General features: G+C 35.9%; 1 protein-coding gene and 2 long non-coding RNA genes across 5 annotated transcripts; 2 read left to right on the top strand and 1 right to left on the bottom strand.

Annotated features, from left to right (window-relative positions):
- Nucleotides 1-22,753: 22,753 nt before the first annotated feature.
- LOC145684602 (uncharacterized) lies at nt 22,754-177,299 on the bottom strand. Of its 3 annotated transcripts, none has more exons than XR_014131333.1 (2): nt 176,990-177,299; nt 22,754-23,304 (listed from the first exon to the last, which is right to left on the bottom strand). It is a non-coding gene; the product is annotated as an uncharacterized LOC145684602 (long non-coding RNA). The 3 variants fall into 3 exon arrangements; XR_014131334.1 differs by lacking the exon at nt 22,754-23,304 and adding an exon at nt 117,530-118,854; XR_014131335.1 differs by lacking the exon at nt 22,754-23,304 and adding an exon at nt 162,818-163,320.
- On the top strand, nt 80,802-172,012 carry LOC145684603 (uncharacterized). Its single transcript, XR_014131336.1, has 2 exons — nt 80,802-81,020; nt 171,670-172,012. It is a non-coding gene; the product is annotated as an uncharacterized LOC145684603 (long non-coding RNA).
- Nucleotides 177,300-238,760: 61,461 nt separating the features above from the next.
- On the top strand, nt 238,761-239,873 carry LOC145684973 (TNF receptor-associated factor 4-like). Its single transcript, XM_081757322.1, has one exon. It carries the CDS (start codon nt 238,761-238,763, stop codon nt 239,871-239,873), a length of 1,113 nt encoding a protein of 370 aa, XP_081613448.1.
- Nucleotides 239,874-254,356: the final 14,483 nt, after the last annotated feature.

The raw sequence follows: 254,356 nt of genomic DNA, 5'->3' as shown, positions 1-254,356 counted from the left end.
GTGAAAGCCGCATCGAATTATTGCCAACGATTCTCAATATCATCGCAAACATACTTACACACAAACCAGGCCCGTAACCAACTCAAAAATGTAGGGGAGCACGGCTGAAGTTAGGGGGCCCGATCCAACCATATTATAGTTCATCACCATACTATAGTTCATTTGCAAGCCCACCGTGAAAATTTTAGAGGGCAGCAAAAATTTAGCGGGGGGCCCGGCCCCCTAGACCCCCTGGATACGGGCCTGATACAAACAAACTTAGATACACACAAGTCAAACTGTGAACCTTCTTTTTTCCTACCATTCTCCTTAGCTTTTCATTTGTTTCTACTTACTTATCTGAGATGAGTATATCTATGTGAAAAAAGAACTAAGAAACTTTTGCTTATTGATATTTCTAATTGTAATAATACCAATAGGACTTACTAGTCTGAATTTCAAGACACACTCGAATTTTACACTATTTTTTTCTTTACGTGGGCCTGCTTTACTTTGATTTGAGACTTTCAAATTTCATCCTGTTTTCCTCTAAAAAAAGTATCTTTAATTCAACAAGGAAATAATAATTATATATGATAATTAAATTGAAATTCATCGTAATATGGTCCATGACAAACACATTACCATTTTATATCGTAAAGATCAGATCCCCGGTATTGTAACAAAGCGGTGCTTGAGTGATTGACCGTAGACATTCAAATCCCGATTAGTGATAATTTTACAGCCTTGTTTTATTACAAGTGTAAACTCTTTAGTCTGTAGAGAGGAGAGCGTGGATCGTCGGTCAGAGTTGATGATGGGTTTTTGTGAGTGGTGGTCAGATTGGGTTATGGTGGGTGATGGGCTCATGGATGAAAGTGGGTTACGGTGGGTCGTGGGTCACTGTTTATGGTGGGCCAGTGAGTCATGGGTCAAGTTTTCATTGACCCACGCCATCTCTGGTCTCAATAAATAATATGTAAATAGATTCCGCGTAAGTTCCTACACAAGAGAAGTTTTTAGTTCCGAAAGACTTGAAGTTTTCGTTTATGTATTCTATACATACATTCTAAATGATATTTTTTAAATTATTCATAATAGCTTTGGAAAATTCAAGATTACTAATAAAACTCCAACAGACCAAAGCAGTATATATTTTAAGATTATATATTTGTGTTACAGTTTCGGCTATGTACCATAGCCTTCCCCAATGGTTAATATGTCTGAGGAAGGCTATGTTACATAGCCGAAACTGTAACATAAATATATAATCTTAAAGTATATACTGCTTTGGTCTGTTGGAGTTTTATTAGTCATCTAAATGATAATTTTCTTCTACTAAAGGCCGTCATACGGTACCAACTATACCAAAAATTGCGGAGCGTACGGTATGCAATGCAAAAATTTCCAAATATCAATTGTAACTGCTGTGCCTATTATCGCAAACTAAGACGCAGATTTTGTGTTTCGTAAACGCAAATCATTACGGAAAAGGACCCTAAATCTAAACTACTACATTTGCACAAGAGTTATTGTTAACACTATTAAATTTTAACTAAAACATTTTTTTTTATTGTAGACCATTTACTTTAATAACTTTACAAGTAACTCGTACGAACTAGATAACCCGTTGCGTTAATCGATTTGCCACTTTGTGATCGATTGTCCCTGATATTCTACAGAATGCAGTAATTAAATGCGTTTTCGTGTTGTGACTGAAAAAGACAGATGGAACTACTATTGTTTCTTCATAGTAGGTTGAAATGTTTAAAAAAGCCCAAACTTTTCCAGCTAAAAGAGCCATGGAGAAAACTTAGCTTTTAAAAAGGAAAACGTTTTCCTTCTCGAGCCTTTGCTTCTGTAACTATATTGCAGACTATTCGTGAAATGTTTATACTGGTCACAAAGAGATCTGTTTTTACTTTCATAGAAAGTTGAAAGTACGTGCAGAACGAAATAAAAATGAAATGTTATCACAATGACCTTGCTCCTTTTAAAGTACAAGATCCACTTAAGGCAGTGTTGTCAGATAGCGGGAAATCTTTCGCAAAAAGGGAAATTCTGGTTGAAAATGGGAAATTCTGTCAACTTTTCGTTCTGTTCACGTCGTTTCTTTCTCACTCTTTGTCTTTATCTCTGAGGTACATGGAATAATACATGGATTGGAAGCGTCTTTGAAGATCAAAAGAGCCAGAAGAAAAATGGAAGTTTATAAACCGAACCAAATGGAACTGATTGTTAATCGGGGCAATATCCATTTTCAGCGAGAAGAAGGAAGGAAGGGAGGGTTTATGACCCTTTGCTTACTATATTTGTTAAACTACAGATAAAAAATAGAAGGATGGCCCTAATAATAGATTTCTTCTCCCCCAGGAAGAGAAGTACTTCTGGTTGATTGTTTATAGTTATTTAATTTGAAATTATTAATATAATTATTATTAATTAATTAATCATTAATGATTTAATCAAGTAACGATTGATATTCTTTCTTGGCGGGAAATTAAGCAAGCGATCGGGAAATTTCAGGGCTTTGGGTGGGAAGTCTGTTGTTCTAAATATGATGACAACACTGGTTAAATGGCTTTCGTGAGCTGCAATGAAGCACTGATTTTTTAAAGAAGCCATTTTATCACTTCTGAAATTGAAAATTACAATAATGTTCAATAAAAACTTTATTCACTGACTGCAATAATACAATTAAAAGAAGCTTTTTTTTAAAAAAAAAGTAAATAAAAAGCAAACCACACTTTAGTTATAAAAAAAATTAATCGTTTTAAAATACAGCCTATGTGGCTAGAGATAATGAACAGGTTAGTTTCCTAACTCAAACAGAAATCAGGACTTAGCCCTGCACAGTTTCCGTGGGCCCATTTCTGACATATCCATATCAAACCCGACGTTTTCCTTCAACTGACCGAACGTTATTTTTTCAAGTGTAGCAAAAACTTATTTGGTTTATTAAATGTTTCTAAATGTGCAGCTGAAGTTAAATTTAGAGCTCTCAGGGATGGTCGGTCATAAAAGTTCTGTATGAATTCTGCTGCGTTATTTACTCTGTTCTATTTCTTTTAAAAATGATTGAAGCCACTTTTTTTTCCCCTGCTAAACGAAACGCAATTTGTACCGCTTCAATTACCCTTATTGCCAGAGCTGCATATTTACGGGATGTTCTACTGACTCTCTCTCCTGGTATTCTTTGAAAACTGATCTTAAAGGAATTTCATATAGCCAAAACCAAATTAATTATCCCGAGAAATCTGTTATCTAACTCTGTAAACCGATTATTTCATCATTTTGTAATAAACAATACCTTCATTCTTGCAAATAGGAAAAAATGGCCATTTGCACTGACAAAACGCCACGTATAACAGTTTTGATTTATTTGCATAGTCTAAAAACATTGTAACTCACCTAATCAGATATGGCTAGAGAGCCGCGGTGACTCAGTAGTACAGCGTTTACCTCTGGTGTGTGGGGTCCTTTGTTCGATCCCAGCTCGTGGCAAGTGAGCTTTGTGGCGGACAAACACCGTATGCATGGATTTTCTCGTGGTTCTACCGTTTCCTCCCACTTTCTTCGTTCCACCATTTTCATTCATCCCTCATCCTCATCCCGTCTCCTTTAGCCTAGCCGGCACAAGCGTGGGAAGGAAAACTTAAAGATTTCATTTCATTTTCAGATATGGCTACATTCATTCAGTGACAGGTGTTTTTTTTTTTTTTCTTCTCGCATACAAAGGATTGCTTTAGATGCAACATAAAGTAATTGTTTGTTTCTACAATTATTTCAAGTGCTTAAGGGAATCAAAACAACACTTACTTTCCAGAACTTTACGATAAAATCAAACTTTTCATTATCGTTTATTACGATAAAAACAAAAGTAAATAACGATAACACAAGTAAACTAGTAACAAACACTCTTGACTGATGTTATACAAAGTGACTCAAGTGTTTTTCACCAGATGGCGTAGATTTGGAAGTGGCCTTTTTATACACGGTGGCCGTTATAGAGAGGTCTCCCTATCTCTATATATCTTTTATATATATATATATATATATATAAAGAACAAAATTATTAAAACCATTTTGGAGAAAACTGATCGAAAAATTCATCCCACCTGTAAACTACTATCTCGGGGATTCTTTCCCGTTTCGCCTACGAACCTTCCAGCAATAGGGCTATATACGATATATCATACCTCAATCTCATCATAGATGTAGGCCAAACGAGTATTCCTGTTTTGCCTATTCTTACTCGACGAGGGATAGACTATTTAGTGACTATGTTTTTTTATTATTATTATTACAAAGATATATGAAGTTTACGTTTTAACGTCAGCAACAGCTCTGACGTGATTGACAGTGTAATTTAAGCCAAGTACGTGCTGTGCCACTAGTAGTTCCAGGCAGGCCCGTATCCAGAGGGGTCTAGGGGGGCGTCCCCCCTAAGTTTTTGCTAGCCCTCTAAAATTTTCACGGTAGGCTTGCAAATGAACTATAATATGGTGATGAACTATGATATTTTTGGATCGGGCCCCCCCTAACTTCAGCCGGGCCCCTCCTACATTTTTGGGCTGGCTACCGGCCTGGTTCCAGAGGTCACCATTTCAAAAATGCTATATTTTTTTTAAATTGTCTCTCCTTGAAAAAGTTAAATTTACTTTTCAGATAGGAACTTTTTTTACCAGCTAAAGAGTCATTGTAAAAAGATTTATTAAAATCTACTTTCAACGTAATCAAAAACAGGAATAAGTAGGGAAAATGGGTCTACACTTGTAGCAAAGAACGACGATTCATTAAATTCGTATAACACTTACAAATATAATTCACAAGACATCTGTATGTCCTATAACATAACCTTTATAATATACTATATTAAGTCAGTATTTATAATATGTTAATACTCACAAGTATCTTTACACCAACAATTTTTTAAGTTTCCAAATGTAAGCAGTATGGAACTGAATCTACATACTGTATTAACCCTTTAATGGGCAAGCATTGATAGCATTACCATTAAAATATTTAGTTTGCTTTTATGGTTGAAACATGTCTTCCAGATCATAATTTCGTAATTTTTAAAGTATTTTTGTACTTTGTTTACAAAATACAGGATGTTTATTTCAAAGCAACATTGCCATAAAATTGGTCTTGTGTGCAGCTACTGAGCAGCATGCCCTATTATGGTAAAATATCATAAGAATATTCTCAGTAATTACCAACAGTTTCGTTGAAATATTTTCCTACAAAGAAAAAAAATCTTTTGCGGAATGTAGGAGATAAAGTTTCTACAATACCAAATTTGACTGTCTCCTGTTGACGAAGATTAGAAGTATCTAAAGAAGCGACCCGCAAATCATGTATATGAATATTGTATGAAAGCAATTATGCCAATTAAATGATCACTGAAGTTATAATTCGTGCGGATAACGCAATAGAATGCGATGTTGCCTGAGAGCAACACTGCCCAATACAGGGTTAAGTCAATTTCCTCTGGCTCAAACATAGATTTTAACGTATTAATGCGGTTATCAACACGTTTATTTTATTTATTTATTTATTTTATTTTATTTTATTATTTTTATTTATTTATTTATTTATTTATTTATTATTTTTTTTTATTTTTTTATTTTTTTATTTATTTTTATTTTTTTTATTTTATTTTATTTTTATTTATTTATTTTTTTTTGCTTCGGCTTGTATCTAGCTTCAAGGAGCTGCACAAATCTTTCATTTTCAACTTGCTCTTGCTGTAGTAAATTAAGAGTCTTCACTGCAGCGAAATTAAACTACCGCTAATTTTAGAGTGTTTCTGCAATATCTTCAAAACAAATAAAAATATTGGAAAATCAGAAACGTAGTGAACTAGACAATACAATTTTACATGTGATACCGTTATCACAACTCACCTATCTGTTTTCGATTTGGAACTGAAGATAGATTTAGCATTTTTTGCGGGTTCTGTAAATAGCGGTATACCAAAAACAGATAGGTGAATTATGATAACGGTATCACATGCAAAGTCATATTGTCTAATTCACTACGTTTCTGCTTTTCCAATATTTTTATTCGTTTTGAAGATATTGCAGAAAAACTCTAAAATTAGCGGTAGTTTAATTTCGCTGTAGTGAAGAGCCTTAAGAAGAAGTATAAACATTTGGATGCACCTCAGTCTCTGGCTCAATTTGGAATGCCATCCTTCCATGGCCATTGTTGGTCCTATATCCTCTGAGTCATAGTGATTCCATACGCCACTGGAAATTATATGGAATATGAAAAAAATTGGATTATTATAAGTGCGTAAAAAGACAAGTAGAACAGAGAAATCAATTACAAGAATTGAATAGGGGGTCGGGACGAGATAATGCTATTTCACAATTGTCAAAATTAGCCTTACTTATTTTTTACATGTACTTAATTTAAATTCATTCCTTAATAATATGATTTTCAGACAAAAAACATGAAATTGTTATTTACAACATTTTTACGTTCTTTTGTCTCAACGTTTACGTTCATGTACCTCAGAATCATCCAAATTGTTCTTAATTTTGTTTATGCAATCTATAAGTCGTCATATAAACCATTACTAGGTACTCTAGAATTTTTTAAATAGTACATATCGTCGCGTGAAAACCAGAGGAACGTAACTCCATTTTTCGTAGGTGTACAAGCGAGAGGACAAAAATATTATTTTCTTAGAAAGATGTGTGTTTTAATAAGATAGTAATTGAGCTACATTACAACAAATGATCGACAAGAACAGATGGCGTTACGTTAAATTTACACCAAGTAGGGATTTCAAAATTATGTCCAAACATTAAGAAAACGAAAACAGCATTTTTGGAGTTACATTTCTCTGTTTCTCATGCGACGATATGAAAGCTTACAAATTACATAGATAAGAAATGGAACACTAAACAACACACTCGCTGTAATTCTTCTGCAGTGGCAGTGTTAATTCTGGAATTTTTTTCTGTAAAATTCAAGTTAATTTGTTTATTTTATTATTTCCTAGACCAGTGGTTCTTAACCTTATTCCTATTACGACCCCGATTTTGTCACATCCTCTTGCCAGCATGTATTAAAGCAAATGTATTAAAACCAATTTGGTCGGTTCATTCACATTATAGATATCGAATCGTCATAGTTTCAAAATGGAGGCCGTTTGAAAATTTTAAAACTTCATAAGTCCCTTAATTTTGGGTCGTAGTGATTTCTAATTTTGGTTAAAAAAAAAAACTTGGACAGTTGTTAAAAAAAAGTTATTGAGTATTTTAAATGACTTGATAATGTGCGCCACAAAGATTGAACCGGACATTGCCGCACAAGTGAAATCACACCCAGCTTTCAATTTTAATAGAATGTATTTCAATATGCAGGTTTTGTTAAATTTATATTTTTCTGGTAGGTATATTTCAATATGCAGTTCGCATTAGTTTCATATCGTACCTCTTTCATTTAAATTGATTTTTAAACAACTCTGAACCTGTTGAAAATGTTTAGTACACCTATTTTTTGTGTAAAAATAAAAATATGCCTATCAGAACAAAATTCAAAATAATATTTAAAAATATTTTCCGGTATTAGATGATAATTATATTTATGTCTTCCGCTTATCTTCCTCAATCCCCATAAAACCCTCTCGCGACCCCCAGGTTGAGAAACCCTGTTCTAGACTAATTAATTTCAATAGCTTTAATTTGATTCAAAATGGCATCGCTGGATTTAGTCAGTAGATTGATATTTTCATTATCTTCATATTGAGTTCCAACCTCAAACACTCAAAAATTCCCTCAAACACTAGAGTGAACGTAGACAAAACGGGAATGATCGTTTTACTTACAGATAAGATGAAGTTGAAATAATGATATAAATTGCTGAAAGTCCTGTAGGCGAAACGGGAATAGGCCAAACGGTAAGACACCATTTCGGGGATTTTTGAAAAGAGGAATAACTTACATTGCAATGCGCGATTGTTAATGAAGTATTTATTTATAAAATATATATATTGAACAAAATTTTCTGCGGAGTCCTTTCGTTAAAAGATGCGGAAAGGGGACTTAACATTGTCAGTAAACCAGACCCGTATCCAAGGGGGGTTTAGGCCCCCCTAAATTCTTACCGGCCCCTCTAAAATTTTCAAGGTAGGCTTGCAAATGAACTATAATATGGTTGGATCAGACCCCCCTAACTTCTACCGCCCCCCCCTACATTTTTGGGCTGGCTACCGGCCTCCAGTAAACTACCTCTTTTGGACTTTCCAACAGAAATTATACCATTTTTTCTAGATTTGTTAATGAAATGTGAACAAAATTTTCTGTTTGATTTTTTTTAAGAAAATCATCTTGCCAGAGTAACTCGCATCTGAAAAATCTTCTGTACTTTTTCTGCCACGAGTGAAAGGTCCCATTTCAAAAAAGTTATTAAATAATCACTGAAGTTATAATTCGTGCGGATAACGCAATAGAATGGGAGCAACAGTGTCAAATAAAGGGTTAACGAAATTTCTATTTCTGTAATGTGGAGATAACTACAAGAGTCTTTTCAGATTTTTCACTACCCCGTAAGCCACTTTTATATTTTGGGACGTATGTACAAAAAAAAAAAAAAAAAAAAAAAACTTTCTAAAATCCAATAAAAATTTGAAGTTTAAAATCTGATAACGATACATTGACTGGGTGCTCTAGCATACGAGTCAATGCTGGTATGCTAGAGCACATACCAGTGATTGCCCAATGAGCAATCACAGGCACCCAAATAATACAAATAAAATTTTAATAAGAATAAAGTACTGTATTATTATTATTATTATTATTAGTAGTAGTAGTAGTAGTTGTTGTTGTTGTTGTTGTTGTAGTAGTAGTACTAGTAGTAGTACTACTACTACTACTAGTAGTAGTAGTAGTAGTAGTAGTAGTAGTAGTAGTAGTAGTAGTAGTAGTAGTGGTGGTTGTAGTTGTTGTTTTAAAAACAATAAAGAGCTCTCCTTGCTGGTCTAGTGGCTAGCATACTTTTATTGCACAAGGTCCTGGGTTCGATTCCAGGTGGGAGAACCCTGAAATTTTAACGCATTTCCGTGGTTAGTATTTCATTTAAATTGAAGGTTGAGTCTCATATAGCCTCGGTGCTGAAAGGGATACTAATATTCAATCCAAACAACCAAGAGCAATAATCAAAATGTAAGTGAAATTAAAATGATTTTCCTCATGGATCTGACTCAGAACAGAACGAATGTTAAAAAACATTTTTACATTAGTAAACTTTTTCCATATACTGATCAAGTATCTTATTTTCTTATTTGCTTAGTATATATATATATATATATATATATATATATATATATATATATATATATATATATATATATATATATATATATATATATATATATATATCTATAATCTGTTGGTATCATTTTTCCTGACATCTTGTGTTCTTTATTTGAAACATGCTTCGACCAGTATCAAGACATGGTAAGACAGTCTACAGAATGGGGGAAGAAAAGAATAAAAACGTAGACATAAGAGAGGGGGATAAAAGGGGAGGAGTTCTTCACATCGATCAGTTGTTTTGAAAAGAGGAACATGACAAATCGATGATGGGAATGGTGATTACGCTGTGTGGTGTAGCAGATATTCACAGCTTTACGCCAGATTCCCCAATCTTGTGTTATGTACGAGATACGATCGACGCCTCATTGTGACAGCCTCAAACCACCAACGATAGGGGAAGACAGGGAAGATTGCAACGAGGGGAGCAGGGTTGCCAACCAGACATATTTACAGCAAATACCAAAAACTCTGGGCTCTCTATATACAGTTTTTTTAGATGGGATTTACGAGTTTTTCCTTTTGCGAGTAATCTACGTTACGGATAAAAAATATTTCCCTAAAAATACAGCATCTTGTGAAAGAATACTCGATCAGGAGTCAGTGTATCAGTTGTATGAGGGCGTTTAACAGAAGAAAAAAAAAATCTGTCCGTACTATTAAGTCGGTTAAGCAAGCTTCACTGTAGTAGTAGCAATAACAACAGCGGTAGCAACAGTAGTAATTTGCTATAAATTTGACATAATTCTCAATTAGTGACTGTGTTTGAGACTTTATAATTCTTGAACCCCCCGACCCATGTCGGTCAAACTTTTAATATAAATGAAGTTCGGACCTACGATGGTTTTTGTCATTTCACTTTCATTGTAGAACTTAGTAGGGGGAAATGGGGAGATATAAATAAAAATAAGTAAAACTTAATAACTCTTGAACCACCTAACCGATCTCGATCAACTTTTCAACATTGTCATTTTACTTTGACGATAAAACTTAGGGGAGGGGGGAAGAGGGAGATATTTAAAAATTATCGAAAATTTCCGACATTAGTGTCGAATCCATAGTTTTTTGGGTCGCTGAGACGAACAGTGACACTTCCGATGCCGTTTAAATTCAAATTTAGTTCCCATTACCCTTTATGTTGCAAATGAAACGTATTCTTCTCGTACGAAGAACGGGTAATTTGCTAGTAATAAGCTATAAGACAGTTACAGATTCGCCTAATATAGATATCAGTTTTTTTTTTTTTTTTACCGTAAGACATTGAAGCTATATAAGAAGGCAATAGTCTCTACTATGCCTAGGATATATATAAAAAAACAATAGGCCTACTCGTACTCCTACGTCAGAAGTAGAATTGCTCAATATAAGATTTTATTTTATTTTTAATGTTGTTTTTTAGCAGCAAGGCTAAAGGAGACGTGGACCTACAGTGTAACATGGGATCCGAAGCACATGACCTCCCGCCGGAAGTCGAACCCAGGTCTACCACACCAAAAGCGAGTTTTGCTCGTCTCGGAATAAAGTTTTGCTCGTCTCGTCTCTTGCCGAATCTCGAAAAGTTTTATTTATATCGTGACGTACATTTATAGATATACAAATGTACACCTTGATTTTGTTTTTCCTTAACTTAATCTAGAACAGCGATTCCCAAACTTTTTCAACTTGCGGCACACTACGGATTAACTTGGATTCTCGAGGCACACTTATAGATATTATTATTTGTAAAGATAAAACACAGTGGTATTTTTCTTCTTTGATTACTGATCTACTTCGCACCGAGAAGAAAGCTCGATCACTGGTTTTTCCCCATGGTAAATCACTATGCTTATTTTTCATCCTAATTTAAAAACAGAAAACAATTGCAATAAAATATTGGACTCAGATTTTTAATAATACACTTTCTTTTTCGAAAATTGTATTCAACCTTTTACTACGAAGGAAGATCACTAAATAACGAACGAACAAACCAATCTCTTTTACTTTTAAAACACAAATGTAGGTAATTTGTCGAAAGGATTGAATGATATTTTAAATTTTCAAGTTACAAAATAGTCTGCAACAATAAAGAAGCAATAATTGTCATAACATTAACAAATACTTTTTTTCAACATCAGAAACGTACAGAAAAGTAACACGGCATGAAACTTAAAATTGTAGGTTCATAATAGAGGTTCATAGGAATGTGCAATACAAATATACATTTTCCCCTACGTTTTGCAATTTGATTGCTATGGAATTAATAATTTTGTTTTGATTTCCTCGTGGCACACCAGCGGCCCATTCACGGCACACCGGTTGGGAAACGCTGATCTAGAAGTTAGCAGAATCCTACCGCGTCACAAGAGGTCGACGAAGGGTGTGATACACGTAACAATAACATTTGATCCATATTTGTTATTGGAAAGAGCAAAATGTTCTTATCAACTGAATATTGAATAATTAATAAAGCGGTATTTTTTTAAAAAAATATCGCACGAATGATGTCTTATGTTTTGGATGGAAACTGGGACGTTTGGAACAATTCCTAGGCGGACAGATTATGTATAAGTACATTCGAGGCTACCGGATAAACCGGAACATCTCGGAGCCCATCTCAATAACAATACAGGTGTTTAAAAAAGAATTATTCTTTTCATGGTATGAAAATACGAAGATATGTGTGAATTTATATATAAAGCTCTTTAAAACAAGTGGGTGCAACTTATTTTTTAAATCCACTGTTGAACTTCAAATAATAATGGTGGTCAGTAGCGTATGCAGAATATCATCAATGGGGGGTTAAGCTTCCAAATTCATATCGTTTCAGGATTTTTATACACACTTTGATATGAAAAATGTTTATTTTTCATATTATCTTGGTATAGATGGGAGTTAAATCCGGAAACCTCTCCCTTGCGTACGCCACTGATGCATGTTCAAATAGATATCATGTGATTAGAGCAGATCTGAGATGTGCCCTTTGTTAGAGTCAGAGTTGACTTTGGTGAGTAAGCTTGGTAAGCCATAGCCTATCTAAATATTTAGAAAAATATGCACGTCAAAAAATAATAAATATATGTAATATATAAAGCATAAAGTTGAAACCTTCATTTTTCTGTATGGTAGACAATAGATATTTTATCTGAGATGAAAAGACATTTTCAAGATTTTTTAAAAGGATTTTTTAGATTTCTAGACTTTCTGTATCCAAGGTCATGTTAGACCGTCATGAGGTGACGTCCCTCGGCAAGCGCACCATCCGTTAAATGGGAAGGAAGAAAGGATTGGGGAAGGAAGGAAGCGACCTGGGACCTATAAGTTAGGTACCATCTCAGCATTTGCCTGGTGTGAATGAGGAAATCCTCATTCAGGATGACTGGTCTGCAAAAAGCTTTTTACACTTTTTTGACCGAGTGCCCTCACCGAGACTTGAACCTGGGTCACACTTTAAGGAAGTTATGCCAATGTACTAGCTTGTTTATCAGCATGTCATCCAAATTCTGAAACTTCTTTTTTAAAAGTCCGGAGTTATGTATTCTTTTGCCGAACTTTATAGTAAAAACTAAGAGTTTCCAAATTTAAGAACATCTAAAGATACGCAAATCATTTCAGAATATATTTTAAGAATAAATATAGTTTAAATGTTTTTTTATACCATACGCTGTGTGAACCTTTCGCGAACTTTTGGATTCTGATAACTTCTGGATGAAAATAACTCAAATATCAGGTGAAATATAGCTTACAAAACGTGACTGAAAAAATTTCGAGAGGAGAGAGGAAAAACATTCCGGAAGTCGAGACGAGATGAGAAGCAATTCTTCGAGAATCAAAATCAGACGAGACTTCTAAAAATTTACGAGAACGAGTCGGGAAAACCTTATGTCTCGTCTCGTTTCGTATACTGGCTATCAACATTTCACTGCAACCGTATTAGTTAAAATTTCTAATAGGGATCCGCACGAGACAAGATTCGTGGCTGTCTCGTCTCGAAAATATGTTGTAAAAGTGATGTCTCGACTGGAAAAAATGTATATTTCTCTATTGGAAGAGCCGTGTCTCGACTCGAATTTTGTCAGGAAAATCCTGTCTCGACTCGTCTCGTGCGCATCCCTAATTTATAATATTATTATGTTCTCGGTACGTTGAGATAAGGGTTGTTTCCACGTTTGTTACTGCTCTGTGTAACAAACATGAAATAATTTGATCACTCGCGTTTCTCATAAAAGTTTATTCAGGAACTCATAGAGGAATGCTTTAAAAAGATATTTTATTGAACAGAAAACACACGTTTAATGAAGGTATTTAATCATAATTTATTCTTAAAAAATCTGTATTTCGTTAACTCCATTATGAAATATATTTTCACATTACCTAGTGTCATTTTGTTTTTCTTTTTCTGCTTTTCTTCAGTTTTCAGTTATATTTATGTTGTATTTGTCAACCCTTTCTGACTATAGACATACTAGATAGACTTGACATCTAGTCTTCCGTTCTAAGCACTGCTATTCCACTGGAGGCTGAAGGAATTTCACTCTCTTTCGCTAAGGCTCTCTCGCTTATCAACAGCTGAACCCTTATTGGCTCAACGCGTGGATGTAAGCTTTAGTTTGCATTTTTGCCACGGATCAAGACATTTTGGCAGCACTATAGATCCAGTTCATTCCTAGACATGGTTTGGAAGACGAAAGTCTCCTGGATACCTCAAACATTCTTTGCATTTCACATGATCCATAATATAACAAGTTGAGAATGCTCTAAGATCTTGCCAAGAACGAACTTAGAAAGAATTATTTTTTTTGTTAACTTCTACAGGCTTTATAGCAATTGTTCTATGTACGTACTTTATTATTATAAACAGTTCTCGTAATATATCTATCCATTTATAATTTCCTTACGTACTAATTTTTTTCTACATGTTTTGTTTCAGAATTTTGTTAAAACGTCCTGCGATTTGTTGTTTTACGAAGACACATACTCAAAATGGAGGGCACAAAATTGAAAAATTCGCAAAATATCACCTGTCTATGACTTGCGGTTCCCGAGATATAGTTCTTTAAATCTCCCGAAATCGGCACTTTTATTGGCCAATATCTGGGGAACGGTCGCTAGTTGGCCAGCGCCACCGGTTACTATTTGGTACCAAAATGTTCACTATCCTCTTAGATATTGATCAACATCAACATCATCTCTCTATGACTTACGGTCCCCGAGATATGGTTCCTTAAATCCCGAATAGGAACTTTTTTTGAGGGGGGGGGGGCAATATCTCGCAAACGGTAAAAGTGACGCAAAAAAAATCCCATCACTTCTTCAGATAGTTTTTGATGCTCTAGCAAATGGAGGGCTCAAAATTGAAAAATTCACAATTAAAAGACACACACACAGAGACATAAAGAATTCGGTAACGAATTTTTTAAGTTCGTTGAATATGGTGTCAATGTGTTATATCTCGTACCCTTCGCAGACCTCTCCTTACTCGAAAGAATTCTGATAACTTCTATCGCCTATTGTATATACAAAATTAAGAAAAAGAAAAGTCAGGCCATAAATTTTGTACATAAAATTACGAAACGAGGCAAGAAAAATTTCGAGACGAGACCACAAAAACTTTTTGAGAATTGAGACGAGAAGAGAGAGAATTCTTTGATAATAAAGATGAGACGAGACTTTTACAAAATTTTGGAGACAAGATGAGAAAATCTTATTTCTAGTCTCTAGGCTGCAGTATTGAAGACTCACTTTTCTTTGAAATTTATTGCAAAAATTGTCGTTGTTTCGATTTTAATTCATAAACGTCGGGTGATCCTCAACCCGAATACCTTGGAAGTCCAGCATACGCGCCTCTGGGGTGAAAGACCCGGGTTCGATTCCCGGTAGGAGCTCATGTGATTCGGACTCACGTTAAACTGTAGTTCCACGTCTCATCTAGCCTCACCGCTGAAAGGGACGGGAAACTGAAAATGACATCAAATCAAACCGAACCCTCGTCGACATCTGGACTGAGCTTCAACATTGGAATAATAGCATTCGGCTATGTAAATGGCAGGGTTAGGGAGTCATGACAAGGGAATCAGAACTTTCGTGACAAGATATTACTCTTACAATAGAAATAGCCGCACTTTCCGAGACGAGGCACCACTTTCATAAAGTCTTTCTGAAACGAGACAGGCGCAATACTCGTCTCAAAAGCAATCGTGTGTCAATATAATTAAAGCCTGTGACAAGCATCTTGGCATTTCAGCTAAATGAATAAAACGCAAGCACTGACGCGACGTTGCCAAGTGGTAAAGGGGTGTGGCTATGGCTAAGCAAACAAACTACAGCGTGATCAGGTGACAGGGGATAGACGTGGATGTGTACAAAATAAACGTGGCAATACCGCTGACCTCTCATTTGCTAGCAGCATTTAAAGGGAACTTGGAGCGCCACCTTCAAATGCCAAGATGTTTGTCACGCCGTTTAGTATTTCTATACGATAAGATGGGTGAGATAGGCCTATCATCATTGCATCGACTTCCAAAGCAAATATTTTTGGTTTTCTAGATTAGACTGTGTTGTCTCTTAATTCATAAAATACCTCAATGGCAAGAATATAACAGGTCGTAAAGAAAAGTTTACGGCGTATACTCACCTTATATTTTTTATAGCCCAGTGTATACGCACCTTACCTTTATGAAAGAAGAAGCCTATACTGGTGATAGAATGAGTCACGAACTTCGTGACCTGTGACCCAGAAGAAGTCAGATCCATGCTACATGAAATTCAGTGACCCGGATTGACCTACACAGACCCGAGAAAGCGCATGACTAAGGGATCAGACGTCCCGTTTTAGCCGGGAAAATCCCTTTTTTCAACCTCTGACCTTTTTTTCCGAATCCCAAACGGGACGCCTAAGTGTCCTGTTTTTGAGCAGATATGAACAAAGTGTCCCATAATTGTTATTGAAAATATAAATAATCTGAGCAAAATTCTCACTCTTTCGTTAAAATGACTGTATATAGGACTATTTCTGGAATCAATACTTATTGGAAATTTTTAGGCCTTGCCTCGAGCTGGTAATTGTTAGCTATTAGTACATACTTAAGAAACGCTGCGGTATCACCTTTACTTGTGTATTTTGTAACTTGAAAAACTGCTGCGTCTAAAATGCAATCTGTGAATTTTACATTGTCTTCGGTTCCGTTTTCCTTCCCGAAATTTCATATGCGTGACGTTTTTGCAAGTTAAAATTCTAGTCAGCTAGCCAGTGACCCGCTAGGATATGAAGTTGGGGTTACTATATACGTGGGGTGTATACGTGGGGCGTATACGTGATGTATACGTGGGGTTACTAATGCAATTCTAACAAACATGATTTTCTCCTTCTCTCATTATCTTCTCACTAAATACTTCTGTATAATTGTCTTTTTCACTTGCTGTTTGTCTCTGTGTGATAAGCATTGCACTGAAAGATAAATACAAGGTTTATTAAAGTTCTAACGCGTCAGAATCACAGAAAAGGTACATGTTTTTCTCATGGGAGATCGTCAACGTCTAATCAACCTGTAAAACTAATCGTTTAGGATACAAAATATAAGTCTGAGCCCACAAAGTGTTCTTCTTTTTAAATTTTTTGTATAGGCTATGTCCCAAAACCACGCATGGGAAGACGAATAAACATTTGAAACATTCAAGACATGATGTCTTGATTAAGAAATGTCACACCAAAAATCAAACAAATGAATGCTTAAGCTTAAACAGTGAACATCAACTACAAAATTGAGCAGTAATGCCGTAGAAGTTATACTTTGGCTCCTTCTGAGTCGCAGGGTCTGTTAAGGTCATCAAATCTGTCGGGGTTACTGGATTTTTCCGGATCACCGCGGCTGTCTAGTCACTGGATATGTCCAGGTCGCCAGGTCTGTCTGGGTCACTGGATATGTCCGGATCACGATATCTGTCCGGGTCACCGGATCAGACTGGGTCTGAGAACTAAGGACCCGGATATGGATAAAACTCGGACAAAACTTTACCCAAGTGACCTAAGTAACCGGGAGTGGCCCAAAACCCATTCCATTACTGGTATATATGTCAGTACTGGGTATTATATGCTATATTTTGAAATGAAATGAAATCTTTGTTTTACGTCCCACGACTATACCGGTTAGGCTAAATGAGACGGTGGTGATGAATAATGAATGAAATGGTGGAATGAAGAAAGTGGAAGGAAACGGGAGAACCCCGAGAAAACCCACGCACACGGTGTTTGTCCACCACAAAGTTCACTTGGCGGGGGCTGGGATCGAACCTGGGACCCCAAGCACCAGAGGTGAACGCTCTACCACTGAGCCACCGCGGCCCCATGCTATATTTCATAAAATACTTGAGTATATACCTACCAAAAACCCTAGCAGTACACAATTGCCCTGAAGTCTCAGATAATATATCAACATAGCTAGCTCTGTGTCTTTCCAACGAATCGATGCCAGGACTACTCGCATCAAACCCTTTGGAAGCACGCCAAAACTCTAGTTGTATCCAGGCACGTAGCCAGGACTTCCTGAAGGGGGGGGGGTCCGTGACATGAAATACTGTGGTCATCACACCCGGGGGGCTCGATCGTTCTAAACTATTTTACTGGAACATATATTGGTTCGTTTAGTCAGGATTTCGAAGGGGGGGGGCGTGACAGGGTATCTTGTCTAGAAACTTCAAATTCCCTGACTCTTCCAGGATATCTCGCTCACCTCGCTACCATGTATTGCACATAATACAAATCTCCTCATAAGAAAGAGTAACCAAAAGCTTCCTGTAGTTTATTTTTAACGCTGATCCTTCCCTTTTTCATGTAATTTTGTTTCATCCTTCGTTATTTTTTTCATTTCTGGTCTCAAAGGGAGAGGGTGTCCGGACCCCCCCTTGGCTATGTGCCTGGTTGTATCAACAGCATTATAAATAAATACATATGGGTTTGAGATGAGTTTTGTTGGTTTTCTCTTTACCACCATCTCCGTTCTTAGATTTCTTACTTGACAGACGCATAGCCACGAAACAAGCGTTAAAAATAAGAACTTCGTCTCGTGTTAAAAGAAAAACGAAAAATAGAAAACTCAGAAAGAAAGAAGAGACACTGCAATTGAATAAGACAGGGTTGGTTACACTGCTAGTCTCGAACAAAGTTCCACCCATCCCATCCCAGCCCAAAGCGTGAAGTTCCCTGGAGGTGTCAAGATTGAAAGACCAGATCCCCTCTCCTATTGCACAAGGACTATACAGACAACTCATGGACCAATTACCAGATTGGCGCGTAATTGACAGGACAGGGCTTTTGTGCACACACACACACACACACACATACACAATCCAAAATCTATATGAAGAAGGAAGAAGAGAGACTACCACTGGGGGCCTGTCAAGATGAAGAGGAAGGGAGAATCTGGGGGGAACAAGAAGGAACGGAAAGAAAAAAATGTCAGAAAATGGCTGCCACTGCGACTACACCCGTGAAGCTTGTTATCGTGATCTCTTTAGTAAGCTATTCACGGCAACGAGTTTTCGAAAGGCTGTAGGGGGGAGGGAGTACGGGCAGGGCTAAGTAACTCAACTTTTCGGAAGTAACGGGCAAGGATTCGAGGTGTGAGTGAGGCTTGTTCGGGAATTGAGGTGCACGGTGACCATTTTGGTAGAAAGAGAGCATATATAAACTACGCTACTAGTACCACTACCACAACCACTACACTGCTTCAGTTCTTTTTCTCCCCGTATATTCTTTTCTATCCTAGAAGATTTTTCGTCTTCCTTTCATTTCGTTTGAAAAGTGGATTTTGAGAGGTGTTCCGGCGGTCGTATATCTTCTTCCAATCCAGGAAGCAACCACGAAGGCGAAGTGTCTCAACACATACACACTCGCTTGCTTGGAAGGCAAGTTTGCAGCCAACTTACGGTGTTCACACGACGACATCTCACGGAACGCTACAAAATAAGGAAAAAACGAAAGAAAGAAAAAGTAAATTATATCTACTTTATGTGGCATCCATTAGTATGTTTTACACGTTTACTTCTTTTCAGACACATACTCAAATTTAGTTTCCGGAAAGAAAGACCACATTAAAAAAAAAAAAAAACCTTCTTTTCTGTGGCGTCTCGTGTAATGTCTTTTTTGTCGGTGTAGTTCAGAAATAAAAGCTATTTCCAAAATTGGTGCGAAAGAAATCTGCACTTATAAAATTAAAATAAATAAATAATAATAATACAAAATTTAAGATATTTTTTAGCTCAAAAGATCTAATATATTTCATCCAATCAAAAATTTTCTTCTGGCCCTTATATCTGGAAAACTACATATAGTGTAGCCAAACCCAAACTATCACTTAACTCCTTATGATCTGCTTATTTCCTATATAAAAAAAAAAAAAAAAAAAAAAAGATAACTCGATTTAGGAGCCGCTCAAAAATGTTTGTGACTCCTATCCAGAAACAAATTGTTGGCCAATCGTAATCTTTTGATCCATTTTTGTTTAATAACTAGGCTTGTTCAAGTCGTATGTGAATCTCTGTTAAGAGTATGTGAATCTCTGTTAAGAGTATGTGTATCACCAAGAAGAGAAAAATGAAATGAAATGAAATTTTTAAGTTTTACGTTCCACGGTTATGTCGGTTAGGCTAAAGGAGACGGTGATGATGAGAAACCAATGAAATGGGGGAATGAAGAAAGTGCGAGGAAACGGAAAAATCCCGAGAAAACCCACGAGCACGGTGTTTGTCCACCACAAAGTCCACACGGCGCGAGCTGGGGTCGAACCAGGACCCGAAGCACTGGAGGTGAACGCTCTACCACTGAGCCCCTCCACCAAGAAGGGATGACAAAACACCAAGAGATTCTTTCTACTAGTTAACAGTGAATTTTTATCTACACTGTACATAAATAAATAAATGAATAATTTGCTCCAGCAGAGAAAGGCTGTTAATTGGACAAATTAAAGTTGCATTGGTGTAGACCGAAGCCACATTTGCTTCATATTCCAGAAATTTACAAAATTTGTACTGTAAATCCATTCGGGAACAAGAAAGCTGTTTTCTTTATCTCTGAAACTTCCACTTTCATCTTTTGGCAGGTGAATGAAGCTCTCACTTTAGATAAGATTTTATGTTAAGAGATTGGCTTATCTAGTTCTTGTTTCTGTCTTTTGTTTTTCATTTAGAAAAGTGACTTACACCACTGTAAGTTTAAGACGTCCAATTATTGGCAACAAACAACTTCTTTCTAATACTATAAAAGTTTTTTTTTTCTATTTTTTTCGTTAACTATGTATTATAGTTTACCCTTAAACATGTCATTTTGTCTAAGTTGATCTTATTTTGCCTAGGTTGTCTAGGTGGTATGTCTCATTTTTAGACAAGATAATAGATCAATTAAAAAATAAGTTTATAGCGTTAATTATAAATTCAGAAACCAAAAATCTCAAGACTGCTTGGCTAATCGTCATCAAATCTAGTAAAATGAAGAAGGTCAAAGGTTAGGGAATGAGTTCTTATCTAAGTCCATATCTCGATGCTAATAACAGTTATCTTGATTTGTATATTCAGTCCAAATTCGAGTTTTCGTCTTTCATTCGAGTGATTTTAATAATAATAATAATAAGGAACAAAAATACTATATGGTTTTATAACACTACTAGCCTTCGGCTAGCTGGGGCTCCACCCAGAAATCCCCGCGCTTGCTCGGTGTACGACCTGGTAGAAAAAATACCTCTTAACCGTCAATTCAACGGAATTTCAAGTTTCTTTTCCTATCTCAACTATCTAAAAGATAAGATTTTGTATCCCAGGAAAACGCCCAATAAAATAACATGGGAAATTTCTTCATCCCCCCTTTAGACCTCTTAAAAATTAAAAAATATTCACTTTTGGCAATTTTCCTGTAGGTTAGGCCCAAAAAGCCTCAGTAACGCTAAATTTAATCATTGTAGCCCTACAGGAAGTGTCCAATAATTCTGGGGTGTAAAAAGTGTTCCATATAAATAACATGGGAAAGATTTTTCAGTTCCCCATAAAACCGCTCTAAAGACGAAAATTTTTATTTTTGGTGATTTACTTTGTTAACACAACGAAAAGTACAAGTATACCGAATTTCAAGTTTTTATTCCGATTTCTAGTAGACCCTACCTAAAATATGCAATTATACTTCCAAAAAAGGTTCATTTAAATAACAAGGGGAATTTTTTCATCGCCCCCTTTAGACCCCTTAAAAATTAAAAATATTCACTTTTGTCAATTTTCCTGTAGGTTAGTCCCGAAAACCTACAATCATGCCAAATTTCAACTTTCCACGTCAACCAGAAGTACCCCTTTATGTTATGTCAGTTCATGTAGTTTTATATATAGTTAGGATACAGGATGACCCAAAAGTAAGTATACACACCTGCATTGATCAAATATAACATTCTAGCTTATGGATTCGTTTGCCTTGGCTGTTCTGTCCTTAAGGTATAAGTAAAAAGGCTTTAAGAACAAATAATAAAGAAATTAAATCTACCTGATGGATAACAATAAGAAATTATATAAAGTACAGTGAGCTGTTCAGTACGGGACTGTACAGTACCTACTTTTGGGCCATCCTGTATAAACTCACCCGATGTTGAGCAAACTTGGCATGGTTGTAGACCTTTTCGTGGTTAGTGCACATAACAAATATTATGGTGAACAGGCCTTTGGTTTACGAGTTATGGTTCATTGAATTTAGAGTTTGAACTTTGTCAAAATTTCGGGGATTAAAAAAAAATATATATATATATATGAAAGAAAGGTGTAAATAAACTTCAATGTAAGAGGCAGAAGAAAATAAAATAAATAATAAGGTACGGTTGATTAGATATGCTCAGTAGTGTTGTCAATAGGTACCTTCAAACAGTACGAGCTAAATGACGCACAGAATCTGGCTAAAAATGACTATATACCGATCGATAACTGTAACTAAATTTATGGCAAGAGAATGTAATAATAAAGCAAACTAAAGATTTTTTTAAAAAAGTTAAGCATATTTACTTAAAATATAATTTTTTTTCCTTAATATTTTCTAAGTAAATGCTTTCACCCAGGGACACTCAGGTGCTGCAATACTTGGAAGCCCGCTTTATTGACAGCAACTTGAGATGAATGAGCTGGTGCATTGTCAGCTTGAAAAAAAAAAACGCCTTAGTCTATGGCTATTTGGGAATGCGTTTTCGAAGCGTTACCCCCTAGAGGGAACGCGACAAAGTTTGCTATTTGGTAACTTTACTTTTGCCAGAATTATAAATCATACTGTGAGCCAGTCAGGGTTTCCAGGTATTTTTTGCCAAGTCCAGGTCTATAATAGCAGAGTTCCAGTACTCTGCACAAAGCATCTTCAAGGTAGCTAATTTTTGCTAAAATTCCCTTGCCTGGCAACACGTCTTTCCTTTTTTTCATTCCTTTTGACATCTTTTAAACAGCAGGCGGTCTATTGTTCCAAAACGCACCAAATACGCTCGACCTGGCGTTTTCCCCGCGTTTTTATTGCTTTTGCGTTTGTGATTAGAAATCCACATTTAAATACATGGTCAGCGTATTCCAAGCATACTCAAGAGCAATAAAATCGCTTTGCAAACGCTACAAATAGCCGGGTACTTACGAGAGCATGCCGCAACGTTTCGTTTTTAGAGCATCGCACAGTTTGTCAGGAGATTGCTGTAGTACTTCCCAGTGACGGTTTGTTGTTTTGCAACGTAATCTGTGAGGATTACTCCACGAGAATCCCAAGATACGGTCAGCTTACCGTTGCCTCTTGACTTTTTCACCTTTGCCTTTCTAGGAGAAGGGGGTGGGGGGTAATCGGCATGCTTCCACTGCATGCTCATGGTTTTGGTCTCCGGATCATACTGATATATCCACATTTCATCCAGACGCCCGGAAAAAAAAATCATATTCATTCTCTTCTAACAGCGTCAACATCTGCTGGGAAAGGTCACGCCGTCCTTGCTTCTTACCCATCTTGCACTTTGATCACTTTTGGCACACCCTGTAGAAAAATAACAATCATTAAGAGCTAATTTCATTAACATCATGCACTTAAGAACCAAACACAACACTAACAAAAGTTCTCCATCATATCTTAATAGCTTCCTGGTGATAATTAAAACTTTTACGATACCCCCTCATATTAGGTGGCATTATTCATCTTGTACAGCATTAAATACTGTATATAGTTCCCAGCTGAAATTATATTATCACAACTCAGACAGGAGATAATTATGCGTTTTACTATGATATGGGAAGACGGTTCTTTTCAGATGTCCGACTTGCCTTATGAGAAACATGTAGGCGAGTATTCAAGTAAGATATTTATTAATGGTGTCCGGCAACTTAAGTGTTACTCCAAGCAGAAGGATAATAAAAATAGAATGCAATATTTTGTAAATTCGAATTTAAAAAAAAAAAAAAAAAAAAAATTGACTGGAAAGATTTAAGAACAAATAGCTACAAATTGACATTTGTAAATGCTGAAATAGCCAATATTATAGCTAATAGCTAAATTACCATTGTACTAGCTAATCGGCATGTAAAAATGACTATATTTAGCCATAAAATGCCTAAAGTGGGAAAACGTGTAATATACAGCGTGGGCACAAAGTCGCTTTCTACAAAATGTGACTAATATTTGTTTCGGGAAAAGTGATTTTGTGCCCACTCTCTATATAGAGTTGATTTTAAACAATCATTGAAATATGAATTTTTCCGTGAGGGAAAAACAGTACCGGTAATCGATATTCCGTTTTGATCATAACACATTTTAACGTTTCAGAAACGACCAGCAACAAGCATTTCCGCTTATATGATGCAATAGAGTTGCTTTCGAAATATCTCTGTAATTGTTGATTATTATTAAATTGCGGAACTTGAAGTTAAATTCTATTTGCTTAATTGATAATAAAAGTAAATGAAAAAAGTTATGTTATTCTGATAAACCTATATTTATAGGGTCTATAGTGTGGTAATAGGTACGTACAACTTGTATACCTGTCTTTTGATATGTTTTTGGTATTGAAGTCGCTGCACTACGCATGAATACCATCTACAAATGTGTCAGTAGTTGAACAAGTCCTGAATTTAAGGCTTGACATGAAAAACGCATTGAACCCATTCGAATAAATCTAAATGTCTACTATAAGACAAATAAGTTCCTGAACCTACGGTGGGAAACGTCGGTTCCTATCAGGCCCGTATCTAGGAGGGGTCTTGGGGTCCGGCCCCATAAAATTTTCACGGCGGGCTTGCTAATGAACTATAATATGGTTGGATCTGCCTCCCCTAATTTCAACCGCGCCCCCTACATTTTTGTGCTGGGTACCGGCCTGGTTCCTATCATACTTCATATTGTTCAGTAATCTCACTGATATTAAAATCCTAACCAATTATGTTTGTGAATGTGAAGGAAATATTCAAAACAAAAATAATACCAGAAATTCACTGTTTCCCACCAATAGAATTAGCGTTGTTCCTCTATAGTGGTCAAGTTAAAAACCGGAAGTGGTTGATTTCTACCTCATCCGGTTTCAACATTATATCTATCAACGAAATCGATTTTTAACTTCTGAACCCCTTTACAAGCAGTGCTTGAGATTTTAGTTCCCGGACGGACGACCGAACGCACAGAGAAGGCTGTAAATACACAAGTGAGATTCAAAAAGTAATGCCTCGATGCCCACTACTTGGCCAATAGTAGACCTACTGCAAACATTCTGAACTGTTTATTATTAATTCACTGATGTTTAAGCTATAGAATGTCACTCGTTTTACCTTCCTATCTCTCCTCGTTCCAGAGTAATAGAGCAATCCATGGCATTCAGTGGTAACCTTCGGTTGAAACCGGAATTGAATTTCTGACTGCGGAAGGTTGTGCGCCTAGAAATATTTATGGCTAGCGACGAGTCGTGGATACATCATTACGACCCGGAAACGACACGTCAGTCAATGGAGTACCGCCACATGCCCTCTCCTCCGCCAAAAAATTCAAAGTTGTCCCATCTGCTGGCAAAGTGTTTTCTTGATATTCTGCCTCATCCTGCCTATAGGTCTAGTCCGGATTTTGCGCCCTGTGTCTTTTGGCTCTTCCCCAAACTTAAGGATCACCTTAAGGGCCAGCGATACAGTTGTGACGCGGAGGTAGAAGCAACAGTTCGGCAATGCTATCGCCAACAGCCGCCATATACCTAATTCTTTGCCGACGGCATGAAAAGCCTTGTTTTGCGTTGGCGCAAGTGTATTGCCCGTAATGGGGACTATGTTGGAAAATCATGCCACCATTTGTAGCTGACATTGCAAGCTTTCCATTGATAGCTGTATCGGTGTGCTATCTGTCAAACACAATTAAAGGTATCGGTGCTATCTGCCAAACATAATTAAAGGTATCGGTGCTATCTGTCAAACATAATTAAAGGTATCGGTGCTATCTGTCAAACACAATTAAAGGTATCGGTGCTATCTGTCAAACATAATTAAAGGTATCAGTGCTATCTGTCAAACATAATTAAAGGTATCGGTGCTATCTGTCAAGCACAATTAAAGGTATCGGTGCTATCTGTCAAGCGCAATTAAAGGTATTGGTGCTATCTGTCAAACACAATTAAAGATATCGGTGCTATCTATCAAACACAATTAAAGGTATCGGTGCTATCTGTCAAACACAATTAAAGGCATCACCTTGGAGGCATTACTTTCTGAATCACCCTCGTACAAAGATTATATATATATATATATATATATATATATATATATATATATATATATATATATATATATATATATATATATATATATATATATATATATATTATATAAACCAAGCTTCTTAATGATGGATGACGATGAAACACGGTGAACTAAATGTGAATTAACCGTAATATCAGGTTATGTTTCTTGTTTGTACTTTCGTCATCGTAAGTTCAGTTACTTGTATGGCGTTGTTTATACCCTGCTTGTTTTCCCAATCTGTAATCATTGCTTGCTTCTGTATACCCTGACTCTGTAAAGTGCTCAGTGTAGCAGAAGAGATTTCATTAAAATGATAATTGCATTATTTCATCTTGTGTCCACGTTAAAGCCATCTGCATCGAAAGCAGCGCGTGCGAGCGTGCGTAACGTAAGAAAAGCGCTACATATTTCTCTGTCGTCAGGGAGAGAAGGATTGTTCAGCTCAATGTCCCTAACATTAGAAGGTTAACATAAGCTTAATAGGGTGAAGTGAACCCAGAGTTGGGGGCTTAAGATACAGTAATAGACAATGCCGCTATATGTTACTGGGGCAATAGAATAATTTTTGAATCAAAAGATCCAATGTATTTCAAGCAAAAAAAAAAAAAAAAAAAAATGTAGGCCTTATATGTGAACTGGTGTAGTGTAGCCAAACCCAAACTATCACTTAACTCAGTATGATGTGCTTATTCCGTAGAAAATACGAAAACTCGATTTACGGGCCATTCAAACATTTTGTGGAATCTGATCCACAAAAACTAATTATTAGCCAAAATCGCAATCTTTTGATGCATTTCTTTGGATCATTCTTAAAATTCTTGGCCAAGATCGTAATCTTTTGATCTATTTTTTTTTTTTTTTTTTTTTTTTTGTTACGTTTTTCCTTCATCTCCTCTCATATAGAATTTGTCTGAACTCGAAGTGTCGCACGAAATTCAAAAGCCTCCTATCGGCATCTTAAGAAAGCAGTCCCATTCAACACTTTAAATCAGGGATGCAAATAAGCAGCAAAATTTTACTAACCCAAGAAAAAAAGCTTCTAGCCCACATCTCACAATAGAAATCATTTACTTACCTTCGGTATAATATTAAATACTCGCCCGCACTGATGCTTGAACTACTCGCCCCGGGCGAATAGGCGAGTGGTTATTTGCATCCCTGTTTTAAATTAATAGTTAATTTTACTAAAAATTTCTGTAACTATTTTTTTTAAAAAAAAGTATTGTATAATGCAATTCGTTTGACTTATTGATATAATCTTTTAAAAACAGGAATCAATTCTCTAAGAAAACTGTGATAGAAACATTAAAAATAAATAAATAAATAAACAACTCACGAAAAATTTAAAAGTACGTATTTTTCCTAATAATAAACAAATACAACTTACACTTGTTTCTCCTAGATTTTCTCAAAAACTATGCATTTATATTTAGTCTTGACCAAATCAATTTCTAGCTCGTTCCTATCCAAGGGCGCCCATGTTGTGGTTTCCAAGGGCAGGCAAATATAAGCAAGGTTTCAAATATAGTTTCAAATTTTGCTATAACTAATGTAAAAATTCTATTGTACTTTCGATATTCCCAAGTACGATTTCCTCTTAGGGGGAGAGCAAGCGCCCCACCTCGCTCCCCTGATGGGCGCCCTTGTTCCTATCTATTGACTAACAGCCTATCTGTCTCAAACAAAACTTAAAATGTAAGTCTTAACATTAATTCTAGCCCATATCTCATCAACCTTATTGTGTACAAAGGACAATGGTAGCTCAGTGGTAGAGTACTTACATATCTCTTGTGTGTAGGGTCCCTGGTTCGATCCTAGGGACAAGTAAATTTGTCGTAGACAACATCGTGTCCATGGGTTTTCTAGGGGGTACTCCCGTTTCCTCCCACTTTCTCATTCCATCAAATTATTCCACAATTATTCACTTGCCTTAATCATCCTTCTCCCTTAGCTTAAAGGGCATAATCGTGGGACGTTAAACTGAAAGATTTCATTTTATTTTTTATTCATTTTTCCTAACTATGACGCAAATGCTACTTGTAAAATATTGTACTTCAATATATAAGAAGTAAACTATACTATTTTACCATTTTCAAAAACTTTAAATTAATAGTTAATTACAAAAGAAATTATTACGAATTATTTACAGAAAATGAATCTTGTATATTAACCTACGTTTAACTTATAGCTTAGACCAAGTGAACATTAAGACTATTTGTCCCCGGCACGAAAGCCCTGGTTCTAGTTGGAAGTCGACGTTAATAGTAGATTCCCACCCTTAATGTTACTTAAGGACACAAGATAGAAAAACTCAAATAGGTATAGGGTATATATCAATACAAAAGGGCACTAGGAAAGTTTTGCAATAGAACAGAACGGATCATCACAGGAGTTTGCAACTTAACGCGTGTTTAGACATGTCCAAACTTGCACGGTAGAAGCTCTAGTCATTGTCTCAGTGTCAGTTGATTTTCAGCTGTGTTATGGGGCGTTTACACTTGGTCGATTTAGTCGCACGACTAAATCGACTCGCTGCATTTGCCACTAAATCGAAGCAACTAGGCCGAATCAGATTGATGGACGTGTTCAGTTATTTCAACCACAGAAAATAGAACGTCTTTCAATTCAGTTGCCAGTCGATTAGTCGCCTTCGATCAACAAGCGATTAAGTTAAGTCCCGTTTACACGGTCGATTAAGTTGAAAGTGACGTCAATTCAACTGAATCGAACGCAAATCGACTAAGTGTAAACGCCCCATTAGTGAAAGAGGTGGAGATGTCGTCGAGGTTAAAACCTGAATACCGGGCAATTATGCGCTGCTATTTTGCACGTGGTTTAAGTGTTGATCAATGTTTAGAGGAAATGACTCCTGTGCTTAGAGAGGATTGTCCTAATCATACAGCGATATTTAGGTGGTACCGAGAGTTTCAAACAGGAAATTTCAGCCTTGAGGACGCTCCAAGATCAAGTCGGCCATCTTAATCTGTGACTGAACAATACGTTGGTGCAGTAAGGAAAATGCTTGCAACAGACGGGTTATATACCATCAAATAGAGGTATGCTTGGACATTAATGCGTCAGCAGTTCGTGCTATTCTTCGCGATCACCCTCGAGTTACAAAGCTTTTTACTCTTTGGGTACCATATGACTTGACCGACGAGCTGATGGCACACCGTATTTCATGGTGCCGTGAAGTGCTGAAAAATTTAAAAATGGAAAATCTTCCTACGTGAACAGTATTGTGACACGTGACAAAACTTGGCTTTATTACTATGAAATCCCCACCAAGGCCCAAAACAAAGTGTGGGTGTTCGAAGATAAGGAGACCCCGTGGTTGTTCGAAAGTCCACATCAGTGAAGAAGAGAATGCTGGCGGTATTTTTTAGTGTGCGAGGAATTGTCGAGCGACTTTCCTTAGAAACACAGAAGACAGTCACAGGGAAGTGATATACCGAGGAATGTCTGCCTAAAGTTCTTACAGCTCTCAAACAGTTGTACCCAAACTCAAGGATGGGCACATGGTTTCTTCACCACGATAACGCTCCAGCGCATCGTTCAACAGTTTGCTCAGAGTAGTTGGCCAGTACTAGACTAAAACTATTAGAGCACCCTCCGTACAGTCCAGATCTTGCTTCCTGTGACTTCGTGCTGTTCCTCATGTGAAGACCAGACTGAAAGGAAGGCGTTTTACAAACGACGACGCCCTACTAAGGGCTTGGGATGATGAGTGTGCTCAGCTCTATGCCGAAAGATGACAGAGTTTCTTCGGCGACTGGTTTCAAAGAATGGAAACATGTGTAATGTGTGGTGGAAAGTATTTTGAAAAGTATAAGAAATAAGGTCGTATTGCAAAACTTTCCTAGTTCCCTTATATTTTTCATTACTTCGATATATTTTGATACTTAGATATTTTCGATGTTTCCATATTTTCAATACATCGATCAATTCTCCATTTTGCCACTATCGATTTTCGATATCCAAATCCTGATATTGTACAGCTCTATGGTATTAAGAATAGCCAGTGGCGTAGCGTGATTTCCTATTTAAGGATAGCTCTTATTTTCAATTCATTGTTCCTAATATTCTATATTATTCTCAAATCATTATTGCATTATTTGCAAGTAATATGTGTGTCACTGTTAGCAGTGTATGTGACACTGTTATGATTTTGTGTGTCACTGTTAGGATTATGTGTGCCACTGTAAGGTGTATAAGTGTCACTCTTAGGAGTATGTGTGTAACTCTTAGAAGGCGAGCAATAATGTGTGCTCCTTATAAATAAACAATAAAATGTTCCAGTTGAATAAGAACTGTGAAATCCAGAAGGTAACAGACGTTTTGAAACCTTAAAAAACAATGTAACAGAATGAAGACGTTTTGAAACTTTTAAGGAAAATATAACAGAATGAAGACGTTTTGAAACTTTTAAGGAAAATGTAACAGAATGAAGACGTTTTGAAACTTTAAGGAAAATGTAACAGAATGAAGACGTTTTGAAACTTTAAGGGAAATGTAACAGACTGAACAAATCAAATTGTATTATATACCTTTGAAAGGTACACTCTTAAACTATTTTTCACATAATCGCCATACAAATTAAGGCACTTATCATATCGTGGCACAAGTATTTCAACACCGTCGCGGTAGAAATTTGCCACCTGCGATTTCAACGACTGCCTTACATCGGCATGCAGTTCGGCGTCAGTATCAAAGCGTTGTGCAACGAGCCATGTCTTCATCGGTAAGAAGAGGTGGTAGTCGCTCGGCGTCAAATCCGGGCTGTATGGTGGATTATCGAACACCTCCCATCCAAAATCATCCAAGAGCTCTTGCAAGTGCACTTGGCCGTGTGTTGACGTGCATTGTGAAAAAAAACAACAACAACAACACCTTCGCGCTAAGTTTTCTCCAGCGCTTGTTGGCGATGGATTTCAATTGCTTTTTTTTTTTTTTTTGCCAACAAAAACCTAATCACAGGAGACACTTCACAAGTGGCTTGATTTTTTTATTGCAGCGGACATTGTAGCACGCCACATAAAGCACAGTAAGAGTGTCACAGTCCTCAGGCTACATACGTACTGATTGTGGTAACGTGCTGACACCAAGATGGCGACACTATCATTCCCCCCCCCCCCCACTGCCACGATAGGCCAAAACGTCTGGTACTTTGTGGACAACCCTCGTATTGTTGGCTACTAATAAATTTGATTTAAAGGTTGTTATACCACACACCATTCAAGGACCACTCGTTATTAGAAAATATTCTGATAACTTCTATTTGGTCTAGGAATTAATTCGTGCGGTTGGACAAGAGATGGCGCAACGAACGGAGCGTCCCACAGTTCCGTGTATCCACACATGTGTTGCAAACCCCTGTCATCGCGTATCGTTCGTAGTATAGGGCAGTGGATTAAAGCGTCAACAACACCAGTTTGTAGTTAAGTGAACATGGCGCAATTTGTGCCTGATAAAGTGTTTTTGCGGGGTGTCCTGCTGCATTACTTTAACATGCAGAAAAGTGCAACTGAAAGTCATCGTATTTTGGTGGAAGTGTATGGTGACCATGCTCTAGCTGAGCGAACGTGTCAGAAGTGGTTTGCACGGTTTAGAAGTGGTGATTTCGGCTTGGCAGACCAAGACCGAGCTGGACAGCCAAAAAAATTTCAAGACGAAGAATTGACAGCATTGCTCGAACAGGATTCGTGTCAAACGCAGGAACAACTTGCAGCAGCATTAGGCGTTGATCAAACAACAGTCTCCAAACGCTTGAAAGCCATGGGAATGATTCAAAAGATGTCACATTGGGTTCCACATGAATTGAAAGACAGAGACGTTGAAAGACGAAAAACCATTTTCGAATTGCTGCTTCAACGATAGAGCAGAAAGGGGTTTCTGCATCGAATTATTACGGGTGATGAGAAGTGGATCCATTACGAGAACCCTAAACGAAAAAAGGCCTGGGTGAAACCAGGTGAACCAGGTCCATCACAACCAAAACGAGATATTCACTGTGCAAAGGTTATGCTGTGCATATGGTGGGATATGAAAGGTGTGGTGTACTATGAGCTGCTGCAACCGGGTGAAACTATGAATGGAGAACGTTATCGACGACAATTAATGCGTTTGAAGCAAGCTCTGGCCAGAACACAACCAGAATGGGAGAACAGACATGATAAACTTATTGTTCAACATGATAACGCTCGCCCACATGTCGCAAAACCGGTCAAAACCTATTTAGAAAATGTCGGATGGGAAGTTTTACCCCACCCGCCGTATTCACCAGACGTTGCTCCTTCGGACTACTACTTGTTCGATTGCATGAACAACGATTTGATTGGACAGCGGTTTACTTCTTCAGAAGATATCGAAACATGGGTCTCTGACTGGATCGCTTCCAAGGATGAGGACTTCTTTCGCCACGGAATCCGTACATTGCCTGACAGATGGGCGAAAGTGGTGGCTAGCGATGGACAATATTTTTCTTAAGGTATTTATGTATTTTGTGTTTGTACTACAGCTTCAATGTGTGTGTACCAACCGCACGAATTAATTCCTAGACCAAATAGATGATACTAACGAGGGACGTATGCGAACCATGACAGTTAGATATTTATGAAAATTGGTACCCTGACTAATTGTGGATCGCTAAGCATCGTAGTGATAGTAACTCAGTGCGGAAATGCCTTGCTTATCCGCTACGTATAATACATATACCATTCAGTGACCGAGTGAAGCTGTGCCGAGTTGCATTCCAAAGAAGTCGGAAAAAGGCAGAGAATGAGTAGTTAACCTGATATCTACGAAAGGGGGACATGTGACCAAGAACACAGCAGTACTCTCGCACAAGTAGTGTTGCCATCCCAACACAAACTTATACTTTCTCAAATAGAACGTATAGCATTTTATGGCATTAAAACAATTGACATAAAACGTGGAAGAAAATAAACAAAAGGTGGGTTATCAGTGTTTCCAAATAAGGGGGATATAAGGCTCTAAAGTTGAGAAATTATGAGGTCCGTACAATGAAACGAACAAATGTATAACAAGAAGATTGCAGAAGGAACAAATGTACAGTAGGGAGTAAACCAGAATATAAACATTATCCAGTGACTAACGGGCTTGATATGCCATATCGAGTGTACGCCTAAGGCGAGAAATCGACGTAGTTTGCCGTACTATCTATGGTGTTTCTGTTGTATGTATTGGTGTATTATGTTAAAATATTTTGCGCCTGTATATTACTGAACCTGAATGCAATACGTTTTATCCTCATCGTTGTGTCACATGCTAGTGTTTCCTATACTCTCGACTAACACATATCACAGGTCATTGGCTAATTTTTGCTAATCGATTCTGACGTGCTTTCTTGTCACAGATTTGTTATCTTTCGTGTCGCAGCTTTTCTGTACTCTTTCTAGGCACTACGCTGTCGTTTCTGTGGTTTGGAAGGCATGCAGGATTTTATGCAGTGCTGCATCCCCAAGACAGTTCGTTTTATAACTCTCGAAAACGGTTCGAGATAACGATTCCACATAAACTCTATTGGAATTGCTGCGCTTCAGGAAGAGTAGCTGTTCACATTTCCGCATTAGGTGTCATGGGACTTCTTTCTCCGGCTACTCTAACATGTGCCCTTTTTAGGTGAATCCTGTATCAAGCCCTGGGTGCTACGCATGCTAGAGTATACTCCCTACTGTAGATTTGTTTCTTCTGCAGTCTTCTTGTTGTTGTACATTTGTTCGTTTTATTGTACGGACCTCATAATTTCTAAACTTTAGAGCCTTATATCTCCCTTATTTGGCAACACTGATAACCCACCTTTTGCTTATTTTCTTTCACGTTTCATAAGTATAAGTTTGTATTGCGATGGCAACACCGCTCGTGCGACAGCACTGCCGTATTCTTGGTCACATGTCCCCCTTTCGTAGATATCAGGTTAACTGCACACATTTTTCATTCTCTGCCTTTTTCCGGCCTTTTTGGAGTGTAACTCTTCACAGCCTCACCCGGTTACTGCTTGGTATACGTACTATACGTAGAGGGTAAACAAGGTATTTCTGCACCAAGTGACTATCACCACAATGATTAGCGATCCACAATTAGTCAGGATATGAATTTTCATAAATATCTAACTGTCATGGTTCGCATACGTCCCTTGTAAGAAAGAAATCAGGGCATACATTTACAATACGAGACGATAAAAATTTCGAGACAAGAAAGCCTTATTCTTTGTCTTGTTTCGTGTGCAATATCGCTAAGGACGGCTTCCGTGAATGCTATACCCCCAGAAAATACACCAACAGTTATTGCTTAAATTAGTATTCGATTTTGTATTCGAGACAAGTACTACCGAAAGTCAAATCCCAGACGATTCAAATCCAAGACAGAAACTACGACCCTTAACCACTTGACCATAAGTTGCACATTTTTTGTCGTGCATTCGGTAACACAGTTTGTAATCTATATCTTGCTTGAACGAAGCTGTAGACATTTAGTTTATCATTTTTTTTTTTAATTGTGTGGTATAAAAACCATTAAAACCTGCATTATTGAGTTAAATTTTAAATATTTTACAAAGAATTTTTACTTCGTTAGATTTTATAGCATTTTATAAATACAAAAAAAAATTAGCGTACATTTTCTAATACTAGCTAAAATGCCCTTTCCTTGTATAGGAAAAAATGGTTTATGGAATTACTATAAACTCTTTCAAGCCATCGCTCGGGTGTTTATGTATCCCCATCTTCCATTAGATAAAACAGACAATGAACTCTACATATTGTGTAAAATCGAAGGAATTTTCTGAAAGATTTTACATAGTTCCATTAATTTCTAAAAAAATTCTTGAAAATTTTACATTGTTTTCTTCGACTAAACTTGGGTTGGAATGTCGTCATGACTGTTACCAATCACCTTACTATGGAAAATATGATTTCGACAATAATCTTGATCATTTTGGAAATTATTTTTTTCCTGTCTAACCCCCACCATGCCGATGGGGCTGAACTTGCACTTAAACGTCACCGGAAATGTAATTATTCATGTCAGTTATCCCGAAAACTATACACCAGACAATAATATATGTCGTTTTCGATTATTTTTAGCCCCGAGCTTCTATAATATGTTACCAAGGGTATCTATAGGCTAAGTTAATTAAAAGAATGTTAGTATATTGTGAGAATCTAAACTTTGTATCACAATATTAATTTTATAGTATTTTGTAACAACTAAAACATCACATCCTTAAATTTAATAGTATTTAATCAGGATTAATATGTTAGTAGCTATTAATTTAATCGTTCAATTTTATAGCATTTTATAAAGACTGAGATGATACGTTGTTATATTTTATGGCATTTTATAGGGACTAAAACAATATTCCTTTTTAGATCAAAAGATCCAATATATTTTAATCAAAAATTTTCTTGTGCGCCTTGTATTTGGAGAACTACCTATAGTGTAGCTAAGCCCAAAATATCACTTAACTCAGTATGATGCTTATTCCGTAGAAAATACGAAAACTCGATTTAGGGACCGTTCAAAAATTTTGTGGCCCCTGATTTAACATCCAATATATTTCAATCAAAAAAATTCTTGTACGCCTTATATCTGAATAATTATATAGTATATATTGTAGCCAAACCCAAACTATTACTTAACTCAGTATAATGTCCTTACTACTTTATTAAATCTTACAGTATTTTAAAACTAATTTTCTTTTATCAAATTTTATAGCATTTAACAAGAATTAATAAGTTATCTCGTTAAATTATCTATATCGTTTTATAAAGGGTGAAACGTTGCATGGCTTAATTTGATAGCGTTTCATAATGAAAGAAAACATACACGGTAAACTTTATTGCATTTTATAAGAACTAAAACTTGCATTAATAACTTTTATAACACTTAACAAAACTTTATAACTCCAGAAAGTAATGTTAAATTTTATAAGATTTAAGAAAAAGACGAAATATTACTTTATCATTTTATAAGGACTAAAAATTTGGTTAATTTTCTTTAGTATTTATGAAAGTTAAAATATTACGTTCTTAATTATTGAAGTCTTTAATAAATACTAATAAGTTATTTTGCTAAATTTTACAGAATTTTAATAATGCTAAAAGAAGTGTGTATCCTGTATGATAAATATTATAAGAACTAAACTTTGTTAACTTTGTTGGGTTTTATAAATATTTAAAAGTTGCGTTGTTAACTTTAATAGCACTTAATAGGGACTTGAAATTAATTATGTAAATTTTATTGGATTTTATAAAAACAAAAATACTGGTTTGTTACTTTTTATAGTATTTTGTAAGAACTGAAATAATACCTTATTCAAATTTTAGAGCGTTTAATAAGGATTAGTAAGTTATTTTGTTAAGTTTTAAAACATTTTTATAACATTTTTTATAAGATTGTTAAATTTTATCGCATTTTATACGGTGTAAAATATACTTTGTTACACTTTCTAGTATTTTACAAGAATTAAAATGTTGCATTGTTAACTTTTACAAGGACAGAAAAATAATTTTGTGAAATTTTATAAGATTTTAGAAAAAAAAAACAAAAATGCTACTTTGTTAAAGTTTGTAGCACTTTGTAGCGACTAAAAATATGGTCTTAAATTTTGTAGTTATTTCATTCAATTTTATAGCATTTTAGTAAAAAGACTAAAAGGTTGTATTCTTAAATTGCACGCAATTTTGTAAGGAATAATAAAATACTTTGCATTGTTAGCTTTTTATAACATTTTAGAAGAACATAAAATATGTTGTTGTAAAATTTTATAGTATTTTGTAAGAAATATAGAATTAATTTAGTAAATTTTATAATATTAACAATTAATGTTATTTCGGTAAATTTTAAAGCACTTTACAAAGACAAAACTAGTGTTATTGTATTTTTGGTTCTATGGTATGGTATTTTGGTATGGTAAGTTCTATCATATTTTGAAAGGCTGAAAAATTATTTTAAAAAAAAAAAAAAAAAAAAAAGGTTATGTAACATTTTACAAACACTGAAATGTTACATTGATAACTTTAATAACATTTTATAAGAAGCAAACAGTAACTTTGTTAAATTTTATAAGATATTAGAAAAACAAAATGATATTTTACAGTATTTCGTAAGACCTAAAAAAACACTAAATTCTATAGTTTTAGTAGGAATTCGTAAATTATTTCGTTCAATTTTATGGCATTTCATAAGTACTAAAAAGATACTTCCTTAAATTTGTAGTAATGTTATAAGAAGTAAACAGTACCTAACGTTCAGGGGCCAACCCACGGTGGGTTCACGGGTTCGAACCTCCCAAAACTTCCTAACTCAACATACATTTGTACACTTTCTCAGTAAAACTATCTTGTTTAACAAGGAAATGATTGATGTAGCATGAAAATTTGATCTTACACTTCATCTATACTCTTTCCCTTATAAAAATAATCTAGTTCTACCAGCTTTTTTCTGAAAATTTAGATGGAAATATTTTACAATTACTTATCTTGTTTTCGGGTACAGAATAATACCTGTTCAATACTACGTAGGCGTAGTGGCTTCCAGCATTGGACTCTCCCGACCCCTCCCAACAAAAATTTCTTGGTGAGCGCCTGGTAACGTTATTAAACTTCACAATATTTTAGTATCGAACAGAAAGTTATGTTAAAATATAGTATATCCTAAGGATCTACTAGTTACGCTATTAAATTTTACAGCATTATATAAGATGCAAAAATTTACAAAGGTATATTTTCATATTATCTTCTGTGTGTTACTATATTGAAAAACAACTTTTAAAAAATATGTAATGAAATTCAACCAACAACTTCTGATTACGTGTGTGTATGGACATTCATTTTTTGTTACAAAAAAGAGCCACTAGAGAGGGGTTTATCAACTGAATTTATAAAAAAAGATGAAGAAAAAAGAAGGGCAGTAGCTTGATCGGTTTACAAACGAGCAAAATGAAGCCACAAAAACCTACAATTTTTTTGGTAACATGACATCAACAAGAGGAAATTGTCACCTCGACAAACAGGCTGTGGTAAGTAGATCCGATAGTATACTTCAAGCGAATCCCGCAATGTTATGTTCATTGGTATTTGTCGCTACTAATGAAAGTGGATGTTGTGCGGTTAGCAAGAATTGAAGTCCTGGAATGGGATTCAAATAAAAGCGTAAAGCTGCTAAAAATTTGTATTTAAAAAAAAAAGAAAGAAAAAAGTGTCCAGTTACAACTTCGAAAAGAAAAGGGAACAAAATAGCTGTGGTGTTGAGCGACAAAAATAATGATGGCGGCAAAATGCGGGGGTAAAAGTTTAACATGATTCCTGTTGTGTCAAATTATCCAGGTTTACCCCTACTACACACTATTTATTTCATTGTATATTTGTCAAATCTTGTCCTTAGATCATCACACCTTGATTTTCTTTTTTGATTTTGCTTTTGGTGGTGTCTTTTAAGTTGAAAGCTCTTGAGAGGATTTTGACCTTCAAGAACCGCAACCGATAATCTTTCATCCATTCAAAGTAGGCTGCTAAGAAAAAATATTATTGAAAAAGAAAACGAAAAAGAAGCTACAAATAATATGGACTCATAACATGGCGGTTTCAACCGTTGCTTTTGCCATTAAAAAGAGGATCTGGGTTTCCTATACTTATTACGGGTTATTATTTGCGGTAAGCGTATATTATTCGCCGTAAGGTGAATTTAAAGAAAAGACATGAAATCAGAAACTTCTAAAAATTTCTTGTTAAAAATAACACATCACATACACCCTGTGGTGATTGGTCAATTACATACCAGGTGTGTGTGTGTATGTGTGTGTTGGCAGATTTTTTTTCTTTTTTCATTTTGAGCTGCAGTAATTCCATCGTCGGATTTGCCACCCTTGTCTGAAAATAGTCCCCGAATGATCTTGTATAACATAATGGAGACCACCCCTATTTTCCCTTCCTTCCGGGGTTCTCAGGCAGAGGGGGGAGTTCTTTGTAGTAAGGGAAGATGGTGTTAAATGCAACAAAGGCCCTTAACACCTCTATAACAACTATACACGCTTCGTTACCAATTTTTGTTCGCTTTTTAAATATAGTTTCAAGAGCTCTTCTGAATGTCAACATCTGTATTCAGCAGAAGCAGTCGAGGGTTCACACCCCATTAGGTATAATTCATACCCGGAAGAAATACATTCTTTTTTTTTTTTCTTTCTTCTTTGTTGTTATACTACGAACATATAAAAATTGAATGACTTAAGTATATTTCAACGAATAGACTTGCTGAACGCATTGTAATTACTTAGCTCTGATTGGCTGCTTCTAACCAAGTGGAAGCTAGAAGTCAGGCAGATACTTCTGTGAGTCAATGCTTCCGCGTCAAATGCTATACATTTATAACAAGTGGCGATCTCCGTTAAGCTCACACGGAACAAGGGCATCCCACTGTGTTTTATGACTGCTAGTCTTTTGTGTAAAGCATTTGATTAATACAATGGTTCGAGTAAGTAGGTTTTAGTAGTGCAACTAGAAACAGCAATGGCGGTTCTTAAGGGAAGTTTCATCGGTAAACTAATCATAAATAAAAATTTATTGCTACAATCTAAATAAAGACAACTTACTTAAGAGGCTCTATCACTGCGAAATTAAAATACCACTAACTTTACAGTAATTACGTGACATATTCAAATAGATAAAAGATAATTGAAAAGTGGAACAAGACCTCCCTAGACAATGTTATTTTGCATGAGTTACCGTTATCACGAGTCACCTAGTAGCTTTCCGTTTGCAGTTATATAGAAACGCGAAAATAAATGCCGATTTTCTAAATGTTTGGAAATCGAAAGCAGATAAGTGTGTCGTGATAACGGTATCTCACTTAACATAATATTGTCTAGGGAGGTCTTGTTCCACTTTTCGATTATCTTTAATCTATTGGAAGATATCACACAATTACTGTAAAATTAGCGGTATTTTAATTTCGCAGTGATAGGGCCTCTTAATGTGTTGATTTTTGTATACAGCTTTCTGAAGCTATATGAAACTTTATTCCCTTTAACCATATTTATTATCGCAGTATATTCTGTAATGACTTTCGTATCTTTAAAGCTTTTGATAAATGTTTTTCATTGTGTTCGTACGATGACTTTATCTTAATTTATAGTGTTCGTTCTATGAGTCATGTAACACTAAAATAGTGCTGGAAGTCTAGGACTTCGCTGAACTAGTGTTGCCCATGAGGCTCGAGATTTTCTCATCCCGTCTCAAATTTAAAACGGTACTTCTCATCTCAACTCTCGTCTCGTGGACAACACTAGTCAACAAATCAACTTTTTACATTTGAATAATGTGACGACCAAAATTATTTATGCTTTTATAAACTTTATATATATATATATATATATATATATATATATATATATATATATATATATATATATATATATATATATATATATATATATATATATACATATATTAGTCACAATGATATATTTTTGTACGGAACGATAACATTTATATTTTCCGTCATTAACTTTTTTTTTTTTAATGTCCTTCTTGACTTCGTTTTTTTCCCATTGCAGTTATGTATTTAAAGTTATTCACCGTGGAAACTATCTGCGCCTAGTATACTCTAATGAACTTCCCGTTATCTAAAAGGGTGCCCCAAAAAAATGCAATTTTTGAAATGCGTGCCATTTCTGTTCTAGTAAGTTGGCAGCACTGAACGTTACACGATATTCATCTGTTGGCTTTGTGGTTAGTAGTTACGAAAAGCCGAGCCGAATAACGCTTGATCGTCATCTGTTTTCTGTGCGGGTAGGAATGGAGTGCTCACCATATTTGTATAAGTTTTCATTATGACAACACACTGTTCTATCGCGAAGCACTACCCGTACAGAAAACGGATGACGATCACGCACTATTCGACTTTCCTTAACTACTAACCACAAAGACAACAGATGAATATCGTGTAACGTTCAGTGCTGCCAACTTACTAGAACAGAAATGGAAGGGATTTTAAATCTTGTGTTCTTTATGGAACACCCTTTATATTCAACTTGAGACCGATTTCTTTACACGCTATCAGAAAGATTTCTCTTTTTTTCCCACTAGTCCTACATACTGTGTGTATAGTATTCTTTAAGGCTATATTATCTGCCGTATTCATAATATTGTCCTGTATACCAGAAACAGTATTAGTCCATTTCAGAGAAGGGAGTTCTCAGCTCATTTTGTCCTAATGAGCTCGATTCATCCGTACTCTCCTTTACGTTTGTAACATATTTAAATTGTGAGTGCAAAGGTAGGTGAAGAGGAGAACGAACACAATTTTTGAAGGAAAGAGAGGGTATAGTTTGCTTTGAAGTTAAGGGTATAATTTTAAAGGCTAGGGCGACCGTATATGCTTTGAGCGCTAGAGAGAAAATACATTTTCAGCGCTAGTGAGAGCATGCGTTGAGGACAAGGATGAGAATACATTTTAAGGGCAAAATCAAGGGAAGGCGAGAATGAAAATACGCTTTGAGAGCTAGGTTATTAATATATTTTGAGGGTAAGAATACACTTTGAGAGAAAAGTGAGAATACAATTTTGAGGGCGAGGAGAAGGGTAAGAATAAGATTTGAGGGTAACACTAAGATTATATTTTGAAGAAAGGATAGGAATATGCTTTGAGGGTGAAAATATATTTTGAGAACAAGGGTGAAAATACGCTTTGAGGCAAGAGTAAAAATCAACTTTGAGGGCAACAGTGAGAATACGTTCAGAGGGCGAGGGTAAAAATAAATACGCTTTGAGGACAAGATGAGAATAAATTTTGAGAGTGACGGTACTGGACGAGAGTAGGAATACGTATTCAGGGTAAGGGTAAGAATACATTTTGAGGACAAGGGCGAGGGTGAAAATACGCTCTCAGGGTAAGGGTAAGAATTCACTTTAAAAGCAAGATTGAGAATACGTTTTGAGAGCCAGGGTGAGTGAGGGTAAGGGTTAGAATATGCTTTGAGAGCGCCAGTAAGAATACGTTTTGAGGGTGAGGGTGAATAAGGGTAAAGGTAAAAATATGCTTCTAGAGCAAGAGTGAGAATATGTTTTGAGGGCGAGGGTAAGTGACAGCAAGGGTAAGAAAACGCTTTGAGACCAAGAGCGAGAGTGAGAATTACTCTCTGAGGACAAGTTGAGAATAAATTTTCAAGGTGAGGATAAGAGTACAATTTGAGGTCAAGGGTAAGAATATATTTTGAGGGCTAGGGTAGGAAATACACATTGGGGCCAAGGGTGAGAATACATTTTGAGGGCGAGGATGAAAATATGCTTTGAGTACAATGGTAAGAATACACTTTGAGGATGAGGGCAGGAATTCGCGTTGACGACAAGTTAGAGGGAGGACGAGCTAGGGTTAGGGAAAAAGGTCCACTCTTAATCCATTCAACTGTAACCTTGTGTTATTGCCTTTAATTTTCCTAATCGTAAAATCTAAAATGAAGTTGAAATGAAGCGTGAATAAGATGGCCCCTGAAAATACACTAGACGTGTTCCTTGCGATCTGTAATTAAATTGAATATCCACGTTAAATTAATAGTCATTATTTTAATACTTGTAAGTTTTCAAGTTGAAGGTTTAAATTACGTTCGTTGCAGTTTTATTGTGTGCTTTCAAAACACTTAAAAAAAAAATGACTCCAGACAAATCTGGAATAAATTGTTTCCTGGCTAACACAATACTTTGTATCTGTCTTTGTCGTTTTTTTTTTTTTAGAAGTGAATATTCGAGAAAGAAGAAGAGAAGATAGGGAGTAAGATAGGAGAATGTATAAGAAACGTTGACAGCTTGTCTGATGCCTGGGGTCAGCCGTAAGACAACTTCCCGGTGACATGACATCAATCACCAGCGCTGGAGTGTACCTTCTCCAGAAAGCTGGAGAGCCTCTGGAGCGTGACCTAACAAGGCTCGAGCGAGGGCCGGCTGTCAAACGAAGGAGCCACTCGACTGCGGAGGGCGTACTTAGCAGACTCTTCTAGGCGGCAGCTTCTTCAACAAAAAGGCTGAGAGGCTGAAAAAAAAAAGTAACAGATGAATCGACGTTGTCGCGCAAGGCTTCTCTCTCGCACCAAACGAAAATTCATCTCGCTTTTCGAGTTCGAGATCATCAGCGAACAGTAGTATATATATAGACCCTATATGTAGATGTATATAAAAAAAAGTTTCTTTTTTTCATTTTCGCACGATTTCTTCCTTATCTGTGACTGACAACAATCTTGTTTAGAGACAAATCGAAAACAGCGGAAAATAAATTGTACGAGAATACATGTTCTTCTTCCACTCTTTCTCTCTTCCCAGAAGTACTATTAAAATAAACACAATTAATAATAATAATAATAATAATAATAATAATAATAATAATAATAATAATAATAATAATAATAATAATAATAATAATAATAATAATAATAATAATAATAATAATAATAATGGAAATCAGAAGAACTCCACAGAACTTTCAAGAGGCCCATCACGATGAAATTAAAATACAGCTAATTTTACAGTAATTATGTGATATCTTCAAATAGATAAAAGATAATCGAAATGTGGAACAACAGCTCCCTAGACAATATTATTTTACATGAGATACCGTTATCACGACTCACTTATCTGCCTTCGATTTCCAGACATTTTTAAAATTGGCATTTAGTTTCGTGTTTCTAAATGGCTGCAAATGGAAAGCTACTAGGTGATTCGTGATAACGGTACCTCATGCAAAATAATATTGTTAAGTGCGCTCTTGTTCCACATTTCGGTTATCTTTTATGTATTTGAAGATATCACATAATCACTGTAAAATTAGCGGTATTTTAATTTCGCAGTGATGATTCTTAAGAATCATTTAGAGGACAGTGACAGATAAACTACAACCAACTACTTGGCTCAAGAAAACTGGACTCTTTTTCTGAAACAGTAGGATTTATCATGGCCATATACAGAACCGAGTGATACCAACCCGAAACTACTGTAAATACGTATATGAAGCAAGAAATAACTTTATGAAAAGTACTGAAAATGCGGAGATAAAAAGCATTCACCAGTTTTTGGCACCTAACATGGAACTAATCACAGACAATAAGCCATAATACGGATGCCAGTGAAGTTCAGTACTTGAAAATGATAAATACAAACTACTGGAATTGCGAAATCAGAACGGATGTAACAGTACACCTTCAAACAGACCCGACATTACTATTATCAATAAAATAGACCAAGAAGTAACCCTCATAGACGTAGCAATACCATTGATTCATAACATACGTATAACATTCTCTACGAAAATAAGTAAATATAAAGATCTGACTGAAGAAATAAAAAAGTTATGGAAATGTTAGGAAGTTACAGCAAGACCAATCATTTACAACAATTGTCCCTAAAAGTACTGTAACATAACTTGAACAGATAAATGCAAAACATTTAACAAATCAACAAAAATCAGTAATACAAGAACTCTTCAAATAATCTGCACTTGACAGAGAGGCCCGACAAATGATTATTATTATTAGTAGTAGTAGTAGTAGCACTAATAATAATAATAATAATAATAATAATAATAATAATAATAATAATAATAATAATAATAATAATAATAATAAGTACTGCTGTGCATTGGACTCAGGGATCCACTTGGGCCCGCGGCAGCTCTGTGGTAGAGCGTTCACCTCTGGTCTTGGTGCATGGGGGTCCTTGGTTCGATCCCAGCTCACGTCAAATGAACTTTGTGGTAGGCAAACACTGTGTGCGTGGGTTTTCTCGGGGTTCTCTCGTTTCCCCAGACTTTCTTCATTCCACCTTTCATTCATTTCTCATCACCGTCACCTTTAGCCTAGCCGGCATAATCGTGGGACGTAAAACTCAAAAATTTCATTTTCATTTTCAGAAATTCTCTTCTTTTTCACTAATTTCGACAACAAACTATAGGAATAAGTATATAGTCTACAACAAAACACACACTATGTTGTATCAAAATCTATGTGTTTTAAATAAATTTTCACTGAAAATGTATAAAATCAGCAAAAATATACTCCCTTATTATTGATACATTTCAACTTCAGTAACTGAGACGATTGGAAATTGTAGTTTAGCGTCCCTTTCAGCAACGAGGCTATATGAGACGTGGATCTATAGGTTAATGTGGGATTCAAATCACGCGAGCTCTCGCCGAAAATAAAACCTGGGTCTCCCACGCCAAAGATGCGTACGCTATAACTGCTTAGCCACGAGGGAACTCTAGAACTTTTTTTTTAAGAAACATATTTGGAGGAGGGATTAATTGAGTTATCATGTGACTGATTTCAAGAAGTGGAAATTATATAAAAACCACAATAAACAAATAGCTATACTATAATGTACCAAAAGTCAAATAATTTTCACGAAAGCTATCATAGAACATATATTTTAAAGGGATTGGGGAAGACGAGAGAAAATAACTTTCTAGATCTTGATTGGTTGTAATGAAAGTTGTGAGAATGTTTCTGAGGCCTCCACAAATATTCGGCACATCGCAATAAAATCTAATATTCTTTTAAAGGAAAAAACTCGTGGATAGTATTTTTTTTTTTCAAATTTAAGAAAGGAAAGAAAAGAGATAATCTATGCCACACGAGGAGGCTTAATTCATCGCTCACTCTTAAATAATTTTTAACTGAAGTACTCAGGAATACGGAAAAGAGTCGTTGAAAGCATGTATTTATTTCTTTATTGACACAATAGGCATTACTGCCCAATTACAATGTCTACAAATGATACTTTAATATATAATGTTAAATTATTAGCTGGACCTCCGCTCTCTACACAGCACATCATTCACATATGAGCATGAATCTCCTTGTCATTCCTCACAACATATGTACATGTCCCTTTACAAATGGACATCTTGATAAAAATCGGTAAGGGCTACCATAAAGGACAGATTTTTTCGATTATTTTTTCAACATTTCGCACCGTTTGCAAGATTTGAGCCTACTTCCGGTTGGAGTTTCTAATTCAAGTATGATCAGTGTTTTCTATCTTCTTGTATGCAGTATGTAATAAGCAAATACATTGCACACAATTAATTATAATGTTAGTGATATATGGCGTTCATTGGGCAAAACACTCCAAACAATGAAGATTCATCTTAGACTGGAGAAATGATTATTCTTCGTTTTTCATTATCATTTGGCCACGAAACAAACGCCTGAGAGATATACAAACCCTGTATACAAATAAGTAGTGTTGGAATGTATAACTCGTGGGATATGATTTTTTGTATTTCAACACTTTCAGTGTACTCCTAAAAAATGTAATAAAGAAATAATGGCCATATTTTTTAAAATATTCAATTAGAATTGAACAATCTACACAAAATTTGCAATCGATCAGTAAAAATGGCATCTTTCTAGAAATTGTGGTTTTCGAGAAATCATTGTCAAAACAATTGGCCACAAGCATATAAACGTCTAAAAAACATATAAAGCTTTCTTTGCCACAAAAGTAGAAACCTAGCATTTTAATATATAGATATTGATGCTAATACTTGAATATAGAATATTAGATTAAAATAATACATTTTCCTTGAATTTCTTTTCTAAATACTCAATATTACATTTTTCAACGACTTTTCAGAACAATTAAATATGTCTATATCTTTTTTAAGATCTTTACTGATTTTATTATTGCAGCACAGATTCTCCACGTAGGTGACATATGTATTAAGTGTCTTCCTGCAATAGAACAGGCCACTATTTCGCTTCTATCAAAACAAAATGAGTTTTACAAAAATTATCGTGAAATTCAATTAGGGATGTGCACGAGACAAGATTTGAGACTGTCTCGTCTCAAAAATGTGCTGTAAAAGTGATGTCTCGACTCGAAATATATATATTTCTATTGGAAGAGCTGTGTCTCGACTTGAATTTTGTCAGGAAAATTCTGTCTCGACTCGACTCGAGGGCATCCCTAAATTCAATAACAGGAAAAATATTTTGGGGAGAGTAAGTTAGTTATTATATTCTTTACCTGATTTCAACTGTGTGCAGAATGGAAGATTAACAAGCCTCAAATCAAATTGACGACATATTACATCAAAATTAAACATTTTAACCGAAAATTGTCGTAGAATATGTTTTCATCGGAGGAACAAATTCACCCTTTCATTGCTGGCAGATGGTTTAACCCAAAATTGTGGGAATGATAGCAACATCCTAAAAAATAAATAAATAAATAAATAAATAAATAAAAGACTATGCACGGTGTTTTGTCATAATCGATAATTTCAAATGTGTTCATCTCTGGTGCGTGGTGGGGTCCCTGATTCGATCCCACCTGGCGTCAGAGGGGGCTTTGTGGTAGGCAAACACCATATGTGTGGGTTTTCTCGTGTTTCTCGCATTTTCTTCGTTCCACCACTTTTCATTTATTTATCATCATCACCGTCTCCTTTAGCCTACACCGCATATGCGTGGGACGTAAAACTGAAAACACAATTATTTCACCTTATTTTTCTTAACTGTATAAAACCTAGTTATTTAGTCGTACACCATAACGGAAAAGCAGAACATTATATAACAGGAGGTAACATTAAGAATTGTGTTAAAAGAGAAAATGATATTACATCAATTAATGAAGCTCTTGTGATATTAATGATATTTTGTGTTCATTTGTTTGAAGCTTAATGTTCTCTTTTAGCAACCCGGCTAATGAGACCTCTCTCGACCCAAAAGGGAGATCAATTATTCACAGGGGATTAAAAATCAGATTGCCAACCATTACCCTTTACACCAGGTGTATGTAAATCTTCACGATAATGAGACCTGATAAAACCGGAATGCCAAATATTGTGGCAAAAGCGTGGCAAACAACAGCAAGATCGTGTTGTGGCAAACAACACGCCCACCCAGGGCCGGCCCTAGGTAATTTACCGCCTCGTGCAATGGTATAATTTCCCCCCTCTTTCCAGAAAGAAAAAATCTTAAAAGCCATGATTTTAAGTATAGGCCTATGCTACGAAGGGGGAAGGACACTCGCACTCAGAAAGGCCTAAACACTAGAAATATGATCTCGTTGTTGTGTTCTTCTTTAAATAATAAATCTATTATGTTAGTGAAAGTTAAAGCAAACAGGCCTGCAGAGGAAAATGTAATCTTGTTATAGAATTAAATATCGAGCTTTAATCTCAATATATCAGTTTGCAATTCCAGTGCAAGTAGCTTTTTTTATCTTTATTTCCCGATTTTCCTTCTACATCAGTTTTTTTTTCTTTTTTTTTTTTTTTTTTGTTTCCAGCTTCAATGATAAGGAACTTGTTTGTGATAAAGACAAGACTAATTTTCATATCAAAACTGTGATAACTAACTAAACAGAACAGGTGTTCGCTACTGTTCGAGAATTGAGTTCTTGTATTTGAGAACAATCAAGCAATTCATGCTGGGATTTGTTTGACCATTTGACTCCCTCTCTTTCCTGTGACCTTAAAGTAATGCAACCTACACATGATTTATGAATGTAGTATTCAAATACAAGGTTAGCTTAGTAAATTTAACTACGATCATCAATGAAATCTGTTTTCAACCAAAAAAATATTTATTTTAAATAATATAGTTATGACAAATTTAGCCGCCCCGTGCAAATGTACATATGGTAGAGCCGGCCCTGCGCTCACCATACAATTCATATTCTTTATTCTATTAGAATAGATTATTCTTTTGTTTACTGTATCTGAAGAATAACGTAAGTTCAGGGAATTTCATTCGTTTTATTTTCATTATAGATTTATTTGAGGGTGCATGGCGCATTTGCCCGGTTGCCTGGCGCGCCAGTTTCCCCTAACTTAAACAACTTTTTTTTTTTTTTTTAACGTGATAAGTATTGATTTTTTCCTAAACGAAATTGTGGTTTCTTATTATATATATTTTTAAAAAATGCTTAATAAAATAGCTGAAGGTCATATACTTGTTTCTGGATTCGATTATTACAACATTATACCTTGCAAACTTCCTAATTGTAAACTTCTTTGCTTTGTTGAGTTTCTAACAAGCATTTACAGCCCGGGGCTGTTTTGTAGGTAAAAGCGTTATTTTCTGCATAACATTCTCTTTTCTTATCTCTCTGAAAATGAGGCAAACTTTAACAGAGCTTCCGGGAATTTAATTGTTTTCCAATAATATAACGAAAAAAATAAAGTGTCAGCTTATTTCTTGAATCTGCTAAGGAAGTAGTACTTTTTTAAAAAATCTTAAGAAAAGCATTGTAAAAGAGCGTTTTTTTTAAAAAAAACGCTTTTCTACAATGCTCTTCTTAGGGTATTTTTCTGTTCGTTTGTTTATTAATACCATTGTCCTCGAGACGAGAAATAAGGAGTACTCGTTTCTACTCGTAAATTTTGTAGAAGTCTAGCATTGTATCTTAATCTCGAATTGTTTTTCGCTTCTTCGAAAAAGTTTATCTCGTCTCGTCTCGTCTCATTTCTTAAAAGCATGTACTTGACTTCTAGAAATAGTCTTGATAGAATTTTGCATTTTATAATCATTGTCATCATCATAGGTATTGTGCCATTATTGGCAAGTCACTTGACTCGGCTGAGAAGCTTCTATGCTCCAAGGTCTTCCACTAGCCTTTCCGTCTTCACGTACGATTTTTCTGTTTTGATATCGTCAATTAATTGTAGTCTTCTTCGCCCTATCCCTCTCTTTCCTGCCACCATACCCTATAGTACGTCCCTCATGATACAATTCCTTCTCAGCCAATTTCCCAACCAGTTTCTCTTCCCCTTCTTCATAATATCTGAAAGCGTTCTTTTCTCCCCCACCATTTCTAACACCTTCTCATTCGTTTTCTACTAATTCTCTCCATTCTTCTCCACACCCACATTTTGAAAACTTCCCATCGTTTTTCATCATTTTGCGTAATGTCCATATTTCTACTTCATACAGTACAATACTCTACATGAAGCATTTCATGAGTCTTTTTTCTCAACTCCTTGTTCAAGGTTCTACAAAATAGAATTTTCTTCCTCCTAATGGCTTCTTTCACCGTTCCTATCCTTGCTTTAATTTCACGTTCACATTTTATATCATTGCTAATAATACTACGCAAGGTATCGAAGACTTGTTTCTAGTTCTATTTTCTCCCCTCCTACTTCTATATTTGACACTGATCGCTTTGTTTCAGTCATCATGGCTTTTGGCTTTCTAACATTTATTTTCAACCCATATTCTTCACAGCTCTTCCTCAACTTTCTAACACTTTCTCCTTCGAATTCTGCAGTTAATTAAGCATCGCTTTAATAGATGGCAGGGTGGTTCAGTGCTCGTTTAAAATCTTTTAGTGGCAACTTTAACAGAAATACATTTAACTATTGTCGTTTGTAAGTGTATTTTGACCCATTCGAAGCCAAGGTTCGATTGTACTATAGTGCGTCCAGTAAGAGAGAGTCTCTGACAGCTCGCAGTGACATTGCCACTACTCGCGTGTCAAGGTTTTTTTCGGTGCAATTGTGGTGGCAATTTAATTAATGTTATAAGACAGTGTGATCGTGGCTGGTAACACTGGTATCAAAGTAGGGGCTGCAATGTCCTACCGCATGTGGTAAGAAACGTCAGAGACCATCTCTTGTTGGCCGTGCTATAAAACTAGATAATATCAAGGTGAGTATTTTTTAAAAGTTATTCTTGTATCTATAAACTATAACTATAGTTTTCTATACTTAACTTTACCCAATCTGCTGTAAAGTGTTGCTATGTTATTTCTGAAGAGAAAATCAGAGATCAGGATCAACTTTGATACAATATTTGATCCGTGATGGCTTGATATTACCTCCTCATTCATAAACCAATCTGTTAGATTTGGAACAAAGACAAAAACAAAAGGGGAGATTTTAACAATTTATTTTCTGAATAGAGATCAGTGATGCCAACCTGAAACAATATGAAATCCCACATCGAGAGGCAAAAAAATCCCATTTTACGTGTGAATTTCCCACGTTATACTAATTAAAAGTATGCTGTAATATTAAAAATTAAATTTCTTTGTGTTAGTCACTTTTTACAATATCTAAATGAATAAGCCGTAAATTTCGAACTTCTCGAAAAATCCCATATATGCTGCTTATTATCCCTTTCCCAGAAAATAAGGTCCAAAAACTTCCACGATATGGGATTTTTCCCACAGGTTGGCATCACTGATAGAGATGCATTTAAGAGATTTCTTCACAGACTAGAAGTAGTTAGGAATAAATCAGGCACCTAAATTGTTTGATTTCAAATTGAACGCCAAATAACCAGAGAAGGGACACGAATGATAACAAGAAGTTTTGTTGACTAAATGCATGGACCTAGAAAAGTAAACTCCAGGAAGCAAAAGAGACAAAAGTCTGAAGGAAATAACCACTTACATTAAAATTTTATAAAGTTCTGAAATGTTTGCACTACTGGGGAATAATATCTTACTTTCTAATGTCACAAAAATCAGAGCCATCTGTTGTAAACAAAAATAAACACATTCCAGGAAAAAATTACATGCAAGCCCAGAGGGGTACACTTTGGACCCCAGCAGTACAAGTCTCCAACCTTTGCAAAACTGAAATACTTCCAGAGGAGATTTCATGTGGCAAACACAGAAAGGCCAAAAATATTCAGCTAGAAAAAGAATGGCTAAAATCGCGGAAAAAATACAGAAAAGAAAAGCAAAATTCAAGGTGTGGGGTACAAAATGTACCGCATTAAGCTTCCGTTAATTTTACAGTAATTATGTGATATCTTCAAATAGACAAAAGATAATCAAAATGTGAAACAAGACAATATTATTTTGCATGAGGTACCGTTATCACGAGTCGCCTAGCAGCTTTCCGTTTGCAGTCATTTATAAACGCGAAAATAAATTCAAATTTTCTAAATGGCTGCGAAATCGAAAGCAGATAAGTGAGTCGTGATAACGGTATCTCATGTAAACTGATATTGTCTAGGGCGCTCTTGTTCCACTTTTCGATTATCTTTTATCTATTTGAAGAGATCACATAATTACTGTAAAATTAACGGTATTTTAATTTCGCTGCAATGGGGTCTCTTAAGGTATTCTGTAAATATCCGATTTCTCGTTCATCTGGTATCTAGTGGAACTGTATTTGGTGTATGATCCGGTTGAGTCCCGAGTCTGATTCCCGGTGGAAGATTATGAACACAATACAGATCCTATTCTAAGCCGTAGGTTTCAGTGGTGAGATCTTACCTCCAATGCGAGGGGCCTCTGGTTCAATCCCAGCCCACGTAATTTTGTAGTGTACATTGTGTCCGTGAATTTTCTTGAATTTCTCCCGTTTTCTCCTCCTTTCCCATTCTACCAATTCTTTCACAATCGTGGATGTTTATTAATTATCCGTATGTTTTAACCCACAGGGTATAATCTTAGGATGTAAACTTTAAAGATATAATTTCATTTCACGCCATTTCTGCTGAATCGCCAGACCACACGAAAAAAAAAAGTACCAAAATATACCAAATTAGTTTAGATTAGGTTACGATATGTCACCACCTTGACATATACGGGCTATTTTTGCACTGCCTTTCCCAACACTAAATCATAACAACTCCGCCAAATAGTCCCTTCTCTCTCCAAACACAGTGCCGCTCACAACTTGAAAAACAACTAACAACCACCACCACGGGACCGCGGTGGCTCAGTGGTTGAGCGTTCACCTCTGGTGCATAGGGTCCCGAGTTCAATCCGAGCTCCCGCCAAGTGAACTTTGTGGTAGACAAACACTGTGTGCGTGGGTTTCCTCGGGGTTCTCCTGCTTCCTCCCATTTTCTTCATTCCACCGTTTCATTTATTTCTCATCATCGTCGTCTCCTTTAGCCTAGCCGGCATTATTGTGGGACGTAAAACTCAAAGATTTCATTTCGTTCTTTTCAACAACCACCACCTTCTTAACTTCAACTATTCACTCGGTTCACTCGGTCGATTTCCTAAGATTGATCCGGTGATATAACAGTTAACCACATTTCATTGTTTTTACAGTTGAAGAAGTATTGAAGAAGAATCTCCGTTTCACAAATGCGACCCCAGAATCGTGAAAACGGGAAAGGGAAAGTCCCCATCCAATCACTTTCTTAGATCTTCATACTGAGGAAACAAACAAGACCCCAGTACCATAGAAAATCAGTGGCGGGGCGAGAGTATAGTATACGATGGCGACCCTCTACGTACGAGCGAGGTCGACAGACCAGTCCTGACGCGCCATCATGGTTGGCGCGAAGCGTAATAAAATTTTCAAAAATAAACTCTGCTTTTCCTTGATTTTGAGCACTTTTTATTACTTTTTCCCTTCCATTTTATATACATACACATGCACTTTCCTAACATAAGTATCATTTTTCCTTTTTTTCTTTCCTTTTCTTTCCTTTTGCCTCCCGAATAATGTGCCCCCTTACTTCGGCGCCCGAGACTGTCGCCCCGCTTTCCCCCTCCCCCGGTCATGGCACAGCATTAACCAGAAAAATATGGAGATCTAAGTTTTAATTAGATTTCCCTTTTCAGCGCCATGATGTTTGAGAGAAGCAAAATTACTGTATTTTTCTTACGTACATCAACATAGATGAAACATTAAAAAAATAGATGGCTGACCTATTTCTATCCTACTTTTTGACAAAGAATCAGAATGTTGAACTAACAAATTCTTGATTATCATTTACAAATTTTTAAAATTGAACGGTTCTAATGAAACTTTGTCTTTCGTTCTAAACTCCTACGCAATTCATTGTTTAAAAACTAATTTTTGGTTTTGACTTCCGCTAACTTTGGTTAATAAAGTATTATTTATTTGTTACATTAACTTCTTGATTACAATTGTGTAAGCATAATTCAATGAGTTTACATCGACATGTGATACATGTATTAAATATGTATATCTATCATTTTTGAAATCTTGTATTATGGTATTGATTAATCTGTTGGGGGCGCGGTGGCTCAGTGGTAGAGCGTTCACCTCTGGTGCTTGGGGTCCCGGGTTCGAACTCAGCCCCGCCAAGTGAACTTTGCGGTGGACAAACATCGTGCTCGTGGGTTTTCTCGGGGTTCTCCCGTTTCCTCCCACTTTCTTCATTCCACCATTTCACCCATCTCTCATAATCACCGTCTCCTTTAGCCCAAGGGCTCCGGGGGGTCCATAAACAGTAAGAGAAAGATGGAAAGAGAGGGCCCAAGAATTGGAAAAATATTTTCTAGGGAGCCTAAATACGCGTATTAATGTTTCCCCCCTCCCAGAAAAAATCTAAGTTACGGCGCTGCGGTGCAAAGTATTTTTTTAAGTGCCTCAGCGTTGTATTAAGAGTTTGACTAATGTATGATGATGCTAACTCTCATATTTACTCATAGAAACATGTTAGTGAAGTTAGCATCTATATATATAGTGGCAGATCGAGGATATGATCAAGGGAGGGGCTAAACCACAATTTGCCGTTTTATCCAGTGTAAAGGAGAATTGAAGCCCATTTTATTCAGTGTAAACCTGAGCGTCAAAGGGAGGGGGGGTATAGCTCCTTAGCCCCCCCTTGGATCCGCCCTTGTATATATATATATATATATGAGGCTGGCAACGACTTTTCCGCAGTGTTGTCTAGGTGATGACGTCCCCATTAAACCCCAAAACCCCAATCAATCAAATTTTCAAGGTGAATTCAGGGGTGTGGTAGAAAAAATTGATAACCATAATCATAATTTAATAATTCTAATAATTATTTTCAATTTTGGCATAGAAAGTTAATAAAGACAAACCAGACCAGCTGTCTAGACAAAACGATTTTGTACACTCGCGTTTTCCCAATAATTTGGTTCTTGTGGGTTATCAACTTCTTCCACCAGACACCTTAATTATTATCAATCAGAACTAGGAGCAAATGAAATTGCGAATGCCATTCATTACCATCTCAACAAATGTTTTGCCAATGAATGAAACATTTAAAACCACCAAACACAATCTCTTGGTTAGTGGTGGCAGCGGAGGCCCAAACAAGGAGAATATTATGAAAACTATGATATACAAATGTACTTGGTTTTGAAAATGCTTCTGAACCTGTGGAGGCTGAACCAATGCTTCTACCTAAACATGACCACAATGCCTTGCGCAGGACAGGTCATTTCGACGTTCTTTCACAAAACATTTGTTTTCTCCTTGTTGAAGAATTTTACGATATATTAAGAAAACATGTATGTTCATTTGCTCTAAAGATTCATCATTTTAAAACTGAAAAGTATAAGTATTTACAGAACTAAGAGGTATGTTCAAAAAGTATTGAACTTTTTGTTGGCAAAAATTCATTTATTGATTTGGAAATCTGAAACACTCATCCCTTTCAGAGTAGTCTCCTTGGTAGTGCACCCATTTCTCCCAGCGCTCCCGCCATTACACACAGAGCCCGAAACGACTCAAAACGTCACAAAAATGCCTGTCTTCAAATTTGGACATACTTTAATGTGTACAAATGAATTGCCTTCTAATGGTGGACATAAGGAAATATGTCGATTTTTTTTTTTTTTTGACATTACGGATATGTCCGCTATGAACATACAAAATGTGAGCAACTTATAGCATGTCAAAATGATCTACTGCCTTGTTTTCATTGGTTTTGACGGATTAGTATGTTATGTTTTGATCATTGGAGCAATGTTTGAGATGATATAATTGTACGTCAAAAATTTATACACATGCGCGGAAACGTGTGGCGGTTGTCGTTTGTCTCTTGTTATCAGTTTTACCAATGTAGCACTTTGTCGCTTGATCTAGAAATTTCTAAGGATATTTTTATAAAAAACAATTGGTTCATTTATCATTGTTAGAGTAGATATTTAGCACCTTTTAATGTTGTCTAGTGACTAAACTAGAATTATTTACACTAAAATTAATATTTCTAGCGTCTTCTTGCAGTGTGTTTAGTGACAGTATTATTTACGGTGTTGCCAGTGTGTTTAGTATCATTACGACATGTGTGTGCGCCCTATTACGGATAGATTTGACATATATTTTTATGCCACACCTTGTACTTCGGGCTCTGTGTGTGTTGGAAACACTTCTGGAACGCAAATTTTGGAATGGTGAGCAATCGTGTCGTAGCATTCCGTGTGATGTCTTCTCTTGACGCAAATCTGTTCCCTTTTAGTGGCATTTTCAGGTTGGGAAATAACCAAAAGTCACATGAAGCTAGGGATGGTACCGAGACCGAGACGGCCTTTTATATACCGAGACGAGACCGAGACCGAGACGGACTTTTATCTACCGAGACGAGACCGAGACCGAGACGGAGCTCTATAAATCGAGACGAGACCGAGACGAGACTTAGGTCAGTCTCGAAAGTCTCGGTCTCGTCTCGAATATTGGTATAGACAACTATTAAGATTGACCTTTACTCAAAATTTCTTTCGTTGCCGTATTAGGTAATATGGGAACAGTTGAATAATGATCAGTGGCGTATTTAGGGGATGGCTATCGGACTGAAGCCCCTCCCGAAATAGATTTGTGATCATTTTTACGCATTGCACGTACAACAGAAATTACTTACTCGTTCTCAAGCCTCTCCCGAAACAAAATCCACTGCTGATGTGTATAGTCATCTCCCTCTCTCAACACACACACACACACACATATATATATATACAGGGGCGGATCCAGGATATGATCAAGGGAGGGGCTAAACCATATTTTGCTGTTTTATTCAGTGTAAAACAGGATTGAAGCCCATTTTATCCTGTGTATATCTGAGCGTCAAGGGAGGGCTATAGCCCCTCCCTTGTATCCGCCACTGTATATATATATATATATATATATATATATAATATACACTAACGGATCCAGGATATGATCGAGGGAGGGGCTAAACCATAGTTTGACATTTTATCCAGTGTAAAGAAAGAAGTAGGATTGAAGCCTATTTTATACAGTGTATAGCTGAGCGTCAAGGGGAAGTATAACCCCTTTAACACTCTTCTTGGATCCTCGCCTGTATATCATATCATCAAGTATAAGGAAGAGTTTGTTTGTGTGTCTCCGTGACCGTCTTTCTGATTGCCTGTGTGCGGCCTGGGGACCAGACGAGAGTCCAAGAGTTACGAAATTTGGGTGACAAGCATCATGTCCCAGGCCTCAGACCAAGAAGAAGCGTTTTTTTTTTTAAATTTTGAATGAGGAGGGGCGTTTACCGGGACATGTAAAAGTAGTAGAAAATGACCGATATTAGTGTCGAATACATAGTTTTCGCAGTCACTGAGATCAATAATGATACTTCCATTAGCGATGACTTTCAAAGTCAGCTACCAGTGCATGCGGGCCGTGGTTCACTTGCGGGGGAGGGGAGTACCGAGACGTAAAAATAATACAAAATGACCGATATTAGTGTCAAATAGTTCTCGCGTTTTCTAAGATCAATGGTGAAACTCCGATCGCATTAACCTCCAAATTCACCCCATTCAGCTGCGGGCCAGAGTTCACAGGAGGGATACGGAGACGTGTAAAAGTAATCCAAAATGGCCGATATTAGTGTCAAATGTATAGTTTTTGCGGTCGCTGAGATCAATGGTGTCACTTCCATTAGCGATGACTTTCAAATTCAGCTACCAGTGCATACGGGCCGGGGTTCACCTGCTGGGGAAGGGGTACCGAGACATGTAAAAATAATACAAAATGACCGATATTAGTGTCAAATACATAGTTTTCGCGTTTGCTGAGATAGTGATACTCCCACAGGTATTGACTTCCAAATACTGGTCCCATGCGAAAAATGGGTATTTCATCTAGTTATATGTAATAGTCATATATATTAAAAATGCTGAATTTTTTAAACATGCTGTGTGAAATATGGAAGGGGAAATTCTTCTAGATACTCTTCAATACCACTAGATAAACAAGCAATGTTGCCAACACAACATAAATTTGTAATTTCTCAAATTGCACTATGTTTGATATTACATATTTCTGTTCAGTTAATTTAGTTTAGTGCGTGGGTTTTCTCGGGGTTTTCCCGTTTCCTCCCACTTTCTTCATTCCACCATTTCATTCATCTCTCATCATCACAGTCTCCTTTGGCCTAACCGGCATAACCGTGGGACGTAAAACTCAAAAATTTTATTTCATTTTTTAATTGAGTTTAACGCCTCTTTAAGCAGCGAGGTTATATGAGACTGAACCTACTGATTAACGTTGAATCTAAACCACATGAGCTCCCACCGGGAATCTAACCCGGGTTTCTCACGCCATAGGCTAACTGCTTAGCCACTAAAGAGCTCTACATATTTCTAATTTAGATATTAAATTAAACCACAAAAGCACATATATTATTTAGTGTAACAAAGGACAATACATATCACTAACATCAACATTTTGGAGATCTTTAATAACTCAAATGACAGGAACATTATAACATTAGTTTTCAGTAGTTTTAATTACAACAAGTCGCAGTTACATTATTTTAAGCAGTGTTGCGAACTTAAATAAATTGCTAAATATTATTATAAATATAGTGCAAATAACGTAGCTAAAGTGCAAAATATTTTAAAATTACTCGTAATTTGTTTTATGGTGCAAGAATGTTTTCAAAACACGATGTTTTTCATAGTCTTTGGGCTATTTATAATGTTAATGTCAAAGTTTTCGTTCCAGCAATACATGTAAAAGCAAATTGTAACTGAAATTAAACGTAACTGACACCTTTTCAGTAGCACTAGTTGTTCTCCCTAAGCCTTAGGGCTGGTGTATTTTTTAGATTAAAACACTGCTTTATTAAAATTTTAATTACACCCTAACTACATTTCATTTGTTATAGTTTGACCACCGACCACCTCAAACTCGATCCATACCATATAGCTATATGCAATTATTCAAAGACTTACAGTTAGTAATACACAATGTGTTGATTTTTGGTTTGTTTTGTTTTAGTTTAACGTCTCACGATTATGCTAGGGCGGCTAAAGAAGACGTGGAGTTACTGATCATAGTGGAATCCGAAAAACTTCGGTCGTCGAACATTACCGCCACCGGGAATCGAACTCGGGACCATGTGAATCAAAATCAAGCGTACTAGCCATTACAGCAAACGGGGGTTCTTACATTGTGTTGATTTAAATAATTGAGTCAGTGTTTCCAGATCCGAAGATCAAAAAGTAGCGTGTTTGTGCTCCAAAAGTAGAGGATATGAACTATTTGTAGCCCAAATATATAGAAATGAATTATTTGGCAACTAATGACTGGTACTAATGAAATAATGTTTAAAATAGACCGGAAAATGTGATGGACATATTGCAAGACGAAATTATGATCGATAGATGAAAACAATTTTAGATTGGATACCACGTGACAAAAACAGCCTAGGAAATGTTCGCATACAAGAAATTGTGACAAAATCAGGAACCACTGGGGAGTAACCTGGAAAAGAATTACCCAAGATAGATAGTTGTAGAGAAAACTTGGGAAGACTTCATCCAGCAGTGGATTGATAATGCTTGATTATGATAATGGTGATGATTTTATATCGAGACCTCAGAGGTAAACTAAACCGTCATAATTTCGTAATTTTACAGGAGAAGCGAAAACCGGTTCCTTAACTAAGATCTATAATACTGTTTTTCAAACTATACTTAGTAGTTACAAAGTAGTAAGATGGCTTTAGACTTACATTATTACACCACTAGAAAGAACATAGTCTATTAAAATAAAGTATTCTAACTCAATTTGACCAAAAAGTGACTTAACATAGTCTACCACTAATGTTCATATATATATATATATATATATATATATATATATATATATATATATATATATATATATATATATATATAGTATAAATTTACTAGGTAAGGTAGGGTAAAATTCGATCCAAAATTTAACGAAAGTCATACAGCAAAAAAAAAAAAAAAAAAAAAAAAATATATATATATATATATATGACTATTTAATACTTCATGTTGCTGCAAAACTACGAAAATGAATACAAAAGAAAACTAGAAAGTTAAGAATCACTTGTTTTGGCGAGAGAGAGAAAATAGATACAGCTAGCTCGAATGACCTATATACTTATATAATATGTATGTTCATGTTTCGCAAGGAATTTTCAATCAATATAAAATTTCAACGTAATGAACGCACGATTGGTTTTCTCGAATAAAGATCACATGCACCGCTAAGAGCTCAGGAATAAGCTTAATCTATGTTACGGTAGTGGATATACGTATGCGTATGTAATGCATTACAACTTTAGGAACTTGTATAAGGAACAGAATGTACTTAAATTTAGACGCGAACTATGCGAAACATCTGACTTTGAATCTAACTTGTTTCGTGATGCAACCCGAGGCCACACATAGCAAAGATGAGTGCCGTAGCTCCCACCACAAAGTTCAGGAATTTCGTGTTATAAGGTGTCAATTAAACATGTAGATGTGAAACGGTAATAAAGCATTTGATCAATTTTAAACAAAATATATTGTAGTAATAATTTATCCTATTTGTTCAGATAATGAACGTTATATTATGTTTTTAAAATGACAGTCAAAACAGAATGTATTGGATAATAAATGAGAAATTGTAAAAATTCAATTTCGGTACTATTAAATACATTCATGCTGCTATGTGTTGCATTATCCGTTAGAATGTATTGAACAATTCTTATTCTAAGGAAGGAAATAAACTTCTGAATAGTACTGTAGTTAATTTAATAGATTTTAATTGTATAGGCAGTACTGAGGCCATATGAGAAAGTCTTTTGCTGAAAGTGAAATATGGGTTACTATTAGAATTTTATCCCAGATATGATATACCCACTGATGATTGAAACTGGAACACACGCATGGAAGGCATCAGCGCTAGGAAATTAACTCTGAAGAAGTACACCATACTATAATTCTAAATCAAGAATAAGGCCAAAAATAAGAAGCAGAAACGACAGACTTTCCAATAATAATACTTTTATAATTTTCATTTCACCTTTTTATTTCGAGACTTTCGAGACGAGACCGAGATTTGGCCCTCGAGACCGAGATCGAGACAAGCATTTGTTGACCGAGACGAGACCGAGACCGAGACGGCGATTTTTGACTCGAGACGAGACCGAGACAGCTATTTTTAAACCGAGACTGTACAAAGTCTCGTCTCGTCTCGTCTCGATACCATCCCTACATGGAGCCATGTCGTATGAGTAGGGAGCCTGAAGACACACAGGAATGTTGTGTTTGGGGATGAAAGCCTGAATCAAATTTCGCGAACACTCTCCTCATGCCCAAATTCTCGTTCAAAATTGAATGTACCGATCCAGTTGAATATTTTCCGCTTGGGTATCGCCAAACTTTTGGCAAAATTTGATGCAATATTGCTGCTCAAGTTTTTCTGACATTTTACGAAAAACTGAAATACGACGACCGCTCACTACACGTCTTCACTTGTTGGCCGACTGCCAGTGACTGACTTTCTGCGGGCGGGAAAAAAAATTCACGACTGCTCATAAGTGTCCTCTCTACATCTAAACTGAAGTAAGTCTCTCGCGCTTCATTGCCTTTACGAGGGAAAAAAATAAAGTTCGATACTTTTTCAATATACCTCGTACAAACTATTAAATATCATTCAAACGGACAACAATAATTCAACTTTTCAAAGCAAAACAGTGTAGGAAAATCTCAATACAACTTTCAGTGCAACAATTTCACTACAGTGACTGATTACTTTGAACTACTGGGAAGAGAATACAATGAATTGAAGTGCTTCTACAGAAATAAATATCAATTAGGGAAGACTGTAATGAACTTCAAGAAAACTACACCTGCGTTAATCTTAAACGCCCTGTGGATCATGGGTTGAAAGTTCACCAAAAAAGATTTTTTGGGTCTGGAAACTCCATTATTAAGTTAAAATTATAAAATGCAAATTAATTATTATGTCATTCAACTCTTGTAATCATTCATTTCAGGTTGTAACACTAAATATTACATTTTCAATTGTTTATGGAAATTATATTATTAAAATAATGTAAATGAATTATTTTGAAAAAAATATTTTCAACAATTATTTCACAAAATTACTTCAAAATTATTTTACAATATCATCAAAATTTAATGGAAAATGAGTTATATCACCTGTTCTTTGCAAATGATAAAAAAAACAATCATTTTTTAAATAATCATTGTTCAGTGCAAATCAAGTTGTATCCATTTTTCAAAAAGTTAAATAACTTCATGTAAGATTAGCATTGAAGGTGAATATTTTTCTCTCTATTCTTGCTACTATACAAGTTATTCAAAGATTTTTTTTTTAAAGTATAAATCGAACCGTAAATATATTAACAGGAATATTTTTCTTATTTTGAAAAAAGAAAAAAGCACTTCTGGGGATAAAACTTGCTTTTGAATTTGAACTCTCCATATACGAATATGAACAAATTCATCTGACATGGGAGAAAACTTTTGAGAAAATCGTCCGATAAAATCTCACCGCCACACCCAAGAATGAAACATTCCTTTTAAAATTTTTAAGGGAAATGAAATGAGATTTTTGAGTTTTACGTCCCACGATTATGCCGGTTAGGCTAAAGGAGACGGTAAATTTTTTAAGGGGAAATGGCTTATATCGTATTATTGGGTAATTAATAAACAGTGTAAAAAAAATGATAAAATCCAATTCGAAGTAGGTAATAAGCCTGCTGTATTGTTAGAAGTTCTCAGGTACTCAGTGTACTCAGTGCTAAATTAGGTACCGTACTCAGTGGCATATTTGTCAGGTATATCTTAGAGTGTTTTCGAAAATGTAGTGAATACCCAATCCCCAGGGACGTACGCAGGGGGGCTTAGTCCTGGGGGTCCGCCCCCCTCCTTCCCGAAATTTCTACTTTTGTGTAAATTTAGCCTAATTTTAGGGGCAATCTTAGGAATTTTAATTAAAAATACCCTCATATTGAGTTTGGACCCCTCCCGAAATAAATTTCTGCGTACGCTACTGACAATCCTGTATCTCGAAAATTTAAGGTAAGTATATGCAGGACTATAAAAATATTAGGTTGGTATACGTCCCGTTGCATTTCTGGTACTCAGTGGCATATTTAGAGGGGCTATCGGACTCAACACCTCTCCCGAAATAAATTGGTTAGTTTTTCGCACTCCACGTACAACAATAATCCTTCTTACCATTTCTGAGAATTTCATTGACTTTCCATTTTCTTATGCTCTTTGTTAAAAAATAATACCGGTACTGTATTTGTGAAATTTCATTCCATGTAAGAACTGCGTTCTTTTTTTTCTTTCTTTCGTCCATTCTACTCTTCTGTTTCTTTTTCTTAGTTGTTACTTTCTTTCGTTATTGCCCCCCTGCTTACCCATGTTCTGCGTAGCCCCCCCCTTCCCCGAAACAAAATTCCAAATACTCCATCGCTAAATGTAATTTCAAATGGTTCAACGCTGTGGATTTATGTCGAACAAAAACACAAATATTCAAGCATACATTTAATCAGCTGTAGAGTTAAAAAGATTTTGTTAGTGGGAAACCAAGATATTTGTTCTTTGATTTTGTGTTACAGTTGTTTTGCTTGTACAATAAGAATCATGTCAATATTTATGACGTATTTCATTGCACGCATTGTGCTGTATTATAAATTATTTCTGTGTATTGCTGGCTGAAAAAGAATACTTGTTTTAGTAAATAACTGATGGATTGTATTTACCTCTTTTCTTTTGTTTGTAAACAGATATATTTTTCTTCTTCCCAGCTTTCAATGACAATAACAAATAATGTTTTATCACTTTCGTTTGAGGTCTGTGACAAATTCAATATGCTTTACAAAGGTCTCTGATTTTGAAATATGTATATAGAGGGCTTATTGTAAGTATATAGAGGGCTTAATTACATATTATTCTATTATTAATTGGATAATAGACAATAAAAAGACTCTACATTTGAGCTAATAGGAAAGAAGATAAAAAGGTACGGGGCAACAAACTAAACTTTCTGGACCCTATTCATGATGTGTACCATATCATAGAAATATTAATTTATGTGAACAAAATCATCTGAGTCGAAAAAGAACTCGTCCCAAAAGTAAACTACTGCTTCTGATTTTTTTGTCCAGCACAATGACTTAAGCTAGTTTGCCATGCTGTAAGAGTCTTGTAGCTGTCATTAAAATATCTTGCAACTCCATCTTTGTATTCACTGTTTACACTTTACAACTTCCTGAAAGAAAGAAAGATATCTCCACACATGCAGCACTGCACTCAAGTGGACAAATAGTGAACCTTCTCATTAAAAATGTGTATTTTGGCGCGCTTTCGCTCCCCGTTCAAAAGAATCCGTCCTTTTGGAAGCGGGGAAACCGTTTCTTTTTTATAATTATTTCAGTCGGAGGGCGATAGTAGGTAACATGCAAGAAGACCCAGAAAGTTGCACATTGTTTAACTTCTTGGAAAAAAATGTTGTATGTCCCTTTCAAGACCATGTTTACATGGAGAAATATTGTAGGGTTGCAAGATTTTCTTAATGACAGCGACAAGATTCTTGCAGCATGACAACCTAGCTTTACACTATATTAGGTATAGTTATTTAATCGTCACAGCTACATTTGAGAAAATCAAATTTACTCTTTTTAAAACTTTCAACCTCTAATAAACTACCCTTATTTATGGGGGTAGGGCGAAAATAAATGCGCACACAAGAGATTTAAATGCGCGCACTTATAGATACTTTAGGTTTTAATTTGACTAGCATAGTTGACGTGTATTTTATGGGAGGTCCGTAGCCAAAAAACTGAGATAGAGGACTCGAGGTAATTTCAAATGGAGGGGCAGGACAAAATTGGTTCACCCCACATTCCTCACTGCTCATTCTTTATATATATATATACAGAGAGAGAGAGGGCAATAACTGAAAGTTTCAGGAGCATTTGAACCCCCTTGGCCACCCCCTAGCTACAAGTATGCTGTATGACCTCTACACTGTTAAAAATGACTTCTTAAATTCGAGAAAAAACTCCTCGTATTTGAGAACATCTGTTTCTTACGTGTGCACCGAGTAATACATTCTTAAAAGTGAGTTCATTCTCAAATAATTTTGAGAAATAATGACTCAAATACGAGGAATTATGTCTCATTTCTGAGGATGCAAATGCATTCTCAAATTTGAGAAAAAATGTTTTTTTCTTAAAATTGAGAAAGAAACATCTGAGAAAATGAGAAACATAACCCCCATTTTCAGAAACACATTTCTAAAAAAAAAAAAAAAAAAAAAAAAAAGCCTTTCTTCAAAGCGAGAAGCGGAGCACAAAAACGGGATTCTCAAATACAATAAAGAGAAAGGGGAAAGGTATAAACAAAATATAAACAGAAAAAAATTCAAACTATTAGTACATACAGAATTTATAATAACAAATTTATATTAAAATATAACACATTTAAACCTTCATTTCAACGCAAGAAAATTGCATTCTTTAATAACGAAATGTTTGCTTTACAACAAACCAAAAAATTAAGTATATAAATTCTGTAAAAACTGCCAAGAAACTTCCACATTTTCACAACACCATTATTATCCATCTCTGTCTCTCTTAACCTTGGAGGACAATCATTTGAGGTTATATTAAAAAAAAAAAGAAATGAAATGAAATATTTCAGTTTTACTCCCACATTTGTGTCAGGTACGCTAAAGTAGACGATGATGATGAGAATGAACGAAATAGTGGAATGAAGAAAGTGGGAAGAAACGGGAGAATTCCAAGAAAATTCACGCACACTATGCTTATCCACCAGCAAGCTTACTTGCCGCGAGCTTGTAACGTTAGTTTACTTTTCGTTACCTTCCCTGATTCAAATATACTTGGAGTACTTATAAAATCCACGATATTATAAATGAATTGCACTACAGTTATGCACTTTTAGATTATATATATTTTTTCACATATACCTTATTTATCACCTTAAAATAACATACATCCAACTATAACAATATGGTTCTTCGTTCTATATTTTTCTACATTACCATCGCTACCAAATAAATAAGTTGTTATAGCAACGACAACAAGAAAAAACTCAATATGATACAAAATATTTAAATTATTTCTTTATGTAATTTCTTCTTCTTCTTGGGGCCGCGGTGGCTCAGTGGTAGAGCGTTCACCTCTGGTGCTTGGGGTCCCGGGTTCGAACCCAACTCCCGCCAAGTGAACTTTGTGGTGGACAAACACCGTGTGCGTGGGTTTTCTCGGGGTTCTCCCGTTTCCTCCCACTTTCTTCATTCCACCATTTCATTCACTAGTCATCATCACCGTCTCCTTTAGCCTAACCGGCATAACCGTGGGACATAAAACTTAAAGATTTCATTTCATTTCTTCTTCTTCTTCTTCTTGATAGCTTGTGCCTTTTAAATAGCTCCTTTTGCCTGTAAAAATGATACTTAAAAGTACACAAGAAATATACGTTATCGTTGTATAATGGCTCCCGAACTGAGACTTCTTTACATTGATCACAATTAAAAAAAGAATCCTGGACCGTTAGACACTTCATATACAATAGTTACCTTAGCTTTTGAATAACCCTCGTATATATACAAATTACAATTCATAAAATAATATATCATCTTCATTTTATCTCAATATCGCTTTTATATTTATTCAATAATCAATGTTATTTTAATTCTATAAAATTACCGACGATAAGGAGATATTCAAAATGTGGTACCGGTACGTTTGTTGGTTATTTTAGGTCTAAATAAATTCTTTAATTCAACACCATTTATATTTGATAATAATAGTTGGTGTACGTTAAAATACAACTTAACCTATTTCATTTATTCGGGCATAGTTAGCATAAATTTGATTGACAATATTTGTATTGATACATAGATGTAATTGCATAGAACATGAAGGAAGTACGAATTACAAAGAAATTATAACCTAAATATATGTTAATAGAATTGCCACAAGAGTGGCAATAGAATTGGAACAAGGAAGAATTGCCACAAGAGTGGAAAGAATCAATCATTGTTCCAATTCACAAGAAAGGCGACAAAACTGACTGTAATAATTATCGAGGCATTTCTCTTCTGTCAACATCCTATAAAATCCTTTCAAATATTCTGTTAGCAAGATTGACCCCATACGCAGATGAAATTATTGGAGATTATCAGTGCGGATTTAGACGAAATCGATCAACTATCGACCAAATATTTACCATTCGCCAAATACTCGAAAAGAAGTGGGAATACAATACCCCGGTACATCAACTATTTATTGATTTTAGAAAGGCTTACGACTCGGTTAGGAGAGAAACATTATACAACGTTCTTACAGAACTTGGAATACCGAGAAAGCTAATTAGATTAATTAAGATATGTTTAAGTGAATCCCAAAGTAAAGTCCGGGTAGGAAAATTTTTGTCCACGAGCTTCCACGTCGAAAATGGCCTGAAACAAGGAGATGCGTTGTCGCCATTATTATTTAACTTTGTGCTGGAATACGCCATAAGGAAAATCAAAGATAGCAACCAGGGCCTAGAGTTGAACGGCATTCACCAGGTTATGGCATATGCTGATGATGTAAATTTAATAGGGGATGATAGGAGAACAGTAGAAATAAATGCAGAGATCTTATTAAACGCTTGCAGGGACATGGGTTTAGAAGTAAATGCAGAAAAAACTAAATACATGGAAGTGCGTCGGGACCGTAATACGGCAAATTGTGGAGGCGTTAAAATATTAAATAATGCTTTTGATAAAGTGGATACTCTCAAATATTTAGGATCAATATTAACAGACGAAAATCATATTCACGAAGAAATTAAATGTCGACTAAAAGCAAGGAATTCGTGTTACTATTCGGTTCAAAATCTCTTGTCGTCGCGAATTCTGTCGAGGAATTTGAAGCTTAAAATATATAAAACGATAATCATGCCTGTTGTTCTGTATGGTTGTGAAACATGGTCGCTTACTCTGAGGGAAGAACATAGACTGAAAGTATTTGAGAACAGGATCCTGAGAAGAATATTCGGACCCAAGAGGAACGAGAATGGGGAATGGCGGAAGCTTCATAACGAGGAACTACATAGTTTATACGGTTTACCCAACATTGTTAGGGTCGTCAAGTCTAGGAGGCTTAGGTGGGCAGGTCATGTAGCTAGAATGGAAGAAAGTAGAAACGCTTTCAAAGTCTTGACTGGTAGACCCATAGGAAAACGACCATTAGGAAGACCTAGGCGCAGATGGGAGGACAATATTAAGATGGATCTCGCAGAGATAGGAATACAAAGTAGAAACTGGATGCAATTAGCTAAGGATAGAAGTCAGTGGAGAGCTTTTGTGAACGCGGCACTGAACCTCCGGGTTCCATAGGCCATAGAGTTAGTTAGTTATATATGTTAATAGATTCATCTATAGGTTGAAAATTATGTTAAATTCTCATGCATTCCTCGTAATCAATTCCGCAAACCGAGGTTTGGATTTTCTAAACGAAATACATCCAATTCTAACAATATTAATATAACTGTATAGAATTCAAAGGAAGTACGAATTACAAATGAAATCATAACAATATTCAAAGTGAAACAAAATAAAAACTAATTGAATATATTTTGTCGGACGCCATAACTTTAGCTCAAGTTACATTACCAAAAAATTCGATTAGGTAACATTGAATAGCACAATCTTGAGCATAGTTCTGTATGTTATTTACCTCACCAGTTCTTTGGTTCCTATTTTGAAAATTTCTACCACTTATGTAATTACTACGAAATCTGGGAGTACGTGGAAAATTGGATCAATTGTTTACATTGTTCCTACGATTATTATTTCTGTTTCTTCTAAAATTAGGTTCGGTCGTATTGCCATTACGAGAAAATCTAACATTGCCTCTCATATTATGATTATAGACTTCCCTAACATTGATATTTCGTACAGAAATATGATTAGCTTGGTTTCTGTTAGTATTATCTTGCAATCTAGACTGACTCTCATAATTTTGAATTATCATTACTAAATGATTGAAATTAATACACTGTGAAGAAATCAATATTTGCTGTAACCTAAACGGTAATAATATTCTTATTGATGCGATAATACGTGATTCCTGCTGATATTGATTGATTTGCTTCCAATCATTATGTGTTGAAATTACAAAATCTGCAAGACTTTTGTCTACTTTAGGATCAAAACGTCAATTTCTAATTTGAGCATCTCGGTCTGCTAACATAAAATCGTTTTCGAAATTTGCCAACAGCGCATTTTTAAAATCTGAATAATTACGCAGACTACCTCTTATCGCTTTATACCATACCGAACAAGGTAGTAACAATATATGTGGCAATATTTTAAAGAAATTAGCCTTATCTATACCTATTAGATCACATTCTTCTTCAAATTTTTCTAAAAATGTACTCGCTGGGATGTCCTCAGTTCTACAGCTGAATTTAGTCAAGGATATGATTTCACTAAATTTTACGCGATTACCTTTAGTACTAAAATGCCTTGGATGTCTTGGCTTTACGTGCGTATGGTTCTTTCGACGTGGTCTTATTTCCTTATCTTCAGAGATGGTGTCCTCCCTTTCAGAATAACCTTCCGATGGATTGCTGTTTTCTCCACAAGGTCTTGATCCAGTTCCCCTAGGTTCCTCATACACCTAGGGCAGTCAGTGCAGGATCAGAATTACACTTTGCGGTATTGATTTTCTCTTTAATAGTCTGTACCTCTTCTTGCAATCTCCGAATTTGATTTGTATGTTCGTTGACTTGTGTTTCTACTACATCAACGGTAACTCTAATCACTGCAAAGCTATGGATAACTTGCTCGATTTTATTGTCGGTTATTTCCAATTTTGTATTTATCTGTTGTGTTACTTGCTCCAATTTAGAATCCATCTGCTGTCCTATTTGTAATTTCACTTGTTCCAATCTAGAGTCCATTTGTTGTCCTATTTGTTGAGTTACTTGTTCAAATCTGGAATCCATCTACTGTGTCATGGAATCCATCTGTTGTGTCATGGAATTTATCTCCTGTCCGAGCTGTCGTAAAAGATCAACCACATTCGTTGAAGTTTCTATTGCTGGGATCTTGACATCTCCAACTTCTATATTGGCACTCATTTTAGTTCTTCTATAAATCTGTCCTTTATTACGCAGTAAAATGTACTCCGTGTTGTTGAGATTATTTACTAAACTTCTGACTAATCTCAAGGTCCCCGGGTTTCGACACCATCTATAAAATATGTAACGTTAGTTTATTTTTCGTTCATCTCCTGATTCAAATATACTTGGAGTACTTATAAAATCCACATTATAAATGAATTGCACCACTGTTAAGCACGGTAAAAGTTTCATATAGCCATTTCATTCAATTGAATCGCTCAATGAACCGATTCAGAAAGAACAGGTTCCTGCCCTTTAACTATGAAATGTTGGAAATAACAGTAGAACCATTACAACATTTCATAGTCCAAGGGCAGGAACCGGTTCTTTACGAATCTGTTCATTGAACGATTCAATTGAATGAAATGCCTATAGGAAACTCTTGCCTTAAGCACTTTTAGATTATATATATTTTTCCCATATAACTTACCTTATTTGCCACCTTAAAATAACATACATCCAACTATAGCAATGTGGTTCTTCGTTCTATATTTTTCTACATTATCATCGCCACCAAATAAATAAGCTGTCATAGCAACGACAAGAAAAATCTCCATATAATACAAAATATTTAAATTATTTATGTAATTTCTTCTTCTTCTTCTTCTTCTTGATAGCATGTGCCTTTTAAATAGCTCCTTTTGCCCGTAAATAAAAATGATACTTAAAAGTACATAAAAATATACATTATCGTTGTAATCTGGGATCGAACCAAGAGCCTCACGCACCAGAGGTGAACGCTCTACCACTGAGCTACCGCTTCCCTTACATTAAATTAGAAACAAATGTGTACATTACTATATACAGTGTGCGAATTGATGGGGGATGCCAGGGGTTTCTCCATCTGAGAAAGATTTATTGCACTTGGAGAAGAAAAGCTTCATGCTTGGCAAAGATAACTTTTCAAATTCTCTCTATATAGATAGGGTACGTGTGTGACGACTAGATGCGTATATGGGTGAAATTCATCCCTCCCCCTGGGAAAAATATTAGGTGCTGATTGATTATACGGATCTACATATTTGTAAAATTTCCAGAAGAAATTTGTAATAATAGTTTAATGAATGAATGTGTAAGTAATCAAAATATGGAGTACTCTTACCTGTGAGATGCGTGAAAATATGTTAATGAAAGTCGAACTTGGTATGCACAGTATTCGCCCATAAGGTAAGTAGTGGTAGATTAATAAAGGACAATGTGATTTGCGACGAATGTAACGAGCAAATGACTTTAACAAAAAAAAAAAAAAAAAAATATATATATATATATATATATATATATATATATATATATATATATATATATATATATATATATATATATATATATTTATCGTGAAAGCAGTGGTTTTCCATATTCCTTGTTTGCGAGTATAACCATCATCACTGACGTGCCTAACCCCTACAGATGCACCCCCGCGTGGCACCGTGCTGCACTCATACCCTCACTCGGTTAGATAGCATTCGTGCGTTTTAGTGGCCACCTAGCAAAGGTTGGTTGGTGCTTTTGAACAAGACATCTTAAAGTGAATCTGTCCCGGAAATGTAAGTGCACAACTCAATGTAACAAGCAAATGACTTTAAAAAATATATCTTTGCATCGTAAAAGCAGTGGTTTTCCAGAATCCTCCTTTACGCTTATACCTACCGTCGCCGACGTGCCTGCTTCCTACGAACGCACCCCCGTACCCTGCTACTCTTCTGCCCCGACTTGGTTAGATACCAATTCGTGCTTTTTAGTGACCACCTAGCACAGGTTGGTTGGTGTTTTGGAACAAGACCTCTTAATCTGAATTTGCACTTGGGAATGCAAGTATACACCTCAAAAATGATTGCTGAAGCTACAGAAAGTGAATTCAGATAGAAGTACATATTTCATGAATTTCTGTATGGATTCGTTTAACCAATTGCTCGAAATATTCAATTCGCACAGTGACTATATGCTACAAATAACCTGCAAACGTATGTCATTAAAAAGATTACTGATGAGGAAAAGTGGAGGCGCCAATCTATGCTAGGTGATCAGTACAAAGTACCTCTGCATTGCAATTCCAAAATAATAAATCACACTTTTTTCAACGCTGTTTCTAAATACACAGATGACTTATGTGTTTTTTATTTCCATATATAAACTATTTTGCACCTTATAACGAATGGGAAAGGGTATAAAACATGGACATGCTTCCCCATTCTATTTATTGCCACATAACAAAAAGGATATTTACAGTAATTGATCCATTTATTCTTTAGCTGTGCACTTACAGTGAACTCGGTTCAATTACTACAATAGTGTTCTACCATTAAACTACCTGGACTTACATTACAATATTAATCTTAATTCCGTACAACACAGCTGATGACTTCCATGAATGTTTATTTTCACATGCTGTTGACTTCCTCGACTCTCATAATGGTATGATGTACTCATACGCCACCTTAGCCGCATAACCATACTGCGTACTCATATCTATTCGCAGTCTGCTACAACTGAAATCCTTTATCTCGTTTCTTGCATAGTAATTAAGCCCTAGCAATATTACATCCTAGTAAAACAGTAATATTATTTCGGTAAAATTGTTACCGTTATATTCTTTTTTATCATCTATTATATTACATAACACGCACTATTTCATTTTCATTTTCAAAAAATGAGAAAATCTCATAAATGGGAACCTGAAAGTTTGCCTTGAGCTCACAAATGAAAACACGTTTGAAAATAATGAGACATTTTGTCTCATAAAAATTACTTATTTTGTTTTGAACATGCATTTTTCTCATTTTTGAGCATGGAAATATTTAAGAGTATATCCTCTAGATGTATATAACCACACACAACGTGTCGAATGGAAGGACCAACAGACATCTATCCATCTGAAAAACAAAAAAAAAAAAAAAAAAAAAAAAAAAAAAAAAACTTTTTTGATGGTAGCATAATAGAACTCAACCCATTAATAGTATACATTATGCACAGTGATTTAACAATCGTACTCTCAAATATAATAGAACATAGCACCGGGATTTTATATTTCACGTAATGAAACGTAATGAAATTAATCACGTTTTAGTAGAGGAGAAGAACACAGTCTAGCATAATTGATGTTCGCTCGTTCAGAGGACCCGACTGTGACACTGATCACTATCTAGTAGCAGAGAGATTATAAAAGAGAGAAATTATCGTTGAATAAAGAGAATATTCATCATCTGAAAACGGAGAGGTTTAATTAAAAAAAAAATAATAGAGAAGAACCAGACGAGAGGGGAATACCGGATTGAAAGTAATAGAATCTCGTTTTTAGAAGGTTTTAAGAGCACTAATGTTGAGGATACTTGGGTTCAAATTAGGGATAGCATTAAAATTTCAGCAAGAAAAAAATTGGGGCACGCGGAAATACATACGAACAAATCGCGGTTCGACCAGGAATGCACCAAACTAACGGAGAAGGAAAAATAGGCGAAGCTGTGTTGGCTACAAAATTCGAACGATATAACTACGCTAAATTTCGTTGACATCAGGCGGGAAACTTCCAAAATGTTTAGAAGAGAGAAACGCGATTTTTTGAAAGCTTAAATTAATGAACGTGAAGATAATAGTAAAAGAAAAAATCGAGACATGTTCAAGACCATCGACGAATTTAAGAAAGGGTATCAACCTCGCGCGTATATATTAAAGAGAGATGACGGAACAATTCTTACTGATACAGATAGCATCTTGAATAGATGGAAAGATTTCTTTGACGATTTGCTTAACACGCAGAAAAAAACTAATATTCGTGGGGAAAGGGAAATGCACAGCAGAACCATAAATTTCAGAGCCTAGCCCAACAGAAGTAAAAACTGCTATGAAGAAATTAGAGAAACACAAATCTTCGAGTGTACACAAAATTCCGGTTGAGTTAATTTTAGCTAGAGGGAAAAATTGTGGAATAAGATACATAAACTTATTCTCCTTATCTGGAACAAGGAGGAATTACCACAAGAGTGGAAAGTATGAAACATAGTTCCAATTTACAAGGAATGCGACAAAGCGGATTTAATAATTATCGACGCATTTCTTTTGTGTCAACATTCTAGAAAATCCTCTCAAACACTTTATCAAGATTAATCCCATATATGGGGATAAAATTATTTGAGATTATCAGTGCGGATTTAGACGAAATCAATCAACTATGGACCAGATATTTACCATTTGACAAATACTCGAAAAGAAATGGGAATACAATTCCCCGATACATCAATTATTCATTGATTTTAGAAAAGCTTACGATTCTATTAGGAGATAAATATTATACAACGTTGCCGCGCTGGCTCAGTGGTAGAGCGTTCACCTCTGGTGCATGGGGTCCTTGGTTCGATCCCAGCTGGCATTAAGTGAACTTTGTGGTGGACAAACAGTGGGTTTTCTCGAGGTTCTCTCGTTTCCTCCCACATTCTTCATTCCACCATTTCATTCATTTCTCATCATCAACGTCTCCTTTAGCCTAACTGGCATAACCGTAGGACGTAAAACTTAAAAAAAAATTATAGAACATTCTTGCAGAATTTGGGATACCTAAAAGACTAGTTAGATTAATTAAGATGTGCTTAAATGAATCCCAAAGTAAAATCCGAGTAGGAAAATCATGGATGTGTCAAAGTATCAAATAATATTTTAGATAAAGTGGATACTTTCAAGTATATAGGATCAATATTAACAGACTAAAATCATATCCACGAAGAAATTAAATGTCGACTGAAAGCAGGGAATTCGTGTTATTATTCAGTTCAAAATATTTTGTCGTCGTGAATTCTGTCGAGGAATTTGAAGCTCAAAATATATAGAACGATAATCATGTATGTTGTTCTGTATTGTTGTGAAATATAGTCGCTTACTTTAAGGGAAGAACGAAACTGAAAATATTTGAGTAAACAATCCTGAGACGAATAGTCTGTCCCAAGAGGAACGGAATGGAGAATGGTGGAAACTTCATAACGAGAAACTGCATAATTTATACTGTTTACCAAACATTGTTAGGGTCATCAGATCTAGGAGGCTCAGGTGGGCAGGTCATGTAGCCAGGATGGAAGGAAGTAGGAACGCTTTCCAAGTCCTAGGTGGAAGTATAATTGGAAAATGACCATTAGGAAAACCTAGACGTAAATGAGAGGACAATATTAAGATGGATCTCGCAGAAATAGGAATACAAAGTAGAAACTGGATCCAGTTGGCTAAAGACAGAAGTCAATGAATAGCTTTTGTGAACGCAACATTGAACCTTCGGGTTCCATGGGCCATAGAGTTAGTTAAATTATTGTAATATTTGTAACATCTTCTTTTGTGGTTTGGTTTGTACAATCCACAGAAACGCTAGAAATAAGAATTGACATACAAAGATTCATCACTTTAAGATTAAGTTAATCCATTCTTATATCGTAGTGATAACATTGATGGCCCAGCTTCTACTTCTGACTTTGAATTTCCAGCCTGTGGTTATCATTAGGGATGTGCACGAGTCGAGTCGAGACAGCATTTTCCTGAGAAAATTCGAGTCGAGACACAGCTCTTCCAATATAAAAATATACGTTTTTCGAGTCGAGACATCGCTTTTACAACACATTTTCGAGTCGAGACAGCCACAAATCTTGTCTCGTGCACATCCCTAGTTATCAAACCAGTGAAGATCAAATAGGCATTCTTCGTAATAAACAAAAGTTACAGTTTCAACTTCAGCCGCGGCCACTGACACGCCCAAAACTTTTTCTCACGGATTTTTTCCTCACTTGAATGCATGAAGCAAATTGTGAAATGGTACCTTTTAAATATAGCCCACAGATAACTTCCTTCCATGTTCTCTCCTGTCATTTCTTGTGGGTCTTCGCTCTTTTTGCAAAATAGTTTCGCCATTTCTATGACATTTTCTCAGTTCAAATTTCTTTGTATTTCATAGAACTTTTTTTTTTTTTTTTTAAATTCTAGGTCGCTGTGAATCTCCAAAAATCAGTTTTGGTTTCTGTTTCATAATTATTGTGAAGAACATGAAGTATAATTTAAACATCCTACTTGGCAAATATAGTTCTAGGCTCTGTTTCTACTCCATTTAAAACAATAGAATTATCTTGATACAAAGAATATTTCCCTCTTTCTATACTGAAATTCTTGTACATGGGAAAAAGGGTACACATATTGTAGGCCTATTTTAAAAGTAACATAACAAGGAACTAGTGAACCAAAAAAAAAAAAAAAAAAAGTACTTCCAATTTATTGTCGCTAAAATACAACCAAATGTAGTACTAGGGATGCGCTCGAGTCGAGACGCACTTTGTAAAATTCGAGACGAGTCGAGACAAACGTATTTCTCGACTCGAATTTTCGAGTCGAGACACGAGTCGAGTCGAGACGGCTCTTAAAAATCTCGACTCGACTCGAATGTCTCAAAAATCTTTCTATAATTTTTAATATTATTTTGAAGAAAGTATTCACTCAGAAACAGCCTTGAAACCAATTCCAGCTTTTATTCCTTCAGAAAGGTACAGAACGCATAAAATTAATAGTTAATCTTTAAAGATCAAGATTTAATTTTCAGCTCAATTCACTTAATTAGAACTAATAGTTAATGTCGTTGTATTTGGTTGTACTGCAAATATAATGATAATAATAATAATAATTGATTATCTAGTTTGTATAAAACTATTATCCGTAGTCTAAATCTAGTTTGTATAAAACTATTGCGATAAAGTGAACTTCATAAATTCTCTGAATGAGCAGTTGGTAGTCTATAGTAATTTAGCATAGTTATAATTATTGTGTTTTCGTTCCCATGAACGCAATAGGGTTACGTAACTTCTGGATTATTCGCTTGCCCAACTATTCTGAGGCTTTAATATGTTGCAGCATATCACGAGCTACGGATAATATATAATGTAACATTTGTTGTACATCACATATTATGATACGAGACTATTTTACATAGTATATCTTATCTATATATATAAAAGAGAACGTACAAATCCTTTGTCCGCTCATCACGCTAATACGGCTGAACCAATTTCTTTTATTTTTGGGGGGTTATTAGGATTTGGACCCTAGATGGTTTTTATCATATCACTTTAATTTTCAATTACCAGTGTCTTGAGATAATTGACCATTCAGGTGTCCATTACGTACAAATCCTTTGTTAGTTCATCATAGGTATAAAAATAAACGTATTTATATGCAACCCGCATGACCGTGTCACTCGGCGGGTTAACATACATGACAGGCGTTATAATGGTTTTTATCATATCACTTGAAAGCGAAAAAGTAAAAATTATCTAAGTAACAAAGTTTATTGCGTTCGGGGGTGACCGCAGCAAAGCGGGGCGGGTTAACATAAATGACAGGCGATATAATGTTAACATTTACTGCAATCTTCTATGGTTTTTATCATATCACTTGAAAGCGAAAAAGTAAAAATTATCTAAGTAACAAAGTTTATTGCGTTCCGGGGTGACCGCAGCGAAGCGGGGTGAACGCTGCTAGTCTAATATAAATAAAATAAAGAGTTTGTTTGTGTGTTTGTCTGTCTGTCTGTGTGCGACCTGGGGACCAGACGAGTGGACCGAGAGTTCCCAAAATTTGGTCACGGGTACCTTAGTCCAGGCCCCAGATCAAGACGAAGCGTTTTTTTTTTAAATTTCAAACCAGGGGGGTCTCGGGGGGGACGTTTACTGGAACCGACCTGGGGACCAGACAAGTTGACCGAGAGTTACCAAATTTTGGTCACGGATACCTTGGTCCAGGTCCCAGTCTAAGGCGAAGCGTTTTTGTCAAAATTGGAACCAGGGGGTCTCAGGGGGGCGTTTAGCGAGACATGTAGTAAAAGTAATCCAAATTGATCGACATTAGTGTCAAATCCATAGTTTTCACCGTCGCTGAGATCAATGGTGACACTTCCATCAGCGATGACTTGCAAATTCAGCTACTATTGTATGCGGGCCGGGTGTCAGAGGGTGAGGAATACCTAGACATGTATAAATAGCCCATATTGATTGATACTAGTGTCAAATCCATAGTTTTCGCGGTCACTGAAATGAATGGTGATACTTCCACAGGTGTTGACTTCCAAATACAGCCCCCATGCGAAGAATGGGTATATTAAGTTAGTAATACAATAAATGGACTGCTTGGATGCCAAGAACTAGTACAGATAAGTACCATTCACTTCTATGAATAGGTATTTTTTAAAAGGATTTTTGTAAACACTAAGTTATAAAACAATGAACTACATACAGTAGTTATGGTTTTGGTTCCCAACATAAAAGAAATATGGATTGTTCATGAGATATTGAACTTCAACTTTCACTCCTGGAAAATTTCAATTTTGGAGTTAGGCCACTTGGCATCAAAGCAGTTCACTGTAAGATAAATACATTCCGCACATTAGTAACATAGTTGTTCAGGGGCCTTCGATTTCCATCCTCTCAAATGAAAGCTGAACGATTGCTTGATACATGCTGACTATATAGGAGAAATAGTGTATTAAGTTTTCGAGCTTTGGTGCGTATTCGTATTTACACTCTGATATAACTTTAAGTTCACACTCAAATCGAGTTAATTGTTTAATGCATTTCGAAAGCTTTTGTTTTTATGCAGCTCATTAAGGAAAATCTATTTCATAATCGTAACATTTATGTACTAAGAAACTATGAACGTAAAGTGGACTCGACCTAGCCCCGTGGCCGCTGTGACTCAGTGGCACAGCTCTCACCCTTGGTGTGTGAGGACTCTGATTCTGTCTGTGTGTGTGTGTGTGTGTGAGGCAATAATCCACAAATATTGCCTCAAGTGAGTTTAAAGATTTCTAAACACTAGTGCGAAACCGGGCTCTGCCGTTGCGATCGATTTACAGGTCTTGAGACGAAAGTAAGAAGGGACTTACGCACACAGTAAGTAAAAACAATTAATATGCCTGTAACTTTCCCCCAAACGGGTGTATCTTAAAACTAACCTCACCATTATTTTTCTAATTAAATTCTAGCCCGAAATTATGTATCATATTTCCCTATTCCCATTTTGAAAACTTGACCTTAATACAAAATGGCGGATTTCAAGATGGCTGCCATCAAGGTCATATCTACCATACGACTTCCCCCCAGGACTTATATGTATCCACATGGTTTTTCTTCACTTTTCTTCATTAACGCTCCGTTTACAAAGGGTAGTAAGGGACTTCTGTAGTAATCTCTAATAACCACATCACAACTCTTAAAAGTTATTTAAAAAAAATAGAAAACATGCACCATGGCAAAAATTTGTCATCACAAGTAATGATGCATACATGCTTTCTATCAGCAAAAAAAGTTTCATTGAAATTGGAGCCGGACATTTGAGTGATGTCCCTTGTGGGATGTGATTGAACGTGACGTCAGAACACATCGCCCCCCTTCCCGGAATTTACGGGAATTAGGTAACCTGAGTGAGCACATGTGGTGCCAGCTCTCTCAGCAACCTATCAAGGATCATTGCGTGTATGCCAAGACGTGTCGCCGTTTTTATCCATGCCAAAAGTCGACATACTGACAATTAGGTAGGTAGTCATGATGGTCTGGCTGATGTGTGCGTATATTTTAACTCGTACATTTTGTCTCGACTCGAATTCGAGTCAAGTCGAGACAGAGACTGTCGAGTCGAGACACGAGTCGAGACAGAAACATATTTTCGAGTCGAGACACGAGTCGAGACAACATTTTCTCGAGACGAGTCGAGACAGGCTTAAATCTCGACTCGACTCGATTCGAATGCATCCCTATGTAGTACGAAGAATAGCTTATATTATTTATGTATTTATTTAAAAAAAAAAAAGAAATGACTGCCGTTAAATGGGTTAACAGGGTGCAGTGGTGGATCTAGCTACGGGACCGGGGGTCCTGGGCCCCCCAGCTTTTCGATTGACAAAAATAGTTTAAGCTATTATTTATATTTTTTTGAAAGTTTATACTAATATCATGATATATCTATCATAGTCTGGGCTCTAGCTGCCACCCCCCAGTTTTTACCATCTAGATCCGCCACTGACTGGGTGGGTGGATTGGATTTTAGCATCCTTTTCATCAGCAAGGCTATATGAGACATCGACCTACAGCTTAGCGTGGTATCTGAAACCACGAGCTCCTGCCGGGAATCTAACCCGCTTCTCTCACTCCGGACACGCATATGCGAACTATAAAGCTACAAGGGAGCTCTGTCATTATTTTAATATAAAATATTATTATTAATAATATTGTTCAATATCGAAAATGTTTACTCTGCCATACTTAATTGTAATTAATAAATAATCTTAAACCAACCAATTTTGTAATTAATTTCGTGAAATTTTACTTTAAAATCTCCAATTTGTATATGACAGCGTTTGTTAAAATCATTAGCATACATTTTAATGTATATTTCGATGATTTTATGGAGGTTAATAACTCATTGAATTCAATTGTAATCCCGTGTGTAATCTGTATATACTACATATATCTTTCTTAAGTAACTAACAGTTTTTTTTTTTTTTTAATTTATCTTTATCTATTACGGAAGCACTTAAGACATAAATATTTAAATGTTATTTTGTTTAAAAAGTTTTGACATGTTAAGATGTGTTATGTATTGTGTAGGTGTCTCTAGCGAAGCATCTATCTATCTTCCCCTGTCAGTTAGCGAGAACATTCGGCATCGCCTTCCACGGAACGGCACAAGCAGACAAGCGGAGCGATTCCAGTCCACGGCCAACTGTGTAACATCGCAAAGGTACAGAAACAACGCGCGGAAGGACCCGTTTCTTTTATTTAAAAAAAAACAGTTGACCAGCGATTTTTTAAGCACCTTGTAAAATTAAAGAAACAGTAAGGTAAGTCGGTTTCTAATCTTATTTTTTAAAAATATTTCTTATGTTTTCTTTAAAGGTTTTTAAAGGCGTTTCTCCCATTGTTTCTGGATGTTTGTAACAAAAGAATGAAAAGGAAAAATAAAACTTTGAATAAAGTCTAGATAAAATGCTAGTAAATGAAATTATAGAAAATTTTGAGTAGTAAAAAAAATTTATCACATGAACAAGAGCGTCTGCAGATTTTATTACTGTTAGAACAAACTTTGAACTATTATATTAATACTACATAATACCATAAGATGTTTTATTTTGTAAAAGTCCGAATTTGTTTATTATTTCCTACGTAAATTCAGGAAAATAATAATAAGCTGGCAGGATACGGTATATAGTGAAGTCTTTTATTTAAACAGAAAAAAACTATTTGGTTTATATTTATTATTACTTCCAGCTGTATATAATTGCTTTAAAAAAATAATAACAAAATTAAATTAAAAATTTATGATTTTTGCAAGAAATGTCATGTGAATTTATAGAATTTAGCTATTAGATTTTATTATGTGAAAATCATACTAAATTTTAGCATATAAATTCACATGATGGTTCTTCCAAAAAAATTGTTTATTGTATAAGGTTGAAGTAATAATAATAATAATAATAATAATAATAATAATAATAATAATAATAATAATAATAATAATAATAATAATAATAATAATTGTAGTTTTTAAATACTCTTCAATGCATACCCTGAAAGTTTGTTTTCTCTTTTTTTTCTAATCATGAAGAACCTTTATATTAAAAAAAAATCTAGATTGGTTTAAATTTATTGTCACTTCCAGTTTTACAGAATTCTAAACGAATTATGATTTTGGAAAAACCGTTATATGAATTGATATGCTGAAAACATTAATATAAATTTCATTAAATAACCATTAACATATTATGATATTAAATTTTAGCATATAGTTCACATAAGGATCTTTTCAATATCATATTTCTTTAAACTTGGAATTAATAACAGTTGAAAACCAATTAGTTTCAAGAAGCTGTGCAAGACATACTCTGCCAGCCCTTTTTTAAAAATAAAATGCTTATAAAAAAATAATTGCATTAAATTTATTATTATTTCCAGCTGTATACAATTCGTATAAAAAATATTTTTGGAAGAAATGCTATGCGAATTTGTATACGTTAAAATTAGTATAAATTTTATTATATAACAACTTAAATTTTAAAAAAGACTACATTAAATTTTAGCGTATAAATTCACATTACTTTCCTTTTTAAAAAAAAATTCACAGAAAAATATTTTATTGTTGTCATTATTAAATTACGTAAAATGTAATCAATATTTTGTATCAATAATTTATAAATTACATAATATACTAATCTTGTCATCAAAACATAATTACAATTATGCTATTATACTGTATTTGACAGTGTTCAACCCGTTTTCCTATAATGGAATTAAGCTGAAATTATAATATGTAAATGAATCATTTTTCGCTATCACTATAATATAATATAAGTTCATACAACAAATTATTCAATGACTAAAGGACCAAAATATGTAGTTACTTAGATAAATTATTTTTTTATTTTCTTCCTCTTCTCATTATATTATTATTATTATTATTATTATTATTATTATTATTATTATTATTATTATTATTAATCTACAGAACCTTTTCTGTAGACACTACACCCAACTTCAAGAGAATTCTCTTTCATTGCTTTAGAATGGTGTTGCTAAACAATTTAACAAAATGTTATATTAAAAAAAAAAAACTTACTATTCATGAAGATTTATCACTTTATGCGAAATATAATGTAAATGATATATTTTTGGATCGAAAGATCTAATATATTTCAACCAAAAATTTTCGTGTAGGCCTTATAACTGGAGAACTGCATATAGTGTAGCCACGCCCAAACTATCACTTAACTCAGTATGCTATGATGTGCTTATTCCGTAGAAAATACGAAAACTCCATTTAAGGACCATTCAAAAATATTGTGGCCCCCGAACCAAAAACTAATTATTGGTCAAAATCACAATCTTTTGATCCATTTTTTGGATCATTCCTAAAATTCTTGTTTAAACAACGAAATTCCAATTAAACTATTCACCAGTATACATGTGTAACAAAGCTGATTCCAGTACTAAAGTATTTCATTAATATTAAGTGTAGAATAATAATAAATTATTTTAGTGCTGCGGTCAGCTTAAATTAACGAATATTTCATACAAATTATTAAATATCATATAAATTTCCGCATCTAACATATGTATCAGTATTTTATATAATACAATAACTGTATATACAGGATCTTTATACTGCTAAATATTATATTGTTAAATTTCACAATTACGTATTCTGTAATGCTCAAAGAGAGCGTTCTCGAAACTAAGTTGTTTATTAACGTCAGCAGTAACGTTTGAGTTTGTCAATAATAATAATAATAATAATAATAAACTGAGTTTTACGTTCCACGGTTATGCCGGCTAAGCTAAAGGATACGGTAATTATGAGAAATGAGTGAAATGGTGGAATGAAGAAAGTGAGAGGAAACGGGAGAACCCCGAGAAAACCCACGCGCACATAGGGATGCATTCGAGTCGAGTCGAGTCGAGATTTAAGCCTGTCTCGACTCGTCTCGAGAAAATGTTGTCTCGACTCGAAAATATGTTTCTGTCTCGACTCGTGTCTCGACTCGACTCGAATTCGAGTCGAGACGTCTCGAAATTCGAGTCGAGACAAAATGTACGAGTTAAAATATACGCACACATCAGCAAGACCATCATGACTACCTACCTAATTGTCAGTATGTCGACTTTTGGCATGGATAAAAACGGCGACACGTCTTGGCATACACGCAATGATCCTTGATAGGTCGCCGGAGAGAGCTGGCACCACATGTGCTCACTCAGGTCACCTAATTCCCGTAAATTCCGGGAAGGGGGGCGATGTGTTCTGACGTCACGTTCAATCACATCCCACAAGGGACATCACTCAAATGTCCGGCTCCAATTTCAATGAAACTTTTTTTGCTGATAGAAGGCATGTATGCATCATTACTTGTGATGACAAATTTTCGCCAGGGTGCATGTTTTCTATTTTTTTTTTAATAACTTTTAAGAGTTGTGATGTGGTTATTAGAGATTACCACAGAAGTCCCTTACTACCCTTTGTAAACGGAGCGTTAATGAAGAAAAGTGAAGAAAAACCATGTGGATACATATAAGTCCTGGGGGGAAGTCGTATGGTAGATATGACCTTGATGGCAGCAATCTTGAAATCCGCCATTTTGAATTAAGGTCAAGTTTTCAAAATGGGAATAGGGTAATATGATACATAATTTCGGGCTAGAATTTAATTAGAAAAATAATGGTGAGGTTAGTTTTAAGATACACCCATTTGGGGGAAAGTTACCGGCATATTAATTGTTTTTACTTACTGTGTGCGTAAGACCCTTCTTACTTTCGTCTCAAGACCTGTAAATCGATCGCAACGGCAGAGCCCGGTTTCGCACTAGTGTTTAGAAATCTTTAAACTCACTTGAGGCAATATTTGTGGATTATTGTATTGTATTTTGCCTTTAATTAAATTTGAACCCACTTCATGATCTTGTGTAAAGTATCACTAAAAGAGAATTTCTGTTTTTATGGAGAACGTAAGCATAGCAATTATAAAAGGTGAGTAAGGTGCGTATGTATTTATAAGAAAGTTTATTTTACGAGTCTTTTGTGGTTCCGCCAACCTATTCTTTAGTTGTTTTTTTTTTTCAAAATACTCATATCTCATAAATAAAAGAGCTATTATAAAATCTCTTACCACTATTCTTTAATACTTATAAAATTTTATTTATTGTAAAAGCACTGGCGAGATATTTCTTATCGCCCACTAAAATTATGGTGGAGCTCCTTCGTGGCTAACGGTTAGCATACTTGCCTTTGGCGTGGGAAACCTGGGCTTGACTCCCGGTGGGAGTTCATGAGGTTCGGATTCCACGTTAATCAGTAGGTCCACGTCTCACATAGCCTCGCTGCTGAAGGGGACGTTAAAATCAGAATCAATTCAACTCAAAATTAGGGTTTTGACTTTATTATGATGTCATTAGTTTAAACGCCCAACTGCCCAGTAATTATAAACATTGACTACATTATAAAATTGTAATTTGTGACGACTAAAATATCAGAAATTAAAGATTATTCTTTGGGTTTTGGAACATTTTGAAAAACTGGTACTGCACCGATACAACACACCTTTTGGATTTGTCATTGTGTAAAGTGATACAAACTAAAGAAGAATTACAACTTTATGAAATTGTATTAGGACTTATTATTTAGAAATAAACACCAAATAAGTGTAATAGTTCATATCCGTATCAAATACCAAGTTTATGATGAATCAACTACACAAAGTAGGATCCAAAAACGCTCATTGCAATTTGTTCCATCCTTCAGTCGAACCAGGTACTGAAACATAAAGAGTGACATTTTCTTTTTAAAGATACTTTGTCCAGCTAAGTATTGTGAAGGTTTATGTCAGTAGAAGGAATTGCATTCCATTATACAAGCGCAATTTCACAACTTTATGTACACATTACTAAATATCGAACACCCTTGTCCATATGATTAGCGTACGCGTCTTTGGTGCGGGAGACCTAGGTTCGATTTCCGATGGGAACTCCTGTGGTTATGAACCCACGTTAATTTGTAAGTTCACGTCTCATATAGCCTTGATGCTGAAAGGGACACTAAACTCTAATCTAATACTAAATACAAATATTTAAAGAAAAATGATGACGCACCAAGATGACGTGAATTTGGCTATCAAATCCATTTTGTGTTTTCAGTTATTTTCTAGTAGTATTTTTTCTAGGCATCCTTTCAAAAGACAGTGATGCAAATTTCGTAACTGCGAATTCCAGTTAGAAGCCATGAAATTATCCGATTAGATGCAAAATTTCCCGTCCACTAAAATAGATACCGTAAATTTACAATATCTAACAATAAATAATTTTGAAAGATATCGCTTTCGAGGGAAAAAATGAAGTGAAATCTTTGAGTTTTACGTCCCATGGTTATGCCGGTTAGGCTAAAGGAGAGGGGTGATGATGAGAAATTAGTGAAATCGTGGAATGAAGAAAGTGGGAGGAACGGAAGAACCCCGAGGAAACCCACGCACACGGTGTTTGTCCACCACAAAGTTCACTTGGTACGAGCTGGGATCGAACCAGGGTCCCCAAGCACCAGAGGTGAACGATCTACCACTGAGCCACCGCGGCCCCGCTTTAGAGGGGCCATGACGTATAGTTGAACTCATTCTCGTAGTATGAAAGGCATTATTTATAATTATGGATGATAGGATCACAAACAAAATTTAAAAATATTATGTGCACTTTCTTTTAACAAACATTATATTGTCTTTTATGGTGTGGAAGGGAATGTTATGTTCGAAAAAAAAAGTCCTTAACACGATTCTTGTTGCTACACACTGCATGTTTCTAGCCACAGAAAAGATGCAGCGATAGTTAGGCTATTTTTCAATTGCTTTACATTAGCTTGATGTTTCAAGTCTTTTGTGTGTTTCTGAAGTTCACTTTTACCACAAAAGAGCTCAATATTAACATGTCTTACATAGCTTTGGTTCGATTCTCAACACGGACTGCAACTACCCGTTAAATTGTGCATCTGAAAGGCACTCTTTGTTAAACCTCGCTTATCACCGCTCATCTTAATAATATATATAACTTCACCTCGAAGCAAATGTTGCATTTCTCTCTTTCATCCTAACACAAAACAAAACTAACCACAGCTGTGACACGAAGGAGCTATTTCAAAAAGAAACAAGCTGTGCTTCATAGAGATGTGTACCAAATGATAGAAGTATAAAGTATTGTTTTCTTTCCTGTTTATTGATATCAGTTGGTGTTCTTAATGAGTTTACTCATTAGTTTAGAAAGAGTATATATGGAATTTGGACATATGTTGTACGTATTCTCCTGAGAAATTGATCAGACCAGAAAAATTATAAGGACAGATGGAATAGGTTTAAGCGCATCTACGTGACTTTATCAAATATTTATTCTCCATAATGGTACCACGCGGAAAACTTGGTATAGGCTTACTTTTATCTTTGCCTCTCTCTGTTAGCTGTTTTGTATCATATATATCGGATGGTTTTGATATTTCTTCTGATCATTAAAACAACAATGGTACCTGTGTGCGTGCAGAAATGCAAAAGCACAAGGTAACTTCCTATTTGTTTTGGAAACAACAAACCCATTTCACGTGTGCGAGAGAAATTGAGCACAGCGAGATCGGGTGTTTACTCACGGTCAGTTCGCAGCAGGAGTCCATGGTAAAAATTTGGCTATCTCGAAAACACTCGCAAAACCTTACAAATACAAAAGACTGCGCTTCAAAGAAAGTTTAGACACAGATGTTTCAATTTTCTTTTAGCATCGTTCTTCAGCAAAAGAGTCGGTTCATTGTATTCGAAAAAGAGAAGGGAGAAAGGGTGAATTTATATTTTATGTGGGGGGTATCGTTGTAAGTAGTATAAACAATACATACCGCTTCCGACTCTGTACGCATACACTAGCCGCGGAGTTCACACACACACACAGAATCAGAGTCCTCATACACCAAGGGTGAGAGCTGTGCCACTGAGTCACAGCGGCCACGGGGCTAGGTCGAGTCCACTTTACGTTTATAGTTTCTTAGTACATAAATGTTACGATTATGAAATAGATTTTCCTTAATGAGCTGCATAAAAACAAAAGCTTTCGAAATGCATTAAACAATTAGCTCGATTTGAGTGTGAACTTAAAGTTATATCAGAGTGTAAATACGGATACGCACCAAAGCTCGAAAACCTAATACACTATTTCTCCTATATAGTCAGCATGTATCAAGCAATCATTCAGCTTTCATTTGAGAGGATGGAAATCGAAGGCCCCTGAACAACTATGTTACTAATGTGCGGAATGTATTTATCTTACAGTGAACTGCTTTGATGCCAAGTGGCCTAACTCCAAAATTGAAATTTTCCAGGAGTGAAAGTTGAAGTTCAATATCTCATGAACAATCCATATTTCTTTTATGTTGGGAACCAAAACCATAACTACTGTATGTAGTTCATTGTTTTATAACTTAGTGTTTACAAAAATCCTTTTAAAAAATACCTATTCATAGAAGTGGATGGTACTTATCTGTACTAGTTCTTGGCATCCAAGCAGTCCATTTATTGTAATACTAGCTTAATATACCCATTCTTCGCATGGGGGCTGTATTTGGAAGTCAACACCTGTGGAAGTATCACCATTCATTTCAGTGACCGCGAAAACTATGGATTTGACACTAGTATCAATCAATATGGGCTATTTATACATGTCTCGGTATTCCTCACCCGCTGACACCCGGCCCGCATACAGTAGTAACTGAATTTGCAAGTCATCGCTGATGGAAGTGTCACCATTGATCTCAGCGACCGTGAAAACTATGGATTTGACACTAATGTCGATCAATTTGGATTACTTTTACTACATGTCTCGCTAAACGCCCCCCTGAGACCCCCTCCTTCCAATTTTGACAAAAACGCTTCGCCTTAGACTGGGACCTGGACCAAGGTATCCGTGACCAAAATTTGGTAACTCTCGGTCAACTTGTCTGGTCCCCAGGTCGGTCCCAGTAAACGTCCCCCCCCGAGACCCCCCTGGTTCGAAATTTAAAAAAAAAACGCTTCGTCTTGATCTGGGGCCTGGACTAAGATACCCGTGACCAAATTTTGGGAACTCTCGGTCCACTCGTCTGGTCCCCAGGTCGCACAGACAGACAGACAAACACACAAACAAACTTTTTATTTTATTTATATTAGATAAGATATACTATGTAAAATAGTCTCGTATCATAATATGTGATGTACAACAAATGTTACATTATATATTATCCGTAGCTCGTGATATGCTGCAACATATTAAAGCCTCAGAATAGTTGGGCAAGCGAATAATCCAGAAGTTACGTAACCCTATTGCGTTCATGGGAACGAAAACACAATAATTATAACTATGCTAAATTACTATAGACTACCAACTGCTCATTCAGAGAATTTATGAAGTTTACTCTATCGCAATAGTTTTATACAAACTAGATTTAGACTACGGATAATAGTTTTATACAAACTAGATAATCAATTATTATTATTATTATCATTATATTTGCAGTACAACCAAATATAACGACATTAACTATTAGTTTTAATTAACTGAATTGAGCTGAAAATTAAATCTTGATCTTTAAAGATTAACTATTAATTTTATGCGTTCTGTACCTTTCTAAAGGAATAAAAGCTGGAATTGGTTTCAAGGCTGTTTCTGAGTGAATACTTTCTTCAAAATAATATTAAAAATTATAGAAAGATTTTCGAGACATTCGAGTCGAGTCGAGATTTTTAAGAGCCGTCTCGACTCGACTCGTGTCTCGACTCGAAAATTCGAGTCGAGAAATACGTTTGTCTCGACTCGTCTCGAATTTTACAAAGTGTGTCTCGACTCGAATCTCGACTCGAATTCGAGTCGAGTCGAGTCGAGATTCGAGACATGTCTCGACTCGAGCGCATCCCTACGCGCACAGTGTTTGTCCACCACAAAGTTCACCTGGTTTGAGCGGGGATTGAACCAGGGACCCCACGAACCCGAGGTGAACGCTCTACCACTGAGCCACTGCCGCCCCCATTTTCATTTACAACTTTCCTAAGATTCATTTATTAGAAATATTTTCTAATTTATCCCTAATTCCCTCAGAAGGTATAAATAACCTTATTTTAATTATTTAATATAATTCAGAAATAAGTACTATCGAGATAACATTCTTAGTTAGTGCTAATAACTTTAACTAGTTATCTAGAATTCTGCGCACACCAACAATTTCACAAAATCTAAACGAAAATAATGGAATTAAAAAAACGTTATTAAATTTTAGGTACAATAAAAGTTATGTAATTATGAAAACCGCCAAGTGAACTTTGCGGTAGACAAACGCCATCTGCGTGGGTTTTCTCGAGATTCTCCCGTTTCCTACCACTTTCTTCATTCCACCATTTCACTCATTTCTCATCATCACCGTCTCCTTTAGCCTAGCCAGCATAATCGTACGACGTAAAACTCAAAGATTTCATTTTATGTTCATTTTTTCTAATTATGAAAAATGTTTCTATTGGTGTTGCTGTTATTCCATCAAATTTTATTCTGTCATTGGTTGAAACTTTAGAACCTGATTTTTAAAAAATACGTTTATTTAATGAATGCATTAGAGTAGTGGTTCTCAACCTCATTCCTATCACGACCCCCGACCCTCTTGCCTATAATTTCTGGTTATTAATAAGTTTTTGTGGGATTTTTAAGATACCTATTGCGAAGATCTCACGATATCCATCTATTTCTATAATAGTAGAATCCATTTCTTGTATATAGTGGATACAGTAACTCCCCTAAATACGAATGGATTAAAACCAAAGTTGGTCAGTTCATTCATATTACAAATATCGAATCTGATCCATCATACTGTTTCAAATAGAGGCCGTTTGAAAATTTTAAAACTTCAGAACCCCCTTAATTTTGGGTCATATGATAAAAAAAATGAAGTGATTTCTAATTATGGTTAAAAAAATTGGACAGTTGTTTTTAAAAAAGTTATTGAGTATTTTAATTTTCGAGAGGCCACCATTTTGAGTTGCCCCCATATTGTTGTGAGTTGAGTTGAATTTCAGTTTAGCGTCCCTTTCAGCAGCGAGGCTATGTGAGAGGTGGACCTACTGATTAACGTGGAATCCGAACCACATGAGCTCCCGCCGGGAATCGAACTCGGGTGTCCCACGCCAAAGGCGCGTACGCTAACCGCTTAGCCACGGAGGAACTCCCATATTGTTGTGAATTTGGTACATTTTTGTATATATGTTCAGTATCATCACTGTTAAACTTGATTTTTAAACAACTCTACAATTGTTGAAAATGTTTAGTAGACCTATTTTTGGTTGTTCTTAACAGCATGTATAAAAATAAAAATATGCCTATTAGAACAAAATTCAAAATAATATTTAAAAAATATTTTCCCGTATTAGATTCTAATTATATTTATCCCTTGCGCTTATCTTCGCAACCCCCAGGTTGAGAAATCCTGCATTAGAGTAATGTTACCCATAAAGGCAAGAAATTTATCGGCTCGTTTCGATTCTTGTCTCGGAAACGAGATTAGAGTCGAGTCAAGAATATATCTTTGAATTGGAGACAAAAAAAAAAAAAAAATCTCGAGTCCCCTGAGCAACACTAATTCACCTAAATTTTAGATCTCGAGCATTTTTATATTGTTACATCATTCATAGTGTAAAAAAAAAAAACTATACATTGATAAAGATATTGTACGAACATAATGAAGAGCATTTATCAACGTTTGATGATAAATAAATCATTTCACGATATATTTCAATAATAAATAAGGTTTAAATGTTGTTATATATTCTTCTTGGACCTCTCATGATGATAAACAATTCGGGACGAAATTTTTAAAAAGTCAGGGCATTAAATTTGAATATAAATTTCCAAAATAAGATGAGAAAATCATTCCTATTTTTTTTTTCACAAAATTTACAAGAGCAGACTAGAAAACCTTATTTCTCGATTCGCCTCATCTAGTGGTTAACACTACATTAGAGGGATACGTCTATTTAGACACTTTTACATTTATAATTCTGATAAATAAAAACAAATTCGACACTGTGTGTATAATTGAACAAAAAAATCCACCCTGCAAAATTTTTCTTTACGTTGTACTTCAATACTCTTGATAGCAAAATTTTTTTCCTGTTTTCAATAAATAAATAAATAAATTTGCTGGTAGTTTCATATTTGGAATTTAATATCTCTTTCCAGTGCTGTTTTCGTTTTCAGACGTAATCCTACGCTTAAAGTGGATCTTGGTAAAACATTTCCGCTACCAGATATACCAGTACCTTACATACAGATGATATTTAACATACAGAAGATGTTTAACGATTCAAATAGTGGAAAAAGGCTATTTTTGGATCAAAAGATCCAAAATATTTCAGACAAAAAAATTCTTGAAGGCCTTATAAAAAATTACGAAAACTCGATTTAAGGACCGTTCAAAAATTTTGTGACCCCTGATCGAAAAAATCCAATATATTTCATTCAATCAAAAATTTTCTGGTACGCCTTATATCTGGAGAACTCCAAAACTGTCACTTAACTCAGTATGATGTGCTTATTCCGTGAAAAATACGAAAATCGATTGAGGCCTTTCAAAAATTTTGCGGCCCCTAATCCAAAAACTAATTATTGGTCAAGATCGCAATCTTTTGATTCATTTTTAGATCATTCCTAAAATTCTTGTTTTTTTAAGTATAATTCGCGTAATTCTTCTTTACAGATATATTTATTCGTAAAGTGGTCTAATAATTAAACGGGATATGTAATAAGAATTTAAGATTATAATATTTCGTTATTAAATACAGTGAAACATGTCTTAACGAAAACATCTTCTAATACGGACATACAGACAATTTTTTTAATCCCGGAAAATATACATTTAGCTATTATTATGAGGGAAAACCCTCCCTCCCTACATTCTCACATACAAACACAGTTTTCTTTTCTCCATAATGTACAAGTAACATCTTCATAACGGACAGGAATATTACAGTTAGTTAATCTGTATCTAGTACAGAAAATACTTTCTGCAATTTGAAAATACATCTGTGAAAATTTCTTCCCTCCAAAATATCTTTATTGGAAGTCTGATGAACCATTATCCAAAACAGCTGCAAACTGGACATGAAAATGAAATATTTCAGTTTAACGTCCTACGGTTATGCCCTTTGGGCTAAGGGAGACGGAGGATTAAGAGGCTTTATCACTGCGAAATTAAAATACCACTAATTCTACAGTGGTTACGTGATATCTTCAAATGGATAAAAGATAATCAAAATGTGGAACAAGATCGCCCTACACAATATTATTTTGCATGAGGTACTGTTATCACGGGTCACCTTGTAGCTTCCTGTTTGCAGCCATTCAGAAACGCGAAAATAAATTCCGATTTTCTAAATAGCTGGAAATCGAAAGCAGATAAATGAGTCGTGATAACGGTATCTCATGTAAAATAATATTGTCTAGGGAGCTCTTGTTCCACTTTTTGATTATATTTTATCTATTTGAAGATATCACATAATTACTGCAAAATTAGCGGTATTTTAATTTCGCCGTGATAGGGCCTCTTAAGGCAAGTAAATGATGATGAAATAATTGGTGGACTGAGAAAGTGGGGGGAAACGGGAGTACCCGAAGAAAACCCACGAGGACGATGTTGTCTTCTCTGAATTATTAATATTATTATTATAAGCTAATACTATCTTGGAATTTCAGTTTTTGAATGTGAATACGTTATGAAACTCTCATCAATCACATAAAATATTGTATATGTTAAGAAAAGTTCCTGTTAAAATATAGCGCAACCGTCTGCGGAAACTGAAGGAAAACAAAATATCCTGATGCGTCGTTTACGAACATGGTCAAATTATTTTGAAACTGAATACATTTGTTATCCCTCTACGTTTACAAGTAGTATATGTTTCAGTGATAAGTATATGTCACTATTACGAGAATGTATGTTAACCTTTAGAATACAAAGTACAATAGATACAATGCGCTAGTTGAGCTTCCTCGTGACTAACCGGTTAACTAGGGATGTGCACGAGACAAGATTTGTGGCTGTCTCGTCTCGAAAATGTGCTGTAAAAGTGATGTCTCGACTCGAAAAATGTATATTTTGCTATTAGAAGAGCCGTATCTCGACTCGAATTTTGTCAGGAAAATCCTGTCTCGACTCGTCTCGTGCGCATTCCTACGGTTAACATACGTTTCTTTGTCATGGGAGAGCAGGATTCGATTCCCGGCGGGAGCTCATGTGCTTCGGATTCCACGTCTCATATAGCATCGCTGCTGAAAGGGACGCTAAAATCAAAATCCAATCCAGCAATCCGCTAGTTAAAAATGTGGTATATTTTTTACAAGTACAGTACATAAATCAGTAACCAATATGTTGCAGCAAAACAAAACCTATAAATTATTGTTATTGAGAAAGAGCGACAGATCTTTTAACGCTGTAAAAAAATTTACTCGATTTACTCTAAAATGACGCATTAGAATTTGTTCTGAAAACAACACATTTTGTTTAAGTTGATGTTATATATGGATTGATTTACCTCTTTTTTCACAATACTCTAATTAAATAAAACAAAAATAAGGTTTAAGAGTTAATGTAATATATATTTTATGGATTACATTTAATTAACCATTTTTGTGTACTTTTGTCTTATTGGTGTCATTCTGAACAGCTTGGGATAATAAAGGTAAACTTCAGTTTCTGTTTCATCTCAATAGATGGCGTGGTTATCGTTAGAATTACAGAAAAATTTTCTTGATTTTTTTCGTAAACCACGCATGAGTATCCATATAATTTTGTATAATAATGAGATAATTGCTTTATATATACAGTATATATATTAGAATTTTTGCTCATCCATAAATATAGATAAGACATTCAACATAAAGTACATGAGGTCCCGGGTTCGATTCCCGGTGAAAGAGACTAGAAAATTGAAATCTTTCATTTTAATGCCCCCCCCCCCCGAAATTATTCGTTTAGGCTAAGGGAGACGTATGATTAAAGCAAATGAATGATGCTGGGCAGAATTGATGGAATGAGAAAGTCGGAGAAAACGGAAGTACCCCCGAGAAAACCTACGAACACGATGTTGTACAGCACGAACTTACTTGTTCGGGTATCGAACCAGGGACCCCACGTACCAAAGTTAAGCACTCTATCACTGAGCCCTTCCCCCTCCCACTGGAAGAGATTAGAAAACTTTGAACATGTTAGTTTTACTAAAACTATTGTTCGTTGTGAATATTCAGTGATTTTTTATTGTATTATTTTTTTATTGTATTACTATATAAAACTAATAATTTGTGATTTCATATTTGAAAATAAGACAGTAGCGCATTGTTAAGACTTATACAGCCTGTAGATAGCTAAAATTAGCCCAAAAATATCGTGTTATCCAATTTAAAATTTTTGCAGCGAGGGTACTTTAAACAATCGTCCAATCCGCTACTTGTAGACCAATTTGGCAACACTGTGCGAAATTCCAACCTGTTTACCGCGTAGTATATAGTTTGCAAGTAATACGTGTGTCACTTTAAAGAGCATTTGTGTCACTGTTAGTAGAAATCAAATAGGGGCGTCATTTAGAGAGGGCAAGGGACAATTTGTCCCCTTGTGTTTGAGAATTTCATGTATTTTTAATAAATTATATATTAAAATACTAATTAAAAATAAAAACGTGTGGCAAAATCTGAAATGATGCTACGGTAATAGCTATAATCTTCTACTAAATAGGGTATAGTTTTTGAATCCGTTCAATAATAAACAGATAAATTATCTATTCCAACAAATAATTAAAAACAACTATCTACTTCATCGGATAGGAAACGAACGACTTATCAACTTTTTAAGGTTGGTGTAAAAGGGACAAGCTTTACCGATAGATGTCACTACAGTCTTCGTATCTTTCTCGTATTTTTTTTACCTTTCATTAAAATTCACGATTTTTCTTACAAGTTTCAGTTTAGAGACTTCAAATTTTTAGTGAATTAACTTCATAACCTATCGAAGCCAACAATCCGTGCCGATTTTTTATTTAGAATTTTCTTCATTGTTGGAACAGTTATATTGTTAAGGTTTGAATATCCATTTCAACAATCAAGTTATTTCAACAATGAATAAAATTCTAAATAAAAATCGGCACGGATTGTTGCCTTCAATAGGTTATGAAGTTCCTTCTCTAAAAATTTGAAGTCTCTAGACTGAAACTTGTAAGGGAAATCGTGAATTTTCGTTAAAGGTAAAAAAAAATACATGAGAGATATACGGAGACTGTAGTGACATCTATCGGCAAAACTTGTCCCTTTAAATCAACCTTAAAGCTATAAAAATGAGTTCTTTATTTTCTCAAAAACTACGCATGAGATCTTACCCTGAAGGATGTTGTTTTGATCAATACAATCAAATCTATCAAATGGTATAAATCATGTCTTTAGAGCAGAGTTTCTACACCTGCGGTCGCGATCCCCTAGAGAGTCGCGAGAGAGTTTCATGGGGGTTCCAAAGATAAGAGATAAACATAATTAGAATCTAATATCGGAAAATATTTTTAAATATTTTGAATTTTGTTCTGATAGGCATATTTTTTATTATGTACTTATTATAGGCATTATTTTTTATATATATACTTTTAAGAACAACAAAATCTACCAAAATCTACTAAACATTTTCAATAGGTGCAGAGTTGTTTAAAAATCAATTTAAATGAAAGAGGTGCCATGTGAAACTAATGGCATCTGTATATTGAAACACCAGAAAAAATATAAATGCAACAAAATCTGCATATTGAAATAGACCTACAATTAAAATTGAAAGCTAATGAGATATCTGAGCATGGTATGATTTCACTAGTGTGGCAATATCCTGCTCGATCATTGTAACGCACATTATCAAGTCATTGAAAATACTGAGTTACTTTTTCTTTAACAAATCTCCAATTTTTTAAAAAAACCAAAATTAGAAATCACTTTATTTTTTAATCATATGACCCAAAATTAAGGAAGTTATGAAATTCTAAAATTTTCAAACAGCGTCTATTTTGAAACACTATGACGGATGGATTTGATATTTGTAATATAGTAAAAATCTGCCTTCAACGGACCCTTTATTAAACGGAAATATTTTACGGCCCCATGAATTTTGGAATACAAAACGTGTAAAAGACTCTTCAGTAAACGGAAACTGTGTTATGCGGACAACGGAAAGCAAAATAACCTTTAACGGAAACTTCTGAGTTCCGGATAGACATTCTGTGAGAATAAATATATACATTTCACCGTCCGTGATAAAGTCTTCGTTCTTTTTTTTTTTTTTTTTTTTTTTAAATCTTTCTGGACAGTATTGACCTTCCCCAACCACTACTCATATTCACCCCCACAATTTGTCCTTAAGGTTGGTTTAAAGGGACAAGTTTTGCCGATAGATGGCACTACAGTCTTCGTATCTATCCCATAAATTTTTTACCTTTCACGAAAATTCACGATTTCTCTTACAAATTTCAACCTAGAGACTTCAAATTTTTAGAAAAGGAACTTCATAATCTATCGAAGGCAATAATCCTTGCCGATTTTTTATTTAGAATTTTGTTCATTGTTGAAATTGCTTGATTGTTGAAATGGTTATCTAATTGTTGAAACAATGGAACTGTTTCAACAATAAAGAAAATTCTAATTAAAAAATAGGCACGGATTATTGCCTTTGATAGGTTATGAAGTTCCTTCTCTAAAAATTTGAACTCTTTAGGTTGAAATTTGTAAAAGAAATTGTAAATTTTTCGTGAAAGGTAAAAAATACATGGGAGAAATACGAAGATTGTAGTGACATCTATCGGCAAAACGTGTCCATTTATACTAACCTTAATTACCCACCTTAATTAAGAATCATACGGAAAGTCGGAAAGGGGAAGATGAGGTGGAGGAAGAACAGGAATATGGTACTGAGTTCCAAGAAGGATAAAGACGTATCAAGATGCTCTCGGAAGGTTAAAAGGAACTGCAACAATTTGCCTTACGAGAAAATGATTCTGATTTGCTTAGTGTAGTTTCTCAGACTAAAGTGTATGCAGAGTGTCGAGCAGCTAAGCAGCAATATGTACAGAAAACTCTGCTTGATTACCGGAAAAAATAAATAAAACGTATGCATAGCATATTTTGAATTCATTTGAGCTTTTTTGTGTATTAACTCGTAGAAGAAAGAAGTACTGTAATTGAAAAAGGTACATACAGCCAGTGGCGTATTTAGGGGGACTTCCGGTCTTAAGCCCCCTCCCCCCGAAATTTTACTTACTATAGTAAAGTATATGAAATATCTTGCAGAATTTTCACATTTTCAGGCAACCCTAACCCGAAAGTTAGCAAAGCCCTCCCCGAAACAAAATCGTAAATACGCCACTGCATACAGCAATATATTTTCTCAGTATGTCCGTTATAAGCATGTATGTTTTTAAAAGACAAGGTCTACCTCCATTAAGCGGAAAACCTGACTTTAACGGAAATTTTTGCGAGTCCCGCTCGATTCCGCTAAAGACAGGTTTCACTGTATTAATAAACTGACCAAATTTGTTTTTAATACATTCGCTTTTAGAGAAGTTACTGTATCCACTATATACAAGAAATGAATTCTACTATTATAGAAATAGATCTCCGCAATAGGTATATTAAAAATCCCACACAAGCTTATTACAAACCGAAATTATAAGGGGTCGCTGGCAAGAGAATGTGATGAAATGGAGGGTGGGGGGTCGCGATAGGAATTTTCATTTAACAGTAATTATCCAATAAAATTAAGAGTAAGACAAATCCTAGTCCTGAAGACACCTCTAACTATGCTTGAAATAAATCTATGATGACAATTTGATTATATTTTTAAGTAAATGAATTGTGATCTGCAGAAATAAATCGTAACTAATGAAGAATGAAATAAATTGCATATGATATTACTTAATTGATCTTCTTGTATTATATATTTGTATAAATGTTAGATGTTCTTAGAAATAAATTCTCTACTGCTTCATACTGCAATTAGAAATTTATAATCAACTAACTGACACTACATCTATGGACTTTAGTTGTAATATTCTTATTTGCTAAAACAAGTTTTATTCCTTTTTCCACTATTAGATAATTATTGATGTTCTCTTCATTTCAAAATCACCAGAGTACAAAACTAGCTTTATTTAAGGAAAGGAAAATGGATGAGTTAAAATGAGTTTACTAGTTGTTGATATACAGGGTTTTCATAAAGTCTGGACGGATTTAATTCGCTTATAATTTACATAAAAATGCTCATATTGAAATCAAATAAAGTGCAAACGGTAGCGGAAGGATTAAATTTTTACCTGTAATCTGCACCAGCTCAGTTCATTCACCGCCACACCTCCAACTGGGCGCAGAACCGATTAATGATCCATATAGTGCGTTTAAATGTAACTTCTATTTTTGCACATTAGACACAATTATCTGTTCCCTGAATGAAAGATTTCAACAACTGAAGCAGCACAGCGAAATATTTGGGTTTTTGTATGACATCCATCCAATAACGGACAAAGAGTATTTACTAAAGTGTGGACCACTATTTACGCTGTGAGTGGATTCCAGCGCCGCCTACGCGAATGTGTGGACGTAAATGGCGCCCAGTTGGAGGTGTGCCGGTGAATGAACTGAGCTGGTGCAGATTACAGGTAAAAATTTAATCCTTCCGCTACCGTTTGCACTTTATTTGATTTCAATATGAGCATTTTTATGTAAATTATAAGCGAATTAAATCCGTCCAGACTTTATGAAAACCCTGTAATTAACCCTAACAAGGGACGCCCGAAGGATTTTTCGAAGGGGAAGATAAAAGACCGAGATAGACAAATGTACCTGAAACCTTTAATGCATGTGTGTTCATAATATTACATGTAAAATAAGTATTTACGCTTATTGCAAAACTCTTTTAACTACAGTGTGCCAAAGTTGGACGTCCGTTTCCAGCAAAATTTTGAAAATTTACAGGGAAGATATGGATAATTTGATCGTTCGTGTGCTTGATAATATACAAGGGTCTCGAAAAATCTGTTTATTTGTTATATATAAGCGGTTATAAACATGGGACTATACGGCGATCGGAGGGAACCAGTGTTGTTAACAAATTGATACAAAAAGTCGCTAAATAGGAGATGAAATGACTCCAATTTTGGGTGAAAAGTCGCTAAAAAAAATTTCGTAGAGTTTTGCCTTTCATATTTATATATCTATATCTATCCATCTCTCTCTCTCTCTCTCTCGAGAGAGAGAGAGAGAGAGAGAGAGATGTATATATATATATATATATATATATATATATATATATATATATATATATATATATATATATATATATATATAAGATACGTAACCATATACGCTAAAAGAACGTATATGAAAGACTCATATACAGAGCCGGATTTAGGGGAGTGCAAAGGTGCACGTGGACCCCCCCCCCTTTCGTTGCAAATATATCTACACTACCTGAAGTGAGAACGTAGCAGTGAAAATGGCAACACTTTCCGAAAATTTCTGCTATCATATTTCCGTTTGGGCTTAAAACAAAGGGAAGTTTTGCAAAACCGATAGTTTAAGTGAATTTTCTAAAAGTTGAAAGAAAAGGAATTTACCGAGAACAGACACTTAGCATTTCCTCATTCACACTACAGATGCCTAAAGGCATTTAAAAAATTCCAACTGAATTCAAATGTACTGGTAGTTATTGGTGCACTCCCCCTCAGAAAATCCTAGATCCGACCCTACTCATGTATAACTAACAATAATTTCACTTATATATATATATATATATATATATATATATATATATATATATATATATATCCAGGGTGTGCAGCACGTAAAACCGGCCCGTCGTAATATTCTGGTATATTGTGTTTTTGGCAACACTTAAATAATCTACCTTCCTATCAAGAGATGGCGTGTCGAGGTCGGGTCGACTTACGTGACCTGCAGCAGTCACGTGCAGCCGCAGCCAGTGAAACTTGTCGAAACCAGTTGAGAAAAAGGCCTCGTTGTGTTAAGCCGGGTGAGTGTCAGTGTGTGATAATGCCGTATTCGATACCCGAGCGTGTTGCCATTGTTGAAGGGTTCATTCTCACTGGATCCTTTGTGAAAACAAAGAATTTGTTTCGGTAGAAATTTCCAGGACGTTCTGTGCCAGCAAAAAGCACCATTCAGGAATTGATTGAAAAATGGCGGCGTACAAGATCGGTTCAAAATGCTCCCAGGAACAGACGACCATCTGTCTGCACGACAGTGAACAGTGACGTGTATATGGGAATTCTGGAGGAGTTCTATACACACTTGACCGAAGAGGAGCGTCAGTTATGTTACTTTCAGCAGGACGGTGCAACATGCCACACATCAGCTGCATCATTGTCCCTTGTGCATGAGATTTTTACACCAGAGAGGACAATCAGCAAAGTCTTGTGGCCTCCTCGGTCACCAGACTTGTCCACGTGTGACTTTTACTTATGGGGACTGTTAAAGGGAAGAGTATACGAAACAAATCCACACAAAATTGAAGAACTCAAGACCAGGATCCAGGATGTCACCAATAGCATTACAACACAAGAACTGACAAGGGTATATATGAATCTCCTCAATCGTGCTCACATGTGTGTTGAAGTGGGCGGAGGACACTTTCAGCACCTGCTGTGAAGGTGAGTAGTCATATTCAATACATTACATTTCATTTTATGTGTTCACTTTACGGGCCGGTTTTATGTGCCGCACCCTATATATATATATATATATATATATATATATATATATATATATATATATATATATATTAATTTTATGATCAATTTTGCTTCAACGAAAACAAAAATAAGTTTAGAAAAACGAAGAAAATTCAAGGTCTAGGGAAAATCTTACTTCACTTCTACTCGCGCTTGTACAGATAATCTGTTTGCTATCGTTAATGAAATATTTGTGCTTCTAAACGGCAGCTCTGTAAACTAAAAGGACATTAAAAGCTGGAGCTGGTCCCCTTTAGAAGGTAAGAGATAACAGCAATCAAAGCGGGAATATAGAGATAAATGTTATGTACTTTCCCAGCTTGTCAACATCTGCACTGATTCAAATAAGCAAAAGGAAAATAAACATAGAATCTGCACTGATTCGAGCTAATAGTAGACCCTACTTATTTTATGACAAGTTGTTCGCAGCACAAAAGTAGCTAGATTTGTAAATAAGTCGCCAAATCGTCATTCCAAAATCAGTAAAAAAAGTCGCTAATCGGAAAAAAATATTTTTCGTCGCTATCCTAGAATGCGACTTTTTCTCCAAATTGGCGACACTGGAGGGAATTACTTGGCGCAAGGTAACCGAACAGTTGCATTGTGGGAAAAGAACAAGCATTTATGTTATCAACATGGCGGATGTACAAGGGCTGTGAACGAACAGTTTTAACATTTGTGAAGCAATACGTTGATAACGCGCAAAATCTTTTAAAAGTTTGTGAAGAGCAAGGATAATGAACCTAATAACAAATTGCAGAAAATGTGGAAAGAAGATGACAGCGAAAAAACGTGGCGAAAGCGGACGCCCAACTTCGGAATAAATGCCAATTATAGTACCAGTGGCATATTTAGGGGTGCTATCGGGCTCAGCCCCCTCCCGAAATAAATTTGTTAGTTTTTCGCATTTCAGAACAACAATAATCCTTGTTACCAGTTCTAAGAATTTCATTGACTTTCCACTTATTCATGTCCTTGTTCAGAAATAATACTGTATTTGTCAAATTTCATTCCATTTAAGAACTGCGTTTTTTTTTTCTTTTTTTCGTCCATTCTACTCTTCTGTTTCTTTTTCTTAGTTGTTATTTCCTTTCGTTTCTCCTATCATACTTTCGACCGTTGTTAGTTGTGATTCAAGTCGACCGTCCAAGAGGAGCTGATAAGCCAAACTGGTGTTCCACAACAATTAGCATGGATATCATCATAACGGGACTTTAGTTATTATAGCAAAGGGATATTTACATTGTTTAGTTATTTTTAAAAAAAAAGGTAAATGTTTGAATTACAGAAAATCAAAACGGAGGAATAAATAGCCTGGGAAATTAGGTAGGCCAAGAAGATGCTTCTTTTTAATTCTATGAATAGAATAAAAGCTTAGATTCACTGCTAAAATTTTGTGTGTATCATAAGATTTACCACTTGCCATTAAAACTGCAACTAGTATATTTCAGCGTCAACTTGTCTCAGCATTTTGTTTCAGGTAAAAAGATTCACAGATAAAACTGAATGTTTTCAATTTTTTTTTCTAAAATGAAATCAGTTAAGTTGAAATGAGATTACAAACATTCAACAAGAGTGCGACATTTCAGATTTGTCTGGGGGGTACGATCCTCCACCGACATAAGAGTTTCACGCTTTTCCCAAGTGTATTAGTAGACAATTGATTAAAATATATTTAATTCTCAAAATCAGGTGGGCAATTAACGCCCTGCTTCCTCATGTTGTACATAAACCCGCTTAACAAGATCCTAAATACGCTACTGTATAGAACTATAATACAGGGTGCGGCACGTAAAACCGGCCCGTCGTAATATTCTGGTATATTGTGTTTTTGGCAACACTTAAATAATCTACCTTCCTACCAAGAGATGGCGTGTCGAGGTCGGGTCGACTTACGTGACCTGCAGCAGTCACGTGCAGCCGCAGCCAGTGAAACTTGTCGAAACCAGTTGAGAAAAAGGCCTCGTTGTGTTAAGCCGGGTGAGTGTCAGTGTGTGATAATGCCGTATTCGACACCCGAGCGTGTTGCCATTGTTGAAGGGTTCATTCTCACTGGATCTTTTGTGAAAACAAAGAATTTGTTTCGGGAGAAATTTCCAGGACGTTCTGTGCCAGCAAAAAGCACCATTCAGGAATTGATTGAAAAATGGCGGCGTACAGGATCGGTTCAAAATGCTCCCAGGAACAGACGACCATCTGTCTGCACACCTGAATTAAAGATGCAGGTGGAGGAGATAATGACAAGAAGTCCTCGAAAATCATCGCCATCTGTGACAAGAAGCCATCTCTTGGTAGGAAGGTAGATTATTTAAGTGTTGCCAAAAACACAATATACCAGAATATTACGACGGGCCGGTTTTACGTGCCGCACCCTGTATTTAATATGGTATTTAAATACTATAATATTCGATATATTATAGTATTTGAATACTAAGCTAAGAAAAATCATATTTGGCGTACGTAAAAACGTACGTTACATGTGTAAATCCTGTAGTTTGTGGACTTCACGTACAGCAAACATATAACTGAAAACACATGTTTTATAATACTTTCCGTACAAGTGTTCCATCTATACGTATTTTCCGTATGAAACAATATAGGCAGTCAGGATGTCACATACAAATGGACGTATATAACATATAGCTGACGAATGTGTAAGGGGTCTTCACTGGTTCGTATTTATCTTAAAAGTTAATCTTCATAATAAATTACACGTCTTATATCACTTTCTCAACTTTCGTTTATTATTTGACTTTTTTCTACGCACATATAACAAAATTTATGGACCTTCATATATACACTTCTATACTTATCAAGATGTCTACGTCTATTTATAATTATTTATAATGTTGCTATAGAAACATCAACACACTTATTTGTTACTGATTATCTAAGAAATAATTCGAAATCTTAATATCTTTCTTTTTCTTATACATCATATTGTTCCCATAATTCGCCTCTGATTCCATTCATAAAATAGGTACAGATTGATAATAAAACAAAACATACAACGTTATCGTTGTAAATGTAACATACGTATATGCATGCGATATACGGAAAACTGTTAGATATCAGACATCCTGTAACGGCATGATGTAACATCTAAGGGCAATGCGTATGTAGCATATGGATAACGTATACTCCGTACTGATTTCTGTGGTAAGCAAGAGGGTTTCCTATTTTTGTACAATATACCTCTGTCCGGATAACGAGTTTTTCTCAGTGTAGAGGAGAAGATGGTAATACAGGAGAGGTACCTCGGTTATAACTTACCATCAACAAGTTTACAATCCTCGCTATAACTTACCATCAATAAGCCCTAGCGAAACCTGTTATTATACGTACTATTCAGGCCGGAAGCCAGGCCAAAAATGTAGGGGGATGGGCGATCCAACCACATTATAGTTCATCACCATATTATAGTTCATTTGCAAGCCTACCATGAATATTTTAGGGGGACCAGCAAAAATTTAGGGGGAACCGGCTCCCTCTAAACTCCCCTAGATACGGGCCTGTTACTATTATGAAAGCAACACCAAGCAATACCGTACGCTAAAGGCACTGTTGTTGTCTTTTATAAAACGTGGATGTGTATTATTTTCGGAGTTATCAAAACTTTTGCAAGGTGAGACATCGGTTCACTTTTATCTTTACGTTCCGTAGCAAAAAGTACGGACTGGTGTAGAAAATTATGGTTCTATTTAGTATTAATATAACATTTTGAGAGACAGTTTAGGAAGGTTGGTCGAAAACGTGGTGCAGGTGTAATTTGAGGATTTACAAAATTATCATTTTCGTATTGCAACCTCTTTTTCGCAGTAGGTTGTGATTATCTTAAAGACACTCATAAAGAAGCTAGGATCGACTCCATCTTGGAATGAGGATAAGAAACAGGCACTTTTGAGATTAAGAGCCTGGCATACTAAAAATAATACAATAATTATCATCAGCTCATTCGTGGATTAAGCGGTTAGCGCACGCGCCTTTGGCGGCGTGGGAGACCCGGGTTCGATTCCTGGCGGGAGCTCATGTGGTTCGAGTTCCACATTAATCAGTAGGTCTCGTCTCATATAGCCTTGCTGCTGGAAGGGAGTTAAAATCAACTGAACTCTACAATATTTACCATTTTTTTTCCTTTTGCTTGTTTTTCATAAGTGAAAGGAGATAATGAAATGCAACTTACCACAATCATTAGATAATGTTATTCTACAACTGAAAATATGAACCTGAAGAATTTTCAGTGTTGCCATATAGAAATTCCAGTATTGCCAGAATAACATTTCTCCCAAAATCTGTTAAGGCAGCAACTAGAAGAACAAACTGAACTGCATTTGATTACGTATCATGTTGTTTCGGAATCCAGTGAACTACTTTGTAAATAACATTATTATTTAATTTTAATAACTGTATGTTTAAACTAGTCTATTTTATTTATTACAAACTAAATACAAATACAATTATTATTTTAAAAAAGCAGTTCCCAGGATTCCGAGACAACATGATACGTAATCGATTGCAGTAGTATTCGTTCCTCTAGTCGCTGCCTTAACTTAGATTTTGGGGAAAATGTTATTCTGGCAACACTGTATTGTCTATGGATGGCAACACTGAGAATTCTTCATGTTCATATTTTCTGTTGTAAAATAACATTATCTATGATTGTGGTAAGTTGCACTTCATTATCTCCTTCCATTTATGGAAAACAAGCAAAAGGAAAAGGGTAAATTTTGTGTTATTTTTATGTCAAGCTCTTAAAAAGAAGAAAATAAAATTAATGGAAACATCCAAATATTAAAAAAAGACGCTCTTTACGCTTAAATCTACAGTAAATAATACCTGCGACGAGTTTATTCTACGAAATTAGAAAGGTCTTCAATTCCAATTCCGTGAGTTGGAGGAGGAAGAAATATTTTCAGTTTACATGTCACGTAATGCCCTTTAGGCTAAGGGAAACGATGATTAAAGCAAGTGAACGATAGTGGAGGAATTAATGGAATGAGAAAGTGGGAGGAAACGGGAATACCCCGAGAAAACCCACGGGCACGGTTGGAGGAAGAATTGGCCGAATACATTATCCTTGTGGAGAGAAAACTTTTAAACTAATTAGGAAGGATGTACAGTACGCAGCAAAAAACCTGTAACATGAGCATGTAAGTTAATTGTGAAACTACGCCTAACAGCGCAGGGAATCAACATAACGTCTCCAAGTGTCACGAATCACGCCAGGGGAAACTTCGGCGTTGTGAAATGCACACTTATTTTGGAGCAAAAGACTTCGTCGTTTCACAATAAACTTACATGCTCATGTTGCAGTTTTTTTGCTGCGGACTGTACAATGACAGTATTACCGAAAATCCCTTCAAAGACGACATGATGGGCAATGTCTTTTTTTTTTTTTTTTTTTTTAACAGAAAATCTACTGGAATATTGAAACAAGGAAGATATGACGACAATTTCCCCGACACACTGGAATTAGGATTGGAAAAGCCATAGAAATCTTCCCAATGTACCTAATAGAAGATAAACCCACAGCTTATGTTCCAAACTTTTTTGTGTGTGTGGCTTTTTTCCCTGTTATATTTATGTTTAGAAAAAAACTAACTTTTACTTTTCCCATAATATCGCCCATCTTTTTTTTGGAGCCTCCAATTTGAAACATGTTTCATTTTTTATATTTTCCCTTTACTCATTGCGATTACAACATAACTGAGTATTTCGGCCACAGAGTGTAAAAGATCGATATTCAACGAATTTTAAAAAGTTCGTTACTGAATTCTCTCTCTCTCTCTCTCTCTCTCTCTCTGTGTGTGTGTGTGTGTGTGTGTATTTGCGATTTTTTCAATTTTGAACCCTCGATTCGATAGAGCACCAGAAACTATGTGAGAAAGTATGAAATTTTTCGCGTCATTCTTACCATTCCCGAGATATTGGCCAAAAAAGTTCGGATTTCGGGGGGTTTAAGGAGCCATATCTCGGGAACTGTAAGTCATAGAGAGAAGATATTGGTGTTTATCAATACCTAAGAGAATGGTGAGCATATTAGTACCAAATAGTAACCGATGGCCACTGGCTAACTGGCGACCGTTCCCCAGATATTGAACAAAAAAGATCGGATTTCGGGAGATTTTAAGGAGAAATATCTCGGGATCCGTAATTCATAGAGAGATCATATTGTGTTGATCAATACCAAAGAGAATGGTGAACATTTTGGTACCAAATAGTTACATGTGACCACTGGTTATATATTGCATTTTCAGTTTATCTACGGTGATAAAAAGTGACAGTTCAATATAGGTAATTCAATAGATCTCTTAATATACGCAAGTTCCAAATATGTAAGTGTATTGTCTATTGAATTTAATCAAATAAATTTAATGTACAATTTCATATAAATTTCGAAAAGAAAATCTTTTTAAGTTCGTTCTGGCAATGCTCTTCGAGCATGGACGTACACAGGAATTTATTTCGGGAGAGGTCTAAAGCTTTTCGGGGGGGGGGGTTCAAGTACAATTTGAGGCTAAATTATATGAACATTTCTATAATTGCCCCTAAAAGTAGACTACATTTACAAAAAAGTAAGGATTTCGGAGGGGGGTACGGACCCCAAGACCCACCCCCTGCGTACGCCCCTGTCTTTGAGCATACTGAACTGGTTTAATTTGGATTAATAGTAAATGTTCATACTGTGATAGAGCTTGGTCTATGGTTCAAAGAAATGTACCTTCCCATATAACGACCTTCTCTATAGTTCGTGAGTAAACAAATTTAATATGTTTTGATATTTATCTCGAAGAACTGAGCCCCGTCTTAAATTCCAGGGCAGAGCCACTCCTCTTCCCACCCTGGGGACAATCATGATCATGAATTTTTAAAATAGACTTTATCTTTTATGCCACGTAATTTCTCATAATAATACTATTTTAACAGGTTTTTTTTTTTTAAATTAGAAACCTTTTTTAATAGTGTAAATTTGTAATACAATATTAGTATTTGCTTATACTACTACTACTATGTTTCTAAGTATGGTGATCATTGTTCAAACCGGAAATCGTATGATTCCACCACTTCAAGAGTAAATAGAGAGATAGAGTTTGAGACTGGAACTAATTCTTGGGACGCTCTCTGAAACCATATCAAAAGCCATTTGTCCGCCCGTTTTTGGTTTATGGAGACCAATACTGAAACTGGAACGTTTCCTGTTTTAGTAGAGAGATAGAGGTGAACATAAAATCGATTCTTGTGAATCGATTTCAGTAAACATCTTCGTACTATCTATTACTGTTTTCGTTGTATGGCGAATAACGTTGAAAAGAGAAATAATTTATTTTTATCGTAAAAGATTAATGAAGCAGAATCAATCTTCTCTTGTGATGTTCAATCGATTAAAAGAAAAAAGAAAACGTTCCGCTCTGTTACCGTTTTTGCTTTGATGACTATCGACAGACAGACGGACGGACGTAGTCGTCCTTTAAAGGTTAATTCGTTAATTATACCATGCCGTGGTGCTACTGCCTCCTACACCATTTAACTAGGTTCTGGTCAACTTCGTGTCGCTTCGTGTGGTCCGAAGAAAGCCGAAAGATCACGCACGACCTATGAGCCACGACCGAGCTGGTATCCTTTTAAAGCGGCCTGTCGGGGCCAGAGATGGTCATCCTCTCTCATTTTGCCCTCATGAGGACCGCCCTCACCCTCACCTCACCCTCATTTTAGTAGTGGAGGGTGAGGGCGATAAAGTAATTGAGAGTGAGTGTGAGGGAGGGTGAGTGTGAGGGCGTCAATGGAGGGTGAGTGTGAGGAAGGGTGAGGGGAGGGCGTCAATGGAAGGTGATGTGTGAGGGAGAGTGAGGGGAGAACGTCAATGGAGGGTGAGTGTGATGGAGGGTGAGGGGCGTCAATTGAAGGTGAGGGTGAGGGAGGGTTAGGAAAAATGACCATCTCTGGTCGGGGCACATCATGGGAACGGCATACTGTGAATGAATTACCCTACACTTGCTATACTTATAGAAAACATAGTTTGCAAGTCTAAAACGAGAGGAGTCATACCACAATTCGCTTAGTTGGGAGTGTAGTGTCGCCAAAAATAGACAAGTTGTTTAATAAATCTATATCGTGCTTTCACATTTCACAACTATCAAATATCACTTACCAATTATCACAAAATTTATTTCTGATTTGAAAATCGATACATTTGTCAAGGTAAAGAAAGATACTCTCTGTGAAAAATTACAGAAAATAACTAGAAATAAAATAAATTTAGTACTTGACAATTATAGTACAAATAGTACTCTATTTCCCACTTTAGACATTATAAAATTATTATCTTGTTAGGCGAACAATCTACAAAAGAATTATTACAAGTACTAATTAAATAATTAACAGGTTGGTGCGGCATCTATCTATGTGCATACGTAATATTCGTCGCTCATGCTGTGTAATCAAACCATTTCATTTTGTTTTATTTTACTTCAAAAGATAACTCCCTCGTCTTCCCTTTCTAAAGTTTTGAAAATTGACTTTTTAATTATATTAGAACTTGTTGATAAATATGACTTGTCTTCTCAATGGTTTGTCTGAATTGAAATATTTTCCCGCCTGCACTGGTTTAGTTTTTCCTAGAATGAAATATTTATAGAATATTTGCAATCCGCAGGTATAAGCAGGATATCCTGAGAGGAAGTTGTAATACTTTGTAAAATAATAAATAGTAAAAGTGTTTTTAACAAGAAAAGTTCATATGACTACCAACTCGGGGAGAAATTTTCTCCAAAAGGGGAAAAGGGAGTTTTTGTATAAAATTGGGAGCATGTATGAAATTTTTCACACATTTATTTCATCTACGCCAACAAACTTTTCCATCGGCGAGAAGTAAACTAATGAGTCTTGATTAAATGTGAAATCAGTTCTAATTGTCAAATTTTGTTACTGAAAATGCAAGCTAGTATGGAAGAGATTAATACAGGAATTTGAGAATCTCAAGTAAATAAATAAATAAACACCACGAAGCTTATTAACAACTATGATATTTAAAAAAAAAAATACCAAACAAGAAACAACCATCTTCCAAAACATTCAATACGAAATTACTTTAGAATGAAGATTTGTTTTAGCTACTTTCAGTACGTTTCATCGAAAAAAGAAAAAAAAAAAGACTACTACACAAATGCATAATGCAAATACCTATCTGTCTTATTCGGTACACGAAAAGATAGTAGAAGGTAATACATTTCAATCACCTCTAGTTGTAGAAAAGAGATTAGAGTGGAGATGCAATGTATTCTTAAGATGCATAAATTGATTACAAAAAAAAAAACCCTTCGTCTCACTACCTATTACCGTTTTAACGCTACACTGAAAAAAAAATCTGTAATTAAATTGCCAAATATCAATGTACGAGTAAAATCATTTACCATTCATTTTGTAAGTTGATATACATTTCCTCAGATTAAATTATAAAATTTGTTGTTTTCTTTTTACAAATTTACAGTAAATTTATAAGAAAATATGATATCTTTATTGATAAAAATGTAATTATACACTATTTCATATTAGTAATTTTATGTAAATTGATTTACATAGAGGTTTGGCAAACAGATTGCCAACGTTTCTTGTAAATTTACCTTGAGAACCGTTTCTTGTAAGTTTTTTTTTACAGTGTATAGCGATCAACGTTAAAACCGGAAGTGGTTAATTTCTGCTATTTCCTGTTTGTACATCACCTTCACCAACGAACTCGATTCTTAAATTTTTACTATCTCCATCCTCAACAAAATTGATTGTGATTAAGAAATTATTTAGGGAGGGGTCCAAATTCAACATGAGCCAAATTCAGCATGAGCATATATAATATACAAATTATATTAACATTTGTAAAAATAATCTCTAAAATTAGACTAAATTTACGGAAAAGTCGGGATTTGGTGCAGTCCGGCCCCGCAAGATCCACCAGCTACATACGACTTTGAATCAAATAGTTCTTAAGATATTTTCCTCTCCTAAATAGACAAACACACACATACACACATCGACACAGAAGATAAATATACACAGAAGTTTTGGTGAACCAAACTCTTGAAAAAATGAATTCTACCATGTAAAAACATCTTTGTTTGGTTTCAAAAGCGTTTCAATGCATATTGATCCAAAATACCTTTGACGTTTAATAATTGAATGAGTTTGTACGAAAGCTACGTATTAAGTTTTAGGTGTAAACTTTTATTTTTTTTTCCTTTTACGTCCATGCTTGAAAAACGGACGTTAACAAATGCTATAACCAAAACTAGAAAAGTAGGTAGGAAAATGCTATTGAAAAAAAAAAAGTATGTTGTAACATTCCATCCATTCATGTAGCCGTATTAGTATTCATAAGGTGTAATCTGATGAGGCACAATGATTTAAAAAAAAAAAAATGTATCTGAGTCATTCAGGGAAATCGTAAAAGTTATACAATCAAAGTAATTTCAAAATGGCACAAGTGTTGGAATATTAAAAAGAATGACGAGGGGGGAGGGGAGAATTCTCAGAAAAGTCAATCAATCATTTTCGCTCTTTTCCAATCGGACAATCATCTCAATTGAACGTATTGTTATTTTTGTAAAAGAATAAAGAAATCAAATCGGAAGCATAATTAAGCTTTGAATTCCTTTGGTTCTTTTATTTCTGGTCAACAAAGACACCCTACTTTTTTTTTCAAAAATTCTATGCTTGTTTGAAATTATAGAATTTTTTTTTCTGATATGAAATTCTTGCACAGTTCTTCGTTCACAGCTCATCAAGATTTTCTTTTTTTTTAAAAAAAAGGTTCAAAACTATTGGCTCATTAAGGCTATTCTTCAATCCAATCCCCTCCCCTCTTATTAAGACATTTTTCCCACTTTGTCATTGGCGAATAGGAAATTACTCCCTATTAAAACATTTATCATAATTGTCCAATGGTAATTTTCTCAATTTTTTTCTTTGCTTTTTTGTCTTCCTCCATATTATTTCTAGTATTCAATTGTTAAGTAAGGGAATTAGGTATTGAAATTGGGTTGAATTATGAAATAATAGATTTATTGAGAGAAAAAGAGAATTCTTGTTTTGTTTGTTTCATAAACCAAAAAAAAAAACCAGCTGTTTTTGAACTTTTTGTTTTCCTTGTTTTATTGAATTTTCCAGAAGTTTTCATTCAATTTTCTGAATGCGTACGTAGTAAGGATTCAAAAGTTAAGTTGGATTACTTTTTTTTTTTAGAAAGTTGTTACTCTTACTTTGCTCCTTTAAACAGATTAAGAAGTTGAACCTAATTATTCCGCGGTTACCTTCGGTTTGGTTGCAAGAAACTTTAAAAATACTCAGGATTAGTGGCAAAAATGTTTAAAGTGGATCACTACCCGGAAGTCAGTACATATTTTAGCTCATTGCCTTAACTACTGCGCAATGAAACGTTACACATTATAAATACTGTACTATATGATAAAGTTATGTTTCAGCTACAACACAAGGCAATGATTCATTTGGTTGTCTCTCCTGATATCCAAAAATGTAACAAAATATAAAAGAAAATACTTGATTTGTTTTACAATAAGCACACAAGATGGCTTAGTGCTTACAGAAGCATACAATAAGCACACAAGATGGCGTAGGCTTGCTGTAAGATCTTACTAGAAGTGCTGTTTTACGAAATGTTTATTTGCATGGGTAAAGTATTTTAAAATTATTACGTTCTTATTACGAAATAAATACATTGTTCGACCGTTTTTCGTGTTATGTTTTCATATTTTATTTAAATATTAATTTACATTTAAGAAAATCGATTTTGAGACAAAACTTGCGCAGAACTCCATAATGCGTTGTTGCCAAATTTGTACGTTTACTGTAGTAGTCACAATAAGAAAATTTCTGGATTCTAGCGTTGCAGTTCGAGAAGCGGAATTGCGGTAAGGGTCGAAAACTAATTTCACCATTAAGTATCCAAGTAGAATTCCATGATTACTTCCTTTATTATCTGGCATCAGTAAACACTCGACACTATCTGGCAACGCCACACTATTTAAGCAGCGCTTAGCATAGCACTGGGAACACCTAGTGATCCACGATCTGTCTGAGGCGTTTACCTGATGGTTGCGAAACCAAACCCAACGAGGGTTCAAATCCTACTGAAGAGCATGAAAGTGTTTGTTATAATAATTTCTTTGTTTTATTTTTACTTTTTAACCCTTTTGTACTACCTTGGGGTCCTTTTAGGATCCCAGAGATATTTAATGTACTATATCTCTTAAATGAACGTGAGTATCTAAAAGTCTGTTCTTGTATTTTGTCTCTTGTGTATATTAAATCTATTGAATACTAAACATTATTTCCTATTGTTTTGCTTTTATGTAAAAAAAAAAATGTTTACTACTGGGGTCGTAAAAGGACCCCAAGGTAATACCCATGTAATTAGCCGATTTTTTTTCTTCTTACCAAGCGAACAAAATTAGTAGTTTACATAGCCTAATGCTCAATAGATGTCAGTAACTATTACTATATTGTTCCCGAAAATAACTTCAATATTGACTTAATAAAGTGAGTTGGATGTGTAGCAAAATTAGGCTTATCCTACATTATGCTACACTGTTCGTGATCTTGTCTCTTTCTTCCTAAGGTTACTATTTGAAGCGATAGATAACTTGAAATCTGCTTACATTTTTTAACACCTTGTGAATAACAAAGTCTTTAATTTCACGGTTACTTGGAGCCGGAATGACTTGTCTTGACTATTATCAGTTCTAATTGTGCCTGTTATTTGGTGAAGCAATGTTGCCACACTTGGTACAATTGTACCAAATTCAGCCTTTTTTGTCATTCATCGGCCCGTTGGTACCACGCTGGCATTTTCAGCCACTTTTGTAAAAAAATTGGTACAATTCTACCCAATTCAGCACCATTTAACAAATACTGTGTATATATGTGTATTATGTATATGTGTGCTTCATTAGTTAGAAATAATAGATACCATTGTGACTTATAATTATTAAGAAAAAAATTGGCAAACTTAAAAAGGTAGGCAAACTTAAGTATATACATGTGATATACGGAAAACAGTTAGACGTCAGACATCCTGCAACGGCATGATGTAACATCTAAGGGCAGTGCCTATGTAGCATACGAATAACGTATGCTCCGTACTGATTTCTATTGTAAGCAAGGGGATACCGTATATTTGTACAGCGGGGGACACTTCTAAATGGTACACCTTAGCCGTAAATCTCCATATGGCTGTACCATTTAGAAGTGTCCCCCGCTGTACAATATACCGTTGTCCGGAGGACGGATTTTTCTCTGTGTAGGTCCTGCTCTTATTTTCTGTATTTTGCCTAGGGCTATTTTACAATAAAGGTTCAGTTTTTACTTTTTTTTTTTTTTAGTTGGTTACATGCGATGGACAAAGCTGCACATACGTCAGATGTTACGATAGTATGTTCCAAAGATGTTTCTATAAATAAATAAAATAGACTAAAATCTTTTTAGCAAATCGGTCTCTTTCCACCTTCATTAATGGTGAGGTTCTCCACATAAAGACAAAAACAGGGTGATTTTTTCCCAAGAAGTGTTTTCTCCTTTTCCAGCCGTGTAACGTAAGAAGCGGGATGTGTGCTTTAAAAAATTTCTATCTTTAATAAGTAAAAGAACTGTACAGGGGCGGACCAAGGGCCGGGTAAGCCGGGCGACTGCCTGGGGTGCCATAGTCAGAGACGACAAAACAATCCTCAAAAAGTATATTTTATAACGTGTTTTCTACTGATTTTTGGTTTATATACATGTAAAGTAGCGTCAATTACATCATCTTTTTTTTCCTTTTTGAAAAATGGGTTTAAAATATTAAAATCACTGTAATAAAATGTAAAATATAGGCTAGGACTAGGGGGCACAAAAAAGTCACTTTGTCTGGTGAAAATTATGCCTTGGTCCGTCCCTGAAACTGTATACTTTGTGAAACAAATTGTTCAAGTTGCGATTGTGAAATATATAAAGAAGATTAAGTTAGAAAGAATGTGTGAAATGTATAAAGAAGATTAAATTAGAAGGAATGATGAAGATTGGGCTATAACTGCTTGTGAGATTGAATTTTGCTATTACGCATGTAAATTGACAGAAATGTTGTCTAAGTCTTACGTACTCTGAAGGATAGCTAGAAATTTCGTTTCGTTATTTTGAACATTAATATGGTTTTTGTAAACGAAATTCTGTAAAAGCGTTTCAAATTGAAAGATTTTGCTTCCTCGGAGCATCTAGTGGCAACCAAATCCAACTATAGCGGCCATCAGTGATTCATGAAATGTAAAATCTGCGGTGGTAATACTGGTTAAGAATCTGGGACTACAGATTTGTAAAATGCACAGAAGAAATATGTAATGTTATTTCAAAACACAAAAGTTTAAGTATAGAAAAAAATATGGGTTCTTTAACCCTAACATGTATTACAGTGTCAAACACTGTTGCGCAAAGTATCTGCTCTGTACTATCATTCCATATGATGAAATATTCTGATTTCTGAAGGTAGTGTGCTAAATCAATGCATGACTATAAGGTAGCCTTCACACTAGGATTCTGTGAGACGCACGCGTGAGTTCCAGTTGCTATGTTTACATTGTATTAATTGTACGCCTTCACACATGCGCTTCGGTGCAAGTGAGCCGCGGCTCTGAGCTGCTATGAAGATAATCTCGCCAGTAGCTGGCTCGAGCAAGCTGCTGGCGGGAAAGGAAATAACACGCAGTCTTCAGTTGGAATAGAGAAAAATGTCTGGTGTTACTCTGATGAAATGCACACTTTATAGGCCCTACTATTACAAAACGAAGATGTAGAAATCCTGAAGTAATTGAAAAAAAATTCTTTCATCTTCTCTCAGTTTAGGAAACAGATTCTAAAACGAACATTCTTCCAGTCTTGATCGATTTATAGAATGAATCCACATTTTTCTATATCTTCATTTCCTTTTTTTCTTCTTGCAATTTATCGCCAAGATTAAAATTGCAGTTTATTCTGGCTCTAGCATGGCTTCCATTTTGGTATCAAGATCTTTTGAGCGGCTCAGAAGTATTCAATGCCTTCATACTACAGGTTCAAATGAGCAGCTCGCGCGAGTAACTCACAAGACCTTAGTGTGAAGGCAGGCTAAAATTGTCCCAAACCATGCCTACACGTAAGATGTGTGGCTTTATGATATATCAAGTTTTCCCCCCAAAATCTTTGCTTATGTACACTCATGTCCAAAATGACAGTCGCATATTTATAACTGTCTTCTTGTAAGAATATACTTTGATAATGATGTTGCAGGGCACTGCTTTTAATACTGATACTATGTGTATAATCGGCAAATGTATATTTGTGGTAAATTTCATAGGAAAAGAATTATAAATACGAAAATTAGAGTGAGTAAAACAAAATGTTGCTAAATGAACAAGAAAGTATTATTTTCGTTTTATTGTTGTTATTTACTGCTCTTTTGACATGAAATTTGCCACATACATGTCTTTGCCGATTGTACACATACTAACATTATAAGAAATACCAGGCGAATTCGTTATCAAATTATATTCCTACAACAACATATTTATAGATATGCGACAATAATTTTGGACGTGAGTGTACATAAGCAAAGATTTTTGGGGGAAAACTTCATCGCTGACACACCTGCTCCTTACGGACACATTCCTGCGCTGACTGAGTTAGATGCACTTCTTGCTTTTTAGTGGGCACTTAGTACAGGTCAGTTAGCAGTTTTTGCACAGTAGTTTTTATGGCGTATGTTACCACGCAGTATTTGTAACCATAACAGTTAAGTCTTACTAAAGTGAACCTGAATCAAGGAATGCAACTCCTTCCATAGGAAACAATGTCTCTAAAGGTCCTAAGAGTACATATCCTCAAGAAAGAACTAAATAGATCGGAACGTAACATATGGTTCCAGATTCTTAAACTGTACCACAGAAATTACAATACCCATTATATCAATATTTGGGAAATAAGAAACGAAAAGATTTTCCTCTATATTCATATTTATTGATTTAATTTTATATTTGCTACTATTATTATTAGTAGTATTAGTATTAATATATAAATTGCTATTCAATTTCAAACACCATGAACAATTCAATGCTCAATTGGTCAATAAGCAATTCATAGCTCAATATATTTGGTTTAAAAGTTATCTATACAGTATGGTGCTAAATTCGTTGTACAAAAGCAGAGGAGTGATTTCTGAGAGTTAAAAAAAAAAAAATCCTATAAACATAGGGCGAAAACCCCATCGTTTACGTGTTATAGGCTGCCGAAAACATGAAAAAATGACTTCTAAAGGTCCATAGCTCCAAAACTATGGAACCTACCGTAGTCGTCTCAAGACTTCACTTAGAATACTGAAATGCTTGCAAAACAAGGACTGGAACAGTTTATCTATCAAAAATCCGTGAAAAGTTTTCCATCGATTCAGTATAGATGCCACTTTTCTTCAGGAAGATCCTTCGGTTTGGGAAATGGATAGTAGGTACCAATCGGACAGGAATATTGTGAAGATCTGTATACTGCTCCGACTGTACTTGCTATATTAACGGGACAGAGTACTAAATAATTTTCAAAAGCTAACAATTTTTCTTTTGCCCGTTTTTCGTAAGTGGAAAGAGATAATGAAATGTAACTTACCACAATAATACATAATGTTATTCTACACATAAAAATATGAATCGCAGGAATTTTCAATGTTGCCATCCATAGAAATTACAGTGTGATCAGAATTTGAATTACCCAAAAATCTAGGTTAAGACAGCGACTAGAAAAATGAACTCAACGGTAATTGATTACTTATCAAGCTGTCTTTGTTCCTTGTTAACTACTTTTTAAATAATGCTTGTATTTATTTTGTAATGACTTATTTATTTTGTAATAACTTATGTAAGTTATTACAAAATAAATACAAACATTATTTAAAAAGTAGTTAACAAGAAACAAAGACAGCTTGATAAATAATCAATTACCGCTGAGTTCATTTTTCTAGTCGCTGCCTTAACCTAGATTTTTAGGTAATTCTAATTCTGGTCACATTGTAATTTCTATGGATGGCAACACTGAAAATTCTTGAGATTCATATTCTTAGGTGTAGAATAACATTATCTATTATTGTGATAAGTTACATTTTATTATCTCTTTCCATTTACGAAAAATGCGCAAAAGAAAAATGTTTAGTTTTCGAAAAATATTTAGTAGTCTGTTCCCTTAACGTGAACATATCGGAATAACGCCTGGAGAAACGCTGGTTCCACTTGAAATGTTCCAACCTTCGACTCTATTTGTTGACCTTAAAGTGATTCCAGATGGTCCTGGAAAAGAAAATGATATGTTCATAATCTCAATCCCTCCTTCATTTCCAGCCCCCTAAAAATAAGTGAATATAGAAAATATGCTTCTTCAATATTAATTACTTATATTAGTTAGTAAAATATTGCAGTGGACCATCGGTCATCGCAAACCACGGGTCTATTCTGTAACGGTGGTTTGCGATGAAATTATTTTTCCCATTTAAATTATTGTAAATACAATTAATCCGTTCCAGCCGTAGAAACATGGTATGTGTCTTCTATATTTTTAATTGTTTTCTCTGTGGTGAAGAACATAGAATGAAAATGAACTTATTCTAAAAGATAAACAAGTAACACTAAATTAAATTAAATACAACAGAAACGTACTTTACTTGGACACAGGGGTGTAGCCAGCAGGTTTATGTAGGGGGGCCCGTCGTTTTTGAGGGGGGGCCAGCTACAAAGCCAAAAGAAATTATGTTGCAGCTAGTGTTTTTGAGGCCTGAAAAAACCGGCAAATTTTTGTTTCCTTCCGGGAAACTAAAAAACTGGTTTCTAGATTATTATTATTATTATTATTATTATTATTATTATTATTATTATTATTATTATTATTATTATTATTATTATTATTATTGCTTTTTGTCCATAAATTATATTGCAGGTAGTTTTTATTATTTTTAACCAATAATTATTGTCCCGGACCAAACGTTATACGTTTGTGCATAACTATTTTAGTTTAAGCCCTTGTACACAGAACCTATCTACATAAGGCTGATTTTCTTTGAAATTTTACTTATTTTCTTTAAGATTTCCTGACAAAAATAATTTGTTATTATTTGTGACTAAAAAAAAACATAATTATTTTATTAACATCCATGTCTCATTTCCTGTTCTAGGGGCCGTCCACATATTACGTAACGCTATTTTTGACCAATTTTTACCCCCTCCCTCCTGCTTGTCACACTTCGTAACGCAAGGCCGAACCCCTCCCCTTTGTTATGTAGCACTTTTTGATCTTTGTTTTTTTTTTCATTATTTTGATTATTTTAGGGGTTATTACAATAAAAAAACTATTTTTAATGGTAGAACTTTTTATTACAAAATGCTTATATTATTGTGAATATATTTGTAGCGTTTTTCGCCAACAAATCAAAGTATTAGAAAATGGTAGACTCATAATAATCTTTTATCCCCATAAGGTTGTTTAATTAACAATCCTAATTCTTCAAAATTACTGTCAAAACTACTACATCCCCAAGGAGATTGCACCCATCATTTTAGGTCACTGGTGATTGGCAAGGAGAAAGTACTGCGGAAGATGCAGTTAAAACAGGATTTAAAGAAATAACATCGACCCCTTCTTCCGAGATCCAGGATGCTTCGTGCATTTGAAGTTCGCCAGTGTTAACGATGCAGAGTTCTGTTCCTCGTCGACCACAGATTCGAAGTGGCTGCACACGTGAATAAACAGGGACATCTAGTTTGTAAACAAGCTTTCGAGCATCTTCTTTGGACTTCGGACTTCAGTTTACCACTTTACAAATTCTTTTTTCCTAAATCAGTGCGAGAATGCGAATAAACTCGATTTCGTCTGAAATATTCAAATCCAAAAATAATAATAAAAAGTAGTACGACATTAATATCCGACGAATTTGGTTTTTAATATCTTTAGGTCTGCAAATCGTGCATTGTTTCGTCGCGGAAAATATTTCACACACACACACAAAAGTTTCTTCTGTTTCACATGCGAAACTTCTTCGAAGAAAAGAGTGGGTAATGATTCGAATCAGTACTTTTAAATAACATTCTCAGAAATAGCAATACAAGTGGGAACGCGAAGGAATTTTAAAGCGGTGGTTACGATCACTAACAACTAACTCCAGAAAAGTGTGTGACGTAAATGCAATGCTACGATAGCCACAAAACGGAGTTTCATTGTATTGTAATACACACAGGGTTCTTCACCAGTCATGCTGGAGTCTAGTGCATCTTCGAATAACTTCTGTATGATTCAACTTATATAGGCCATAGTTCGCAACTTTCCGAAATAATGTAATTATTTATTTATCTATCTATATATACAGGGTAAACGGTAACTATGTGGACGAACTTGGACGGGTGATAGTACATCTTAAAAAAAGCAAAAAAGTCCTAGTGAACATGGGGGAAATTCCGTCCCGTTTAGGAATGACAGACTGTTGAAAACGTGGGAACATGAACTTCAGAGACCAACAGCTTAAAAACAATACATCGTGAAGAGTGCGGTTAAAAATGTCACTTAGAAAGTCATACCTACTCTATTGAAAAATGCATATTTGAAAACGCAGCTACGTGTGCACACGGGATTAACAACGTGTGACACTTCTTTCCTTTACAGCATTTCCGGGAATCCCTCCGTTCCTTTGGGGAATTCCGTGCGCACGCATAGCTGCGTTTCCAAACATGCATTTTTCAACAGAGTAGGTATGACTTGCTAAGTGACGTTTTCAACCGCACTCTCTATGATGTATTGTTTTTAAGCTGTTGGCCTTTGAAGTTCACGTTCTCACGCTTTCGACACTCTGTCACTCCTAAACGGGCCGGAATTTATCCCATGTTCACTACGACTTTTTTTTTTTTTTGCTTCTTGTTAGATGTACTATCACCCGCCCAAATTTGTCCACGTAGTTACTGTTCACCCTATATATATATATATATATACATATATATATATATATATATATATATATATATATATATATATAATGAAATGACTACATTTGTAACAAGTCTTGAGCCACCCGACTGATTTCGATTAAATTTTCAACGCAGATGAGGTTCAAGCCTGGAATGGTTTTTATAGCTTCACTTTGAAGGTGCACTTTGAAGAGAAGGGGAAGATTTACAAAAATGATCGAAAATGACCAATATTAATGTGGAATCATAGTTTTCGGAGTGGCTGATATGAACAGTGCCACTTCCGATCCCGTTTAAATCCAAATTCAGTCCCCATTAGTACTCCTACGTGGGATGGTGACATGTAAACGCGTGTCAAGTTAGACCAACCACCAACACCAAAACGACCGGAACATATCTCAGAATTATGGGCTATTTATGGGCTAATTAGTTGCTCTAATCCCAATTTTTGGGCTCCTACTGTTTAGCGGGAAATCGGATTCAAAGTGGGCGAGTCCAGCTTGATATCAAGCTAGAACCCCCCATATGGTTAGAATGGTCCGATCGAAAAAATTCAAACGTCAGAATTATGGGCTATTTATGGGCTAATTAGTTGCTCTAATCCCTATTTTTGGGCTCCTACTGTTTAGCGGGAAATCAGATTCAAAATGGGCGAGTCCAGCTTTATATCAAGCTAGAACCCCCCATATTGTTAGAATGGTCCGATCGAAAAAATTCAAACGCCAGAATTATGGGCTATTTATGGGCTAATTAGTTGCTCTAATCCCAATTTTTGGGCTCCTACTGTTTAGCGGGAAATCGGACTCAAAGTGGGCGAGTCCAGCTTGATATCAACCTAGAACCCCCCATATGGTTAGAATGGTCCGATCGAAAAAAATAAAACGCCAGAATTATGGGCTATTTATGGGCTAATTAGTTGCTCTAATCCCAATTTTTGGGCTCCTACTGTTTAGAGGGAAATCAGATTCAAAATGGGCGAGTCCAGCTTTATATCAAGCTAGAACCCCCCATATTGTTAGAATGGTCCGATCGAAAAAATTCAAACGCCAGAATTATGGGCTATTTATGGGCTAATTAGTTGCTTTAATCCCAATTTTTGGGCTCCTACTGTTTAGCGGGAAATCGGATTCAAAGTGGGCGAGTCCAGCTTGATATCAAGCTAGAACCCCCCATATGGTTAGAATGGTCCGATCGAAAAAATTCAAACGCCAGAATTATGGGCTATTTATGGGCTAATTAGTTGCTCTAATCCCAATTTTTGGGCTCCTGCTGTTTAGCGGGAAATCGGATTCAAAATGAGCGAGTCTAGCTGATATCAAGCTAGAAGCCCCCATACGGTTACGGTTAGAATGACCCGATCGAAAAAATTCAAACGCCAGAATCATGGGCTATTTATGGGCTAATTAGTTGCTCTAATCTCAATTTGTAAGGCTCCTACCGTTCTGCGGGAAATCAGATTCAAAATGAGCAAGTCTAGCTTGATATCAAGCTAGAACCCCCCATACGGTTACGGTTACAATGATCCGATCGAAAAAATTCAAACGCCAGAATTATGGGCTATTTATGGGCTAATTAGTTGCTCTAATTCCAATTTTTGGGCTCCTACTGTTTAGCGGAAAATCGGATTCAAAATAGGCGAGTCTAGCTTGATATGAAGCTAGAACCTCCCATACGGTTACGGTTAGAATGGTTCGATCGAAAAAATTCAAACGCCAGAATTATGGGCTATTTATGGGGTAATTAGTTGCTCTAATCCCAATTTTTGGGCTCCTACTGTTTAGCGGGAAATTGGATTCAAAATGGACGCGTCTAGCTTGATACCAAGTTAGAACCCCCATACGGTTAAAATGATCCCATCGAAAAAATTCGAACGCCAGAATTATGGGCTATTTATGGGCTAATTAGTTGTTTTAATCCCAATTTTTGGGTTCATGCTGTTTAGCGGGAAATCGGATTCAAAATGAGCGAGTCTATCTTGATGTCAAGCTAGAACTCCCCATGCGGCTAAAATAATCCGATCGAAATAAATCAAACACCAGAATCATGGGCTATTTATGGGTTAATTAGTTGCTCTAATCCCTATTTTTGGGCTTCTACTTTCTAGCGGGAAATCGGATTCAAAATGAGCGAGTCTAGCTTGATATCAAGGTAGAACAATCAATATGGTCACGGTTAGAATGGTACGATCAAAAAAATTCAAACGCCAGAATTATGGTCTATTAATGGGCTAATTAGTTGTTCTATTCCTAATTTTTGGGCTCCTACTGGTTAGTGGGAAATCGGATTCAAAATGGGCGGGTCCAGCTTGATATCAAGCTAGAACCCCCCATATGGTTAGAATGGTCCGATCGAAAAAAATTCAAAACGCCAGAATTATGGGCTATTTATGGGCTAATTAGTTGCTCTAATCCCAATTTTTGGGCTCCTACTGTTTAGCGGGAAATCAGATTCAAAATGGGCGAGTCCAGCTTGATATCAAGCTAGAACCCCCCATATTGTTAGAATGATCCGATCGAAAAGATTCAAACGCCAGATTTATGGGCTGTTTATGCGCTAATTGGTTGCTCTAATTTCAATTTTTGGGCTCCTATTGTTTAGTGGGAAATCGTATTTAAAATGGGCGAGTCTAACTTGATATCAAGCTAGATCCCCCAATATGGTTACGGTTAGAATGGTCCGATCGAAAAAATTCAAACGCCAGGATTATGGGCTATTTATGGGTTAATGAGTTGCTGTTATTCTATTTCTTGGATCCTAATGTTTAGCGGGAATTCGGAAACAAAACACGCGAGTCTAGCTTGACATCAAGCTAGAACCTCCGATTCGGTAACAATGGTCCGATCCAAAAAAACTCAAACGCCGGAATTATGGGCTATTTTTGGGTTAATTGGTACTCTAATTCCGAGTTTGGGGCTGCTACCGTTTAGCAGGAGTTCTTCATCAAATTGTAGGATTTGGCTTAACTTCTAGCTATAAACCTAGTGCTATAAATAATCAAATAATTAAAATGCCGGAATTATGGTTTATTTGTTTTCTAATTATTTCCTCTAATGTCGATTTTAGTTCTTCTATCGTTCGCAAGAAATCTCATGCAAGATTGGTAATGATTTCTAGATAACGTGGGATGATAGTTGCAAAGTTGCAGTGAGAAAACGTCGATATCTATTAACTGAAAATTGATTTTTTTGCATTCTCCGCGAATGCAGATATATATCTCTACTAATAAATTTATGAATTGTCTTTTCACGTTTATATGTTCAGTATGTTTGGATGTGAGTAGTGTATATATAGAATTTATATGGTGAAATATCATATTTAGTAGTAGAGATATTGATTTACATTTGCGGAGAGTGCAAATAAATCAATTTTCAGTTAATAAACATCGATGTTTTCTCACTGCAACTTTGAAAGTATCATCCCAACTTATCTAAAAATCAATACCAATCTTGCTTGAGATTTCTTGCTAACGATAGAAGAAAAAACACGACATTAGAGCAACAATTTAGCAATACAAATAACCCATAATTCCGACGTTTTAATTCTTTTGATCGGAGTGTTATACCCCTAGGTTTATAACAACAAGTTAAGCCAAATCTCACAATTTGATAAGGAATTCCTGCTAAAACGTAGCAGCCCCAAACTCGGAATTACAGCATCAATTAGAACATAAATAGCCCATATTTCTGACGTTTGATTTTCGATTCGAGATGTCTAACCTTATGGAAAGTTTTTACTTAATGTCAAGCTAGACTCGCAAAATTTGATTCCGATTTCCCACAAAAAGGTAGGAGCCCAAAAATTGGGATTAGAGCAACTAATTAGCCCATAAATAGCCCATAACTCTAGCATTTGAACTTTTTTGATTGGACCATTTTAACCGTATGGGGGGCTTCTAGCTTGATATCAAGCTGCACTCGAACATTTTGAATCCGATTTGCCGCTAAACAGTAGGAGCCCAAAAATTGGGATTAGAGCAATTAATTAGCCCATAAATAGCCCAAAATTCTGGCACTTGAACGTTTTCGATCGGACCATTCTAAACGTAATCATATGAGGGATTCTAGCTTGATACCAAGTTAGACTCGCCCAATTTAAATCCGATTTCCCACTAAACAATAGGAGCCCAAAAATTGGGATTAGATCAAGTGAGTAGCCCATTAATAGCCCATAATTCTGGCGTTTGAATTTTCTCGATCGGACCATTTTAACCGTAACCATATTGGGGGTTCTAGCTTGATATCAAGCTAGACTCGTCTATTTTGAATCCGATTTCCCACTAAACAATAGGAGCCCAAAAATTGGTATTAGAACAACTAATTAGCCCATAAAAAGCTCATAATTCTGCCGTTTGAATTTTTTCGATCGGACCATTTTAACCGTAACCATATTGGGGGTTCTAGCTTGATATCAAGTTAGACTCCCCCGTTTTAAATCCGATTTCCTACTAAACAATAGGAGAACAAAATTTGGGATTAAAGTAAATAAGTAGTCCATAGTTATCCCATAATTCTGTCGTTTGAATTTTTTCGATCGGACCATTCTAACCGTAACCGCGTGACAGGTTCTAGCTTGATATCAAGCTAGACTCGTCTATATTGAATCCGATTTCCCACTAAACAGTAGGAACCCAAAAATTGGGATTAGAGCAACTAATTAGCCCATAAATAGCCCATATTTCTGGCGTTTGAATTTTTTCGATCGGATCACTTTAACCGCATGGGGGGGTTCTAGTTTGGTATCAAGCTAGACTCGCCCATTTTGAATCCGATTTCCCGCTAAACAGTTGAAGCCCAAAAATTGGGATTAGAGCAACTACTTAGCCCATAAATAGCCTATAATTCTGCCGTTTGGTTTTTTTCGATCGTACCATTCTAACCGTAACCATATTGGGTGTTCTAGCTTGATATCAAGTTAGACTCGCCCATTTTAAGTCCGATTTCCCACTAAACAATAGGAGCCCAAAATTGGGATTGAGCAAATAAGTAGACCTTAAACAGACCATAATTCTGGCGTTTGAATTTTTTCGATCGGAACATTTTAACCATATGGGAGGTTCTTGCTTGGTATCAAGCTAGAATCGCCCATTTTGGATCCGATTTCCCGCTAAACAGTAGGAGCCAAAAATTGGGATTAGAGCAACTAATTAGCCCATAAATAGCCCATAATTCTGGCGTTTGAATTTTTCGATCGGACCATTCTAACCATATGGGGGGTTCTAGCTTGATATCAAGCTGGACTCGGCCCACTTTGAATCTGATTTCCCGCTACACAGTAGGAGCCCAAAAATTGGGATTAGAGCAACTAATTAGCCCATAAATAGCCCATAATTCTGGCGTTTTGAATTTTTCGATCGGACCATTCTAACCATATTGGGGGTTCTAGCTTGATATCAAGCTGGACTCGCCCAATTTTGAGTCCGATTTCCCGCTAAACAGTAAAAGCCCAAAAATTGGGATTAGAGCAACTAATTAGCCCATAAATAGTTCATAATTCTGGCGTTTGAATTTTTCCGATCGGAACATTTTAACCCTGTGGGAGGTTCTAGCTTGATATCAAGTTAGACCACCCATTTTTAATCAGATTTCCCACTAAACAATAGAAGCCCAAAATTGGGATTAAAGCAACTAATTAGCCCAAAAAATATCCCATATTTCTGACGTTTGAATTTTTTCGATCGGACCATTCTAGCCGTAACCATATTGTGCTTCTAGTTTGATATCAAGTTAGACTCGCCCATTTTAAGTCCGATTTCCCACTAAACAATAGGAGCCCAAAAATTGGTATTAGAGCAAATAAGTAGTCCATTAATAGCCCATAATTTTGGCGTTTGAATTTTTTCCATCGGACCATTCTAACCATATTGGGGGTTCTAGCTTGATATCAAGCTGGACTCGCCCACTTTGAATCTGATTTCCCGCTAAACAGTAGGAGCCCAAAAATTGGGATTAGAGCAACTAATTAGCCCATAAATAGCCCATAATTCTGGCGTTTGAATTTTTTTGATCGGACCATTCTTACCATATGGGCGGTTCTAGCTTGATATCAAGCTGGACTCCCTTACTTTGAATCCGATTTCCCGCTAAACAGTAGGAGCCCAAAAATTGGGATTAGAGCAACTAATTAGCCCATCAAGCTAATGGGGGGTTCTAGCTTGATATCAAGTTGGACTCGCTCACTTTGAATCCGATTTCCCGCTAAACAGTAGGAGCCCAAAAATTGGAATTAGAGCAACTAATTAGCCCATAAATAGCCCATAATTCTGGCGTTTGAATTTTTCGATCGGACCATTCTAACCATATTGGGGGTTCTAGCTTGATATCAAGCTGGACTCGCCCACTTTGAATCTGATTTCCCGCTAAACAGTAGGAGCCCAAAAATTGGGATTAGAGCAACTAATTAGCCCATAAATAGCCCATAATTCTGGCGTTTGAATTTTTCGATCGGACCATTCTAACCATATTGGGGGTTCTAGCTTGATATCAAGCTGGACTCGCCCACTTTGAGTCCGATTTCCCGCTAAACAGTAAGAGCCCAAAAATTGGGATTAGAGCAACTAATTAGCCCATAAATAGCCCATAATTCTGGCGTTTGAATTTTTTCGATCGGACCATTCTAACCATATTGGGGGTTCTAGCTTGATATCAAGCTGGACTCGCCCACTTTGAATCCGATTTCCCGCTAAACAGTAGGAGCCCAAAAATTGGGATTAGAGCAACTAATTAGCCCATAAATAGCCCATAATTCTGGCGTTTGAATTTTTTCGATCGGACCATTCTAACCATATGGGAGGTTCTAGCTTGATATCAAGCTGGACTCGCCCACTTTGAATCCGATTTCCCGCTAAACAGTAGGAGCCCAAAAATTGGGATTAGAGCAACTAATTAGCCCATAAATAGCCCATAATTCTGGCGTTTGAATTTTTTCGATCGGACCATTCTAACCATATTGGGGGTTCTAGCTTGATATCAAGCTGGACTCGCCCACTTTGAATCCGATTTCCCGCTAAACAGTAGGAGCCCAAAAATTGGGATTAGAGCAACTAATTAGCCCATAAATAGCCCATAATTCTGGCGTTTGAATTTTTTCGATCGGACCATTCTAACCATATGGGAGGTTCTAGCTTGATATCAAGCTGGACTCGCCCACTTTGAATCCGATTTCCCGCTAAACAGTAGGAGCCCAAAAATTGGGATTAGAGCAACTAATTAGCCCATAAATAGCCCATAATTCTGGCGTTTGAATTTTTTCGATCGGACCATTCTAACCATATTGGGGGTTCTAGCTTGATATCAAGCTGGACTCGCCCACTTTGAATCCGATTTCCCGCTAAACAGTAGGAGCCCAAAAATTGGGATTAGAGCAACTAATTAGCCCATAAATAGCCCATAATTCTGGCGTTTGAATTTTTTTGATCGGACAATTCTAACCATATGTGCGGTACTAGCTTGATATCAAGCTGGACTCCCTTACTTTGAGTCCGATTTCCCGCTAAACAGTAGGAGCCCAAAAATTGGGATTAGAGCAACTAATTAGCCCATCAAGCTAATGGGGGGTTCTAGCTTGATATCAAGTTGGACTCGCCCACTTTGAATCCGATTTCCCGCTAAACAGTAGGAGCCCAAAAATTGGGATTAGAGCAACTAATTAGCCCATAAATAGCCCATAATTCTGGCGTTTGAATTTTTTCGATCGGACCATTCTAACCATATTGGGGGTTCTAGCTTGATATCAAGCTGGACTCGCCCAATTTTGAGTCCGATTTCCCGCTAAACAGTAAAAGCCCAAAAATTGGGATTAGAGCAACTAATTAGCCCATAAATAGTTCATAATTCTGGCGTTTGAATTTTTCCGATCGGAACATTTTAACCCTGTGGGAGGTTCTAGCTTGATATCAAGTTAGACCACCCATTTTTAATCAGATTTCCCACTAAACAATAGAAGCCCAAAAATTGGGATTAAAGCAACTAATTAGCCCAAAAAATATCCCATATTTCTGACGTTTGAATTTTTTCGATCGGACCATTCTAGCCGTAACCATATTGTGCTTCTAGTTTGATATCAAGTTAGACTCGCCCATTTTAAGTCCGATTTACCACTAAACAATAGGAGCCCAAAAATTGGTATTAGAGCAAATAAGTAGTCCATTAAAAGCCCATAATTTTGGCGTTTGAATTTTTTCCATCGGACCATTCTAACCATATTGGGGGTTCTAGCTTGATATCAAGCTGGACTCGCCCACTTTGAATCTGATTTCCCGCTAAACAGTAGGAGCCCAAAAATTGGGATTAGAGCAACTAATTAGCCCATAAATAGCCCATAATTCTGACGTTTGAATTTTTTCGATCGGACCATTCTAACCATATAGGCGGTTCTAGCTTGATATCAAGCTGGACTCCCTTACTTTGAATCCGATTTCCCGCTAAACAGTAGGAGCCCAAAAATTGGGATTAGAGCAACTAATTAGCCCATCAAGCTAATGGGGGGTTCTAGCTTGATATCAAGTTGGACTCGCTCACTTTGAATCCAATTTCCCGCTAAACAGTAGGAGCCCAAAAATTGGGATTAGAGCAACTAATTAGCCCATAAATAGCCCATAATTCTGGCGTTTGAATTTTTCGATCGGACCATTCTAACCATATTGGGGGTTCTAGCTTGATATCAAGCTGGACTCGCCCACTTTGAATCTGATTTCCCGCTAAACAGTAGGAGCCCAAAAATTGGGATTAGAGCAACTAATTAGCCCATAAATAGCCCATAATTCTGGCGTTTGAATTTTTCGATCGGACCATTCTAACCATATTGGGGGTTCTAGCTTGATATCAAGCTGGACTCGCCCACTTTGAGTCCGATTTCCCGCTAAACAGTAAGAGCCCAAAAATTGGGATTAGAGCAACTAATTAGCCCATAAATAGCCCATAATTCTGTCGTTTGAATTTTTTGGATCGGACCATTCTAACCATATTGGGGGTTCTAGCTTGATATCAAGCTGGACTCGCCCACTTTGAATCCGATTTCCCGCTAAACAGTAGGAGCCCAAAAATTGGGATTAGAGCAACTAATTAGCCCATAAGTAGCCCATAATTCTGGCGTTTGAATTTTTTCGATCGGACCATTCTAACCATATGGGAGGTTCTAGCATGATATCAAGCTGGACTCGCCCACTTTGAATCCGATTTCCCGCTAAACAGTAGGAGCCCAAAAATTGGGATTAGAGCAACTAATTAGCCCATAAATAGCCCATAATTCTGGCGTTTGAATTTTTTCGATCGGACCATTCTAACCATATTGGGGGTTCTAGCTTGATATCAAGCTGGACTCGCCCACTTTGAATCCGATTTCCCGCTAAACAGTAGGAGCCCAAAAATTGGGATTAGAGCAACTAATTAGCCCATAAATAGCCCATAATTCTGGCGTTTGAATTTTTTCGATCGGACCATTCTAACCATATGGGAGGTTCTAGCTTGATATCAAGCTGGACTCGCCCACTTTGAATCCGATTTCCCGCTAAACAGTAGGAGCCCAAAAATTGGGATTAGAGCAACTAATTAGCCCATAAATAGCCCATAATTCTGGCGTTTGAATTTTTTCGATCGGACCATTCTAACCATATGGGGGGTTCTAGCTTGATATCAAGCTGGACTCGCCCACTTTGAATCCGATTTCCCGCTAAACAGTAGGAGCCCAAAAATTGGGATTAGAGCAACTAATTAGCCCATAAATAGCCCATAATTCTGGCGTTTGAATTTTTTTGATCGGACCATTCTAACCATATGGGCGGTTCTAGCTTGATATCAAGCTGGACTCCCTTACTTTGAGTCCGATTTCCCGCTAAACAGTAGGAGCCCAAAAATTGGGATTAGAGCAACTAATTAGCCCATCAAGCTAATGGGGGGTTCTAGCTTGATATCAAGTTGGACTCGCTCACTTTGAATCCGATTTCCCGCTAAACAGTAGGAGCCCAAAAATTGGGATTAGAGCAACTAATTAGCCCATAAATAGCCCATAATTCTGGCGTTTGAATTTTTCGATCGGACCATTCTAACCATATTGGGGGTTCTAGCTTGATATCAAGGTGGACTCGCCCACTTTGAATCTGATTTCCCGCTAAACAGTGGGAGCCCAAAAATTGGGATTAGAGCAACTAATTAGCCCATAAATAGCCCATAATTCTGGCGTTTGAATTTTTCGATCGGACCATTCTAACCATATTGGGGGTTCTGGCTTGATATCAAGCTGGACTCGCCCACTTTGAGTCCGATTTCCCGCTAAACAGTAAAAGCCCAAAAATTGGGATTAGAGCAACTAATTAGCCCATAAATAGCCCATAATTCTGGCGTTTGAATTTTTTCGATCGGACCATTCTAACCATATGGGGGGTTCTAGCTTGATATCAAGCTGGACTCGCCCACTTTGAATCCGATTTCCCGCTAAACAGTAGGAGCCCAAAAATTGGGATTAGAGCAACTAATTAGCCCATAAATAGCCCATAATTCTGGCGTTTGAATTTTTTCGATCGGACCATTCTAACAATATGGGGGGTTCTAGCTTGATATTAAGCTGGACTCGCCCACTTTGAATCCGATTTCCCGCTAAACAGTAGGAGCCCAAAAATTGGGATTAGAGCAACTAATTAGCCCATAAATAGCCCATAATTCTGGCGTTTGAATTTTTTCGATCGGACCATTCTAACCATATGGGGGGTTCTAGCTTGATATCAAGCTGGACTCGCCCACTTTGAATCCGATTTCCCGCTAAACAGTAGGAGCCCAAAAATTGGGATTAGAGCAACTAATTAGCCCATAAATAGCCCATAATTCTGAGATATGTTCCGGTCGTTTTGGTGTTGGTGGTTGGTCTAACTTGACACGCGTGACATGTAAAAATAATTGAAAATTACCGATTAATTGAAATCCATACTGAAAAACGTTGTTTTTCACCACATTTTTCATCTGATATAAATATGATTTTAAAAAAATACTAGTTACAGCATATAAAAAATATGATGCAGGCCTACTTACAAATCAATTTAGTACCATTGTTTTATGGTAGTATTTACAGTAACTTGTTGAAACGTTTGTCTTCAAAGTGTCAAATATAACTCGCAATAAATTGTGTAATCTGCTGTAAAAAAAATTAAACCATACTGTTTTCCGATAGGTATAAGGAGCAGATACCATACTATTTTTCGATTAGTATAGTAAAATCGTATTTTTCCATACTGTTTTACCGTAAATTATTAATTATATGTAAACGTTGTTATTTTTAAGTGACTGAAGCGAGGTAATTTTACAATAATGTTTTAAAAGCTGGTCATTTGGGGGGGCAGGAAATCATTTGGGGGGGGCTGGCCCCGATGGGCCCCCCATGGCTACACCCCTGCTTGGACACCTCAAGAATTTATTGTTCACAACCAAACTGATTTTCTCAGGATTAACAATGTCTTATCACAGTTGATCTACGTTAACAAAACATCCCACGAAATATAACAACACGCTGTTCCGTCTTTAAAAGCTCCAATCCTATTCAGATGACGATTATGCGCGATTGTCTTTGTAGTTCGGTCCTCCATGAGTATTAACTACAAAGACAATAAATGAAAATCGTCTAACGTTCAGTGCTGCCAACTACCACGTTCAGTGCTGGCAACTTACTAGAACAGAAATGGCGGGCGTTTCAAAAATTGCGTTCTTTTTATGGGAACCCTATATGTGTTGAAAGGAAACTATTGCAATATTTTTTAATGAAAAACAAATATAGGACATTTTCTACTGTGAAAATTGATGACTTTGGTGTGGGTGACCCGAGTTCGGTTTCTAGCAGGATCTCATGGGGTTCGAATTCCAATTTAAGCAGGAGATCCACATCTCATATAGCCTCGCTGCTGAAAGGGACGCTAAACTCAAATCAATTATCCTCAACTTAGGCAAAAAGAACTCTGGGACCGTTAGACCTTTACAAAAACAAGATTTGTATAAATCATAAGTTGCGGCAGTAAGAAGTGTAAACATCAAATTAATATTATCCGAACTAAACTTGGCTTCCCTTTATGTAAAATAACATGCAATTCAACTTATAATTCGATTTGTAGTATAACTAATATTTGCATTTGTGGTTTATTTGCATATGCGTACAATAAAACTTCGCGTATGACTTTAGGCTTTTTAAATCGATTTTCGGAGCGTGCGATCTTTCTAAGAATTGAGAGAAAACTTAAACCGGGACAAGGAAACTTCTACTTAACTTGGTTAGCACCACCAATAATATTTGTGCATTAGGACAGTGATGCTAACCAGTGGGGAAAAAATCCATTTTGTGGGATTTTTTTTATATTTAATTTTTCCAATAGGGACAGGGCCGGATTTAGGGGGCTGCACTGGTGCACGTGCACCCCGCTTCGTTGTCAATATACACTATATAAAATGAGAAGCTAGTTGTGAAAAAAGCAACATTTTCCGAAACTTTCTGCCATCAGGTTTCTTTTGGGGCTTGAAACAAAACAGAACTTTGCAAAAAAACAATAATTAAAGTTGATTTTTTGAAGATTGAAGGAAAAGGATTCACCAAGGAAAACAATATAACACTTGTCAAGTAGAGAATAAAACAAGCAAGGAGGAGAGAATATTTTTCTCTTGCATATAACAATAATTGAAGTTGATTTTTTGAAGATTGAAGGAAAAGGATTCACCAAGGAAAACAATATAACACTTGTCAAGTAGAGAATAAAACAAGCAAGGAGGAGAGAATATTTTTCTCTTGCATATAACAATAATTGAAGTTGATTTTTTGAAGGTTGAAGGAAAAGGATTCACCAAGGAAAACAATATAACACTTGTGAAGTAGAGAATAAAACAAGCAAGGAGGAGAGAATATTTTTCTCTTGCATATAACAATAATTGAAGTTGATTTTTTGAAGGTTGAAGGAAAAGGATTCACCAAGGAAAACAATATAACACTTGTCAAGTAGAGAATAAAACAAGCAAGGAGTAGAGAATATTTTTCTCTTGCATATAACAATAATTGAAGTTGATTTTTTGAAGGTTGAAGGAAAAGGATTCACCAAGGAAAACAATATAACACTTGTCAAGTAGAAATAAAACAAGCAAGGAGGAGAGAATATTTTTCTCTTGCATATAACAATAATTGAAGTTGATTTTTTGAAGGTTGAAGGAAAAGGATTCACCAAGGAAAACAATATAACACTTGTCAAGTAGAGAATAAAACAAGCAAGGAGGAGAGAATATTTTTCTCTTGCATATAACAATAATTGAAGTTGATTTTTTGAAGGTTGAAGGAAAAGGATTCACCAAGGAAAACAATATAACACTTGTCAAGTAGAAATAAAACAAGCAAGGAGGAGAGAATATTTTTCTCTTGCATATAACAATAATTGAAGTTGATTTTTTGAAGGTTGAAGGAAAAGGATTCACCAAGGAAAACAATATAACACTTGTCAAGTAGAGAATAAAACAAGCAAGGAGTAGAGAATATTTTTCTCTTGCATATAACAATAATTCAAGTTGATTTTTTGAAGGTTGAAGGAAAAGGATTCACCAAGGAAAACAATATAACACTTGTGAAGTAGAGAATAAAACAAGCAAGGAGGAGAGAATATTTTTCTCTTGCATATAACAATAATTGAAGTTGATTTTTTGAAGATTGAAGGAAAAGGATTCACCAAGGAAAACAATATAACACTTGTCAAGTAGAGAATAAAACAAGCAAGGAGGAGAGAATATTTTTCTCTTGCATATAACAATAATTGAAATTGATTTTTTGAAGGTTGAAGGAAAAGGATTCACCAAGGAAAACAATATAACACTTGTCAAGTAGAGAATAAAACAAGCAAGGAGGAGAGAATATTTTTCTCTTGCATATAACAATAATTGAAGTTGATTTTTTGAAGATTGAAGGAAAAGGATTCACCAAGGAAAACAATATAACACTTGTCAAGTAGAGAATAAAACAAGCAAGGAGGAGAGAATATTTTTCTCTTGCATATAACAATAATTGAAGTTGATTTTTTGAAGGTTGAAGGAAAAGGATTCACCAAGGAAAACAATATAACACTTGTGAAGTAGAGAATAAAACAAGCAAGGAGGAGAGAATATTTTTCTCTTGCATATAACAATAATTGAAGTTGATTTTTTGAAGGTTGAAGGAAAAGGATTCACCAAGGAAAACAATATAACACTTGTCAAGTAGAGAATAAAACAAGCAAGGAGGAGAGAATATTTTTCTCTTGCATATAACAATAATTGAAGTTGATTTTTTGAAGGTTGAAGGAAAAGGATTCACCAAGGAAAACAATATAACACTTGTCAAGTAGAGAATAAAACAAGCAAGGAGGAGAGAATATTTTTCTCTTGCATATAACAATAATTGAAGTTGATTTTTTGAAGGTTGAAGGAAAAGGATTCACTAAGGATATACACAACAATATAACATTTGTCAAGTAGAGAATAAAACAAGCAAGGAGGAGAGAATATTTTTCTCTTGCATATAACAATAATTGAAGTTGATTTTTTGAAGATTGAAGGAAAAGGATTCACCAAGGAAAACAATATAACACTTGTCAAGTAGAGAATAAAACAAGCCAGGAGGAGAGAATATTTTTCTCTTGCATATCACTTGCGATCCTCTTTAAAATACTCCCTCCTTCCGCTCTATATACCAGTGTTATCAGGGGTAAAGATTTTCTCATATCATTTTTAAGAGTTTCATTGTGATTGGTAGTTATTGGTGCACCCCCTCAGAAAATCCTGGATCCGACCCTGAATAGGAATAGAGGGAATTTTCGTAGAAATTAGTAGTATATTTGGGATTTTTCATACATTTACTTCATCGACACCAATAAACTTCTCTATGGGCGCGAAGTGGATTAATGAGCCTCCAATAAACATGAAATTACTGCTAATTGTCAAATTTTGTTACTGTAAAATACATACTAGTATGGAAGGGATTTACACAGGGACTTGAGAATTTCAAAAATAAGTACCATGGAACACATTAACAACTCCGTTATTTAAAACAAAAATGCCAAACGAAAAACAACCATCTTCCAAAATATTCCACTCGAAATTATTGGGGAATGAAACTTGTCTTATCTAGTTTCGTTATGTTCCATCGAAGATTACGACACAAACGTGTGATTATTATTATTATTAAGTATTCTGCCTTTAGCAAGTCCTGAAACTAGTTTTTTTTTTTTTTTAACTTTAGATTAAGCCTGGAAATGTTTCTTCCATGTTTTTAGATCTTCAACTTCCTCTTTTAACTCCCAATATTTTCTTCTGTTTCTCAAATCATCGATCACTTGTGTTCTTCTTCTTCCTATTCCTCGCTTTCCTTCCATCTTTCCTTCTATGATGGTATGAAGAAGAAAATCTCTTTGCAATGTGTGATGTAAATATTGATTTCTTACAACAAAATGTGCTCGCTTTCGCTTTCGCTCGTTTTTGTCAATGTTTCCAATTCTCTCTCTCTCTCTCTCTCTCTTAATTGCTTTTTCATAAACTGTTTGATTAACATAGAAGGTCTGAATTTCATTCATATGTTGAAGAAAGTGAGTGACGTACAGTAGATTTCCTTTTCATATTTTATAAATTTTGAAAATTTTGTAGATGATGGGAAATTCAAAAGAGCAAAATGAGAATTTCTGCCTCTAGAGATGGAATCTTAAAACGTTTCAAGTTCAAGGGGCTGCGGTGGCTCAGTGGTAGAGCGTTCACCTCTGGTGCTTGGGGTCCCGGGTTCGATTCCAGCCCCCGCCAAGTGAACTTAGTGGTGGACAAACAACGTGCTCGTGGGGTTTTCTCGGGGTTCTCCCGTTTCCTCCCACTTTCTTCATTCCACCATTTCATTCACTTCTCATAATAACCGTCTCCTTTAGCCTAATCGGTATAACTCAAAGATTTCTTTTTTTTTCACGTTTCAAGTTGGTATCACTATATTATGCCTATATGCTGTACTTAGTGACACCAACACGTTTCCTTTACTACATATAGAAACATTTTTTTAAAAAAAAATTCCGCCCTTGCACGAAAAGTACTTTTATGTATTTACCTTCTCTTCAAAATACACACAGACCATTGTATTTATTTGCTGTACGAAAAGGTAAAAACAGAAAAAAATCCATTTTATTTGTTATTGAATTGATGATGTTCAATTTGAAAGCAAAGAGCGCGTGAAATAATCTAATGGCGGTGAGACAGAGTGGAATTATTCTATTCTTTGTTTATTAGAACGCTAACAACGTTATCGGTTGTTAAGTGCATGTGTTTATGCGTGTGTTTGTGTGTGTACGCATATATGGAACTAGATGGAAGCGACCAGTGTTTACCTTTCGGAATACGATCAATCGGAAAACCAATTTTCTCCCCAATTAGCCGAAACATGTAAATATATTGAGAGGGAGAGATAACTGATTTTTTTCTTTTTTTCTTTTTTGATGCATAGAATTCCATTTTGGAATTCTCAACACAATGAACAGATTGAATCGAATAAACAAACGAACGAATCTATATAATTCATGTCATTTTGAGCGGTTTTATTTTGCAAAGCAATTCGAAAAGTTGTTGAAAGAGTTTAAATTATCATATTAACATATCGTACAATACAATTATTTCGCCGGTAATTCAAGTGTCTGCAACCTATGGCCCGTACACAATTTAAACGGTGTACATTAAGAATCTGGGTGTCAATAATAGGAAAATTTGAATGTAGACTCTATTAGTTCATGAAAGAAAAGTAATACAGAGAAACCTCTACTAACGGACACCTCTATAAAGCGGACACCTCTCGTAACGGACATATTTTGTAATCCCCAAACACTGTAATAGGAAAAAAACACATTGAGAAACCTCTGTAAAACGGACACTCTCTAGTACGAACACGGACAGTCTTTTGTGTCTTTTATAGGTATTTTTTACCTCCGTATTACGGACAACTTTTTCTAGAAACAAGTTGAAAAGCATAGTAAAAATACATTTTTAATAATTCATAAATGTGTCACCAAGGAAGCATTGTATGTGAAGCATTTTGCCTCCTCAACTGTCTGCTCAGCAACCCAGATGAAGCGTCTCTGTTTAGCAACACTCATGTATTTTGCATGCATCCCACTCCTACCCAAGCTGTTTTAGACATAAAAGTGATTGACAATTTCCCGCCGTTTGGGATGACACGTTATTCTACTGTCCCGCTGGAATCTCTAACCAAACAGAAGACAAAGTCGGTATTTTTTGCCCGCGGGTACGCATATTGTCTCAAAAAAGACACTACTGGACTGCAATTAATCCACAAATTACAGCGACATACTGAAAATGTAGTAAATAGTGATAAGTGCAAAGTGTAGAAAACTATAAATCTTATTTCCATGTTGTGCCTCGAATGCCGGATGGATAATGCAGGTACTAATATTTTTGCAATATTCGTAAAGATATGATTCATGCAAAAAAAAAAAAATATATTTTTAATTGCATATAATCTTGTTTATTAATTTAGGTAAGAAAGTATTGAAACCTCTCTAAGACGGACACCTCTCTATAGCGAACAGTTTTTGATTCCCCACGGCTGTCCGCTTTAGAGAGGTTTCACTGTATTTAGACCAACTTTTTTATACAAAAAAAATATAGACTACTTCTAAATCTAGCAGTAACATACAAATCATATAAGAATCATCATTAGCATGCACAAAAATTGAGAGAAGAGGGCTCTCAAGGTTCAAGCTCTGAAATTCATATTGTTTCAGGACTTTTGTGTATAGGGTGATTATAAGTGATTCTCGGAATTGGAAGGGCTATATTACAAAACATTAATAACACTACAATAACGAGTTCTAGCACTTCTCTCTCTGATTTTTCGTCTCGTTTTTGACACAAGACGAGGGGCCAACATTTTCAAATTCGAGACGAGATGAAATATTTCTTGAGTCTTGTGAGCAACACTAGTTCCGACAAGTCTCCTTCGAACTCACCCAAATATAAAATCCGTGCTTTCATACAGTGAAAGAAATTACAGTGAAACCTCTCTAAAACGGACAGCCGTGGGGAATCAAAAACTGTCCGCTATAGAGAGGTGTCCGTCTTAGAGAGGTTTCAATACTTTCTTACCTAAATTAATAAACAAGGTAATATGCGATTAATTTTTTTTTTTTTCATGAATCATATATTTACGAATATTGCAAAAATATTAGTACTGCATTATTCATCGACATTCGAGGCACAACATGGAAATAAGCTTTATAGTTTTCTACACTTTACACTTATCACTATTTACTACATTTTCAGTATGTCGCTGTAATTTGTGGATTAATTGCAGTCCAGTAATGTCTTTTTTGAGACAATATGCGTACCCGCGGGCAAAAAATACCGACTTTGTCTTCTGTTTGGTTAGAGATTCCAGCGGGACAGTAGAATAACGTGTCATCCCAAACGGCGGGAAATTGTCAATCACTTTTATATCTAAAACAGCTTGCGTAGGAGTGGGATGCATGCAAAATACATGAGTGTTGCTAAACAGAGACGCTTCATCTGGGTTGCTGAGCAGACAGTTGAGAAGGCAAAATGCTTCACATAAAATGCTTCCTTGGTGACACATTTATGAATTATTAAAAATGTATTTTTACTATACTTTTCAACTTGTTTCTAGAAAAAGTGTCCGTAATACGGAGGTAAAAAAATACCTATAAAAGACACAAAAGACTGTCCGTGTCCATACTAGAGAGTGTCCGTTTTACAGAGGTTTCTCAATGTGTTTTTTTTTTCCTATTACAGTGTTTGGGGATTACAAAATATGTCCGTTACGGGAGGTGTCCGCTTTATAGAGGTGTCCGTTAGTAGATGTTTCACTGTATAATATTCATTGTATATTTTTAATTTGTACCTTTATTTGAAAGCTTAAAAGCAATTATTACAGTCTGGGTTAACCATTAAATATTTTATACAAGATCATCTCATATAATTATTCCTTTTCTGACCAGAGTATATACCTATTGATTAAAATTAAAACAAGTCGTAACAGTTTCAATAACTTAGTTATCTTCATCAGACGTTAACTAGCAGAAATATCTTCAGAACATTAAATTAATATTGTTGTATATTTCAATTGTTTCATTTTATAAATTTTTAATTTTTAATATGTAACAATTAGGTAGGGTTGCCACAATTTTTGATCCAAAATATGGACAGACCTTAAAATGACGACCTATCAAGGATACGGTGCCCAAAGAAATATTCTGAAATTTCTTACCTAAAAATCATCTTTTTCGGTTATCACATAATTGTTTACTGTAATACTTAAAACACTACTGGAAACTAACATGTTTTATAATTTTTTCATTAACACAAATATAATAAATCATACCAGTAAATTACGTATATTAAATTTAACCAAAGAACCCTGGAATGAAAAAATGAGACACTTTTCAGAAACATAACCTACTTTATTAATAGTAACTAAAATATATGATGAAAACACAATTTTTATCGCCCGATATTTTAACGATTTCCGACTCGGAAAATTTCGGGCAGCTCCAAAAACTGTCAAATACGGACATTTTTCCTATTTCATGCTTTGTACGATACGGACACGGACCCAAAAATACAAACAGTCCGTACAAAATACGGACATATGGCAACGCTACAATTAGGTATTGTTATAACTTATTGTTTTTAAATTTTTAGTAGGGCTATAACTGATGTTTTATAACCATTATTATTGTGACATTTTTCTTTTATTATTGTTATCATTCTTTTAACAAATTATTCCAAATATCATATCACAAAATAATTAGTGAAAATGGATGAAGTAGTTCTCTACTTTTTAAGAGTTATAATTTCGAAATTTCTATTTCGTAAATATCAGTTTACAGTTCTTTGTAAACAATTTTCCTCAGAAATTTGGACAATGTTTTTTTCTGTTTTAAGTGAGTTTTTATATATCTATTTTATATAAGCGTCGCATATTCAAGTTTGGAGCGAACATAAGTTTGATACATTCTTTGAAGAATGGCAGGTTTACTAAGCCCTCTATTATTTCTTAGAATGAACTCAAGACTTCTGATCGCTTCATATATTATGCTATCAATGCCAGTTTCAAATTTAAATTTCGTATCGTACATTACATCTAAATCATTAATTACAACGGATAGTTCAGTACCTATATTGTATATCGAAATTGCACTAGTTTTTTTTTTCGTTTTGCAAAATTCATTATTTCACATTTACTAATATTTACATATAGTAACTGTGGCGTTTGCGTGTTACTTGCCACGGTGTTACTTGCCACTACTGGAATTTCGTGTTACTTGCCACGTTACCTTATCGCATATTTATCTGTCTATGACAGCGTGTCCGTTGCCACGCACCTACATCTAGACTTGACCTTGAGGGGGTGGGAGTAATTTCCCAAGCAATTTTCAAAGTAAGGCAATCATCTGAAACACAAGAAACAAAGCAAATTTCTGATTTAGGAAATAGGAACCTTGTTACATTTATGCGTGTCACAAAACTCGCACGAAATACAAGAAACAAAACAAGATTCTGATGAAAGGAGTATTCTTGCATATCTACACAAACAACTGAAATTCTTCAGTAATTCGAGCGATCATTTTGCCATCTGAAAGCATGGAAGAAACGCAATGATTTGTCTTTACATCACATTCGATCCATACTTCTAGGTGGTTCCAATAGGAACCTTGTCACTTGCGCGTCGCACGTCATAATGATTATGATTATAAACATTAATTATTTACAAAATCCAACAGCATGTCCCTTTTCTTCTTAATCAACTATTCCAACTTTTGTACGTAACTCAAACTTCTGATACTTTTTTTTTTTTTTTTAACATAGCCTCTTCTCAGATTCTCGAGAATTCGTTGTATTCTCTCGTCAAGCTTTATAGAAAATACTTTCCTTCTCTTTTGCGGTATACCTTGCACTTGCTGTCTCATAAAGGCATGGAAACTAAATTTAGCGTCTTCCTTCAGCACCTTTAACAAAGATAAACACAAACTTCAGACTAGCTGTACCACCTGAAAAAAGCTAATAGTGACATTAAGGTAAGCATGTACTATGTGTGTATTAGAATGATTTACCTGTAATATAAGCGTTAATAATAATTAGACGCCTAATGACATTGGTGTATTTAGTTGTACTGTGATATCAGATTCAAAATCTAATAGGTTTCGGTGGTAAAGCGTTCACTTCTGGAGCATAGGATCCCTGGTTCGATCACAGCTCGCGCTAAGTGGGGTTTGTGGTGGACAAAAACCGTGTGGATGGGTTTTCCCATTTCCTCCCATTTTCTTCATCTTGCCATTTCATTTATTCTCATCATCGCCGTCTTCTTTAGCCTAACTGGCATAACCATGGAACAAAACTCCAAGGTTTCATTTCATTTTCATTTCAAAATGTAATAGTCTCCTGTGTAAATACCTGTGTTATTTTCTTTTTGGCTGGGAAGTTCATTCCAGTTTCTTACAATAGCGAAACACACTTCCTCCTGCAATTTCTTCTTTCAATTTATATCTGAATATTCTTGCTATTTTTTATATATATAACGCTGGGTGTTTCTCTATTTCATCAATTTTTCATTGTCTTTATTACTAATTAAAGACATACATGTATTAGCTTCCATTGCGAACACTTTTTTCATATTCTACACACGAAGCGAACTGTTATGTGAAAAACTTTGTAGAAAACATCTATTTTTTTTTTTTTATCTCTCTCTCTGCTTGGACGTACCTCGGCAACTTTTCTGTAGCCGTCGCCGCAGTGAGCGGACTCCAATAAGACTTAATGCATTTATAGATGTTGCCCAACTGTTCCGTCGCCAAGCTGTTGCCTTAGGTCTATCGCTCACTGGCAACATTTTGTCGGGCAACTATCTTGTTGCTCTGGCTAAATGCATTGAGTCTTATGAGAGTACGCTCACTGAGGCGACGGCGACAGAATAGTTGCTGAGGTGTCGCTAAGCAGGGCAACAGTTTGGCGACGGAACAGTTGCGCAACATCTAAAAGTGCATTGAATCTTATGGGAGCCCGCTCACTGAGGCGACGGGAACGGAAAAGTTGCCGAGATATCTCCAAGTAGAAAGGTAAAAAATAAATGTTTTCTACAAGTTTTTTCACGAAACAGCTCGTTCCGTGTGTAGCGCGTGAAAAGAAGTGTTCGCAATGGAAACTAATACATTCTTTGATTAGTGACTAGCATGTTTTTAATTAGTGATAAAAACTATGAAAAATTAATTGAGGAAATAGAGAAACCCCCAGCATTAAAGAAGAAATATATATAAAGAAGAATTTGTGGAAGGAAGTGTGTTTCACTGTTATAAGAAACTAGAATGAGTTTTCCAGCCGAGAAAAAACAACACAGGTAAATTACTTCCACCCCCTCAAGGTGAAATCTAGATGCAGGTGCGTGGCAACGGACACGCTGTCATAGATAGATAAATATGCAATAAGGTAACCGTGGCAAGTAACACGAAATTCCAATAGTGGCAAGTAACACCGTGGCAAGTAACACGCAACGACTGTGGCGGAACTTGACTACTTCATATCTTGTTGAAGTTTATTAAATTCATTTATTGATTTGATACATCTAAAATGTTTGAAGTCATCAGGTATAACAATTTATGGCAAGTGTTATGCATCAGAAAGACCTCTATAGACATTACAAAGGGACCGCAGTGGCTCAGGGCATTTACTTCTACTGTGTGGGGTCCCTAGTTCGATCTCAGCTCGCGCCAAGTGGGCTTTGTAGTGGATAAATAACGTGTACGTCAATTTTCTCGGGGTTCTCCCGTTTCTTTCCACATTCTTCATTCCAACATTTGAGTCATTGCTCATCATTGTCGTCTTTAGACTTCATGGCATAATCGTGGGACGTTAAACTGATATATTACGAGTAATAGAGGTTCCAAAGTTGATTCTTGTGGAACACCAGATAGTTGCAACTGAGCGGGTGTTCATGATTAGTATCCTTTATACACAACAAACTGCCTTCAGTCTCTTAAATACTACTCCAACTCCAATTAACTTTCAAACAAACTAAATTGAAGAAGTTTCTCGATTAAATACTTTATGATTTACTGTATCAAATGCTTTCGCAAAATCTGTGTAAATAATACCGGCATGGTCACCTTGATCTAGTGTGCTTGCTAAAAAATCGTTAACTATACTGTTGTAAAAGTATTCAATATGATGGTCTAAAATGATATCTTTACCATTATTGATCTGTATATAATGTGTCTGATGAAGGAAAAGATATGATGCCGAAACTATAACACAGATTAATGATAGTAAATGTTTACTCTGGCCAAATTTTTATTTTTTATTTAAGTTGTATAATTATAGTTCCAAAGCTAGAGTGATCAGTATTCAGATTATATTATTTATTAATTAATATTTCTTAAAAATAAGTTCACTATTAATTTAAATCTATTAAAATCACATTACATCCTTTAATTTTCACAGAGTAAAGTCCCATTCAAATAGGATATGAACCAAAATGTCAGGAAAATCAAAATACTAAAATTACTATTCATTGCTAAGGTTTAAAAAAAAAAAAGTCTAAGATCAAAGACAAGAGATTCCTTCCCATCATAAATAAGCCAAGGAGAACCGAACTCTCAAGGAACAGACATGAACGTGTCATCCGGATATCAGAATCAAACCTAGTCCGTTCGATAAACATAACAAAGATATATTCATGCACAAAAAATTAGGTGCCATGGACAAAGGATTAAGTCCCTGGAACCCATTAACCCTGTTAGTATAAAGAAAATCGTAGACTCGCAGTGAAATATGTATTGCATCAACACTGTTCATTGGAAAGTTATGGTTTAACGTACTTGAACAGGGAAAATTGGGAGAATGTCGGAAAAATTCCCTCCAGAAATCCCTGCAGCAACTTTGAATCCCTCTGGAGTGGCCCTGGGTAAAATCACACAATCCAAATCTATCTCAAAAAATACTATAGAGAATAAGAAATGTGTGTACTAAGTTCTGTATTGATAGACAGAATGAGTATGAGGGGAAAGCGTGTATTGGTATACAAGTCTTTCCCTCACATTCATTCCGTATTTTTGTGCATCAACATATCTTTGTTACGTTTATCGAACGGACTAGGTTTGACTCGGGTGTCCGGACGACAGGTTCATGTCCGTTCCTTGTCAGAAGTTCCCGGCGTGCAAATCTGTAGCCTAGAACACAGCCTCTGTTGCCAAGCCGAGCATGCCCATCAAATATAGAAAGAGATCTTTAATCGTTAAAAAATGGGCAACTTGACCACCAAATTCGGTTCGGGTCTCAAATCCGGCTAGTAGTAACCGAGAAATAAATTCTTTCTTTCCAGATAGCAATTAAAGTTGATAGACGTTGACACTAGCACCACCTATTAGGACAACAATCGATATAACTGCTTGAAGGATTCGTAGAACAATGTTAATGGTTCCAAGTTAATATGCGATGTTGCCACATAGTGCAATTTTTTATTCCTTTTCGTGGCTTAATGAGACCCCGAAGGGTGTTTCGTTATATAGCATTTTCACTTTATTTTGACCTGTAGAATAGCGCTGTGTTGCCTGTGGGCGCCATTTTTAGAACACCCGATATGTACCTGGAGAGAAACTATAAGTTCCCCTAAGCTTACGCCGGGAGCTATTAATGGGTTCCGAAACAAGATGGTGCATTGATACTAGAATCTCTATTTTCATTTCAAGAAGCGATATTTAAAAATGAGTTAAGTTATTCTGGGCTTCGTTTCACGGGGATTAGTTTTTCAAACACTGGGCAAGGGGGGAGAGCGGATCTATGAACTTATTCTATTTACTATGCTTAACAAATCCGTACCATACATAGCTCTTGTGAAGGGTCGAATCCAAGATGTAACCCCATATACTTATTTTATATTTAGAAATATTTCAAAGAAATAATATAGTATATACATGAAAATATATTTTCATGTGAGAAGGATGAAAATCTTTATTTTCTTATGGCAGCACGATGGATGAGTCAAGTCACTGTGTAGGCCGCGGTGGCTTAGTGATATAGTGTTCACCTCTGGTGCATGGGGTCCTTGATTCGATCCCAGCTCTCGCCAAGTGAGCTTTGTAGTGGACAAACGCCGTAAGTGTGAGTTTCTAGGGGTTCTCTCGTTTCCTCCCATCTTCTTCATTCCACCGTTTCATTCATTACGCATCATCTAGCCTAGCCAGGATATGCGCGGAACGTAAAACTTAAAGATTTCAAAGATTTTCAAATCGCTGTGGTGTAGCAGAGTGGATTGAGGCGTTAATTCAGGGTTTCTCAACATGGGGATCGAGAAGGAAGGTGGAAAAACACAAATGTAATTAGGATCTAGTAGCGAAACAATATAGTCTATTGTTAAATATTATTTCAAATTTCTGATTTTGATAAAAAATTATTTTTTTTCCACAAGTTCTTACACAAATAATTTACTTTCGTTGAAAAACCTTCTCATTTAGCCTGTACACCAAAGATGTAATGATATAAGACTGAAAGATTTCACTTCATTTGTATTTATAGATTATCAAATATATACAATGGTACTGCGGTCCCTGGTTCGATCTCCTGAAATAAGTTTGTGATGGATAATACCGTATCCGTGGTTGTACTCCATTTCCTTCCACATTATCATTGCACCTATTCTATCATCATTCACTTGCCTTAGTCATCGTCTCCCTTAGCCTAAAGGACATAATGGTACGACGTTAAACTTACAATTTCTGATTCTCAAAAATGTTACATAAAATACCTGACATTGTTCTTAGGGTGATAATGGGGTATCCGAAACAGATGGAGTGGGTCGGTGGGTCAAGTTTTCTGGGTGGGTCAGTGGGTCGTGGGTCAACAGCATGTGACCCACCACCCGCCATGACCCACTGCGACCTACCACCCACCATGATCCACTGTGACCCACCACCCACCGTAACCCACTGTGACCCACCACTCACCGTGACCCACTGCAACCCACCACCCACCATGACCCACCGACAGTCTGACCTACCGACTCACTCTGCTTGGTAAATTTGTCTACGTTTTACTTTCAAGATCTTCATTTCCCTTACTTTTCCATTTGTTTCTGTCTACTTACCTGAGGTGAGTAGGCTATATCTAAGTAAAAAAAAGAAGTACAGGCACTTTTGGATATTGATATTTGTAATTGTAATAATAGCAATAGGACTTATACTACTACTTGTCTTTCGAGGTGAGTTTTTAGAGGAGCTAACTACTGGAAGAATACATTTTTGAATCACTGTAATGTGTAAATTATTATATAAAAAATTGAATGTAACTATGTGTGCCTGATCATCACGGTCAAATTGCAAAGTCAAATGAAATTACTTTTGATATATACTTAGACCTTAATCCAAATTGGGATGTTATATTGCTTTCATTATATGCATAATATCCTAAGGAGGTAGGGAGAATCCGAATTTTTGTATGAAAAAAATGAGTATCTCGCACGCCGTTAAACTTACGGAGCTGAAATTCAGTGTATTAACTCTTTATTGAAAATAAGCAGTATGTGTCCTAACATTTTTTAAAATTCTCCTATATGGGGGGGGGGGCACTTTCTATAATGGCAAATTGGTAGTGAGTTGGTTTGTAAAAACGATCGACGTTATTTAAGGAAAAAAATCAGAAACAAAAAAATACAGTGCTTGGCTTCATATATCCATTGCTTTCTACTATAATAATTGCTGAAGCTTATGTTTATTATATGAAGCCCTTACAGCACAGGGTAATCAATCCATAAAGTTGTGAGAAAAATATACATAAAATTTGTAATGTAAGCTTAAGTACACGGAAAGTTTGTTAGGATTGTAAGCATAATTATGTGGAAAATTTTACACTTTTTCCCTTTACGTTGGTCTACTTACCTTGATTTAAGACTTTCAAATTTCATTCAATTTTCCACTGAAAAGTATTGATAATTTAACAAGGAAATAATTATACTATGATAATTTAATTGAAATACATCGTAATTTGGCCCATAACAAACTGCAGTGTGGTAATTGAATCGGAAGAAGGGGGAAATTCCCATTCACCTCTGAACAATTCTCTGGAACCTCGTTCCCTTTCGCTTTCTAGGAGGGAGGGAATTTGGTAATGACATCAAACCTTCATGTGTAATTACAAAAATTAAATTTATAAACAAATAAGAAATCATCAGTTTATCAGGCTTTAATTGATAATTTATGCACAAGATTCCCTATCGAAGGTGTGGTAGATGAAGTTTCTGTTCTCCATGAGTCGACATTGCCAACTGACATGGTCGATGTGGAAAAGATGTTGTATGGTGATAGAGAGGTGACACTTCTTGCTATTTCAAAACTGACGGAGAAAAATCGTTATCAGACTTAAGTCTAACAAGCAGATGGTCGAGTATTACCAATTTCCACAACTGAGTGCGAACGGGGATTCCCCTTACGAATTTACAGATGACTGATATTACAAATAGACTAAGTGCTCAAACATTGTTTAACTTGTTGTTCATCAATGTTAATGGCCCACCGCTAGACAAGCTCAAAGTAGACGAGCTAGTTATTTCTTGGCTGAAGGATGGACATCATTCCGCTGCGGATGATTTACCACGAAAAAGTCCTGGAGGCCAACAGGAAATAAACCCGATTTCAGATTTGTTTTAAAGTGGCAAATTACAAGTTATGGAAAATGTATACTTGTATTACTAATGGCTTATTTGTTTTGTTTTTTTTTTTCAAATTTGTACTAATTTTTAATAAGTCTCTTCTTTCCTTTATATAAACTAGAAAGTAAACTACTTTGAATAAATATTCATAGTAATTGTAATTATGCATATTTGTAACTTAAATTTAACGTGGTGTTTTAGTGATTACACAAATTACGATTATGAGCATACTTTATGGAGATGCTCTTACAGACAGTACCCGAGCACCTTTACGCTATGGAAAACTGATTTTTCAAGTCTTTTGGAGAAAAATACGGTGAACTGAGAAATCATAACCTTTTCCATATTGTACAGAAGTATTTTCCTGCGAATAGAAGTTTCTTTTGGAATGCGTTGAGAAATTAACACTTGCAAGAATACTCTCTTAGTACAAGTATATTTTAGGCACACACTAATTTCCCCCCATCTCGAACTGTTTCAATTTCCTCTCTGACGAACACTTTACCATTTTATATCGTAAAGGTCAGATCCACCTTTATTGTAACAGAGTGATGCTTAAGCGACTGACCGTAGAAATTCAAACTCCGATTAGTGACAATTTCACAGTCTTGTTTTATTACAAGTGTAAACTCTTTAGTCAGTAGAAGAGGCCGTGGATCATGTGTAATAGTTGATAACGAGATTTTGTTGAGTCAGAGTAGGTCACAGTGGATGAGTGGTTCATGATAGGTGGTGGGTCACAGTGGGTCACGGTGGGTGGTGGGTCAGAGTAGGTCATAGTGGGTCATGGTGGGTCAGAGTGGGTCATGGTGGTAGATGGGTCATGGTAGGTGCTGGGTCAGTGGGTCGTGGGTCAAGGTTTTATTGACCCTCACCAACTCTGATCCGAAAGCAGTGACCAAATTTTGCTACCCTACTGTAATCATTTCAAGGTACATGGGGTCCCAGGTTCAAACCCTGCTTCCGCCAAGTGAACTTTGTGGTGGACAACACCGTGTGCGTGGGTTTTCTCGTGATTCTTCCGTTTCGTCCCACTTTATTCATTCCACCATTTCGTTCATTTCTCATCATCATCGTCACCTTTAGTCTAGCCAGCATAATCGTGGGACGTAAAGCTCAAAGATTTCATTGTTTTTTTTACAACCGGACTATCATCTATGGACAAAATAATATGAGTCAAGGAAAAAATTATCATTATGTTGGTCCATTTTTTTAAAAAAAAAATATTTTTAGTTTTGTTATGTTATCACTTGTCAGCATCAGTGTTAATGAAGCTTATGAGTTTATTCCTGACTGTATGTAGTATGCAGTAATGGCCCTTGCGTTCTTACTCCATTTCGGATGCATGGCCAACCTCTGCTAAACACAAACCAGCTCCTTTAAAAAAAAAAAAAAAAAACTTTTTTTTTTTATTGCAATGGTGGCCTCATTATAAGGGTAGCTGTATAGCTGGCCGTGATGGGATTTCGCGAACAGTCTCTGTAATACATGTTGAGAGTGCGTTAATAGAATGCGTGCTGTATTCCATTAGTTGACTCCATCAATTAGCCACAGTTCGTCCACAATTAGAGACCTGTCACATTGTTTGAATACTCGCTGCATCACCCAGGAGATGACCTGCCCCCTTCCCATGACGCACCCCTTCATATATATCATTCGCTATTCCATACAGGATTTCGCCTCTTCTATTTGCTTAATTGGGTGAGTTGGGTTCAAAATGGCCACACAATGCACCATCAATGTTGCCAATACATGGAGACAAATTTTCCTTCATGAGAGGATTGTAAAATTTTTCACTTTTTTATGGATGGTCTGAAGAGCAAGCTCAGGTGTTCTTAATTGTTTAGAGTTAAAAATATAATAATAATAATAATAATAATAATAATAATAATAATAATAATAATAATAATAATAATAATAATAATAATAATAATAATAATAATAATAATGGGGAATCCATAGCTCAGTGATAGAGCGCCCACCTTTGTTGAATGAGAAACCTAATTCTATCTCAGCTCTAACTAGGTGGGCTTTGTAGATAAACACCGTATGTGTGAGTTTGCTCGGGGTTCTCCCGTTTCCTTCCACTGTCTTCATTCCGCCATTTCATACATTATCATTACCCTTGGCTCGGAGCATAATCGTAGAACGTTCAACTCAATTGTGATAATAATAACAATGTACTATTATATAAATGCAGAAGAAATCCCTCCCTATATTATTAAAATTCATAATTACTAGAGCAACCCACATTATGCTTTATTTTTTGTTTAATTATGCTTTATTTTGTTTTTAAATTATGCTTTATTGTTAATTTCAATCATTGTTTTACATTAAATGTTTATAATGTATAATATTTACTATATATTAAATATTCTAAATATCTTGCTCCATTTATTAATATTTTATGCAACCAGTTTCTTTCACACTTGATTACCTTTCTACTTAATGCACGTACAAAGATATGCTTTACTCAAGTCAGTTTTTTCTATCACTTGTGTGCGCCTTAGAAAGAGGGAAAGTAAAAGATGCTACCAAACAGTACAGAAAGTGCTCAAGTTCAAGAGGTACACATAACAATATAGTGTGGAGTTCTTGTGTACTATTCATTGTTGGCGGAAAGTTTTCTTCTTCTTTTCCTTTTTTTTTTCTTTTCTCCACATCAAAGGATTACACCGAAAAGTTTACAGAAATGAAAAATAAGCTTTTCATTGTTCCATTGTTATGTTCTTAAAGATTTTGCATTGTAAATATTGGTTTTTAAAAATATTAATACAGTATGTTAAACTTGCAGTTAAACAGAATTTTCCAGCAATTGTGCTATATATTTTAAATTAAGCTTTATGCTTTATTTTCTAAAATTATGCTTTTAACATTAGTTTCTTCTAGACCCTTAGACAACCACAACCATGTCCAAGGTACCAACCATATGTGTAAATTGCTATTATGCTTTTTATGCTTTTGGGTTGCCGTAATAATTACGATCATATTCTCGCTGTTAAACAGAAAACATGTTTAAAACGGTTTCAAGTTGTTGGTTTAAAGTTTAGTGTTCCTTTTACTGCGAAGACGTAAACCTGGTTTAACTTGGGATCCACACCACATAAACCGTCACCGAAGTTGAACCCAGATCTCCAACGCCGAAGGAAAATATGCCAATCATATAGCAATGTAGGAGCTTCAGCATTTATAATCTAAACGTTATTGGGTATTCCATAAAAAGATGGCATGTTTTAAGAAAATATTTTTGTTACTGACTGTTCATAAGGTTGTTTGGAATATGCCACACGTGACGAGTTATTACGAATTATTATTAGAGTAAAATTTGTCTTTAGCGGAATTGAATAGGACAAGTAAAAATTTATGGTTAAAGATAGGTTTCCGGTAAACGAAGATAGACCTATCCAAAAAAAAAAAAAATGCTTGCATATATTGGACATACTAAGATAAAATAATATGCTATCCATTCAATTTCATATTTATACTACGAGTTAACACATGTAAAACTTACACTAAAAATACAAATCGCTGAGCAAAACAAACGTTTATTTAAAAATAATAAATGTGTGATAGTTTTATCTAACTGAACATATTGGCTTCATCAGACACTGTCTGCACTGTCTGTATTCAGTGTGTGATGAAGCCAACATGTTCAGTTAGTCGGCGAAACTCACACACGTTTATTATTTTTAAATAAACGTTTGTTTTGCTCAGCGATTTGTATTTTTTAGTGTAAGATTTAAGATAGCAAAGCTAGTTTGAACCAATTAGTTCTGTAAAACTTGCAATGAACAGGAAAAAAATACAATATGCACGTTGACTTAATTTTTTTCTATAGTCAAGGACAGTTTTCCATACTGCATGGCTACTCGACTTTCCACAAACGCTTTAACCTGAGAAACCGCGCACTAAAAATACCAGCGTTATTTTGATGTAAGGCAAACTGTTTGCAGTTCCTTTAAACTTTTTACCAGCATCTTGATGATAAGTCTTAGATCTCTACACTCTTCTTACAGCTGACTGTCTTATTTCTCTTCTTCCTCCACCTCCTCTTCTCCTTTCAGAATTTCAGTATAAATCTCAATAAAGACATCGTTATCTATTGTGTCTGTTTCGGTTTGTACATCACTATCTGTTTCGCTGTCAATGTGTAATGTATTGCCAATATGTACCTTATCTATCAAGGGTTGTCTTAAAAAACTTTCTAAACACTGCAGTGAGGAACCTTAATTTTTTCGTTAAAAGGTTCATTTTGATTTCCGTTGTCCACGGAACATAATTTCCGTTTAAGAGGCCTCATCCCTGCGAAATTAAAATACCGCTAATTTTACAGTAATTAGGTATGTGATATCTTCAAATAGATAAAAGATAATCGAAAAGTGGAACAAGACCTCCCTAGACAATATTATTTTACATGAGATACCGTTATCATGACTCATTTATCTGCTTTCGATTTCCAGCCATTTAGAAAATCGGTATTTATTTTCGCGTTTCCAAATAACTGCAAACAGAAAGCTACTAGGTGACTCGTGATAACGGTACCTCATGCAAAATAACATCGTCTAGGGAGGTCTTGATCCACTTTTCGATTATGTTTTATCTATTTGAAGATATCACATAATTACTGTAAATTTAGCGGTATTTTAATTTCGCAGTGATAGGGATTTTTAATGACTCTTTCGCTCCTATATTCAAGGGACCCTGAAATATTACAGTTTAAGACAAGTTTCCGTTTAATAAAGGGTTTGTTGAAAGCAGTGCCTGATTTAGGTTTGATGGGGCCCTAAGATATTGAAGGGGGCCGTTTTACGTCAAGCTTTAGGGGCCGTTTTACGTCAAGCTTTAGGGGCCCTTTATACGTTAAGCTTTCTTTTTCAGCGACAAAATGTCGCTGTTATTTAGGTTTGAATATACGCAAGATGCTAATTTATAGACCTAGTGGATATCTAAATAGAAACAGGGACCTCATTACAAGTGGGGCCCTATTACTTGCTTCATAAAACTCCAGTACATAGCAATACAAAACACCATTGTTGTATGTGTGTTTTATCTTATTTGCTTTTTCTTGTTATTTGGAAATTGCATTACAATTAGTTTTTTAAAACTTTTTAGGGCCTCTAAGTGAGTGGGGCCCTGAGCTATAGCTTGTTTAACTTATACATAAATCCGGCACTAGTTGAAAGCAGATTTTACTGTATAATTATTAGTACTATTGAAAAATATTTGTGTTGAATAGAAAATTGCACTTTTAAAAGATTGGGCAGTATAATGTTTTGCGTTTCCCGGCGGGAGCTCATGTGGTTCGGATTCCTCGCTAATCAGTAGGTCCACGTCTCATATAGCCTCGCTGCTGAACGGGAAGTAAAACTCAAAATCAATCAATCAATCAACACTCCAGTATATTTAAGAAAGCATTTAATTATATGTTACAGAAATCTTTAACATCCCACGATTAATACTCTTTAGGCTAAGGGAGACAATGATTAAGGCAAGTGAATGATGATGAAAAATTTGTTGAAATGAGAATGTAGGAGGAAACGGGAGTATCCGTAGGAAACCCATGAAGACGGTGTTGTCCACCAAAACCTTACTTGGCAAGGGGTCGAACCAGAGATCCCATGCACTAGAAGTAAGCTCTCTACCACTAATCCACCGTCCTACCCTTCATAGGTAATAAATAGACATCAGATTTGCAAATGGATTTTTTGTTTGCTTATATGCATCTCTGTTAAACTTAGTAAGGGTTACTAACAACAATAATACAGTTTTATAGTGCATATAAATGCATATTTCAAAGCTTAGAGCACATAGATATTAGTGCTTAAGAGCATGTTCAGCATATTCTATAGAATAAGTTTTATATTTCAGACTTATGTTTATAGCATAGAATAAATCCAGTTTTAGTTTGTATTTTCAATGCATTTATGATACATGTCTATTTGCAAGGCTTTTTGCATGGAAGGATGGAATAATGCCTAGTTTATGGAGAAGCAATAATGTTAGCATCCGATCAGCAGAGCAAAGATGCTTACAATTGCCAAGATGTTAAGAGGAATCTGATAATGATAAACACATTGTGATATCGTGTGCCTGGAATACATGCCTCTATAATACAAAACTAAAAGAAGAAAAGTTCTAGAACATTACCCCCTCCCCCTCTCTCCCAAGAGTCCAAATCAAGAAAGTGCTTTCTAAAAATTATTTTTTTTAAAACATCCAAATAGGAGGATCCCGAAAACCATGGAAGTAAATGAAATATTTCTCGCACGTAGGAAGTATAACAGAGGCCGCAAATTAAAAGGGAAAACAGTTATCTTCGGTAAGGCCTATGTATTGCAAGGAAATCAAACGAGCTTCTATTTCAAAGTGGCCAATAAACCAAAACCGTATTATGGCCATATATGAAAAAATATATATGCAAGGGCGCCCATCAGGGGAGGCAAGGTGGGGCGCACCCCCCAGGCTTTAGAGGAAATTGTGCTTCGGAAGATCGAAAACCCAATAGATATTTTAGAATAGTTACCGCAACATTTGAAGTGTCGCTTATACTTGCCCCCTTCCCTTGGAAACCACAACATGAGCGCTCTTGTATATATACGACGAGGAACAAATTAATCACCTCCGAGTTCGTGTGTAATCAGTACATTATAATAAAATGTTAAAATATAAATTACTGCACCTTATTCTCACTTATTTCACGACCGAAAGAGCATAATAGACTGTAAGAAGAATAGAAGGTAAGTAAACTGACATTAGTAAGAAATGTAAATGCAAAACCGGTCGAGGGTCCTATAGAACCTTCCCTGAAAGACACCACAGCACATTATTAATAATTTTAAGTCAAAATGGTATCCATTATTATGCGGCACACGTACACTTTTGAAAATGTACAAGCTTTTGTTAAATGGTGGCTGAATTGGGTAGAATTGTAACCAACTTTTTCACAAAAGGAGCTGAAAATGCCTGGTACCAACGGGCAACGGGACCGATTTCTCTGTAACTTTGGGGGGGGGGGCCCATTCATAGTAAAATACATACAACAATTCATATAACAATAAAAAAATACACAGAAAAATACATATTCGTAAAAATACATGGGGGTCCACATAAGCTTTGCCCCCCCCCCCCCCCCAGGATCGGCGCCCTTGCCAACGGGCCGATAAATGACAAAAATGGCTGAATTTGGTACAATTGTACCAAGTGTAGCAGCACTGACGCTATGTTTCGGTTCTTAGAAAATTATCTGGTATGATCTTAGAAACGCATAAAGTGTAAATTTTTAAAAGAAAATATTACTTGCTAACAAACGAATACTTCCACGAGCAATTATCATTTATTGCAGAAAAATTAAAGGTAAAAGATAGGAAAAAATATATTTACAAAATACAGAACACAATGAAAAATAATATATAAAGTGCAATAGAATAAGGTAAAAGTACATCGTAAACATTTTATTATATTACTCCGTATTAGTAAGACATGTGAGACATCTTTTAGTATACTTGTAATTATAAATTTAATGTAACATTTGACATTTATTAAGTAGTCAGGGTTGGGTATTGATGTTGGAATGGTAAGAGGTGACAGGGTTGGAAGTTTAAAAGATTACTCAACAACACCGTGTCCTGCGAAAACGAACTAAGCGCCACTTTCTTACTTTTAAGAAAATTATGTTTAAAGGTTGATGTCCAGCATTAATGTAGCCGTAATCAAAAGTGAAATTATGTTTCTTTTTGTGGAAAGGTGTTGGTTTTCCTCTCTTTTCGATTGTGCAAAACGTTCTAATGCTTATCAGGAACCAATCGTCGCATTTACGTGGATTTTCAAAATTTGGCGCTTAGTTCACTTTTGCATAACACGGTACATATATTAATTTCATATTAATATAGAAGAAAATCTGTATGTATGGGTAGGGGGTATTAGACCGCTAGAACGGTGTGACTTCAAATGATTATTAGACACCTGGTTCGTTGATTCTCTTATGAACTGACTTCAAAAAGTCTTTTCTTATTTATTTATTTATTTATTATTTTTTTTACTTGAGCGTCCTCCTTTAGGCTAAAGGATACTGGTGATTATCGAAAGTGAACGATTCTGAAATTAAACTTTTTTTGTGCTCTCTTACCGAGATTCGAGCCCGGGACTACATGCATCAAAGGCACATGCGCTTGCCACTAGACTAGTGGGGAGTGCTAAAGGTCTTCATACGAAATTTTACATTTTTATTCTATATATTACAATACTGCAGGGCTACAAGATATGAATTTTTGCTTCACCAAACACCAAATAGGCAACGTACCACGAATGAAATCTTTCAAAAACTCTTTCAGTTTAACGTCCGTGATTATGCCCTTTAGACTATGGAACACCACGATCAGGCCCGTATCCAGGGGGGTCTAGGGGGACCGGGCCCCCCTAAATTTTGCTGGCCCCCTAAAAGTTTTACAGTAGGCTTGCAAAAGAACTATAATATGGTGATGAACTATCATATGGTTGGATCGGGGCCCCCCTAACTTCAGCCAGGCCCCCCTAAGTTTTGGGGTTGGCTACGGGCCTGACCACGACTACGGCAAGTGAATGATGATGCAAGAATTGGTGGAATGACATTGTGGGAAGAAACGGGAGTAGCCCCGAGAAAACCCACGGAAACGATGTTGTCCACCACAAGCTTACTTGGCCGCGGATCGAATCAGGGACCTCATTTACCAGGGGTGAACGCTCCACCACTAAGACACTGTGCCTCCTTCCTCGTGCCACGAATGAGTAGGGCCTATACATTTGATTTCATTTCGAATGAGTTTAGCGTCCCTTTCAGCAGCGAGGTTGTATGAAACATGGACCTACACCTTAACATGGGAACCGAGCCACAGGAGTCTCTTGTGGGAATCTAACCCGGGCCTTCCATGCTAAAGATGCATATGCTATCCACACAGCCACAAGAGAACTCTATTGAAAATGAAATGAAATGAAATCTTTGAGTTTTACGTCACACGGTATGCAGGTTAGGCTAAAGGAGAAGGTGATGATGAGTAATAAATGAAATGGTGGAATGAAGAAAGTGGGAGGAAACGGGAAAACCCCGAGAAAACCCACGCACACGGTGTTTGTCCACCACAAAGTCCACTTGTTGGGGCTAGGATCGAACCCGGGACCCCAAGCACCAGAGGTGAACGCTCTACCACTGAGCCACCGTCCCTGAGAACTCTATTGAATATACACTATGACTTTTATAAATGAACGCATACATTACGTATATTATTGATACACGCTAAATTGAAGCAATATTTTGGACACGTCAATACTCTGCAGCAGTGTTTCTGAAAGTGTGGGTCGCAACCCATTGGTGGGTCCCGGCCTGCCTTTTGATGGGTCGCGAGTTTTTTAAAATTTTAATTATGAAAATTTTATTTTGATGCAGAAACACATGTTTGTGAAGTGTTATTCAGAAAATGGAAATTGGAAGGGTTTGTTAATGAGATGAAGACTCAGTTGTTTCTCAGAGCCCTGTCCCGTTGTACAGTCAGTAGAGATGCTGGGTTAGGATAGAAAGATAGTGGGTGAGTCAAAATCTGTCACAGGGTAGGACATTGCGTCGGGAGTAGTGTTACCTTCCTGTGGAAACATTTTAATCCTCTTTGCGCATGCGTGCAATTTCATGATACAGTTATCGAGAAAAAAAATTAGGTTACTCTTGCTATATCGTCACTAACTAATATTCTTGTACCGACAGTGCCACTATATTCATAAATTTACATTACAGTTTAGTTTGAAAGTGAGATATTTACGATAGACATAAAAGAAACCAAATTTTTATTTAATAAAATTTAAGCATCGAGCTCCAACTTTGTAACATTCGTGGTCGCTCGGGGTGTCCACAACATTCCCAAATAAATTTCATGTTGATCACTCATACGTACTGTTATTGAACGAACTGTAATTGGAGATATGATTTACAAAATTTAATTGGTTTGAAATACACCACCATTACGTAAAATGTCAATGTGAATTTGAATAAACGTAGGTGGGCCACAAAATATTTTTTTCATTATTTAATGTGGGTCGCGGTAACAAAAAGTTTGAGAACCACTGCTCTACAGGTTTTAAGTGAAATAAAATGAAGTATTAGTTTTTTCTTGTTGCTGATACATCCGTAATTAAACGAAACGGATAATTAATAATTATTAAAGGCATGGTGGAAAGAGAATGTCGGAGGAGACAGGGGGAAACTGAAAACTTTATGAACCTTTATCACATGCCTTAGGATTTAACCAATGACCTCCTTCGCACCAGACGTGAGCGCTCCACTTCAGTAGCATACACAGGAATTTATTTCGGGAGGAGTCCAAACTCAATATGAGGGTATTTTATATTAAAATTCCTAAAATTGCCCCTAAAATTAGGCTAAATTTACACAAAAGTCGAGATTTCAGGGGAGGGGTTCCGGACCCTCAGGACCCACCCCCTGCGTACGTCCCTGCTCCACTTATAAGCTACCGTATCTCTCCCTAGGCACGCTGATGTTTGGTGCAGTCACAATGATTTCTGACTTTCCAAACCAGTGCTCCTCCTAAATTTCGTTACAATTTAGTGATTAAACACCGAAAATATAATTCTATTACATCCGGGAATTGAACCCAGGTACACAAGTACTAAGCGTTCAAAGACCTATGATCAATACAAGCAAAAATTAATTACCTTTCTATTTTACTCTTCTGCCCTAGAACTGACAACAATGTAAATTTGAAAATAAACTTAGAACACCAAATACATTCATATACAATATATATCTACATATACTATTACGGAGAAGAAAAAAATTTCAGAACAAAGGGAAAGTGCAATGATTAAAGGAAAAAAAATTATAATTACTCCCTGGTTTTATATAATTCCTCCGAAAGATATAACGGATATTCAAAGAGCAGAATTTAAAAACTTTTGTGCAAGTCACGTTCTTCTTATTCCATCAAATTTCTGTTCGCATGTTAAAAACCTGTGATTTTTTATTTCCAAAAGATCTTCCAGAGATAGCCCATACACCAATAGAGCGAGAGATTAGCTTTTTACTCTATGCTTGATTGAACATTATTCTGTGATCCATAAAAAAAAAAGAAGAAAAGAAAAGAAAAAAGAAATCGTGGTTTGAATTCTAATTTTTATATGTAAAAATATTGCGTCAAATAATAATAGGTGAGGGGAAATGTAAAAAGACCCATTGTAAGACATCGGTCTGGATTTCAAAGGTAGCACCAATATGTAAAATATTTAGAAAAAAAAAAAACTATGTATAAAAAATACAAGAGTAACACCAACATATATAGCATTAAAGTTATATAATAACCTAAACTACAAATCAAATCATTGGAGAAAGCAACGTTTATTTTTTAAAAAATAATAACTGTAATCAGTGGCGTATTTAGGATTTTGTTTCAGGGGTGGCCATGCATAACACGGGGAAGTAGGGTAAGTAATCGCCCACCTAAGTTTGAGAATTAAATATATTTTAATTAATTGTCTACAAATATACTAGGAAAAAAAAAACTTGAAACTCGCATTCGATGGAGGATTTTACCCCACAGGGCAATCTGAAATGACGATTCTGCAAACACACATTGAATATTTGTTATATGCAGTTTTATCTGTGTACGTTTTTGCCTGAAAGAAAATGTTGCTGCAAGTTGAAGCTGAAATATACTGATTGCAGTTTTAATTTGTATGGAACGTCAATCGTGCAAGTTGGTCTGGAACACCAGTTTCACTTACCAGCTCCTCCTAGTTTTGGTGTTACTGATGATGGCCGACTTGAATCAACTAACAACGGTCGAAAGTATGATAGGAGAAACGAAAGAAAGTAACAACTAAGAAAAAGGAACAGAAGAGTAGAATGGACGAAAGAAAGGAAAAAAGAACGCAGTTCTTACATGGAATGAAATTTCACAAATACAGTACCGGTATTATTTTTGAACAAAGAGCATAAGAAAATGGAAAGTCAATGAAATTCTTAGAAATGGTAAGAAGGATTATTGTTGTACGTGGAATGCAAATAATAAATTTATTTCGGGTAGGGGCTTAAGCCCGATAGTCTTCCCTAAATACGCTAGTGTGTATAACAATTTCGCCAACGAACTGAACACATTAGCTCCATCAGACATACTGAAAGGATCTGACGACATGCGCGCCGACTACGTGGGTGCTCCGGGGCTCCGGTACCCTACACAAATAATCTTCTGGGTGCGGATCACCCACAAACCACAACATTTTTAGTTTGGATCCGAGTTTGAACCTCTTTCTCTCGCGTTTAAGTCAGCCGTGTTACCGACTGAGCTAGGGCAGCCCCAACTTATCCTCATAGTACCGGTGTATTTTACTTTATTACTGCACAGCCGTTTATGACAGTGTTCATAAAAGATTTTACCTAAAAATAAATCAATCAAATATCGAGATTCCCTGTAAACCTATAGACTAACACGTCCCACTATTGATATGCACCCACATAAATTTTGGAAAGTCGGCGCCGTTGTCTGACGATCATCATAATCATCAATTTACTTGGTCTATTTGCAGCTAGCTATTGCATTTTAGCAAGATTATTGTTTGAACATATTTTAAGAATCAATATCACTTTTTACTACCAAAAAGAACATAATTAATTTACTTACAAATATGCATCTTTTCTTACGTCAAATACCACACTTTTTTATTTAAAAAAATAAATTAAATCAAGATTTTACACCACTAATATCGTGATAACGGATATGACACAATAGTAAGATTTCTTGCAGTTGAATATACGACAAATTCTGCCATCTATTAAAAAGAAATATCACTGTAAAGTATATAAAATTGCATAATTTCGTAGTTTTATTTTGAGAACGGTATAAAACGGAAATTATAAATAATTGTTGTTTTAAGGAAATAAAAATAGTAACGCAGATATCATTCCACAGATAGAGGAAATATACATGCAAATACATCGTTAAGGAGTTTCATAAGAAGATCTTAGGAGATCATAAGAAGCTCTATGCTAGGAACTATTAGGAAATTCAAAGATCTCGGGAAACAAGGAAATTCTGGGAGGTATCGAGGATTATCTCGGGAGTCAGAAGCTTCAACGGGAGAGTGTGAAGTTGGTACAGCAAAAGATTCATAGCAGCAAATTCATCTAGTGAGTAATTACATTACATTTGCAATGTTAGGATCAGGTGCGCACCTAGAATTTTTTGTTGCAAGGGGTTCAAGGTTTGGGGAAGAAGTCCAATACTACAAGTCACTACATCTATGTCAAGGATGTTATAAAATAGAGGATCTGCCCATACAACAAAATCGTGAAGCCATACGTCACAGCTTCGCCACACCTACTCTGCCCACTCCGCGCCACTAAGATCGCAATATTTCAAGCCAACAATCATGGCGGAAGCGAGAGTAGCCACTCAAACGTGCCGGCTCGGACGATACTCGGTTGTTTTTCGGCTTCATTGAGTTCATATGATGAAGATACGTATGGGCAGATCCTCTATTTTATAATATCCTTGGTCTATGTATTATTGAATGGGTTCTGCACACGAAAAGACGACAAATAATTATAAAGTACTTCAATCTATATTTTCAGATAAAATGATAGAAGTAGAGTGTTTTTATGAGAAAAAATGAGTACAGATGAAGTGTAAGATCAAATTTTCATGCTAAGTCAATCATTTATCTGCTACACAGGTAGAGTGTACAAATGTACAGTGTGTCCACAAAACCACTCCTCGATTTTATTTGGATATAAAATGAAAACCTTGGGGAATATTGTGTTCATTTTGGGGATAGACGTGTAACAACTCATAAAGCTTCATGTGATATAATTATGTTCATTACAGGCACTCAATGAGTGCCCCACTTGTCACACGGAGAAAGTTTCCCCTCACACGATCAACAACTTGCAGCGAGAGTGCCCTTTCCGCTTGTCACAGATGCACCCTTCTTCAACGAAATACTTGTACCACTTCAAAATTGACTTGTTCGAAGGTGGTTCCACATCAAATTTGTGCCTGAACGCACGTTGAACAGACGCAACACTTTTCGTTGTGTGGAATTCTTAGAACACACACCAGGTGCGTTGCTGTTTGTAGAGCACCATCTTGAATTTACTGGCCTCTAGGAAAAAAAAAATGGGTAAATGTTACAACCTTGTATTGAAGAAACAAAAATATTTTGAGTTACTACACCTTCTGACACCTTACTTACAAACACATTGCAAAAAGTTTCCATTGTACAGTCACGAACATAAATAAATGGAGGTTGGAGCCATTATTTGTTATGGCTCAAACCTCCATTTATTTATATTCGTGACTGTACAATCAGTTCAAATCAGGGAGTGTTTTTGTAGACACACTGTATATTGAATTAGGAAGTTTTGAGAGTGTCGGAGCCCGGTGGACCTCCGTTCTGGTCCGTCTGGTTCAAATAGATGGTTAAGCCCTTGTGCTATTACTATCAAGCAGTAGTTCTTAAAAACATATGTTTGGGGGGGCACACTTGGTATTCCGGGGGTAGCACTGCTGATGCTATTCTATTTATTATTATATTATAGACATATTATTTTGGTCTCCTCCCGGGGAGGGAGTGCTCCCCCAAAAACATGTCTGGAAGAAACACTGCTATCAATTAGGCCTTGTGACACGAAGTAATTCGAGCTCAATTAGGCTGTGGTGTATGTCAGACGCATCTCAAATAATTCGAAACAATTATTTCATTTCCAGTTCCTTCAAATTATCTGATGACAACATTCAAGTAAATACTTTCAACTGTGTCACAGACTTCTGACGAGCTACGCTTTGCCCCAAATGTTCGTAAATGCTTAGCTTTAAGCTAAAGTAGATAGAGATTTGTAAAAGACCTTATCACTATTCTTGCGTGCAAAATAAAAAGAAAAAATGTTGCACAAAAAATAAGAATAGCATCAAACTATCTCAAAATGATCAAAGAGTATTAATATATATATTTTTAACGAGGTATGTTCACATCATACTTTTTTTCCTAATTAAAAATATATGCTGGCTGATAACATATAAAAATGGTTAGAATGCGGGTACGCAAATGTGAGAAATGATTAAATCTGTAATGTGTATCATTTTTCGTAGACGGTGCTTCCCTCTATAATTAAATGGTCAAAGCTCACACACGCTTTATGTTCTCTTGTTTGATACATATCTGAAAACTTTTTTTTTTCCTGCTCCATAATGAGATAGCTGAGAATATTGATGTCATGGCAGCTGAGAAAACCAATGATAACACACAGAACAAGCAAAAAAAAAAAATTAAAAAAATAAAGAAAGTAAAGCAGAACAATGACGAAGCAAATAAAAAAAAATAAAATTGCGGGTCAGGGTTGCCAGCTAGAGTGATCAAAGTGCTAGTTGTTTGTAAGCAGCAGGCTTGTCAACCGTACAATAATTTATCTTAATATACGATAATTTTACTCTTAATGCCTTTGCAATAATAGGTCAATATACCATAATTTTAAATTGAACCTTTTTTATTTATTTATTTATTTATTTTGCAGTTTGTGAATGCAGACTTTATTTTATATTATTATTACTATTATATTAATATTCGTTCATTTTAAAGACGAAAACCGATCATTCTTTTCTCTGAGGTTGGCAACTGTGGTAAGCAGGAACATAACTTAAAAGCCGATGACATAAACATAAACGCATCTGAATTATCAAAAACGAGGCCAAAAGTTGAAAACTCAACGTAATCTAGTGCTTAGTACATCGAGGTTATTGAGATCACTGAATTATCGAATTTGGCATTATTATTATTATTATTATTATTATTATTATTATTATTATTATTATTATTATTATTATTATTATTATTATTATTTAAATGCTGATCCACTATGGTAAACTTAAAATGTAAAATAACTCAATATCAATAAAAAAATTGGTCTTGGGAGATTTACAGAGGTCAGTGATTTCGAATTTGATATTATTTTTTTGAAAAAAAAGAGGGAAGAAATGGGGATGAATCCGCGGTAAACAACTTAAGAAATTTCTTCATTTTACAGCAACCAAAACAGAAAGCGTAACGATTCGCTCCTGAAAACGAAATTATGCATCATTGCAGAAAAATATAGGTAAAACAAGAATTTTACGAATGATCAAAAAAAAATTTTTTTTTAAAAAGAATCAAAAGATTGCGATCTTGGCCAATAATTAGTTTTTTTTAATCAGGGGCCACAAAAGTTTTGAACGGCCCCTGAATCGAGTTTTCTACGGAATATATATTTTCTACGGAATAAGTATATCATACTGAGTTAAGTTATAGTTTGGGTTTGGCTACACTATATGTTATTCCATAAATATAAGGCCTTAAGAAAATTTTTGCCTGAAACATATTCGATCGTTTGATCCAACAAAATGGGCAAACCGCGTCAGCTACTTTTTGTGTTACATTAATGAAGACTAATAATTTAAAAAGACTTAAAATTGTTTGAAAGAGAATATTTGCGGGACTTTTGACCTCTGTATATTTTAGTTTTTGTGATTTAAAAAACGACATTGTAAATGTTACAATTTATTAATAATAATAATAATAATAACAATGAAATTCTATTGTATTTTATTTACATAGTTGAAATTTTCTTTTTCATTACCTCCACTTGAAAAAAAAAATAAAATAACTACACACACAAGAAAGTGAAGTGGAATTTAGAACAATGTTTATTAGCGTCCTAACTGACAACCTGATGTAACGAGTTCGAAGTACAGATTAAAGTCGATTTCAACGGCTAAGTATTTGCATCTAGTTTGTCCTCAGAAACGGCCGTTTCTAACTATAAAAATACCAATCTAACTATTTAGGATCTTTTAAAAAAGTGTCCACATCGAAAATTCTATTTAAGAGCTTTGGCCATTTTTTTTTCTTGGCAATCGGGAACACTGTGTAGTAGCTAAAAAGAGGGTTTTTGTTAGACTTCTTACATTACTTCCGAGAGTCGAGAATATATGTATTAATACATGTCTTGGTTATGTAAAACTGTTTCCATTACCGAAATCAACTCACAGAGCTTTGTCTCTAGGACGGTCACTCAGTTTTTTAGGAATGTTTGTGTTAATTTCGTAATGTGTATTGATGTATTTGAAGTCCATGCTAGAAACACGATTAATTTTCAACAATATGTCATCTCATGTATGTTTTACATAAGAAAACAAAAACGTATTATACCTAAGGATCCAAATAACGTAGGATATGCATTTACAAATTATAAAAATATATATTTAAGTGTTAGATCATTATTGCCACGTTGCTTTAACAAGTTCAGAAATTTCCATGGAGTGCAGTTCTTTGTCAGCCTTCTTTCATTTCAGCGTAAGATTTCTCTTCGTAGATATCATCCATCAAACTATCAATCTTATTATTTTCTTCCTATTTTAGCTTCTACTTCCTTGTTCAGGTGTTCTCCACTTGGAAAGCAATGTAGAATTTTGTTTGTTTCCCTTCCTACATGTTTGACAAGATTCGGTGTCTTTCGACGCTATAGTTTATTGTCATAGATCTATTATAATCGATCACGCCCAGTGCTTTTATTGTCTTAGATTCATTATAATCAATCACGCCCAATGCTTTTATTATGTTAGATTCATTATAATCCATCATGTCCAATGCTTTTATTATCTTACGAGGGAACCTATCCAAGTGCAACTCTGACTTCGAGTCGAGACTATGGTCGTTGACTACCTTGTAGCAAAAGAACATAACACGAAAAGTGATACATCCTCGATCGCAACCGTTGCGGAGATATAAGCGTGAAAAGTTAGAAATTGAGCTCCATACTATACATTACAAAGTCAGCTTCCGGGTCAGATTTTTCGGAAACGGTCGGGTAAGGGAACTCAGCGAATACATATCAAATTAGTGTGGGGAGCACATCACCTTCTGAATGAAAAATTTGTGTCCCCGGGGCACTCGCAGTGTCCCAGGCGGGGTCCAACTCAAAATTGGCAAATGGAACCGGGGGTCAAGTAGCATATTGTATGAAAGCTATTGTTAAATAAAAGAAGATAGAACAAATCTCAACTCTCTATGTTGACCCTGTGCAAACGGGCAACTGGTCAAAATGTCAATACAACCTACATCAGAAAATATATGGCCACTCTTCTAAATCTGCGAATTTGGGGTCCCGATTCGCGAAGTATATACCGATGCCTTTTGAATTTCTCACCCTCCACGACGGTTGCTATTGACAATGTATCCTTTCTTTTCTAGGACATGCAATCCAATGGCCATGGTCATTCTATGGTCCATTGGTCATTCGAAGTCACACTTATACTTGGATAAGGTCCGTTGTGTAACTCTGTGAGAGACTCTGCAACAATTTGTTTAACTTCAATACCTTGCACTTTTAAACGTGTTTTTCTGTTTTGTTATTGTCACAACTTAACGGATTTAGAAGAGTGGCCATATATTTTCTGATGTAGGTTGTATTGACATTTTGACCAGTTGCCCGTTTGCACAGGGTCATCATAGAGAGTTGAGATTTGTTCTATCTTCTTTTATTTAACAATAGCTTTCATACAATATGCTACTTGACCCCCGGTTCCATTTGCCAATTTTGAGTTGGACCCCGCCTGGGACACTGCGAGTACCCCGGGGGCAACATTTTTTTCATTCAAAAGGTGGTGGGCTCCCAACACTAATTTGATATGTATTCGCTGAGTTTCCTTACCTGACCGTTTCCGAAAAATCTGACCCGGAAGCTGACTTGGTAATGTATAGTATGGAGCTCAATTTCTAACTTTTCACGCTTATATCTCCGCAACGGTTGCGATCGAGGATGTATCACTTTTCGTGTTATGTTCTTTTGCTACAAGGTAGCCAACGACCATAGTCTCGACTCGAAGTCAGAGTTGCACTTGGATAGGTTTAATCGTTAGATCTATTATGAACAATCGCTCTCTATACTTTTATTGGCTTAGATCCATTATAATCAATAGCATCCAACAATTTGTCTTAGATAAATTTTAATTAATCGCACCAGTTGCTTTTATTATCTTAGATCCATTATAATCAATCGATTCCAATGCTTTTATTGCCTTAGATCCATTATAATCAATTGCGCCAAATACTTTTATTTTTTAGATCTATTATAATCAATAGCACCCAACACTTTGTAATTAATCGCGCCAATTGCTTTTATTGTCTTAGATCCATTATAATCAATCGCTCCCAATGCTTTTATTGCCTTAGATCCATTATAATCAATTGCTCCCATACTTTTATTCTTTTAGATCCATTATAATCAATCGATTCAATGCTTTTATTGCCTTAAATCCATTATAATCAATAGCGCCCAATACTTTGTCTTAGATCCATTTTAATTAATCGTGCCAATTGCTTTTATTATCTTAGATCCATTATAATCGATCGCTCCCAATGCTTTTATAATTCTTAGATCCATTATAATCAATTGCACCAAATACTTTTATTCTTTTAGATCCATTATAGTCAATCACGTCCAATGCTTTTATTGTTAATTTATTTATTTACAAATGTTTCAGATATAGATCAATGTCCATTTTTCACTGAAACAATGTAACAACGTATATAAGAGATACAAAAAAGAAAGAAAAAATTAAAAAGTAAAATATATTTCTTTGTACACTCATGTCCAAAATGATTGTCGCATATTTATAATTGTCTTCTTGTAAGAATATAAATTGATAATGATTTTGCAGGGTACTTTGAATACTGATACTATGTATAATCGGGAAATGTATATTCGTGGTAAATTTCATAGGAAAAGAATTATAAATACGAAAATTAGAGTAAGGAATGAGTAAAAAAAATGTTGCTAAATGGGCAAGAAAGTTTTATTTTCGTTTTATTGTTCTAATTTACTGCTCTTTTGACATGAAATTTGCCTCATACATGTCTTTGCCGATTATACACATACTAACATTATAAGAAATACCAGGCGAATTCTTTATCAAGTTATATTCCTACACCAACATATTTATAGGCATGCGACAATAATTTTGGACATGAGTGTACACAGAATATGTACCATATTTACAGAGACTTTGACTTGTTTTTAAAACGATTTTCAGAGTCAAAAATATCAACATCTGACAATAAACTACTATACAATGATGCCAGCCTGAAGTACAGGTATAAGGAATGTTGTATAATTGATAATCTGAGCGTTACATATGTAAGTAACGTAGGACTGCGAGAAGGTACACGAAAATTGAGATCGGAGACCAACAATTCGGAGTTAATTTTCCCATTGATAATTTTATGGAGGAACAGCAAGTCTGCAGTATACGTCGAGTAAGTGGAGTCTGAATATTGAGTTCGTTTACGAACTCTGTTTTATTAAGACTACGCACTGAAGGAACTCTTTGTTTGACAATGGCAAGAAGAAAGTTAAGAACAGAATCAAAACGGGATAAGCTTGAGGCACAGGCCATATTCCAAATCGGTGAGCAATATTCGATTTTAGGAGATACAAAAGCTTTGAAGAAAATGTTGAGTGATTTGGGATCGTGAATTTCAGCAAAGAATGAATACCCAGTATTCTTATAGCACTCTTAACAGTAAAGGTGATGTGATCAGCAAATGTAAGTTTCTCATCGAACAATGCTCCGAAATCTTTATGTGTAGCGACTTTTTCGATAGGACTGTTATTAATACAATATTTGTGATAAATTTTATTTTTTTCAAAAAAAAAAAAAAAAAAAAAATACTAAGAGTACAACATTTTTGACGGTTTAGTTTTAAATTCCAAGTCGTACACTAGTCCGTAAGTTTAGTAGAAATTTGCTGAAGTAGTAGGGCATCATCTATGGTAGAGATTTTATGGAAAATTTTACAATCATCAGCAAAGAGAGGAATGTTCGTAGATGGTAAAGACAGGAAGGAAGGGAGATCATCCATGTAAAGAAGAAATAGTAGTGGTCCTAGAACACTACCCTGGGGAACTCCAGAAAGAACTGGGACAAATTTGGATGACGCATCTGGCATAAGAACACGTTGCATACGATTAGTAAAATAATTATTTAGTAAAGACAGGAATTTGTCATCAAGATTAAATCTGTTGGATAGCTTGTAAAGAAGCATATGGGTGTCAATTTTGTCGAAAGCTTCGGAGAAATTTAAGTATGTTACATCCAGTTGAGAGGTTTCTGAAATACAGTTTATGGCATGAATAAGAAATTCTGATAAGTTGGTGAGGCATGACTTCTGTTGCAGAAAGCCATGCTGTGCAATGTTCAAATAAGGGGCTGTGAACTTGTAGAGTCTGTTCTTAATGATTTTCTCGCAAAGAATTAACAACGGAGAGAGAAGAGAAATGGATGTATAGGAACATACATCAGTTTTACTACCAGATTGGTAGATTGGAATAATGTTAGCCTGTTTCCAAAATTGGGGGGGGGGGAAAGCCTTCTGTAAAACATCTATTAAATAAAAATGCCACGGTAAAAGCAATTGACGCAGCTGTATTGCGAAGGATAAATATTGTCCTGACCAAGAGCACGATGGTCAGGTAGACAAGAGTGACTTGACTTAAGCAGGCGTAGTAGAAATCGAGGATAGGAAATGCGAACATACAGCTTCAAGAGCAAGTAGAGGAGTTTCCGAACCATTATTATCAATCGCGCCCAATGTTTTTATTGTCTTAGCTTCATTATAATCAATCACGCCCAATGTTTTTATTGGGTTGGATTCATTATAATCAATCACGTCCAATGCTTTTATTGTCTTAAATCCATTATAATCAATCAATTCAATGCTTTTATTGTCTTAGATCCATTTTAATTAATCGCGCCAATTGCTTTTATTATCATAGATCAATTATAATCAATCGCTCCCAATGCTTTCATTGTCATATAGTTAGATCCATTATAATGAATCGTTTCCAATATTTTTATTGTCTTAGATCCATTTCTTCATTGTACCCACAAAAGAATCCCTTTTATTGGTCATTTCATAAAAACAATAATTTTATTAATTTTTTATGCTTTTTAAATTTTTTATTATAAGACGTTTTCACATTCAATCAATTCGTACTTTCACAATCTGAAACGCACGTTATCTAGATCTCCTGGATGGTATACTGTACATTTCATCTCCAGAGTATTTTTGGTTACATAACGAAATAGGATAAATATAGTTAGTAGAGAGCAAATATTAACAATTAAATAAATATATAGAAATATATTAATTATTAACATATTAATATATTAATTATTTCTGTAGCACAATGGAATATTCTGTAGCACTCGGCTTACGTTCTTGTGCAAAATTTCAACACTATATTACTTCGAGAAATAAATTAAATTAATGTTGTAAGATTTAAGAATATAGTTGAACCTTCGTAAGTTACAGAAAAGCATATAAAAATAGCTCAATGCAAAATAATAATAATAATAATAATAATAATAAAGTAATCAATAAACCAACAAAATAATTGATTTTTTCTTTCTATCTTTTCAGAGAAAACGAAAATCGCCTGCATTATGACAAGGATTCCGCCATCTCAGACATGTAACTAATGGACAAATTGAAAAACGCTTCCAGTCAGCTTGGTTCTGAACTAACTTCGTTGTCTACAGGAGTTACCGGCTTTCATGATTCATCGCCACTTATTATGAATTCCTCGTTTTGTCTACGAAGCAGCAGTGCACGCTGACATATTGCGATTTTTTTTTTTTAGCTGAATCGTAGTCTTATTCTTTCCTTCCTTTGTTTTCCTTCTATTTAGTTTTTCAAATGTTATTGATTTTCAATAGTCTTACTGAGAGTAAACAGTAATACATAACTTTCTTTTTTTGAAATATTTGTTTGTTTGTTTTAGTTTTTGGATCAAAAGACCCAATATATTTCAATCAAAAACTATATATATATTATATAGAACTACATAGAACTATATAGAACTACATATAGTGTAGCCAGACCCAAACTATCACTTAACTCAGTATGATGTCCTTATTTCGTAAAAAATATGAAAATCGATTTAGGGTCCCGTTCAAAAATGTTGTGGCCCAAAAACTAATTATAGCCCAAAATCGCAATTTGTGTCTTTACAAAAATAGAATAAATATGACAACACTTAACTGATTAAAAAATATAGATTTCCAGTAATAGATATGAGGAACTATATCTTCTGTAGCAAGGAAAAAAAAAAAACGTACTAAAACCAGTAATGATGAGTATCGACTACGAGACAGTGTTGCCACAGTCCAATCTCTGGAGAGGACTGAAAAATAGTACCAAATTGAAAGAAAAAGGGCTGAATTCATTATTTTATATCAGTGTAATATATTGCTCTATAATGACACGAAATTAAAAGAGATAAAGTTCTAGAACACTCCCCCACCCCCTCCAAGAGTCAAAATCAAGGAAGTACTCTTTTCAAAAATTACTTTCTAGAAACACCCAAATAAGAGGACCCCGAACAACCGTGGAAGTAGATGAAACTTTCCTCGCATGTAGGGAGTATAACAGAGGCTGCAAATTAAAAGGGAAGGGAGTTATCATCTTCGGTACGTATTGTAACGAAACCAAACGCTCCTCTATTTCAAAGTGACCAATAAACCAAAAAAGTATTATGGCCATATATGAAAAAATTTTAAACTAGGAACAAATCAATCATCTCCGAGTTCGTGTGTAAACAGTACGTTATAAATAATAAAATATTAAAATATAAATTATTGCAGTGTATTCTCGCCTGTTTCATGACCGAAGGATAATAATAGACTGTAAGAAGAATATAAGGTAAGTAAACTGACATTTGTAGAAAAGATGTACAACCGGTCCAGGGTCCTAGAAGCTTCCCTGAAAGACATCAAAAGAAAGAGATGTAGAGAAAGTCTTACTGACACTTTTGAATATGTGACAAGTATTTGTTAAATGGTGCTGAATTCGGTAGAATTGTACCAAATTTTTTACAAAAGGGGCTGAAAATGCCAGCGTGGTACCAACAGGCCGACGAATGACAAAAAGGGCTGAATTTGGTACAATTGTACCAAGTGTGGCAACAGTGCTACGAGACGAGAAATAAGTCGTTTCGTAAATTTTGTAAGGGTCTTATCTCGTCTCGATTCTCGAAGATTTTTTTTGTCTCTTCTAGTCTCGAAAATTTTGGCAGAACTCTCGTCTCGTTTTATAGAATGATGTAGTACAAAATGTATGGCTTGATTTTTTTGTTAATTTCATCTAGAAGTTATTGGAGTCCTTTCGCGTCACGAGAAGTCGACGAAGGGTGTGATATTCACATACAACACTTCAATCATACAGATAATGTTGTGTACTGACTTCGTGTATTTTATCGTGCATACAATCAGTAGGTCTTTAAAAAAACTGTTTTGATGTTACGTGAATCATAATATAAAAACTATAAAGTGATAAAAGGATTGTACAAACACAATGAAGAGCATTTATAAACGTTTAACCATACGGAAGTAATATACTGCAATAATAAGTATAGTTTAAATGTTGTTATACCAAAGCCTTTGTTGGCTTCTCGTAACACGAAAAGATTTTGATTATTTCTAGATAAAATTTACATAAATTTTTGTACATAAATTTATGAACTGAGATTAGATTAGAAACTTTTTTTCTTGTTAGAATAGAGCGGAGACATGAAAAAATTCTTCGAAAAACGAGACGAAACGAGAAAGACTTTCTCGCGTACGAGAAGAGATGTCATTTCTACGAAATTTACGAATGAGACGAAAACATGTTATTTGTCGTATCGTGGGGCCAGGGCCGTGCCCTGGAGGGGGAGGGGCAAGCGGGGCGCCGGCCTCGGGCGCTGAAGTAAGAGGGGCGAAATATTCGGGAGAGAAAAGGAAAAAAGATAGGAAAAATTGCTTGGAATATATGTATGGGGCGCCGTCGTATACTCTCACCCCGGGCGCTGATTTTCCACGGCACGGCCATGCGTGGGGCAACACTAATTTTAACAAATCAACTAGCTAGTTTTAACGAAACTTTATTAATGTTACATAATATTGCTGTCCTGTTCATAGTAAAATGTGTTAGTAAGCAATAAACTCTGTAATTTACTTTTGGTATAAAACGGGTAGGAGAGAAGAGATCGATTTTAGCCAGCATTCTTCGTAGGAAGGCCAATTGGATTGGACACATCTTGCGAAAAAATTAACTTCTTCATACCGCCATAGACCCTATAAGGAAAGAGAGGAGAGAAGCGAGGTATAGGAAGAAGAAGAATAAAACTGATTGAGAATTTGAAAAGTAAAAGAAAATACCGGGATTTTAAAGAGGAAGCTGAAGATCGAGAAAAGTGAAAGAAACACTACCAGCCCAAATCTAAAATTTAAAAAAAAAAAAAAAGTAATGAGTTCCAGGACCCGCCGAAAGGCAGAATACTTAATAATATTATCTGCGGTCAAGGGTGCAAAAAAGGTTAAATACCCCTGGTATACGCCACTGTGGATGTGATAACTACTGAATGGCTGACAACCGTAACGATAGAGAATAAGCAATATTTTACTAAAACTAAGATATGTTCATAAATGACAACTACATACAAGAAAATTTATATGATAAAGAGATCTAAGCAGAACAATGATATTTGGCAGAGATCTCGATTACATGTTTATAATCACACTTTTCTTAAGAAACATGTGAGATCAGCCAGCTCGTCATTTCTCATAGACAAGATTTATGCCATTACTAGCTGTAAGTGTCAATTCATAACCTGGATAAAATTAGACGAAAAGGAATATCCTTAAACGAATGTACCACAACCATTTCATTAACCGGATATTTATCATCTTCTTGTATGTAAACTCGCATAACAAATATATATTGCTAGTTGCATACAGACAAAAAGTTCTTAGATAAAAGCCAGGGTATTATTTAGTTTCTCCCCCAAATCACTTGGAACTGATTACGGTTCGTTATTTGTACCTGTGTACACATATGGCATAAAAATTACATGCATAAAACACAAACCAACTTGTACTCGGTGGCCATTAAGGACACGAATGCTATCTAACCGAGTCAGGGCAGGAGCGCAGCAGAGGGTCCCAAGTGGTAGCAATTGGATGCGTCCGTAAGGAGCAGGCGAGTCAGCGATGGTGGGTATACGCACAAACGAGGTCGTTTACAACGGCTTACTATAAGTCACAGTGCCGGCTCCGAGGCCGTCGATGAATTTGGGGAAGATACTAAATGCCATCCAAAAGCCAGAAACAGGCATTAATTTTAACTCTTCCCCGCCAATACCGCCTCCAGCCGAAAAAAAAATCAAAAAATAGCTTTGAACGCGATTAGATCTATCTGGGTATAACATGTGGTGGTTCTAAGTGGCTTCTTTATATTTAACTATATACATTATGACTCTGAAGCTTATTACATAAATAACTTAACACTTTCTGACCAAAGCTTAAATAGACTTATTTATTAAAATTAGAAATTATGTTTGACAGTTTCAACAACTTAAACTTGTTTTCATCAGGTACTCCTTTTCACGCGAAAATTTGATTACAGACTCATACACACACAAACAAACACAGTTCTTTATATATTAATAAGGATTGTGCAAATACAGTATATATCGAGTTACGAAGTTTTGGGGCGAGGGAAGTTAAAAAGATGGGTATTGTTGATACTATTTTGAGGCATGGTGACGTCAGTCATTAGAGTGTAATAAAGCAATTAGTTACTCTTATTGATATGTGACAGTTACATGTAACATTTAAATTAATTTTTTTTTAAACAATGTATGTTGGTGAGGAATAAGAATTATTACGTTCTGTGCAGAGGTACGGATCACTGAAATTGAGCACAGTAGGAACATATTGAAATAAAGAAATGGAGGAACGGTTACATATTCAAATGTGAATATTGTGTTGATGGTGTGTGAAAAAAAAAAACGTGAATACATGGAAGGTTAAGTATCAGAGTACTTATTCAAGTTCTCTACCATAAATGAGTCAGTTGGTCATAGTTTCCTGAAGGCAGTATCGGAACTGTACAAACCGTAAAGGTAAATAATAGTAGTGAATGTGTTAGGAAAGGAATTAATCTAACGTAACGTAGTATTTTAGAGACATTCTTCTTTATGCGCATACCTACCGTCGCTGACGCCGCTGCGCTCTACAAACGTACCCCTTCGCTACTGTCCGGGCCCCATTCCTGCTCTGACTCGGTTCGATGCTTTTTAGTGGCCACCCAGCACAAGTTGGTTTGTGTTTTTTTGCGCTGTAGTATTGGGATATTACTGTATGCAGTACTACATACATGCAAAACGGCCAAATCCTTTTAAAGTGAATGCGCACCGAGGAATTCTTGAGAAACACTTTCTAAGGTGGCAACAGTGAATATCCTGATAAATGACAAAATTTTAACGTTTTTAAGCCTGAAAATACTGGACCTATTCCGCGGTACAAAGGTCTGATTTTCACCAGAGGCGGATCTAGCTTGGGACCGGGGAGCCCTCCCCCCCCAGTTTTTGAGTGACAAAAATAGTTGAAGCTATTATTTATATGTTTTTGAAAGTTTACAGTAAACTCACGATATACATATTATACTCTGGATTCTGGGTGCCCCCTCCCCCAGATTTTACCTTCTAGATCCGCCTGTGGTTTTCACCCATTTAGTAGTAAAAAAAAAAACCCTCCAAAACATCACTCACTAAGGAGAACATAACTTCAAAACGTACAATGAAAACATTAATGTGCTACCAGACTGATACCAGCGGAAGATTCGTTAGGATTACAATTAATTCTCAACAAACTTCTGCCAGCCACTATGCACACACATACATTTACACATACCAACATACCTCCAAATTGCATGTTGTTGAAGAAAACCACTCAGTTGTGTTGTCAAGTGTATAGAAGTGTTATCACAGTTTGATGTCCCTTCTTGTGTCGAGCCCTTCTGTCCATCAGCACTTCCTTTAGGGCTTCTTTCTTCTATTGTATCATTCATAGAAAAAAAAAGAATGAATAAAAATAGGCAAAAGGTCCTTCAGCTGAGAGAATAGCCCCCACAATCCTCTGCTTCAAACGAAGAAGACTCTTGTTAACGCCAGTCAAGCACTGCGGAAGGCGAAGTACGTACGTGCCACTTCTTTCGATTTTATGCACTGATAGTTTCACTCCAAGTTGCTATCACTAAAAACCATCTGCTTAGGGTTGCTTCTTTTTCCTCTCAAGGAAGAAAAAAAATTCAAACGTTATATGGCCTGCAAGTCAAATTATATCAATGTTTTCCTTCTGTAAGAAAAAAAAAAAAAAAAAGCTAAACAAGAATGTTCTTATAGAGTGAACTCGGGTGGTACAGGGAATTCAGATTCTATATATATAACATTTTACGTATTATTAAGATCACGCAATTGGGACTTATGATATTGTAATGTTAATATGCCTGCTACTCCAAATGATAAGAGGGGGAGGGACGATGGCTCAGTGGTAGATCGCTTACCTCTGGCACGTGAGGTCCCTGATTCGATCCCCAGACAAGTAAGCTTGTGGTGGACAACATCTGTATCAGTGAGAATTTTCGGGGTACTCTCGTTTCTTTCCACAATGTCGTTTCACTGATTCTTCAATCATTCACTTGCCCGTAATCATCTGTCTTCCTTTGGAGCTCCTCCGTGGCTAAGCGGTTAGCGTACCGGTACGCGCCTTTGGCGTGGGAGACCCGGGTTCGATTCCCGGCGGGAGCTCATGTGGTTCGGATTTCACGTTAATCAGTAGGTCCACGTCTCATATAGCCTCGCTGCTGAAAGGGACGCTAAACTAAAATCAACTCAACTCATCTGTCTCCCTTACCCTTAAAAAAGGGGGTCTAGTAGTGGTACGTACGTTACACTGAAAGTTTTCATTTTCTACACGATAACACTTGAACAAGAAGTTTGAATTGTTTTTCCACAATAAATGGCAAAAACATTTTTTCCGGCCGAGTTTGGTAGTGCAGTCAATCTGCTAACATATTAACCCATTTCGTACAAGTGACATCCATGTAGATGTCATGAAAATGTATCCCTTATTCAGGATCGTATTAATCCTGGAGACGATGAAATTTGTTGGTGGATGAAAGGCACCAACTACTATTTTTCTTTAGGTGACAGCACCTTACTGACAGAAAAGACAAAAAGAAAAGAAAGTGTTGTCTCACTGTCAGTACATCACAGGCCTCATTCAATTACAACACACATGTGTTTGTTTTGACGATAAACAACTACCAACTTCGAGATCTATTTCGAGATCTGAAAAGGAAAACCTTTGTCTTTGATCTCCGTTTAGTGTTGCCAACCTAAAGCAGCATCAAATCCCTTCAGAACATCAGAATTTCCTTTTTCCAGTCCAAATGTTCCACAATGAAAATAATTGTTTTTATCAGTAATGTGAATGCTCTCCTCACGCGCGCATAATAACTATGACCTAGGGGTATACATAACGGTCTAAACAATCTTTTAACAGAAAATGAAACCGGTATTACAGCAGGCATATAGAAAAATGACACCTGGAACGCAAGGAGTTAATGGGTACTCGTGACTTACGTCCATCTATTAGTTCATTGGATAACTCTTCAATAAAGGATTTCTCTTTTTCTTTCCTGTTTCTTTTTTCTTTCTTTATTTTCTTTTTTTGCAATATGTAGCTAGAGCGATTATCTTCGGGCGAGTTAGTTAATTTAGTAAATCACTTAAGATATTCATGGGTAACGATGATTTTAACGGAATCTTACGATATGCCATTTTCTGCTTTTTAAACAAAGGTAATAGAAATTATAAATCTTGCCGTTAGATGGAGCCAAACGGTGATAAGTTTATTATTATTATTATTATTATTATTATTATTATTATTATTATTATTATTATTATAAACAATACGCACATTAGTGTTTATGGAGTATTAATACGTATGGCAAAAATAAACAAATCTTGATAGATAGTAAGAAGAATCACGCACTAGAAGTTTGAGATTTCTTCCAGTAGATGTAGGGGCCGCGGTGGCTCAGTGGTTGAGCGTTCACTTCTGGTGCTTGGGGTCGCGGATTCGATCCCAGTCTCCGCCAGGTGAACTTTGTGGTGGACAAACACCGTGTGCATGGGTTTTCTCGGGGTTTTCCCGTTTCCTCCCACTTTCTTCATTCCCCCATTTCATTCACTACTCATCATCACCGTCTCCTTTAGCCTAACCGGCATAACCGTGGGACGTAAAACTCAAAGGTTTCATTTAATTTTTTTTCCAGCAGATGTAAACCACTGAATTATGTTTGTTGCCATCTAACCGCGAGATATGTAGGCTAGAGGTCTCCAAGGGCTGGAATTTTTAGCTCAGACCCGACCCGGCCCGAGTGTGATATATATTTTAGCCTTGAGACCCGAGCCCGACCCGAGCCTGTGTGATAATCAAATGAGCCCGAAATAACCCCGAATTACAGAAACTTAATAATGAACGCAAAATTGTAATTTTATTTACAGGAATTAGAGGATTAATTTTGCAGTTGTGTTTAAAAGTTCTCCAGAAAGAACGGTCCTATAAATATCGTTGGGCAGTATATTTCTAAAGCTAGGCCCAAAAAGGTCCTAGAAATTTGGTTGTATATTGAAAAATTTACGGCCCAAGCCCAAAGTCGATCTATGCTTTGTAGGCCCGAATCCGGCCCGCGGATTCACCCTGAGCTTTGCAGACCTCTAATGAAGGCCTAACTTTTACTATCTTTGTTTCAATAGGAGAAATTGAAATACGGTTAGTCACCGTAAAAGTCACCGTTACCCCTGAAGATGTTAAAGAGTAGACTCCATAACAAACTCGTCGTGGTAATGCTCTGTCCATATTGCAAAAAGAGAATTCAAAAATTAGTTTTTGTTCGAGAGTTATTATTGTATGGAGTAACGGACGTACTTGTATTCCAACATAATAAGTCCCACTTGAGTGATCCTAATAACAAATCTAGTCTTGAAAAATAATAGCTTTTAATTATTAATGGTAACGAATGAGGAAACACTGTGGCTTAGTAGTAAAACACTTATATTACCTCTAGTTCGTGGGGTCCCTAGTTGCTGGTTCTATCCCCGACCAAGTTAGTTTGTGATGAACAACATCGTGTCCGTGGGTTTTTCCGGGATACTCCTGTTTGCTCCCTCTTTCCCATTCCACCAATTTTTCCATCATCATTCACTTGATTTAATCATTGTCTCCCTCAGCCTAAAGAGCGTAATCGTGGAACGTTAAGAGGCCCTATCACAGCGAAATTAAAATACCGCTAATTTTACAGTAATTATGTGATATCTTCAAATAGTTAAAAGATAATCGAAATGTGGAACAAGATCGCCCTAGACAATATTATTTTACAGAGATACCGTTATCACGACTCACTTGTTTGCTTTCAATTTCCAGCCATTTTGAAAATCGACATTTATTTTCGCGTTTCTAAATGGCTGTAAACAAAAAGTTACTATGTGACTCGTGATAACGATATCTCATGCAAAATAATATTATCTAGGGCGATCTTGTTCCACATTTCGATTATCTTTTATCTATTTCAAGATATCACATAATTACTGTAACATTAGCGGTATTTTAATTTCGCTGTGATTAGGCCTCTTAAGTTAAAATATTTCATTTCATTTGAAACACATACACACAAATTTCCAAGAAAATTCAGCCCCAAGGCAAAACTACATCCTGTGGATGATTGATTTTGAGTTTAACGTCCCTTTCAGCAGTGAGGCTATACGAGACATGGAGCTTCTGATTAATGTGGGATCCGAACCACATTAGCTCCCATCAGGAATTGGTCCCGGGTCTCTCATGCCAAAAGCGCGAATGCTAACCGCTTAGCCACGAAGGAGTTCTACACACTGTGGATTTTTGATTTGACATTCACATACCACATTGCATGTTTGTTTACGAAATATGAACAACATCTGAGAACAGTAAAATCATTTCAGATTTTGCTAGAGGTGGGCAAGATTTTCCTCTCATATCGTCCCTCTGAAGACAAAGGGGCGTATCTCATTTTTCAACTTTTATAGGAAACAAGTTTAAAGTTGTTAACATAAGTTTATTTTATCTTGTTCTGTCCAAATTTAATTTGATCTCATAAGTTACATACCGGATACAAAGGATATCAAAATAAATGTTAAAAGTAGACGAAAGAATAAATAACACCAAAGGTTTAAAGTTGTCTCCTGGGAAAATGAAGAAAATGAGATACGCCCTTTTGTCTTGAGAGGAGCAATATATAAGAATTTCACGTTTTTTAATTAGAACATTAGTGCACAATTGATTAAAATTGTGTACATGTATTTCTCACACTCAGAGACAATTGCCCCCTGTTCTCCCCAAATGACGCCCTTGCCTGAGAAGTATTTTAGAACAAATGCCCTTTAAAAAAAACTCATTCCTTACAATAAAGTATCCCTTTTGGATTTTTTTCAAACGAAGTGACTTACACCACATTATTGATTTATTAATGAGGTATTTACAGTAGGATCTCGATTATCCGATACAGTTTCCGGGCTATTTCTTAGCCCCTATTCAATCGATCTGTTTCAAATTTGGGAAGACATAACTAAAAGTAGATAGTCCTAGAAGCTTACCCTCCAAGTTTTCTGTAAAGTGTTTGAATAGGGACTGAGAAATATCCCGAAAACTGTATCGGATAATCGAGGTTGTATTGTATTTACCAAATTCAAAATCAAATTCGAGAAAATTGTCCAGAACAAATTTTAAACTTACAAATGGCTTTCGCCTTATTATAAAGTTGTTAATGAAATATTTGTTTGCGAAATGTAAATAATATCTGAGCAGTTCTTGAGGAAATGCCCTCCCCCGCCCAAAAAAATATCACTCCCAGGAGTACAATATCCCCTAGTAGCAAGGTTGGTTGGCCCACCGTTGGGGACTGAATGGATTTGGTCAAAACAGTGTGTGATGATGGTCGTTGCGAGTTTATAGCGGAAAAACTTATGTTGGCCCAACGTTGGTTAAATGTATGGTTGGGCAATCAACTATTCTCCCGACCTTCACGCAACGCTACTAGAATTTACGATTTTCCCAACCAAGAAATACATTATTTTAGCGTCGGCTAAATGACGGGGAACCGCTCTTTTGGTTGGGAAATGGTTGCTAAAATGTCCAAACCTGACGTTGGGCTACCATTAGTATATCTCATCGCCACCATTTTGTCAACGGTGGACCAACCGATTTTGCTACTAGGGTCCCTTTTGTGTGTTTTAATGGGGAACCACTTAACACCATAATGTAGTTTTACTAATAAATTATGTACTTACAAAATATGAAGAAAATTGTCTGAAATGTTTTCGAAAAAAAAAAAGCATGTCTGATAAAAAAAAACTCACCCCACAAGTGCTAACTACCCCTTGTAGGTACTTTATATACGGACTTCAATTCATCTTGCAAGCTGCAAACTGTAAGTTACCAAGTAAGATTATATTACAAGTACAAATGACAAGCATTCCAAATATCCAAGAAGAAGTTCAAAAGAATGAGTCATCCATCTTTTAGAATGTAACGATATCTTCTGATACTCTTTAGTACGTCAAGTTAAGCCTTGACATTTTAAGACTAAAACATTACTAACATGGCCCCTCCTCTGCCCCTCCAAATGAAGGCAAGGAGTTCCAGGACGAAAAATAAAGACGAGACACACGTCTTTAAAATCCGAGATGGCGCTGGGATGGGGGGGCTAGATTGTTATGTGTTTTGTATCTGTCATGTTCAGACGTGTCCATTGAGGTTGATGAAGATCTTATAAAACACGAAATAAAGGCAGATACACACGACGTTTAGCTCTTTTAAAACAGTATAGAAAAAAAGAAAAGTTAATACAGAGTCAAGTTACGTAATACATACGAAAGGTAAAAGAAATATATATAAACAGATTTATCTCCTAATAGCTGACAGATTTACAATTCATGTTGAAGAAGAAGAAGGGAAAAAAAGAAAGATGTTCCAAAAACTTGCAACACGACAGGCTCCAAAAAAGAGAAAGAAAGAATTATTAAAGACAGAAAGAAGAAAAAGATAACGTTATCCTTGTAGCCCTATATATTTGTTTTGTTTGTTATCAGTAGGGATAAATCATATCTATAACTGTCCAACATGATTAAAGACATAGCTATTATAATTCTGCCTCCGCAATATTCCTGTTGTCAAACTTACATTGCTTGAAAACATGAGCAGCAAAAAAGAAATTACATAGTAATAGAACCAGAGTTATTGTATTAATGTGTGTCTATTGTTCAAAAAAGATTTTCACAGATCAATGACGTAATTACCATGATGGTATGTAGTACTGCCCAACTTGTGTATTGGGGGGCACGTTGACTCAGTGGCAGAGAGGTTACCTCTGGTATGTGAGATCGCTGGTTCGATCCCCGTCCAAGTACGTTTGTGGCGGACAACATCGTGTCCATGGGTTTTCTCGGGTGATCCCATTTCCTCCCACACTGTCATTCCACCAATTCTTCTGTATTCAATCAGTTTGCCTTAATCGTCGTTTCCCTTAGCCTAATGGGTATAATCGTGGGACGTTAAACTGAAAGATTTCATCTCATTTTTCCAACTTGTACACTTTTCAAGGAGGAAAATGATATGAATGAGTGAAAAATATACGCGACAAGGTGGGATGTGAGACGGGCGCCGGCAGCGATGAGTAAGACGAAATATTGCTCTCTGGATTTTCGAAAACGGTTCGATTATTAGAAATACTTGCCAAATACACATAAGATTTGTTTACTCACACATTAACTAACTACACTCTGTAAAGAAAAAATAGCGACACTCGCTCGGATATGGTTTTCACAACATACACTAACCAATATGAGTTTTTACATGAATTGCTGATGATATTACAATGCATATTCTTAATGAGCAGCTCATTCTTAATACTTGCGCCGCAGTTTCAGGTTTTTTATATGCATATAATGAATTTATATGCATATATTAGTAGCTATGTGTGTTTTCAGCAAAAACGACTGTGGGAAGAATTATACATAAAAGTATGAAAAATCAACAATAATAGCACAAAACAAAAAACGTAATTTCTTAAAAGTAAGACATATTGTGTACGAACATTGAGAAGTACAATACATCAAACTAGATTTCGTATGTGGACCATGGGCTTTAGGACTTGCAGGGGAACCGTCGAGGCCTTTTGGTGACAAGGCTATTGCAAAATGCAACCTTGATTTCATGGAATCACTCCCGGATTATCTGTTCCGGGAGTTCTATTCTATCCGAGATAGTTGTCTATTGAGTCTTCTGCTCATATCGACCCAAACTTTACAATTGGATGCATGTCAGGTGAGTTTGGAGGCCACATGAGTCTTTGAATAGTCATATTCTTACACCACGTATTAACGATTTTCGTTCATTGACATGAAACATTTACGTCCTGGAAAATGAAGTAGTCCATATATTCTTCAGGAAAGTTATCTTTAGCTGTTCGAAGAATTTTACGTACCAGAATTTGAAGACATTTTTGTACATCAAATGACTCTTCACATATATCAATTGTTCTGAGTCTTTGACACTGAAGCAAGCCCACACCATGACTCAGTAACTGAATATTTGCATCTCTTAAACAAAATCCGTATCAAGTTTCTCGCTCATTCGTATCCACAACTTCACACCACTATCGTTTCCAACTATTCTAAACATTTTAACGGAGAAAACAACATGCTTCCATTTGTCATAAGTCCAAGTAGCATATCGCCTCACAAACGTACGTGTTGAAGTCTTCAGTATTTTTGTTAGTTTCGACTTTCCAGACGGTTTTTTCTTCGTAATATCCTCCTCATACATTTAAGACAATACAGTCGTACGACTGACTGCAGTTCCAAGATCAAAACGATTTTTTGGGGAAGTAATTCCTTAATTCTGCAGTGCCATTGATTTTATTTGGCGATCAGCTCTGGGTGATGCTTTCTTTTTTCTATTACACTGTTGACGAAGGGATGATTTCTTATACTATTTTTGCTTGTGAATTACTCTTTCTGCCGTCGAATGGTAAATTCTGAGTATTCCAGCCATCTCCCTTAACTTAGCTGTGCAAAGCAAGAAGTATGTCTTGTTCACGTGACAAGTCACATTTCTTACCAATCATACTTGTTTACAGTTCACATGTAGCAACAATTTCATACAAAAACAACACTGCACAACAACAATATTGCCACTTGACACTGTTCAAACAATTACAAAGCATAGAACAATCACAAAATGCTAATTACCTGGGCTTACACATCACAAATGCAATGCAGAATTGTCACCCCAATAATTTACGAGACGCTCTCAGGTGCCATCTGGAGAGAATATTACTGATACATAAATAATTAGTAAGCACCATTGTACACCATAGGTGTCACAGATAATGGAAATGAATTATCACACTCATAATTTCCTTCTATTCCTCTTCTAGCCGACTGCAACTATGGTTTTCTGTGTAAGTTTCCTTGAGAATTGAGGTGTCGCCATTTTTTCTTTACAGAGTGTAACTTTATAGCTTATGGAACCCGGAGATTCAATGCCTTGTTCACAAAAGCTCTCCACTCACTTCTATCCTTAACAAACTGCATCCAGTTTTCTATTTTGTATTCCTATCTCTGCGAGATCCATCTTAATATTGTCGTCCCATCTGTCCTAACCTAAACTAACCTAGGTCTTCCTAATGGTCGTTTTCTGATTGGCCTTCCAGTTAAAACTTTGAAAGCGTTCCTACCTTCTTCCATTCTGGCGACATGACCTGCCCACCTAAGCCTCCTAGATTTGTTGATGACCCTAAAAATGTTTGGATGTAACTTATGCAGCTCCTCGCTATGAAGCTTCTGGCATTCCCCATTCCCGTTACTCACACACTACAGTATGTAATATGTTTACTGAGTTAATAAAGTTATGTATTGCGTGTAAATAATGGAGGACCTGAATTGAGAAACGTCTCAAGTCCACTTTTTGCGTATTTATTTTTTTTTTATTTTATTTTTTTTTTTTTTTTATTTAGTCGTAGAAGATCCCATCTCATATAGAATCAATGCTGAAATGCATAGTTGAACTCCAACCTGATCAATCAATAGGTTCGAGTGTGATGCAGCTTCTGTTATTATTATTATTTTAAATATTTATAAGCATCTACAAACTTTAAGAACATAAAACAGACATCATATTTCGGCAAAAATTCGGGTTTCAAGATCTAAATATTACAGGTATCATCTCATCACTTTTCTTATGGAACTGAAGCAGAAAGTAGGAAAGTAACAATCAGAGAGACTAGTCGCGGGATTCAAACACAATACCTCTTGTTAAGAAGACAAGGTTAAGCAGTCACTTATATCAGTTTTTTTTTTTTTTTTTTTCAAAAGTATAGTTTTAAAATAATAACCTGTCTACTGTTGTGACCTGATGTACGTTTTTGACATGTTATATTAGTTGGAGTTTAGCGTTCCTTTTCAGCATCAAGGTTATATGACATGGAGAGATATGAAATGCAAACCATCGTAATGCGTCCAAATTTCAAAGCTTTCCCACCAGGAATTTAACACGGGACTTTGTGAAGAAAAGGCGCGCGCGCGATAGCCAATAGATGGGCTTGATTTATTATTATTATTATTATTATTATTATTATTAATAATAATAATAATAATAATAATAATAATATTGTTAGCCCGAACTGTGTAAGTTTCTTGTATTAACGTAATAAAGCTTTTCGGAAACAGATGTGCCTGCTACATTATATTTAGCCTTATTATACTATTTCGTTGATAACACAGAATGAAAAAAATGCATATGAATGCATGTACTAATATGTATTTAATAATTCAAAATGTCAAGCTAAAGTATATCCCAGTCATTTAAAAGCTTCATCTTTTCTATTATTTAGTTTTTAAAGAATAATTAATTATACGTATTTTCCACGTTTAAGTTTCACATAACGCATTCAGTGCACAAGGGAAACAAATCCTCTTTTTGACCATTTTGTACATATTTCATTTTTATTCGTGTTCAGATATTGGAAATGACTCTTATAAATATAGTAAAATACTGTTAACGTTTCCATGTACTTGCAGATACCGTACAAATACTGTCTCTTTTTCTCACAAGGGAACCTTCCGAAAATGATAGTTGCAGTGAAAGATGTGACCTATGCCAATTGAAAGAGCTGTAACAGAGATGAGCATTCCCAAAAAATTAGCTGCCCATAGCAATAGGTTCAAGAAATATAAGGGGTGGAAGTTCGGGAAACAGCAAGGTTGGACAAGGGGGGGAAGTGCAAATTCCGCAAAAAAAAAAAAAAAAAAAAGGGGACACGGCAAAATGCAATGCTGACAAGTGATGTATAGAAAGAGACTTGCCACAATAGGGAACAAATCAAAGCCACCAGTGGGGTTAACAGTGTTGCCAATTGCAATGAAATTTACTTTTCAATTCGGAGCTATATGAAGTGAGCGCTATATGAAGTGAGTGCAATATTCAGTGTCAACCTGTCATGTAGAACATAAGATATGACGTGTATAATCGGTGGTACAATCTAACAAAAGAAAATAGAAAAAAACATAAGTACGAAAAATACGGAAAAGACGGAGTTGGCCATAATGCGCCACATTTGATCACGAGCTGTGCATATTAGAATGAACAAATCAAGAAAGCACCAACTATGCAGGAAACCGACGTACCTAGAGTCGAAAAGAAAAACGAGTTCCAAAGTTGGCAACACTGGCCATGACAAGTCTAATATAGTTAGGCCACTCGCTTCACAAAAAGAAAATTCCGGCAACAGGCATCGCTCGGAATGCATCAATGCTGGAGTGATTGAGGCAATGTCAAGTCGGGGAACATGACATGGTTGGGTTGAGCCAACAACCTATAATAGAAGTAAACATTATGTCATAGTTGGATCGTATGTAGGAATACAGGTATATAGGGTATCCCACCAAACTTTGTGACCTGAAAGATTTGCGAAACGAGCAAAAATGTGACGGATCCAGTTGTGCAGGAATGTGCCAATGTCAGGGGGTGATAAACGTCTGTGAGAAGCAAGTGCCCCCAGGATGCCCATCATAGGGCCCCAGGAGCCAACTTCAAACTTTCAAATGGCAACAGGGACCGAGTGGTACCTCTTTTGATAGATCATGGAATGTGCAACAACACCGATAGGAAACGTTTCCTATATGAAGCATGGTTTTTAAAATGGGCGCCACAAATATATGTTGTGTCTTAACATGTCATGGAACATTGTGATCTCTTGGTGCTTTCTTGATTTGTTCATTCTAATATGCACAGCTCGTGATCGAATGTGGCGCATTATGGCCAACTCCGTCTTTTCCGTATTTTTCGTACTTATGTTTTTTTCTATTTTCTTTTGTTAGATTGTACCACCGATTATACACGTCATATCTTATGTTCTACATGACAGGTTGACACTGAATATTGCACTCACTTCATATAGCGCTCTTTGCAAAACATGTACTTTTCATTGCAATTGGCAACACTGTTAACCCCACTGGTGGCTTTGATTTGTTCCCTATTGTGGCAAGTCTCTTTCTATACATCACTTGTCAGCATTGCATTTTGCCGTGTCCCCCTTTTTTTTGCGGAATTTGCACTTCCCCCCCTTGTCCAACCTTGCTGTTTCCCGAACTTCCACCCCTTATATTTCTTGAACCTATTGCTATGGGCAGCTAATTTTTTGGGAATGCTCATCTCTGTTACAACTCTTTCAATTGGCATAGGTCACATCTTTCACTGCAACTACCATTTTCGGAAGGTTCCCTTGTCAGAACTTTGGCAATAGAACTCTATTCCTTTGTGCTCTGAAAGCCCATATATCATTAAGAGTCCCTATCACTGCGATATTAAAATACCGTTAATTTTACAATTATTATGTGATATCTTCAAATAGATAAAAGATAACCAAAAAGTGGATCAAGACCTCCCTGGACGATGTTATTTTGCATGAGGTACCATTATCATGAGTCACCTAGTAGCTTTCCGTATGCAGTTATTTAGAAACGCGAAAATAAATGCCGATTTTCTAAATGGCTGGAAATTGAAAGCAGATAAATGAGTCTTGATAACGGTATCTCACGCAAAATAATATTGTCTAGAGCGCTCTTGTTCCACTTTTCGATTATCTTTTTATCTATCTGAAGATATCACATAATTACTGTAAAATTAGCGGTATTTTAATTTCGCAGTGATGAGGCCTCTTAATGTATTTTGTCATATATTTTACATTTTTACATAAAAGAATTTTCAAAAAGTTACTGTAGTAAGCAAAATGTAATTGTGAAGTTTAACATTCGAGAGTGTAATCATTATTAAAAACACTTATTTCCATATGTTGTGCTGATAATCTTTAATATTTAGCGCCTTTTTCGTTCAACACTTAGCAACTTAATCCAACTGCCTTGCATATGAGGCATGTTGTCCAAGAAAATTCTATTTTGAGATATTGGCACCATTGGATCAACGGTGTTGATAGCTTTCATATGATATGTGGTTTATAGGTCCAAAACAATCTGATAAGCGGCGCAATTTACGTTCTAATGTGGAAAATTTTGTCATACAGTCACAAACTGGCTCTACGTCCAACAAACAAAAAATTGCGGAGGAAAAATCTTCATATTTATAGACACAAATGGCTTCTTGTTATTTAGAGACATCTGTAGTGTGTAAATAAAAACAATTTCAAAGCGAGTCTCGTCAAAGCTAAATTCAGATAAGTTAAAAATGTTTTGTTTTCTCATAACACAGTAGGTTCTAAGGACAGACAGTATTTTACATCATAACCAGGTAAGAACATGTGATATCAGACGATTGCATCTACTTCATTTTGGAACAAATTGGCAGGATATTCCTTCCTTGAAATTCTATATGAATATCAAATGTGATGATACCATTAGAGAGGAAGAAGAAGGAGAAAATGATGATGCCGTACGAAGAATGGAGGAATTTTGATATACAGCATACATACGAGATGATGATTCACACACATAATCATGTTTAGACACTGTTGTTTAAAATGCAAACACACTTTGATCACGCGGTCTTTTTTAAAGTTTAGTTTCGAGAACAAGATCCTGAGAAGAATATTCGGACCCAAGAGGAACCGGAATAGGGAATGGCAGAAACTTCATAACAGGAACTACATAATTTATATGGTTTACCCAACATTGTTAGGGTCATGAAGTCTAGGAGGCTTAGGTGGGCGGGTCATGTAGCTAGGATGGAAGTAAGTAGAAATGCTTTCAAAGTCTTGACTGGAAGACCAATCGGAAAACGACCATTAGGAAGACCTAGGCGCAGATGGGAGGACAATATTAAGATGGATCTCGCAGAGATTGGAATACAAAGTAGAAACTGGATGCAGGTAGCTAAGGACAGAAGTCAGTGGAGAGCTTTTGTGAACGCGGCATTGAACCTTCGGGTTTCATAGGCCATAGAGTTAGTTAGTTAGTTAGTTTCGTGAAGTTTTAAGAGGAGTTGTAATTTGCTTTTAATAATATCACCTGCTTTGAAGAATGTTTCAAACCAGTCATTCTTTATTCATAAATTGTTCTAATTTCAGACATTACAACAATAATTTCTATTATAGTTATCATATTTATCCTGTGTCCATTATATCATAATAAACAAATAATTACATTACATTATTATATCACTTTCGTCTCCGAAACGCCATATCTCCATGACAAAATGCTTCGTACAGTTTCAAAAGGTATCTTGTCCTTCAAACTGTTCCAAAACGACTCTTGTCCAAATTACTATTTAATATTTCCTTAAAACTATTGCATAGATTTTGTTCAAATTTTTAACTAATGTTTTTTTGCCTCTGATCAGTAATCCTACAAAAAATATCACATAATATTAGTCAAAATTTTACGCTCCAGAACGTTTTTCTCCTTTTCTGGAAAATTTTGTTCACTGGACAAGATGCCGTTTGGAAATGGACGACTAATATGCTCTGCGACATCACTCGCAGCCAGGAGGAGGATTTAGGGGGAGGAGTGTAAAGGTGCACGTCCGCCTCCTTCATTGTAAACATACACTACCTAAAGTGAGAAGCTAGCAGTGAGTTTTGAAAAATCAATATTTTCAGTCAATTTTCTGAAGGTTGAACGAAAAAGATTCATCTAGAGCAGACACTGAACATTTCCAGAGCAATTCCTCATTCATACCACAAATGCTTAAAGGCATTTAAAAACCTCAAATTTAATTCAAATATACTGGCAGTTATTTGGTGTACCGCCCCCCCCCCCCTCAGCAAATCCTGGATCCAGCCCTGCTCGCAGCCCTACTTGTTTGAGCTCGTCAGGACTCAAACGAGGAAATGCTGAAATATGTTTATCCCTGCGATAGTGTTTAAAAAAATGAGCGACATATTAATAGTTTTCTTATTTTCAAAAGTGTGTTAAAATAATACAATAATTTGATCGTTTTTTATCCACTGGCTACTCATAGAATCATGATTAATTCGTGGTATTTATGCAGCATAGAGAATTCTAGATGTCCACATGATAACACTACTTCTCAAATCTGACGCCATGTGTGACCATTCAATCTCATTGCACTTATGATGGGCACTAGAATGATTTGATAATTTTATACCATCGAATATATTTAATAGTTCTAAAAGAGTGAGATTTTCTTTTCTCCAAAAAAATGTCTAGACGCCCTTTAAAAAGGACTGAGTGTAATGTGCTGATTTGGTTATGGAATATATTGATAAAGTAATAAAACAATCGATTTCTTGAAATATCGAAAAATATCGATCGATGTATCGAAATATTGTACAAACCTACTAAAATTGTTATATCGCGATTGAAGTATCGATAATAGGTATAGATAAAATTCTGAAATTTGATCGATATATCGAAATATCAATTGATTTATCGAAAAGTTGTACAACTCTACTAGAAGTGTGTAATATCTGCATTTAGATATCGAAAACATTATTCAACATATATCGAAACTTGATCGACACATCGAAATATCGATTGATACATCGAAGAATTGTACAACCCTGCAAGAAGTATCTAACATCTAATTTTGATATAGAAAGCCGATATTGAAGAAACATCAAAACGTTGATTGACATCTTGAAAAAATGTACAAACCTACTATAGCGCGTCTCACTCTTAGATTACAGTACAGAGTAAATGGGGCGCGCTGTTGCCACATTTCTTCCGCCGTATGTTTTCTTCTGAAGAAAGAACAAGAAAGACTGAAAGAGTGTCTGATTATAAATAAAGCCTTTCTCAAATTCATATATTTTCATCGCTTTTGCCATTCCATTTGCGCAAATTCAATTGGAACGTCGAATTGGAGGGTAAGAAACAACAGTCTAATAATTGTGTGTTAGGTAGGGAGTTTCCTTTTATGATGGTTTATAAATCGTTGCAAAAAAGTTTAATGGGAGCAATACGAAATCGAGAGAATATATGAAACGAATAGAAAACATATGATTGAAATAAATGGCAGGCTAAACGGTTTCACACAGAAATTTCCTGTGGCGATTGTGCGGCAAGCTAAGAAATAGCAATGGGTAAGATACTGCTACTGAACTTGGATAAGAGTGTTGGAGTAGGGGTGATCGTAATATGTGACGAAAAAATATGACGTACGAAAACGCTCATTTGTCTGTGCACGCAAAATATCCGAAAAACTAATTTCGTTTGTCAAACAAAAGTTACATTGTAAAGTATATTGTGAAGGCGGCTGCTCCCCACTTCCAATGGGTTAGATCTGATTTTCCCCGCAGAACAACAGTATGATATTTAACAAATACCAGGAGGTCTAAACGGAACATTGCACTATAATAGAAATTATAAATGCATTTGTGAATATTAACGAAAGATTTGTAAATTTAAAATTTAAAAAAGAAGAAAAGAACGCATGCTAAATAGCTTTTAATCATTTCCGCTTAAAGGTGAAATTCCTCCCCTGTATTCAGTCTGTAGTTGAAAACCCGAAGAGCATGTATGGAATAAACCCGAAATGTAAACGTGAAATAAAAGCAAGGATTGGAATAGCGAAAGAAGTCTTTAGGAGGAAAGAAAGTCTGTTTTGTGCGACCTTGAATAAAGAGTTGAGAAAAAGACTCATAAAATGTTTCGTGTGAAGTAATGTACTGTAAGGGTCAGAAATATGGTCATTATTCAAAAATGATTTAAAACGACTGGAAGCTTTCGCAATGTGAGTGTGGAGGAGAATGAAGAAAATTAGCTGGGTCGAACGAGAAACGAATAAGAGAGTATTAGAAATTGTGGGGGTCAAAAGAACAATTTTAGATATAATTAAGAAAAGGAAGAGAAACTGATTGGGACATTGGCTAAGAAGGAACTGTATCATGAGGATCGTGCTACAGGCTATGGTGACAGGTAAAAGAGGGAGGGGACAAAGGAAACTACAATTACTGGACGATATAAAATAGAAAAATCACACGTGAAGACGAAGAGGTTAACGTAAGACCGTGGATCATGGATGCTTCTCAGTGGCAGCAAGTCACCTGCCAAAAATGGCAGAACACCTATGATGATAATGATAATGGTGACAAAATGTAATGGTGAATAGACACTGAACCTCCCTGGTTTCTATACTCATTTCTGACACCTCAGACACACAATATCAGTCTGGAAACAGAAGAAGAATGAAAAGAAACCCTATTATATCTGTTCTTAACAAACGCACAAGTTGTAACTTTAAATCACGTATAGTGACAGCCAACAAGGTACAGATCGTTGGACGAGGAAACAAAACCAAACAGAATCATGAAACCCTCCGAAAATTCATTTTGTTTCTTTCATACTTCCTAAAGAAACATCGGGGAAAAGAACAAAGAGCCTTTTCATTCTGCTTTGTGAGTTCATAAACTTATTTGTTGCTAATGTTTTTCTCATCGTCATCTGCGTATTCAAAATAAAGAAGTGGAATTACAAACGAAACCAACTTTTATTGTCAAAAATTGTCAGCATTCGAAACAACTTTAGGAACCACGTGCGAACTGTAAATGAATCAGTTACAAAAACAAAAAACTTTTTATCACCAGGAGTCAGGAGTTTTATTATTAACACATGTTGGTCTGCTTTTTCCCCTTCCATAGATATTGGGTGATATCAATAAAACGAAGGAGTTACTCATTACGCCCAATTTTGAAGTAGTTACTCGCATTGGTATCAATAAAATGAGAACTGAGCACTAGTCGTCTCGGCTGACCTCGGAGAAGCCCCGCCCTTTTGAAGTAACCACATCTCTATTCTCGAGCCGAGTAACTACTACGCGTTTGATATCAATAAAAATCAAAGACTCTTCTGTGATGCTAGTAACTTCTCCAAATTTGTGGAGCAAGCTAAATAGGTGACTCCGTGCGAAATATGGCAGACTATATGATTGTTGTGCTATGTAGCAAAACTTATAAATTGCCAGAAATGTTGCAAATGGAGATTACAAAAAACATAGGTTCATGAAAGAAAATGTAGAGTAGTTAGCACAACATTTTTTAGGAGAATCAACGGAAATTTGGGGTGGTGCACTGCGTAATGACGAAAAGATGCAGGTTTTCTTGCTTTACGTGAGTGATCCGGGATTCCAGGTCTGAATGTCAGGGGATTCTGTTGTGGCTCAAAGTACTGTGTCTATGACTACTACAAGTGTAATGGATATGATTATTGCGAAATCTGAAAATTGGTTGTTTCCGGAGGCGTGTGTAATAGAGCAAAGGCAGAGTGGCAAGAACAATATACATTTCCGGGTGCTATCGGAGCACTTCACTATACACACGTGGCAATAAAGAAACCTAGTATTTTGGAGACGAATACGCTAATAGGAAGAGCTCCTTTGTGGCTAAGCGGATAGCGTACATGCCTTTGGCATGAGAGACCCGCGTTCGATTCTCGGCGGGATCTCATATGGTTCGGATTCCAAGTTAATCAGTGGGCCCCGTCTCATATAGCCTCGCTACTGAAAAGGACATTAAACTCAAAATCAACTCAACTCAACGCTGATAGGAAGGGTGTATACATGAGAATGTATATATTTTTATGCCAAGGTGAAAGGGGACACGTATGGTGTGGAAAACGCAATCAGATGGACGTGCTTTATGACGTGACTGGCTGGACTATTTTAAAAAGGAAACAAAGGGATCAAGTGTCTGATTTCGTTCTTAAAGCCAAACAATTTTGGACAAGACCTTGGACAACACGTGATATGCACTTGTCGTGCTAATCTTGATATTGCTGGATTCCAATCAACATCCATCAGTTCCAAGAGGTTCGTTCCCGTGGTTTCAGTATTACTTTCTTGTTTCCCGTTTTCTTTTTCAAATTAGTTTTTTTTTATTTATTTTTTTTAAAATGCTCGCTCGGATATTAAAGATTCTTTTTTGGATTTGTGTCTCATTTGTATTTGATATTTCGTTGCATTTCACTGTAATTGCCTTCAAAGCTTCGGCTTTCCTTCGTTTACTTTCTGGTAACTGTGACTTTGAAAGTATCACTGGAACTTTTATAATATCCACAAATGCACTTTGATTGAAACTGTCGTTGCTACTTGTCCCTTCCATGGCGTTTAGGATGCTGCGCCATAAGTTACCCACAACGAAATGACCGCCCAACAGATGGGAGAAATGAGTAACTACTTCTTTTATTGATACGACTCCGTACTACGTGCAGAGGAAGCGCGAGTAAACGTTCATAAATCTGGAGCAGACTAGACCTGAGTAGTGGCTTGTTTTATTGATACGAAATTGAGGGAGGAGATTACTCCAGGTGTAGTTACTCCGATTCTCGAGCAGAACTTCTCAGAAGTTGTTACTTATTTTTATTGATATCACCCATTGATCTGAAGAAACAGTTTATTTTGTTTGAGTACCAACTGCATTTTTGTGATTAATGTTATTGCTAACTGAATTACTATCCTGATTCAAGTGTTTACTGTACTTACTATTCATCCGCTGTTGAAATTTGTCTTTCTTGGAAGAGAGAAAATACGAACCATACGCTACCGATGTCTGAATGTGTCTTATATATATATATATATATATATATATATATATATATATATATATATATATATATATATATATATATGTGTGTGTGTGTGTGTGTGTGCAATATATATGTGTGCGTAACTCAAGGAAAATGAGCGAAGTAAGTGGAATGCAACTTCAATCCTTTCTCAATATTTTTCTCGCTTTGCACCCCCATCTAAGCTGAAAAGTAAAAAAGTTTCTCACTAGCCAACTTTTTAGATATTGCATTGCAATAGTATATGCACTTTCTCTTATATGTTATCTTTTATTTTAAAATTCAAGAAGATTTTTTGAATGCCAACTTTTTCAACATTGGCACCAAATATGGTGTTAATAGTTGTATAAGTTTCAACCTTGTATTTCTTATAGTTCCGAACTTATGACGTGATATGTTTAACGCGACGTTAGAATTTGCCATTAGCAAGATTTTACTATTTCAAATTATTTCATTACTTGAAAATTCTTCTTGATATGAGAAAAACACATTATTTGATAGAGAATACAATGTTCAACAAAAATCTATCCATATCTAGTAAATAAAGTAATTTCTAAAATTCAGGCTAAGTTTGGCAAACAATGGGCATAAATATAAGGAAAAGCATTGCCATTTACTCCTGTACTGCAATCTAAGGGTGAGACGCTCTATAGAACTGTGGTATTCCGATTTGAGTATCAATATTATACTAAGAGTTATAAATAAAATTACGAAATTTGATCTATATATAGAAATATAGATTGATTTATCGAAAAATCGTACAACTCTATTAGAAGTGTGTAATATCTAGATTTTGATATCGAAAGCCGATATTGAAGAAACATCGAATCATCGATTGATATACCGAAAACATGTACAATCCTACTAGAACTGTTATATTGGTAATAGATATAGATAAGATTTCAAAATTTTATAAATATATGTAAATATCGATTAACTTATCAAAAAATTCTACAACCCTACTAGAAGTAATAGGCTATCTAAATTTTTATATCGAAAGCCGATATTGAAGAAACATTGAAACTTGATCGATACATCGAAATATCGATTGATATATCGAAAAATTGTACAATCCTACTAGAACTGTGATATTCCTATTGGAGTATCAATATTAATGGATTTCGATTTCGAAATTTGATCGATATACGGAAATACGGATTGATTTATCGAAAAATTGTACAACCGTATTAGAGGTGTATAATATCTACATTTTGATATCGAAAGCTGGTATTGAAGATACATCGAAACTCGATAGATAAATCGAAATATCGATTGATATATCGAAAAAGTTTACAACTCTACAAGAAGTGCGTTATATCTTGATTTGGATGTCAAAAACCGGTATTGAAGATAGATCGAAACGTGATTGATACATCGAAATATCGCAAAATATCGATTGATACATTGAAATATTGAAGAAACTTACTAAAACTGTGTGATGTCCGGATTTTGATGTGGGAAATCCATATTGACAAAATATCGAAACTTCATTGGCGCAGTTAGTGAAATTTTACATTGTAATAGTATATGAAAACATATCATAGACCCTAATTATTTGACTAAGAAAATATTTAATGGGGATGGTTTGTTTCTGCTACTGAACTAGAGCTAAAATACAGACGATTTGATAATTGACTCTTTGTGTACCAGTGGCATCCTTGTAGATATGAACACGTATTCCTTATTAGGAGTCGTATTAATCCTGAAGATGATGAAATTTGTTAGTGGACGCAAGGCAAGACTTAGTTCTACTATTTCTCCTTAGGTGGCAGCACCTTACTGACAGAAAAGACCAAAAAAAAAGTATTCTCTCAGTAGATAGCAGGCCTAATGGAGCATTCAATTACAACACATATGTGTTTCTTTTGACGCAACTTCAAGATCTATTTCGAGAACGGAAAACGAAAAATTTTGTCATTGATCTCCGGCCAGTGTTGCCAAACTGAAACAGCATACAATCCCTTCAGAACATCAGAATTTCCCTTTTTCAATCCAAATGTTCCGCAATCCCAGTGACGTATTTTGTGGGCTACCGAGGCTGCCGGCGGTAGCCCTAGAATATTACGAAATAAAGGTATTGTAATAAAAAATATTTTATGTTGGTGAGTTTATACTTTAGTATCTTCTTTCTATAAAACAAGTTTGTGAGAACCTTATGAATTTAGAAATATCCGCTAGTTTATTTGCAAGGAGTCTGTCTCACTTCTTAAGAGATCTTCGACTTGGCAACACAGTAGAAACCAACCTTCTCTTTCAGCAAGAAACGTGTAATTATCAGCGCATCCTTCACTCCACCTCTCACCGCAGCTTACGAACGGACTGCCAGGTAACGCCAGTTTCCTACAGAGTAATCGGTTTCTTGGGCGTGCGCGAACAGTAAAGGGAAGTAATACGAGTAATAAAAGAGCATTTTGAGGATCGCTTCGAATTGTCACGTACATCGTGAGCCCCGTTCCGTAGCGGTTTGCGTCAACACAAAACTAATTTTGTTTTAGAGTATTTTGCGATAGTTGGCTGTGGGCATACTTGTTATAATTACCTGTTGCTTATTTGCATTACGTTGCGAAGGCTCTTACAAACTAAGACTCCTTCGTTGGCTAATCACCTAGCCATCTTTTGCACAACTTTCATTTACTCTGGTGGGTAGAGTTCCAAAGCAAAATATAGGAACACTTCACGCAGCACATGAAGGTAGAAATGTACGATTCTTTTTCATAATAACTAACAAGATAAAATAAGTCTTTCTAAAGAGCAAATCAGATTTATCTACTTGGTAAAAGGAAAGTATGCTCTAAGGTTTTCTGGTATTTTAAAGACTGTGTAATAACATGGAAACTAAACTCCAATAATAATAATAATAATAATAATAATAATAATAATAATAATAATAATAATGTACAGGTATTATAAAGATTAGGGGTAGCCCAAGCCATTAAACCAATATACGCCACTATATAATGCAAATTATAGTTTTTATCAGTAGTTTGGATGCTCTCCTCACGCGCGCATAATAACTATGCCCTACATAGTTAATAGTCTAAAAAGCAAAAAGGTCTTTATCCTTTTTTTTTTTTATGGTTTTTAAATGTGCGAACTGTCCTCATCAGTGGTCTCCAACCTGGTAGATAGCTCATGGGGAGATGCAGAATATAAAGACGTTACAAAGGGGCGAAAGCTTCTGACAGAAATAAACTTAATTAGTATAGAGGCGATAAATTAATTACCGTTCATACAGAAAGTAGGGGCTAATCGTTGAGTAAGAATTGTGATTTCATTATAGAACGAAATTATGGAAAAATAATACTGTCCTACAACGGGACGCAGAAATCTCGATTATTATTATTATTATTATTATTATTATTATTATTATTATTATTATTATTATTATTATTATTATTATTATTATTGAATATTTGAGAATTCAATGTTGCATATACAATATCAGAAAAAGACGAACAAAAAGCACATATCATCAACGATTGGGGAGAAAAGGGGTGTGAAGTGTGCACGGTTTACGAAAGGGAGCACCAGGTAAATAATTTTGGTAAACACTGGTCTTTACAATTGGCAACATTTGCTCTCTTAACCGATACTCGGACGGGTAAAATAAGCGCAGTGTATAATTGAGTTCGGTTGGTTTTGAGTTTATTGTCCCTCTTTAGCATCAAGGCTATATGAGACATCGAGCTACTGATTAACGTAGATTTCAAACCACGAGCTCCGCCAGGAATCAAACCCGGGTCTTCTATGCCAAAGGCGCGTACACTAGCCTGTTAATCGCGAATTAGCTCACAATGAATAGTTGTCAGTTCTCTATGTTGTCTCGCTTTCCTGTCTTCTGTATACAAGTAGTCGGACGAGTCTCATAGAATCCAATGATTATAGACAAACTCAGGTGTTCTTTTACACACAGACCGATTACTTGCAACGTTACTTTTACACTCGTACGAAAGTCGGCCGTCACTTGGACGTGCAAACACATGGGTAATGTGAAGGAGCTCTTATATTTACACTGTCGGAAGATTATACAGTGCGTTCGGAATGAAACTGCACCTGTACAATTACAAAATTGACACGATTATACGATGAGAAATTTTTCCAACATTCCAAACTGCTAGTCGTGACTTCACTAAGACCATTCCACAGGCACAACGTTTCAGAGTTTTGAAGAACATGAAGAGATGTGTGAAGGCTCGTTATGAACATTTCCAACAATTACTGTGAGAAGCATAGTAACTTTCCGAACGCACTGTATAGCCAAACCAAACTACGTGTTTTCCGCCTTTGTTATAAGTTTAGAGGTTAACAAACGTGAGGAATCATCTCCCAAGATTTGAAAGTGCACTTTGACACACGCTATAAATATATAAGCGTAAATTTGCTTGTGTTTGCGAATGTAAGTTTACGAATCAAATAAGCATTAATATCATCTTTTAAGCACATTGACTTTCAGCATTGTTTAAGTGGTTGAGAAAACTCCTTTTTCCCACTCTATCGGTCGCCGTCCATGCACAAACAAACCACAAAATACCTCTGAATCATCCTAAGATCTCACAGTATGTCTGCTTACAAGTTAGAGCACAATGGATAACTGTAGCGAAAATAAAAAAAAAAAAAAAAAGAAAAAGAAAAAACAAGCTTACTGAAACATGCTGCAAATTAAGTGCTCTCTTTTGAAGACTTTAACTTCATATAGTAACATCTTGTATCGTTCCTTACTCCTTTTAGTTTTGTTGGAAAGCAAGTTGTTTTGAACGGATATACGAGGTGTGTTCAGGAAGAAATTGATCTTTTGCAATAACATCTTTATTGCTTATTGTACAACATTTTAAGCAATGTCCCACTCAAAGTTGTCCTATCTACTGGCAATACCAAGTTTTTAATTTTTTTTCCATTTTTGGAAAGCCTCCTGAAACGTACTTTCTGGGATGGTTCGCAGTCGCAGGTCTCGTGTCACATTGTAATAAATCTCCATAGTTTGGAAACGACGACATTTCAAAGTCATTTTAAGTTTAAGAAACACGAAAAGATCTGCTGTTGCTAGATCCGGAGGATAGGGTGGATGGGGCAAACGGAAGTCTAATATTTTGCCAAATAACTGCGGATGAAGAGGGAAGCGTGAGTGGGTATTTTGGCATGGTGCACTATCCGTGTGTTTTTTTTTTTTTTTAAATACAATTTAGGCCTCTTCCTGCTTACAACATTCCTCAACCGCACTCAAATATCCTGGTACAAATATTTGTTTCCCATCTAACCACGTGATATAAATTCATAGTGGCAATGTTTTTCCAATCGAAAACCACAAAAAACATTACCGTGATCTTTGACCGACTCATGGGCGACGAGAAGACCCTGAATACATTGAAAAGCAATGCAAATGTCTCTGTAAATGTTTTGTCAAGTTTGTAGCAAACTGTCAGACACACATGTTGTTCTTGGAGCTCTATCACTCTCACCGTGTCATTAATTCGACGAACAACTTGTGCACTTGCTCACTTCCGCGGCTGTAGCTCGCCAACTAAAGGTCATAGTGAAATGTAGCAAATGGCAATTTGTTACACTTGCAGCTAGGTTCACAGAGTAGCCGCTGCGTGCTCCCTCTGCCGATTAGCACACTATTTCAAAAGTCCGGTTTCTTTTTTAACATATCTCGTATTTAGAACGTTTATTATGAACGATTTAATGATTTACTAGGTCTTTTTATGAAGATTTTCCAGCATTAATTTATCACATTTGCAGTTACCTTATTATACAATAAGGCAAAACTTTACGAAGGCTTACGAGGAAACAGTCTCAAGTGTAAACAACCGATTTGGCTGGGGTCCGGATATGTGTTACGGGAGACCAAAGTAGGAGATACGTATTCTGGCGTTTGGGCCCATAGGCAGACATTTCCGAAATACGGGGTCCCAAAGTGCCCCCACATGCTTTACCAAGAAAGCGAATGACGTTACTTGTACACAACCGATTTGGCTGGGGTTCGGATATGTGTTACGGGAGACCAAATTAGGAGAAACGTATTTTGGCGTTTGGGCCCATACGCAGAAATTTCCGAAATACGGGGCCCCAAAGTGCTCCCACATTTTATAACTAGGAAGCGAATGACTTTACTAGTTAACCCCGCCGTGACCGGTCCCAAGCCCGTGCTGAGAAAGGGGGAGGGACCCCCTGTGTTTTTCCCGGGTCACATGCCTTGTGGTGGCCCGGCACCCTTCAGGGGGAGATAGGGCGACACTGGTGCCCGGACTCACTACCGGTACTTTAACTGCCATATGGTAGTGGGTTAACACGCGGTGTCAACAACCTACTGACAGAGGTGAGCCTACGGGGGGCATCCTCTGAAATGGGCGACTAACTCCATTGGATCTGGGAGAGTACGTGTGACCCCATCACGTCCTAAGTGGGGTAGGTAGCATAGGCTGCCGCACCTCCCGGCGGGGGTGAGCCCTCGGGTATCCCCCGAAATGGGCAACTAAGCCATGCCCTTGGGTCCGGGAGATAAGGCTGCGTGGTACCCCAACACGCCAAAAAGAGTGAGTAGCTGGTGTGTCCAAGAGTGTGGGCGGATCCAGCGCCCTACCGGGAGAGTTGTAGCTGCTCTCAAAGAGAGTGTAATGCGTTCTCTTGAATCCGGAATGGGATACTTGGTATCCTAACGCATACTCGTGCCTCAGGAGTGATGAGGAAGTGGGTCCCTCCTTCGTCCCAGTAGTGTGAGCTGGATGCAGGAGCCACGACCCTACCAGGGGAGTCGCCGCTCCCAAATGGCCATTGTCTTTAAAGGTAGACAGTCTACATCAGCCATTGGGTCTGGTAATGTACGGTTCACCTCTCTCGTAAGAAGAGGTAGTCCCGTATTGTTCAGACGACCCTACCGGGAGGGGATTCGCCTGGGGCCCCGGAATTGGGTTGGACTCTGCCGGGCTGTGGTCATACCGTGGGATTCGGTAGCTTGTGGGAGCCAATCCCAGGAATCTGGGTAACGGTGAACACGGGCGGGAGATGAGCTTGCCTTATAACGTACGGGCGCCATGCCTGCAGAGCATGGTAGGACTGACTCGCTAGCAGTCTGCCTCAACCAGTAGGTTAACTGGTAGGCACTCAGGACTTGGTCTGGCCGCGCAGTGGGCGTATCCCACTCCCTCAGTGAATGGGGGTTGCACACTTAGGTGTCAAGGTTAAGGGATAAATCTTGACGGTGCACTTCGTGCACGAGCAATAATAGCGTATATTGTGCAACTACGGGCGGGGTGCCTTGTTTGGCGGAACCCGTCCATTAAATAGACCGAACGGTCGCGGCCATGCTCTCCATGCATACAATTAAGCGTGGCATAGTAAACCACTAGCTCACAATGTACACAACCGATTCGGCTGGGGTCCGGATATCTGTTACGGGACACCAAAATAAGAGACACGTATTTTTGGCGTTTGGGCCATACGCAGACATTTCCGAAATACAGGGCCTGAAAGTACGGTACCCCTATATGCTATAACTAGGAAGCGAATGAAGTTACTTGTACACAACCGATTTGGCTGGGGTCCGAATATGTGTTACGGGAGACCAAAATAATAGACACGAATTTTGGCGTTTGGACCCATACGCAGATATTTCCGAAATACGGGGCCCGAAAGAACCCTATATCCTACAACTATGAAGCGAATGAAGTTACTTGTACACAAGCGATTTGGCTGGGGTCGGAATATGTGTTACGGGAGACCAAATTAGGAGAACGTATTTTGGCGTTTGGGACCATGCGCAGACATTTCCGAAATATGGGGCCCCAAAATGTCCCTACCTGCTATAACTAGGAAGCGAATGAAGTTACTTGTACACAACCGATTTGACTGGTGTCCGGATATGTGTTACGGAAGACCAAAGTAGGAGAAACGTGTTTTGGCTTTTTTATCATACGCAGAAATTTCCGAAATACGGGGCCCCAAAGTTGCCCTTCATGCTATAACTAGGAAGCGAATGACGTTATTTGTACACAACCGATTTGGCTTGGGTGCGGATATCTGTTACGGGATACCAAAGTAGGAGTCACGTATTTTCTCGTTTGGGCCCATAGGCGGAAATTTCCGAAATACGGAGCCCCAAATGTGCCCCTACATGCTAAAACTAGGAAGCGAATGGCGTTATTTGTACACAACCGATTTGGCTGGGGTCCGGATATGTGTTACGGGAGACTTGGGCTTATAATAGCCATATTCGGACCCCAGCCAAATCGGTTGTGTACAAGTAACGGCATTTTGGGGGCCCGTATTTCGGAAATTTTTGCGTATAGGCCCAAACGCCAAAATACGTCTCCTAATTTGGTCTCCACTAACACATATCCAGACCCCAGTCAAATCGGTTGTGTACAAGTAACGTCAATCGCTTCCTAGTTATAGCATATACGGGCACTTTGGGGCCCTGTATTTCGGAACTTTCTGCGTATGGGCCCAAACGTCAAAATACGTGTCTCCTATTTTGGTCTCCCGTAGCAGATATCCGGACCCCAGCCAAATCGGTTGTGTACAAGTAACGTCATTCGCTTCCTAGTTATAGCATGTAGGAGCACTTTGGGACCCCGTATATCTGAAGTGTGTGCGTATAGGCCCAAACGCCAAAATACGTCTCCTAATTTGGTCTCCACTAACACATATCCGGAGCCCAGCCAAATCGGTTGTGTACAAGTAACGTCATTCGCTCCCTAGTTATAACATGTGGGAACATTTTGGGGCCCCGTATTTCGGAAATTTCTGCGTATGGGCCCAAACGCCAAAATACATGTCTCCTACTTTGGTCTCCCGTAACACATATCCGGACCCCAGCCAAATCGCTTGTGTACAAGTAACGTCATTCGCTTCCTAGTTATACCGTGTAGCGGCACTTTAGGGCCCCATATTTCGGAAATTTCTGCGTATGGACCAAAACGCCAAAATACGTGTCTCCTAATTTGGTCTCCACTAACACATATCCGGACCCCAGCCAAATCGCTTGTATACAAGTAACGTCATTCGCTTCCTAGTTATAGCATGTAGGAGCACTTTGGGGCTCCGTTTTTCGGAAATGTCTGCGTATGGGCCCAAACGCCAAACTACGTTCTCCTACTTTGGTCTTCCGTAACACATATTCGGACCCCAGCCAAATCGCTCGTGTACAAGTAACTTCATTCGCTTCCTAGTTATAGCATATAGGGGCACTTTCGGGCCCCATATTTCGGAAATGTCTGCGTATGGGCTCAAACGCCAAAATACGTGTCTCCTATTTTGGTCTCCCATAACAGATATCCGGACCCCAGCCAAATCGGTTGTGTACAAGTAACGTCAGTCGTTTCCTAGTTATAGCATGTGGGGGCACTTTGGGGCTCTGTATTTCGGAAATTTCTGCGTATGGGCCCAAACGCCAAAATACGTGTCTCCTATTTGGTCTCCCGTAACACATATTCGGACCCCAGCCAAATCGGTTGTGTACAAGTAACTTCATTCGCTTCCTAGTTATAGAATGTGGAGGCACTTTGGGACCCCGTATTTCGGAAATTTCTGCGTATGGGCCCAAACGCCAAAATACGTATCTCCTAATTTGGTCTCCAGTAACACATATCCGGACCCCAGCCAAGTCGGTTGAGTACAAGTAACGTCAGTCGCTTCCTAGTTATAGCATTTAGGGGCACTTTGGGGCCCCGTATTTCGGAAATTTCTGCGTATGGGCCCAAACGCCAAAATACGTGTCTCCTAATTTGGTCTCCCGTAACACATATCCGGACCTCAGCCAAATCGGTTGTTTACACTTGAGACTGTTTCCTCGTTAGCTCTTGTAGGTATAAATATAATTAGCCTTTGGTTCGATACCCGGTTGGAGTACAGCACATGTAATTCTGAAACTATATTACGGTTCAGACTTCCTGTATGCTCCCCACCAATTTATTCAATCAAGTAAAAACTAGTGCTGTCGAAATCGGTTTTTGAAAAAACCGAAAACCGGTTTTTGAAAAAAGTGAAATTTCATAAAACCGAAATGTTGATTTTGAAAACCGCATTTGTGGTTTCGGTTTTGAAAACCGCATTTGCGGTTTCGGTTTTGACAACCGCTTTTGTGGTTTCGGTTTTGAAAACCGCTGTTGTGGTTCAGGGTTCGAAAACCGCATTTTCGGTTTTCGGTTTTCTAAAACCGGTTTTCTCAAAAACCGAAAACTGCAAATGTCACATAAATTCGACAGCACTTGTAAAAACAAAACATCATAAGAGTATGGTGGCTCAGTGATAGAGTCTGATGCGACCTCTGGATTGATCCAAGGTCATGTCAGTTTGTGATGGACAATACATCGTGTCATTGGTTTACTTGTGGTTCTCCTTGTTCCTACAATCTTATTCCATTAATTCTTTCATAATCATCCATTTTTATGATTCATGAAGCAAAGAAAATGAAATCTCTGAGTTTAACGTCTCACGAGTATGCCTGTTAGGCAAGATAGACGGATGATTAAAGCAAGTAAATGATGATGGAAGAATTAATGAACCGAGGAAGTGGGAGGAAACGGGAGTATCCCGAGTAAACTCACGGACATGATGTTGTCCACAATAAACTTACTTGGAGAGGAATTGAACCAGGGACTCCCGCGGTAAGCGCTCTAGCACTGAGCCACGAAGCTAATGAGACTTACCATAATATTTAACTTTTCAGCTCTATAATTTGAAGGCCCAACGTAATCGAATCATTCGTGTTTTCCCACCTACTGGGCATTGTGTGTATAACCAGTGGCGGATCCAGGATATGATCAAGGGAGGAGCTAAACCATAGTTTGCCGTTTTATCCAGTGTAAAGCAGGATTGATATTCATTTTATCCAGTGTATACCTGAGCGTCAAGGGAGAGGATATAGCCCCTATAGTCCCCCCTTGGATCCGCGCCTGTATATGACCATTGTAGACTGCCATTTTTGTCTTTCCGTGAGGATTTTTTTTTTTTTTTTTGTCTTAAATCTGCCTTCTAAGTAAATATTTCTACATCAATTCAAACTTCGAATGCTACTGCACCAATAAATAAAAATAAAAAATAAAAATTATATCTTTATAATAATCTAACGTTGTTGTCTTCCTTCCTGTCATATTTACCTGTCTGCCATTGTTATTTGCTTGTCAATTAGCTACAGTCATTGTATCCTCTCTCTCCCTTCTTTCTTTTCTTCCTTTTATTTCCTTTCCTTGCCTTCATTATCGTACTGCTCTTGCATATGCACCATGTTCTTCCGAGAGACAAGCAACCTTAATAAATAATAGAAACCAACAGATGGCGCTAGGATCGGTTGGAGCCATTACAATTATGAAATTGAAAACGCCAAGTCAATTTCTTGTCTTGTGTTGGTGTCTTTTTTATAACTTCTTATTCTTTCTGTTTCCTCATGTCTTTCCTGTTGTCTTGTATCATTTTGTAAATAGAGACCAGCTATAGTTTCTGGAACTTCTGAGAGAAGTGGAAACTCATACTTCTCAACATTGATAGACTAGGCTGTCTTTTGTTTACAACTGCTTTCATTCATGTGCGCTTTTACTTTGGGGGAAGGGGAGAAGGAAGGAGGGGGTAAAAGAATGTTGTTTTTCTTTGTCGTAGATATATTATATGTTATCTTCATGTTCTCTAATTGACCGTTTGGACGCTATTTTGACATTTTCATGTCAAAGTTTGACTTTATCAGTAACAAGTCTTCGATACAAAAAGGTACAAGAGTTTTTTTTTTTTTTTTTTTTAAGGCAACTAAAACAGAAGGATGAGCTGTGTGCCTAGAGGATTTAAAAAATTAAAAAAAAATAACGTACAAAGATGTGTTTATATATGTTTTCAACGCTGGTAGTGGAAGTGGTAGGGAGATGTAGTATTTAGCAGTGGCGCCCGAGAGGAATTGGAAGGGGGGTGGAGTCGGGGGCAGAGAAGAATTGAGTACACATTAACAAAGAATCGGAGCATGGGAAGGGGAGAATAAACCGTAGCGAAGTGACACCTGGTCGCCTGAACTAAGCTAAGCGGCTTAAACTCTAATGTGCAAGGGCTTCCAAATCTTCTTAGAGGACAGCGCAACCTGTAGAAAATGCTTTAAAAGATGCAATATGTGTCTGTGGGATTGTACTAACACCCGCGGATAAAGCTTGTGGCTTTTTGGGAACTAATCTGGTCCCTAGTCATTTCTAATACCAGTTACATAATAGACAGCAGTTTTAGAAGTGCGTCTTCGATATGCCATCATATATATAAAGAGAGAGAGAGAGAGAATCATTACACAATCCACTGCTGGATGAATGTACTTCCTAGGCAATTATTTTCTGTTACTCTACAGTGTGTTTTTGATTTCATCATCAGCTTGTATGAGGACGTTTTTTAGGTTCCATCTTATCCATTGCCCGGTGGCATAGTAAAGTAGTCACAGGCATTAAGATGGAAATGGCAATATCTGTCTGTCACGGGTTCGAATCCCCCTTAGAGCATGGATGTTATTTTTTGTTCTTTTACCACTCATTTGATTATCATTCACTTCTCACCGTAAGCTATCCTTTATCTTGAAAGTCATTGACACAGTGTCTCCTCCAATCTTACTTCAGGGTAGAAGGATCATCTTCTCTAATTGATCCAACCACTCTCCCTTCGGAGCAAAAATAAAACTAAATTGTGATTGTTTGATACTCTTGTGCTGGATACGCCCTCTAACAAACAGTGTTTCAATGTAGCCACTCTCACATTTTGATTTTGCCTCCCTTTCCAGCTGACCCCCATCCGCATTCAGAATTCTAACTTTTTAAAATTTTTATTTATTTGTTTGTTGGAGAGAGCATAGGCGTGGGCTGTTAAAAATTTAGAAGTACAGAGTGCCCAGGAAGTCTCTTTACACTTACTTTGTGATTGTGTGATCATGTACTGCTTACCTTTTATGGATCCAAAACATCCGTGTGGGCTCCTCTATCTTCGTACCATATTCTTATTAGTGCTGTCGAAATCGTTTTTTGAAAAACCGAAAACCGGTTTTTGAAAAACTGAAATTTCATTTGAAAACCGCTTTTCTTTTTTCGGTTTTGGAAACCGCATTTGCGGTTTCGGTTTTGAAAACCGTTTTGCAGTTTCGATTTCCAAAACCGCATTTGCGGTTTCGGTTTTGAAAACCGCATTTGCGGTTTCGGGTTCGAAAACCGTATTTGCGGTTTCGGGTTCGAAAACCGTATTTGCCAGCATAAAATGGGACGTAAAACTTAAAGATTTCTGTTCAAAGATTTTCAATTATTTCATTTTATCTTCATGTTTAAAAAATAAATAAAAAAAAATATCTCAGACTGAGTTTCTAACCTTCGATCATCAAGTTTCATAAGTTCTTTACGAAGACTCAGTGCCTCATCATGCTAGCTACCGTCAGTACGAGTATTTCTTGCAGCTAGTGTCTATATAGAGAACGGAGCAAAAATGCAATTCCCTTTGTACAGATCTGTGGGAATTGTGATGGATCTAGGCTCACATTTTTGGACTTAGTCTCTGAAAGGGATTCTAGGTTTTTGTGAACATGAGCGTACCAACCATTGGTTAAGAGTAGTGCTGGCTTTTTCTCTTTCAAATCATACAAATTGTAGGAAACGGTGTCAGGTGGCCATTATTGATTTTATATATGTAAATCCAATCAGTCACATATGAGTAAGCCTTAAATATTTAGATACTGGAGGTGAGTACAAGAAGAAGCTTCAACCCGTTATGAGTATGCAACCACGCATATAATTTATTTTTCGTTAATATAAACAATAACAGAGATAGAAAAGTGGAAGAAGTTCCGATGGAAAGAAGTTACATTTGTTTTTTAAAGAAAACTCTTTGATTTTATTTTATTGAGCACTTTCTGTAGGGCTACAATAATTAAATTTGGCATGATTGTAGCTTTCCGAGACTAACCGACAGGAAAATTGCCAAAGGTGTATATTTTTAATTTTTAAGGGTCTAAAGAGGAGATGAAAAATTTCTCCATGTTATTTAAATGGGCCTTTTTTTTTTACCTGTAATCTCATGTTTCAGGTATTTGGAATTGGAATAAAAACTTGAAATTCGGCATGCTTGTATGTTTTCGTTAGCACTACCTAAGTAAATCAGTAAAAATAAAAAAATCCAACTTTAGAGTGGTTTTATGGGGAACTGAAAAATCTTTCCCATGTTATTTATATGGGACACCTTTTAGACTTCCAAATTATTGAGCACTTCCTGTAGGGCTACAATGATGAAATTGGACATGATTGTAGATGTTTGGGACAAACCTACAGAAAAATTGCCAGAAGTGAATATTTTTAATTTTTAGAGGATCTAAAGACGGGATGAAGAATTTCCCCATGTTATTTAAATGGGCCTTTTTTTGGGCCTATAATCTCATATTTTAGATACTTGAAATTGGAATAAAAACTTCAAATTCTGTATGCTTCTACGTTTTTGTTAGCGTTAACTAAGCAAATCGCTAAAATTAAAAATTTCCAACTGTAGAGTGGTTTTATGGGAAACTGAAAAATCTTTCCCATGTTATTTAAATGGGACATCTACACCCCAAAATATTTAGGTACTTCCGACAGGATTAGAATAATGAAATTTGGCATGATTGTAGCCTTCCGGAACTAACCTACAGGAAAATTGCCAAACGTGAATATTTTTAGTTTTTAAGGGGTCTAAGGGGGAGATGAAGAAATTCCCATGTTATTTAAATGAGCGTTTTCTTGGGATACAAAATCTTATCTTTTATATAGTTGAAATAGAAAAAAAAAACTTGAAATGTTGTACAATTGTTGATTTAAGGTGTTCAAGGCCGTAGGCCGAGTAAACGTGAGGGTCAGGGGGCTAGGCCCCCAGCTGTGCCAAATTCAGGAAATGTAATTAAAGAGCAAATGCACAAAATTCATTATTGATGCAAAGGCTGATACCTAAGAGATGCGAGGCCGTAGGCCGAGCAAACGCGGGCGTCTGGGAGCGGAGCCCCTAATTAGCCAAAGGCTAGTATAGTATAGTATATATATATATATATATATAATGTGTCTATCTAAGATTTTAAAATAAAAACAACCTTCATTTTAAACATTTATTGCGGCAAAACCCTAATTTTTTTAATGTACAAATTTTCAAAATATGTACTTCAGGAGATGATTTTTCAAAGCAAATTATAAAACTTGGTAATATTTTGATTGTTTTTTTACTGTAACATTTGAAAATATGGCATAATATTAAATTACATTTGACAAGTAGGAGCATGAATATTGTGTAGATGTAAGAACAACATAGTCAAATAGACTAAAACTTTCTATATTAAAGTAAATTGAGAGTGGATTTAATTCAAGTTTAAGTTCACTAAATGACTAATATAATTTCGATTTTGGTTTCTCCATACATATATAATTCAAAAAACAATAATAACAGAATAAAATTCTATTTGACAAAATTAAACAAAACTTGCAGTAAGATGGAAAGTATTTTTTTTTTTTTTTTGTATACGTCACTAGTTCGAAAAGTTTTCTTCATTTAAAAAAAAAAATTGAAGTCTTCGATCATTACAATTATTTTCTTTTACTTCTGCCAAGGACGTTATTTCTTGAATATGTGTCTCGGTGTGTACTTCTGCACTGACGTTGTACAGAGAGTACCGTATATAAATTTCACTCCTTACATAGTTTCCTCTCTTTTTATTTGGGTTATGTAGAGAATTTCACCCTTCGATAACACGACCCTTTGGTGGGGATCTACACTCTCTGTGCTCTTGTCATTATTGTAATTACATATCTGTGTGTAATCATTTACTGTGGGAACTCCTTTTGCAGATTCTGATTTACTTATATCATTTGTAGTATTGCATCATAGACCCATGGATAATTGTAAATTTGGCTGTGGAAAATATCTTTGGTGTCCCCTTCCTTTGGTATCCTAAGCACATGTTACTTTAGCTTAGTAGGTAATCCAGCCCTACTGATACATAGGTTTATCCAAAATCGTGCAACTGACATGTACTTTATTTGGCCATCTGAATCCATTGCGAACGCATAAAACTAACAAGACAATCCTGTTTTTCATAAAAAAGATCCACAACTTACGCAACCCAGCACTCCATGTATATACATACAATCAGGGCCGGATCCAGGATTTTCTGACAGGGGTGCACCAATAACCACCACTACATTTGATTTTTTTTTTAATGCCTCTAGGCATGTGTGGTGTGAATTAGGAATTTTTCTGGAAATGCTATGTGTTTGCTATTGGTGAATCCTTTTCCTTCAACCTTCAGAAAATTGACTTTAACTATTGATTTTGCAAAACTTCGTTTTTTTAAGCTCAAGCACAAACATGACAGCAGAAATTTTCGGAAAGTGTTGCTATTTTCACTGCTGGCTTCCCACTTTAGGTAGTGTATATTTTCAAACGAATTAGATGCACGTACACCTTTGCACCCCCTCTACATCTGGCCCTGCATACAATAAAATTACCAAATCCAAAGTCCGAAATATTTGCATGTAGTTCAGTTCCTGGGATCTTTCTATTGCATATATTGTCGCGATGATCTCCACATCATGTCTCACATTCTTCTTATTGTAAACTTTGGCCAATTGCTGTCCACACATGGCAAGATTGAACGGTTCTAAAATTATTTTATTCCACAATTTTTTTTTTTTTTTTTGGTTCATATATACTTTGAAACGTCATCATCCATAGCAAGATACATCACCTGAATATAAAGCTGTCTTTTACCGGTATTAACAATTATAAATGAAGTACGATCTATAAAAGGATCTGTAGGGTTTTGAAAGTTGCATTTAGTTGCATAGCATTCGACTAGGTTCCCTAAATCGTAAGAAGGAACTTCGTCATTACTACTGGCGTTAAAAATCCATGTGTAATAACCATTCTTCCTAGTTCATATAATTGGTAGGGCTACCACTTATTTGACATGTTGTGCAGCTTAAACTGATGTGTATATATATGTCACAACAGTAGGTATAACATTAGTGTGAGAATCAACCTAATTTACAATTTCATCAACGGGTAGTAATGCATGAATGGAATCATGACGAAAGTCCTTGCATATAACTGCAAAACTCAGAATATTATAGTGCTGCCAAAATGTCTTGAGCCGTGGCAAAAATGTGAACTAAAGCTCACATCCGCTACACGTCCAAGCGTTGAGCCAATAAGGGTTCAGCTGTTGCGAAGAAAGAGAGCCTTAGCGAAAGGAAGTGGAATTCCTTCAGCTGATAGCAGCGCTTGGAATGGAAGACTAAATGTCAAGTCAATGCGGTATATCTATATCATAGATGTAAGCCACACATATAAAAATGGAAATTAGATAGTTATGCCAATAGTGTGATTTGATTCTGGATCTCAGGTGGCCAATCAGATTGTCAGCTGTTGCACATAAACAGCTGAAGTTCGAAATGTACTAATGAGAGTTTCATGGCCTATTGTACTAACTAATTTAAGAAGAATAAGAAGAGTGCCGAACCTTGCTACAATTTTGTACCACATAATAATGCACCAAGGAAGTTATCATACGTAGGTTGTAAAATGGATACAAATTTCTTATACCTGCAAAATATTTATGCTGTCTTAAACCAAAATTCAAATTAATAACATATTTTCAATTGCTATCGTAATAAAATAACCAAAATACTACCGATTTTTATAATTTGCTTCGAAAGAACATCGCTTCAAATATATATCCTGAAAATTTGAACGCAAATAAAATTGGAGTTTTGCAGCAATAAGTTTTGTAGATGGTGGTTGTTCTTATTTATCTAAAAATCTTAGATAAATACTTTTTCTTTCAATATAGATATTCAGAGTTCTCTAGAGCATGATCATAGTATTTGTCAAACTTTTCTATCTCTGCTGTTCTCAGAAGCGGAGTTTAAGGGTGACCAATGGGACAAACGCTCCCAGGCCCCGCGTTTAGGCGGGGGCCAACGTTCTGAGCACGTCCAAGAAGTAGATACAAAAGCACATCGCACACACATACACATTGTAAACTGTATATAAGTATGTATGTAGACATGTCCTTCCTCACTTCTTCACACAATTCCCACTGAGATTCAAGCATTTGTCCCAACGTACGTGTAAGTTGCATGTCTCCCATTAATTAGCGTATGGCTAACATAATTTTCTGCTGTGATTAGTTAGGGCCAACACATTAAAACATTATGCATGTCGAAATCCACAGTGCACTTGTAACTAGCAATATTCTTTTGAAATCATATTCTACTTTCATCAAGTAAATTACGTCGGAATTTTTCCCCATAAGAAACCGTTGTTCATAAAAAAGAATATTTAGTAATAAACATAGGTAAGGGTATTTGGGTCAATACCGACACCTCAAGGACATTAGCGCTACTACAAGATTGTAATGAATTATTAAAGAAACGGATTATAGCCCATGATGAAGTATATTATTTCAGCTAGTTCACAGATAGGGTAACTGTCCCAATAATTGACAGTGTACCAGTAATTGACACTGTCGTCTTTTTTCCGACGCAACAAGACTGCGGGACTAGGTACAAGCAAATGCTGCCACCTTTTCTACCTTTGCAGTGTTGTTAATCCCACACCACTGTTAATATTTGCCTCTAAGTAGTAGTTCTCCAAAGAAAACAGAAAATCGATGGACAGTGCAAAATAGTACTATAATAGCTATATTAGCGAGAGAAATAAACATGTTTATCCAGGTGGAAACTTATAAATCAGCTTGATAAGTTGGTAGAAAATTATATGGTTCATTAGAATAAGGTATTAGGAGATGTCAATTACTGGGTCACAAGGTGTCAATTACTGGTGAACCTCACAAATCTTGGTGTCAATTACTGGTACAGTCAGCGACAGTAGAAAATGGAGGTTGGATACATAAGAAATGATAGCATTTTCCAGTAGCAGAATAGTTTCACTGTATGTCTGATAGTTGGACAACCAACATGACAGCAAATACATGCCCGAAAACATAACATGCCAGGATATTCCTCCATTTGGAGGAAGAAGTATTACTATCTGAGAGCATCACTTAGAGAAACAACCACGAGATAAATCTACAGAAATTCCATTTACTTTAAGATCAAAGAGATAGGAATTAATGAAAAGGAAACGAAAACAATAATACGCATCATGCAGAGACCGAAAAAGTATGGAAAGCTAAACAAAATGAGAAAAGAAGGAAAGAGGGAAAGGAAAGAGCAAAAGACATGCGAATAAATTAAATTTTAACACTTAAGGATAAACAGTGTCCGTCTTTCCTCCTGCCCCCTGTATCCGTCCTGGTTTTTCTCCCTTCATAGGATAAATCTCATTCAGCATCAAACGCTAACATCATTTATAGTGTTTAACTTGTTGAAAAAAAAATGTAACTCAGTCCAGGCCGAGACTCGAACCCCAGTCCCTTAGCATAACAGTCAGACGCTATAACCACTTACCAACACACACTACAGCAAGTGCGTTTATAAACCAGCCATTACCCGTCTATCAAACGTCTTAAATCAGCGATTGTCGGGAGTTACCCCAGTTACACTTGAAGTTTGAATTTTATCTACGGCCTTTAGCCATCTACGGCAACAAGCCCCATGTTTTCATTAAAAGCATTTGTTCTGTAGATTAAAATCAAGAATAACTTAATCTATACTCTTACTTACTGTTGTCAATATATATATATATATATATATATATATATATATATATATATAGAGAGAGAGAGAGAGAGAGAGAGAGAGAGAGAGAGATAGGTAGGTATATAAAAATCGGATTAATGGGGGTTAAAAGAGTGATTTCGTAACTGCGAAGTCGGTGGTCGCACCACTACTGACATCTGGTAGCGGTGTTACGTAACATACACATTAGAAATAAAGCTTCGAAACGGCAAATTGCACGTTGTGCCGTAAATAAATCGGTAAGGTGTCTGATTATTGAGTAGGCAACTCGAGTTCGAGTCTTGAGTACACCAATTACTTTTTCCTTCAAAATACATTTCTATATTTTTATATATGTTATTAATAATTGCTTTCCTGCATATTTTGTAAATTATCTTAAATTAGTGAAGGTTCAGTAAAATCAAGAAAGTTAAAATACATATATATGATTGTTTTATGCGTATGCACAGTCCAGAGATGGAGCGGGTCAGGGGGCCGCGGGTCAACAGAACGTGACCCACTGCAACCCCCCACTCTGACTTAACAACGTATTACGACCCACAGACTCATTCTGCTCAGTGCATTGTAGACAGCTTCTGAACACTGGTTAATTTGTCTACTTTCAAGGCATTCTTTTTCTTTTCATTTGTTTCTATTGACAAAAGAACTTCAGGCAATTTTAGATATTGATATTTGCAACTGTAATAACAGCAATAGGACTTATTTGAGACGCAGCCTGTGATTTCTTAGAGGAGCTAACTACTGGGAAAAATGTTTCAATCATGTGTAATATATGAATTATTATATAAAAAATTGAATGTAACTATTTGTGCATGATCATCATATCCAAATTGCAAAGTGAAATGAAATGATTTTTGGTATATACTTAGGCCTCAATCTCAACTAGGAAGTTATCATACATTCGGTATCGATTTCATTATATTACATATTCTAAGAGGGTCCGAATTTTTGCGAAAAATTTAGTATCTCACAAGCCGTTCAAGTTGGAGAGTTGATATTCAGTATATTAATTCTTTATCTAATATAAATAAAATAAAGAGTTTGTTTGTGTGTTTGTCTGTATGTCTGTCTGTCTGTCCGTGTGCGGCCTGGGAACCAGACGAGTGGACCGAGAGTTACCAAATTTTGGTCAGGGGTACCTAGCCCAGCCCCAGATTAAGACGAAGTCGTTTTTGTAAATTTCGAACCAGGGGGGTCTCAGGGGGCTTTTACCGGAACCGGCTTGGGAACCAGACAAATAGACCGAGAGTTACCAAATTTTAGTCACAAATACCTTGGTCCACACTCCAGATCAGAGTTAAACATTTTTCTCAAAATTCGAACCAGGGAGTCTCAGGGGGTCGTTTATCGGGACATGTAAAAGTAGTAGAAAATTTCCGATATTAGTGTCGAATTCATAGTTCTCGCGGTCGCTGAAATCAATGATGAAACTCTGATCACATTAAGTTCCACATTCACCTTATTAGAGCCGGGAGTCAGCGGGGGGGGGATACCGAAAAATTTAAAAGTAATCTAAAATGACCGATATTAGTGTCCATTCCATAGTTTTCGCGGTCATTGAGATCAATGGTGACACTTCCATTAGCGAAGATTTGCAAATTCAGCTACAATTGTATGCAAGCCGGGAGTCAGGGGGAATACTGAGAAATGTAAAAATAATCCAAACTGACCGATTTTAGCGTCACTTCCATAATTTTCGCAGTCGGTGAGATCAATGCTGACACTTTCATTAGCGATGATTTGCAAATTCAACTACCATTGTATGCGGGCCGGGAGTCAGCGGGGAGGAAGGGGGACACGGAATGCCGAGACATGTAAAAATAATCCAAAATGACCGATATTAGGGTCAATTCCATAATTTTCGCAGTCGGTGAGATGAATGGTGAGACTTTGATTAGCGATGATTTGCGAATTCAGCTACAATTGTATGCGGCCGGGTGTCAGCGGGGAGGGGGGTACCGAGACATTTTAAAGTAATCCAAAATGGTCGATATTAGTGTCACATCCAAAGTTTTCGCGGTCGCCGAAATGAATAGTAATACTTCCACAAGCGTTGACTTCCAAGTACTGGCCCCATGCGAAGAACAGGTATATTCAGCTGGTATATATATATATATATATATATATATATATATATATATATATATATATATATATATATACTTCTTTAGTTCTTTAATACCAATTGTGTATGTACTTTGCCAGTACATGTCCCATAGCGTTAATTTTTGTTGGAATATTTTATTCCCCCCACTCAGACTACGTTAACAAAATCGTAGTCGTAATTATTCGTATTATTCGCACTAACTAACAAGAAGTAACCATAAAGTTATGTAGCTTCCTGTGTGTTTATATAATCTTGGTATTTGCCTAGAGTCTTTTTGTTCTATAAAATCATTATGTATCTGCTTAAAACAATTTGAGGATATATTTGGTCTAGGAATTAATTCGTGCGGTTGGTACGCATACATTGAAGCTGTAGTACAAACACAAAATACATAAATACCTTACGAAAAATATTGTCCATCGCTAGCCACCACTTTCGCCCAACTGTCAGGCAATGTACGGATTCCGTGGCGAAAGAAGTCCTCATCCTTGGAAGCGATCCAGTCAGAGACCCATGTTTCGATATCTTCTGAAGAAGTAAACCGCTGTCCAATCAAATCGTTGTTCTTGCAATCGAACAAGTAGTAGTCCGAAGGAGCAACGTCTGGTGAATACGGCGAGTGGGGTAAAACTTCCCATCCGACATTTTCTAAATAGTTTTGACCGGTTTTCCGACATGTGGGCGAGCGTTATCATGTTTAACAATAAGTTTATCATGTCTATTCTCCCATTCTGGTCGTGTTCTGGCCAGAGCTTGCTTCAAACGCATTAATTGTCATCGATAACGTTCTCCATTCATAGTTTCACCCGGTTGCAGCAGCTCATAGTACACCACACCTTTCATATCCCACCATATGCACAGCATAACCTTTGCACAGTGAATATCTCGTTTTGGTTGTGATGGACCTGGTTCACCTGGTTTCACCCAGGCCTTTTATCGTTTAGGGTTCTCGTAATGGATCCACTTCTCATCACCAGTAATAATTCGATGCAGAAACCCCTTTTTGCTCTGTCGTTGAAGCAGCAATTCGCAAATGGTTTTTCGTCTTTCAACGTCTCTGTCTTTCAATTCATGTGGAACCCAATGTGACATCTTTTGAATCATTCCCATGGCTTTCAAGCGTTTGGAGACTGTTGTTTGATCAACGCCTAATGCTGCTGGAAGTTGTTCCTGCGTTTGACACGAATCCTGCTCGAGCAATGCTGTCAATTCTTCGTCTTGAAATTTTCTTGGCTGTCCAGCTCGCTCTTGGTCTGCCAAGCCGAAATCACCACTTCTAAACCGTGCAAACCACTTCTGATACGTTCGCTCAGCTAGAGCATGGTCACCATACACTTCCACCAAAATACGATGACTTTCAGTCGCACTTTTCTGCATGTTAAAGTAATGCAGCAGGACACCCCGCAAAAACACTTTATCAGGCACAAATTGCGCCATGTTCACTTAACTACAAACTGGTGTTGTTGACGCTTTAATCCACTGCCCTATACTACGAACGATACGCGATGACAGGGGTTTGCAACACATGTGCGGATACACGGAACTGTGGGACGCTCCGTTCGTTGCGCCATCTCTTGTCCACCCGCACGAATTAATTCCTAGACCAAATATATATAAAATTTTATATATAAAAATTTTGTGTATATTTACATTGTTATAGTTTATATTAATAGTTGTTAACTTCTATCTTAATATCACATTCATATTGAACCAGAATAGTCAAAAATGGTAGCGAGAATTGATGAGATTCAGTAACTACGAACGCCATGATAGTACATTAACGAAAGCTACAGACACTTTCGTCGTGATCCGACTTGTTGAGTTGACCTTTGTTAGTTATTATTCATAATGGAACCTGAGCAATCCGAAGTAGCATTCAAATCAGTTAGTGTTAAATGTTTTTTCTAATGGCTGGCATGGAATTTTTATTCAGAAAAATATGGATACAACTACTCAGATAGACGACTAACAATTGTCTTTTGGCGATATTTTTAGTCCTCTCGTAGAAACAGAGAGTGATCATAGCAATTGTTTGCTTAGTAGCGATAGCGTTAAGGGACGGGTTTTGGTTGACAGTGTGTGTGTGAACACAGAGCCAAAGGTCGTTCACGCGAGTTGTTTAGATGGCTTGGCTGAAAAACAATTTATTCAGCGTCTCGTGCGAATCAGCTATTTTGAAGTCGAAGGAAAATGAAAACGAAAGTTATTTTTCTTTAGGCTTTAAACCTGGAAGAATTGTGTCTGGTGATTCACGTGTAGAGAATTCATTTATGCCTTTTAATACTAATTTAGATAAAGTAAGTGTAGGCATTGCTTCAGACAGCTTTAGTAATTTATATAAACAAATCCCTATTTGTGATGGACAAGATGATTATGTATTATTTCAATTTCTATTGTCAGTTTATAAAATAGCTAGACTAAAAACCTTCCCTGAAGAAAGCATTCTCACGGCACCTATAGGAAAAGTCATAGCCCATTCAGCCCTGACCCACACACTTGTGCACGTAGAATGAATGACCAATCTTTCCATCTTTCGTAATTATTAAAATAAAACAATACTGTTTTGTGGAAAACTGAATTTGTGACTTGTAACGTAGCCTGAGTGGAAGATGAAATATTTCCACAAAAACTAACGCTATGGGACAAGTACTGGTAAAGTACATACACAATTGGTTTTAAATAACTAAAGATATATATATATATATATATATATATATATATATATATATATGTGTGTGTGTGTGTGTGTGTGTGTGTGTGTGTGTGTAATAAACAAGCTGAAACAGAAGCATTAATACTATCAACTGAATAAATCGCTCAATAGGCTATTTGAATTATGCAATGAAATAATACGTACAGTTCGTCAGATTATAATATGTAAATTTCATTAAGGAAACAGAACATAAAATTTGACTTAAATAATTTTATAAACAATTTGATCACTCCAAAATAGATCCTACAACAAATATAAAAAATTAATAACTGTGTATTCACTGATTATCAGCACAAATATATTCAATATTCTATTAAAGTTATTTTATTTGATAATCTTCAATAATCTTCAATCAACTTAATGGGATAACTTTGAGATAAAAGAGTATTCAATTAGGAAAGTTAACATTTACCAATATTTTTCGCATATCACTACATCTTTCATAGCGAATATTACACTTTATACAATAAATATATGGTTTTGTTCCAAAACAAGCTAATAAGGAACCTTCAAAACAACTTTAAACACAATTTATTTATACTCAATACTCAGAAGAATTTGACTAATACATACACTATAGAAGTATTCACAAAATTCATGAAAAGCAGAATAGCATTTGCCACTAATAAACTTCAACATATCTTCGGATCAATCACAGAATATAGAATAAATCTTGAGATATTGGAAGAAATTGCTATATAACTCTACTATCCATATAGCAATAACTTGAACGTTGTTATCACAAAATTTCATACAAAACTTAAGTTCCCGTAATAACATACAGATTCTTGCCTTTCACGTTTCTCTTCCAGTTTCGGAATGAAATTGTTAGAGAAAACATTTCGTCGATATTTGATAAATAATACCTTACTCATGAATTTGTAAACATTTCCATGTTTTCACTTCTGACTATGTATAACTGTAGAAAACTAAAATGAAGACTCAGGGTCAGATACTGAACCTTGAGAATTTGACTGTCCACTTCTCTATCGTAGTCGTAATTATGAACATACGGACGGCTACGGACAAATCACAGCCTAGCGCACGAGTTCCAATTCTATCCACTATCACATGAGTAGTGCTATTTGTACTATAAATTGACTGCCGATTTCCTCACCTTTTTAACTTCAATGAAATCGTTACACACATCCAGCAGTATATTTACAAACAAATGCAACGTATATTTTTTCCTAATTATGAACGTAAAAGTACAATAGTCATCTGTCAAAACAAAAATTAATAATTCAATTATCTATACCCAAGTAATAATAATATTTTGACTACAAAATAAAAATCCCCAAAACTAAAAATTCCCAAAATAAACTACCTAAATACAAACGAGAAGTCCCAAGTCTAAACGTCAAAACGTATTCTATAGTCTTAAAAGTCCAAGTACTAAATACATTCATAAACAAAAAAAATAAATAACTAGAATCCTGAAATAAGTATAGAAATCAAAGTTTCCATAGATATGTATAAATAAATGTACCAAAATTCACAAAAGTAAATTCCCACGTTAAGCGGGTTTTCATATCCAGCCTCCTAACTATCAAAACATTTACAATCACTCCAACCCCAATAATTTCACAGATTCAACCTAATGTGTATAAGTTATTAGGACGTAAAATTGAATGTAGTTTATACGAAAAAGACTTTTATGCATTGCAACACCTGTAACGCCCAAATATTCACCACAAACTTATAGTAGCATCGAAACAAACAAAAAAAATGTGGAGCAGGAAACTACTTTACACAAAAGTCTAAAGAAGCTCAGTGAAAACGTACGAACTGGTGAAGAGGTTTGGGTGAATAGTCTATCAATCATAAATGTATGTGTTCAAATCCTGTAGGTATTATTCAATTTTCTTTTTTTTTCTTTCTTAAAAGTGTGTTCATATTTTCATCAGAGGACTGTGAACATTTCTTTGAATAAATCTTCGGCAACTACTTTTCTCTCAAGTTCGATTAGAAAGGAACATTATATGAATTGCAAATCTAAAATCCAAAGCTGAAAACAAAATATTAAGTATGTTCTATATTTCATTATTATCCTTTGATTTGTAATGAAAAACGAATTATAAGCATTGATAATTTAAGAAGATTCTCTCCGGGTAATCGTCAAGATATGAATGAGAGAAAACTGATAAAACATTATTAGTCCACTTTGAGCATGATCGAAAATATGGCCACGAAGGGGGAAATTTATGTCGACAAGGTCTCAAATTCTCCAACAGGTAATGCCCTGAAATCATCACTGTTTGAAAGGTTTCCTTAACAAATATCTAGGTAGAATCAGGGGCGGATCCAGAAGGGATCGGAGCGATCGCCCCCCCCCCAGAAGAGGAAACTTTCTTACTTTATATATATAAATAAAATCTATCCCTGAGTTTGGAGCCCTTAGAAGTTGCATTATGACAACCCACCGCTCCCCACCCAGAAGTCGGTCCTGGATCCGCCCGTGGGTAGAATATTACATTTGTTTCTAGTTCTACGTTTTGAAATGACAAAATCATAATTTTAAAGAGAATTATAATACGATAAGCATAAATATTTATAGAACTAATGAAGTAAATAGTATTGTGTAAGTTATCGATTTCTAATCGGATTAAAACTAGAATATTCGTTTGCATGCACTTTAAAGTAAATCCTCTCTCTATATAATTCTTACTGGAAAGCATGTTTAACTCCAATTACTTAATCAATATTTTTAATAATATATTTTTATTGTAATATTTTTACTATTCAATGTCGTATACCCTTCATTTACCAAAGCAAAACCTCGCAAATGTATACTGGCTAGTGAATATTATCAAATAAATTATCATATAGTTTACGTAAATACTGCATCGCCTGATTTCAAACTTCGTACTTTAACTAATAATAATAATAATGATAATAATAATAATAATAATAATAATAATAATAATAATAATAATGATAATAATAATAAAATTATAGCCCTGTTTTATAAGAATGTCAGGCTTACTCAATAAATGAATTCAACGTGGTCTCTATTCGAAGTTCTATTTGTTCGAATCCGATAGAAATACAAAGAGAAACTTCGAGAACAGGTAAAAGAAAAATGTTACTTTGGTGGGACTGGAACTAACGTTTAAGAGTTCCTTTCAATTTACAGACAAATGCCTTAGACACTTTGTTTCTTGTCTTTAAGTTAACTGATTCACTGAAAGTATCTGAGTAAGTTGTCCCTATTTTCTACTCTGTTATACAGGTTTTACAATCATTTCCTTTAACCTTGAACGATAGGAACGCCAATTCAAAAACCAAGCACAGGAACAATTAAAATTCCACCGGGAATCGAACCGGGCACCCCGTACACGAAAGGCACACGTGCTAGCCACTAGACCAGCGGTAGTAAGGAATGAGATGTATTTTGAAGTGTCTGAAATTTATATCTATTTCACACTGATGTAATGTGTATTGATGTTTTTATGTTTAGCGTATTCGTTACTTTGCGGAATGATATGTTATTCATATCGGTTCTCTTACGTATTCGTCTATAAATATTATATAAATTATCAAAATTATTCATGATCTTTCATAGAAATTCGCTGGTGCATGCACAGTAGACAGACAGTGTAATTGGAAGGTGAGTTCAACAGAGATTTTCGTCGACATTATTTAATAGCTATATAGAAGAGATAGCGAAAAGGAGTCTACCTAAAAAAGATGGAATTCCGGTAGGAGATAAAATGATGAGGTGTATACGGTTTGGGGTTGATATGATTGTTGTTGCAGAATCTAAAAAGAAAATTGATAAGAGGTAGAAAACTTGAGAAAAGCTTCTGAAGAATATGGGATGAAAAGAAATGTTAGAAATACAAAATCCATGGTGATTGAAACGAAGCGATCGGTGTCAAATATGGAAGTGGGAGCGGAAGAAAACAACAAATGACTAGTTTTCGATATCTGAGTAGTATTATTAGTGATGATATGACATGCGAACGTGAAATAAAAGCCAGGATACAAATGGCGAAAGACGCCTTTAGGATGAAGAAAATACTATTTTTTGGAACCTTGAATAGACTTGAAAAAAACTCATAAAATGCTTCGTGTACTGTATTTTACTGTATTTATAAGGCAGAATCATGGACATTATGCAAAAATGATCAGAAACAATTGAAGGCTTTCGAAATATGTGCGTGGAGAAGAGTGGAGAGAAATAGCTGGGTCGAGAGGAAAACGAATGAGAGGGTGTTAGAAATGAAAGGAGAAAAATATTATTAAGAAGAGGAAGAGAAACTGGTTGGGATATTGGTTAAGAAGGAACTGTATCATGAGGGATGTACTAGAGGGTATGGTGGCAGGAAAGAGAGGGAGGGGATTAATTAGACTATATATAAGCAGAATTAGGCTATTGGCGATATCAAAACAGAAAAATCTTATGTGAAGATGGAAAGGTTAACAGAAGATCGTAGAGCATGGCAGTTTCTCAGTCGCGGTAAGTGACCCGCTGGTAATGGCGGAATACTTCTTATATAATGATGCTGATGATGCACAGTAGAAACAGAAAAATCCACTTTACTATCATTACTAATGCGAATCACAATGCAAATTTCTACAGGCTGTCAAAATGCCTTGCTAAAAAGGCTGTAGAGAACTGTCTGTTACTATGCGAGGGGAAATCATAGGTCGTTTAACTATGGAACAAACTGCAATCAGATAGCTAGAGGTATGGGCTGTGACAAGAAAAGAGTGAAGAAATAGATTTATTGGTATTAAGAAAGTGGTTAATATTTCACATCTCAGCCAAGAAGTGGGAGACCAATAATAATAATAATAATAATAATAATAATAATAATAATAATAATAATAATAATAATAATAATAATAATAATCTCAGGTATTTATATTTATTTCCAGCAAGTCTTTAGCATACCCTCCTAATTCAGTATTATTTTTTAAACGGTCATTATAAAATTGTCAATCGAAATTATAGAGTCATTATAAGTGGTGCTTTATTTATATATTTCACAATTCATTTCTGCCAGTAGCTTTCGCCCCCTTCATGCTTAACCAGAAATAAGCTGCGCGTCCTCAGGTTGGGAACCACTGCTTTTATTAAGGAATTCTGACAGCCTGTTAGAAATTTCCATTCGGACTAATATCAATAAACTGCATTCTTCTGTTTCTACTGCGCATGCACCAGTAAATTTCCATGAAAGATCATGAATAATTCTGATAATTTATATAATATTTATAGACGAATACGTAATAGAATCCATATGAACAACATTTATCATTCCTCAAAATAATAACTACGATAAACATTAAAAAGTCAATAGAAAAAATTACATCAGGGTGAAATGCGTATAAACGTCAGACACTACAAAATACATTTCATTCGCTCTTACAGCTGGTCTAGTGGCTAGCACGTTTGCCTTTCGTGTACGGGGTCCCGGGTTCGAATCCCGGTGGGGAACTTTGGAATTTTAATTGTTCTCGTGTTTGGTTTTTGAATTGGCGTTCCTGTCGTTCATGCCTAAAGGAAATGATTGTAAAACCTGTATAACAGAGTAGAAAATAGGGACAACTTACTCAGATACTTTCAGTGAATCAGTTAACTTAAAGACAAGAAACAAAGTGTCTAAGGCATTTGTCTGTAAATTGAAAGGAACTCTTAAACGTTAGTTCCAGTCCCACCAAAGTAACATTTTTCTTTTACCTGTTCTCGAAGTTTCTCTTTGTATTTCTATCGGATTCGAACAAATAGAACTTCGAATAGAGACCACGTTGAATTCATTTATTGAGTAAGCCTGACATTCTTATAAAACAGGGCTATAATTTTATTATTATTATTATTATTATTATTATTATTATTATTATTATTATTATTATTATTATTATTATTATTATTATTATTAGTTAAAGTACGAAGTTTGAAATCAGGCGATGCAGTATTTACGTAAACTAAATGATAATTTATTTGATAATATTCACTAGCCAGTATACATTTGCGAGGTTTTGCTTTGGTAAATGAAGGGTATACGACATTGAATAGTAAAAATATTACAATAAAAATATATTATTAAAAATATTGATTAAGTAATTGGAGTTAAACATGCTTTCCAGTAAGAATTATATAGAGAGAGGATTTACTTTAAAGTGCATGCAAACGAATATTCTAGTTTTAATCCGATTAGAAATCGATAACTTACACAATACTATTTACTTCATTAGTTCTATAAATATTTATGCTTATCGTATTATAATTCTCTTTAAAATTATGATTTTGTCATTTCAAAACGTAGAACTAGAAACAAATGTAATATTCTACCCACGGGCGGATCCAGGACCGACTTCTGGGTGGGGAGCGGTGGGTTGTCATAATGCAACTTCTAAGGGCTCCAAACTCAGGGATAGATTTTATTTATATATATAAAGTAAGAAAGTTTCCTCTTCTGGGGGGGGCGATCGCTCCGATCCCTTCTGGATCCGCCCCTGATTCTACCTAGATATTTGTTAAGGAAACCTTTCAAACAGTGATGATTTCAGGGCATTACCTGTTGGAGAATTTGAGACCTTGTCGACATAAATTTCCCCCTTCGTGGCCATATTTTCGATCATGCTCAAAGTGGACTAATAATGTTTTATCAGTTTTCTCTCATTCATATCTTGACGATTACCCGGAGAGAATCTTCTTAAATTATCAATGCTTATAATTCGTTTTTCATTACAAATCAAAGGATAATAATGAAATATAGAACATACTTAATATTTTGTTTTCAGCTTTGGATTTTAGATTTGCAATTCATATAATTGTCCTTTCTAATCGAACTTGAGAGAAAAGTAGTTGCCAAAGATTTATTCAAGGAAATGTTCTCAGTCCTCTGATGAAAATATGAACACACTTTTAAGAAAGAAAAAAAAGAAAATTGAATAATACCTACAGGGTTTGAACATATACACTTATGATTGATAGACTATTCACCCAAACCTCTTCACCAGTTCGTACGTTTTCACTGAGCTTCTTTAGACTTTTGTGTAAAGTAGTTTCCTGCTCCACATTTTTTTTTGTTTGTTTCGATGCTACTATAAGTTTGTGGTGAATATTTGGGCGTTACAGGTGTTGCAATGCATAAAAGTCTTTTACGTATAAACTACATTCAATTTTACGTCCTAATAACTTATACACATTAGGTTGAATCTGTGAAATTATTGGGGTTGGAGTGATTGTAAATGTTTTGATAGTTAGGAGGCTGGATATGAAAACCCGCTTAACGTGGGAATTTACTTTTGTGAATTTTGGTACATTTATTTATACATATCTATGGAAACTTTGATTTCTATAGTTATTTCAGGATTCTAGTTATTTATATGTTTGTTTATAATTGCATTTAGTACTTGGACTTTTAAGACTATAGATTACGTTTTGACGTTTAGACTTGGGACTTCTCGTTTGTATTTAGGTAGTTTATTTTAGGAATTTTTAGTTTTGGGAATTTTTATTTTGTAGTTAGAATATTATTATTACTTGGGTATAGATAATTAAATTATTAATTTTTGTTTTGACAGATGACTATTGTACTTTTACATTCATAATTAGGAAAAATATACGTTGCATTTGTTTGTAAATATACTGCTGGATGTGTGTAACGATTTCATTGAAGTTAAAAAGGTGAGGAAATCGGCAGTCAATTTATAGTACAAATAGCACTACTCATGTGATAGTGGATAGAATTGGAACTCGTGCGCTAGGCTGTGATTTGTCCGTAGCCGTCCGTATGTTCATAATTACGACTACGATAGAGAAGTGGACAGTCAAATTCTCAAGGTTCAGTATCTGACCCTGAGTCTTCATTTTAGTTTTCTACAGTTATACATAGTCAGAAGTGAAAACATGGAAATGTTTACAAATTCATGAGTAAGGTATTATTTATCAAATATCGACGAAATATTTTCTCTAACAATTTCATTCCGAAACTGGAAGAGAAACGTGAAAGGCAAGAATCTGTATGTTATTACGGGAACTTAAGTTTTGTATGAAATTTTGTGATAACAACGTTCAAGTTATTGCTATATGGATAGTAGAGTTATATAGCAATTTCTTCCAATATCTCAAGATTTATTCTATATTCTGTGATTGATCCGAAGATATGTTGAAGTTTATTAGTGGCAAATGCTATTCTGCTTTTCATGAATTTTGTGAATAAGTCTATAGTGTATGTATTAGTCAAATTCTTCTGAGTATTGAGTATAAATAAATTGTGTTTAAAGTTGTTTTGAAGGTTCCTTATTAGCTTGTTTTGGAACAAAACCATATATTTATTGTATAAAGTGTAATATTCGCTATGAAAGATGTAGTGATATGCGAAAAATATTGGTAAATGTTAACTTTCCTAATTGAATACTCTTTTATCTCAAAGTTATCCCATTAAGTTGATTGAAGATTATTGAAGATTATCAAATAAAATAACTTTAATAGAATATTGAATATATTTGTGCTGATAATCAGTGAATACACAGTTATTAATTTTTTATATTTGTTGTAGGATCTATTTTGGAGTGATCAAATTGTTTATAAAATTATTTAAGTCAAATTTTATGTTCTGTTTCCTTAATGAAATTTACATATTATAATCTGACGAACTGTACGTATTATTTCATTGCATAATTCAAATAGCCTATTGAGCGATTTATTCAGTTGATAGTATTAATGCTTCTGTTTCAGCTTGTTTATTACACACACACACACACACACACACACACACACACACACACATATATATATATATATATATATATATATATATATATATATATATCTTTAGTTATTTAAAACCAATTGTGTATGTACTTTACCAGTACTTGTCCCATAGCGTTAGTTTTTGTGGAAATATTTCATCTTCCACTCAGGCTACGTTACAAGTCACAAATTCAGTTTTCCACAAAACAGTATTGTTTTATTTTAATAATTACGAAAGATGGAAAGATTGGTCATTCATTCTACGTGCACAAGTGTGTGGGTCAGGGCTGAATGGGCTATGACTTTTCCTATAGGTGCCGTGAGAATGCTTTCTTCAGGGAAGGTTTTTAGTCTAGCTATTTTATAAACTGACAATAGAAATTGAAATAATACATAATCATCTTGTCCATCACAAATAGGGATTTGTTTATATAAATTACTAAAGCTGTCTGAAGCAATGCCTACACTTACTTTATCTAAATTAGTATTAAAAGGCATAAATGAATTCTCTACACGTGAATCACCAGACACAATTCTTCCAGGTTTAAAGCCTAAAGAAAAATAACTTTCGTTTTCATTTTCCTTCGACTTCAAAATAGCTGATTCGCACGAGACGCTGAATAAATTGTTTTTCAGCCAAGCCATCTAAACAACTCGCGTGAACGACCTTTGGCTCTGTGTTCACACACACACTGTCAACCAAAACCCGTCCCTTAACGCTATCGCTACTAAGCAAACAATTGCTATGATCACTCTCTGTTTCTACGAGAGGACTAAAAATATCGCCAAAAGACAATTGTTAGTCGTCTATCTGAGTAGTTGTATCCATATTTTTCTGAATAAAAATTCCATGCCAGCCATTAGAAAAAACATTTAACACTAACTGATTTGAATGCTACTTCGGATTGCTCAGGTTCCATTATGAATAATAACTAACAAAGGTCAACTCAACAAGTCGGATCACGACGAAAGTATCTGTAGCTTTCGTTAATGTACTATCATGGCGTTCGTAGTTACTGAATCTCATCAATTCTCGCTACCATTTTTGACTATTCTGGTTCAATATGAATGTGATATTAAGATAGAAGTTAACAACTATTAATATAAACTATAACAATGTAAATATACACAAAATTTTATATATAAAATTTTATATATATATCCTCAAATTGTTTTAAGCAGATACATAGGGATTTTATAGAACAAGAAGACTCTAGGTAAATACCAAGATTATATAAATACACAGGAAGCTACATAACTTTATAGTTACTTCTTGTTAGTCAGTACGAATAATACGAATAATTACGACTACGATTTTGTTAACGTAGCCTGAGTGGGGGGAATAAAATATTCCAACAAAAACTAACGCTATGGGACATGTACTGGCAAAGTACATACACAATTGGTATTAAAGAACTAAAGAAGTATATATATATATATATATATATATATATATATATATATATATATATATATATATATATATATATATATATATATACCAGCTGAATATACCCGTTCTTCGCATGGGGCCAGTACTTGGAAGTCAACGCTTGTGGAAGTATTACTATTCATTTCGGCGACCGCGAAAACTTTGGATGTGACACTAATATCGATCATTTTGGATTACTTTAAAATGTCTCGGTATCCTCCCTCCCCGCTGACTCCCGGCTTGCATACAATTGTAGCTGAATTTGCAAATCTTCGCTAATCGAAGTGTCACCATTGATCTCAATGACCGCGAAAACTATGGATTGGACACTAATATCGGTCATTTTAGATTACTTTTAAATTTTTCGGTATCCCCCCCCCCGCTGACTCCCGGCTCTAATAAGGTGAATGTGGAACTTAATGTGATCAGAGTTTCACCATTGATTTCAGCGACCGCGAGAACTATGAATTCGACAATAATATCGGAAATTTTCTACTACTTTTACATGTCCCGATAAACGACCCCCTGAGACCCCCTGGTTCGAATTTTGAGAAAAACGTTTAACTCTGATCTGGAGCGTGGACCAAGGTATTTGTGACTAAAATTTGGTAACTCTCGGTCTATTTGTCTGGTTCCCAAGCCGGTTCCGGTAAAAGCCCCCTGAGACCCCCCTGGTTCGAAATTTACAAAAACGACTTCGTCTTAATCTGGGGCTGGGCTAGGTACCCCTGACCAAAATTTGGTAACTCTCGGTCCACTCGTCTGGTTCCCAGGCCGCACACGGACAGACAGACAGACATACAGACAAACACACAAACAAACTCTTTATTTTATTTATATTAGATAAAGAATTAATATACTGAATATCAACTCTCCAACTTGAACGGCTTGTGAGATACTAAATTTTTCGCAAAAATTCGGACCCTCTTAGAATATGTAATATAATGAAATCGATACCGAATGTATGATAACTTCCTAGTTGAGATTGAGGCCTAAGTATATACCAAAAATCATTTCATTTCACTTTGCAATTTGGATATGATGATCATGCACAAATAGTTACATTCAATTTTTTATATAATAATTCATATATTACACATGATTGAAACATTTTTCCCAGTAGTTAGCTCCTCTAAGAAATCACAGGCTGCGTCTCAAATAAGTCCTATTGCTATTATTACAGTTGCAAATATCAATATCTAAAATTGCCTGAAGTTCTTTTGTCATTAGAAACAAATGTAAAGAAAAAGGATGCCTTGAAAGTAGACAAATTAACCAGTGTTCAGAAGCTGTCTACAATGCACTGAGCAGAATGAGTCTGTGGGTCGTAATACGTTGTTAAGTCAGAGTGGGGGGTTGCAGTGGGTCACGTTCTATTGACCCGCGGCCCCCCGACCCGCTCCATCTCTGGACTGTTCATACGGATAAAACAATCATATATATGTATTTTAACCTTCTTGATTTTACTGAACCTTCACTAATTTAAGATAATTTACAAAAAATGCAGGAAAGCAATTATTAATAACATATATAAAAGTATTTTGAAGGAAGAAGTAATTGGTGTACTCAAGACTCGAACTCGAGTTGCCTACTCAATAATCAGACACCTTACCGACTTATCCACGGCACAACGTCCAATTTTGCGGTTCGAAGCTTTATTTCTAATGGGTGTTTTACGTAACACCGCTACCAGATGTCATTAGTGGTGCGACCACCCATTTTGCAGTTACGAAATCACTCTTTTAACCCCCATTAATCCGATTTTTATATACCTACCCATCTCTCTCTCTCTCTCTCTCTCTATATATATATATATATATATATATATATATATATATATATTGACAACAGTAAGTAAGAGTATAGATTAAGTTATTCTTGACTTTAATCTATAGAACAAATGCTTTTAATGAAAACATGGGGCCTGTTGTCGTAGATGGCTAAAGGCCGTAAATGAAATTCAAACTTCAAGTGTAACTGGGGTAACTTCCGACAATTTCTGATTTAAGACGTTTGATAGCGCGGGTAATGGCTGGTTTATAAACACACCTGCTAAGCGTGTATAGGTAAATGGTTACAGCGTCTGACAGTTATGCTAAGGGACTGGGGTTCGAGTCTCGGCCTGGACTGAGTTACATTTTTTCAAGAAGTGAAACACTATAAATGATGTTCGCGTTTGATGCTGAATGAGATTTATCCTATGAAGGGAGAAAAACCAAGACGGAGGCAGGAGGAAAGACGGACACTGTTTATCCTTAAGTGTTAATATTTAATTTATTCCCATGTCTTTTGCTCTTTCCTTTCCCTCTTTCCTTCTTTTCTCATTTTGTTTAGCTTTCCATACTTTTTCGGTCTCTGCATGATGCGTATTATTGTTTTCGTTTCCTTTGCATTAATTCCTATCTCTTTGATCTTAAAGTAAATGGAATTTCTGTAGATTTATCTCGTGGTTGTTTCTCTAAGTGATGCTCTCAGATAGTAATACTTTTCCCTCCAAATGGAGGAATATCCTGGCATGTTATGTTTTCGGGCATGTATTTGCTGTCATGTTGGTTGTCCAACTATCAGACATACAGTGAAACTATTCTGCTACTGGAAAAAACTATCATTTCTTATGTATCCAACCTCCATTTTCTACTGTCGCTGACTGTACAATGATCAACTTTTCGTATACATATTGTAAAAAATAATTATTATTAGTGTATTATTTTTATGATGGTCTATATAGATGAAGGAAGGATGCCTTCGTACTTCTACGAGAGATCAGTAAGCCAGGCTCATTTAAAGGTGAAGAAACTTGCAATTTGTCAAACACTGTTCTTATACTGTCAATTATTGGGACAGTTACCCTACATGTTACACAAGAGCAATATGTGACTGTGGAGGCACAATTGAAATGAACGATGAAGAAGTATCGGTGACCGACAGGTTGTTGGGGTAATACCGACATCAATATTAAAACCATACATACTATGATAGTGTCACTAATAATTCCACAACGCACATTACTGTTCGTAAAGTAGTTCATGAACTTTAAACAAACACGGGAATCTATAAGTTTAGGAATGTAGAATACCTTTATTTACAGCTCCGAAAAATATTTAAAAATGCCACTGAGTTACAAATGAGGGAAAGAATTATCACAAAATTCGTTCAGTTACAAGAAATATATGAAACAAGAATTTCTTTTAAAACATAATGTACTAAATGTGAGCTAGTACAGAGAGCAGAAAAATTCTGTACTTCATGATAAAGTATTTGTTAATTTATGTTAATCATATGTTACCAAAAGTGTGGTTATATATTAAAATATTAGTGTTAGCTTCATACAGGAAAGAGCAAACATTGTACTCATATTTGTCTGAGATTTCACATTGTTGACATTGACACACAAAGAGGGGATCGTCTAGATGAAGAATACAGTCCTCGTTAAATCGATGAAAATATTTTGTACATTAAACTCAATGAGCGGAATTGTTTTTGCCGTTAACTAACCTCGGCAGATAGAACAATAATTTTCTTTATGAGTTTTCTCATTCTTAAAACTGTGTTTTGCAACATTTTTATGCCCTTACATTCTTTTATGTGTCACTACCTTTTGATTTTTCTATCTTACTATTTTTCTGTGCAGATGTTAAAAGTTTGGCGCTATTGTCTTTCGTTTTACAGGACCACAATCTCATTTTCTTGGATGAACCCATATCCGTCTAACATTATCAACTTTTCTTCTAGTGCGTGTTCATTTTCTTCACTAAACGTTGTATGTTTACCAAAATGTTCCTTGTAGTTAACTTTCAATAACCTGTTTACGTAATGTATCCAAGGGACTTGAAAAGCTCTTGAAGCAGTAGCAAGTAGCATTGAATTCTTTACGGCCTCTATGGTTACTGACATTTTGTTCAAATTCCAGGAGCATCTCATGCAATGGAAAATGGATGCAGATATTTTATTTTCTATATGTTAATACTAATGTAGTATTTTGGATATATAGTTATTAATAATCACAACGAAAGGGGAGGGGGGAATCTGTTGAAAGTGTCCCAAATGTGAGTGTCGAAAGTACCCCAAATGTATGTGTTACACTTAACTATATTTTTTGCAAGTTAGAAACACTGCACACTGATGAACCAACTACCTGTGATTGCACAACTTTCAGCTGTATGTTGTCCACCATGAGTGCTGAACAATACAACTTTTACTTCTAAACAAGAGCTTAACAAAACATACTCAAATTTTACAGTGACCCTTCACATCTCACATATTATCTCTCACGCCTTACCTCATAAACTTAGACCTTTCTCGTCAAATTATTCTACTTATTTTTAAACTTTTACAGATATACATTCCATACACATTCCATATACATTCCATACACCACACAGTTTCACTTAATACTGATTACGTCAACTCCTTCACTTCCAGGTAGAATTGACAGCGCTTTAAGCTTAAAAGTGTCGGTATTCCCCAACTGTCGGTCATTCCCTGAATGACTATATAGGAATTAAAGTCAAGCATCTGAGGAAGTTGCTGGTACTGCTTTATCGGATTTAGAAATAATATGTCGGCGCTAAGCTATTTTTACCAGTGCTCTGGCCCCGCGGGATAATTTATTGGCACTAGGTCCCGCGCGCACCTAACGCCGCGCCGTCTCTAGCTGTTATTTTTTATATTATCATGAAAAAAATATGTGCGTGGTTACATACCCATAAGGAGTTGAAGCTTCCCCTCTTTGCAGGCCGGTAGCCAGCCCTAAAAAACTGTAGGGGGCCCGGCTGAAGTTAGGGGGCCCGATCCAATCATATTATAGTTCATCACCATAAGTCTACCTTGAAAATTCTAGGGGGACCAGCAAAAATTTAGGGGGGCCCGGTCCCCCCTAGACCACCCTGGATACGGGCCTGCCAAATTGTATCTACCCTTCCAGTGCCTACTTTTCCTAAATATTTTGGGATTTCCCATATATGACTGAGAGGACTTAAATATATTAAGTTGCCCAAAATCTGTGAAGGTTGATCGACGCCCGTTTGCATGATTTGAAATAGAAAGAACCTACTGTCAAAATTCGAAAAAATCGTTATTCGAATTTTGGAAATATGAATTCTTCAAATATTTGCTATTCATATAAATTCATTTCTCAAATTATTATAATTATTGAGAATTTATTGGTTATTCAAATAATTGTTTCAATATTTAAAACGAATATTTGTAAATTCGAATAACAGAAATAAAGTTATCTGAGTAAAGAATATGAGGTCAGTTGTTCGAATAACTTTAACAGGCCCAGTACTAGTGCAGGGTGCAGCTATCCCGTATTTCTCGAAACCAGACATGGTGTGGGTCAATCAAAACTTGACCTACCACCAACCGTGACCCACTATGACCCACGACTCACAATGACTTAGGCCTACCATCCACAGTGACGCACTTTAACCCACTATGACCCATCACCCACCAATACCCATCGTCATGAACTCTGACCCATAATCCACGCCTTCCTCTCCATTGACTAAAGAGTTTAAACTTGTAATAAAATAAGGCTGTGACATTATCATTAATTGGAATTTGATTTTCTACGGTTAATCGCTCAAGCACCGCTCTGCTACAATACCAGTGGATCTGACCTTTACGATATAACATGGTAAAGTGTTTGTCATTAGTCATATTACGATCAATTTCAACTTATAATTATCATACATAATTATTACCTTCTTGAATTACAGATACTTTTCAGTGAAAAATAATTTAGGATGAAATTTGAAAGTCGCAAATCAAGGTAAAGTAGACAACGTATAGAAAAAAAAGCGTAAAAATTCGACCGTGTCTCGAAAGCTTAGTAGTAAGCCTTATTGTTATTATTACAATTATAAATATCAATATTCAAAAGTGCTACTCATCTCAGGTGAATAAATAAAAGCAAATGGAAAAGAAAGAAAAATGAAGGCCTTGAAAGTAAAATCTATACAAATTTACCAGTGTTCAGAAGATGCTATCAACAATGCACTGAGCAGAGTGGGTCGCTGCGGCTCAGAGTGGGTCATGGTTGATCGGTGTGTCGCAGTGGGTTACGACTAATGCTGTCGAAATCGGTTTAAAAAAAACGAAAACCGGTTTTTGAAAAAAGTGAAATTTCATAAACAGAAATGTCGGTTTTAGAAAACCGTATTTGCGGATTCGGTTTTGAAAACTGCTTTTGCGGCTTCGGTTTTGAAAACCGCATTTGCGGTTTCGGTTTTCAAAACCTTATTTGCGGGTTTCGGTTTTCAGAAAACCGGTTTTCTCAAAAACCGAAAACCGAAAATGTCGCAAAAATTCGACAGCACTAGTCACGATCCACCTGTTGACTCACGATCCACTGACTCACAAATCTTGACCCACTTGACCCCCGACCCACTGACCCACTTCATCTCTGAAATAGTGGAAGAACAAAGAAGAATCATAAACAAAATTTTGCATTTTTATTTAAAACTTCTATGGTACGTATTTATACTGTATATTGTTCAGAAATCTGCACGAAAAATATTAACACACAGTGAAAAATAAAGCCTGAAGTGTATTATTGATAAGCGTTTCCTGTTATCAAGTGCATTCTGATTATTATTATCATTTAGATAATAACCGAAGGCAAATTCACTGTAGAGGTTTGAGAGCAAATGGGAAGATAAAATGTTAAACGAGTATCACTTGAGGCGTTCAAAGCACAAGGGAATCAAGTCCAATCTTCAAGAGATAGGCTTATAAATAAAGTCTATAAGATTAATTAACTACATGGAAATTTTTTTTTTTAAAATAACATTATAAGATTTTTTTTATTTTTATATTTATTTCTTTATTGTAAATTGCCAACAGTGTTAACTTATAATATGTCAATAATTACACTTGATTATACATTAATTTATCATATTTATATATGCTTTATAAAAAGATTCATTTCACATGGCTTTCGAGAAAAAATAACAATTATGGATAATCTCAATATTGTTTTGGGTATAGCAGCATGCTGAACATTAAATGCGGCCTTTTGCCCCGATTTACTCTACTAGAGAAGAAATATCTCCTCTAGTTCCCTTTCAGGCGGCAACGTACCAAGTACTGACGAATCGTTGCCACGTTGGACCGCAATGGATATACGTTGTATTAAGAAGGACGCTGAACGAACATCTCCAGAAACGATAGATATGCGTCTGCCTACCTCTCTGATAAAATCAAGGCTTCTAGAACCCCATGCCCCACTGGTCTCGATGGCTATTGGAGCAAAAATAAATTTGTCGAGAAGATTGTTGTATTTCCTTTCCTTTTCTGCCTCTCTACGTCTAGCAACTTCTCCAGCATTCATAACAGTCAATTATTTAAACAATAGAGGAGAATTATTTAACAATATCTCAACATGAATCTCAACAATATTTCAACAAAGCTCTGAAAGGAACTTAGATAGAGATCTTACAGATGAAATATGTCCGAAATGACGAAAAAAAACTGGACTTGATTTCCTTGTGCACTGAACACGCCATTTATTAAATGCAGTAAAAGAAACGGAAAAGAAGATAAGATAGGCTAGTACAAGTTTAAAGGGGAAAGCAGATAAGATATGAACAATTTATTTCTATATTTACCAAGCAGTGATTCTCTTTTCCTTTAAGCAGCACAGCAGTTTGATATCATACACAGAATGTTTTGTGGCTTACCCCAAGAACTAAATATCTGGACACCTTTATTATGGTTATTCACGCTTTTGATTGCAAATGTATTTATGATAATAGTCTTATACTGGAGAATTCGTTCGTCAAAACGCACACATACTTGTGAATGTTGTTCCGGATTGGTTATTTTGAATAACTTAACGATTCATCAAAGAACCCACGGGCAGCAAGATTTAGGAAGTGGCGTAAGTGATGATAAGCCTGAAAATGCTCAGAGTAACACTGCCGAGAACCAAACCGACGACAAAATGGCTGAAGCACCAGATGTGGAACCTGAAGTCCAAAAGGAAAAATGTGATAAGTGCGAATGTGAGGTAGAGTGTGGTACTATGGAAACTCATATAGAAGAAACTTGTCCAAAACGAATTGTTGAGTGCCCACACTGTTATGATGACGTAATTGCCGACGAATTACAAGATCACTTGTTAAGTGTTTGTGAATATAATTTCGTACTGTGCGATAATTTGTGCGGCAAAAGGCTACTTGGAAAAGATTTGGCTAAGCATAAATCTTCAGAATGTCCTTGCAGACTAGTACCTTGCGAGTACTGTGCAGACGGCGTTCAGATCAAGTTACTGACAAGTCATTACCCTTGCTGTAAGAAATACCCGGTCACGTGTCCGAAAGGTTGCAACATGCAAATCGCAAGAGAAGATGTAGAAAAGCACTTGGATGAAGAATGTGATAAGCTTCGCTCTCTGTGTGTTTATAAAGCCTTCTCGTGTGATTTTGAAGGTTGCCCGGCTGAAATTCGTAGACACATGCAAGTCCACTACATAGAACATATGGAACTTGTTAAAAATGTTACGGAAAACCTTCTAGATGTCACTGAGAAGCAAAATCAAGTCATCTGTGCATTACAAAAGGAACTGGTAACATTGAGACAAGAAAATAGAATGAAATATATGTGGAAAATCGACGATTTTGTTACAAAGCTCTGCGAAAGACAACGCATGAAAGGATTGGTTTTTTTCACTGGTAATATTGGTTGTAAAATGGAAGTAAAAATCGAATATTTAGACGAACTGGGAGGACTGGCTCTTAAGTTTCACGTTCTACGAGGAAAATACGATGATTCGTTTGACTGGCCTGTTATGAAAAAACTAAGCGTAAAAGTAATCTCTAAAAGCGCGGTAGACTACTTCACAAAAGACATTACTTTATTGAGAAATTTTACAGGTCCATGTTGTATTTTGTTCATAGGATCAATAGAGAGACTGATGGAGAATGAGTCAGATGTTAGTACGCTGTTTATAGAGATTAGTGTATATGATGAGGAACCAATCCAATCGACAGAAGAGTTATTACATTGCAAAAGAGTGACAAATACTCTGCTAAGAAGAAATCAAAGTGTGCGGTAGATTAGCACCCATTTTGTTATTCCAAAATGCATGAAAAGTGTGGTATATATATATATATATATATATATATATATATATATATATATATATATATATATATATATATATATATATATACAGTGGCGTATTTACGATTTTGTTTCGGGAGGGGCTTTGCTAACTTTCGGGGGGGGCTTTGCCTGGAAATGTGAAAATTCTGCAAGATATTTCCTTTACTTTACTATACTAAGTAAGATTTCGGGGGGGGCTTAAGCCCGGAAGCCACCCCCCTAAATACGCCACTGTATATATATATATATATATATATATATATATATATATATATATATATATATATATATATATATATATATATATATATATATATATATAGTCAATAGGGGTTAAATATTTTACTTTAGTTTTAAGTTTGGACTTTAGGTTAGTTTTAAGTTTGGACTTTCGTCAGCAAAGTAAGATTTGAAGTGATTTTCCCATATCATTCTAGATAAGTATATTTCTTGGTTTCTTCTTTTTACCCTAAAATACAGATATTGCCGAGTGTTCATTTCATTTTTTTAAACAGAGTTTTTGTCTTGTTTGTAGTTGTGTACGAGACGAGACGAGATAGAGCTCTTTCAGCAGAAATAAATACATTTTCCGAGACGAGATTTTACTTTCATGACACTCTAGTTGGCACCTCTAGTACACATGAGTGGAGACAGAGCTCTTCCAATAGAGACAGATACATTTTTCGAGACGAGACATTACTTTCACGACACCATTTCTAGACGAGACCCGGGGTGACTCTATAACGTAGTCACAAAATCACACGGTTTCCCAATGAATGTGGAGAAAAATAATTAAGAAAAAATATGGACATTTATTCCTGTGTACGAATGAGGAAAGACGAAAGAAAAAAATAGTTATTTTAATATGGATTTTGCAACCCTTATTGATATCTATGTAAGATTTGACAGCACACTAAAAGTCACGATGCTTGATGTTAGTCTCTGTTTACGTGTTCTGGCTTGGGTTTTCTTGCGATCGCCTGCTTTCCATCTCCCTTTTAATAATCACACATATTTTATGACTCAAAAAAGAATTCATTTCGATCAGCAGACGGGATTGCTGAAGAAGAGAAAATAGGTCGGAGCCTAAGCTCTGTGGCTGTGTTGGCATACTGAACTCGAACAAAGTGGGGTAAATTTGTTCTGCTTCTTTCACACATACTACAGAATGAGTCATGTTGAATATGAGATCAGAAGAATCTAGAATCAATGTTTGTTTACGACATACATATTTAAATTATTATGAAGGAAAAAAGTAAGAACACTGTCTTAATGTACTTTACAATTTCGGAATTTTAATAACACATTATATATGTTTATGTAACTTTTTCGCTTTTTTGGAAGCATTTAGGGAAAGAATGAATCATCTTGAACTACATTTTAAATAGCCACTGTAATGTTACTGTGAAAGCAAACATGAAAACCCACAAACAAATAAGTAAATGTTACACTTGAAATTATAGAATATTCAATTGTCAAGATGTAGAGTGGGTTTAAGACAGAAATCCCGCTGACAAAAATATATTAGTGCAGGAGGAAAATGTTTTGAAGAATTTTAATGCACAGATGTTATTATTATTATGTAAATAAATGTTCTTTTGTTATACTTGTAAATTTGGTGACACTACTTTTCGGACAGAGCTTGTATATTTTCTCTATGACATTGAGAATATCCCCACAGCTTAGGGTTAAAACCGGTAAAAATGGAATTGTGAATTCGTCTGCCGCCCTGAATTTCAGAATTATGCTTCATGATTCTTTTGTTGAAAAATGTTCGATTTTGGCGTAGTATGTCCTACATTTTCTTTGAAGCTTCCCAATAATTATCTCTGCAGGGAGTTAAAATCAGTAAAAAAAAAATAATAATAATAAAATAAAATACAAAATAAAGTAGTAGATTTACCTTCCTAATTCCGCAATCGATCTGTCTTCCGATTTATTTTGGAGTTCCATGATAAATTTTCTAAAATTCAGTCGGTTTTGATAAATATAATATACATTTTATTTTATTTTTTTCCGTGATCCTACTGCTTGAGATCAAAATCGATCAAAAATTAGCAATGAATTCAGTTCCTTTATATATGGGTTGTGGTCATGTACTACTTGACTTTCTTGACTTCAACGTTAATGGGGGTGCAGGTGCCGTTCCGAACTCGTGACCCATTATCCATTTAAAAGTGGCCGGGCGAATCTTAGAGCTGCATTGGAATAAGAGTACAATAGAAAACAAATTTCACTCCCACCAGGATCGAACCGAGGTTCCTCAATTGACAGCTAAATGTCTTTCTGACCTTTCTTGTTCTTCTTTCTCTCACTTACTTTCTCTGTCTCTCGCTTTCGATCTTTCTGTCGTTCATTTTTTCTATTCTCTCCCTCTCACTCACTTTCACTTTTTCTCTCATTCTCGCTTTCGACCTTTTTTTGCTCTCTCTTTCTTTTACTCTTTCTCTCTAACTTTTGTCTTGCTTTTTCTATTTATATTACACTTTTTTGTCTCTCCTGTTCTCGATCTTTCTCTCTTCCGCATTTTTCTACATCTTTTCTCTTTTTTCATTAATTCTTTCTCTTCCTCACTTTCAATCAATCTTTCGCTTTTTCTCTCTCTTGCATTCGCTACCTATTTCCTTCTCTGTCTCTCTCTCTCTCCCCCTCTCTCTCTCTCTCTTTGCATATATATATACAAAAATGAGCGAGTAACACATAAATAACAGAAAGAAACGCAGAAATATGCGTAATACTAAAGCCATTAAATCATGTTTTCCCTCATGGTGCCTTCTCTTACAAACACCTGTCATCTCTCCGGTTATTGCAACGGTTTTAATTCAACTCCTTGGTACACTCGAGAAGAAAACACCTCGGAGATCAAAGGTACAGAGTTGATTGCAGGACGGAGACTTACATCGATGCCTGATTTTCGCACAGAGAAAATAGTGGGTGCTGGATTAATTGAAGAAAGGGTATTCAAAATTGTCACTGTATCATATGTATAGCGTATAACCTCTCATCAGAGAAGAGCTGAAGTGAACGTAAACCCAGCGTAGATAAGAGAGATCGCCGAACATTGAAAAGGACTGTCCCGAAGAACCGTACAGCAAGGCAGCATATCTGACTTCGTTCAAAACTGAATCTCCGTCTGGGACCACATGTTTTTACAATCATAATCCAACGAGAACTATGTTAAGGGACAGCCTCTATGGCATTTGAAATGAAATGAAATGAAATCTTTGAGTTTTACGTCCCACGGTTATGCCGGTTAGGCTAAAGGAGACGGTGATGATGAGTAATGAATGAAATGGTGGAATGAAGAAAGTGGGAGGAAACGGGAGAACTCCGAGAAAACCCACGCACATTTGAAAACCCACGCACATTGTCTATGGCATTTGAAGACGGCACTCCAAGGTCTCTTAAAACGCTGTAAGCAAATGAGAGGGTTGAGGTGTTGTTACATCTTTGTACATTTTCACGTTAGCTTATGCACGGAAAAAGTTATTGTAGACTGTGTCCGCTTAGCAAATGTCGCGTCACCACATGGCAACGTCACGTCAGATCCTTCATTTCATTAGCCTAGCTCACACGCCATTGGTTATGCTACACGCTTAATATACACTAAACATCTGAATCGCTTATTGATTCAGATGATGAGATGATGAGAAAATCTTATTGGAAACCACCAATATGATAGTGCAAAAAATACGTTGTCAATATCATAATACATATAATGTAGAACCTCTTCAAACACTATAATACCGTCTGATGAGTAACATTTCTCTTTATTTCCAATAACACGCTCGCTTTATTTAAGACGAACATCTAAAGAGGCGTATTTCTATCGTTAAACATACCGTCAGCTCCTTCACAGATAGCGAGTGCAAATTCATGCTATTCCGAATGTCCAATTATTAGTTTAAAAAGGTGAATTACTGCAAGAGTAGTAAAGGATGGTACAATAATACACCAACAAACTTATGACAATGACAATATATATATATATATATATATATATATACAGGCGCGGATCCAAAGGGGGCTATAGGGGCTATAGCCCCCCCTCCTTGGCGGTCAGGTATACAGTGAATAAAATGGGCTTCAATCCTGCTTTACACTGGATAAAGCGACGTACTAAAGTTTAGCCCCTCCCTTGATAATATTTTGGATCCGCCACTGGATCCATTTCATTACCCCTCACTTTCGTTACAAAAAGAGCATTGCATTCAGATTTCACGTTTCTATCTGTAGTACTATGGCCTGAGCAATGATGAGCCACTCATTCCTATTCTTTTAGATAATAAACCCAGGCCTGTATTTATATATTGTTCGCCCCTGTGCTCTAAATAATTTACCTCCCGCGTACAAAATCCCCCCCGAAAACGACCAACATTAGACTTGAATTCATAATTTTTGGGGTCGCTGAAATGAATAGTGACAGTTTTAATCCAATTCAACTTCAAGGTCATACTCCCCTCCTCATGGAGGGGGCAAGATTTTAAAAGGAATCGAAAACGACAGATATTAGTGCTGAATTCATAACTTTCGAGGTCACTGAATTTAACGATATCAGTTTTTATGATGTCCAAGTTCATCCTCACCTCTTGGAATGCGGGTGGGAGAGGATAATTTTTAAAAAATAATCAGATAATGTAGCTAATTAGTAAATACTGTAATTAGAGCGAATTAAACACATTAACACATTTTCTCGCGCTTGCGTAGGACTCTGAGGGTTGCTAGTTTTAAATATTTTTTAAATGTGAATTTTTCTTTTAAAAAAATACCAAATTTTGTCGCCCCCTAAATTCTGCTGCCCTGTGCTCAAGCCCAGAATAGCACTTACCTAAATACGAGCCTGTATAAACCATCTGGGTTATACTAATGTCGATTAAATACATGTACAATATCTCTCGGTTACTCTCATGGAGCATGAGCTGTATGGCTAATCATGTATAAGTGTCCAGCCTATATCCAGTAAATGTCGAGTCGATCGGAGATATTCGTTCTGGTGTTACAACTTACGTAATATCCAGCAGTGCACGAGTATTATTAGCCTCCGAATCTTCTTCCAATCTCCTAATTCTCTTCCATATAGTTATTCTTCTGAATTATACAGCTCTATAAGATCTACACCTCACGTTTATTTCCCATGCTAAAAGTAAACGAACATTATGATTTATTGTATCTGAGTAGGAAATAATACTGTCGCAAAGCTGGGTGTCCCAAGTACTCATGGTGAGGTTCGACCAACCACTTGAGTGGGTGCCAAAACCAACACTTGAGAACGTTGTCGAATGCAGTCTTTTTGACGGTTTATTTACAGCATCACAAGGAAAGTTATTTAAACGATTGCTTTACCAGCTATATTCAGAAAATCAGGCAATTTGCAATTCTTTCAAATAAACATCTAATATCAGCATTTGCCAGCCATCAACCAGCAGCTTCCTTCGCTTGTAACTAGTATTTCTGTCTGTTTCTTCTGGGCATCTCAACTAAAGGATGGGCTTTTGACTGCATAATTTCAAGAAATTAACAGCGCTAGATATACGTATCAGGGATGTAATGTGTCGCATACTTCGTGACCCGTGACTCATAAGATCCAGAGACAGTCAGAGTCGGTGATTCGGACGGACCTATGACACGGTCTGACCCGGAAAGATCTTATGTGATCCGGATAGATCCATGACCCGGAGTGACGAGGTATGACCTGGAGCCGAAACGTCAAAATTTCAAGGGAAGTATGTATTAAGCTGCTAATGCAGTTCTAACAAACATGATTCCTCTCTCACTGAGTTTTCACTAAATATAATTTTCTTTCCGGGTTGTTGCTTGTGTCTATGTATGTCAAGCATTGCACTAAAAGATAACTTCAAGATTTGTTACAGTATTAACGCATCAGAACCACAGAAAAGATAAGTTATGTGTATCTATTATGGGGTATTGTCAACGTTTAATCAACCTGTAAAATTTATCGTTTAGAATATAAAATATAACGCTAAGCCCAAACAGCGTTTTGTTAATTCTTTTTGTATAGGCTATGTTCAAACACCACATATGGGAAAACGAATAAACGTGAAATTAGATTTGAAATATTCAAGACATAGTATCTTGATTAAAAATGTCACACCAAGAATCAAAGCCAGAAATGAATGCTCAAGCTTAAACAGTGAATATCCTTAATCAAGTATAAAATTATGCAGTAGGCCAACTGAATATTTCGGCTGCTTCTGAGTCGCCGTGTCTGTTCGAGTCTCCAGGTGTGTCCGGATCACCAGATCTCACTGGGTATAAACGGGCCACTTGTTGTGTCTGGGTGTCCGGGCGTGTCCGGACAATCGGATCTCTCTGCGTCACTAGGTACGTCACGGTCACTGGGTCTCCGGGTGTGTGCAGATCCTCTAATCTTCCTAGGTCACTGGGTATGTCCGGGTCACCGGGTCTGTTTGGGTTTCCGGGTGTGTGAGGATCTCCGAATCTCTCTGGGTCACTGGGTATATCCGGGTCACTGGGTATGTCAGGGTCACTGAATCTGCCTGAGTATCCTGGCATGTCCGGATTATCGAATCTCTCTAGGTTACTGGGTATGTCTGGGTCGCTGGGTCTGCCTGGATATCCGTGTGTCCGCATTGCCGAATCTCCCTGGGTATGTTCGGGTCACTGGATTTGTCTGGGTCTCTGGATGTATACAGATCCACGAATCTCTCTGGGTCACTGGATCTGTCTGGGTCTCCAGGTGTGTGCGGATCCCCGAATCTCTCTGGGTTACTGGGTATGTCAAGGTCGTTCGGTCTGTCTGGGTCTCCGAATCTCCAGATCACTGAATCTTTCTGGATATGTTCGGGTCACTGGGTCTCCGGGGCTGTCCGAATCACTTGGTGTTCCTGAGACACTGGCTCTGAGAAGAGAGACCCAGTCACAGGTGACTTGGACAAAAGTCGTGACCCAATTGACCTACCTAAGTGGCCCGATGACCCATGATCCATTTCATCACTGATACGTATACGTATCTAAGCCAATACCAAGAAGAGGTTACAACCTAGAAAGACTCCAGAATGAGGAAACCCAATAGCCGTCGTCAGTGTCATGGCAGAAGTAAATTAGTGCCATCAACTGCCTTACGAACTTCTTATATTTTTATAATTGTTGCTTTTCATTTATTATGAATCATAATCCTTTACATAGGTCTACCGTTACATCTGAGTGTATCTAACCGTATTTCTTGTTATTATAAGACTTCAGGTATTGTTTCCAAGCGATACTTGGTGGTGAAGACATCCCCTACATTTCATTGTAAACTTTGGTTTTGTTTACAAAATTTTGTCTGTTTACAGGTGTTTGTGTCTAATTTTATGCTCCGAAACCAGCATTATATAGTTATTTAATAATATCTACACTAGCGCGTTCAGTGTTGCCAGATCTGAAGATCAAAAAGTAGCGAAGTTGTGCTCTAAAAGTAACGGATTTGAACTATTTGCAGCCGAAACGCACAAATGAATTATTTTGCAGCTATACATTTTTACTAATCATATACATCAATTAAATAGAAATACCTGAAGTTGGAAATACGTTAGATGTCTGTGTTGACAACGGTCAGGCGGCGACTATAGTTTTGATCTTTCGCCGGTCGTGTGTTTGGGCAAACTACACTACATACTTTCAAGAGCAGTAGGACTGCAGTGTGGAATGAACTGGGTAGACGGCGATAGTATATATATATGATGGGCGACCTTTCTGATTTTCAAGCAGACATGTTTGGTTACGTCAGTTTTGTAGGCTCTTGAATACACTTTACAACGTTTATAGTATGATTTTTCATTCCTCACTTCTTTAACCCTTGGAGTACCAAGATATAAATTTTACTTAAATGCCCAAAATGGGGTCAATTTGACCCCATAAATTTTTGTGACTCTAAGACCAGCAAAGAGATCAAATGATATTCTATTGTTACAATACAAGCAATTTACATTTATTGTAAAGAGGATAATGTAGGCCTACCACATAAGAGAAACTAACAAAATGAGGTTGGCGCCAAAGCTCGCTTGCAGGAAAATGCCATGCCCTCAGCGCCATCTACATTTGGCGGGATGATAATGTTTTTCTTCCCTCCTCTCGGAATGTGACTGAAAACTCTTTTATTCCATGATTGACCATGTTGGTGTCATTTTGACCCCATTTTCCATTTCTGTAAATAAAATGACAAATTAGACTCTACGATACTTGTTAAGTGTACAAAATTATTCAGGTGACTCTTATAGAAGTATTCCTAGAAGACCATTTCAGCATATATTTTTTAATGCAATAAAAAATAGAAGATGTCTCGCTGTGGTCAAATTGACCCCATTTTGGTACTCCGAGCCAAGAATTATGGAAGTTTTTATTGTAGCTTCACTTACTTACTCATTATATTAATATGCAACACAGCAACACAATTAAATTGGAGATGTTCACGTACACGTTTACACAGCGCTGTGCAATTATAAGGCCTAATATGTGATTACATGTATGAAAATAAGGAAGTAGCGTGTAAATAATTAAAATAGATAATTAAAAGTAGCCCAGATAATTAAAAGTAGCCCAAAAGTAGCGTGTCGCCCAATTTTAAATTTTGGTAGCAAGAGCATTTAAACAATCGCCTAATTCCTACTTATAGACCAATCTGGAAACACTGAGAGCGTATAGTTTACAAGATCACGTTTCTTTTTTCATAGTCATCGTTTCAGTTTATATGTTCGGAATGTTCATCAAGTTGAGTTGATTTTGAGTTTAACATTTATTTCAGTAGCGAGGCTATATGAGACGGGACCTACTGATTAACGTAGAATCCAAACCACATGAGCTCCTGCCGGAAATCGAACCCGGGTTCTCCCACGCCAGATCATCAACTTGAAGCAGAAGCAATGAAAGTCGTTATCACATAGTTTGTCTGCCTTGACTAACAAGGAGAAGGCAGACTTTGGTAAGTGAACTTCGGGGCCAATTTTTGCGAGGTGGTAGTGCACATTTAAAGAGTTAATATTACAAACTTGGAGAGCGCAATGGGCAAAAATAACCGAGAAAAACAGGCTTCAAAAAGTTTTCTACTCGACACATATATCGTACGATGCACAAATTTATCAAGTTACGGCGTGGCTGAGTGAGGAAAAACTGCGACTCATATTCAAAAGGTACCGGGTTCGATTCCCGTGCGAGTCAAACTTGGTTTTGTTTTTTGCTTCAACCAATAAGGTAGCCATTTGTGACTATAAATAAAATATTAATTCACCATATGTTTACAATGAATAAAACATTAGAATTTTCTAATCCCTTGTAAAATCTTTCAATGTTCCATGTTAACTAGCAAGAAAATTTAATCTATTCCGTAAATATACTGATATCACGAGTTATATTATTGTTAGGACAGTCGTTGTGTAATAAATGTTCTTGACGCTTCATGTCTACATCTGTTGACAGTGTGCGAATTACAAAAGAGTTGAAAGGGAAATCCCCTTTGTTAATACTGGATGTTGCTATAACCAAAGGAGATTTTCCCCTCATTCTCCTTGTAATTCGCATACTGTTAACAGATGTAGACACGAAGCGTCAAGAACATTTTTTTACACAATGACTGCGGTAACAATAATATTTACGGAATAGATTAAATTTTGTTCTAGTTAACACGGAACATTGAAAGATTTTACAAGTGATTAAAAATTTCTATTGTTTTAATTCATTATAAACATATAATGAATTAATATTTTAGTTATAGTTACAACTGGCTACTTTATTGGTTGAAAGAAAAAAAGAAATAAGTTTGACTCGAACGGGGGACCCTTTGCACATGAGTCTCAGATTCTACACACTCTGCTACACTGTCGCTTGATAAATTTGCACGTCGTACGATATATGCGGCGAGTAGAAAACTTTAAGACGGTTTTTTCCCGTTATTTTTGGCCATTTCGCTCCCCAGTTTGTAATATTAATTCTTTAAATGTGCACTACCACCTCGCAAAAAATGGTCCCGAAGTTCACTTACCAAAGTCTGCCTTCTCCTTGTAACTCATCTGAATAACAATTGTACGAAACAATTGAATGAACTCTACGTATAAAGGACCAAATAACCTCTATTATATTTATTTGATCCATTCGTGATGCCAATAATATACTCTTTAAACGGTTAGTTTTATCCTTACATTTTGAACTATTTTTTTTTTTAAATGAAATTTCCCTCTTTTATTATTTTCAAAATAGCACTTTTATTAAAGAATAATACTAAAATTTCCCTTTGTTTAAAGGGAAATTATTTCTTGAAGATAGCATCACTTCAGACTAACTTGAAATGTCTTTTATCCCATAATGTCATCCGCGCTTTCATTTAAAAAATAAGAAACTAATTCGATATTTCTCCACCAGAGGGTAAAAAGAACGCTTCCGCCTTCCTTTGTTTTCTTTCTTTTACTCTCTTTCTTTTTTAAAAAACCTGCTTTGCTACAGTTCCTCTCATTTCTTTTTCTTTCTTTTTCTTTTCTTTAATTTTTAAACTTGTTGAGTTCCTCAACCAAGTTAACACTTCCTTTTTTTTTTACATTTTTTTTTATGCTTGTCGATTTATCAGGGTTTCTCTCCCTTGTTTCTTGTTTGCCTTTTCCTGTTCCCAATTTCCTAAAAGATTGGATTCACCTTCTCTTTCATCCTAGCGTATTTCTCCTCCCCTATTCTTCCTTATTAGTGCATTTGTTGTTTGTCGTGGAATTGCGCGGAAAATATCCAGCATAGACGCGGTGCTATGTAACGAGAAAGCAGCGTCTCTATGATGGATATTCGTAATTAAAATTCAAATGAACAATCGAAATTTTTAGGCCATTATATTCTTATCAATATGCATGAGAAAGTTGATTATCTGACAGCTTGTGCAGTGTAGATTGATGTTTATCGTGCTTCATCGTACGTACATTATAAAAATATACAATATGAACTGTTATTTCCTTTGGAATAATTATTATTGGGAACAGGTAAATAACAAACATAAGAGTAGGGGGGTCTATATATAAAGTATAAGCCCTATATACGATACCAGTGACGGCTCCAAAGTTGTACAAGAGAGAAGTTACATCAATAATAGACGAAGCGACCTTAGAGCACACTACAAATCCCCTTTCCCGGCTTTGACGTCTCTAGAGATTTTTCGCTCTTGAAGCTGTTCATTAAATTCTGATGTGAGGTACAATATTACAGGAAAAATTAAAAAAATCAAGTACTATTATTATTAAAGAATTATTGAAGTTAATTTTAAGTATTTTACTTGACACAAAGAAGTAGCTATTAAAGGGTCCTAATCACTGCGAAATTAAAACATCACTAATTTTCAGTAATTATTTGATATCTTGAAATAGATAAAAGTTAATCGAAATATAGAACAAGAGGTCCCTAAGCAATATATATTCTAGTTATATATTCTAAATATATATATATATATATATATATATATATATAGGTCTATATATATATATATATATATATATATATATATATATATATATATATATATAGGTCTATATATATATATATATATATATATATATATATATATATATATATATTCTAGTTTAACGTCTTACGATTATATACACTTCTAGGCTAAGGGATACTGTAATATTGATAATGAACGAAATGGTAGATTAAAGAAAGTGTAAGGAAACGGAAGAACCCCGAGGAAACCAACGCATACGATATTTGTCAACTTCGCGCAACCTTGGACGAGATAGAAGTCCTACGCACCATAAGTGAGCGCTGTAGATATATCACTTAGCCACTGCGACCCCCAACTACATTTATCACGTGTTCTAAGGTATGATAATCAAGACACTAGTTTTTTTTTTCTACCAAAACATTCTGCCTTCTCCGCGGGTCTAGTGGCTAGCACATGTAGCTTTGGTGTATGTAATCCCGGCTTTGATTCCCGGTAGGAGAGCACAAAAAGATTTAATTTCATAATTATTCTCTTTCATTAATTATCCGTTACCTTTAGTCAAAAGGACGTTTTCGTGGGACGTTAAACTAAAGAAATTCATGTCACCTTCACATCAGAGTTTGTAGCTTGAGGAAAATTTTCCTAATGCAGGGAAATTTCGTCGGTAACTTTATCGAAAAGGGTAAAGGGAATATTTCGATAAGACGTGAAAATCCAGGGAAAATCTTTGTTCTCTAGAAATAAACCAATACAAATAGCAATAGTCCCCGTGTGTGTGTTTGTGTGTGTGTGTGTATGTGTGTGTTCAAGGTAGCATAATTTGCAATCATTGTTCGCTGGATGTATTTCTTTGTATTTTGTTTTTGTAAAAAAAAAAAAAAAAAGTGAAAGAAAAAGTAAAAAAAAGGAAAAAGCAAGTGAATAAAACAAATGAAGTTGACATTTCCTTTAATATAACTAAATTAATCTTATTATAAACCTTGTGTCATAGGTATTGGACTGTCAACATACTAGGGAATATTTGATAAGAAAAGGGAAATTTTTTGACAGTCGAGAGCAGTTTTCTTAACGAAACCTACGAACACAGTTTCACATTCGAATCTTTTTCTTTCCTAAATTCGCTAAAACGAATTTTTCCATTCAAGAAAATAGAACATATTATTAATGTCTTACGGATAACAAATATAAATCGTACGCGCCTTTGCGCGGGAGACCCGGGTTCGATTCCCGGTGGGAGCTCAGGTGGTTCGGATTCCACGTTAATCAGTAGGTCCACGTCTCATATAGCCTCGCTGCTGAACGGGACGATAAACTCAAAATCAACTCAACTCCACATATATATATATAACGCAAGTGAACAACAAATGAGAGAATTTCGAAAATATTAATTATTATCTCAGTTACTGGTATCTACTAGTTTGTGTCTCGTGCAGTTCATATGGATGGTAGTACATAGTGGTGGGCAGTGGGAATATTCCCAGTGGGAAGGAAAATAAAAATGGGAATATTTTTTTTTTGCCTTGCCATATAAATTCCCGGAGGGAATTTATTTCTATTGCTTTACCTTTTTTCCAAATTATAAGAACCACATTACTAATTACTTTATTTTAATTTATTATCATTTACTTCTAGGTTTTAAATAATTTGGAGGCTAAAAGAATTGAAATACCTTGATTGTATTTTATATAACTAATTAATAATATGATTCTTAAAGGTCCGTTTCCATTTGCACTAGAAAGAAGAAAAGTGCTAATTTATAAATGATGAAAAGGAACTAGTTTGTAAAGTAATGTAGACATTATGTAGAAATAGAGATGAAGTACTATTAATACACCCCGAACCACCGTTAGTAATAGACGTCGGTTCATCTGCTGTCTCACAAGGGAACCTTCCGAAAATGATAGTCGCAGGGAAAGATATAGCCTATGCCAATTGAAAGAGTTGTAACAGAGATGAGCATTCCCAAAAAATTAGCTGCCCATAGCAATAAGTTCAAAAAATATAAGGGGTGGAAGTTCGGGAAACAGCAAGGTTGGACAAGGGATGAAAAGTGCAAATTCCGCAAAAAAGGTGGGCACGGCAAAATACAATTCTGACAAGTGATGAATAGAAAGAGACTTGCCACAATAGGAAACAAATGAAGGTCACCAGTGGGGTTAACAGTGTTGCCAACTGCAATGAATAGTACATGTTTTGCAAAGAGCACTATATGAAGTGAGTGCAATATTCAGTGTCAACCTGTAATGTAGAACATAAGTTATGACGTGTATAATCATTGGTACAATATAACAAAAAAAAAAAAAAAAAAAAAAAACCAGTAGTACGACAAATACGGAAAAGACGAAGTTGGCCATAATGCGCCACATTTGATCACAAGCTGTGCATATTAGAATGAACAAAACAAGAAATCAACAACTATGCAGGAAACCGACGTACCTAGAGTCTAAAAGAAAAACGAGTTCCAAAGTTGGCAACACTGGCCATGAAAATCCAGACAATTCTAATATAGTTAGGCCATTCGCTGCACAAAAAGAAAATTCCGGCTACAGGCATTAGCCTTCGCATCATTTGTACATACTCGTCAACGTTGTACGTACAATTGTTCGATGAGACAATGGTCCAAACAGAAGATACATTTGCTGTGAGCACAGCGGAATACTTCCAATCCGTCATACATGGTACAATGATCGCCTGTGAATGTCTCGAAAGAGTACTCTAGAGGTGTCGGAACCTTTGGTGGTCTTTCTATCACATATCCACATCTGTAGAAAACAAACATAATCAATGGCTTGATCTGCTGTGTGTTTCTGTCTGCAGTACTATCACTGCTTATATGATATATCCAGAGTGTCCCACCTAAATCTGCAACTGAAATAGTTTCAAAGCGAAAAAATGTGACACAGTTTCCAGTTGTGCAGGAATGTACCCATGTCAGCGAGCGACAAACTTCTGTGAGAGTCCCCCCCAAGTCCCCCATCATAGGGTCCCAGGGGCCAAGTTCA

The sequence above is a fragment of the Thermobia domestica genome, chromosome 5, assembly GCF_964235325.1.
Source record: "Thermobia domestica chromosome 5, izTheDome1.hap1.1, whole genome shotgun sequence".
In the NCBI taxonomy this organism is placed as follows: Eukaryota; Metazoa; Arthropoda; class Insecta; order Zygentoma; family Lepismatidae; genus Thermobia; species Thermobia domestica.
The sequence above is the reverse complement of the archived record's forward strand: the minus strand, read 5'-3'. Positions and strand labels throughout refer to the sequence as shown.

Excerpts from the sequence above, each read along its gene's own strand:
- LOC145684973 (XM_081757322.1), top strand. The coding sequence starts at position 238,761 with ATGGCTGAAGCACCAGATGTGGAACCTGAAGTCCAAAAGGAAAAATGT.